The sequence below is a fragment of the Mchenga conophoros genome, linkage group LG16, assembly GCF_057382185.1.
Source record: "Mchenga conophoros isolate Kocher_MC1m ecotype Shallow Benthic linkage group LG16, M_conophoros_male_GT1.1, whole genome shotgun sequence".
In the NCBI taxonomy this organism is placed as follows: Eukaryota; Metazoa; Chordata; class Actinopteri; order Cichliformes; family Cichlidae; genus Mchenga; species Mchenga conophoros.
Window position 1 is genome coordinate 29,808,912 of NC_140541.1, and position 268,570 is coordinate 30,077,481.

At 40.1% G+C, this 268,570-nt stretch overlaps 10 protein-coding genes and 1 non-coding gene across 36 annotated transcripts; 8 read left to right on the plus strand and 3 right to left on the minus strand.

Moving 5' to 3' along the window:
• The first annotated feature begins 17,930 nt into the window (after positions 1–17,930).
• Positions 17,931–28,909, plus strand: LOC146557055 (speckle-type POZ protein-like A). Of its 2 annotated transcripts, none has more exons than XM_085249861.1 (12): positions 17,931–18,322; positions 19,289–19,370; positions 21,572–21,689; positions 22,578–22,699; positions 23,067–23,218; positions 23,321–23,448; positions 24,430–24,607; positions 25,197–25,252; positions 25,370–25,492; positions 26,544–26,686; positions 26,789–26,842; positions 27,381–28,909. In XM_085249861.1, exons 3-12 carry the CDS (start codon positions 21,612–21,614, stop codon positions 27,523–27,525), a joined length of 1,179 nt encoding a protein of 392 aa, XP_085105987.1. In that variant the 5' UTR covers positions 17,931–18,322; positions 19,289–19,370; positions 21,572–21,611; the 3' UTR covers positions 27,526–28,909. The 2 variants fall into 2 exon arrangements, with proteins under 2 accessions (XP_085105987.1, XP_085105986.1); XM_085249860.1 differs by having other exon boundaries at positions 17,931–18,115.
• Positions 28,910–29,925: 1,016 nt separating this feature from the next.
• nxph2a (neurexophilin 2a) lies at positions 29,926–48,235 on the minus strand. 2 transcript variants are annotated; one of them, XM_085249877.1, is made up of 4 exons: positions 47,714–48,235; positions 47,454–47,624; positions 47,154–47,303; positions 29,926–32,783 (listed from the first exon to the last, which is right to left on the minus strand). In XM_085249877.1, exons 3-4 carry the CDS (start codon positions 47,196–47,198, stop codon positions 32,037–32,039), a joined length of 792 nt encoding a protein of 263 aa, XP_085106003.1. In that variant the 5' UTR covers positions 47,199–47,303; positions 47,454–47,624; positions 47,714–48,235; the 3' UTR covers positions 29,926–32,036. The 2 variants fall into 2 exon arrangements, with proteins under 2 accessions (XP_085106003.1, XP_085106002.1); XM_085249876.1 differs by having other exon boundaries at positions 47,454–48,235.
• A 5,466-nt stretch (positions 48,236–53,701) lies between these two features.
• Positions 53,702–59,839, plus strand: LOC146557057 (UDP-glucuronosyltransferase-like). Its single transcript, XM_085249068.1, has 5 exons — positions 53,702–54,613; positions 55,205–55,336; positions 55,624–55,711; positions 55,859–56,078; positions 56,376–59,839. Exons 1-5 carry the CDS (start codon positions 53,753–53,755, stop codon positions 56,656–56,658), a joined length of 1,584 nt encoding a protein of 527 aa, XP_085105194.1. The 5' UTR covers positions 53,702–53,752; the 3' UTR covers positions 56,659–59,839.
• A 3,932-nt stretch (positions 59,840–63,771) lies between these two features.
• LOC146557058 (granzyme B-like) lies at positions 63,772–65,829 on the plus strand. Its single transcript, XM_085249078.1, has 5 exons — positions 63,772–63,888; positions 64,012–64,156; positions 64,761–64,908; positions 65,093–65,353; positions 65,496–65,829. The coding sequence occupies exons 1-5, from the start codon at positions 63,843–63,845 to the stop codon at positions 65,646–65,648; spliced, it is 753 nt and encodes a 250-aa protein (XP_085105204.1). The 5' UTR covers positions 63,772–63,842; the 3' UTR covers positions 65,649–65,829.
• A 5,014-nt stretch (positions 65,830–70,843) lies between these two features.
• LOC146557059 (CD276 antigen homolog) lies at positions 70,844–106,514 on the minus strand. 4 transcript variants are annotated; one of them, XM_085249868.1, is made up of 7 exons: positions 87,571–87,729; positions 85,979–86,076; positions 85,521–85,598; positions 73,470–73,823; positions 72,852–73,142; positions 71,970–72,071; positions 70,844–71,051 (listed from the first exon to the last, which is right to left on the minus strand). In XM_085249868.1, exons 1-7 carry the CDS (start codon positions 87,669–87,671, stop codon positions 70,939–70,941), a joined length of 1,137 nt encoding a protein of 378 aa, XP_085105994.1. In that variant the 5' UTR covers positions 87,672–87,729; the 3' UTR covers positions 70,844–70,938. The 4 variants fall into 4 exon arrangements, with proteins under 4 accessions (XP_085105994.1, XP_085105993.1, XP_085105991.1 ...); XM_085249867.1 differs by lacking the exons at positions 85,521–85,598; positions 87,571–87,729 and adding an exon at positions 106,386–106,514; XM_085249865.1 differs by lacking the exon at positions 85,521–85,598.
• LOC146557060 (CD276 antigen homolog) lies at positions 80,343–86,156 on the plus strand. Of its 2 annotated transcripts, none has more exons than XM_085249874.1 (5): positions 80,343–80,435; positions 81,211–81,591; positions 82,089–82,382; positions 84,917–85,039; positions 85,203–86,156. In XM_085249874.1, exons 1-4 carry the CDS (start codon positions 80,393–80,395, stop codon positions 84,991–84,993), a joined length of 795 nt encoding a protein of 264 aa, XP_085106000.1. In that variant the 5' UTR covers positions 80,343–80,392; the 3' UTR covers positions 84,994–85,039; positions 85,203–86,156. The 2 variants fall into 2 exon arrangements, with proteins under 2 accessions (XP_085106000.1, XP_085106001.1); XM_085249875.1 differs by lacking the exon at positions 80,343–80,435 and adding an exon at positions 80,795–81,015.
• Positions 87,695–185,788, plus strand: clasp1a (cytoplasmic linker associated protein 1a). Of its 15 annotated transcripts, none has more exons than XM_085249842.1 (44): positions 87,695–87,872; positions 91,412–92,087; positions 117,258–117,336; positions 118,429–118,532; positions 119,175–119,266; positions 119,404–119,479; positions 119,835–119,932; positions 121,028–121,098; positions 138,003–138,140; positions 138,478–138,551; positions 139,390–139,482; positions 139,601–139,746; positions 142,074–142,209; positions 142,304–142,374; positions 145,009–145,068; positions 145,543–145,620; positions 145,713–145,880; positions 146,353–146,399; positions 147,929–148,099; positions 149,430–149,453; positions 153,205–153,315; positions 153,715–153,741; positions 155,499–155,663; positions 158,585–158,743; positions 161,465–161,527; positions 162,334–162,437; positions 164,199–164,222; positions 164,761–165,005; positions 165,627–165,690; positions 165,975–166,138; positions 167,434–167,512; positions 167,588–167,731; positions 168,509–168,607; positions 171,951–172,100; positions 172,248–172,354; positions 173,938–174,066; positions 174,393–174,540; positions 175,471–175,717; positions 177,082–177,138; positions 179,985–180,178; positions 180,324–180,452; positions 181,922–182,128; positions 182,529–182,645; positions 183,779–185,788. In XM_085249842.1, exons 2-44 carry the CDS (start codon positions 91,890–91,892, stop codon positions 183,863–183,865), a joined length of 4,944 nt encoding a protein of 1,647 aa, XP_085105968.1. In that variant the 5' UTR covers positions 87,695–87,872; positions 91,412–91,889; the 3' UTR covers positions 183,866–185,788. The 15 variants fall into 15 exon arrangements, with proteins under 15 accessions (XP_085105968.1, XP_085105969.1, XP_085105970.1 ...); XM_085249843.1 differs by having other exon boundaries at positions 87,696–87,872; positions 158,639–158,743; XM_085249844.1 differs by having other exon boundaries at positions 87,696–87,872; positions 158,639–158,743; positions 179,988–180,178.
• On the minus strand, positions 116,844–116,973 carry LOC146557062 (U4atac minor spliceosomal RNA). Its single transcript, XR_014889092.1, has one exon. It is a non-coding gene; the product is annotated as a U4atac minor spliceosomal RNA (small nuclear RNA).
• Positions 185,789–186,450: 662 nt separating the features above from the next.
• tfcp2l1 (transcription factor CP2-like 1) lies at positions 186,451–199,295 on the plus strand. Of its 5 annotated transcripts, none has more exons than XM_085249759.1 (15): positions 186,451–186,605; positions 187,181–187,371; positions 188,580–188,809; positions 190,450–190,555; positions 191,281–191,387; positions 191,480–191,632; positions 191,732–191,842; positions 193,226–193,329; positions 193,659–193,710; positions 193,844–193,937; positions 194,129–194,219; positions 194,660–194,742; positions 195,365–195,507; positions 197,341–197,392; positions 198,667–199,295. In XM_085249759.1, exons 1-15 carry the CDS (start codon positions 186,547–186,549, stop codon positions 198,702–198,704), a joined length of 1,614 nt encoding a protein of 537 aa, XP_085105885.1. In that variant the 5' UTR covers positions 186,451–186,546; the 3' UTR covers positions 198,705–199,295. The 5 variants fall into 5 exon arrangements, 4 of the variants coding, with proteins under 4 accessions (XP_085105885.1, XP_085105886.1, XP_085105887.1 ...); XM_085249760.1 differs by having other exon boundaries at positions 187,223–187,371; positions 198,667–199,293; XM_085249761.1 differs by having other exon boundaries at positions 188,580–188,653; positions 198,667–199,292.
• Positions 199,296–200,846: 1,551 nt separating this feature from the next.
• LOC146557064 (sterile alpha motif domain-containing protein 9-like) lies at positions 200,847–207,183 on the plus strand. The gene is made up of 4 exons (XM_085250201.1): positions 200,847–201,267; positions 204,048–204,105; positions 204,193–204,257; positions 204,437–207,183. The coding sequence occupies exons 3-4, from the start codon at positions 204,234–204,236 to the stop codon at positions 206,924–206,926; spliced, it is 2,514 nt and encodes an 837-aa protein (XP_085106327.1). The 5' UTR covers positions 200,847–201,267; positions 204,048–204,105; positions 204,193–204,233; the 3' UTR covers positions 206,927–207,183.
• Positions 207,184–241,336: 34,153 nt separating this feature from the next.
• On the plus strand, positions 241,337–250,187 carry LOC146557065 (sterile alpha motif domain-containing protein 9). Of its 2 annotated transcripts, none has more exons than XM_085249910.1 (4): positions 241,337–241,856; positions 244,713–244,770; positions 244,858–244,922; positions 245,102–250,187. In XM_085249910.1, the coding sequence occupies exons 3-4, from the start codon at positions 244,899–244,901 to the stop codon at positions 249,572–249,574; spliced, it is 4,497 nt and encodes a 1,498-aa protein (XP_085106036.1). In that variant the 5' UTR covers positions 241,337–241,856; positions 244,713–244,770; positions 244,858–244,898; the 3' UTR covers positions 249,575–250,187. The 2 variants fall into 2 exon arrangements, with proteins under 2 accessions (XP_085106036.1, XP_085106035.1); XM_085249909.1 differs by having other exon boundaries at positions 241,337–241,842.
• The last annotated feature ends 18,383 nt before the right edge of the window (positions 250,188–268,570 follow it).

The window sequence follows — 268,570 nt, forward strand, 5'->3', positions numbered from 1 at the left end:
GGTGTCAGACTCGCCAGTGCTCACTTGTCAGTGCTGCTCTGTGTGCTGTCTGAGGTGATTCATCTTCTTGCCAGCATCATTAACTTCCTTGTGAAAGGACTGGCAGAAGGAGACTCAAAGCAGGGCTCCAAAGAGTTTATGTGCCTTGTCAGGAGCTACTTTCCCTCCTTTGTAATCAGATTGAAACTTCTTTCCCTTCTATATAGTTTTTTCGTAATTATTCTTTTTAATTGTTTTTCTTCGTTTTCGCTTTCTCAGATTGGAAGACAGCGTCCTGAAAGTCCTTCATTCAAATGTATAAATGCAATATTTGGATGACTGAAATTCTCAGAAATGAATTATCTCATCTTGACACCATTCAATAAAAGAGCAAATGCTTGAGTTGTGATTACAAAGTTAAAGAACAAAGAGAAAAATGTGGTCATATTATTAATGCAGGCACATTTATCATGAGCCAAAACAAACAAATGGACAATGGCATAAAAGCACCCTCGGCACTATTCTATTTTGTTATTTTCCCATTAAACTAATGAGTTTCTGTTGTTTGCCATTAATTGCTTCATTTCATTTCTTCTGCAGATATTTATTTCTGCAATAGCATATATTCACTGACTGTTTGCTTTATTTAGGCTCCTAAATGAAACAAGTTAATTAGTGATCGAAATACAAAGACCTGTCAAATTAACCCTTTTTTTCCAGTACATTACACTTCTGAATTAAACCAAAATGAATTCTTACAAGGTTGGCGCAAGATATCACTATATAGGTCACAGTTGAAAAAATGATATGTCTGGGCTTGATGAGGCTCTCAAAACGAATGTTTAAAGATGTCATCATGTGCTCCTGTGAATGAGAGCAATGGCCTGCAGCATCAATAATATATTCAAAGCATATCTCCTGCTTTATTAAATGTAGCAGAACACTCAGGAGTTTATGAGAATTACTGAACCTGAATAAAAATGATATTACTCATGTAGAAATGGTATCGATGGGTGCACAGTTTATTTCTATTGCTTGTTTTTTCTGTCCTTGCTTCTAAAAACATCTCTTAAACATTTTTCTTTAAGTTAACAGCAAATTAGACGGTTAGCTCTCCCAGAGTGTTTTCTTCTGGAAGAAAATAAGCAGAAGATCACCCCGTGACCTTTTCTCCCAAACAAACCTCTTTTTCAGCTGCTCGATAACAAGTTATTATCCAATATGGATTCTAAAAGCTGGTGAAAAGTGGCAGAGGGTCTGTACAGGGGAATTATTAAGCTGGAGTATGGACTCTTAAGGAGTGCTATAGAGTGTCCTTCAACCTCCAAGTGTTTTATTGTGAAACCACCCAGCTTCAAATTCAGCTTAGGTCTCGTCTTCTGTGCTTATTATTTAAAAAAAAAGGGAAATATTTCGCTGGTCTGCTTCTGAAGCTAGCTGAGAGGTGATGTAGATCAAAATTCTGAAAATGTATTACTGTCAAACACTCATTTCGTTTTTATCAGCGCTGCCAATGCCTTTATTTGTGTCATTGGAATTTAATAACAAAGGGGAATGTACCTGCCTTCTTTTAATCTGATGGAAATACTGGTTGTTGCATAAATAAATACACTTGGCTTTAATGGAGCTGTCACCCCTAATAGCTGTAAGTACATTCTGTGTATAAAGGTATTACACAGTACCGTGTGCCTGGTGCAGAGGATGATGGGGTAATGTCCCCTATAAGCACTGCAGAGCAGCAACACTCCCAAGATGATTCGCACTCTTTTTTCAATAATGCAGCTTATAGAGAATGCACAAGCCATTTGTTTGGGATCATTGTTTGCTCTATATGTGTTGCAGACAATTGAGCCAGCAAACCTCCTCCTCAGATTTACAGTGTTTGTTAATAGGGTTATAGAAAGGGAGCAAAGGGAGAGAGAGACGGGGAGCGTGCTAATAGGAAAAACACCAAATACAGGGGGAGTTTCATCTCTTGTGTCTCCACTTGATTAGTTTAACAGCTCCTTTGATCTTTTGCTGTGATTGAAGTGTTTAAGTGGAACATGGGGGGCAATGGCAGAGCCAGAGAGCAGGCGCCAAGTAATGCGCCACCAAATGCCTATGAGGCACAACATCTTAATGTCAGGGGGAAATTAAAACACTTTTCCATTACCAAGGCCCTTGAATCTTAATTCATTTGTCCACACACAATATAAAGTAGGTGACAAGGTCAGTAAATACTCATTGAATAAGATGTGAATGTTGACCTTTGAGTGCAGGTAGAAATGAGAATAATTTCAATATATATATATGAGAGGGAGAGTTCACCTGCAGTTTAAAAGCAAATGGACTAACCCTGTGCACTGAGCAGCAGGGTCCACATTGATCGCTGCAACATTCAGCAACTTTGCACGAGTGACTTTTTAACTTTTGAAATTACAACCTCAGATTTTATAAATTGTGCAAATATCAGTGACATCACACTTGGGTTTATCAATCTGGAGGCTCACATTTAATGCCAAATTATTAGGCCTTTTTCAGTTAAATGCATTTTAAACCAACGCTGTGTCTAAGTATGGCCCACTGTATGTTTACAGGCTCACCATGGACATCTCTAAAATGAATTGCATGGACGGTTAATTTAAACAGTATCATTTATCTTCTGGTCAGTACCTTGCTACTGTATTTTGAAGGCACGAGTCCCTGCGTTTCTGTTCTATGGCTTGCATTTGTTTTCTATGTTAAGTGGCTGTGGTCCTTCAGACACTTTACTGGTTATTCTGCTTTGCAATATGGTGTATGCCAAGGCCAGCCAGCTGGGTTGACATAGTAATCTTTCAGTTTGGCTTGTAATACCATAGATGATGCTAACAAAATATGTGTTTTTTATTGCTAGCTTTTTCCTTTTTTTAATGGTCCTTGTAGTGGTTATTTTCTCAAAGTTAAACCAATCACTGAGTGTCAGCCAGCAGTTTTTCAGAACCAACTCAGAAGCATCTGGAGTAAGTACTCTTTTCACCCCGGAAACAGCCCTGAAAGAAGTCCTTCAGGGGTGCTTCCTGTGATGGGAACATAAGCACAGGTGCAGGAAGTCTTAAAACAGATAGCTCCTGCAGTGGACAGTAGACAGGATTTTTTTTATGCCCTTCACATGTTGGAATGCTTATTAACTAAATGTGTGTAAGTTTTATCTGTTAAAATAAAAATATTCCTGACAAACATTTGGCTCTAGTAGTAAGTCCTACTATTATAGGAAGAAAATAATATGTAAATATGATTAGATATATTGTTGTATGTGTCGCTGCTTATACACTGGGAGAGTTAAACAGAGGTTTTTGCTGATTAGTGTGCTCCACTTTTAAAGCTGCAAAGGAAAGGGATTTTAGGATGACAACGAACCAGTAATTGTAATGCTGTCACAGAAAACAGTTTTGGCTGGGGTTAGTGGAGTGTAAACTGCCCCTAAATCCAATCCAAAGAGCACACCACAGCTGGCACTCTAACTCTAAGGGCCCACTTTGGAAAAGTGGGGAAATATTATGCTCTGACGTTCAAGGCTGCGCTCCAATATTTTTACATAACAATATTGCAGTGGCTATGTCAAACCAGTGAAATACCAGAACAAGCATTGCTGAGGACAGCTTATTTAATGAATTCAATCAAAACCAGTTATGTCATTACATATTTGTCTAGCAGCCAGCGATCAGCCATCATCTCCTATAAAACCCTGTCACCGTCTGGAGCTTTAAAAGTCATAAGCTTGAGGTATCTCCGGGACACACTTCACAACACAAACAATTTGGTACCTGTAATGTTATGTCAATACCACTGGACACAAGACAGATGTTGTTATTATTTTGTCATTTCAACTTTTTTGCACCAGTTGGAGAATGTCAGAGAGCCCGCTGCCCTGCGCCACAATGTCAACTAATGACCGGACATTCAGAAAAGAGCAGCAAATTTGTTACCACTGACAGAAAGCAGTGATGGATTTGAGAGTGAACATCCACAGCTCGCCGCAGACAGTCTTAAAGGTGTAGTGACACTGTGAGCACAAAGCATTACTGCTGATATAAACGCAAGAAGAAAACTGGAAATGAAATGAATTTTTATTCATGTTAAACTTTACCTAATCGTAATAAAAATATTATACTGCACTGTTTACTGATATTTCCTCAGTCTATTGTGGTTCAATTAAAGGGGTAAAAGCAAAAGTTACTCTTTTATTATTTTGTAATGTTGTGAAACTTTGTCCTTGTCCTGTTGACTCACAGATAGTACGAAGACAGCAAACATTGTATTCCCTGAATGAATGGATGCAGTTTGATTTTGTCTCCTGGCTACTTACTGCATGGCTTTCAGCTTTTGCTCCTAAGCAGACCTCATACTGTACAGTTTCAAAGTTTCCAATCACATAATTAATAATGCTATTATTAATTATTATTATCTGTCGTAGGTTATATTAGACAAATGTCCTCATAATATTATTAAGAGGAATTATGTTTCTTATAGTGCGTGATTCACACAGAGCATTAAAAGAAACTATTATTTATTGGCTTAAAATATATATATGAACTTTAGCGGTGCAAGAATTTATAAATAATGATAAAACTTAAAAAAAAGTAAAATGAGTAAAATTAAAAGTGGCTACATTTGTTGTTCTTTTAGTTTAATGCTAACCTCAATCTAAAGCATTTGGTAAAACAGACCTCATGTAGTAAAGTGATATTTGTCTCAAAGGAGCTTTTTAGGATTAAAGCAAATACACATCCATTAAACTCTGGAATAGTGTGAGAACCATGGTTAAAATTGCACTTTCACGCTCCAGTACAGATGCATAATATTAGATGCCAGGATGTTGTATATGAACCGAGAACATGTTAGATTTTATGGGGAGCAGACTCAGTTGTAATTCATTGTAACTGTTTGAATATTAATGTGTTCTCCCTTTTGTGTTGGTTTGACATTGATACTGAAGATAGAGGCATATATGGAGCATGCTACAGACTTTGCCATTTACATTTGACATACCTCATGTTTTTTATCTGAAGAAACTCACATCACTTAATACAAAAATACAAGAAGAGGAAAATACATATTAATGATACGTGGTCTTAGGTTCATAATACATCTATAAAAGTACTTTTGGTGAACATACTTGGGCCCCTCTCTTGGACATCTAGATGAAATCATCTCAGCTCCATACTGTATATGGCATAACAGTGCCAACCTCTGACTTTTGAGGTTTTTGTTGTTGTTGTTTTTCACATTTTGAAGTTCTCATTAAGCACATTGTCTGCATTAGCGCAAGCATCAACTCAGGAGAGATAATCCACTGATTCTTGTTAGAAGTCCAATCACTCCAATTACATGTGCTCCAAAGTGACTTTTCCCAGTCATCCGGCCAGGGATTTCTTTAGCCATCAATTAGAAACGTCGCTTCTAATCTGAGCCGGCTTCCCAGACACTGGTCATTTCCCATTAGAGTCATTTTCCCCAGGATCCCATGGAGCGATAGACATCTCCGCAGCTCAATAGAGGAGACGTGGAGGAGACCATAATTAAAGAGGTGGCATTTACTCTCAGTCAGGCCCTCTCAGAGATCTGAATCTGCAATTACCTTCCAGAAAATAGCATTGTCAGGACAGGACCCACGTTAATAATGGCCCCCATCTCTGGGGCAGGGTACAGAATGCAATCATTTCCACTGAAGCCGCGCTTTGATTGTTTATCGCTTTACCCAGGGTTATCAGCCACTCTACTGTAGCGAATGTACACAGAAGGAAATAATCCTGTGGGCCACAAGAAGGGCCATTCAAGTATTTTGCTGAGTGGTGACAGGACTCATAAAGGGTAACTTTACCACCATACTCATAAAGGTTGTACTATCATGGATAGTATTCGCCATCCAGCTGTCTCGCTAAGTCTCACTATCTGTGAACATGCATCACCCCCTCTATTTTCACCCACACTTTCTGTCTCATTCACACATGCTGCAAGTGCATAGGCTCCCTCTACCAGTCCGTGCCTGACTTTCCAGATACTTTGTCAAGTGCATAAGGACCATTTGCACAGAAGGCAATTAAAAGCTTTACTGGTTTCTGCAGGCAGAAGGGTAGTTTGGGGGCCCCAGTCTACACATGAGCCAGCACCTTATTAGAGGGGGCTGGCTTTGTGCAGCAAAATGGCTCCAGTAATTTATACCAAATAGACTGCAGGTAGGGTATGAGAGCCAAGAGGAACGCATCTGCATTAATCAATATGAAATTATCCTGGACGTAATTTGTGGAGGGCAGCCATGCACCTGCCTAGAAATGTGATTGGGGAAGCCTGCAGACAAATAAGTGACTAAACACTGCTGAAAATCTTGTGGCTAGAACAAGAAAAGAGATCCAAATTTCAGTCCAATTGTCTGTCAATTCCCAAGAAAAGAGAAAACTGAAGAGTAAAACTAATGAATGTATAACCCGTTTGAAAACAATGGGTTTTTGAAGAATGCTGGATGCTTCCGACAGTAAGTCTTAAAGCTTTATAAGAGTTTAATAACACCTGTAGAATATTTGATGTAAACCTCCAAGCTCACTAAATGTGACTTCTAGATGATGAGCATCCCCGAACAAATGCAAATACAGGGGAGATGATTGTCAAGGGTTGTAAGGAAATAAATCTATTAGCATGGTTCCAGAGATAAGCGCGTCCTTAAAATGACCATATGCAAAGGTAGTGATAATGAGGATGTCCAGCGGATTTTCACATTTGCATATCTTCTAATCAATCCACTTCCCATCTGCTGCTTCGTGTAAAGGCCAAGATCACTGTGTCAAGATTTTTGATTCAATCTTTTGTTTACTCGATTTCTGTTTTTTAAGTAAGTCAGGCAGCTAACTTAGTGCGCCTGCACCTTTCTTTGTCCTTAACGTACTTGTGGTTTTTTCTGATATGCTTCTCCATGACAGTTTCCCAATGTCATTAGTGTCAGTAAATAGAGGAAAAGCTGAGAACAATCTGGAGCTGGTCTAGCCCGTCTTTGGCAGCTGGTGACCTTCCTGGTCTGTATGCTCCATGACTCTCCAGCCTCGTTTTTTTGTTTTTTTTTTCAGTTTGCAGACAGCCCGACTCTCTTTATCACTCTCCAGGATCAGCAATTGCTCACCGACAGTCTCTCAGTAATGCATCCATGCTGGGTATCTCTTCAGAGCACAGCTATGTGCTTTGCAAATGCAACATACAAGGAGTGAATACAAGTGAGAGAAAGCTGGGGGAGGGGTGGGGCAGAGATGGTTGGAGGGAGTTCGTAGCATTTCAAGTACCAGCCTGAAGAGGAGTATTTTAAGCTTTACAGGAAGGCAAGATTTTTAAAAATTGCCTTCTTTTAATTGTTATCAGAGAAGCATATCAGCATATTTCCCTGATATGCTGTTTCCTGTGGACTGTACAGTATTAGGTTTGCAGGCATCCTAGATTGCTGCACCACCATGATGCTAGCATTTTAGTAACAATGATAGATGATCAAAAAAATTCAGGTCCTTTCACTAAAGTTAAAAGCTCAGAAGCAAAGAAGAATTAAAGATAATCTCCTAGACAGTTGTGCATAAGCTCTTATACTGGACATGATAATACAAACTACGGTATAACCTCGAGAAACAAGATCTATATTTTCATATAACAACACAACAGGATGTGTTGAATTTCACTATTTTTCATTGACTCGAATAAGGCTTACCAATTATGCAGAGTGAAATACTGAAAACGTTTAGAGCCCTTCCTGTGATGCATGGTTCATAAGCATAGTACCACAGGCTTAATTGGTTGAATTCCTCTCTTGGCAGACAAGGAACTGTACCCCCAAGCATAGATAAAAGGCTTCTAAACTCTCTTTTGTGGAGCGAAGAGATGAAAGGGCAAAGAAGACAGGAGCTTGTCAGAAAGAAGCCGGTTCCAGCAGCCTGTTAGTGTGTAGGTGTAGCAGACCAGAAGAGCGACAGGTTATCATCAGCTCCCTGCTTGAGGAATGAGACGCCTCGTCATCAAATCATGATGTCTTATTTCCCCCTCGACTCTCGCACCCAGTCATCTTCACTTCTGACATGACAGACGGCAGTGTTGTTTACAAATATGAGATGCTCACTGTACAGAGGTGCCTGCTCAAATTTAACTGCCTCATTTTGTCACGGTTACTGTAGCTCCAAATCTGAAGTGGAAAAAAAGAAAAATTTCCCTATGAAAGCCTATGACCTTTTCCTTATGTTGCTTAGTAGTTAGAAAATAAATGATAGATACTAAACTCTAAATAAACTTTTTCACATGATGTTTTCCACATTCGGGGATATTAAAATAGTTTGCATTGCTTGAGATGCTTAAATAAAAGGTTGCTTTACGTTTACATGATCCTAAAATACTATGGACTGTACAGCCAAGGCAAGCTAGGATCAACATTTACAAAGAAGAGAGAGAGAAGGAGAAGAAAAGTATAAAATGCTCTCAGCTGACCTAACCCATTACCTGCTTCCACCTATCTAAGGAGAAATTCTGCTGTTTTTAGTCTTTTAGTCTTACCTCTTTTCTTCCTTTTTTTTCATCCCACTTAAAATTGGGTAACTTGAGGCCACCAACAGTGTTCCTCTGATATTGTAAAACTGAGGCTGAGGCTGAACATTATTGTCATTCCATTTAAAACGAGTACACTACGCTGCCAAAATGTGTTCCAATTCTCATGATCAATTTCTGGGACTCCTTCATATGTTTTTATCTTGCTATATTAAGACATATTGAATATAAACCTTATCTGCACATTATTTTTTATTACATTATGTTATCTAAAGGATTTAAAATGTTAATTGAGAATTTTTTTATTATTTTTATTTTCAAATGTTACCATTTAGATCTGTTAGTTAACCATCGTTCCACTTTCCTACCAAAGCTACCGCCTTTTGAGTGTTTCTGGAGCTAAAGTGTGGCAAAACTAAGCTTTCAATTTGCACTACTTCATCCATGCCCTGTATAAGAATGGCTAATCAGATGAAATTGTGTTCCTCTATTTGAGAAGCGCTCGCACACGCGCACATGCACAAACAAGCAAACACGCTCAACTAGTGCTATACAAAATCAGCTTGTCAAGTTGGACGTTAGATTTTTTTCTCCCTAATCAAGTGTAAAGATGAAAGAATGTGGCTGAAAAGTGTTAATATCACATCTAATAACTGTAATACTTTTTCATGAATGTCTTAGTTCATTTGATAATCAAACTAGAATAAAAAAGATGCATTTTGGTTAAATTAGTGCCTCATTTCCATATCAAGCGGGGCTATTAATAACATGGAGCCAGTGTGCAATTTCTCTCAGTGCTCCATGGGAAATGAGCTATGAAGAATAGCAATAATTGTCAATGGACATCTTTGCAACAAAGCATCTGCTTCATGCAACATAATCAGCCCTGTCAAAATTCTGAAAGGCCTCAAACACTGAGACAGAAAACATGGAAAGCACTTAATTAAGAAGAACGAAAATGGAAACAAGTGTAATTTAATCTTGTTTGGAGTTTCATTACACTCACACTCTTGCACTCCCCTCACAGTTAATTTTCTGCCAACTCTGGTGTTAGACTCCAGTGTTATAACGCTACAGATACTTGGCTCATCAAAATTTTTGTAAATGGGGTTTTGAATCTACTAAAAAAAAATCATTTTCTTTTATGAATAATTCTTTGCTGAAAAATAAATCCTACTATCTCTCAACTAAACAACTCAGGTATCAAATGTTACCAACCTAATAAAACCAAAAACAGGTTTTCAGAGCTATTAGTAATGCTTTAATAATCATAATTAAGTAACTGTAAATAGTTAATTAAACTTTAGTTAACTGTTACTTCATTGCTAACAAATATTGAGATGGCCAGATGTAACGTTTTCTAATCATTGTGGATAATATCATTTGTGGTGCAGTGTTACAAGTTTCTGTAATATAAAATGATAAGTGTATTGTATAATTTCAATTCATAGCTTACAGCCGATAAGAACTGTACCATGCTGTATGCATACTTCATATTGTATCTACACTATTATTTTTTTCATGATTAATGATCCTATCTACACTTCCAGAGTGGCATATATCGCCAGTTTGTCAAATATGCTGGAGTCTCAGAATTTCATACAAACTGACCAAAACCTGCCACAAAAAGAAAGAAAGAAAGAAAGAAAGAAAGAAAGAAAGAAAGAAAGAAAGAAAGAAACCCTTATCACTGTCTCCAGATTTGAATTTAATCACCACCTGCCTACTGAACTTAAAGGTATTAAAAACATCAGATGCAACCTTACAATAACCATGCAGATAATGTTCATAAATCCTTGTTTTATTATAAACCACTTATTAGTATCAAATTAGTTCATTCTTCATTTTTTTACAGTAATCAAATGCTGCAACAGAGGTCTGTGAACCCTTGCCAGAAATTCTGCTTTAATTACTTATTAAATGTAGTCTAGTCTTCATCTTGTTGACAGTTATAGACAAATACAGTCTAACACACACAAGGCATGCTTGTACTTTCATACTTCTGTTGAGCACACTCAGTAATCATTTGCATTCCAGGCTGGAAATAGTAAGCGAACTTGCGTGCTAATGAATTCTTCGGATGTTACTGTACTTAGTCGGGTGTGATCTTAAAGAATGTTGGATGTCAAATTTTCACTATAGAGATCCCGTCCTACAGTTTGAGGAATTTAAGGATTGTTACTTTTCTTCCTACGAGTGGTTGCCCTTTAAACGTTATATTAAGAGCACAACATATGCAAGGACTGCTTTGTTACCTCTGGCCCTGGAGGTCTTGTGATCATCGGGTGAACAAATAATGTCAAACTGTATCAAGATTATTTACATAAGGCTTTCAAGGAAGCAGTGTCTTACATGAAACCCAAAGCACACAGGAGGCAAAATGGCTCACATGAACAGAAGTTAGCTAATTAATCTAGAGAATAAAGTTTTTTGCAATTCACATCCAAGTGTTCAATAACGACATCAAAGTGCGGCATCTGTGTTATTAACTTAGGCTATGTTTGTGTATGATTGCTACTTATATGAAGATTATACCCATTTTATGAGCGACCAATTTAAAAGTCCTGGCTTTGTATAGCAGATGAATTTAATGCTCAGCTTCAACAAAAATGCACAAGTTAGATAAGTTGAGCATAAAGTAAAATGGTTTTGTGTGTTTCAGTTTTTCAGATCTCAGTCAAATTTACAAATTTACACACAGACAGACGACATGCTGCAGGATTTAATGAATGTTATATATTAACTGAATGTATGGTGACCTTCAGTCACAGAGCGAGTTCTACATTTATTAGAAATATATTTAAAATTAATGCTTGCAGGGATGGATTACTAAAATCTACAGTCTATGCTGCGGAGACATCCTTGTGACATTGCGTTGAGCATTCAGTGCAGTGTTACTGAGATTAAAAGAGCTATGTGTACCGTTGGTGGGAAAAAATGGATTACAGTGGCTCAAGCTTATAATGAATGAAGATACTAAGAAATGTGTGCATGGATTAAACAGGCAGCCCATGTATGAAATCTGCTGCAGGCTACTACAAGACACAAGTGTCAACTTGGACTTCAACTGCCTTACTATTATTCATTTTACAAAAAAAGATTAGAACATTTTTATGGTGGATGCCAGGACTCTATTAGTCATTGTGACATCATCAGTTTCTTTTTAATTTGCCACAAACAATAAGACTGAGCAGGAATTAAATGCCACAGTAGAAAAAATTCAGACTGGAATTCATAATTAATTACATGGAGTTGTAGTACACAAACAATACAGAAATGAGTGTTTAGCGGCTAAAAGCATCACAGAGTTGGTCTCCTTCAACTGTCATGCAGAATGTTACAGCTGGAAGATATTAATATACCACATGCATTTCAGTGTCGTAAATATGGGCAATAGATGTGATATCCCACCTACATAAAATTTTGATGCACTTGGAAATTAAATATGGGACATCTTTGGCAAAAATTATGTTCTTGGGGTACGAGAAGACAAATTTTCCACCTTACATATTTTTCATGAAATAATCCATCAGTTCTCTGTCAGCCAGTAAGATTATTTTAAGAAGGTGACTTGAGGTTATACAGTAAACAAAGTAAAGGAGAGTGTAAAGAATTGCTGGATTATTTCACTGAGCTAGGATTAGATGATTATTCCATGTTCAATTTTTTTATTTTAATCTAGCCTTTAATCAACCTACAGTTTTGAAGCTCAGAACTTTTTTGGGTTGTTAATAATAATTCTAGTCCTCTCAAAAATAATTTTACATATACGCTACAACACCATTAAGAAGTTTGGAAGTATCAGTCCCTTAGACACCAACATCAAATGCTTTTCTAATATCAGAATTTTGGGCCAAAATTCATTGATTAACCATAATGGAAACAATTTCCAACAAGACAAAAGCATAAATTTCTCTAATGACAGCATATTTCAAGTTATGTGACAAAGTAAGTGCATTTAGGCATGTAAGTACAGGTATGATGTTCTCTGAAACTTTGTCTAGCTATATATATATATATATCCACAAAAATGTGACATTTTGTATTTTTTCTTCTAATTTCACTCAAATCAAAAAAGGAAACTAAAACCTAATCAAGTTATGTGGCCGTGGGCAAAGCTATCCAGGAGCAACAGGTGTAACCTGTCGTATTTAAACCTCTGTCAAGTTGATGCTAGAGAAGTGGGTGGTGTCAACCTCCCAAGATCTTAAGCCCTTAAGGAATATGTAGTGAATACTTGAAAGTCTGGCAGATGATTTAAGATCTCCAAATTAATTGAATTGATCCTGTAAGCAAAATGATCTACAGGTCACATATTTGTTTAATTTTTACCTGACACAAGCCACTCCAGCTACTTGAGCTCAAGAGGAGAAAAGGAAAGGAAAAGAAGTCTCAAAGAAACTCAAAAGTCAGTGAAGTGAGTTTTTTTTTTCCATATGAAAAAGTAAGTAATTTCTAACTTGGGATAAATAAATTATTCTGTAGTCTTTTTTTTTTTTAGTATAATGACTATAAAACAAAATACAAAACATCCTCACAGAATATTTGTTTAGCAGAAGGTGGAAGAGTTGAAAACTACTACACAAGTAAGTTTCTCAAGGTCTAATGATCTGTTTGATCAACTACTAGATTTCACTTTCCATCCAATGATTATTTGAATTTTTATTACATAGATTAAAATCAAATTAGAAGAAACGCTGGATCCTCGGGCTTTTCTACAATCTCCATTGTTCAGTATTATGACTATTTCCAAAGCAGTCTGGAAAAAAAGTATGTGACTAATGTCAAAATCAATTTTTCTCTCGCCGCCATGTTCTGATAAGGTCACTGGGACTCATCTTGGCACTGTAGCCCTTTTTTCTCCTGCTCATAAGTTCTGTCTATATCAGTCTCCATCACTCAAAGCACTGAATACTTGTCAGTAATAATATCAGTGATAACTTGAATTTTTTTTTAATTAGAAAAGTACTTGAGATTGGCAGTAGAGGACTGCTACAGTCATTGTTCAAGGGTACATTATTGCAGAGGCCTATTCATACATGATCAATACAGCAGATATGACAGAGATTAAACAGAGATTCATCTCAACGAGCCAAGAATATGATCGATATTACTTATTTTCTTTATTTAAACAAGCAAAAATACTGAAAACAACCTAATTTACAATTTACATGATATATCTTTTGCAGAATGTCTATAGAATAGGAATCATCCTGTTCTAACTTTGAGTCAGAGCGCACAACGGCTTTGGAGCTAGCATTAGCAGGTGGATAGTACCTTGGGTGAATTTCAACAAATGCCATACATAAACTACTAAGCGACACATAGAAAATATGAAAAGCAATCTGAAGAAATAAGCTTTTATTTATTTATTTACTTGTAAATGAAAATTTTAATGCACCAAGTGTATGTACTGTGCACCATACACACTAATGAAAAGCCGGGGCTGTTAAAAGTCTAACAGACTAATACAATGAAATGATTATTCTTGAGCCGTCCTATTCTTGAATTGTTAGATTATGTTGCCTGTGGTCACGTTCAGTAAAGCCTGTTTCCCTGCCCTTAAATTAAACTGATTTAAATGCTCGATAAGCATCGCCTCTTCAGCTGTGATCTTATCATCCATCCCTTCCACTTCAAAATGGGTCAGTGTATCATCGCTGTGATATTAAAGGCATTTGATGTGGGCTGCAAAATGTGACATTTCACTGCTGTGTTTACAGTATATTTGACTAAAACCCAACCGGCTCAGATATTTGGGTGTTTTTGTCATTATATGGTGCAAACATTCAAAAACTGTAACATATTTACTTGTGAATCGAGACTAGTGCAAGAAGGCCACTTATTGCTCATTCTGTACAATAGTGTCCATCCATCTGAAAGGGAATTAGTTATCACGGGCCTGCAGGGAGCCTTAACAGAGTTTTGTTTCAGAGAATGGCATACCAGAAGCTGCTTTGTGTTTGCTAAATGAGCAACATCAGAAGTAGAAAGAAGAAACAATGAGAAGACGCAGTGGGAAGTTTCATCTGTAGTGTAAATACATTAGATTTCTTTATTTGAATGGGTTTTTCCCCCCAGTTTTTTCTCCAGCCTGTGATGTTATAGCCTAACACACACGTTGTTTGCAGGTGGTCTCGTGTTTCATGTGATTTAATACATTAATTCTCCTCCTTCGGAATACAGTTCTTAAAGAAAAAAAATCCCACATGGACCTAACTTATACCATGAATCTGAATACATCCCTGTGTAAAATCAGTAAAATGCTGAAATAAAAACTTCCACATCAGTGTGGTAGTTAGTACAGTATTATACAGAAATCTGTTTACTCTCACGACAGAAGTAAAAGTGATTACACATGTTATTTCTCCTTAAGACTAACCATATGAACAGCCAGCCTTTTTAATTTTAGTTTGTGATGCTCATTTTGCACATTTTTGATAACTGACTGACAGTGTTGGGGAGTAACGGAATACATGTATTTAAAATACAAAATATGAGTAACTCTATTCCGTTACAGTTACCGTTTAAAAGGTGGTATTTAGAATACAGTTACTTTGTTGAAATAAATGGATTACACAAAGGTATTTTCCTGTTTCATATGGTGGCGGGTCTGTTGTTCCAGGCTGCAGGTTACGGTTGGTTACAGGGTGACGCCCTCACTCTGCAATAGTGTGTTTCATGCGGGAGAGAGCGCCTTGTTGTTGTTGTTGTTGTTGTTGTGCTAAGCTAATAGGCAGAATGCTACAGGGGTAGCTCTAAAGAATGTAGCATCATGGTCAGTGTAGTCTGTGCTGCAGGGAGAATGGACTACACGTGTCGATCGTGGATCAAGAGTTGGGAGTTGCCTTGTTATCGGAAGGTTGCTGGTTTGAGCCCTGGCTTGGACAGTCTCGGTCGTTGTGTCCTTGTGCAAGACACTTCACCCGTTGTCTACTGGTGGAGGTCAGAGGGCCCGGTGGCGCCAGTGTCCGGCAGCCTCGCCTCTGTCAGTGCGCCCCAGGGTGGCTGTGGCTACAATGTAGCTTGCCATCACCAGTGTGTGAATGGATGGCTGGTTGTGTCAAGCGCTTTGGGGTCCTTAGGGACTAGTAAAGCGCTATCCGGTTGTTCAGTGATGACGCGACGAATCCTACTTCCGGGTCTAAAGTAGTCTGCGTTTAATATGGCTTTTGTGTTGTTAACATGTTTAATGTTTTGTATTTTCTTCTATTTGATCTCAAAAAGCTCCTAAAACAGTCAGTGATCCCTGTTGACCTCCCTCGGCTTTTATTACCGCTAATCATTTATTTAAGCTCAGTTTTTAAAACCTTAGGATGTAACTACAGCCCAGCCCATGCAGCAGCCCATGAATGACTAACCTCGTATTGTGGATGGATTATCTCAGTTGTTCTCCTGGCTGAAGTTTGGTCCTTTTACAGCATCCTGCCATGCGATTACATTTGTTCCTGACCACCGAGAACACTCACGTTAACTTTTATCGAGTGGAAAAAAAGTTAGCTTGTTTATATTATGCTAACATAGCTGTGTCGCTAGCGGTCACGTAGCACATCATTATATACCAGCTAGCCCAACTTCAGTAACCCTACAAACTTCACTGCTGTTTAGTTTTCTGTCTTCATTTATGCTGGAAGTGATAACAGAGCTGTACGTTCCAAAACCCCGCAGTCAGGACATGCTATATTGTATTTAGATAGAAGCTAGCGAGCTAACTCCCTGCTAACTTCTAACTCCATTAAATGTCATAAATTCCGTTTTCATGGATGCCTGGATGTTAAACTCAATTGTTACACCTGGTAGAGCAGAACGCTGATCATTTTATTAAAGATGAAAGACTTAGACAGTTTTTCAACTCTCAGTAATGCCATAGTGATGGTTTGATATATGGACCTGCAGCGGAGTTTAGGTCCAGACACGGCTAGTGACGTCCGACTGAACAATCGGTCATTTACCATGTGTCCGTGAGCGCGAGGAGGGAGTTGTCACCCTGCAGAAACAGGAGCTGGAAGCATGTAAATATAATAATAACCACTGCAGCCAAAAAGAGTGCCTGACAAGCCCAGTTGTAAGTAAGCTATTAATACTCGACTGTACACTGTGTTCGTGTTTTCCTCTAAAACAATAAGCTCCGTTGGAGCAGCCTTTCAACTGCTAGCAAAGTTGACCCAGACAACAAAGTAAAGCTAGTTTTCAGCTACAAACCGGACATATTAGCCAGAGGTCCCTTTACTACGGTTCGGAGCCGCAGACCTTCAGTAACAGTAATCACTCAGCAATAGTACATTTATGTAGTTGTAAAAAGCATGATAATATATTAAGTAATCCAAAGTATTCAGAATACATTACTTTCATTGAGTAACGTAACGGAATACGTTACAAAACAATACATTTTGGCGCTTTAATCTGTAGTGGAATACATTTTAAAAGTAACCTTCCCAACACTGCTGGCTGAGCATTATGCTGCTGAACTTTAGCTGACACATCATTAGAATAGTAGCTTGGGGGTATAAGAGAAACCATATTACTTGCAGGGCCATACTTCTTGTATTGCTCTTGGTCAGGACCATTACCACCTGGGAAGGACCACTACAGTGCTGATTGAATAGTGATAGCAATCTCATTAAGAGCTGGCGTTATCAATACAAGTTAAAATATCAGCTAAGTTTCTTCTTAGCTTCTTCAGACTGGATCTCATGAGATCTAAAGCTAAGAAGAAACTTTCCAACACAGAGTCACAGAGGTGCTTTTAAAGGGGAAAAGAGAGAGAGAGGGGGGGGGGGGGTGTTTAAGTTTAAACTACTCATTTATTTGTACTGCAATGTACTTAATTTTGTTGTAAGGCAATGTGTATATTCTCACCAGCAAAAATGAAATAACCCTAAAAAGATGTGAGAACCTGTAGGTAAATGTATAAATATATGAGTGCACAATCCTTTCCCAAAGTTACCAAGTCAAGTCAATTGATTCATATGTAAAAAAAATTTAAACAACACTTGCTGGCTAATAGGGTTTTACAGGCACACACACTTGTAATCCAGGTCTCAAGAACCCAATTACAAACATGGAACTTACAAGTTACTTGATCTAAAATAAGTATTATAAGTCCATGTGGATGCTGATGAGGTACTATACTATCCAGTGTCTCAAAATGGCAAAGATTCACACTTATGTGTGTGTGTATTTGTGTATGTTTGTAATCCTATTGCCTGAATAGCCTAATCAATAGGTCTATCTAGTCTCCAGAGTAACCACTGCTATTTTCAGTTTTTAAGATCAAAGTTTAGCTGAAAGGGGAACATTATTATTATTATTATTAGCAGTAGTAGTAGTATTATTATTAGTATTATTATAGTTGAGATGGAGGAAGACATGATCAGTTTGTGGACATTATCCAAATTTCGCGCCTGCGCAGTAGCTATATTTTCTAGCCATTCAAGCTACCCCAGCCAGCTAGACAAATGTAAGCTAGCAGAGATATAAATTAGACAAAGAAACCTTGTAAAGAGACTGAATGAAAAAGAGTTCAAAGTGACGGACCGTGAAAGGAGCAGGTGTAATACAAAGCTTTATGCGTTATTCGATATATGTGGGAGTATGAAATTGAGAGGTACGCAGTCACCACGTCTTTTTAAACTTTTTTGCCAGCAGCCAGTGTAGAGATTAGCTAGCTAGCCGCTAGTTAGCCGATGTTGTTTTCCCACCAGCAGGCTGAACCAAAGCGCTTCGTTAGGTAGCATCCTGTCTCAGCGAAGGCCCTTTTGTTTCACGCCGGCTAATGCGGGGTCTAAACAACACGGCACGGAATCAACTTGAGGTATCTTTAGTTATTTTGTGTCGCAGATGAGAAGTAATACAACTGATCTAAGTGTGCTGGGAAACATGCGAACAGATTTATTGCTAACATGTTGTGTGCTAGCTGATGACTATTCGCCGTATTTGCGGTCTGCTAAAGTGAAGTTAAGCTTGCTAATGAAAAGGTTAGCTACATACATATTGAACATAAAATCGATAAATATCTAAAATATGATGCTTCCCCTTTTATTACTGTTCTTATTTGAGCAAGTTTGTTGTTAAATGACGACATATGGTGAAGCGGCGTAAATGATGGTCTGGAAATTTGTATTGATACTTTAGCTAACATTGAGCTGTTGCTTTATTTGCTATTTATTTTTTTAATGTTTTTCATACTAACTTACTGTTAGTCACACTTGTTTACATCTGGAAAACCGTATTGGGTAATGTAAGTTGTGAGGCTCAATACAACTCCTGCGGTGTAACTTTTAGCTAATGCAATCCAGCTAGTTGAATGTTAGTCCGCATAGCATCATCTGTGTTGTGTTACAGGCGAGGTAGCACAACTCCAGCTAATGTGTTGGCCAAAGAAAGTTGCAGGTGAATCTTAAGTTTAACACACAGACCTATCAGCCGAGCAGCCACCTAAAGGATGTGGCGAGCGATAAATTGTCCTAAATTATCGTTAACGTTTAGCAAAATACTACAAACCTAAATTACTCATCCGGATAACCAGTATGTTGTCGTGAGTGCTGCACTCAGTTTTTAATAACGTGGCATTCACGACTGATTTTTATTTATTTATTTAAGCAATCACTTTCCTGTGGTTCAATTTGACTTTTTGGGGGGGATAAATGTGACGGGTTTGTTATGAGCATTTTCTTCATTTCTAGATGCTTCTGTAGCATGGGGGCTCTGCAGTTACTATTAGATAGGTTGAACAGCTCTATATTCAAGGCCTAATATTTGTTTCCTTTTTTTTTTCTAGTATGTAACATCAGGATAAGGTCATGAAGGATCCAGTGATAACCTAAAAACATCCATCTGTGTACATTTCAACCATTCAAGAGGTGATTATAAGGAGTTGGTTCTTGCTCTTTAGGGCACTAGGCTCAGATGTGTGCAGACTTGATTGTGTAGATTCAGTTTGACTACTCAAAGCACTGATACAAGGCTTTATACTGGAAACCGCACATACACATTAGCATGAGTGAGCGCTATAGCTTGCAAATTATATCACAATATTTCTAGGAAATTTGCCATAGCGATAATTCTGACATTACAGAGAAGGTAAAAAAATACTGAAAGATGTTTAAATGATGCTTGCAGGCAGCAGCATTTATAAGTGCAAGTAAATGATGAGCATTTTCCATTCTGCTTTTCCAGTGAGCTACTGTCACTGATGACATACTTCCTAATTTAAAACAATGCAGCGTTTATAGTGCAATAGTAGTGACAGTATGATTTAGCTGTAAGCAAACAAGTTGCTCGGTAGTGTTTTTCCTGAAAATTTTAACAATAACTACAGTGACATAAACTCATAGCTGTACAATACTGTACAGAATAAAGGAGAAAATCTTCCACCTAGGATGTTGCATCTTGGGTCCAGCTTTTATTTATTTCTTTATTACATGGTTCCACCATGTAAGCGCGTCAGTGATTTCCATCCACCATTTGCCCTTGCTGTCATATGGAGCGCACGCAGAAAGTCTTCCTGTGATGCTTGGTGGAGTCATTTGTTTTCTTTTGAGTCGGAAATCGTCAGCGCCTGCTGTCTCGTCCTTCTTAGCCTGGTTGTACTTGCAGTGTGGTTTTTTTTTTTTTGTTTTGTTTTTTTTGTTTTTTTTATCTCAGAAGGTAAAATATGTTTGCTATTTCCACCTGTAGCAGGAACAGTTTTCTTGGAAATTTTTAAAAGTTCTGTTCTTATTTGGAAATTGTGGAAGTAGCTCCATTTTTTAGGTACCAAAGTAACAGAGTAGGGAGTGTAAATGTATAGCATTGATATAGCAATCATATCACGATATATTTTTATAGAGACATAGAAAGAAGTCTCATCGGAGTCTACAATAATCCAAAACAGTTTCAGTCATACTGTGTCTACAGCAAATTCACTGACCGCTGGTTTTTATTTAACGAAATGTTTTCTTTAGGTGATAAAACTACATAATGTATGATCGTGTGCTATGGTTAAGCAAAGTCATAACACACACAGAGGAGTACAAGAACATTTTTAGGTAAAACATTTATGCATTTAAGATTAAGTTTACATTATTAGTATAATGTATTATAAAACATGGAAATGGCGACATCAGCTTGCCCTTTGACACTGGATATTGTCTCAGAATTGGAACACTTTTGGGCTGAAATTAAATATTGGAAATTAAAGAAATTTTACTTAATTTTTTTATGTAGCACATGGTAGGAGGGAGGTACAAAAGATGATTAATGCTAGGGATGTTTGCCAATTGTCTAAAAACATGACCAGTTTCATCATTTTTAATAGAAATTTACTCCAAGAAAGTGTGATAAGGATCACAGGGCTTTAGAGACTTTTGAACTTACTGCAAGAAAATATGAACTTAAATGATCTTACGTTAGGAGAAAAATAAAAATAAAACTGTGTGATCCAGCTCTGATAAATATGAGCAGTTATATGTAGGTTTTGGTATATTGCTGTCATAAACATGCACTGAATAAGTGAAATAAAAATGGCATTTGTATCTTGCCATTGTTATAAAAATAGTATGGAGCACTTGATTTTTTTTTTAAATTTTATTTTATTTTTTTCAGAAATTTGTGGAGAGGCATGTCTTGTAGGTGTCCAAACATTAGACATACAGTTCGGACGAACTATAAATCCTGCTTCAATTCCTGTTCTGAACAGCCAACATTGTTTTGACCCTTTTTTTGCCAGCCACAACTGCTGAAAGATAACCTTTTGATTTATTTAGTTATGTAATATTGGCTGTTTTCATTGAAGCTTTTCTTTTTTTTCTTGCTGTAATCATATTTGTAATAAATCACGCTGACTATAGCTTTACTCAAACTTTGGAGATGTGCTTTTAGGGTGACTGGCTGTCAAGTTATGGTACTTTTTACATAAAGGAAAAGTACAGAGAATACAGTTAACTGTACATGAGGATGGTTTCATTTTCATTTTGTTTACTCATGTTTCAAATGTGTTTCCAGGCTGATTCATGAAAGCTAAACTTTATGCTGTTTAATTCTCGAGAAATACTCGTTGTTTATTGTTTTCTTGTAATGTTAGTGCTTTAAGGACGCAAGTGAGTGGTACCACAGAGCCAGCGATGTCACGGGTTCCCACTCCTCCTCCTCCTGGGGAGATGTCAAGTGGACCTGTGGCAGAGAGCTGGTGTTACACACAGGTATGGTCACAACAGTACTCTTTTTGTTCTTTTCTGCACCTATTAATGATAGAACTATTTTTATTTTTTATATAATTGTATTTAAAGTGGCAATCTCATACACATGTAATTACTGGTAGTAATGAAAAATAAAGGTAAATATAATACTACAGGTCACCAAATTCTGGGGGCAATAAAGAAAAATATTGACCCCCCCCCCCTTCCTAAATGCTGCACATAGCTGAGTCTGAATAGCAGGGCTGTAGCCTGACACCTGCAGCTCCTCATCTAACTGGCTACACCCACTTTTTGCATTTGATAATAAAAGTCAATTCATCTCTTGCACACAGTGTGAAGCTGTAGCAGTAAGAACGGCTTATTTTACATTTGGGGTAACTTAATACAGCGTTTTACTCCCAAGTATGTTGTCAGAGACACAGTATTTCTAATATTATAAACATGCATATAAATATTTTGGTACTTTAATAAGCAAATTGCAGAGTAAATCATTATCAGGTTATCTCATTATAAATAGGCAGTGACCCTACAGGCATTAGAAAAATGAAAGCTTCTTGGTTGCCACTTTAAATGCAGATTTTTTTTTTAATGTTAGTTTTAAAATCATATTTTCCTGTATTTTATTCTCCTAAGAATATTATTACTGAGGTCGGGGGTGGCACAGCTGTTAAATATCAACAGTAATCCAGCATACAAAAGATTACACCATACAACAGCAGCTAAATTGAATTTGGTCTTCATTAATGTTACAATTTTACATCTTTTGGGATTTTTTTTTTTTTCTCTCTCCCCATAGTGACACTTTCCAAGTGATCAGAATTTACTGTGGGAGTATGTTAAGTTTCACATTAGGGGTCTGATGGGTCTGTATGTGTCTTATTCTTGTTCAAGGTCAAAGTTGTGAAGTTTTCCTACATGTGGACCATAAACAACTTTAGCTTTTGCAGAGAGGAAATGGGAGAAGTGTTGAAGAGCTCAACTTTCTCTTCTGGCCCTAATGACAAAATGAAATGGTTAGTACTCAAGATAAACCTTTTACTGCTGCTAGATGTTTGTTGTTTTTTCTTCTTCCCTTTAGTTTCTGTGGCCATGAAAATCACTGATGTGTTGAATAGCTTTTAAGAGTTTTGGAAATGTAAACATGGTTTAGCTTTTTACTATTTATATCAAATTTTTTGCCTGATTGAGTTCCTAGAATTTTCTAGAACAAACCAGCATGTCAATAAAAAGTATATTTGTTTTCAGTATGTGAACTCTGCACATAGGTGATAATTACACACAGCTGCTCAGAAACATGAAAATTGCGCCTAAGGGCGCGTCGCAGTACTGTTTTAAGTTTGTATGATAACTGACGTGCAGTGTTATCTGTTCGCTTGGCAGGTGTCTGCGAGTCAATCCAAAGGGACTTGATGATGAAAGCAAAGATTATTTGTCATTGTATTTACTTCTTGTTAGCTGTCCAAAAAGTGAAGTCAGAGCAAAGTTCAAATTTTCTTTGTTGAATGCTAAACGAGAGGAGACAAAAGCAATGGGTGAGTGCAGGATTTTGAGTGTTTTTTGGGTTCCTTTTCATTCCCTACTTGTAAAAGCTATAACAAGACTGCAATTTTGTTTTTTTTTCCTCTTGGTTGCAGAAAGCCAAAGAGCATATAGATTTGTCCAAGGCAAAGACTGGGGCTTCAAAAAATTTATACGGAGAGATTTCCTCCTTGATGAAGCCAATGGACTTTTACCAGATGACAAGCTCACCCTGTTCTGTGAGGTAATCTTTCCTTTTATTCTTCAAATTAAAGTGCTACCATTTTGTCTTTTTTGGTCATTATATTTAGCAACATTACAAATGACATGAACCACAATTTCTCTACTCGATTGCAGTCAAAAGTTCTATCGATTGTAAAAATTGTAAGCGATTAAATTCATATTGGGTTCTTTCCACTAACATTTGGCTAGTGGAAAGAACCTGGTTGTCTTCTCTTTTTTTTTTTTTTTTTTTTGTACCAGTTGTTGTGTTATATATGGCTTTATAAAGTATTCATTTGTTATGTTAAATTTTAAATGAAGTCTTCAACATTAGACCACTCTTATATGAACTTAATTACACCCATGTTGCGACCTTTTAATGGATTAGAGCTCTTGACATGACCACATTACACCTGAGTGCATGCTGTGGTGCAACTTATTGTTAGGATTTGCTTCAAATGACATTGAACTGTTGGCAAAAGAAATGCTTCCCCCATCACACATCATTTGTGTTGGATCTTGTTTTCTGAAATAATTGAATTTGGTGTGTCAAGAAGAATGAACATCTACTGAAATCTTCTTTCAAGGGACAAGTTAAGTGAGGTGGCAGTGAATTTTCATGTACGTGCAATTGAGTTAGTATTGCTAGGATTACAATTTGCCAGCCGGCGTTTCCAGAAGGATTAAACAGTTTCAGAGAAATTGCCACTTTGATAAATAAATTGCATTCAAATTAAAGACAAACTGTCTCTTCCCATCAATTAGGGATGTCAGCAAAGTTAATTAATTTTGGATTTAAGTGGTTGTATGTTTTCAAGCATTTTGCCATCTTAATTGTAGGTTCCCTAGTCTGGATAATACACACTAAAAAGAAAGAAATCAAACACATATTGGCTGCTAAATGTTTGCTACATATTTGCTGCTGGATTTGTTAGCATGTTTTGACTTGATACAACAGCTTTAGTTTGTTTGTTTTTTGTTTTTTTTTCTCTCTGCTATACAGGTTAGTGTTGTCCAGGATTCTGTTAACATTTCAGGCCAGTCTAACATGAACATGCTGAAGGTACCAGAGTGTCAGCTGTCTGATGACCTCGGGAACCTGTGGGAGTGTTCACGCTTCACAGACTGCAGCCTCTATGTGGGAGGGCAGGAGTTCAAAGCCCACAAATCCATCCTTGCAGGTAAGACCTCCCTGGCCTCCACAACTTAAGTTTGTAACAACTCAGAGAAAAGCCCTCAAAATGGGCCAAGACAGACGCATCTGTGCCGCCTCTGAACAGCTTCTGTGGAGAGCTATAAGTACCTCGAAAGACTACGAGCAGTCTGTGTTCATGGCTTGATTTGTAGCGGCCTACTTCTGCAGTGGGTGCTAATCCACACCACTACCCCTGCTTGGCCCTGCTTGACCCAGATGACTGTAAGATTCAGGAGATTGAGAGGCTGGCTCTGCTCCCTAGTTCATCTTCATTAGACATGGTGGAAGCCTCAGTGCTCAAAGAGGAAGTGCTAACAAAGTGGCAGCAATATAAATTTTGCAGCATTTTATTTTAATAGTATAGATATTTGTGGACTTTTTACATCTGTCTTCTAAGATCTTAGTAATTTATGTGCTGTTTCCTTATGTGACATTGATGCTTATATGCCTGGATGAATTAAGACATTTTTATTTGCTTTGCTAATGTGCTCAATATTGTTGACGAGTCATTGGTAAATGTCAAAAGTGTATATTTTTTAATATATATTTTTATGCTTTTTTTTTTTTTTTTGCAGCGAGGTCACCAGTTTTTAATGCTATGTTTGAACATGAAATGGAGGAGAGTAAAAAGGTAGGAGTAAAACTTTAATTGTCACATCCTCAGCAAATCCTTTCAGTACTGTTATTGCTTTTGTGTATATATACATACTAGGTTCTGTGCACTAAAGAAAGCCGTCTAAATTTGCAGAACCGTGTTGACATCAGTGATGTGGATCCTGATGTCTTTAAGGAAATGATGGGCTTCATCTATACAGGCAAAGCGCCAAATTTGGAGAAAATGGCAGACAATTTGCTGGCAGCTGCAGATAAAGTAAGTGCCCAGTGAGATTATGCTTTTATTTGACCAGACATCTACTGCCAGTTTCTCTTGTAAAAGTAGAAAATTAACCTTATAGTCTTATGGTCTTGCTTTGTATTGTATTCAGTTACTAACTCACTAGTAACTTAAAGAGTGAAACTGTAAAGCTGAAATGGTAATTGTATGCAGTATTGTCATGGACAGTAGTGTACCTTGTGAGCGTTTGAAGCCTCCAGCTGTTCAGTGAATGGAATATGCAACACTATATGTAAGTCAATGAGGCTTAAGGGCTAATGCGGTCAGTTCTGTAATTATGTAGCTGTTAGCCGTCGTAGTCTGTATTTTTTACCTTTATTTATTTATGTATTTATGGGGGGGGATGTGCTCATCCACAGTGTGTGCTTCCAAACACATACTTGTAGGCAGCTTTTCAAACTTTAAAGGGCTGATTTAACTAAGGTTGCTGATATGGTGATGTGGTTTCTCTTCTGTGTTGAGACTGATTTGTCTAATATTTTCGTCTAGGGCTGTTATTGTGTAGCTGGAAAAGGATAAACTGTTAGAAGAATCAAAACTGTACTGAGTGAGCTTTCTGTCATTCCCGTAAACATCCGTTCTCAACATGTTTAATGGTTCCTTTATTGTAATCACCTCTAATGGTAAAGCATCTCCAAGTATGAGGACATAGAGTTTTTGCACACTTGTACTGTAAACACAACACAAATTTCTTCATTCTCCCTTACATAACTCATAAGTTTAAACTGGATGTAAACTGCAACTCTACTGGTCGACAGAGGCATAGAACTGCAAGGTAGTGCTTTTAGTTTTCTTTAAAATGCTTATTAGAGAGCCTTCTGCTTCAGCATTTTGGATCCTCGTCATTTTTTCTCCATTTCTATTAGGATTGCTGAGTCATCCATTCCAGTAAATGATTGCATCCGTAGTCTTAATGTGCATTTGCACTAACTGTGATAAAACCGTAAGTCACCGGCATTTATTTAACGTGTAGACTATAATCGCTGCTCTCTGTGTTCCCCCCCTCGTTCCATCACCTCCACCCCAGTATGCTCTTGAGCGTTTAAAGGTTATGTGTGAAGAGGCCTTGTGCAACAGCCTTTCAGTGGAGAATGTGGCCGACACCCTCATCCTGGCTGACTTGCACAGTGCCGAGCAGCTCAAAGCACAAGCCATAGATTTTATCAACAGGCAAGTATCGCAAAAAAGAAAAAAAAAACTCCAGTGATAAATTCCTGCTGCCATTTCTGTTTACCAGCCCTGAATGCTTACCTTTTTATCTCCTTGCCATAGGTGCAGTGTCCTGAGACAGCTGGGCTGTAAAGATGGAAAGAACTGGAATAGCAAGTATGTAATTAGCTGATATATGTGACACAAGATTAATACCACACTCTTATCTCTTTCCCCAACCAGATGCATTAGAATTCATTGTTTTAGCCCAGGTAGACAGAGTGCTATTTGCCTTTTCAGTTTGAAGCTCCATATCTTTGTATCCAAGTTATTAATAGACTCATTCCTGGATAAACCCTGGAAATGGAATATTTGTAGAATTTTAAAAAGAATGCAGGTGGTTGCCGTGGGAAGATTTTTTTTTTTTCTTACTTCTCTTCCAGATGATGTAGTGCAGTGTTACAGGACACCTTGAAATATTAAGCTTATTTCTCTCTGTTGTATTCACAGCGCGACGCATTCCACCGCTCTATTAATTTTAGTTTATGCATGTGTGCGGAAAGCACTAATGGCCCTTTTTCAAGTTTAGCATACAACTCACAAATCAAATCCCACTTATTTGCTTTGTCATTACAATCTCATTTATGTTTATTGGTTTTTAATGTGCAGATTATCATGTCTGAGTATCTGACTTCATTTTTGCATGTGCTTACAGTCATGCTACAGATATAATGGAGACTGCAGGCTGGAAGTCAATGATCCAGTCCCATCCTCACTTGGTAGCCGAAGCCTTTCGTGCCCTGGCTTCAGCACAGTGCCCACCCTTCGGTCTTCCCAGGAAGCGCCTAAAACAGTCTTGACTGCCCGACTGTGTCCCAGGACTTTACTGGAGGTGTGAAGCATGGGTTTACAAAAAAGAAGGACTAGCAAGGATACCACTCTTTATTTCCACCAAAACTGAACACACTTGAATAAAGAAGAGTGGGGCTTTCTGGCCAGGGATGTGGGGGAGGCTGGCACGTGGAAGACTGACATCAATTGACTGGGGGGAGGAAAAAAAAATTGGTTCACTCGGTGTTGCTTGCTTGCTTTGCTGCCCGAACTGAATTCTGTTCAGACTGGGTAGCAAGTCAAGCTCTCTGCTACAGTTTTATTTTTCCTGTAATTTTCAAAATGGCCTTAATATATCTGCCATTGCTCTGGAGCTGCTCTGGAGTACTTTGTCTATTTTACTCTGTGCCTGCCTTGTCACAAAGACCAGGCCTCCTCCAGGTTGCACTAGTTCCCATGAATAGTCATTTTGATATGGAGTTCTATAGGAACGTAACAAAGGTTTAACTAAATGGGAAATATTATATATTTGTAATGTTTAGCCCGTTTTGTGACTAGACATTAAAAAGCATGAACACTTTCAGTGCAAGGTCAGTTCTTTACACTTTTTAAAAGATGTGTATGCCCCATATTGATGGCACCATTTCTATGTAAATGACAGTTGAACCATCTTCAAAAGACCAATGTACAAGAAAGTGTGTCCTATTGCGTATTTGTGGGGGGAAATAGTGATCTGCCATTATGAAGACAGTGTCGATCCTTGTGAAACATGTAAGACAAAAGTGTCTGTACTTTGGCCCTAATATATTAAAACATTGGAAGTATATGGACATATTTACTCAGTCTCCCATTTGAATGACTTTTTCCAGATCATACGTCTGTGAACTGTTATAGATTCAATTTTGAGAATTTGTTTCTTTAGTATTGCCAACATGCAAATATTATATATTCTCAATATATTGTGGTTAACTAAAAGTGGAGAGACTAATGCATGGTCATGTTATTGTCAAAAGAAAGTGTCCAAGTACCAATTTTGTTTTAACCATTTTTTTTTCTGCAATTATCTGACATATTTGTGCAGAATAAAATTAATTGAGTATGTGCAAAATCTTCCTCTAACATGCTTGGATATCTGTAGGATGCTGAGCATCACTTCTACTGGCAATGTTGTTCTGTGTTTGAATGAGGGGTTGTCATTTTTTATTCGGTCCGTCTTGTATGTTGTGGCGTGACAGACACTTCAGAGGATTTTGTAAATTACGAGTAGCATCATTTTTACATGATATTACTCATCATTCAGCGTCATGTTGAGATGTTGAAATGTTGGAAGCAAAAAAAAGAAAAAAACAAAAAGATGAAGTTGTTGTCTGCAAGAATGCCTGCATTAACCCATTAAAACATTTTCCAGCAGTCTGAAGTGGCCTAGGGTTTTTTTTTTTTTGTTTGTTTTTTTTTTTTTAATATGTTTTTAACTGGAGAATGTTGAGCTCATGAAGAGATTTCAGTCTAAGGAAGGATGGTTATTATCCACACAGTTTCTTTTAATGGGTGCAGGTATCAGGCTGGGGTGATTTTTTTTTTTTTTTTTTTTTTTTTTTTTTTTTTTTTTTTTTTTCTTTTTGAGGGGTTCTCGTTTGGAAAAAAATAATAATTAGACAACAACACCACTGTGATAATCAAAAGAAAATGTGCTTTAACTGCATTAGCATAGTGCCATGTTAAATGTTGAACCTTTGTTCAGCACATAAAAGACGTGCTTTCCCCCCCCCCCCCCCCTTTTATGTGTGAATGCTTGGCACAAGCCCTAATTAAAGTGAATGTGAGGCCGCTCTTTTCTGCTGGAAGAGAAGTCTTCATCAGCAGCTCGCTGATCCTCATCCGCCCCTCTCAGCACAGATCCCAGGAAAAGACCTGATACCATCTCTGCTTTAGGACGCCTCTCCAACCTTTTATCTTCCTCCTTCGCGTTCCTCTACTAACTTTAAAGCTTGAAAGAGAGAGATGCCTGCAGTGTCAAAATTGAATTTTTCCCTTATATTGATTGTCGGAAATAAGCGTTGAATGTTGAGAAGTGAAACGTATGTTAACATTCCTTGTAGTTTTCCAGGGGATTTGGGTGCATGCAGCAGGAAAGCGTAGTGTGACTTGATGCCTATAAGGAGTAGGTGCCTCACCCTGATCAGATAAGAGTAATGGAAGCGAATGAAAAGACCCCTGTCCCTGATGGCCACGGCAAAATGGATGTGCTCCCTGAGGTGTACCTCTGGTATCATCCACGCCTGTGGACACAGATTTATTGCCCATTAAAAAGCTACCCTGAAATGTACCTCTTAAAATTGTGTGTTTATCCTGTTGAGAAGTCCTTTCAGGAATGAAACGAGACAACTACGAGCACCAACAGACTAGACCTGACTCTGTGTGACAGCATGCTTTGAGCCAAGTTCAAATAAGGTTTAATGCCATAAAAACCTAAATTGATCTTTACAGTTACATTTTAACAAAATCTGAAATCAAATATTCCAAAATGAAAAGTGTAATTACACTATACACAGAAGAGCTTTTACTCCTATTTTACAAGGGAAACTATTGAAACAATTTTGAGCAAGCAGAAATCAAACTGGGTACAATCTGCAGTTACAAAAAATGAAATCAAAGCAATCTAACCATCAGCTGAAATATGACATTTATCTACATGATATTTCTTAACAAACACCAAAAAATAAGGTACAGTATACTTGATAGAGTTCTCTGGAAAAATTAGGATAATCTGACATCATATACTTTGAAACCATAATCAATAAACACGTTTAGTTTTACACATTAACACACAGCATTTGCACAAAGGAGCAGAACCAAAACATCAACATAGATCAACTCCGAGTTAAGTTCCTTATCGTACACCTCACCTCATGTATAAGGTGATGGAATCATTTACAGCTGAAGTGGAAAGACATGAGATACATCCAATAAAATGACGCTAACAGAAATGTATTCTTTGTCTTTAGTGGCACATGCCCTAACCTAAAAACCCTGGGTATCTCCAGATAACAAAACTCATGCCGTTTAAAATCCGAATGGTTTTTAACAAAAGCTTTAAAAAAAAATTTGAGTGATTTCTGAGTCGAACACATTACACCATGTACTACAAGACTGAATGTTATCCACTTTTACACAAAGTCAGCCAACTTAAGCCTGCTGTACTATTGGGAAATGTCTTATATTTCAAATTTAGTCCCTCTTCTCATTAAAATTGCAGATGGATTTTGTACTTTTGCCTTTACCCCCACCTTTTTGTTTCTCCACTCTTGGTAAATGAAATTTCCCAGGCTAATTAAAGCCTATTAAAGACAGGTAATGTCAGGGCTGGTGGCAGAACCATGACAAAGTGCTGATAATTGTCTGCCAGACTCACTAAATCCACCTGTCCTGCAATTATTGCTTCCCCCTCCCCACCTCTCCTGACACATTAATCCACTGTGGGGCTCACTAGGCAGGCTGATGCCTCAAAGTGCATCCTGCAAACACAGATGTTGGATCTCAGACTAGTTTAGCATACACATGCCTTATGATAATTGTAGCAGAAAACCAACACATTTTAAGGCGCAAACAAGGCTGCAGCCATGTTAAGCTAGGATATGTGCCTACATACAGTTTGTTAGTAATGTATGATCATGCTCTAAAGTTTCTTATGCATTAGATTAGTTGGATGGACTTATTTTGTCATGAGCACTTTAGGAATTGGTTTGAATCAGTCAAGTCACTTGCTTTTAGTCCCCACAAAAGAGCGATAACAGATCAGTTTTAAGACCATATTAATTATTCATTCCTTAATGAAATAATTCCATTGATCAAAATAATTTGAAGTAATAGAGACTGTCCTGTCTGTGTTCTGTTAACAGGTATAAATGGATGTTAGCGCCACTTCAAAGGCAATGATCATTTTGACTAATCATTCTTAATGCAGTGATCTTCCAAATGGGATTTCTTTTTTTCATTTTATGCCCTGTTGAATAGCTTTATTAATGTTTAGGTATTGTAATTGTTAACATTATTTAAAGTCCTGTCATATTTTGTCACATTACTATTTAAACAAGGTTCGAAAATTGTTTGAAAATGTTGGCAGGAGTGCAGCTCTTCCAGAAGCCAGCTACACGCTTCCAACTCAGCAGGGCTCCATGCCTATAGTCTAGCCTTGAAGGAAACATCTGGACAACATACTAATTATACCCGTGGTTTACAGAGAACATGTGCTGTTGTGATGTGGTGGATTCTTCCAGGGTTGGTAACTACCTTTTGAATCCCAAGCCAACCCCTAAAGCCAAGTCCCTGTACACCTAACTATCTGAAGTGTTAAACTTGTGTATTTGTGTAGTATATACAAAAGTTTCACCAAATCCCTCCAGTGTGCGTCCCTTCATAAGTCGCACTTCCTGCAACATGTCTCAGGTATTTAGGTATTTTGGGATAAGGAGTTTAGAGCTTGACATTTACATTATTTGAAGATAAAACAAAAGGCTGATGCAGACTAACAACTACTAGGTCACCCTGTTGAGGAGTAAGGTGTGTCACTGTGGTAGTTGTAGTCAGGGCATACCTTCTGGACCAGTTTATAGTCTACACTGTAAAAGGCTATATAGATGCATATGACTTTGAAGGGTTTTGAGCATAACCATGACACATGGCTTTGCGTCTGCTCCTGATAGCACACCTTGGATGGATCAAAGCTGCACAAGGCAGTCTTCTTGTTGCGATCCGTCTTCTCATATTCAATGCGACAGTTGAAAGATTTGGTGTCTTTGGTCTCCAGTGTGGACTGCTGGGCGATCTCAAACTCCACCACCTTGGAAGGTGGCACCAGGCTCACCGACACATTCCCCAGACCTGTGGAGTTGTGGCGGAAGTAAACGCTAAAGGTGCCGTTCCCATGGTCCACAATCTTTCCTGTGATCAGCAAGTTGAGTTTGACAGTCTTGATATTGGAGTGGAAGTCTCCCCAACCAAACATCTTTTTGAATTTGCCAGTCTTGACGATGGGTCTGCGTTTAGTTCTGGCCTGTGCGCCCTGAACATCTGTCTGGTTAGATAACCAGTCCCAAAAGTCCTCCATGCTGTGTAAATATGTCATTTCCCTTATGTTACTCTTGAACTCGGGGGAGCCCCTGGCAAACAAACGCAGGGGGTTGAGGATCCGTGGACTGGCCCCGGTGGGAGATATCTTCTGTTCATTATCGCTGTCCCTCCACTCGATGAGTTCTGTGACTCCTCCATGCACTTTCCTGCACGAGACCTTGATAGGAAACAGAACAGAGATAGATAGAAAAAACAATTAACCAACGTGAAAACCTTTGTGAAATGCATTTTCATTCATTCAAATTCATTGCTTGTTAACGTGACGTGTATAAGAAAGTTTTGACAAAACTCTGTGCAGTCATGTGAAAAGGGTAGATAGCAGCCAAGTGCTGCTAATAATAACTGATCGTTAGCAAGTGTGATCACCTCTATAAATACATTTTAGCAGTTTGTTGGTCTGGAGCATTCAGGTGTATCATAACACAATGCCACGATCTTCCCAGGAGTGCCAAATTCACCCCAAGGCCATCAAAACAGCCACAGCATCAGCTAAAGGTTGGTCCACTGTTTATGTTCACTTCTTAAGAGAACTGCATAAATGAATGCTCACAAAGCTCAATGAACTGAAGCAACACTGTAAATAAGAGTGGACCCACAATGCTGGGAGAGACTGATAAAGTTACACAGAAAACAATTACTTCAAGTTATTGTCCCTAAAGATGCTCATGAATCATGGGGTGTACTTAGTTTTTCTGATATGTTCTTTTTCAGATGGCAGTAGTGTTTTTATACACTTTCATTTAAAAGTGGCAGCCTCAAAGCCAGAAAGTTCTGGGTTTTAACTTCCTGTTCAGCTCAGGGACTTTCTTTGTGGAATTTGACTGTTCTCCTTGTGCTTGCATAGGTTTTTTCTGTGTGCTCTGGTTTCCTCAAAAAAATTTATGCATGCTAGGTTAATTTGTGATTCTAAATTGCCCATAGGTGGGAATTTGACTGAGAATGGTTGTGTGTCTTTTGGTCTTATCCCTGTGATGGACTGATAGCCTGTCCAAGGTGTTTACCTGTCACTCACTGTCAGCTAAGAGGCTTCCTCTACTACCCTAGTTGGTTAAGGGTTTAAGAAAATGGATTGATGGGTGTTCTTTAAAAACTTTCTGTTTGGTAATTCTACATAGATGAATTCACATTCATTATACTTTGCTACTCTGCTTTGCATTTGTCTGTTTCACTGACATGTAGCAGAGCAGAGAAAGAGAAAGGTACATACACAAATAATGAAAAAAGCACAGAAAAGCAGCAAAGCTGCGGCTGTAGAGAGCTAAAATGATAGCGTGCATATAGACAACATGAGCCTATGAATAACTAATATGGTTAATGTTAGATAAACCGTACGCACGATTGCCAGTTCTGAAGAGCAACTTCCACCTCACAAGTTAACAGTAATAGGTTCTTGGGTTTGGTATGTATGAAGTTTCTGTGTTTTTGAGAATTGCCATTGGTATAAAGCAGATGGTAAAAACATTTACCCATAGAGTAAATATAAATAAATAATATTCACAAGGCGTCACCACAGAAGGTAGCTCCACATGTTTCATTTGGCAGATTTTTACACCTCCAAAAGGTTTGGGGCTCTTCCTGGAATCGGTTGCCAGCTAAAACTACTGCTCTAGGGGCAGTATGGACAATTTTCACATTCATCTTCTAGCATATCCTAAAATCCTTTGTTATAGATATTTATGAAATGATTCATTATGGGTTCATTAATAAAGAAAAGGGAAACAAACAGATATTCACAAATGAAATAAAGATTAAATACAGAAAATTCAACAGCAGCATCTCGTAGTATTGTAAACTCAGTAATAGAATACTGAAGATTATTACAGGTCTGTGCAAGAAGCTAAATAGCATTCACTGGACATCACTTAACAACAACCAAATAAATAAATAAATAGAAAATAATCATTAATATAAATATAGCATTAAAAAGTGCATGCACATGCAAATAAATAGCATGTAATACACTACTGCTAGATAGCAGGGGCACCACAGAAGGGAGGAAACAAGAAGTTTGTATTAAACTGAACACATGATGCACTGATGAACTCAAGCAGATTCTGATATTTAGAGTGCACAGATATTCCCATGGACTTCAGGGAAAGGTGAATCTAAACTTTAGCTCGCATCCACCTATAAACACTCTTCCACGGTAGTGTCATGAAGTACGTACGTATAAAGTGTATACGTATATAAAGTATAGTGCTAAGTGCTAATCCAGACGCAGCAATGAACCGTGATCCCTCCTTGTACCTCAAAGCCGTTTAGCTTTAGGAACGATTCCTGGTCCACTTCAGATAAAGCTTTAATAATTCACAGCAATAAGCTTAGCTAGTTTTATTAGTAATTAGTAGTGCTGGGTTTTCCCCGGGCCCAGTTATAGGGATCACTGAGAGAAGCAGATGTTGAAAGTACAGAGCAGCGGCTGCTTGAATTCTCACAGAGATGCTGCATACTATTTCCAGACTAATTATATTTTTGCTGTAAGCTGAACGGAGGCATATGTGTATAAAGCTAACAAACTAGGTCTGTCTAGCACAATTTGTTTTGTCACATATACCCAAACCTTTCCATCTGAAATGTAACAGGGCTACATTCACCTTAAGCTGTGCTGCTGTGTCTTATAATTACAGCTTTGCTTTACTGTGCTGCTTATGTCCGAGACTGCGGTAACACTTTAATGCCTAAAGCGGAAGGTAATGGCTCGCCTATCTGGATATGTAATGTGAAATCAATGGGTCTCCCACGGACAGTGAGCCCGGCCCATTTATCACCTCTCACAATGCTTAATTAAGACAGTTGCTCCCTGTAAACATGGATGAATGAGGCAACACTGTAATAATGCCCCTATGTGTAGTTCATCACATCCAAAGTCATTTAATCAACCAATTCCAGTGGCGTTATTCCCCACTGATACAGCCACTTAGTAATACCTTATGTGAGCTCAGCTGTTAATTTGATTTGACTCTTATAACATCACAACAGCAGATGATGCTAAGCATAAAATCTGCAGGCTCTCAATAGGAACATTTTTCCTCTGCTGTGAACAAGGAAGATTCGGCACTTGTCTTCCCGCCAGCTCAAACTGTTATATCTTTAACACGTTGGGTGTCATGCTGCGCGGCTTCAGAGGTGAAACCAAATTGTCTTTCTGCGTAAATCTCAGGTGTGCTTTGTATAGGATGATTATAATGGAAAAGAGAGAGGAGTTTAAGTATGATGAGCAACTGGGGAAATTGCTGTGACAACAAGGGGATCAGCAGAGGGATATCTAATACTTAAATGCCCCAAGAGAGATGAAGCACTAGGAACTTGAAAGCTGGCACTGACACATAGGCTTTGGTTTCTTTCTCTCTCGCTGCCTCCCTGCACAACCACAGCACCAACACACACTCGAGCACACCTTGTTCATTTAGGCAGCAGCGATGTCTCTTAAAACCGACTAAAGGATTCTGAGGTTTTGTACAAAAAAAAGGGGAAAAAAAGGCAAGGTCTGATGAAGGAGAATCTACAAAAGCTTAATTAAGATTTCTTAATCGGTGCTGCCGTGCTAGAGGCGTTTCAGGGCAACTTGAAACAAGACATTATTATGATAATAACTGTAGACTTATAGAGCTGAAAACACCAGACCTCATTTCAACAGCACAAGGCGCAGTGACTCGTGGCAAACATTACGGATATCTGCTAGTGTGGTTTAGCTTCTTCCTTTTCCTGCATGTCCTACATTAAAACACAAAGACATGCGTGAACTTCAGACACCCCGGCACAGATATCGCGCTTTTACACCACAGCAGTCAGTGTTCTATCTGCCCTATAAAGGACTATGTTTAGTGATACAGCAGTAAAGATAAAGGCCTATGCACCAAACAGTTTCCTGGTAATTTTAATGTACATCCACCAAGATGAGCAAAAACAGTAAGGTATCACACAAGGTGCTAATAGCTGATATTTCCAGTTCACTATCAAATGTCATGCATAAAACACACGGTTCCTCTCTGAAAGAGCACCTTAATCACTCTCATTAGCTGAGCTAAGCCTTCTTTTTTAATAGACACTCCATCTTTAACGTTATAGTGACTAGAATTCTAAATTCAAATAAATAAAACACATTTGGACTGGTAAAAAATGTATATGTATATACATATATAATGTCAGGAGTAAAATGTTTATGCTTGTATATGTTTGCATTCAAAACAGCTTTTTTTTAGGAAATTATGGGGCCATATATAGTTTACAACCCACAATTAAATTTAAACGGTAAAAGACTGTTTAAGTAATGCATTCTTATACATAAAAAAGAATCAGCTACTTAGAGATCTATCAGTATTATCTACTTTATTCTATTTTGTTTTGAAAATGCTTAAATATCTCCAAAGAATACAGAAAAATACATTTTTAACTGAAAAACATTGCACATCCTGACTAAACATTTTTTTGTAACCGACTTTTAAGGACTCGTATTTTTGTCACAGGCTTACATTAAACTGTTAATATTGGCTGACAAGTGGCGATCACATTTTTCATATGTGCGCATTAATTTCCTGCATAAATGAACGGAAAAAAGGTTTTCAAAAATTAATCTTCAACCACATCCTCAAAGTACACACCCTAGTGTAGCTGTTGAAGACAGAGTGGAAAATACACATTTGTGCCTAAGTCAGAGTTGGGTGAATAGTCTATGAACCTCCAGCTTTTACGCTGCTTTGCATGCAGGACTACCTGTTTTTACTGTGTGTAAAAGTGCATTGTTATTATTACAGACATGAACATCTGTGGCTTTTATTTTTCACCTGTCATTTCTACACCTCGGGGGCCTTTTCTTACAGAACCATGCATAAATAGGCAATTCAATCTAATGTTGTGGCAATCAGTACAATCAAGAGCTTTTCATGAAACTTACATCCTGACAGTAGCTTGAGCAGCAGCGAACCACACAGCGAGTCAGGATGAATCAGCCTCGACATTCATCTGTAACGAGCATTATGGAGCTGGCTGCCTGCTTGTCCCGTGGGTAGACATATCTTTTAGAGGCTTGACATAAAGGTAATTGCCATAGTGACCAGAACTAGCCTCTAGAAAGTTATTAAGAAACCAGTGACATCTGGCTTCTGGATCATCTAAAGAGATGCCGTTAAAATGCATTTGGAGAGAGAAGCTGGTGGCAGTGTGTTTGGTTGTGATGGGTTCTGGTCCACGGGCAGGTCTACAGCTTTTGTACTTTGATGGTGACCAAATCTTTCACAGCCTTTCACAACTGACAATGTGGCCAACTCATGATCTGAAGTCTGCTTTTCTGTTTCTGTTTTGGTTTTTAAATCACATTTTTGCTCAGGAAATGAAGTTGATACAGAGGCAAGCTAAACTAATCTGTTTTTGGGTTTTCCATAGCTGATTTTTTTTTCCCAGTGCATAAGGCTGAGATATGCGTCTGGGGAAAATTGGTTTCAGGCATCTTTCTCACAATAAACAAAATGGGCAATTAACCTGCTCATCAGTGCAAACCGAGCAGTTCCAATGATGCACTCGACTGTTCTTCATGGATTTATCTGTGCAAATTGACCTCACTTTGGTGGTGAAATTCATTTCTCTGTTAATTTTCTGTGTCTGAAGCTTCATTAACTTGATGCGCTTCCACATAGTAAAAATCTGGACACCCCACAAAAATTGCACCGCCTTCGCCACTGCCTTTCGTAATACTTACCCAGCTCTATTGCGACGAAACACCTGTCATATTAGGAGCTGCTCAGCCAGTGCTGCTAGCATTAGACCAAAAAAAAAAATGTAGCAGAGCTGGATGGACTGCAGACTCTTGCTTTCAAACATTCAACATGACAAGTAGCATCTTTCAGATTAAAACTATTCTCAGCCTGCAATCGTCTGCGCAAAGTCCTTCCTTAGCCATCTTCCTCCTGATGTTACAGGGCATATCATTTGTAATGATTTACACCCAGAGCCGGTTCCATGAGAGGAGGCCCTGGAGGCGCTAAAGCAGCCCACAGAGAGAGTCTACATTCTGCTGAAGAATAGATTGGTGCTCAGATCGCTGGGACAGCCTCACGCTCCAAACCCATCACTTTTAATCAGAGGCCGTCCGGGGAATCACATGGCAGGTGCTTCAGCACTGTGGTGGATCGTAACAGCAAATCGACACACCGGGGGCAGCTTACCAATCACAGGAGGCTACAGTTAGTGAGTGAGTGTGCATGTAGCATATCTGCTACCCCCCAGTATAATCCTTTAGGCCATTACCACCTGACCTCTGTGAAAATGAGACAGACTACAGCCTCTAGTGTCATGACATTCCTGCAAAAGATGTTATAGATCTCAATTTTAATTCATCTTCAGCGTACACAGCTCACATTATTTGTGGTGAAAATATATTGGTACAATTGGTGCCGAGTAGAAATTCAGTGCATTTCTTTAGTGGTTACATTTCTGTGTAGTATATGATTTTCATACTGACTGTAAAGACACTCCTTTAACCACTGCCGTGTATTTACAGAAGGCCAGTCTGTGGCTGTCTACACATTCTGTACAAGTGTTGACGATGAGGAGAGGGCAGGAAGACAAGCTCAAAAAGACGTGATGCTGATGTTTTCATTTCTATAATCCCAGCTGTATCGCTAGCTCTGTATCTACACACTCATCGCTTCTCCTTCTTACTGTTGACAGATTTGCCCGAAACATAGAGGATCATCGCATCGCTATCATAATATGTAACAAGTCCGCTGGCGCTATCAGGATATTCGGTGGATGGGCGAAGAGGCATATCTATGAGTAAAATAAAATCCAACTTTGGTGCTTGAGCACAGAGATAATAATAAGTATGAATATTGGATTTCTTGCTTCGCACGAAATATGTATTGAAACCTTGTTGATTTAATTGCAAGAAAAAAATCCGATGTGTGTGACTTTGCAGATTGTTATGGTGCGTTTCTCCATGTTGGCTTGAAGCAAAGAGAAAAGGCAAACGCAGGCACCCAGCCACATAGAAATCCTTGTTAGTTTTAGGTTGGATCTTTTCTAGCCGTGCAATATTTAATGGAGCGTAACTAAAGCCTAAAATTTGAGAGGCATGTGAAAAGAGAAAAATTGTTACAAATTGAGAGCTTTGTGTGCAAAAAGCAGCAGAAAGAAACATAATATATCTGATTGCTTTTCCCAAAAGTTGGATGCATATTTTCATCTATTAAAAATATTACACTTAGTTTTCAGGCTCGCCCCTCCGCCCACCTTTTTTAGGAAGTTAGGAAGAATTGCAGCTGTTGCTTAGACCTTCTGTTGTGTGTTACATCACTGAATATTAACTACTTGAAGCCATTTTTCAGAAATTATCTATGAAGACAGCAGAGGATGAGGGTTAATGTCTTAGAGCCGACATCAGCGAGCATTCATCTCAGTGAGAGACACTCTTATTTCCACTACTTGCAATGCTGTTGATCTAAAGCTGACCATGACCCTAAACCTCTTTTGATGAAAAAAAGAAAGGGTAATATGTCTCAAAAGAGAGCAACTCCAACACCTGCCCACATTCATCTTCAAAAAAAATTCCAAGTATGCCGAATTTAAAGCAGTAGAGTTTGTCTCCAGTCAAGTCCTATTTTGCTTTCACACAAATACAGTGCAACAAATCTGGCCTTGTTGAGTTATTATAGCATCTAAAGCATATTGAACCCAAATTTATTATTTGTGCCTGTTTGCATGCACACGTTGTGGCAAAACATTATCTGACAGCTCATGATGTCACTCGGGGCTGCTTGCAACCTATGATTAGCATAAATTATAGCACGTAATATAACCCTCCTTTGGCTAGCATAAATCATACGATGTGAGCCATTAGTCATGTTAATAGTGTCAGCGTTGTTCTTGTCTGGCTCGATCACACAATCCTCTCTTTTTCCTCTGCATCTGAAATGACAATGACCGAAACGTCGCCTCGCCTCAACTCTTTTGGACATTTACTATTGCCACCTATTGCCCTGCAGGAGACAATGTACCAGGCAGTCCAAATAATACACAATTGCTTCTCCCGCCGTGTCGTTGTGGAAACATGCTTCAGCGACTCCTGTTAAACTGAACAAATTACAGGAAATTACACCACCGTTAGCTCGGGCCTGTTATACTTTGATTGCGATGAGAGGCAGAGCCTGTCCTGTTAGAGCCTGCCATGCCAAGAGACGCATTATGTCTGCTCACTTGTCTGACCTTTTGCTTGCAGCCACTGTAAAGCCGTATTTAAGGCTATGAATTATCTGTTATCTGTCAATGCATTTGACAAGAGAAATCACAAAATTTCTGTTCAATATAATGCAGGGCGTGTCATTCATGTGGGGGGGGAAAAGGTCATCTTGCTATGAAGTGTATTTCATGTGTAAGTCAGTTTCAGTAAGAGTTCATTTAACTTCCTACCAGATCCAATATATTTGTTTTCTTTGGGTAAAATTGTTCTTAAGACTTCTTTATTTAAAAAATTACATTTTTGGGAGGAGCCTGTGTGTGTGTGTGCATGTGTGTGTGTGTGTGGGGGGGGCATCACAACCTTCAAATCTTCAAATTAACTTAAAACTGGATTGAGCAAAAAATGCTTTAAAATACTTAAAATATGACATTTGATTACCTTTTACAGATGTTTGCAGCTGTAAAAATGTGGAAACCCACATGACAAGTTTAGGATGAAATAGACGTTTACATGCAGTGACTTTAGCAGAATAATAACACATAAACTTTGACTCTGTAGTTCAAAAGACAATGAAAATCATCATCATCTTGCTATAAAATACTCAGTATCAATTAAAATGCATTCTGACAGTTTGTTAATTAACTGCATGAGACACGGGGGTGAAAATGGGATGTTAGTGAGCATGGCTCGGTGTGGAAACTTTGAATCCAGCGATGATGTCAGGTGTTTCCAAAGTGTTAACAAAGATCCCACCAAGAGAGAAGAGAGAGAGAGTGACGGGAGGCTCTGGGAAGAGAGCCTCCAGGTAATCTGGATACTAGTGTTATCTCGCCACCTGCCACATATGACAGCTGCAAAGCCCTGAACACTTCACTTTTAGGCAGACGTTACCTTTCAACGCATCATCAGTTTCATAATCCCCTTACATGGTCAGAGCGCCAACTTCTGTGCTGGCTCCTGACACCTGCCACGCACCTCCGTATGCCTGATAGCTGATAGGGATTGAGAAGGATAATACCACAAAGCACATTGGACTCAGTGTAATTACCATTCTCTTGACTGGTTTTAACACCTTATACTTCGTACGACAATGGTAGCTGTGCTTGTAAAACTGCTCAGCTTAAGGAGGCATGGCGTGTTGTTGTTAAATTAATACTTCAAAGTTCTACTTTTAGGTTTTTTTCTGCTTTCATCTCAGGAAGACGTAATCTAAATGTTTCTCTCTCTGAGCTCCTTTTCTGTGAGCGTGCGACAACCCCAGTTTTACATTTTCTCCTCTTCAAATCCGCGCCGTGAATGATAGGAGTGTTTTATTCCAAAATGTTTTTGCTTGATTTGCTCAAAAGCACGTCCGCTAAATTTGACAGAGCAAAATGTTTCTGTTCTCCGAGCAGATTGCGCCGTGGCTGATTTCACAGAAACAGGGCTCTTTGAAGAAGAAACAAGAGTTGGAAAGACGTTGCTTCCTTTTTCCTCTGAGTAGCTGTGAAGGCAGGTACTTCACAAGAAATATACAAAGACAGAGGGGAGCTGACAGTGCTTTGTTATGGCTGAAAATGACATGTTGAAAAAGAAAAGGGGGCTCAAAGCTTGGAGGCAGAGGAGGAAATGCAAAACTGAGAATAATCAGAAGGGAGATTTATTGTACTTATTCTATAGCTGTCACACTTTTCCTTTAACAGAAAGGCAATACAGTTTTAATTAAAGAGGTCAATCATTTCTCAGAGCTTTGACATGAAATGTGATTGCCTTCTCCAAGAACCACACAGACGGTAATTAACAACTTCTTATGTCAGAGTTTTCAGGAAATTTGAAAATATTTAAAGAAGAAACATCGCCTGTTAAGTCACGATTTCGTGTGATTGCAGTGTGGTAGCTGGTAGACGTAGTGTTAATGTAAATATTTGACTAATTAAAAGAAAAAGTGGCACCGTGGCATCATACTCCATCCCCTCTCTGGATGCGGGCAAAATTTCTTCTTCTCTCCATAAACTGATTGCGACATTTAGTTTTGTTGCAGCACGGCAGTAAAGAGCAATACAGACAACAGTCTTCAAAACACTGGCGCTGTGCATCAGTGAGTGCTGGATGCTTCTGACACTGCAGAGAGGTAATGACAATGCTATAAGGTAGCAGAGCCTCTAGATCTAACACCGCCTCGGGCTGCACATCGCCCATAAAAATTCATAGCTGTGGACCAAGATCAGGAAACTCAACATCATATTAAACATAATGTTTCCTGCACCACTAGAGAGGCTCTGCACTTCATCCTAAACAGTTCACATCCCACGAGCAGCTAGCGGGAAAATAGCCGTGCAGCTTATAATTGTTTGACTAAAGTCTTTAATGGGCCATACCGTGGCGTGATTAGGCTTATTGTCAAAGCAAAGGGCAATTGTGTCATAGCTATCAATCATTTGGAGCTTCTTTCTCTTCATCTCAAGACCTTTATCATGGATTTATTGCCGGTACAAACACAATTATGACTGATGATTGGGAAAGGAGCAGGCTGCGGGGCTCAATACAGTCAGAAGAACCTGTAGTGGCTGCGAGCTACATTTGAGGGATTTCATTCGGAGAAGCGACAACCTTTTCTTCAGAGGTCTGAGACAACATACAAGCTGAGGACTGAAAATGCCACGGACAGTATTGTTTATGAGGGATTATCTAGTCAGGCCTCCTGGCTAGAAAGATTGTGACCCCAATATGAGCACAGATACAGATCAGCTCCATGTAAGCTCCAAAATGATTCCTGGAAGGCAGCGCATGCATACAAGGCCCCTTCACTCTGTCAATCCAATGTTTAATCACTTCCACAGAAATTTCTACTGGTCTGCCAGACGTGTTCTCTCATATTTTTTTTTCTCTCTCCACCCAATTTCTCTGGTGGGGTTTTGAAGACTTAAGTTCCACTCTTTTTTTTCTCCCTTTCTTACAAGGCAAATCCTGGGAGAGGTTGATGTGAAGACCAGGCAGAGCAGGGATGTGAAGAATATAAACACATTTTTTTTTTTTTTATTGTCCAGAGGGAAAGGGAGGTGCAGGGGGTTGGGCGGTGGGGTCTGTAAAAGAGACGAGGACCTTATCACAGCCCAGCAGCTCTGTAATTCGCCGCCATGATAAAGTGGCAGCGCGGAAAACCTTACAAGGCTGGCACAATCCAAAGACGGATTAGGTTTTTCTGACATAAGCTTCCTGAAAAACTAATCAATCAGCCCATGCAGTATTATCAGAAGCGTGAGATTAAAGAGCTGCTCCTAATCCCCCCACTGTACATTTTATTACACTTCCCAGTGTTAGTTGCCTTTAAATATACAATAAATAAATAATAAAACCAAACCTAATTGAGCATGGGGAAGGGGAAAAGGGTTAAAGAGCCCTTAGAGATGGATTTTATGTAGAATTTGTGTTTTGTTATGAAGACAGGGATAAAACTGTTGTCCTTGCCAGAACCCTTTCTGCCTTTGAATAGAGCATCACTGTCTCACTCTACCACTGCAGAGAGGGGGGGGGGGGGACACAACTAGGGGGAAAATCCTCTGGCAGAATTTTACAGCAATATCTGTGTCTAAAATATCTGATTGTTTGTAACAAAGACTTTTTTAAATATTCGCCTGACCAAATAAGTAAACACATGTTTTTAAATAAATTATTAACTGTAGAAAATTAAGGCTAAATCCTTTGGGAAATGACTCGTAATCCCTTAAATCACTGCACATCAAAGTTGCAGGGATGAACTCCAAGCCTGGCGTGATCTGGAGTACAAGACGCATTCAGCTTACTAGTAACCAGCTAAGCTTCGTCTCGCTAGTGCGTCACACCCATCTTTTAAGACGTTCTTGTCTTCCGCGCTCAGTTCAACCCTGGGTGGTGTTTTCGGTAACGGAAAAGGCAGCAATACATCTAACGCTGCGACTGATCCTCTTGGCATGGGCCATATAGATGCTGTGTTGTGACATAATATTGCCAGAGGAGCTCTCACCCTGGCAAAAAGACATAAAGGCGTAATAGACTTTGTCAACGTCTCCTAACACTTAATCCCAAGCAGAGTTGAAAACCCCACTTTCCCTGCGTGCAGTCTCTGGTATAGACGTAGGGCAGGACGGGCTGAGATGGCAGAGAGCATGGCTCTCAAATATGTTTCATCTTCATCTACATTGTTCTGCTGTCATTGCACAGAGGATAACTGCAGCAGATGTCAGGGGGAAGAATGGATTCTCCCAGGATGGCTTTGACCCTCTTATTTGTCCCTGGGGCATGGCACAGATGCTGGGTCCAGGGTTACATTTTCACCGTTTGATTCATGTTCTAAGCGCTTTTTAATTGAATGTGCATGTGACGAGCGATGGGAAAAAAAGTGTGATTTTATCTGGGGGTCTTTGAGGATTTGGACCACTTTTTCAAACTCTGGATTTTTACTTAAAACAAGAAGCTTAAAAATTTCATATCAAGGGGTTTAAGTGTCCTGCGTGCAATCCTCTATCACAGAATGCTTCTCGGGTTCAAAATCTGGCCTTGCGCTGATGGGCGTTATCCTTGTGCATCTTTTCAGTGGTTCATACACTAACAAAAAAGAAATCTTATTCATACATCATGATATATTGCAGCACTTATTCCATTCCTTTGCTGAGGGTCAGATATTTGGGATTTTTTTTAACCTAAGAAGGTAGGGTAATATTGATAACGGCCACTACATCCCCAGTCAGACATTGGTGAATCTGTTGGGAGGGAAGCTACTGAGGCATACAAAGAGAGCCTCTCCAGGGAGGCAGTCTGTCTCTCTCTGGAGGCACAGTTCCCAGAAGGCACAGGGCTGATTACAACCGCAGCCAAAGCAGACAGCACTTTGCTGCTGCAGCTGCACAGTTGAAGGCTATCTTTAAAGAGGTCCTCTTTGAGGATGGCACAGATGTGAAGAACTTCTTCGATCCCATGGCATTTTCGGTGCAAGTTTGATCATGGCAAGAATCCATAAAGCAAGGATGAAAACGCTAATACCCTCGCTGTATTCAACTATCTATAGGGGACAACATCACGATATGATGGGGGTGGGGAAAGGGCAGGAAAGGCCTTTATACTCCCCAAAAGCTCATGAACTTTCTTCCGAGTGCTTGCTGCATTAAAACCTGAACTAGACTACAGAAAGATTACGTCTAGAAGCTTAACACAATCATTCTCTGGTAAATACTAAATAATTTTCTTTGGATTAACAGGGACATCACTGTTATCATCAAGCTTTTAAAATCCCTGGGTTTTTCAATTTCCATCTATTGTTCTCAGTTGTCTTGAAAGGGGAAAAAGTAATAATAAAAAAAGAACTCTGGCCCCAATTTGAGAGCAAAGACACTTAAAACAGGTTAGGGGTTCAACACAGACGTCTAATGATTCCAGTGATCACCAAAGGTGCACCTGAAGGGATGAAGAGGCAGGTTACACTTTCAGATGAGCTGTGATTGAGAGAAGCAACACACCCAAGGACATAATACTGAATATAAACACTGAAAGAAAAGAATATTTAAACTTTGCAAACCAGCACAAAAATTAATAGCATATTTTATAAAATATCTTCAGTAGATTTTTTTTTTTACCTCGGTAATTCTGTGTCTCTATTTAGAATATTACCTAATTGTTAATTCTAACCTATTACCTTTTGCAACACTCTGCTTGTAATGTAAAATTTCCATAGCTGAGAAAGCTGATGGTCTTACAAAAAGCCACAATATCAAATAGAAATAATAAACTCAGATGCTTTTATGGTAATTAACTGCATATTGTAGAATACATGATGCGCATTAAAGCAAAGCTGGAGTCTTTCCAGGATTACTAAATGCATTATGTTTGCATTATGTTATTCATTGTGTTTGTTTTTACCATATTTTTCAGTGGCTACAGAAAAGAAAGAAATGATGCCATTTCTAAGGGTATTAAATTATTTACTATTTTATGGATTTAAAAAAAAACACATGAAAAGTATTTCACTGAATAGTGTGCGAGCCCTGATAACATAAAACAATTAAGCTTATCCCTGTAAGACTGAATGAGGAGTTCTGCTCGGCAAATGAATTTGCTCCTGATGACTGTGCCAAATAAAATTTCATGCCAGGAAATTATTCAGTTTGGCACAATGTGGAGATAGACAAGTCTTGCACAGCTGCGTGATAAGGATCCACATAAAAGACAGGCCAACAAAACAAATATAAGCAAAAGAAGTTTAAACCATTACCTAGAGTGAAGAAATAATTATCTCGTAAGAGTCCTACAGCATAATAAAAATGCTTCATCTCTACTTTTTCGCAGTCGGAGACATGCTTCTGCATAATTAGCCTCTTTTCATTCACTCATCTCACTCCTCACCTGGTGCAGGAGGAAAAACAACAAGAATGTTTGCAGAGGACTCATCTTCAACGACTTGTCGACTTATTCAAGATGAGCGGGGATTAAATCCTCTCTGGAAGATTTGGAGAGGTGAAGACGCTCATGGCACTGAAACATCGCTATGATCACCTGCAAGAAAGAGAGAGGGGGGGGAGAGAGAGAGAGAAAAGTGGAAATATTTACGTCGTTAAATCATTTAAAACGTCTCTTTTTAATTTGGAAATACATCAAAGATGGAGGCAGTGAATTATTCAAGAAATATACTAAACTTTTCCTTACCGTTTCGTAAAGGCAATACCTCACTTATTTCGGTAAGGCGGCTGGGATCATCCTCTCTCAGTCCACGTTCAGCAAAGAGACCTAAAATCCTCTCAAAACGTCTCTCAGGATGTCGAGGTACTTTCCCCCGAGCAGCTGGGACTCTTTGGCTCGTCTGTAGTAGTGAAGCGCCTACATTAAGCAGTTCAGATGTAACAACGCTCCTCTAAGTTTAGAATCCAGGCAAAGCGAAATAAACTGTGGACTATATTTTCCCTTACTCAATCCGGAGCAATGTTGGTCTTAAGTTGTCAGTATGCGCAGTAAAACACAGCCAAGCGTGCCCGTATCCCAGTGCCAGGACTGCAGTCAGACAGACAATAGTCAGCTCGCTGTCTTCGCTTTTAGGCTCTGCTTGATTTCAGTGCGCAAAATCCTCTTCTGCGCGTCTGGAGACTCCAAGGTCGGCGCGCATCCGTTCAGAGACTCAGACCTAAAGATGTACCTTAGAAGTCTTACTCTCTCCATCTAAGAGACAAGTAAAAGCTTGATGTCACCGTTGTCCGGTTTTGTTCATCATAGCGCGCACGTGTTTAACCCCTTAACGTTTAGATGCTTCATCGCAGAGAACAGTTATGCCGTGATTTTCGTTGGAAGTTTTGTGTGATGACTCGAATGCGTACATGTCCAGTTATATAAGAGTGCATGCAAGCCGTGTTTAGCAGAATGTATAGAAAAGCCTTTAAAATCGTTGCATGTATTAAACCCATCTTGCAAACGCAAGATGTGTGGACATTCCTGTTTGCATCGTGCAGCTAAAAGCACAGCAACCAGAGACACTTATTCTTCTGGAAACTCAGCTGATGCTGCAATCCTGACCACAAAGTGCAGGCAACAAAAGGTCAACCGCTGTGCAAGTACAGAGGGGTGATAAATGAAAACACACAACAAAAAGTTTCTTAGGCGTTGAGCCATCACATGATGCCAAAACATCTTTGGCACTGAATGTGCACATCTCCAAAAACTCCAGTGGAGGGATGAAACAACCTTTTTCTAAAAGATGTTTTAAAGATGGCGGTGGAGTGGAAAGGAGCGTTAGGTGTGTTTCGATCGGTCGATTTTAAAGTCCACAGCTTACACATTGCAGATCATTTTCATATCAATCTAACCGCTTGTTGACCCTCATCTGGAAGAGACCACTCTCACCAGAGTAGAAATCTTTCATTAGAGAATAAAAAGGTAATCGCTCATGATAACTTTGTATTGATTAACAGTGATTTTCTGTAAAAGCACAAATGGAACCAGACCGCAGAGCAAAATCCTTCAACTGTTAAATAGAGCTGCGGAGTGTCCTCCTCACTGCTGGGGCCCCGTGGCTGTGCAAGCAGATTTTCTACAGTGACTAGTATTGGTTTAGCGATTCTTTTGAATTTGGCGCCATCATGTGGTTAAAGCGAAAAATGTCGCTTTACAGAAAAGGCTGCAGCAGCAGAGTAGAGGTGAAATTAGTTTGTACTAAAAGCATCAGTTTGTATCTTTTCATTTCAACTAGCGAATATTTGAATTTATTAAAATTTCTATGTAAACATGAATGCGTGACAATTATTTTGGCAAGAGAAGGTTTGTGCTTGAGAAGTTAAAGTCCAAATATGAAGGTGAAAGAATGAAACCCAGTAAGAGCAGATCAGCACAATATGTTGCTGAGTAAGCCATCAAGGCAGTATCAGATCAGTGTGATTGTATCACCTTATATTACTTTCTTTTCTATCCCACAAACAGACTTTATGCATGCATACACACTCACACTATGTTTTAGTCGTGCTATAGGCTAAATCTTATTTAGCCGTATACAAATGAGCTGGATTTTTGTCAAGAAAAATTCTTACATTAAAATGAAACATGTACTTCTAAATTGTACACTGAATACCTGGTGTCAGGTGTATTACAAATAATTAAATCATAGAGTTAAGTGACCTCTTCATATGACAACACATCCTTTTACTGGCTCTCATTGAAGGGAGAAACTGAAAGAGATAAACCAAAGGAAAACAATTAAGAACAGTGATTTAATACTGTTCCTATATCAAACTTTGCACTTTAGAGCCACCAGCATTTGATTTGAAATGTTTCAATACAGGCAATCCTCTCTTTTTCAGGAAAACAGTGTAAACAGTGCCCCCTCAATCTTTACTTCACATGTACCACAAATACTTTTAATGGTGTGCTGGCTGCGCACGTGCAGGTTTAACTGCCATGAGGTGGATCAAATGTCACTCTCCTGAACATTAAACTCATATCAGTTTTCCTGCTACCTTTCATAACACCTGGATTTCAGCCATCGGGACTCTAAAACTTCTAAAAGTTCCCTCATAAGAATTTGTAACTAATTAAGTCTTTCACTCAGTGGCAATGTTGCAACCACACTGTCTAATCAACAAGGGTGTAAAGCAGGTCAATATGTTTGAGTCAATGTTAAAAAGTTATCAACAAAATGATAACACACGAAAGGGCAAGCTTATACTTTAAATTCTGAGGTTAGTAAGGGAATCATTTTGAACAGACACCTGTTTATATTAGTAGCATTCACCTGTTAAATGAACATTTCCAGAGCTTTCAGCTTCCAGGCTCCTCCTCTGTGGAACCTGCTCCCAGTTTAGATTCAGGAGACAGACTCCCTCTCTAAGTTTGAGACCAGGCTTAAACGCTCCTTTTTAAGTTTATTGTCAGGGCTGGTGACCCTAAATCCTCCCTTAGTTATGCTGCAATGGGTCTAGGCTGAGTGTTTCTCCTTCACTCACATTGTTTCATTCACTATGTGTTTGTACACCACTCTGCATTTAATCATTAGTTATTATTAATCTCTGGCTCTCTTCCACAACGTGTCTTTGTCCTAATCAGAGGATGGTGCTTTGGTAAAGAGGCAGCAAACCAACAGAAAACTTCAACTTGGAGGGTGTTTCAATGATTTGGCACCATGCCATCTAGGTGAACAGCAGAATCAACTTCACAGTTTTGTCAGTCAGCATGATATCAGCACAGCCTTTTTGTTTTTTCAGTTTGTTTGTTTGTTGATTGTTATGCATGTGTCTTATTTGCTAAAATGCCACATGGCATAATGTGGTCAAGGTCAGGAACTATAATATAGTCCCGTTTGTATGATGTTTTATTACACTGTCACAATTGTTTATTGTTTTATGATTGTTTATCTGTGAGCACGGAGAGTGTGTTGCGTGCCGAGGCTTTCTTGTCGCAATAGCATCTAGCCTTTTTAGATTTTCAAAAACAACAACCCTTTCACACATTAAACAGACTTTACTCTGCCGGCTCCTCAGTATAGCCATTGTATTTCCAATTATATAAAAGTACTCAGGTTACTGCTCAGTAAATCCACACATGCAAGGAAATGGATGTCATGTGTCTTGCATCCTGGATGCTCTATGCAGGTTCTATACTCACATAAAAAGTATTTCCAGTAGTGAAAATACATCTGGCACAGACAATGTCCCCTTTTTTTTGCTACTAGTGAGAAAGTGAATCTTTCCAACTTTGGTTCTTTTGTGAAAATGTCTCTGTCAGTCCATTCCCAGTGTCAAAGGGCCGGTGTTCTGTATCAGGGTGACAATTCCTCACCCTGTTTTCAGAAAACAAAAAGTCTTTGGATAAGAGAAAATATGTGAGACCACAGTGGCAGACTTCCCAACAGTTTACAAAAATATTCTAGTTCCAGTTACAATAGGGCTGGTAATTAATAGTCATTCAAGTTCAAGGAAGGTGAGGAGAGTAGTCACGCCTCAAGAGTCCTTTACACGTATAAATATCTGCTCTTCAAGTGTCAGTAATCTTGAAACTGCCAGGTTTCTGCATTTTGTCTTCTAACCATGTCTGAAGGCTAAAACATATTTTTTCTTTAGAGCCACAGAGGACTATGGAATGAAAAGCCTGCTGTCTAAGTTTCAGTAGAGATAACAGATAATGCCACAAAAATGTCATTTTATGAAAAACTGAAGATTTGTCTGCCAATGATGAGAGTTGATTTTTGTTTTTTGTTGCTTTTTTCTTGCACAGTAATTTTACACTTCACTTCAGTGGCTGCTAACTTGTAATTGTTTCAGCATGTCCTATTGCAAAAGAGTTGAAATGCAGTTCATGTGAAAGGTCAATGACATCATTATTCAGACTTTAGGACAATAAGGCTTGTTCACTATAGTGTAAGTCAAACATTCCCACTGTTAAGTTGGCTGTTGTGCAGAGAAAATGTCTAAAGTGTTTTGACTGTCGATGGATGGATGGATGGATGGATGGATGGATAGATGGATGGATGGATGGATGGATAGGGTGCCATTGTTGTTTTTGCTGAATCTACAATCCTGATTAGTTAGTTACTTACAGAAATTTATTTTTTAAGACAAAGCGATGTTTACACAAAGGTAAAATTCCACATAACTGTTCTAGTATGTGTGGGTTTACGTGCCACCACTCTCACTTGTAGGTTATAGGTAAACTGGAATAAAGGGCTCTCAGGCTCTCATTATATAGATAGTTTTCTGTTATTTAAAGAACATAAAGCACACACAAAGCAAATAAGGACCTTTGCCCTTATTGATAATCAGTATATGCTTTGCCACCATGACTTGCAACTCCTACTGACTGCTAGAGTTTGACATTTAACCCATTAGTGTTCAACAGTGAAATTTCATGGATTAATTTAAAGTGACTAAAACGCTTGCTCGGCTGAACAAATACGTAGAGGCTAGACTGAAGTAGTTTTTTTTTTACAACATCCTTTTTGTTACTTATCATTCAAACAAACACAGGTGCAAACAGACACACGCATGCATGCAAACAGTCAGGAACAAAGTATTGTTCAGTTTTTCTTGTTCACTCAGGAATAAAGTAAACCAGGCTTTATGGACCACAAAGAACACAACCACAATTATTTGATGTCTTATTATAGCTGGATAATCATGGGAGCCTGCACCTCTTGTAACTAACAACTAAAATGAGATACAATACAAAAAAGGCTGCAAATCGAACTGCAGTTATATCACGAGCAAGGATTTCACTGGATTTAACAGATTTGGATTTAAGGCGTGCAATGAAATGAATACCACATATAGTCTTGTATTTTTATCAGTCAAACACAAATACATGATTTTGTCACATAGTGCAGCCACATGTTGTGTCAGTACCCACTGGAAATTTTGTGTTTAAACCCCTAACAAGAAAACGAAAACACACAGAAACAGTTTTCAGTCATTTAGGATCGAACAAACAATAATCATTTTTAAAAAGCCTTCAGACTAAATGACTGCAACTTAAGACTTCTCCAAACAGGGTGCCTACATTCTGGATTGGAACTTGTTTCTACTGAAGAAATTATTTATTTAAAGATGGTCAACAATGTGGCCAGTAGGGAACCCCTCCAACCCACTAAGACCTCCTCCCTTTCCCTTTAACCCCTTCTTTTTTATGTAATAACAAAATCACTGCACTGAAAGTTATAAAAGTATGTGTGTAACCCTGAATCGATTCATAATTTCCTTGTGAAAACTGCAGACACAGCGAGCCACAGCACATTCCAGGACATGGGAATTTGTTGCTGTGACTTTATTCCAGATATTGTACTCTTGTTCTCTATAAATCTTACCGCTCTAACAAATATTTAGCACTATGGTTATTCAAATCAGCCTCAAACAAGTTGTAACCAAAGGTAAAATTCCTTACATATGTTGTTTCTTTGATAATATCAAACCCCTCCAAGAAGAAGGGTGTTGGTGTCCTATTACACTTGGCTTCGCACGCCATCAGTCTCATTACAATGGCTCAAGGTTTGCGTGTCTGGAGGAGAGAGAAAAAAAGAACTCCCTTTAGCCCACATGTGCCGGGGGTTTTTTTTTTCAGGGGGAGGGGAGAAGGAACATCCAAAGTAAATAAAGATGACTCCGCTCAAACTGGCAGGCATTACATGCAGTGTGTGACTTTCTGATCTTACTAGAGTTTGGCGGTGGATACGATTATAATTGCTGTTAAATCACCTGCCATACAGGTTAGCATGATAAATGTGTTGAGTGTAAGCGGACTTCACAGGACACAAAAGAATGATTAACAGGAGATGGAACTGTGCATGCTAGACTTCCCCCACTTCCCTCCCATAGGAATCCCTTCCCCGCCTGTCTTCCTGTTGTGTAATAGGCCAAGCCCAAATGCAGCCTGAACTTCCTGCAGAATTTAAGCACACACACACCCCCTCCACTTGCCCAAATACATAAAGCCTCCACTACGTCTCACACCAAACCAGCTTGCAGTACAGAGAGGAGGCAATGAGCAATGGGGTGTGGTTTCCTACTCTGGGGCTGCTGGCCATGCTATGCTGCTTCAGCATGGGGCCGGTTCAAGGGGGGAAGGTGCTGGTTGTGCCTGTGGATGGAAGCCACTGGCTCAGCATGAAGATATTGGTGAAGGAACTCATCCGCAGGGGCCATGAAGTCGTAGTGCTGGTGCCAGAAAGCAGCCTGTTGATCCAAGGCTCAGAGAGCTTCAGGACAGAGATTTACAAAGTGCCTTACACCAAAGCTGAACTGGATGGATCTTTCAACATCTTCCAGAATGAAGTCTTCCTCAAACCCGCAGAATTTGAAGATTTGATAGTGAATTTGAGGCGACTGGTCAACTTTACTTCACTCCAGGTGAAAGGTTGTGAGAGTTTGCTGGACAATAAGCCTTTGATGAATCGACTGAGGGAGCAGGGTTTTGATCTTGTGCTTACAGACCCCTTCCTTCCTTGCGGGTCTGTCCTGGCTCATATGTTTTCCATTCCAGCTGTTTATTTCCAGCGTGGGCTTCCATGTGAGCTGGATATGAAGGCTAACAAGTGTCCTTCTCCTCCTTCCTATGTTCCAGTGTTTTTCTCTGGAAATAGAAACTCGATGACTTTCCCAGAGAGAGTAAAAAACTTTGTAATGTATGGTGTGCAGTCCTACATTTGCACAATACTCTATCCTCACTTTGATGATCTAGTCAGCAGGTATATAGGAGAGATTTCAACTTATCAAGAACTTGTCAGCCACGGGGCTATCTGGCTTCTCAGATATGACTTTACCTTTGAATGGCCCAGACCTCTCATGCCAAACATGGTGTTAATTGGAGGGATCAACTGTGCAAAGAGGGCTCCCCTGCCAGCGGTGAGTATGTGAATATATGAACGCAAGTGTAAACAAGCACATGTCACGTCTGGATGTAATCAAGCCAAATCACATATGCTCAGAGCTTACTGAAAAGCAGAGAATCAGCAGTCATTAGTTTTATATGGAAGAGGAGGTCAGAAACTTTTCTAACAACAACTAACATGAACTGCTTAGTGAAGTGATCATTCACATTAATGCTTGCTAAAGGGTTCTGGGACTACAAGAGATCTGTTAGTTTCAGAAATAGAGATGCAAATTATTTTTGACAGTTTTACCAAGAAATGAGTTATGATACTAAGGCACAACTGGTTTTTCTGCTCTTCTGGAAAACAAAGAAAATAAATGCAGATTCCCGAACAGTGGCCAGAATAGTCTAGGAAGAGAAGTGAGAGGCAGTGTTATGTCAACAGAGATCAAAAGCTGTACAGAACCAAACGGTTTGTTTATACACAAACAAGGAGGCTACAATACACAAACTGGTAATCAAATGAATTCTTTTTAGTATATTTTAAAATAATGCATAAAAGCTGTTGGAAAAATGTCTTTGTTTTAGATTTTTTGTCTGTTTTTTTCCTCCCCTCTCTGCAGGACTTGGAAGACTTTGTGAATGGTTCAGGAGATGACGGCTTCATTGTGTTTAGCATGGGTTCAGTGGTGTCCACCATGCCTGAAGAGAAAGCAAAGCACTTCTTAGACGCTTTTCGAAAAATACCTCAAAGGGTAATGATAACCTGAGTAGCTCACTGTACATCAATGGAATCGATTCACTTTTTTATACTTCTGTTTAGGATAAAGCTGGTTAATACACAAGATTCAGCCACACGAGCCACACAAACATTTACACAATACCCAGAGATTTTCACACTGTGCAATGAGGCCAAATGTCTAATCGGATTAAAGTGCAGGACTTTGTCCTCTGCCTTGCCTTGCTCTAAACATACAAAACCCTCCATTTATTACTTATGTACTCTGCACAATGAACAGAGATGGTTTTATTTGTGTTTCAGGTTGTGTGGAGATACACTGGTGCACTACCTGATGATATACCCAAGAATGTCAGAGTTATGAAGTGGTTACCTCAAAATGATCTCCTAGGTATGCATAGTTAAGTGAGAAAATTATGGTGTGCTGCTGTAATATCACACCTTACAAGCTAAAAACATATGACACTGAGATGAAATTATCTACATGTGATTCATGGTTGATTTGACCTGTAACCGAGTTTGTGTCTGTGCTCCCTAGCCCATGCCAAGGCTAAAGTCTTCATCACTCATGGAGGCTCCCATGGTATCTATGAAGGTATCTGTAATGGTGTGCCCATGTTGATGTTTCCACTTTTTGGAGACCAGGGAGACAACGTGAATCGCTTGTTGGGCCGTGGCGCTGCTTTGAAACTCAGTATATACGACGTGACAACTGAACAGCTACTGGGTGCGCTAAAGAAACTTATCTATGACAAAAGGTGAGGAAACTGGTTATTGAATTGAAATGCACTGAAGAATGCAAAAAAAAATGGTGTTGAAATACTGTGATTAACATATTTATTGGACCCACATCATAAAAACAAGACTAAAATGACTAAATTTATATTTTTTATCGAGTTGGCACACTGGAAATTAATCAAGCATAACCTTCGACCACTAAAACTACTTTTCCTGTTAAGGAACGCAAGTTAATAACTTTAAACCTACGTGGACGTGCTTGGTGAATCAGTAACTGGAAAACATTAAACCTTTAACAAAATATTACCTGTCCTCAGGTACAAAGCAAAGATGATGGAGCTTTCAGCGATACACCTAGACCGTCCCACTGAGCCTGTGGACCTAGCTGCGTTTTGGACCGAGTTTGTCATGAGACACAAAGGAGCTTCGCATCTCAGAGTGGGCGCTCATGATTTGAACTGGTTCCAGTACCACAGCTTGGATGTGCTGTCGTTTTTCGCCGTCATTCTCATAACAGTTGTGTGGATGACAGTGAAATGCTGCCGATTTTGTATCCGCAAGTGTTGCAGGAAAGGAACTGCAAAAAGAAAATGTGAATAGCGTTTATATTCATTTGCATTCTTTAATTTTTACATATTCAGTGACAAAGCTAATGGTTGAAACACTGCACTGAACTTTCAGCTGGATGTACTGTACGAGTGTTTTATGTGTGAAATCTCAGCCAAAGTGCTATTACCAGTGTTGGGTAAGTTACTTTAAAATAGTAACTTAGTTACATTACTAGTTACTGCTATCAAAAGTAACTCAGTTATTTCAAGTTACTTGTTACTTTCAAAGTAACTAGTTACTAGGGAAAGTAACTTTGCTTTTACTCAGAATTCTCTTGTTAATGTGTTGCTTCCGTAACTGGATACCCAGCAAGAGTGCCAGTCTTCTAGCTTGCTTACTTGCCACAAGTGCACTGTGCCACCTACCAATAGAAAGGAAAAAAATAATGTGTATATTTCCACGAGAGAAATCCCACGCCTGGACCGTCGTTGACCGCCGCCATGATTCTAGCCTACGTCACAGCGTCATGTGCGCTTTTTACATCCAACACGAAAACTGCAGTCGTGGTGCTTTCGATTGTACTATGAACTCGGAAATTCTGCCTTCTGAATAGGAAGATGTAGGTAACACCAGACTGCAGATGAGCTGCATACAGGGCTGGACTGGGACAAAAAATCGGCCCGGGCGTTTTGACTGACCGGCCCGCCATTATTGGAAAAATCATAAAGCCTTTGAATGAAAACAAACGCTGTTGTGACAGTGATGTACACTGTTTTGATCTATCAATCGTTTGTTGTAAGATTCAGATAATTATTTTTTAAAAGCTAGACATTTTAAATGAGAATAAGAAAGAAAAGTATTTCTTTGTGCCCCCCTTTCCCTGTTAATGCCCTACCTGGACCCCTGGCAACACTTTGCTAGATCCACACCTGCACAGTTACCAGCTGTCAGCTACCTAAAAAAGAATCCTGGTGTTATTTGTCTCTCAGAAACAGTTCATAACTTCCCTTCAACTCATTCATGTCACCTAAAAGGTAAACCTGTTTCTCCATCACCTGTTCAGCTCTGATGATTCAGTAAGGACATCTCCTGGTTTCATCTTCATGTTTCCGTCTCACCACATATCCAAAACCGATATCATGACCAGCAGCTTTTACAGCTGTGGCTCCTGCAAACATCAGCTGATACTAGAAATTAATATTAGATAAATTCTAACAACAGCTGATCAAGCTTAAACGTGCTGCTGTTGTTTAGCGCGACATCCACTGGTTTCTTCTTTCTGGCACGAAGTGGGCGATAAACAAACAAGAGAGAAAAGCCGATCAGCTGATCATTGATCAGTTTCATGATTGAAGTAGAAACGGGAGAGGGAGGGGGAGAGAATGAGAGAAGAAGAGGCAGCTGTGCAGCGTAAAGACACAGAATAACTCCAGCTTTGTGTGTTTTTCATGCTAGCTGAAGTACGGGGCAAACTGTTCCTTTTCACCTCAATACCAAACGAAAATATTACGAAACGCTCTCTGAATATGGAACAATTCGGGATGGTTGGCAACTCTAATAACTAACCTTATGAACAAAATAAAGTTTAACATCAGTAACATCATAGCACCCACCCAGCATGCTAGCTAGTACGCAGCTTAATGTAACTGACTGTAAAAAGTCAGCACAACGAAAATAAACTCCACCTAAACTTGGTTTATATCTGACCCAGATAGACTGCAGGTCACAACTTCTTACCTGAAGTTCAGTTCACCTGACACTCGGACAGGCGGCCGCTTCGGGTCTCTCCTCCTCCTGCCTCCCCTTTCCCTCATCCACCTGCTGGCCTCCACCACTTGCTAATATTACTGAATCTGTGGAAGCTCCGCGATAGCCTCCACACGAAGTAACAAATAACGAGCCTATCTAAATCCCAGTAACGTGTTCCTGATTTTGGCATAATAACTAGTTACCGTGCTCGTTACCACAATAATAACGTAGTTACTGTAACGCATTACTTAATAACGCGTTAGTCCCAACACTGGTTATTACTGACTTTAAGAAGTGAAATATAATGATGAATGACATAATTCCAGGCAAATAAATGATGCTTTTAAACAACTTATGTGTGGATTTAATTGTAATATTTCTGAAAATTTGAGAATGTTGTACATGGAACAATACTTTGAAGACTGAGGGACCCTTCATCAGTCATCAGTCATTCATCGAGATTGTTGAGTGATTGGATTACTAGTGCACTAAATGGCTGAAATTCTGTTCCTTGTTAGTAAGCAGAATCCCAACAACTAACAAGACAACATTTCTAGTGTTATTTACACTATGTATTTGTTAACTGGCATCTCTCCCAGAGAAATAACTCATATAAAAACTGAACTTATCCACTTGTTTAACAGAACAGCTGACTGAAAGAGCCTTTTTTACTCTCCATATCAACATCTTGTAAGATTATTTCAAAAATAAACCATAAAACCTGGAGTTTTTACCTTTGAAAGGCAAACATATACTTTAGTTTTCAAGAATGTACCAAAGAGGCTGTGGCCACAAGTGGTCGCTGAGTGTTGCTCACTGTTAGGTGCAAAACAGTGTGACAGTAACCTCATCTTTAAACCACGATAATGAGAGTGCCCGCTGTTTTCACTCTGACTCCATCTCTTTGATTATAACTCAGGAGCCAAAAGATGTGTTAAGAATGCAACACTGGCTCTACAGCGCAGTCCTGCCAAGAAGTTTTCAGGTGTGTGAACGAGGAAGAGAATGTAAAACCTTAGAAACTAATTGTTAGGTATTTTAGTACCATGGGAGCATTTACTGGATATTGTTTTATAGTGACATTATACAGGAAAACTCTGTCATTCAATAAGGCCCCTTTGTTTTAGTTATTTTTCTCTTTGACCCAAGAATTGATGTGTGAGAATCACAGGCTGGTACAAGGTTGAAATACCACAGAGATCACTCCCTCAGCTCCATTAGTTTCTAAATCTCTTAGGAGACGCCTGTTGAAGGCCAGATGGTTTGTTTCAGAATTCACTAATGAAAGAACTCTTTATTTCATGCCTTGAAAATATGTCGCTGAGATAATCATAATTGTAGCTGAACTGATAAACTATACAAAGGGTGCTTCTTCACCCAAGGTGATCTTGGTCTGTACTGGTTTAAACTGAGAATCTGCTGATTCATGAATTTTTCCCTCTATATAAACTGTTGTACTTGAGAATAAAGTTGAGTCGATTTGGGAAGACAATCTGAAGCAGTCTCTGTTTTCTTGTTCTCCCAAGCTGCTCCCGAGCTCGTACTAACACGCTGAATGGCATGCTTGAATGTTACTTGATAATATATTTGACTGTGTTACAGATTAAGGGACAATCTCTGCTGATAGGTGAAGGTACAATCTCTGCTGATAGACGCCCACGCCTCGGAGGAAGCCAATCCACGGATTAGGCCCTGGAAGCCGTTTCCTTCACTAATCATGACACAAATATCAATAATAATGAGGACATTCAGGCTTGTTGGGACATGTGCTTTTGACAAGTCAAATTATTCAGTTTCTGTTTATCTGAGAAAAAATGTATGGCTTTACCACCTGTGTAATTGGTGTATGACTTAATTTCTTTACTTGTACAGACAAATCTGAATGAACACAGAGCGATGTAGTTTAGTAAGTGAAACTAGTATTTTAGTAATTCCCCTGTGATTAACTGGAATTTCAATGTGATTATATTTACCTACATGTATTTAAAGGTGGGTAGACTAGAATAAAGGTTGTAACAAGTCAGTTTTTTTGACAGGAAACAAAGAAACTATACTAGAAATTTAAAAAATGTTTTAAAATAATATTCAAAATTCAACTGGTGTGTAACTAATTTTAAACACAGCATAAGGTTTTCTTTTACATAACCTAAGGACTAAATTTTAAGTATTGCATAAATTCAGGTATTTTACAGGAAAGGAAACAGATGATCAAATGATGCTGTAATTTTAAGCAGTGCATTATTTCATGTTAATTTGGAAGAAAAACAAACTATATTTTCCCATCTTGCATTTTGAGTAAGCTGTACTTTTTGTTGTATCAGGTCCTGCATGTGCAACAAAGTTTTTAACACACTGACACCAAAGTTTCCGTTGTGGCACTTGGAAGCCTGACGGCAAAAACAGTTAAGGGGCTTTGCAAGCCAAACTTTTCAGCTTTTGCTTCAGTGCCATCATGATCTACTGCATCACATGCATCTTTCTACAAGTCTCCCTCACAGGTAAGATAAGGTCATTTTTGAAAGACAAGTGAATAAAGCATATTCCTTTACTTTATATAATTATAAGGTCATGAGCAAGAAATGGGCATGATTTTGATATAATCAGTATATTGATTCTACATTCTTTTCTTATGTAAGGGGCTGCTGAGAGCAGTATAATTGGTGGCAGAGAAGCAAAGCCCCATTCCAGACCTTACATGGCATCACTCCAGTATCAAGAACACCATTCATGTGGTGGGATGTTAATCCGAGAGGACTTTGTTCATTGCATTCATGGCTTCTCAATCATATGCAAACATTTGAGGTCAGTTTTCCCCTGTGAAACCAGTCATCTGCATAGAACGTCTGAAAAAGATCCCCTTAATCTCAACTTAATTCATATATTTAAAAGATACTTCCATTTAGCAAAATAATTATAACACTGTGATACGCGTACATACCAAGAACGAAACAAATGTGTTCTAAGAAGACTAGCACATACACATTCATTTGAACAGGCAGGGTATTTGGGTTTATGCAGTTCTGGGAAAAAGAGTAGCACTTCAGGCACAAATCAAAGGTGTTTAATCAGGTCTGACAGTTTCATGTATGGAACGCGAAAGTGAAAACAACACAAGGATCCTAACAAATGTGTGCTTTTTACTATGTTTTAGTTTATACTACCACTAGATGTTGCCAAAGTCACCAATTTTTAAACGTATACCAATGGGCCACAAACTGTGGAGTGGCCTCCTCTGGTGGAGCAAAGAGCTACTGCTGGGATGTTCGTTACCAATACATTCATTGAGTTATATTAGGAAATTAATGAAAAACTGCAGTAAATATATTTTAGAATTGAAAGCATCAATTTGATTAAAGAGCTCCCAAACACTGTGGATTAACCAGTTTATAGAAACATAAACCTTACACTTTGTGGTGGTCTAATGAAAGTAGTAAACTAGTTAAAGAGCATATTTTTAAATCTGCAACATCTGTCTCTCAGTCACTGCATGGTCCAACCACACTCTCTTATGCTGGTTGGTTAGGCCTCTTTTCTGGCCAATGTGGACAAGTACACTGTGTGCTTGGCTGAATACTCTGCTGTTCTCTGTACTGTATTGTAGAGGTTTCCTGTGGATATGTTTTGTACTCAGGATCAGATCTGTTTCAGTTCTCAAGAAAACTGAGACACTGTTTAGACAAGTGAGTGTTGCTCACAAATCAACACTTACCTCATCCTTAAACTATGAGGTGAGAGTGCCCACTGGTTTCACTCTAACTCCGCCCTTTTGATTATGAGTCAGAAGGTGTGTTAAAAAGCAAACCTGGATCTACAGTCAGTGACATTTACACTTGTAGGACCATGTGCTGTTAAAAAGATAAACAGTTCTGTTTCTGTTTTGTTTGTTTTTTTCAGGAAAACCTTTGTGGCTAACTGGTGCATGGCTTTTTACCCATACAGACAAATCTGTATTTATACATACAGCTATTTAGTTTAAAAAATAAAACTAATGTTTTAAGTAGTGCTCTTAGTTTTCGGTTTATCCAACTTACTCTTTGCAAATATTAGTTTGAATGAAATGTTATCAGTGTCAGCGTTTTCATTGCCTATCATCTTTGTTATTGTGGTGATCACACAGCAACTATAATCACATTTCACTCTGTGGTAGCCTCTGCTTGCTGCGATCATGTGGCTTTTGCTAGGTTGGTTAGCCCATCTGACTGCTTTCTATATATTGGGATCATGTAAAACCCCTTAACCGCTGTAGTATTATATCCTGTTCTTCAGGAAGCAGCTTGAAAGTGTAAACAAAGTTTCTGTATTTTACAGCATGTGCAGTAAAAAAAACAAGTGTAGATCGAGCCGTGCTAGATTTCCCACTAATTCCCTGATGTTACAACAAGTAATATTTGGCATAATGTCTAATTAAATGTGAGTTATTGGCTTTGTTAGATCATTTTGAACTCGTGTATTTAAAATAAAACATAGGTGTTTTGTACTAGAGCAAGAGTGTTTTGAAGCTTTTACGAGTTAATGAAATGAGGACGGGCTGCCAGAGGGGATCATCTGCTGTGATTATTAAATTTATGTTTCTGTGAAATTTGTCAGTGACACCCTCAATTATGATGAGAGATTGAACACATCTGAGAGAACATAGAGAGTAAATCAAACATCAAAATTTGTTCAGCTGCACAGATTCAAAGGCAAAATGAGAACGTAAACTTCTAACCTTTTGTTGTGTAAGGCAATGAATGTACTGTTCAACTACGTTTACAGCATTTAGTCAACAAGTTCATGTCCTTATAGAGAATGCTGTAAAGACACCCACCAAACTGGGCTTTAAATAATAAGTTATTATTAAATAATAAGTTCAGAAAAACATGTGCACTGTATGTGCACATGTGATGAAACAAAAGAAAAAGAAAGAAAGAAAAAAGGAAGTAATGTGTGTATAGGGTTCATAGTGAGAGGTGTGAATATCTTTGTACACACCGTGGTTACTATGACGATAATACACGCTTTCCATTTCACGATTTACCACCAACCTTCACCATCTTCCTTTAAAATAAATGTGATCGACAGAAAAAAAAGGAACTTTCATCAGAGCAAAAATTGGAATTATCCTCTCATAGAGGTGTGTGATTTTTAGAGAGGACAACCACAAAACGTAGGATTTTGAATTGAATTAATCTGAATTGCATAAAACCACATGAAGGTGCAAACACACATACAGTATAGAAAAACAATAAAGCATTGACAATTTAACAACGTTTGATGCTATCTTGCTTGAGAAGATGGCTACAGACGATCTTTTTTTAATATGTTTTTTCACAGTTGTGTTTCACATGTAAAGCAGTGAGCAGGGTGTGATAGCAACTCCTGCCCGTGCAACAACGTTTTTGACACCTGCCCACAGCGTTTCCGTTGTGGCAGTTGGAAGGCAGACAGCAAAAAGGGTTAGGGGGGCTTTGAAAGCCAAACTTTTCAGCTTTTGCTTCAGTGCCATCATGATCTGCTGCATCATATTCATCTTTCTACAAGTCTCCCTCACAGGTAAGATTTTTGGAAGAGATATAATTAAAGCATCTCACTTTTCCTTTTTAAGGTCATAAACAAGAAATGGGCATGACTTTGATATAATCAGTGTATTGATTTTACCTTCTTTTCTCTTGTGAGGGGCTGCTGAGAGCGGTATAGTTGGTGGCAGGGAGGCAAAACCGCATTCCAGACCTTACATGGCATCAATCCAGTATCAAGCCCAACATTCATGTGGTGGGATACTAATCCGGGAGGACTTTGTTCTAACGGCAGCACACTGCAAGTGAGTGCAGGGGCATTTCTTTTGTTTTGGGTTTCTTTGTAAATCAAGAACTAAAGAAAAAAAGTCCTAAAAATTGGTATTTATGTAACAATTACCCCCCAAAAAGTTAAGGATTTTATCTATTCAAAATATATCACTACTGAGTTATGTTATAAACACAGTTTAACACACATGTTGTAGGTCTCCACTAAGATCCAGCGGCACATCACTTTCAGACTCACCTATCTATTCAGCAACACATTGTGTCCTATGACACAGGCATTTTAACCCCAGAAAATAAAAACCACACACACACAGATGTCGGTCTAACTATTTCATAATACTGTAAAGATGATTTCTCAGCCCAAATTTGTAGAGTCGTGAGCTTTGTAAGACAAATGGATGCAAACTACACTGATCAAATATCCACCACAGCATAACAGTCAAGAACTCGGGTTTTTCCTTGAATTTGTCACCTGTTCAGTATTTAAGCATATTGTAACCTGGCTGAAGAAAATTTGCTGTTATGAGTGTTTCATGGCTGTACTTTATAAACCTTTATTTTTATGTATAATCAGTGTAACTGTATGAGATTTCAGGACATAAAAATGTTAGCTTTTTTCAGATATGACAACAGCGGTCCTTGCACAGTGGTGCTTGGAGCACATGACATTAGCAAGAAAGAGAAAAGTCAACAACGCATCAAAGTGGCCAAGTACTACCGTCATCCAAAATTCAACGGGAAATACGATTATGACATCATGTTGCTTAAGGTAAAGCTAATAGGCCATCAAATTTCATTTTAAAGCATTTTTGTGCAGTGTACCTATTCACAGTTAAAGCTTTGTTATGCAATTTCACACTTGTGCTAGGTAGCAGGTGTGAGTGTGTGTTAATTGCTGACCTTTATATATAGAAGAAACTCCCCTTTCAATAACACGTTGATGTCTTTCACAGTTAGAAAAGAATGCCACACTGAATAAGTATGTGAAGACCACCGGACTACCTAAGAAGAATGGGAAAATACCTGCCAATATTAAATGTTATGTGGCTGGCTGGGGTCGGACTGGAAAAAATATGCCCACCTCAAATGTTCTAAAGGAAGCCACAGAGAAGATGCAATTCAGCAATGAGTGCAAAAGTATTTGGCAAGCATATTTTAATTCTAATCAAATGATATGCACCAAGTTTACCAAGAAGGATGGAGGAGTTTGCCAGGTAATCAAATGTTAAAGGCAACCAGTACACCATTATTAATATTCAGAAAAACTAGTTTTTGTTTTTTATTCATAACAAGAAAAATGCAATGTTTTCAAAGACGACTTAATCAAGTCTCTCTGCTCTTTTTTTTTTTTTATAGGGCGATTCTGGTGGACCACTTATTTGCAACAAGATGTCTCAAGGTTTAACAGCTTTTACTTTGGCAGATGATTGTAATAATCCAAAATATCCTCATGTCTACACTAAAATTAATTTCTTCATTCCCTGGATCAAGGAAAAAATGAAAGAATAGAGGAATGTTGCATGAGCCACTAGTGAGTGGAGAAGTGGGCTTTTTTCATTTACTGATTAAACAATTTGGTTGAATGGTCTTTGTATTAAAAAGGAATTCAAAAGTTGAAATGTGTATGTTAAGCATTTGGATAAACACACCTGATTACACGCAGATATTGTGTAATAAACTTTAAACTGTACCTTTTCATTTTCTGAACTTTTCTTTATTTGCCTTTTCAATTTTGATTTCTAACTTTTAGGAACTTTTTATTTACTTTCATTACTTAATGTTTAAGCCAATGGAGCATGAGGCTGGGGTCTGATCACACCATAGTTCACAGTCATTGCATTCGTGGCTTCGCAATAAAAGTGAAAACCTTTGAAGCTGAACAGTTTTGCTTCTGTGAAACTAGTCTTCAACACAGAAGTTCTTAAAAGTTGCCCTTAAACATTCTGTTCCTCTGTTTGATTCTGTTACATGTATTACATGTTTAAAAGATCATTTTTATTTAGCAAAGGTAAGACAAAAATAAAGACTAAGCAAAACTAACTGGACTTGGATCTCTTTGTCACATAATTATTTCTCTATTACCTATTACAGAACAGACATGTGCATACCTAAAACATTAGAAATTTGTTCTACGAAGACTAGTTTTAGTCTGTTTCACACCATGTTTTACAGCACTTGATGTGTCTGCAGCAAAGTACCTTGGGTTCATGCAGTTCTGGGAAAACAAAATACCGCCACAGCCACAAACCAGGCATAAACCAAGGGTGTTTTTTTAACAATCTCACGTGGAATGTGAAAGTGAAAGAATGGATGTTGTGAACATGTGCTGTATGACATGTTTTAGTCTACCACGAGGTGTCACCAAAGTCAGTGTCTGTTTTAAATCATACCAGTGAACCAAAGACTGTGAAGGGGGCTCCTAGTTTGGACAACCAGGAAAAAAGCTGTGCATCAATCCATCCATGGAATGTCATTTATCTCAATCTGGGTGGTGGAGGCACGAGTCTAAGCAGAGGCACCCAGCCCTCCCTCTCCCTCCACCTCTCCTTGGGGAACACCAGTATGTTCTCAAGCCAGCTGAGATATGTAAAGCTTCCAGTATGTCCATCAGAGTGTGCATGTTACATATAAAGTGCTTGTATGAATGTGTGTGAGTTGTCTTTGTGTGTCACTGGTTTTGTTTAGTTTGCACTCTTAGCTTCTTCAAATGCACAGGAAGCACGGCAGCATATAAATTTAAAGTCACATATTTAGGGTTTTTTTTTCTGAGTGTCTGACACTGTGCCCACTGTGTGTGCAGATGATGGTTGAAGCTGAAGTGATTTACCTGCTCAGCTTTTAGAAGAAAAAAAAAAAACACAGAAGCAGAATTTGCCCTTTCCAAGAACCACCACTAAACACCTGAACTTCCAGGCAAGTTTGTGCAATTGTATCATGAGTGTTCATACAGGAAGCTGCACAAACGCACTACAGTCGCTGAGGGAGAGAGAGAGAGCGATGTGTCATTAACACTGATTTCAATATCAATTTATTTATTCATTGCCAAATCACAACAATAGTCACCACAAGGCACTGCAGCCCTCTGCTTACTCAGAGAGAGGTTTAAATCAGAGTTAGAATAAGTGACAGTATGGGCTAGATGTACTAACACATTGCAAACTTTGTGAAACAAAAAAACACAAAAAAGTAATGTCAGTATTTACTAAAAATCAACAAAACTCAAAATGAATCAACAAAATGTCTTCAACATACCGTGGCTTCAGTTGCAGGAATTGCTCAGTCCATGTAATGGAGTTCACAGCTCTGACAGTGTGTGAGATATAGATCACAAAAACGCATACGTGCATATGTTGTGCCCTCAAACTGGAGATGAATGAAGATACTTACATGCAGCTCTCGACTTCTGTATAGAGTGTCAGCTACAATAGACACAACCAAACCCGTATTCTCTCTGCAATGATAAACTCTGTCTCAGAACCACAGTTTCCAAACAAAGTTACTGTTATTTTCTGCATTAGCTGATGAGAAGACTTCAGGCAGTGCACAACATGAACTGTGACATAAGATAAATACATCTAATTAACTCACATATTTTAGCTGACACTGCCTTTCCACAGTAATTAAATAATACTTTAGTTCTGTATGTCTTTCAGTAGTTAACTTAAATATACAGACAGTGGCAGAAAAAACATCATTCAACATGGTGGGACAGTATTAAAAGCTAGCTTACACAGCTGAAACAGTCCACCATTCACCTCTTCCCTTACAATGAACAATGATGATGGAGTAAAAAAGTTTGTAGAGTTTTGTGCATGGCAGTTACCTTAAACAGGGGAAATAGTGAGGGGAGATGAATGACTACATTCCTGTGTACTGTAGTCCCAACCAAAGACAGTACCAATGGATCTACACACAGTCAACCCAGGCACAATTCTCACCACTCCCTTTTCATTCCTACTGCATATTCCATACAGCAACACATTCAAAACAACAATTAAGTCAATCAAAAAATATAAGGAATAAAAATGTACAACCCTGAAAGGAATCAAATTTCGGATCCACCACACGCCAAACATTCCCCCACGAAATCAGCAAACCCATTTTTTTTCAATCACACATTTCCCATCATCAAAACATGATGTCCAATTGTTACTTCTTACAGTCGTACATTGGACTCTGTCAGTTACTGAAGTTTGTCTCCATTATAACGATTCTCTGCTAGACTGCCACTGTAGGCCTATATTTAACGTACACGTTCCATATTAATTTACTTCATTTTCTGTTTACAATTACAATGCTGCACCTGTCCTGCTAGAAAATTATCTTAAATTACCATCTCTTATTTTTTGACTGTGCTTGAAATTGCATTGCCTTTGGCAGACTGAGTATGTCATATTGAATTGACTGCATCTGTGTTTAGAAAACCAACGACCGAACTAACCACACCTGTAAGCAGTAATTTGTGGATTTTGCTCCCATTTTTGCCTCAATTAATAACTCTTGCAGAAAAAATTCAAAAACGTTTAACACTAGAATGGTAAAATAATCAAATCAGGCCCCAAAACTACAGAAAAACACACACCGGTACCAGAATTTAATGATATCTAAAGATTCAAAGCGTTGCATTTTTAGAATAATGAAACCAAAACTGAGCATCCCAGTATCGATCAAGGCCCGTCTGCAGTGTACTCTAAACCTGATTGTGCTGATGGTGGTGGAGGCTTTGCTACAGGTGGTACCGGACTCCTCATCAGTGTTTATTCACTCATAGCTGGATGTTTGATCTCTTTTATTTAACATTAAGCTGTGTTTTTTTCTTCTTTTGGGTGGTTTGTGCAGCTGTGGCTTAATGCTGCTTCTGTTTCTTAATGTGAATATATAGTATGAGTGAAGATGAGACTAAAATGACTTTAAGCTTTTAAAACTCAACTAAATATATTTTTAAATTATGTTTTTAAAGCAGCTACAGGTACTCTGATTGCAATCTGATTACACTGCACATTAAGCCTGATTGCTGACATATTGTTGCTGACATACTCAAATCAGTCTCAGTGGGTTGACCGACAACCTGATCCACCAAAAGGTATCATAGGCTCTACTATAAACTGTGTCTGGATTGGAGTCTGCTTGCACAGAACCAGAAGTGTATTGCTATGTGTTTAATTAGCGCATCCATCACGCACACACATGGCCGTGCACGTTTGAGGTGTGATTTCCGCCTCTCTTTAACTTTGATGCCATCTCTCTCCTTCACCTGCTCTCTGGTGAATGTTGCGTATATGGGGTAAGACTGTCAATCTAATGCACTTGATCTTTCTGAGTCCCACTAATAGCAGCCTCTTTGAAAGAGACTTGCATACAACCAATCTGCAAAAAAAAGAAACCGCGCAAAAGTGATCTGTGATGTTGCAGAGCTGTCACTCGCTCCCTCACAGTCTCTCACTGTGTGCTTATTTCTGAGCCGCTAATCCACTCAAGTCAGGTAATCATTAAGATGTACTGACTGCATCTTTGCATGGAAATCAGTGCACCGTTAATAGATCAACAAAATAATTTTCCACTTGCATGGGTGCAATTTTGCAAATGCATCGTAACACTGACATCTCGGCCTAATCTGGCCCTTGATATCATGATGACAGCTTTGATCGCTTGTTATTACGTTTCTTGCAGGAAATACTCTAACAGTAGAAACTGAATTTCAACCAGTTCAACTAACTGAATATTTTATTTCCTCTCCTAATTTTCCAGCTCATCCTACCCAGATCGGTTTATAACGTCACAATATTTTGAATCATCATCTGTGTACATCCTCCCAAAACTATACTGAAATATTTAAAATCTATAAAAAACAAGACATTTGCCTTTACTGATAAAGCTTTACATTCTTTAAAGACTTGGAAAGCTGCCCTGCATTCTTTGAGTTATACGTGAAATTGCTCTGAAACGTCTCTGTTGTGGCTGTAAGAGATCCATCATCTGTGAGTAAAAGTGGGATTGGCTCATATTAGAAATGATTAAACTGGGAGACATTAAAGCAAATCTAAGGATATGTATCCACTAACGGTAGAAATAACAAAACCCTCTCTTTAAAGAAAAAAGGTTTGTAACATTTAATTGAGACATTTAAATTTTACTAAATACTCATTAAAACAACGTAATGTTCATAAACTGCTACAAAAACAGTTTTTATTTAATACACTGTATTCAGGGCAGATCCACCTTGGGGTCTGATGCTATCTGGGTAACTAATATCTCGATCCATCAGTAAACTGCGTGTGATCTATTTCTTCAAATTTTGAACTTTAGTTTCCGTGTCCTACATTTTATTCCTGTTTTGTTACAGCTAAATAATTTAGATGTAAACATCAAATGTAAAATTTAGATTTCAGCCTATGTATTTACATTCTGCCCGACACCGATTGTGAAAAATGAAGGGGCCCTGCAGTGAAATGTAGAGTTGATCCTCCGAGTGTGCGCCTGTAGACTCAGCCTATAACCACCTGTTGAAGGTAACATGCTAACATATGGAGCACCACAAGAGCCACGTGCATCAAGTAAGGACTTTTTTTGCTTAAATAATGAATTGTACAATAAGTTATGCATTTGTAAATTCATTTACAGATTCATTTATTTATTATTTTACTTATTCAAACGTTAATAAAGTTATTTATTATTTAATAATTGAATTTAAAATAAAAACACTATTTTTCGGTGTGTGTGGCTCTGTGGTCCTCCATAGATGAGGTCTTTATTTCAGAAACATGAGTTCCTGCTATGTCTTCTATTTAGTGTTTTCCCTTTATTTAGCTACATCATCAACTACAACAGCTGCAGGATCAGGAGTGCTGTCTTCCAATGGTGCAGGTTCATTGGCGCTCAGTTGTTGTAGGCTTTGTCCTGAACAGTCTCTCCCTGCAAGAAAAATGATTCATGTATTAACTTTCAACAGAGCAGCTGTGTACGGCATATGTGTGGATCTTTTTCCAATGGATCTCAACAGCGTAAAGGGTTGACACAGAGCAGAGACATCTGTGCCTGTGCTTAATTTCGTGTTCTGAGTTCCAATGGAGGAAAAGTGGTCTTCATGAAGTTATAGTTTGAGGTTATTTTACACCCTGAAATGTTTCTCTCTCACAAACTTTGTGTTGTAGCTTTCATTGGTAACTGCTTCAGAAGGTGAGCTAAAATTAAGAGATTGATACTAATTTTCCACAGCGGTTTAAACCTGGTGCATTCTCTCAAAGAGGTTGCAAATTAAAGGAAGAAAAAAGCAAAATAAGTATGTACTCAGTTGTCCAGTTGTTGCTGCCAGTCACTAGTGTCAAATCGGTTGCAAAGAAATATACGGTGCCACACAAAAAAAATCCTTGTGATTGCATGAAAAACACCAACTTGTCTGCAAGCATTGCAAATGTGTTTTTTTTTTTACTTTAAATGGAAACTGTCAGTTTCCAGTTTGTGTCAAACTTTACACACTTTCATTAAAACTCGAAGAGTATTTGGGTAGTATTTGCAGATAAGTGGACGTCTTTCTTGCAAACTACAGGCAAGTGCAGCAACCTTATGGTGTAGCACTCTCTTTTTCATAGCAAATGCAAGCAACCACTCACCAGCCAATCAAGTAATAACACATTTTTACCCAGCAACCAGAGTTTGCTAAGGGGTCAGAGTCACTTTGTCATTTTCTAATGATGTATATAGTCATACATTTTACTCAGTACTGCTGTTACTGATCCTCCGCACAGTATTTGATGTAACCAATTTTTAAACATTTAATTACATAATTAATAATTACAAAGGAAAAGGAGCAAAATTCAAAAGTTTACAGACTTTTCCTTTTTCGGCAGCCAATGGTGGCTCCTGCTCCGAGTATTACTGCAAGTATTACCGGTACTCCAAGAACAGCTCCCAAAGGCAGACTCCAGCCTTCATCTGTAAATCAGGAACAAGACACAGTTACAACAGTCAGTTGTGTTACTTTACCTACAACTTCAACACAAAATTAATCCTTAGTGCAAAAATCATCTAAATCTAAACAGCACTGTAAACTGAACTTTAGGTTAACTGCTCATGGGAATCTGTATGAATGAAACACAGAAAGCTTCCACGAACTGATGGGAATTGATGTGCATCTTGAATTCTCTTGCATTAAAATGGTAACGTTGTAAGCTACTGTAATTCAAATCAGGATTGTTGGGGGCCACACTTTTTTCAAAAAGTTACTTTAAGAACTTCTCTGGTTTGAAGAGATTAGTGTTAATATAATTATGAATTCATTCACTCAAATTGTATCTATAAAAGATTTGCTACTACTAAGTCTGCAATGGAGAATTAGGTTATTTTCTAGGCTTGTCAAGGCTTTTGGCTCGATGACATGAAATTACAGGGAAACAGACCTACAATTGATGTTATTCTGGGATGAGATGTATGTAATTCCGGCAGTTTCAAATTTCACAGTGCGTTTTTAAATTTACAGCAAAATTACATATATATATATAAAAAAAAATTTGTCTGTGTTTAAGATGAACTGTGACTTAAGACTTAGAGTTCTGCCTCAGGAGTTGAACCTCAAGTTATTCTATGTTTTTGTCATTGTTGGTTGATTAATAAACACAGTGGTTTACATATCTATTTCAAACCTATGGATATGGATTCTGAATTTATTTGAAAAGTCAACTTCAGGCTGAAAAGCAAAAATGATCCTTGGAGTACCTGTAATTACGTCTTTAATTACACTCAATGTCTCCTTTGAAGTTGGGTTGTAAACGCTGCATGTAACTTTCTGTGATCCTCTGATGTTGGCAGTACTGGTAACTCTGTAGGTGCCGTCATCTTCCTTGTAGATCTCAAGGGTCTGGACATCAGGTGGTTCAAGTGTACGTTCATGTCCCTCGTGGTCCACGGAGATCCATGATAGCTCTGGTTCAGGAAAGCCCCCCTTTGTTGCACACATAGCCATCATATCTATGGTGTTGACCACGATATTTGGCATCTCAAAACGAGCTGGAAATGAGTCAGAGATTTTTCACATGTATAAATGTTAGAATTTTCATACAAATTTTAAGAAATCAGAGATCATTATTGTACAAATTAACAAAAACATAAACTAGTCACTAGTTTTATCCCTCAATCATCACTCAACTCAGTGAATAAATACATGCAGCACTCGAAATGATCATCACGAGCCACCTGTTTTATTATTCTTAAGATATGTGCCTGAACACTGCCTGAAGGGTTTCATCTTTTCAATCCCATTGGACATACAGTTTGCATTTCACATATTTAACAAATACTGATATTTGCATCCATGTTAATTAAGGTGAACTATACCTGCTACATGAACAGTGGTTTGGCAGAGCGTCCTGCTTTCTGGTATGTAAGCAACTTCGATGCTGAGCTGATCGTCTTTCAGCATCAGCGGATTGATGACAAGGGAGAAGTTGCCAGAGGCCAGTTGATCGCGGAAAATTGCAGTCCTGTTTTTAAATGACTCACTTTGGTGTTGAAATTCCTCTTGTCCTTTTGAAAAAACATGAAGAACGCTGGAATTACTTTGCCAGTATATGGAGGTTTGCTCAGGAATGAACTTTTCGCTGAGGTTGTGATGGCACTGAAGGACCAGCGGTGCCCCTCTGGTTCCATTTGTTTCTGATGAAACTGGCACCAAGAACCAGAACAGCAGACCTGCAGGGAAACAGAGAAACATCCAGCTAAAAAAAAAAAATCAACATTCCAGACAGTAGAGCTCTGAATCTCGTAAAATACTTTCTGACCTGTGGAACGTAGTACTTTATTGTACTTTATACAGTAAATTGAGACTAAAAGAAGTCCATTTAGATTCACTCAATTCAGACGTCATAACCTGAAGACTTGTTTAAGCCTAACTAATCAGCTGGTAAAATGGAAAAAAAATGCAAGTTATAATGCAATAAAAGTTACGTCCAAATGGGACTGGTGGACTGGAGCTGCTCCGTTTACTGCTCGGTATGTAAGTACAAGTATTTTAAAATTAGTCTTAAAATACATCAGGAGCCTGTGTAAAGAGTTCAAAATAGGAGATAAGTTCGGCGTGTAGAGCAAGGGTTCCCCACAGAGAGCCTGCACGAAGCCGTTTTTTTCTTGGACTCAGGCAGGGCAAGGTAATCTGCCAGTAGCCCTTGGTCAAATCCAACATCAAGAAAAAGTGAGCAGTGCCTAACTGGTCAGGGAGCTTGTTGACCCAGGGCATGGAATAAGTGTCAAACTGTGAAACTTGATTCACCTTAGGGTAGTCAACACAAAACTATATAGAGCCATCTTTCTTCACAAAAAGAACTATGGGGCTACACCACGTTGCTTTACTCCCATTTTTAGCATTTCAGCCAATTCCCTCTGAACAATTTGCCACTTATGCTCAAGTAACCAATAGGGTGTGTATCAAAATAGTGCTCATAAGACTATCATTAGACTCGCAGATATCGGAGTCATTATTTGGTCATGAGACTAGTATAGCTGAGCAGGGTGGAGAACAAATCTGCAAAACACCGCTACTCTGCTACTCTGCTCTCTGGGGCTGTGTGAGATGGTTGCCACAATGGCGGGAGGCAGGAATCGTGGAATTATGCACCGCCAGCCCCAACTCATCTCTCACCGTCACCAGGCTCACCAGAGAAGCGGTTTCAGCCTCTCTTCATGCTTTTAAGAGTTTGAGGTGATATATTTGTGTGGCTCCTCCCCTGTCTGACAGTATGATGTTATAGTCAACGCCACCACGTGACCACAACGAGACCTTACCAATTGGCAAGTAACTTTGAGCTAAAAGAAAGGAATAATACAAGCACTTTGTGGCGATCCCAACTGCATTTATCCTCGTGAATGAACTTATGAATCATGGGCTTTTAAGTCTTGTTCAGTGTCTACCACCCGTCAGTCTGAGGGTGGTAGACACTGGTCCAAACAGATTTAATGCCCAATAATTCATACAGCTCCTTTAGTGTGCAAGACATGAACCATGTACCCTGGTCAGTCAGTATATCTTTCAGGATGAAGAATGGGAGATGACCTGAAACAGTGCTTGTGCAACACTCTTTGCAGAAACGGTGCGCAGCCTCACTGCTTTGGGATATCAGATTACGTGATCCACCAGAACTAATACAAAGCGATATCTTTGTGAGGACTCTGGTAAAATGGCCTGATGAGGTCAACACCAAAGACTTTAAATGGGACCTACATTAATGGTAATAGGCACAAAGAAGCTTTTTCAATCACAGGCTGGTTAACCAGCTGGTAGCGGAGTGGGCCTACTTGTAGACCCACTCTATGAACGGTTTGAGCACGATGTGGTTGAGCAGCCGAGCCTCACCCTACGCAGCTGCCAACTGTGCAGTTTTCCAGCTCCCCTGCTCTGCCCTTCAGCCAGTTTATTTTAAGCTTTAATTCAACCAGATTATTCTTTTCCTCAGTAGGAAAACAGCTCCAGTGAGCTAAACTGCACAATACCTTAGACTTCACACAATGGAGCTAACTGCTAGACCACGTCACCTTTTGTTTTTTTAACCCTCCACATGCACACACAGTTAGATGCATAGAGCAACCTTCAGGTTCAGGATCTCACTTCCAAGGCAACACTTCAACTTTTAGGCTGACAAATGACAGCCACTATTTTGTTGGCTTACGTGGTCATCAGACAAAAAGAGTTCTCCCACGACACTCGAACTACTTTCACGTCTCACGCAACATTTTTATCGCTGAATGTAACAACTAACAAGACAGCTGATGAGATTAGTAAATAATGATATTATAAACTGGATTAATAGAAAGAGCAGATTTCATAAGCACAAAGGTCACCATGCTAAAAGAAGTACATATACGCACACTTTGCTTCACATACATTTTTGCAGTGTCTTGAAGGCATATAACAAATTTTCAGACATACCAAACAACGTGGAGAAACAACTCATTTCCATTTATAGTAAAAGGAACGTCCTTTTGTCAGCAGCAGGATGATATGTACAGAATGACGAAACAGGAAGGAAGCGTTTGAGCATGTGCAAATGTAGTTTCAACTACATAAGGGAAAAAAACGTTAAAAAACACAAAAACATTTTCTTTTATTAATTAATTACTTATTAATTAATTTTATTTTTTGGCTCTCATTCTCGTTATGACTGAAGGATACTGTAAATGATACCTGTATGTGTTAATAATGTAGATGATTTTCTCCATACTGCTCCACAGGTCACTCAAAATAAAATATTAAAGCAGATAAATCAAAACATGCTTCAATTCTGGGCTCATGTCTTATTTTGACTTTTTTGTTTCACTGACAGTAGCCTGAAAAGCAGACAATAAATACCTGAATTAAAAAATAAATAAATAAATGCTCTTATGATTAACACAGTATAAAGAATAAAAGTATCCCAATTAGATGAATATTATATATTTTTTATATATGGTTTATAGATAGAAAAAATTAAGGTTTTAGGAAGAGAATCAAGCTCACTTCTTATGGAGAAAAAAAATGAAACTATGTGGTTCAAATGACCAACATAAATGCAATAAAAATATTTTTAAAGGATACCCAGGACCAGAATGACCCCCCCACCCCCCCCACCCCCCTACCTGATGATTGGAGTTTGAAGCCGAAAAAATTAGATGAAATATTCCTTGAAGACCCTGACAAGAGAATAGATAGCTCCCGTGCAGACTTCTGAATATGTGTGAATATGTTTCTTTCTGTAAGAAAGAATCAGACCCACACTGCGTAAACAACCGCAGCCCTCGCTGTCTGAAAGGCAGAGCCGCAGACTGCGCAAGAGGGGCGTCTGCAGCTTCGTGATGTAAATCTGGACCCAATCCAAAGTGCATTAATACTCTGCAGCATTTAGGTCTACATTACAGAATACAAAACGTTAGTCTTGTGTCTTCTGCTTGTTATTTAGCTTCACTTCCTTTTGAGTTATGTTACATCGCTTTTGTACCCACTGCTACCTTTCGCCTCATTATCTTCAAAGCCTAAATTGTCTGACAAAGCCTGTCCCGTGAGGATTTTATGCTGAGAAGACTGAAATTTGGCTCACATTATGCACCACTATGTGGTGCAACTTGGTCCCTCAATAGCAAACAAATCAGGACCTACTTACTGTAGCTTGCAGTGGCAGATATCATGTAGTCCAGGGCTGGAAAAGTACAAAAACCTAGCCTAGCACCCAGTCTATCTAAGGTGGAGCTGTGGCTCTATATGCTCATTCATGAATTGAAAAGGAAGCTCATAAATGATTAAAAACAAAAAGCTTTACAAGAATGCTTCATTTAACAGACCCACTGCTCTGCATTTGGATAGACTGTTGTGTTGTGACATTGTTTGTGTTTCTGTTCTCTAAACTGTGTAATACTTCTTCAATTCAAAGTAAAACATAACCAGTGGGTCACATCAGGGGGACAGCAATCAAAACTTTAATCAGTTCCCCAATTTATTTTATTTTTTTTACTGTTTAAAAAGAGTTTGGTGGTTTTTCTGAGTAAAAGCCTCTACACACAAGAAACATAAAATCTGTGCAAATATATCGTCCACTAAAAATATTTTATGACTCACCTATTCTTGATGCAACCCAACATGAAATTACGTAGGAGGAATTTGCAACGTTAATTTTTTGAAGTTAAGCTAAATTTTTCCAGTGTTTCGGTTGCATGCAAACACATCTAACCAATCACATCATTGTCTGGTGGTGACACAGTCAAAGTGTTGAACATGGTGTTACATTTGATTGTTGTTGTGTCACAATCGGCTCTTGAAATTATTTCTCTGCCTCCTCAAGTATGGTCTCATTTCTCTGCTAACAAGAGTTCAACTGGCCCCACTGACATCCAGAAATATGCGCAAAAGCAATCGCAATAAAGCTTCAGCTCCTGGATCCCAACATGAAGTTCTGCATGCTGCTCCTTTCTCTTGAGAATGAGAGGAACAAAGAATTTCTGTTTGTTTCTTTTTTGGTTTAGTAAAATCAGGACTAGCTCATCATTGCTTGATGTCAACTCCTTTTTTTCATAGTGTGTTATTTGAGGATGAATTTTCTGCAAACACGTTCAGTGTGTATTTAGGTTACACAGCATGTTTGGATCCGTAAAATTCGGAATTACGTGACATTTTTATGAAACGCTTCTGGTGTGTAAAGCCTTAGCAGGACAAAAACAGCTGTTTAGTAAATTCTGAAATTAGCTGCATTCTGCTTACATTATTAGAAAACTACTTAAATCAAGCTGTCTGACTGGTTCTTAATTACTTCTGAGATATCATTGCCATTTTATAATCAGTTACAAAGTTTTCCTTTTTGATGACTATGCCTGAGGAAACAAAGAGGAAAAAATTGAACTGCTTTCACTTCAACAAACTGAGTCTGCTTTATGTCCCAGACAGAAAGTCAGCAAGAATACATCTGTGGCAGAAAACAAAAACAAAAAAGGATCCATGGACCACAAACCTACTGTGCTTCACCAATATTTCTGGTAACTAACAACTGCAGCCAGCAGACAGTTGCAAAAAGGAGAATATATGTGCTGACGGTGATTCGTTCTTGTAATACAGGCTTGAGAAATAAAGTTTACATTTTGGCATCATCATAAAGCAACACTGCTGACTTTCTTTGCTTTGCTGCCATGGTTTCTGGCTGCAAAACAAAGACAACTGAAGTACAAGTGCATTGTGGGTAAAATATAAAGGCTCCTATCCCCCTAAATACTCTGATGGCTGCTCAGAAACAATCAATTTAACACAAGGATCTTGCCGCGATTGCTAACCTGCCAATGATGTGCTTCCAAGGCCCTAATATGACCTAAAATAGTATTATATAACATACTATATATTAATATTAGTAGTTTCCATAACAGTAGTATACTATTTCACTTTGATTTTTATCATGATTAGTTATGATGATGGTGCAGGATGAAGATGTTCATATCTGACTGAAACACAAACAACAAACCAAAAACATCCCGTGAAGCTGACACTGACGCGTGGTTGTAAGCCAATCAAGTGCCAGCAGCTAAATCCATTTCGTCATATAGACATGATCAAAACAACCTGCTGATGTTCAAACTGAGCATTAGAATGGGGAGAAAAGGTGATTTATGTTAATTTTATGAACATGTCATGGTTGTTGCCAGGCAGAAACTGACAATCTACTATCATTTTCCAACACAAACATCTCTTGGGTTGTAAGAGAGCAAATATTCAATGAGTGGCAACAGTAACTCAAATGACCAACCACGATTACAACCAAGGGAATGCAGAAGAGTATGTCCAAATGCAAATGCAGAATCTTGATGCTGATGGGATACAGCAGCAGGCGATAAAGCCAGGTGACACTCCTGTCAGCTAAGAACGGGAAACTGAGAGTACAGTTCACACAGGTTCAGTAAAACTAAACAACAGATGACTGGAAAAACAATATCTGGTCTGATGAGTTTCAATTTGTGCTGCAACATTCAGATGGTCAAGTCAGACTTTGATGTAGACAACATAAAAACGCAGACCCATTCTGCCTTTATCAGCGGTTCCTGCTAGTGGTGGACTAGTAATGGGGTGGGGAATATTTTCTTGGCACACCTTCAGCCCATTAGCACCAAATGAGCTTTAAACACTCCGCCTACCCTGAGTATTGTTGCTGATCATGTCCATCCCTTTCCATGGCTGCCCCAAACAAGATAACACCGCGAGTTAACGAACAAAAGATTCACATCATGGATGCAGTGCACACATTTGGTGCAATTGTGTGATGCTATCATGTATAATATCATATGAACTGAAATCTTTGACGAATATTTCCAGTATTTTGTTTAATGAAGAATTAAATTCTTAATGAAAAATGAGGTTCACACCGGACCTAGCAAGGTGTACCTAATAAAGTGGGCAGTGTGTGTACGGTGATTGAAGATACAAAAACAATGGAAACCAAAGATACTACCACAGAAAGCAGTGTAAATTAAACTGCCTGTATCAGATCAACAAGAAGATTACTGAACACAGAGCAAGCGAACAGACTGAGAAGAAGGCAAAAAATGATCAAAGTGAAGATCAAAGGAGCTAAACGTAAGAGAGACAAAACAACTTCAAAATCAATGAAGAAAAAAAGAGCAAATAGAGCAACAGGAAGTTGTGTGATTTTTTTTGATGCAACAGTTTTTCTATTTTGTCTAACCATGAGATATCCATTTGAGAATCTTACCTTTCGGCCCCTGTTGGTTTTCACACACACTGTTTCTATGTTAGGCGGGCAATGGAAAAACTGTCAGGTATCATCGTTGGATCTGTAAACACACGTGAGTCATGTTCTTCCTTTTCTATCATATTAAACTGATTTCATATCTGCATCTAATGGCAGGTGGTTCTCAATATTAAGGAAGTCATCTGAACGTCTTTGCCTGACAGAGAGTGGAAGCTTGTCGTGCAGAGCTGAACAGAGAATATCAGCTCACTCTTCTGTTTTATTTTCTAGCTCTCGATGTCGGAAAGGCTCAGATTATTGAGTCTCCTTAGAGTACACTTGGTTTAATATTCTGCTTTAATACTCTGACACGTTACCCAACTCTCACTTCCTCTTCAATGGCAACCAAAGCACGTAGGCTTTATGTAGTCACAGGGCACTGATAATGCAGATATTAGCTGCTCTCCGCAGCCGAGCTTTACTTCGGTATTATGAAGACTTTATTACTAGTCATTCTGGGGGGAAAGGCCCGATGAAGACTGTCGAGTCAAAAGAAGGCATCTTGTTAGTCTCCATTGCACATGACCTCATTTTTAGTGTCCGTGCTCACTAACACGTGTTTTACTCGCTGCTCTTTGACAAAAGGCTCACAAAAATGTTGATCCTATTTGTACTTTTTTTCAGTCTCACGATCGGTAAGCTATCACCTTTTTATAAGACCATTTTCATTCAAAGCTGTGTGCGTGTTTGTGTACATGATGGAACTGTACCGTTTGGCTTATCTGAGAAGAAATTCATTTTAAAGATAAGAGTACTTGGTATTAGACTGTCACAGGATTTGAGGAAGTAGCAATCATTAACAGTTGTCTATTTTATTTTATTTTTTCCAGTTTCAGTGGGTAATGCAACACTGGTGTATGTTAACACCACTATCACCGACTCAGCAGTCCTCGAATGTAGTATACAAAATAAAAATATCACGGACTGGAGTAATGTTCGTTTTTATTGGCAAGATAACAGGGATTTTGTGTTGTATTCCTATAATGAAGGAAGAAAGATGGCTGAGCATGTAAATGACTACTATAAACACAGAGTCACAGCCTTCCCTCAGGACATAATTAGAGGAAATATCAGCATCATAATCAAAAACCTGACTCTTGAAGATAACGAAAGGACTTTCTGGGCTTTTGCGGCAGTCTTGGACGGCAGCGTGATGAAGAAATACCACCTGGAACACACACAGATCTGCCAAGTAACTTTACAGATCGGTGGTAAGAAAGGTTTTCAGTCTTTTTCACAAAAATAAGAAAGAGAAGTTATATTGTCATATAAATAAGCACCTACAGTCAGTGGAGATGACATTGATTTTATGCTATTGTGGTTAATGTAGAATGTGTAGTTTCCTCCTTTCAGGCACTGCCAACAGTGACAATGCTAATATTTGCATTTAGTGATTGTAATGATTATTTATCGGTAATCAAGTGACAGCTAGGTTCAAATCATTTTGGACAAAGACACAGTTTGTGTATTTTTGCTCTGTGCACAACCACAGTGGGTTTTAAATCAAACAGTCAAGATGTGCTTGAAGTGCACAAGCTATTCAGAAATTATACATATTCACCTCATCCAGTCGAAGGACTGATGAGGTTATGCCATTCTGAAGAATCTGGCATGAAGAATCGCTACTCCTGTTAGAGTAATATTCACTTTCTTTATTCAAAAAATTTTAGAAAGATGGAAATGGTCTTCTGTCCCCTTCTCTCCTCAGTTCCTTATCAGAATCCCAGGCTAGATGTTAATATGAAAACAATGACTGCAGTGTGCACTACCCAAGGAGGATTTCCTGCCCCTGAGATACAATGGGTCCTCCTCTATACCAGCTCTCATCAATCAGTAGAGTCGAGGAACATCCAAACTACAACGATGCAGAATTATCACGACCGCCTTTACAGCTCCCGCAGCACTCTACTAATCCCTGCAGGTCCTCACGAGGCCGTGAGCTGTCTCATCCACAACCCGACTTTGAACACGACAAAGAGGGCCACCGACACTTTCAGCAAAGGTATGTTTGGCGCCATCCAGTGGACTGAGAAAAGTTAAACTGGAGATAGAGGGGATCTCACTAATTTCACATGTAATCTACATGCCAGTACAGTCACTCGAGGTTGCACAACATAATATTTGTGGTAGTGGTTTTTATTTTATAGAATTTAATAAAATGGACAGTAAAAACCATATATCAATTTTTTTAGCGGTCAGATATTTTGTATTTTCCAACTCTGATCACTTTTTCTGTTTAATAATTAAATGCAAAAGAATTTGATGAATGAAAGAATGAATAATTATCACATCAATGTCAAAACACTTTTCTTCCAGTGGAAGTAGCGGAGGTGCTTTGAAGCCAGAACTATGAGTCCACTTGTTGTAGCTCATTATTCTCTTCCAGTGTTAAAGCTTGGCCATCTTTCAACTTGCATGACAATGACTGTTCATTTAAAAGTATTTGAGGTGTATCAAAAAGAATAATTTTAATTCAAAAGGCTATATTTTTTGCATCCCAAACGTATAAATGTGTCCCCCTTCACAGACACAGAAAACCTGTCCCCTTGATGTTACACCCTGTGTAACGCCCATTTTAATCTATTTGGTGCTGAAAACAAATTACAAACAAACTATTAAGAGAGGAGGGAGTTTGCAGCTGTTATGAAGCTGAGCGGTTTCATAATCACCACTTTTGTTTTTGCAAACTAGACATGGTGAGCTCATATGCAGAAAGCTGTTAGCCACAAATAAGAACAAAAACAGCAGTTATTTCAACATCTCTGTCATCAGGATGTGAAACAGTAGGACCTCAAAACACTGAGTAACCTTTAAAGTTTCTGAGCTCTACTATGTAGCTGTCATGGCAAGAATACTTATCATGATAAAATAAATGCATTTGTAGTTGCTGTTTGCCCAAAATTATAACTCATAATCAAAACAACGCTGGTATGAATCAGTCCAGAAAAATTACTAGCGCAAATCAAAGCATCTAAAGCGCATTTTTAACAAGTTTGAATTATTAAATTATTAAAATTTGGAAACCACAAAAGGGTCCTCCAATATTCACTCACAAATTCAGGATATCAACCATTTTCTGCAGTTTTGCATTATCAGTGTTGCTTTTTGTCATATTTATTTTGTATTCTTTTTGTATCTGTTCACTTCATCTCCGGTCTCAGACTGAAGTAGAACAACAATGATCTGTTCTCGTGCAGAGGAAATGTCAAATTACGTGTCAAACGCCCTCCCCACAGCTCAGAGCTTGAAGCAGAAAGTCACATTCAGTTTGAGACAGATTTCATCTTCAATTTACGAGCAGTCCCACCGACTGAGACTCATTTACTCAGTCCTGTAATACTGACTTAAACTCTCATGTGACAGTTTTACCTCCTGTAGTTTATTCCTGGAAAAAGAGGCTTTTAAAGCTGATGTGGCTATTTCTGTTCTGACTCAGGTCACGAACATTTTAAAACCAGTATAGAGGTATGTGCAGCGATAAGAATCAGTCTAAGGCACAGGTGTCAAAAGATCTAGTCCCCAGGCATGAATTGGCCTGGCAAAGGTTCCAAAACTGTCCTGCAGAATGGCTTTGGAAAATGTGAAGGAAGGGAAAAAAATTTAACTGTAGTTTTATAGGTTTTACAGTTTTCCCTGCAGATAAAGACCCCCTCACAGCCATTCAAGTACTTAACAAGTAGTTATATGACAGAAAGGTTCCTGTTTTTCATTGTCTTCTGTAGAAATTTCAGTTAAGTTAATAAAAATTCCATGTTTTATAAATACAGGAAAGTATAGGAGGTGAACTACCAGAATTTTCTCTGTAATTTACACATTTATCATGTAGAAAGACTGAGATGTGCTGTTGAAATTGCAAGGTTTTATCTTATATTAGGCTCCCACTCTCACGTGACTTAAAACCAATAGAAAAATATTTGAACTTTTTTTTTGTCCATTCAACGCTGCCAGGTTGCCCCTCAGACTGACCAGGAGCTCAGTGATACCCTGGTCCAAATCTGGGAAGCAATCCCCCAGGATATACAGTAAACCATCATCCAGTTATGAGCATGCCCTGATGTTGTCAAGCAAGCACGTTGGCCACGCCCACACAAGCTACTAATTGCCATTTTGAGTTGCTGTAATTAAATTTAAGGAAAATGTAAATATAGCACTTTTCTACTCTTCTGAGCACTCAAAGCGCTTTATACAACTTGTGCATTCACCCATGCACACTTTTTAAGTGCTTTCTTCCTAACATTCATATTCCAATGGATGCATCGGAGAGCAATTTGGGGTTAGTATCTTGCCCAATATTTGGCATGCAGACTAGCCAGGAATCGAACCACCAACCTTCCGATCTGCTCTACCGCCTGAGCTACAGTCACCCCAATCAAGCCTGTCGTATAATTTTGTTTTCACGCTGGTTTTTGTGGTGTTCTTAAATTCAGCCCTCTGTAGGTACCCAGTCACATCAGTAAAGAATGTGTGTTTTCAAAGTGTTCCTAATTTTTACAGCAGTGCAGAATAGCTTACATGTTGATGTGTCTCTGTCTGCAGGTGCTGGAGTGACGAGCTCCCCTGAATGTCTGATATCTGCTGCTGTGTTTCTTCTAACAGCTCTACACTGGCTGTGATTCACAGCAAAGGTTTTTTCTCTTTAGGATCTATCATGTTAAACAGGTGATGTTTTAGGCTATTTACAGCATTTTCGATACAGAAACATAGATGAAGGACATTCCCACATCTTTGCATATGTAACAGCCTAAAGGAAACAACTACTGTGCTTTATTGCTTTTCCAATTTTCATACAAGACTTACAGCTACATTAATCTGTCTGTTTCAGCCACCTGACATAGACTGATCCACCCATCCATGTTCTGCTGTTGGTACCAGGGTCTGGTTTTGGTAATGGACTACTCCAGAGGAGTGATTTTACCTCATGCTGAAAATACTTCGTGCCATGGAGACACTTCTACTATCCATAATTCAAACTTACTAGTTTAATTCTTTTGCATGTTTCACCCTACCTTTGCATCATTATAATCTCCTCCTGGCTGTCTCTTCAGCAGTAAGTAGAGAAAAAGAAGGGCAATCACAGGGCAAACCACTGTGGGAATTTTTAAATGTTAATACTCTTTGTAATTTATTTTTCTTGACTTACTTGTTTTGTACTTCATTTGGTAGTGAAAGGTGTTCAGAGTTGGTTGGTTGGTGCTAGTGTGGGTTTCATAGAGTCCTCCTGTGTGCCAACAATCTTTTTTTATACTTTAGTCTTATTATTTATTCTTTTAGTCTATTGAAAGACAGTTAAAAGGAAATTATATTTCTAGTAAAATCAGGAAAGTGCTTTCCAGAAAGTTTGTTTTAAAACTCAGAAGAAGTTCCAGACAGTGTTAAAGTGGGATTGCCAGGTGGGAAATGACTCATTCAACATTTAGTCAAAAAATTATGTGTACTGTGAATTACAGTTGTCTTTCTGGACAGGCTGAGAACTGTGCTCTAGCTACATTTAGCTAAGAAGATGTTACGAGGGCTATTGGGGCCGCTTTCCAACCCCCAGCCTGCATGACACCAGTAAAGAAATACAGAATAACAGTAATATCGAATACATTAGCTTACCTTTAAACTGACGACTGAAACCTTTGAAACCAACTGTGAGCATCTGCTTCGTATCAGTCCAACATCCATCACTGTGAACTTTGATTTGCTGAAAGACACTTGACAACAAATTAAACAAACAAATCAATAAACATAAACATAGATTATGAACCTCAAATGTTCTGGAAATAAACATTTATAAAACACATCTACAGTCATTTGTCCCTTTTTTAATACCAATCCTTGTTATAAAACAAACACAAGCATATCAGTGGATAGTTTGACACAGAAATATAGCAAAGGTTAATCTCACACATACACTGTATGTGTTTCCTATGATTAAAGTATATCCCGTATGTGTGGTATATATTCTGGGGACATGCATTTCTGTGCCAGCCACCAAGCCAGTGTTTAGCTTAGCTAACTGTACGGTGCACCAGTTAGCACTGAAAACTGAAAGAAAGCTTAAAAAGATTTCCAAACTTCAGTTAGCATGTTTAGAAAATACAAGCAACACAGTTCCCCACATAATAGTTCATAGTACAGCTGTACAAATTCTCTCTTCATACCTGAAAAGAGGATAAATGAGAGAAAATGGTGGGATAGCTTTCCTTTCAACATCTTCAGTATGGTGGCAAGAGCTCCCCCTAAAGACCTCTACAGGCATAACTAATCAATCACAAACACCATTTCTCAAAATGGGCAAAAGTAGATCATTGTGCCAGGTTGTATCCCAGCAAACAAGGAAATTTTCCCAAAACATTTAATGTACCACTCGAGGTGACAATCTGCAGCCCTGGCGTAGGAGTGTCAGGGAAATTCGTTTTTAGTAAAAATAACAGTTCAGAGGATGATGTTCTGCAACCCTCAGTTTAACTTTAGGCCATCCTCAGTGGAGGCTGCTCCCCTTTTCCCTCTCACAGCAGCAGCGCCCACTGTCACTGCTCCTATGGGAAGTTTTAACTGGGAGTACTACAAGTTTACCAAGACTACTATTAGACACTCACACCTTAAAACGTGGTTTCACAAGTCTCTGAATGCTGTACAAGCAGTTTCCAATGTCTTATCAACAATTTCTTAGCTTTATTTACCCACCCTCTATTGCAGTGGCAACAGACATGGCTTCCCAGCAGAAGCAACTTGTCAACAGTGATCCCATCGTCACTGTCCACTTCCATACGTCTAATTATTAATAATATCACAAAGCATTTGAGATTGATAATAGAAATTATTAAAAGTGACTGTCTCTATGTGCTATCTCTGTGACAGACTGGTGACCTGTCCAGGGTGTACCCCACCTCTCGCCCTATGTTACCTGGGATAGGCTCCAAATCCAACCCTCCCACAACCCTGAGAAATCTAAAAGTCAAGTTTAAGAGAATCAACATGTAGATATTTTCTTTTCATTGAAGATTTGTATATTTTAGAGAACTGAATAATATTATTAATCATGATAATTGCTGCAGAGGTAAAGAGATGTTTTTATTACTCTTACAGGAGACAATTCTTACAGAACCAAAAGTTTTGTTTGAGTGGAAATTGGAGTTAAAGGAATTAAACAAACATAAAATCCTGAAGTATGAAAATCTACGCAAATAAAGAAACAAACACACATGCGCGTTTGTGAAGCCACCGTGTGTCCACCAGATGTCGCCAGAGGTTGTGTTATGTGTTGCACACCGTCGGGGATTTTTGTTTTTTTCAGCATTGCCATGCGACAGACTTCCAAGTGCCAACATCATCCCTGCATCTACTGCGCCTGCGCACGACGATCCCATTCTTGTCCTGCAGGCAGCATTCCGGGTGGAGAGAGTGAGAGAAAGAGAGGCGGACACAGGAGAGATTTAAGGCCGAAGTGAGGATATTTACCCGGGGAGACACGGGCTGGCTGTGAGGACGAGCTGCGGAGGTTATGGTGAGTAGAAGAAAGGGTGATGAAGCTGCTCCGTTTCGGCTCCTGCTCAGGTTTTCTCTTCTTTGTGCCGCCCCGGCTGTGGACTGACGTTTCATTGAAAGGTTGCTAGGAGGGCTAGCTGCAGCTTTTATTCCTATACACACCCCTGTCTGGCTCTCAGACCGAGGCCGGCCTGCTGTTTTATGGGGGGGAAGAAGGAAAAAGAGGTTCACGGTCAGCTGGGGCGGAGGAACACGGGCTCGGGGAAGGGGCGGGGGAGCGGGCTTTGGCTGGGAGCTGTCAGGGCTGCAAGGCTAGCAGGGGCTCAGCTAACGTTTGCACAAAAGCAAAGCTGTGTGTGTGTGTGTGTGTGTGTGTGTGTGTGTGTGTGTGTGTGTGTGTGTGAGAGAGAGTGAAATGAGTGGCCTGTTAAAAGTGGTAAATAGTCATGTTAGCATTGAAACAGTAAACAGGTGCGAAGACAGACGAATGAGCTTGTTCTATTGAATGGATGGATTATTAATAACAGCCCCCACCTGACCCCCTCATTGTCAGCAGTTTTTATAAAAAATAACTTTGGTGTATTTGGTGTATTTGTATAATTCTACCTTAATACTGTGACAAATCTATCCAAATTAAAAGGCTTTTAATTATTTTTCCAGCATTTCTGAGCCCCCATAATTTCATAGGTACAGGAGATACTCAGAATAAACATTTGTACCTCCTTCAAGTGTCAAAATCAAATTTTTTCATCAGTATGATTCCTTCTGATTCCTTCAGCGGGATCTCTGTGATATCCAGGAACAGTAACGAACATTGGTAACCTGGATGTTTGATCTGTTTACTGATAGTTCAGTGGAGGAAATTCCCCCAAAAAGTGTGAGCTGGGGGTCTTACAATCACCAAGTAAAACTAGGTGTTTTCTTCTCACTGCCCATTGTTTTGAGCAGCACTAGATATGTTCTAATTTAAAAACTTGACATAACGATGATGAGTTAGATTTTAATCTCACTTATAAAAACAAATAATAAGGAAAAATATCTTTTTGCTTTCATTTTCACTCTGAGGCTCTTGTTTTTTCTTGTGTTGTAACTCAAGCGTACCTTTTTCTTTTACAGCGGTGCATTTCGGCCCTTCCCTGAAAGCTCAAACTCACTTGCTGTTTAGTTCTGCTCGAGCTAAGATGAAGCTGAGAGCCACTTTCTTTAGATGAACCTGTAGAGTGACTGTCTGCAGCTGCCTTTGTCTCTCAGGCCTTGGTTATGGCTAACGTGTTGGTCATCGCTCAGCTGAACTGTGATGCCGATGCAGCTCCTCATTTATACTTGTGCTTGAGGCACGCTCATCACACTGCTGTCTGCTTCTTAAAACTAGTCTGCTGCAGTAGTTGGCAAATTGATTTAACACATTATTTACGTTTTAATACCACAGCTCACTTTCATTATTTGGCTCTGAGATGTTACAGTGCCACCTGTCAAAATCTGCAGCTCACCTGTGTGTGTGTGTGTGTGTGTGTGTGTGTGTGTGTGTGTGTGTGTGTGTGTGTGACATAACGTTGTAAATAGACAAGGATGAAAGTGAGCAGATGACAGCCATGCTAACCTACACGTTTCAGTACTCGAATGCAGGAAGGAAAACTGGTTGTAAATCAGCAGGGTCAAATGTCATATAGCCATGTGACCAGAGCGATGAGTAACGGTGTCCTTCGCTGGCAGTGAGGTCGCTAACCTGCAGGAAAAGAGGGGCTTTTGTGTCAGCTTATCACTTCCCAGTGTGGTCAAATTGAGTGCTCACAGCAGGCCGGGATGACCCTCAGGTCAACTGATCATCTGTAACTGCCTGCAGCACACAGGCAGAGGTGAGAGTTTGGAAATGATGGCGTTCCAGTATCTTTTTTTTTAATCCATGCTTTGTGGAAAAAACAGACCATGGACTCAAACTGACAGGCCAATTTTAGCTGGTAGTGCTGAGCTGCACACACACGTACATATGCTTACACACAGCCTGATTGTCTCATCCTGTCATTTGTTTTAGCTATTTTATCTTCACTTTAAAAGCTGTGAAACAGGCAGATAACCTGCTCTGTGTCCCCACACTGTTTACCGCTGGTCCAATAAACAGAAAGTACTCAACATATTTACGGCACCGTGACGGTCATAGTCCAGCGAGTCTGGCTCGTATCTCTATTCTTGAGGACATGCAGGTTAAATTTTCACCTGATAGAGGCTATGCAGGAATTCCTTCAAGTTTTATAAAGAGGAGGAGTGGTGTGATAGAGCCGATTGGGAGTGTAGCTCCTGTGTTTGTGTTTTAATGATGGGGGCAGATGTGTGGTTGAGAGCAGATTAGTGTAAGGTACACGCAGGTGACTGATTCAAAATAATATATATATATATATATATATCAATTTATGAATAAATATGTTAAAAGCATTATTGCTTAATTTTTTTACCTCCACGCGTGTATGGAGGATTAAAAACACTACAGAGGATGTAATGCACTTTTCTCCTGCGTATCTAAGGCCTCACTAAATCGGCTCCAAGCGGTTCAAAATCCTGCAGCAAGGCTTTTAACCCACAGCAATAAATTTTCCCATATCACTCCTATACTAAAATCCCTGCATTGGCTTCCGGTTGAGTATAGATATAAGTTTAAAATCCTCACCTTTACGTTTATGTCTCTACAAGGTGAGGCCCCCATCTATATCTCGGAGCTTCTCCAGCCCTATTCTCCAAAGCGGACTCTTAGATCCACTGATAGCGGTCGTCTATCTATTCCACGGACTCGTCTGAAAACAAAGGGGGATCATGCTTTTCAAACCCTGGCTCCAATACTGTGGAACGGTTTACCCTCCTCACTACGCACCATCGACACGGTGGCCTCTTTTAAAAAACAGCTTAAAACTCATCTGTTTAGACAGGCATTTGGGTAATGTTAATGCGTAATATGTTGTTTTATTTTATATTTATATTGTACTATTGCTTGTTTGATATGCTTTTATACTTCCTTTATGTTGCTATATTGTTTGTTTGACATGTCTTCTTGTGAAGCACTTTGTAACAGCGTTTTTGTCTTAAAAAGTGCTATATAAATAAATTTTACTTACTTACTTACATTTGAAGTAAAAATACTGTTTGGCATTCACTGGGAAGTATTTGGTTGTTACCACCCGGCCTTTGAGGCATAGCATAAAATGGAGGGTGACAACAAAATAAATGTCCCTGTAAAGCCAAGTTAGGAGTATATTCATGGCAGAGAAATACTGCTGGCTGCATGAAGCCGGAACTGTTACTTTGAAACCAGCTAAGCCCCAAGATATGATCCTTCACGTGGGAATCCATCCACTGGCTGTTAGAGGCAGCAAGCTACAAGGGGAAGGTCATTATCTTAATAATCTGGTCTTATTTTGGAAAAGCTAAACATTGTGTGCTTACAGTGTTTTGTTTTTTTGCAGTGGGAGATGTTTCTTTTTTTGTTGTTGGACAAATATGTAAATAAATATGTGATCAATAATGGCCTGAAATAACCTTCCTTCGTTCTGTGTTTCCTTGCTCTTGCAGGGCAGCCCCGTTCAGTTTTGGGGACAGGTCATGGAGCTCTAAGCTAGCACTCTCCATCCATCTCCATCTGCTGCCAGAAGCGCCTTTTCCAGCCTGCTGCTGTGGTTTGGCTCTGACTCCTCTAAGAGAAGAAGAGGGAGGAGTAAACTTCCCCCAGCTGCTGTGCAGACACACACATGCTGCATTGCTGCCATTCCCCAAGCCCTACTCCATCTATCCCGGGGGCACAGCCATTAGCTTGCTAGCAGGCTAGCACTTGGCACAGAAAGGCGGCCTGTCCCGAGGGACCAAACACAAGCAGACTGTACTGTGGCCTCCTCCTTTTGTCCTCACTTTTCAGGTCATACCCACCAAGTGGAACTCCTTTTGTCCAGCTGTCACTCCCACTGCTCTGAGCAGTGGAGGATTGCTAGCGATCAGTCAATCAAACAGCCGGGCAGACTGAGGAAGCCAGAGGGCGTGTTTACCAGACAGCAGAATGATGGAGCCTAGCATGGAAAACTGTCTGGCCCTGGTCCTGCAGAAGGACATGGGCCGAAGGCTGCAGGTTGGCCAGGAGATCATTGATTACATTCTGGACAAGGAAAAGTCCCATGACTTGGAGCAGGACCAGACAGCGCTGGACAAGATGGTCGATGGCATCGCCAGCTCCTGGGTCAACTCCAGCAACTTCAAGGTAAACTAGACTGATGTTTCAGGATGTGTCTGATGTGTCTTCCAGACACCCCTCAGAGGATCAAGTAGCTTTGTAATTCCTCACAGGTAGCGTGGTTTATTGGTGTAGTAGTGGTTAGTGTTACGGCCCTAGCAAGAAGCCTGTCTGCTTGTTCTTCATGCATGTCTGTAGATTTTCTTGCTGGGTTTCCTGCTTCTGTCTGAAGATACTTATGTGTAGATAATGGGAGATTCTCAGTTGGCTGTAGGTGTGGATATAAGTGCAAGAGGTCTTCCTTTTTTCTTTTTTAGCCCAAGATGGAAAATCTGTGAAGAGTGTGGATAGATGGATGGAATGAATTAATTCCCATTCGTTTTTTGTTTCAAGACCTTTTCACACTTAAAAGTCCAACCAGAATATAGGGTAATATATTTGTTTTTAATTCCTCTAAATCATTCTCATCTTTGTTGTTTATTTCACTTTAAATAGGAGCAGAAATTCTAAAAATGAGCTCCATGTTTTATTCAGTAAGTCATGAAACCAAGAAGAGAGACCATGATCTCTCCAGCCAAGTGTTTACTGAGCTCAGAGATCAGGTGTGCTGAAGATGAGAAGTTTTCTCATATATTTCAATACAATAAGAATTTTATCTTCATTTTCACCCCCTGCTGGTCATTAGAAAGAGAGAAGATTTGGTTTAGCAGAAGCTACATCCCTCTTTAATAAGCAGTCTGTGGGATTAAAGTGAAAAGTGTGAGGACCTGTGAACGTGCCTGCAGACAGACGTTTATCACAGCACTCATGTTTCTCTGCAAAAGAGCTTTTTTCCCCACAATTAACAGCCCATTTTCCACCCACTCAAACGCTCCTCCTAGAGCCTGTTGTGTTTAACAGCGTGCTCAAGGTGTTTTTATTAGGAAATGTCTGCCATAGCTCACAATCAAAGCTGCTCATGTTTGAGATGAAGCAACTTTATGGTTTTATGTAAAAGCTGAGTCATGTAGGTCCGAATGATAACAGTTTACCTTCCATGAATAACAGATTCCAATCAAAACTATTCCTTTTGTGTAGGAGGTGCACTTCCTTGTTATTGTGAACTCATAGAATGAGCTTTTGTAGTTTGTTTGAGCAGGAATTTTCAGTATTCATCACTGCAGCGCTGCAAGGCAAACTGTTCCTCAGACTAGCATTATTGTTTCCCTTGCCCTGTAGTTGGATGGCATTCTTCTCTGATTGATTGGACTTTATTCTGGGAGTTCAATCCAGGGCACAGTTTTATCTGACCTGAAAAGCGATTCCATCAGCAGCTCATTCTGTGCCCAAACACTGATTGCTTTTCTCTGCCGTGGCTGTAAGAAGACATTGTTTACCAAAGCTCGGGTTTCACGTTGCGATATGCTGCTTTGGCTCTCTGCAGGCCTGAAAATGTCAGAGATATGTGCCTGAACAAAGCCAAGCCTGCCCTCGATGCCCTACATACTGCAGCTCTGCGAGGATGGGGAAGGACTTCACTTGTATTGCTTTTTCTGCAGTCTCATTGGTCCAGCGGAGCCTGATGGTGGTTTTTGTGTGCTTCAAATGACCACATCTGGCACTGCGATGGTTGTGCTGGGAGATGTCTGGTGCATGCCTGAGAGAAAGAGTTTGCAGTTTGGGGTTAGGAGTGTTTAATTCGCTGGTTGTAGCTCAGATGGAGGGGCAGATATGAGGAGGCTGCTGCCAAACTACATTTTTTTGTCCTGTCATGGGTCCAATTTCAGTGTTTCTCATTGCATACTCTGTACTTGAGCAAGCTGCACATGTATTGTGTGATTTGTTTTCATTTTGTCATTAACATTTTACTATTATTTGCACTTGGTTCAAGTTGCTTTTATTGAAAGATGTGCTGAAGGGCAAAATAAGACTCGCAAAACCAAAAGTCAGCACAGTAATGGTTTTTATCTCAATTATCTTGTTTTAATAATTACAGACACCCAAAATTATAACTGAAGTTAAAAGCTGGTTAATTGCACAGCCCTGATTGAGTGTCTCACACTGACTTTTGGTCCATGTTGGGCTGCAGCTGGTGATGGTGGTGCTAGTTCTATTCTGGAAATCCTCTGTTAGCTGGAGGATAACTCTATCCAGAGACTGCAGCAGGTGGAGAACCAGGACTACCAGCTGCAGAGCAACATGGAGGAGATGGAGTCTGTTTGAGGGAGGCGGAGCTCTGTTATTTATTGTCACAAAGCATATAGAGTAGATGTGCTGTGGCCACATTCAGAATCTAATTCTGCAGTAAACACTGTGAAACTCCTCAGGAGGCACATAACTTTGCCTGAGAAGTGTATTATGGATAACATTTAGTTGTTGACTTCCAATTTAACTGCACACAGTTCAGGTAGCTGCCTCACATTTAGCAGAGGGAAATGGTTTTCTTGTGTTAATCAGCCACGTTAACTGCTGATACATCATATCCCCTGCAGGGGAATAGAAGCTGTATATTAACTTCAAAGTGAAGTGTCATTCAGCTACATCCTCTCTGCTAATCGCCTGTCCCGTCTTTGATGATGTCAGCTGGTGGGTTTTCACTTCAGACACAAACAAAAGCCGACGACTTTTCTGTCCAGTCTCGTTTCTATGCATTTGTTTGTGTCTTTGTAAAACTGTGATTTAGTTTCAACTAAAGGCTGAAAGCCTGAAGCATCTTCACCACAAAACACCCACCTGTGTTTGCTTTATGCTGAGGAAGAACTAATAGGAGCTTCTATACGAGGACATAAAGGCAGATCCTGCTCTCAGAAACTGACAAAACACAAGCTTAGACACATTTCACCAACACTTAAAGCTAAGCTGACTGAAACCCCAGAGCAGGGGAGGCAGGGGAGCCATGTGATGGTGCAGACACAACATAAATGGCTGTATCCGTGGATCATCTAAACCACAAGGGAATTTACTTTGGGGAAAAGGAACAAAGTAAATTTTCTGCTTATTTTTTGTACTTACACAAACTTGAGAAATGGCAAAAATGAGAAAAACGTAAAAAATGTCATTGGTGCCTCACTGCCGGCCTGTAAGACAAAGCTGCACAAGAGCTGATCCTGCAAAAGTGTCTCCTGCACGGTTGAGCAGCATCACAGGTGACACCAGGCTGTCGGAGCGATGACTTCGAGCCTCATCAACCCAGAAACCGTCACTGCCGTCAGCGTCAGTCCCACTCCCACCTCTGCATGGCAGAACGGAGAGCGAGGCACAGCAACGGAGGCATGATGGACGGTTACAAACAGGACACCAGCTCGTCTCCTTGAAGCAGGAAGTGTGAAAAAGGAATGGTGGGTGGAGGCTGTAGCGCAAATCCCATCCTTATTTATGGTTTGTTTTCCCCACAGTTTTATGTTTCTGCTTGTGGCACAAAATCCATCAACAGTAAAAGTGCAGAAAATTCATCCTAATGCACAACCTAGACAGGCGGTGGACTTGAATTCATAAATGACATTAATTTGCCTCTTTTTTTATTATAATTTACTAATTTGGTTTTCATCGGAATTCTATTCAAAAATGATTGCAGTCCCCTGAAAAAATATCTTTGAAGCATGATAGCTGCTTGAAGTTTTCCAAAAATCATGGTTTTTGTTTGTATTTTTGTTTTTGATATTGTTTTTGTTTTGTTTTGCTTTGTTTTTGTTTTTTTAAGAGCCAGGTGCACTTCCTTTATCGCACAAGGCAGTGGAAACGAAAACAAACACACCGTAAATGTGAAAGAAATAAACTGACGTGCTGATTGATCACAGGGGAACTCTGAGGATTAGTCTGAATCTTCAGGTGACTGTGACACAGCCACCACATTAAGCATAAATCTATCCGGAGCATGAGGACAGGCCTCCTTGTGATGTCATATCTCTGCCTCTACGCTTCTGTTGAGATGATTCGGCAGCTGAAACCACAGCTGGAAGGATCCTGTTGACCTGGCACACCCGGACACAAAGAAAAGACACACACACGCACACAAGTAGGATATTTTCTTCAGAAGGTGTCTGTCATCTGCCAGCATGACTGTTCTTGTTTGAAATTGCAAGTGCATGAATCACAAAGTCACTCAAAGAGTCAGAAAGGCCTGATGTTCATGCATCCTGCACATCACAGTCTGTTATATCCAACAAGAATATACTGGATAGGCTGTCAGATAAGATATGATAAATACTGTACAGGCTGAAAGTCCCCCCGTGAGATTAGGATAAGGAGCGCACACTAGTCCTCTGTCTGTGAACTTGTTCGAGTCTTTTGTTTGGTTTGAAAAACAGAGCAGAGTTGCTTTAGAAACAGTTTAATTTTGCTCTAAGAATATTTGTTGAGCCGCCTCGTGCTGTATGCTGTTGGTGACTTTAGCACAGACAGAGAGAGACACTGAACTATAAATCTCTGGGAGAATTCAGCTGCAGCAAAGATGATGGAAAAAGTGAAACTTGCAGGACCAAAAAAGCTGTTTAAAATCTTGTGTTTTGTGCAAATACAGGAAACTTTTAAAGAAGAATTTATTCGATTGCCTGATGATTCTGAGCATGCATCGAGCCGATCGGGATCCCTAGCCTTAAGTTACTTTTTGCTAAATGTGTGCAGTATATTGGAATTAAGGCATTTTGAAACCAGGGAAAACCAGCTTTGACCTTTAATCATAATGTTGATGATCACGCAAGCTGAAAATTCAGCACTTCCTTTGTGTTTCCAGTAATGCATTTTGGTCTTCTGATGATTTACCTGTTTGTCTGAAGAGTCTCTTTCAACACTTTTGCTTTTCAAATTAAGGTGTTTCCAAATAATGATGAGTCATAATAAGAATTCAGGATCAAAATTCAGTCTGAAAATTAAGATTAATTATAACTAAACTGCAAAACTTGAGAGATAAGTTGTTAATGTAAAAATCTGTTCAAAGGACTGTATCAGGCTGTATCACATGCAGAGTCATGTGATTCAGCCTCAACGTGCATCTTATCCTGACAGTTAATCCTGCAGAAGTCATATAAAAGATATTCTTATCTACTTTGTAATTTTGCAAGAAATAACAATTTAACTCTAAATGACCTTTTGTGGATCAGCTTCAGTATCATCAGGGAGCGGATCTTGTTTAATTCCACAACACATTCTGGGAATTGATTAGAAATCTCTGTTATATTCCCGACTAATATCCTGCCCCTCCACACGGAGTGTTTTCCCCTGACCTTGACCTCACAGCTAACCCGCATCTCATGTTTACTGTCTAAACAAAAGATAAGCGCAGAATAAAAGCACACCAAGTGAGTGAAAGCTGACATTTAGTTAAGACGACTATAAAAGACTGTAAAGCTCTTTCTTGAAACAGCTGCCTGGTATCAGAGGCATCCCCACCAAACCTCCATTTATGGCAAATGAATCCATCACCCTCTCCCCCTTCTACCCCTCTCTCTTTCTCTAACTAAATAGTTTCCACATTAGCTGCTAAGTGATCGGGACACTGCCTGTGTTCAGCTGACATCATGAGTAAAAGCCACAGGATCACAGGAAAACCTGATCTGTGGTTTCAAGAGGACACATTCTCTTCTCTTTGGTTGTTATTGTTGTTGTGTTGTTTAAACAGAGTCAAAGCAAATGCATTTTACTTCCTCGTGATCGAATAATGGAGGTAGGATCAAAGCAGCACTGACAGGGAAGATGATTTGATGTATGACGTGTATTGTATTTGCTGCGTCGTGAGAAGAAAGGATTTAATTGTTATTTAAAACAGAAACTTGGAGCTTTGTGTTTTCCGAGGAACAAAAATTATTTAAATCAAAGAAGTGTTCCTCTTAAAATACCTTTTTCTTGTGTCACAAAGTACTTGGCAAATGAAACATTTGAACAAGTTCAAGGAAGAAAGTTCTTTAATAATTACTTTGTGAGAGCGCTGGGCTGGGTGATTAAATAAACTAGAATTTCAGGTATGCGTTTGGCTTCCAGAAAAAAACAAGATAATTTGGATTAAAAACAAATACTCTTTTGCATTTGTTTTGCTGTTCTTTTTCTCCAAAAATCAGATCCCTCCCAAATACTGTGAACACTTACGTTCCTGTGCATGAACTTACTCGATCAATAACACATCTCTATGACATCGTTATTTGTGTTTCTGTTTGAATGACAGCAAAGAGTTCACTCACTCACTTTTTGTACACACACCAACGCACTTTTGGATTCGTGGCTAAATCTCTTTATGGAAAACTGACCAGGATTATTGAGTGTGTTTTCCGGGAAAACTTTCTGACTGAACCGGTTTCAGCTCTGCGGAGAACTTTGGATCCTTCGTTAAATGTTAATCTCAGTTTAATTTGTCAAGATGTGTGCAGAGAGAGCTCAGAGGGGGAAACTGCAACGCAAAAAAGAGACAAAAATGAAGGAAAACAAAACAAAATCCTACATTTCTTAAGTGTGAAAGCAAAGGGCAGGTGTTCCTTTATAAGAGCTTTCTGAAATAGCCTTTTCATATTTTCATTGATGTTTCTCTGTGGTAAACAGACTTTACCACCATTAAGTACTGTTACAGTGTCACGCTGACCCGTCTTAAATTTTGAGGCTTAACCCAATTACGGCCACACCACCACTGCAGCAAACATCACATAAAGGACTAATTCTGTCGTTAATCCCAGACTTAAACCGTGTCCTCAGGAACGCTGAACAGAAGACTGACGGGCAACACAACACAGCTTTTATTAATAAAAAGAATAATAATAATAATAAAGGGACCGCAGTTTGAAAAAGTAAGAAATCAGGTATTTAAACTCAAAAAACATCAGCAGGGTAACTGTGAATAACAAAATGATTCTAATAAATCCATGTACAGAATCCACATAATTGTCCCTTTACCTTGATGAACCCTAATAACCCAAACCAGGAATATTCACCATTAATGCCGTCAGGATTAAGGTTACCATTCAACGGTATTAAAGCTGAACCCAGTGCGGTATCCGCTTAATAAACCCAAATCCTTCAGACTGTGTGGAGTTTGGCTTAGAAGCTCTTCAGGTTTTTGTTTGGACAATTCTGAGTAAAAAGAGTTTATCTTCATATGATTTTTTTTTATTTTTTTTTATGAGATATTTTCCATAAACTACAGAAGGGACAAAACAAAGTGCACCAGTTGAATCACCAGTTGTGATGAATCCTGCTTCCGGGCCCAAAGTACTCTGCATTTAATAAGGCTGTTGTGTTTTTAACATGTTTTAATGCTTTGTATCTTGTTCTATTTAATCTCAACAAGCCGCTAAAAACAGTCAGTGATCCCTGACGGCTTCTCTCGGTTTTAATTACCACCTTCCTGTCCTTTAGTAGATTATAGAGGCTTTTTTTCTGTAAAAGTTTTGGTAATTTTGTAATGTCATGGATGACATGAATTTTTCTAATGATGCTTAAATGTTAAACAGATTAGCTACTGTGAATAAATAGGCTTATTCTAATGGGGTCAGGTGTCAGGCTAGTAGATGGAGGGATGGACCTAATGTTCTGAAGCACTAAGCATCCTTTTCATGTGTTCGTTACTCATCAGTTTAGTTATCATGTCTGCAGTCCTGTTTTTAGCCCTGTGAAACCCGCCTCCCCTCTTATCTAAACGAATCGCAGTGTTGGAGACGTTCCTTTTGTTCACCACTGTACCGTCCCCAGCAGCAGCTGTAAATGCCCTTCTCCTGGTTCCCACCCCTCTGCCAGTAAAACTCTGTCCTGTGGGGGGGAACCCTCTGTAGCCCAGACGTAATCTGCTCTCTTCTTTAATCTGCTCAGCTTGAGGATTTTTTTCCCCCTTTTTCTCTCACATAAGCCAACATTTCCATGTGTGATTCAATCCCCCAGTTTGTGAAAGACAGTCTGATTTCACCCTGCTGCTGTCTTGCTGAATCCTCCCCGATGTAAATTGAATTTGAAATTTTGTCCAGTAAACAATTAGTTGGCAGTTGATGAGCACGACAGTCTGGCAGATAGACATAGAAGAGACTACTGAGTCAGCTCAGCCTGGTTTGGTTTGCCTTTGTCATTATAACATACACAGAGTCTTATCAGCAGCACAGCAGCCTGAGGATTCATCCGTCAGAGTTCGTCACTGCCAGTGTGTTTAAGTTGCTCAGTTGTATTGTTGTTAGGACTGCCACAAACAATTATTTTGATAGTCGACTAGTCCTTCATTTCATTATTTTTGTGATTAGTCGACTAATCAGATCATGCATCCATTGAACGTAAAACATACATCTTATTGCACCAGCATGCATCTCCTCTTATATAACTATCATTAGCACATACCTTTCTTCAAGCTGTAAGCTAACTAAAAATAAAGACAAGATGATAGTTTATTAAACTTTTAATGAAATTTGCAGATTGTCTCAGTGGAGTTTAATAAACTCAGCCGTCTGCTCCTTGCTATCTAAAATACAACAAGACATTGGAGTAAATTCTACCATCTCACACTTCTGTTTAATCAGTTTTCTGTTTGACATTTATTCAGCCAGTTGAAAACTATAACTTAATCTCAGCCAAACTGATTTACTCTGGAACAAATAAAATACTGAAAAAAGCCAAACAAGAAATTTTTTAATTTATCTAAGTGACTACTAGATCATGTTTGTCGGCCGTATTTAGAGCAGTCTACGAATTTGGACAGCCTTCGCTGCGTCGCTGTAACGTAATCGGCCTACAAGTGCGGCCTCCGAAGGCCCATGAATTTGGACACAGCTGGAGACTGCTTCTTCTTCTTTGGCATTTAATAGCAGCTGGCATCCTTGTAGATGCATTGCTGCCATCTTCTGTTTCACTCCGTTATTACACTCTTTTCAGGATCTTACAAAGCCTCAACTGACTCGTTGACTATTAAATTAATCGTCGACGATTTTGATGGTCAATGTAATCGTGACTAGTCGACTAATCGTGGCAGCTCTAATTGCTGTGAGTAGTTTAAAAAGGTGCTTTGTATGACCTAAAGTTTGCTGAAGCTGTTTTCACATACGCTCTGCATTTCTGAGCTTTTCTAACCTGATAGAAGCAAACACTGTTCAACAGATTAATTCAGATCAGTCGGTCTCCTGAGTAAAGAAACCGTGTGGCTTTAGATGTAAACGACATCCAGGCGGCTGCCTCGCCTAAAGCACACCCGAGTATTTGCAGTACTGAGAACACATCGCTCTCACTAATTTTAGCTGGGGAAAAAATTAGCTGAAACCCAAAAAGTTTTTCATATCAGGCTGTAAACATGTTCACTTTTGCTGTTTTCAGATATTTTAACATGGAAGTCTATGGAACTGATTCAGCAGAAGCTTGAGCCTCATGAGGACATTAGAGGAACTGCACCTTTTTGCGCTACAGCTTCATTTTATGACCTCGGGGGTTGCTGGTCATTTCCATCACTCTCAGCTTTCTTTAACTATTTTAAACTTCTTTGACATCAGGACTCTTTTTGTTCCCACTATTACTCCGGTTCTTCCACCACCCAACTAAAAAAAAAAAAAAGCCATCAACCATGGCTACTAGTTGAGCCTTTATTCTCCCAGAGGTTTAAACCCAGTTACTGACATTACTGCTCAGTACCAACAGTGACTACAAAAACTTGCACAATGTATTGCTAAAAAAGTTAAGAGAACAATAAAATAATCTTTAAAAAATGAAACTAAATGTGTGCTGGGTAGTTTGTTCATTGGCTAATCAAACCAGTGTAGATCAACAAAGAGTCTGATGGTAGGGCTGCACGATTAATTGTTAGAAAATCGCGATCTCGATTCATACTTATGTGCGATTTCATTTCCAAATGACAACGATTTAAAAAAACAAAACAAAAGACGACGACGATTGTACCGCATTTTGATCCGGGACGTAATCTGCATGAAAACAAGCGCTCACTCTTCCTGCTCAACAAATGACAAGGGCGGAGCCTTATACCACGTGATACAGAAGCTGTGCCGTGTGATGCTAAAATTAGCAGGGAAAAAACAACGGAGAACACGTCAGGGATGACGAGAAAGTGACAGGAGAAAATCCGTCCCGGTCAACCACCCAAACATCAATAACGGGAACCTTATACAGCGCTTCCCTATACACGTCGAACTTCTGCAGGCACAAAGAAATTACGGAGGCTATCACTTATCACCTGACCAAAGATATGGCTCCCATCAACACTGTGCAAAACGAGGGATTCAGGAAAACGATCAACACCCTAGACAAACGCTACACAGTGTCGTCCCGCAACTATTTTTCTATTGTTGCACTACCTGCTCTATACACGCAGTGTCGAGCAACGGTGGAGACGGCATTTCAAGCAGTACAACATTTTGCGGAAACCACAAAATTTGAGACATTTGTTGTTTTTATGTTTAGTTATTGTTTTTATGTTCAGTCTCAACTGTTACGAAGTTGATGTGCAGTAAATAAGTGCAATAAATATTTATATTGGAAAAGAGAATCGTGATCTCAATTCTAAGCCAAAAAATCATGATTCTCATTTTATGCAAAATCGTGCAGCCCTATCTGATGGTGACATCTGAGAGAGAGAAGGCTCAGCAAAATTACATAAAGCGAGGAAGTAAACCACTTAAAGGTTGATGAGAGCCTTCAGGCACTGATCAGCTGAACGTCAATGAGTTTGTTTCAGCTGAAACACTGACATATTCAAAGTGATTCTTTATGTTCCTGAAACTGGAATAAACCTGGTTTCATACGTCTGACTTACAGTCTGGTTTTTAATGATCTTTGTATATTTTCAAACGTACACGTGAAGCAGATTTATAGTAGAAGCCGGAGAGAAAAAACATGTCTGACAGAGATTCAAAGAAGAAATGAATAAGAAATATGTTCCCATTTGTTTATGTGGCTTCATAAACAAATGGGAAGATTTCAAATCATTTTCAGTGGAAGCCAGTTTAGCTCTTTGGTCTTCCTCCCAACAAAAACACATTCACGTAACAGCGCGCCAAATCTACCCTGTCCTAGAGTTATAATGCTGTCAGAACTATTTTTGTATTTTACTAAGAATTAATCAATCAATCAATCTTAGTTCTTGATTGCTAAAATAATCAATAGCAGCAGCCCTAATTGGATTGTGGGGTAGGAACTGTATTAGAGTTTCTGAAATGGGACTAACAGAAGAAGTTTGAGAACCGCTGCCTTAAACACAAACTCGGGTAGCAGCTGAATGCAGCTCTTTTCCACTAGTACCTACTCGGGTCAGCTCGGCACTAGGGCTGCCACAAACGATTATTTTGATAGTCGACTAGTCACTGATTATTTTTGCGATTAGTCGACTAATCAGATCATGAACGTAAAACGTACAGCTTATTGCACCAGCATGCATCTGGTCTTATATAACTATCATTAGCTTACAGCTTTAAGTGTTTAAGGTATGTGCTAAGTAAAAATAAAGACAAAATGATAGTTTAGATTGTTTCGGTGAAGTTTAATAAAAACCTTTCTATCTAAAATATAACGGGACACCGGAGTATATTCTCGAGCATCTCACACTTCTGGTAATCAGTTGTCTGCTTGACATTTATTCAGCTGTGTAAAAACTATAACTTTAATCTCAGCCAAACCGATTTACTCAGAAACAAATAAAATACTGAAAAAAAGCCAAACAGTAACATTTTTAAGTTATCTAAGTGACTTATATATCATGTTTAACCTGAGTAGCGAAAGACGGCGGTGGGTTTGAAAACGATTTGCCAGGAGTCCGGTGTTTTCACCGGGTCTAGTGAGCCTTGAACCTAGCTATCGAGCTAGTGGGTAACAGCTTTTGAAAATATGTGTTGTGTTGATAAACTGAGCAGCTATTTGAAGTTTACACAGCTACATTCCTGCCTGAAAATATGTTAAACGTTTATTTTGTGATCCAGAAAGAATAATAAGAGTAACATTAAAACTAACTAGCTGCTGCCATTGCTGGAAACTGAGCAGGGCTGCGCTATGAATTCTGGGACACAGTCTTCTTCTTCGGGGTTTGGCATCCTTGTACATGCAGTGCTGCCATCTTCTGTTTCAGTCCGTTATTACACTCTTAAATCCTAGTACTTATTCCTGCGTCTTTTGGGATCTTACAAAGCTTCAAACGATGCGTCGACTATTAAATTAGTCATCGACGATTTTGATAGTCGATGTAATCGTGACTAGTCGACTAATCGTGGCAGCCCTACTCGGCACAGCACGCCTCAACTCGTTTTCTACCAGGTACCAGTTACCTTTTTCTAGTACCTACTTTGCAGCTGTTCCAAACGATCTGAGGTGATCTGAGCCACCAACTGGTGTCACTCATCACTCGATGAGTCATGAAAGTGCCATTTTTGAAAGCCAGCAATGGGGAAACTGGCTACACAAAAGACAGCACAGTGGCCACGAGTCTGACAAATAGCCATACACAGCAGCAGGTATACCATCGTCTCAAGTCCTCCTTTGTTGTGACATTTGCGTCGCATGCAAATGATTTTGGCTGTGTTTGGCTGTGTTGCTATAACGACTCCATGTGCCCAAGTGGTACTTAATTGAAATGGTAAAAAACCAAAACCAAGTTGAGCCAAGTAGGTACTAGAGGAAAAGGCTTATTATCTGACTACAGCTCTGAACCTGAACTGTGGTCAACTGTGGCTTGAGTAGCAACATTCAGGCCCTTAAGGCTGCCTCCTCCCACGCTCCACCTTCACATGTTATTTCATAAAGCGGCCAGCGGGTGTGGACTGTGATGTTGTGCCTGCAGTTTGCTGTCCATTGTAACGTTGTGACTCTAGTGTTGCAGTGCAGCACGTGGCAGAAAATATCTCAGCCTCTGCTTCAGGACTTGCATCATGATCAGTGCAGCAGTCAGTCAGAGGAGACGCCCTTCAGTAAGGTGAAAGTCAGCTCTTTGATCTGTGTATTACCTGCTAGACTGGGCTGAAGTATTTGGAAGTGGAACAACATACCAGAGCTTGATCTGTGAGTTTGAAAGTTCATCAGGCAAAGCATCACCTTAAAGAAAACTTGAGCAGCACAGATCTGCTGTACAGTCCTGAGTCGTCTCAACGCAGCGTCTGATTGCCCAACAGCATTTTCAGAGGGTGTTTCTGAGTTCTTCATGCACTGAAACATTTTTGGAACCAGCATAAAAAAGTCTGAATAAATTAACGAACACTGCCTCATTGCCTTTAGTATATGCTAATAAAATGTGCTTCAGTGTAAACTTATCCCCACCAGAGGCTCATTTAGAGTCATAAAACGCTGAACTCTATCACGGAACTCCTTTTTTTGACAATTTTTCCTAACTGAACCCACGAAACCGTAGGTGAGGGCCTGTGTCCACAAAGGTTGATTGATTAGTTAACTCAATTTCGAGGTTAACTTCTACGCTAATGTAACTCACTGTTAATGTTGGGAAGGTGAAGAGGGGTACTGAAACACTGAGAGCATCTGTGGTACTTGGAAAGAATCCAGATATTTGTTGAATTGATGTAAAAGCAGTAATTTGTGCTACATGTAAATACAAAGTTTCGGCTGCTGTGCTGCTTTCAACGGCCTAGTTTTAACAGTGTTTGCTTCCTTCGATCTGCTCGACTCTGTCCAACATCTGTATCTGGTTATCAGTTAGGCCATTTGTTCTGCTGAGTCAGCCTAGCCTAGGAAGGAAGCCACAGACTAATGTGCTTCGTCATGCTGTGATATGGACAGAAAACCCAGAAAAACCTCTACAGCTGAGGGAGAGGAAAGCCAGAGAAATGCTTTTAATGAAATGATGCATCAAATCTTAAATAAAGTCATTGTATGGTCAAGTTATGTCAGCTTGCCACCCTGTTTTTCTGTGTTATGATGACGTTGCACACATTTTACAGGATTGCAGAGCAGGTCAGCTTAATAACAGACTTTTAATGTCACTGAAATTTTTCCCTCAGTGATTAAACAACGTAGGTCATCAAATTTTCACTGTGGATCTTTTCCTACTTTCTCTAGTGTTTAACTGTTTGGACCATACTGTTGTGATGTGAGGACCATAGGGGTGCTTGTAATAATCTTGCTCGATGCTGTCAGACATCAGGAAACGGATGAGGAGGGTTATTTTGAGGGGTTATACACAGCCCAGGCAGTGGCAGACGCCACCTTCTGGCAGGATTTGAGATGTCTGTATAGATCTGGTCCCGCTTTATGATGTCGTCTATGTGCTACTGTTAAGCTAGTCGCTAAAGGTGTTGTTTGCTCGTAGTCTGAATTCTAAGTTAAAACTTTTTTCTCAAATTTTTGGGACCATTTTTTTTCCAACCAAACTTTTAATGCAGCCACTGTTTTTTTGTTTTTTTTTAAAGTTTTTGATGGTATTTTACCTATAGTGCCCTTCTTTGTACCTACCTTCGGCTGGCCTCAGTCCAGAGAGCAGCAGAAATGTAGAGATATACCATGCTAGGTCACGTGAAGATTGAAGCAGTCGAGTTCACCTTCAGGTGAGTGGATCACTCAGATTAGCATTTGTTGCCTCAGGTAATTCCCTGGAAACCTGCATGTACCAAATACACTCGCTTACAGCAAACATTGTTTCTTATTTTTCTTAAATTTCCTGCACAGTGATCTACCTGTCGATGGACTAACGTGGAGAAGCAGCACCATCATCAGCTGCTTTGGCTCCAGAAGAAGAAATGTCGCACTCTGAGAGAACAATAAAGTGGAATACACATAATCAGTTTAACTGAATTATTCATTAGTAACATTTCTCTGCTCTCCTTGTCTCTGAATGCGGTTCAATAATACATGGAGCTATATTTGGGGCTTGGCAGTCCTGTTAAAGTCAATGTCATAGTACTGCCATGGATATAATCTGCATTTACATTAATATAAAAGTACTGCACTGCTGTGAAGGTGATTTGGCTTGTGCTGAATGATTAATATGAACAACACACATCTGCTCTGTTGGATTTCACTGTTGTGCATCTTCTTTATATTCATGTAACAGAATCCATGATGTTCATATGAGTGCTCAGGTGAATGCTCTCACCATCCATAATAAGACTGCTTGTTCATAATGTTGCTAAACACCGTTCTTTAAGACTCTATGAATAATGACCTGAAGATATAAGTATTGATTGTGTTTATCACCAATATTGGTAAATTTCTATGTTACAGCAGCCAAAACTTCTAAGAAAATATCTTCAGTAAAGTAGAATAAATGTGTAACTCATTAAGGTAAAATTCAAAACTACAACTACACGTTAAATGAGCTGAGAAAGTAAAAAGCTAAATAAAATACATACAATAAAGTGGATTCATAAGGTAAAATATTTAATATCTATGTCTTTAGTAGAGCACACAAAAGAAATAAAATCATTATGAATAAGTAACTGCAGCCTGCAAATAAGCACCATAACACTGGAGAACGAAAACAATTACACTTTTTGAAGATTAAAAAAAAAAAAAATGTTGTGTTTAATTTATGGATGTGCCGATCCAAACTTTCAGTTCCAGTGCAAGAGCTCCAATTAATAAACTTTAATGTAGTTCCATCTGATGATTGTATTAAATGTAGACAGATGTGTGCAGATGCTGTTGGCCTGTTGTCCCTCTGTTTCCACAGTGGTTAACTTTGATCAGTCCAAACTGCAGCCCCGTGTTGTTGTGTGCCTGCAGCCCCACGGCGACACACTGAGTCAGCTCTTTGAGTTTGTTCGTCCTGACAGTTCGCTGCCTCTGCTGGTAGAGTGATGTCCTCCTCTGTCCTGCCTGGCAGGTGTCACAGCATTTTATGGATGACACTAACTTTGTGTTAGAGGTTTAAATATTTCATTTCAGGCCCAGAATACACAGCAAAGTGCAACCAAAACTAATCTGTTATTTATCCAGTTTGTAGATTTATTCAGCTATTATGTAAATGTGAAATTAGCAGTTTCATATTAAAGCATTTCTTTTATTTTCTGTCATATATATCTGCTGTTTCCTAACTCATATGTCATAGGGGTCATAGAGAGGGGATCACCCTTTTTGTGGTCATCTCTCATCCACCCACTTGCTACATAGGATAGACTGAGGCCAAGTATCAGATAAAGAAGGATTATTGTGAACTGCGAATTATGCAAAGCTACTCTTGTGGAGTCCAAGAATCGAAATTGATCTCGTCTCTAAACAAGTTGGAGTTAGCAGGAAAAATATCTCCGCCCACACCCAACCAAGTTAGTGTGTCTGTCTGCTCGTATTCCAGCCCTTCAAGGAGGAAATTGAGCTCCTTTTCACACAGCCTTCCATCAAGTGTCGTTAAAACTAGCGCAGTAAATGAGCTAGAAACGTTTTGATGCTGATTAACGCCGTGTGCCAGGACATCAGCTCATTTTCCACCTGATGAGTTTTCTTCTGTTTGGCCTCCAGCTCGCTCCTCTCTTTCTTCTGAGAAACAGCGCCGAGCTGCAGCTCCACTGTTTGTTTATTCCTGATATCACATGCAGCCGATCGGAGAGCCGTGATTGGCTGAGGTGTGTGTCAAACTGGGTTTCTTTTTTGGAGTCTGGTGTGCTTAGGCAAAACTCCGCTCTGTCTCTACTCGTGTTTGACATCTGTTTTGGTATTTGACTATGTGTGTATTAAACACGTTTAAAAGAGTATAGCACAAGTAGATTGTGTGAAATTTTCAAACACTCCATTGTCCAAACACTTTAAAACTAGAAAAACTTGCAATGGAGTAACTTTGTACTAACAGACGGTCCAAGAAGGCTAAGCTCCAGTTTTAGTGAGTGAAATTAAAGGATTTTATTTTTTTATTTTATTTAATTAAGGTTAGCTTATAAATTCTAATTCTAAGAGATAAAATATGTGCCTTATCTGTGTGTGTTTAGTCCCATCCTTCTTTCAATTTACTTCCTGCTGTATTTTGGATGTTGTTTTTATTGCCCTTTTTCCTTCAAAGTTGGTTATTAAAATCTCGAGATCTGTTTTCTATGTATGGATGAATAGAGCCAGTCATTAGTGGAGGAATTATGTTATATTGAACAGTGTTGTGGAGCCTTCAGGGGCTGCAGCATTCAGTAAACATTTATTGTAACAACACCATCAAAATTATTTAACCTAACGTTAGCAGTGAATTTGCAGTCTGTGAAATGTTGGCTTCAAAAACAAGGACACAGGTGCTCAACCTTGCTTTTATAAAGGAATCTATGCAGGACATAACCAGCTGTCAGAGACAGATCTCACAATGTAAGAGACAGCATCGCATGTGAGTTGCATTCTTTGGTGCAAATAAATTAGATGATTCTTATTTGCAAAGCTTCACCAATCTAGCAGAGAGCGTTTGCAGTGCAAATCGAGCAACAATTGTTTGGCGACAGGTTGCCTCCCACCTAGCAACATGTGCAATCAAACCCTCTGGACAACCAGTTTTTCACTAAAACTACTTGCAGTTGTTCACCAAATGCAAGACAATTCAGTGCAATCACTGGTAAACCAATGTTTTTCCTATTTGCAAAGAAGTTGCTGTTTTATTTTTACTTTAATGTGTCTAATCTATAACCTTGAGTTTTGTCTGCGGCTGATTTTTAGCATTTACAAATGATAAAACTTTTCAATTTTCATTTGATTGCTATTATACTTAAATAAGGTTCAGGCATTTTGGCCTTATAACCCCATTAAAGAAATAAAGGACACAGATTTCTGTTCTCAGTGTCTATTACATAAATTTGCTGATCATGATTTAAGGAGATTTAAACAGACGTGATCATTTGTAACAAAAAGCTCTGACACTTCTTTGGAGGCCAAACACTATTACTGCTGTTTCTGTTGTTATTTTTCCCTGTAATTAGTGGCTCCACTCTTTCACGTAAAGCATAAAGCATGTTTGAACTTGAGCGAAGCATGTATTAGTGTCAGTGGCAGTATGTCCGGAGGAGGATGCTCCCATTTCAGTGTTTTCACTGCAGCAATTCGAGTATGAAGCGCCATCTCAGGAGGAAGTGAACCGTGAAAGAGCGTTGTGTCTGTGCGTCTTTAAATGTGCTCTGTATTACAAGTGCTGTTGGCTCTCGGCTGTAATAAGAGTTTACTGCACAGCTCCATCATCCAGTTGCCACCCTGCCCGGAGTCCTGAGCTCTGCTGAGTGCTGCTGAGTCACTGCTGGCTAATCACCGCAAACTCCAAATGGTGGCATAGCATCACAGTTAATCACTCCCACTCTGTTACTGTATCTGGTGCATGTTGGAAATTGTTTAGATGAGTCTGGCCCCGCCTGTATGAGCCTGTGGTTGAACTGGGACACTCCCAGTCTGCATGTGTGGAATAATATGCAGGCGACCTATTGTCCTCATTTCCATCTAAATATTTTTTATTCTTGGAGTCCTCTAGAGCAGCTTTGCATGATTTTTGAACTTTGTATAGTTCAAAATGATTATTCATGTGGGTGGGGCTTTTCCCCAGTGACATCATACAGATCCAAGAGTAGAAAAAAATTCACGGTCCTTTATGACTTCAATGAAAACAGTCTCTAGAATATCCTATTTTATTCAGTGAGACCTGAAACTAGCGACTGAGTCAGGAAGGTGTTTCCTAAGATCAGAAATGTTAGCAGTGAATTTCCAAACTTTTGCAACAAAGAAATTGCCCCCTGTTGGACATTAGGAGGAATGCAGGTTTAAAGCTTAATCTTAATCTGGGGGCAGGGATAGCTTAGTAGGTAGAGTGGTGGCCGGGGTCGGGGATTCAAATCCACTGAACAGCTACCCTGAGGTACCCCTGAGCAAGGTACCGTCCCTACACACTGCTCCCCGGGCGCCCAGTGGCTGCCCACTGCTTCACTAAGTATACATTATTATTATTGTTATTATTATTTTAAGCCTATTCGCTACTTCCATCTTTTATATCACAGACTGTCATTACTAATTAAACCCTCTGTTAAACAGTTAGTAACTATAAACTCTGAAGAGGTCAAATAGCAGCTTTTATTAAAGCTGCATTTTATTTTAGAAAAGACTCTTCTTCTTTTCTGACTCTAACAAACCAAAATCTTCTTCTTTGGTCTTGGTGCGACTGGTGTTTATTTTGCAGTGTCCTAAAGGTAGAGCTGAGGTCTATCAGACGCTAACCACGGGACAGGCAGTGACGCGGGCTGAGGTGCTCATGAGTCCCTTTTGCCACAGGCGAATTACTAAAAGCAGCAGCAGCAACAACTGAGCGCGCTCAAAGAAACACACTGGCAACAGTTGAGACTCTGTGAAAGCCATTAAAAGGTGAAACAGCCATGTTTAAACCCACTTCTGGTGGGTCCACAGTTCATCATGATTTCAGCATTCTTGGATTTTTCCATTCTCTTTGACTTTATGTAAACTTGTGCATTTAAATATGACTTCCTCATATTACAATATTTCCACTTGAGGCTCCAGCAGTGAGTCAGTCCCCACAGACTGACATTTTAAAATGCCCAACTTTACTGCAGAAATAAACATGCTTACAGCTTAATACAAAAACCAGGTTTGGTCTCTGTAGCTGATACCCTCCTTTATAACAACTCATCATCCAGATGGAGGCTTTGATATTGATGCGTATTAATAAAACTATTTTAATGCTGCATAACAATAAAGGTCTCTTGAATCAAACAGAATTTTATTTGTTGTGTTGTTCCTTGATAGCTCGATGCATTATCTGCCTTGTGGAGGGCAGCCGGTTATTAATGGATCAGCTGAACCAGCAAATAGACTATTTGTTAAAATGCACTTAATAACAATTTACAATTGAATTAATTTCAGCATACAGAGCATCAAATCATCTCCTTTCAAACTGTTGGAGAGATTATATTATTATATCATTATGAAATCAGACGGAATTAGAAGAGATGCATATCTGCCAGAGGAGTAAACTTGTGCAATAGCTGTAACGAGAAATATAGACAGAGTAGTTCAAAGTTAATGTAATTTAATTTGTTAATTCTGGTTGATTCAGTCTTCACTCTCATGTCTTGATTTTTATGGGCTTTTTTTTTTTTTTTTTTTGGTTGTATTGTTTTTTTGCAATCCATCAATTTTCTTCCGCTTATGTAGTGCCTGGAGCCTATCCCAGCTACCATAGGATGATAGGTGGGGTACACCCTGGACAGGTGTCCTGTCTGTCATACAGAAAACAGGGTGTTGTTTTTGAAAAACTTTAAATAATGACTGATTTAAATTGAGCACCATCTTCCCTGTGCAGCTTGCCTGTTCCCTGCAAACCTCAACAGAGAGGCTATTTGCATGCCGGGAATCAGAACTTCTCATTCTGCGCTGTGTTTGCATGCAGCACTGTCTGTCGTTGTTCTTCAGCCTGCAGCACAGATACAGCTTTGATAAACAAACTATCAAAAGGACTCGAATGTTAATGCTCATCAGCAGCTTAAAAATGAAGCCATAAATGTCAGCTGCGCTCATCTCTGACCTGCAGCTGCATCCAGAAAACAGACCTGTAAGCTACAGTTAGAGTTTAAGCTGAAAGGTAGACCAAGTAAAGACAAAAGTTCTTGATTTATGGCACTGTGAGAGACATGAGAATGTGGTGATTACAGAGCAGGAGGCTGGGAGGGAGGGACAGGTATGCTGTATATAATTACAAAGCTGGAAAATGATCCGGCTTTCCGTGTGTGAGGGACACGACTCATTTTTGAGGAGTTTGATCGATGTCTGAGTTTTGCTTGTCTTTACAGGTTGCTGCATGTGTGTGTGTGTGTGTGTGTCCGTGTGTAGTGTTTCCACTGGTAATGAGATGGCGAGTTGAGAGAAATTCTTGATTTAATTTAAAGGCTTCTCCACATCAGAGTGGCCAGTTGTGGGTTGCCGGGTTTTTCCAGCCACTCGGATGACGATGAAGAGGCACTCGTGTTCCTCTGAACGAGGCTTGATGCTAGTGGGTTAGTTTGATCACAGCCTGATCCAAGAGTCCTTTCTGAACTTTTTCTTTTACATGATCAGGAAACAAACTGACTGGACTTCTAAAGTTTACTGCCCCTCGCTAGTTTTCTAACCTAAATATGCATCCTGTGTTTTGTTTTACTTTACTTACCACATTTCCACATGATTTATTTACTATAATAATTTTTTTCCGCATTTTTATCATGTACAAAACCACCCAGCCCGCCAGATGTATCAGACAGCACATGGATTGAGTATCCAGACCTTAGTGATCAATAAAATCTTCATACTCACGGGTTGCCCCTGAAATCATGTAAACATTGGGAGATTTGCTGTCTTTGCTTCATGAAGCAGCATCTCAGTGAATGGAAAGCTAAACCAACACGTGCATGTTGACAGAGTAAATATCGAGCGAGGCTGAAGCTGCTTTCAGTGACGGCAGGGTGCATATTTGAGCTGAGGTAAACACGCGTCACGGTCTGACCACTAACTGCCACAAATGCTTCAAGTCTGAACCTTCATTGTGAGCTCAGATTTTGAAAGAAGCCACTCGTCTTGCAGCTGTGTGAACTGAGCTGACATTCAGCTCCAGCTGGGTAGCTTTACTGCTCAGAGACCTTTGCCTGTGCTGAAAATCTTTAGAAACTCAGTTGTTTTTTTTGTTTGTTTTTTTTAAGTGGCCTACAGGGGTGGGCGATATAGATGATGATGATGATCTTCTGAAACTATGTGCCAGCAGCACTATAGCGACACAGTATTATAAAAGTATAAAATAACTGATTAACACTTTAACTGAACAATAACTAAATTAATTGAACCTTGTAATCCTTTCAATGGTTGCACAATATTGTCATAGAATAAAGCTGGAACATATTTTCTACCTGGGATCTTGTATGCTGGATTGAGCTTTTTAACCAGATGTTTAAAGTCCTGCTTTTTCTCCCTGTGACCGAATCATTAATTTCCATCCACCATTTGCTTTGGAGTCATATGGAGTGTCACTAGCGAGTACTCCAGCGACGCGCGGAGGGTTGCTCATCATCATCTCCTCCTTTGTAGCCCGGCTGTACTCAGCTGTGCGTTTTTGTCTCAAGTGGTAAAACACATTTATTGTTTCCACCTCTAGCAGTTGTTATGCACACTAGGGAATGTAAATGGATGTCGCTGCTATGGTAACAATATTACGATATGACACTTTCCTATCACATAAAAATGTATGTGGTTATTATGACAGACCAAGTGTTATGGCACAGCCCTTGTTGCCTTTAACATTATTGAATTTCAGATCAATTCCATTTCAATTTAGTGCAGTTCAGCTTCATTTGTCATTCAATCTCACAACAGTCACTTCAACGTGCTTTATACTATAAGGTAAAAGAGAGAAAACCCCAACAACCTGACAACCAGGTATGACCACACCCTTGGCGACTCTGGGAAAGAAAAACATTCTTTTTACAGGAAGAAAAACCTGTGGTACAATCTCAGGAAGGGAAAATAGTCTGGTGCTACATAGGGTTAGGCATAGAGACAAAAAACATATTTTTGTATCCAGCTGTAAGCATGTTTATTTGTAATGTAAAGTCTGTGAGAACTGCTGGAGCACCTGGTGGACGTTAGAGGAACTGCAGCTTGTAGTGCTTGTGATGACATCATTCTGTTTAGGGTTGCTGTTTTGTTATGTGGAGTATTACTTTGGTTAGGGTTTGAAAGTTATTGGTTATTTATCGCATGGTTTATGTTGCTTATTGTAATTTTTCTGCTGGTCTTTAGTTTTTTCTTTTCTTTTCTTACCTGTTAGTGAGGTGGTTGTTTCTTTCTTTGTGATATTAATAAAGTTTAGCCTGTGCAAATCCCTGTTATCCCGCACTGCTGTGCAATAGTGTGACCTGGACTGTGCGTGAAAAGTAGGCCACAGTTTTGTGCCCTTGATGCATGGACACATTTTTTTAAAACTGCTGCTTTTACATTGTAAATTAGGAAAAATCAGCTCTTTTCTTTTACTGTCAGACTAAATCAATTAAATCCACAAACTCAAAACATATTAAAACTCAACATGAGGGGACGTGCAACGCTGATGCCCTGCGCCAGTTTCAGCTATCTTATTTTACAGTGTCAGCATGTAAAAATTATGCTGTCCCCATGCAGCTGTGCTGCTGTTGCCTTTGGTGGTTTCTTAGAAAACAGTAAACCAAGTGGCCCAGCCTTGTGCTTTAAGGGGGTCGGATTACTTTACGTTACTTTACGTTTCTAGTTTTCTCACTGTGTGACCTTATTTTTCACCCCAACAGAGTTTCTTTTAACTGTGTTTTAAGGTTAGCAAAGGGACACTCAGATGAGAATTTTTCTTACAGTGTGGACATTTGCTGACACACTGTCAGGATTGAAATGCAGCAGATAAGAGGAGGGGAAGAAACTAGAGCCGAGCATGTCGGATTGGAGGATTTGGGAATTTGGAAGGGATGATGTCTGAGAGATTTGGGTCCAGAGCCTTCAGGGTGGGGGTGAAATAGAGATATACATGCGTGTGTGTGTGTGTGTGTGTGTGTGTGTGTGTGTTTTGGGGGCTCTGGATGTGGGTGGCAGCAGAAAGAGAGTTAGCCATCTGTCTGCAAAGAGGCGGAGCCTGTCTGTCCTGGACTGGACCACGTTCTTCTTTGGCGTTCCTTGTGTAATTCAATTTTCCAGAAAAGACTCTTTACCTCCAGCTATGACTCCAAGAAAGAGCTCAAGTGAACCTGTTTTGCGTTCCTGTGCAGGGTTTCTCTCTTCGTGTGGGGCCTGTCGTCAGTCTAATTACCGTCATTCTCTCCAGCTGCAGAACAAAGAGTCTGATCTGAGGATTAGAGCTGCAGATAACCAGGACTTCTGCCTGCAGCAGGGGAGAGGCATCCATTGGAGACACTGAGGAAAATATAAAGGGAAGAGCACTTTGTAGTTCGGTGGTTTTAAGGGTAGGATTCCTGCAGGTCTTTAAAACAGCCCTAAATTAAAGACAATTAAATTAAGGTGTTAAAATTCTCTTATGTTCCCAGTAAATTTGCTGGTAGAAAAATCACAACAGCAGTTGGCTCTAAGCACTTTATTATGTAAGGTAAAGACCCTGCAATAATACAAGAAAACAGACAAAACCCCAACAATCAAATTACCCCTTATGAGCAACCGGTTTGACGACAATGGCAAGGAGAAACTCCCTTTATAAAGGAAGAAACCTCCAGCCAAACCAGGCTCATGGAGGTGTGGAAATCTGCCGTCCAGTTGGGGGTGAATGAGGTTGTTCAGTTAGTGGAGGTCCCCGCCCCCTCTGCAACACTTCTCACTCATGGTTGGGATTATGTTATAAAATGTAACTTACATTTGAATTAAAATAGAGGAAATACAAAAAATTTAATAGAGGCCATTCCGGTAGAAGAGGGAAAGACCATCTCGGAACTGAGGAGTATATACTTCACCATCTTACAGTGACGGGATTGCAGCCATTTCCCAGCTTTCTGTAAATGGTGCGCATAGCCACTGATGAAGGTTCATTACAATTTGCATATTAATGATCAAGAAACTAATTGTTAGTCAGTGGTGCTGGTTATGCAAATGTACTGTTTATACTGTTGAGGAAACCTGCAGTCAGCTGAAACTGTAAAAGTAAACTGGATGAGTGAAGAAACATTTGTCCCAGTGAAACAGTAACATCCAGAGGAACAGAATCAATTCTCCAGGGTTAATGTGTGGATCACAAGCCTTTTCTTCATATTTATAAAATTAAACAGCACTTTTTATGCAGTTTCATTAAAATAATTCATCTGTACTGACATGCTGAGACAAAAAAAGGTTCTCTGTACAGATTAAACTTCATCCTGAGATGATTAATATTGAAGTTTCCCCAGTAGGATCTTTGCTCCCAGCAGATTGCAGCAGCCATTGTTGCTTTGCTGTTTTACTCGTTGTTTTATTATTGTTGCACACAGTAATTGGGTTTCCAAAAAGTGCACCAAACCCTGGACATTCGCCAGGCGATGCGTGTGTTGTTGTTGTTACGGTGTCAGCTGGACTGCTCTCACTAAGCGTTCCTTGAGCAGTTCTCTCACCCCATGACAAGGAAAGTTGCAAGAGGCAGGGCCTGTTACAGGTCAGTGTTGTGAGTGTGTACCCTGAGTCATGGTGCACACAGTTTGTTGTTTTAACCCCACCCCTTTTCACACTCAGGCCTGTGTCGAGTGTTTCTTTGTTGATAAATTCCTCATTCTGATTTCATTTTTTCTATTAAATGTAAAAGAAATATTTACATGTAATTGTATATGTTTAAGATTTCTGTGATGATTTTTGTTTTTGTTTTATTTTTTACATTAAATTGTATTTAATGTGTGCATTTCATTTTGTCTCCACCAGGTGGCGCTGCTCGGCCTGGACCTCTTATCTGCCTTAGTGACAAGGTTACAGGAGCGATTTAGAGCCCAGGTGGGAACAGGTAAGACTCAAATTTCAATCTTTGATGCGAATTTAATGTTTTATTTAATGTTGGATTTTTAAAGTGGTAATCTGATCGAGTTGAAGTGAAGTCAGAGCTTTTCTCTATATTATTTCAAATGCTTGAATTAAAAAAAAAAAAAAAAAAACCCTGACCAGTGAAACTCAGTCTATTCATTTGTCATTATCTTTATAAATTAAAGTTAGTTTGCATTATCTAATTAAAAATTGTTAAGTTTACTTTCAGTTTTTAGTTTTTATGTATTTTAATGTTAATATTGCATACTGATTGATATTGAGGGAAGTTGACTCTCAGTGTCTCTCATTATTTGCCCCAGTCCCCTCAGGATGAATCTTCATCCACATTTAAACACATCGACAAATATCAAACAAAACATATTTTGTATTTTTGTATTTTGTATTTTATTTTTTTCAGGCTCTTTGAAACATGTCGAGTAACACAAAAGTACAAAGTTGCAAAAGCGAGTGAGAATTAAAGAATTTGAAGAAAAGCTATCTGGAGCATGTACAAACTGATATTAATCTTTAATAGGGCTGTCAAAATTGAGAGCAAACAAAACTGCTGTATAATTCCCTCTGCTATCTTAGTTTAATTGGTCACATGACTGCATCACATGACTAAAATGTGTCATCGTTTTTGAAAAGGCTCACTGTCCGCACTGGGACGCGAAAACTGCATTTTCAAATGTATTTGCTTTGGAGGGCGTTTTCAAAACTCTGCGTTTTCCTTGACCAAAAACGCCGTCTCAGTGTGGACAGAAGGCCAAAGCCTCCGCTTTCCAGAAAAAGAAAAAGATGCGTTTTCAAACGAAAACGTATTAGTGTGGACATGACCTAAGTTTCTCAGTGCATCCTCCCCTGAATTTAAATGTGTGAAAAATCAAAAGCTTTTGTTTCAGAGTTTCAAACTACTGTTCTCACCTCTTCTCACCAAGTTTCTGTTGAGTGCTGTTGATCACTTCATCTGCTCTTACTTTGCATGAGAATAACTTGACAAAACGTCCTGTACAACTGAGCCATTTCACCATCGTTAAGTACCAATAAATAACTCATATTTTATTTTCTCACTCAGTTCTGCCCAGCCTTATTGATCGATTGGGAGATGCCAAAGATCAGGTGCGAGAAACAGACCAAACGTTGCTGCTAAAGATCATGGAACAAACCGCCAATCCGCAGGTAACACGCTCACTTTTTCTAAGACAGTTCAGGCGGTCATGCATTAGCTCAAATTCAGATGGATGTCGGCTTTAGTTCTCACTTGTTTACTCTGTGGTGAGCTTGGGGGTCTCACTGGGTGTGAAAGTCTGCTGCCACACCCGTCTGCACCCGCAGACTTCCTGCAGTGGAAGCTGGGGGCTGGCAGGTGGCCGGCAGGATGCCAGTGATTGACCTTGTTAGACAGGTGTTACACCCAGGGTCTCCAGCACAGACAGCATAAAAGAAAGAAGTTACCATGGTGACATCCACCACTGGTTGTCCAAGTCCTGCTCTGAAGCTTCAAATTGATCATCTGGGTGAACTGCATCAATAGAGCCAGCTATAAACCTGAGGACGCAGCACACTCATTGACTAACGACTTATCAATCACATGTCGTTAGCCAATGAACATAACATTGATAATCCTCCCTTTTAACATTTAAACCAGGCACAATTAAGATATACATAAATGGGAAAGTGTTTACTGAGGTCAGGGCAATCTACCCGTAGACTCCTCTATAAACAGATGATTTTTTTGCAGCCACAGCTGTTGGCCCCTTGTAGTCAAAAGCTTGAAAAAGTCCTGTTTCATTGTGTACATGATGTTGTGTATTTTTGCAGTACGTGTGGGACCGAATGCTGGGAGGCTTCAAGCATAAAAACAACCGGACCAGAGAAGGAGTGTGCCTTTGTCTCATCGCCACGCTGAACACGTGAGTTTCCCTCCTTCGCTCGTTCTGCTCGAGCAGGCCGATTGGGCCGTCACGTGACCTCATTTTTAAAAATCTGTGTCCTCCCGTCTCCTCGTTTTTTTCCCGCTGCTCATTACTCTGATCTGTTTGTCTTACAGATATGGAGCCCAAGGCCTGACTCTCAATAAAATTGTTCCTCATATATGTAACCTCCTGGGGGACCCCACTAGTCAGGTAAAGCCTACCATGACATCTCTCTTCTCTTTTTTTTTTTTTTTTTCTTTTTAGAAGATTTTGTGTAATTTATGACCAAAACATTGAAGAGACACCAGGTGAAGTTTAAATTAAGCCAGCCGGCACCACCTTGTACCACCAGGTGGTGCAGTGAGTTAACTAGGGATGTCATATAGAGTACCTGATTAAATGCTGCCATCTGGAGGTGAAAGTTGTAATTTTTTTCACCCCATTGGTTTGTCTGATGAGTTGACTACATCATTTTATTCATGGTGACTCTGCTGTGGAACATCTGAATAGAAACGTCTGTTTGTTTGACTCCTCTCTGATGTTGTTGTGTGATGCTGGTCACCAGGTCCGTGATGGAGCCATGAGCTCCCTGGTGGAGATCTACAGACATGTGGGTGAGAGGGTGAGGCTGGATCTCAGCAAGAAGGGCCTGCCACAGTCACGGTAAGAGAACAGGCCGCTGCCGTTTAACAATTTTTCTCTTTGATAGCCTTCATTGATTAACGGTAGAGCGATGGTTAATGAACAGAGAGCCCTTTATTAGTTCCCTGTTCCAACCACAGCTTGATTTTCACGCGCTGTTTGGTTCAAGTGGGTAAAATGTAAAAGTCATTAAACATTTTATAGCAACCCTACTTTCAAGAGTCTCTTTTTAATTAGAATTATATAAAATTTTATTTAGCCTTTTTCACATATTGAGTTTCTACAGATTTGGCTGATGTACTGCAGGAATTTCCCATTTTTAATGCTAAATAAATTAGATGATTTTTCTTTATATTACCACGGTTTTAAATTGCTATCGAATTATCCATATATAAGGATTATACCTTCCTAAAACATGATTCTGCAGCTCATCGGAGCACCTGTGAACCTGTGATTTAGCATCAGAAATCAGCACAGAGTGTAAAATAAATGGTTGTTTAAACATAAAATATATATTCTGTTATGATTCATTATTTATGAAGTTGGCTGCAGATTTAAAGTTGAGCTGAACTGCAGTAGAGCTGGTGTGCGTGCACTTTTTGGTCTAAATCCACACTGCAGAGGTTACTTTCTGGCTCATGACTGAACACCCCAGATGATTTATTTTTTCCTAAATCGGATTTATGGTCATCGCTCTTGTAATCAGCCATGAACAAGCTCTTTGAAACGGCGCCAGAATTTTGTAGCTCGGGCTCAAAACGTGATTTCACGTTTAATATCAGATACCAGCGAACATTCAGATGCGGCATCTTCTTTGTTCCCTTTGTGTCCTCTTCGTTCCTCCTTCACACTGGGCCATATGTCTCTGCACCCCTCCATCACCCCTCTCGCTCGCTCTCTCTCTGGCCCCGTTGCCTGTTAGTCATCTGTGTGGTGGTTTCGGTCTATTTTGGTCCCTGCAGCAGAAAGCCGAGGGAGGGCTTCTCACCTCGGAGGTGATGGATAGTGCAGTAAACAGGTCTTTAGTTACTTTCTGCTGCCCATCTGCTTTGTTTTATGTGCCATCTGCATAATTATCTTCACATTCTTGTCTTTCTCTCTGTCCCTCTGTTACAGCTTGAATGTAATCTTCAGCAAATTCGATGAAGTCCAAAGATCCGGGAACATGATCTCATCTTCTGGTTCAGGTGAGTGCTCCTCCCTTTGCTTCAGGCTTCTTTCTGCTGGTATGCAGAGCACATTAGAGGCTGGCTGATGTGGAAATTCAAATCACATCTCTGTAGTTTTAGGCTGGATAAATTATATGTACCTCAGTGTCTTCTATCAAAAAGCAACAGGTGGGACGTCTCAAACACATTTATTAAAGATTGTAGTTTTTCCCCGTTGTCTGACTGGCTGACTCCCGCTTGGTCGGTCAGGCTGACCAAACAGCTGGTCTCTGAGGGCCTGTTGTCCTGAAAGTGAATCTGCAAAGGTTCCGATTTCCTGCACCTTTGTTTTTGAGTCAGCTGCAAAATCAGCTGAAACTTGCAGAGCTGGTTTCAGTGAACCTGGTGGCTGCAGAGGTTTTAGCTGAATATTACTGCGCTATATAAATACAGGCCATTTTACTGCTCCTGTTTTTTTGACCAGAGACTGTGACTTCCTCTGAGGTGTTAGGCTTCATCTGTGTTGTAGTTTATACATTTGTTGTTGTAGTTGTTGTTTTTGGTGGGCGTTTTGTATCAGACTGCTTCTCACAAGGACATATGAACTCATGGTTCAGTGAGTGTGTCCTTAGAGCTGCCCTCTTTGTAATCTGTTCAGGGGATGTCTGAGATTTTTAGCTACAAATACATGGGTTAAGGTTTCTCAGTTGCAGCCCTGGAGCATAAACAATTCTCTTTCTGGTGGTTTAAGTCGTTTTTGTTTCGAGGGGATGGGACAGCTTGGTGTGTCTGTCATATGGTGCAGGGTGAAATTTAGGAGTTATTTGACAGCAGAGCTTGAAGACAACATCTTCCTTGTGGCAGATTTTTCTCTCCTGTGTCATCACTCTCTTTTTCTGGCGTGTCAGCTTCTGAGTCTACCCTCCATGTTGAATGTGTACATGAATGTGGAGAAAGGAGGAGGGTGGGGGAGGGTTTCAGGCCCAATGGACAGCCTGGGGCGAGAGTCAGAGATTTCAGTTGTCCCTCTGTGGAACTAAAAAAAGACTAGCAGACTCTGTTAATATATCAGAAACACAAAAAAATAAAACTGCAGTTGGGTGGATGTTAGAAATTCTTCGCATTTGGAGCTGCTGACTCTGTCTAATTGCAGCTAACGCCGCATTTACAGCAAGAACAGCTGATCCGAGGAGAACACGGTGAGACGGGGATCAGTGTTTCAAAACAGTCTCCACCTCCCGTCTCAGCTGCCGCTCTGAGTTTCTTTGAGTGTCATGTGAAGTTTAACTTTCAGTAAGACTTGATCAATCATGATGAGGCACGATTTTCTGTCAGATTTAAGCTGTATTCACCAGCCTGCTGAGTCACAGTCGCAATGTTAAGATGATGACACAGCATTTCAGTCGGCACTGAAGTTCTTTCATCTCTTTCCTGCTATTTTTATCGGTTATTTTTGCACCATATTTTCATCTTCTTTGTTCTGTTTATTCGACTCCTTAAATTGATCTGTATAAAATCCATCAAAGTGGAGAAAAAAAATCCCACCTGACACCCCCCCCCCCCCCCCCCCCCCTTAGTTAATCCTTGTTTTTTACTTATAGCCAGTCCAGAAAAAATGTTCTCATCAGTCAGTTTCTTTGTAATCTCCTTTAATTTCAGACACTGAGGATAAATAATATTGCTCAGCTCCGTAGGACATATGAAGCAACTCCTGAGCGTGAGTCCTAATAATAAATAAAGGTGGACACTTTAGCCAGTGTTCATGTTGCTGTGTGAAAGTTAACTTGGAGGACTGAGAGGAGCATGTACACATGACTCATTTCAGCGCTTATTAGATATTGAGCCTTTATATCCATCACGATCAGCTGCTTGGCTCGACTCGTCTCTTTCACAGCTCAACTGAAATTGACTCTGTGACTTGTTTTAATTGAAATCTGTCAGTCTTAGAGAGAGGGGAATGTCTGGTGTTAATGTGGATGGGCAGTGAGTGCCGTGACAGCAAAATAAGAATAGAATAGAATAGAATAGAATAATCCTTTAATTGTCCCACAAGGGGAAATTTGGTTGTAACAGCAGCTAGAAGACACATATACAACAAACAGGACACAGAACAGAAACATACACAGTTTTTCTTACATATTTACATCAAGGACAATGGTTACTATAATAAGCTCTAAGCATTGAGGAAATGGGTTGTTATACTGCACTGAGTTATTATAGGCCTTTTTATTTTTATTTCGTTTTACATTTTTTTTCTTGTACTTCAGTTGTAATTGTGTTAAACTGTAGTTTGAAGCGCAACTTTGATGTTTCATTGAGTTTATATTGTTTGAAAATGCTCAGTTAATGTTATTATGCAATGAGCACATTTGTCAGGGGCTAAATTTAACAGTCATTTAGAGTTTCAACGAACACATACATGGATGCCTGAGGATGGTAGTGTGACCAAACTGAGAGAGAGTATAGATGTTTCATCTATATATTTAAAAAAAATATACAGTGGAACCCCGACTTACGAAATTAATTAGTTCCCGAGGGTCTTTCTTAAGTCGAAATTTTTAGTAAGTCGAAGCACCCATTGCGCCTTTTGAGTCGTTCAAGTGGAACAACGAAGCGCAAATACGAAAGCCAAGGGGGTTGTCACATGATTCGGAAGGCATTCTGGGCGTTCTGGGCATTCTGGGCTCAGCCAATCAGAGCCAGTGGATTTCGTTACACGGGCATCGTAACACGGGCAGAGATATTGCCGTTAAGTGCCTTCGTAACTTGAATTTTTCGTTAAATGGGGTCTTCGTAAGTCAGGTTTTTTTTTTTTTAAAGTATAGTTTTAAATTTTATTTTGATTAACCTAACAGTTTCATTAAACTTTAAGTTTTGACTTTAGTTGTAGTTCACTTTCATAATAACTCAGGCACTGCAAAGGTTTTTTGTGCTTTTGTACCAAAACTAAGCAAAAAGCTAAGAGCGAACACTGAACTGAAGATGTGCACACATGAAACTGAAATGAGAAAGAATTACAGTAAATGTCTTTAGTTTTATTTCTTTTTTTGTAAGGTTGGTCAAATTTGTTTACACAACTGGCCCGATGAAGCATTGCTGCATCTGATTATTGAGTCTGGTATTTCTACATGACTGTGAGTAAAAAAACCCGCATAAAGCTTTCTGTTGAATTTTGGTTCTATTCTATTCTGCTCTGTCCCCAAATCTTCCCCCTGAAAACCCTTCACATTACAGTAATTATGATTCAGTCTAAAACTGAAAGTAATTACACTGATTAAATAACACAGTAAAAATGAAAGTGAACTAAGAGAAAAAATATTCCTAAATTAATAAAAGTGGAAAACTGTAATAAATCCAGTTGGGTTTTTTTTTTTCTTTTTTGCAAAGGGCAGAAGTTTAAACTGTTCCAAAGTTAACTGAAGGACAAGAGATTGAAAAAAGCAGCTTTGAATTCATGTCTAAAGGATGCGTAGTGTTGGAGGGATGTCAGCTAAAGCTCAACTATGTATTATCACTTTTTACCACAAGAGGAAGCAGTGAGTCAGTGCACCTTTTATTTAACCGTTGTGGTCGGCATCCGGGGGAAAAGACAAAGCCTCGGAAGGAATAGGGAGTAGGACTTAAAAGAAATGTCAGAAATTAAATTAAGGGCAGCACACATCCCAAAACATCTCAATACTCCCACTGGTAAAATGCTGCCCCCTGGTGGTAATAGATATAGTTGCAGAGGGTAATTACGAAACGTAGCTTTACCTCTCACAAAATTGAGCTATTTCAGCAACTAAAGTGCTATATGTTACACAAGTATCGTGTTTTTACAGCTCTCTTGGTGTATCCCATCCATTTAGTGTTTCATTTATCTGTTACAGATCAGCTAAAATGACTAATTTTATGATTAAAAATATCTCAAAAGTGCAAAAATATACAATTGCTCACTCTCTAGATGGTTGACTACAGACAGATGGAAAGAGACAGGCTGTTTTTTCAGGGAAGGAGACAAGGGAGGAGGGAGCAGAGTGAGAGACTGTGGAGGGATAAATCGACAAGAGCGAGGGAGGGAGCAAAACAAAGCAGCCATTTCTGTGGCAGTACTGTGAGGTAAACAGAGAGAGAGGTGGCAGAGACTTCGGTTAGAGCTGACCGATCGGTGGAGCGATCAGCTGTGGATCTGCATTCCTGTTCTGCTCAGCAGCTTTGCACCATGACAGCTGGAGAAGGTAAGACTGGAAATGCGAGGAGCTCTCAGACCACACGCTTGGAAACACCCAAAATATTATCATCGTCTCTTTTGCTCTGTGTTTGAGTTTTTATCTTTTTATGTAATCTTTTTTTTTCTGCTGCAAACTGAGCTCTGAGCCACTTCTGTACTTTTTTGATAGCTCTGGCAATCGAGGAGGGAGTCTCCGGTTGTTTCTGCAGCAGCGTGGCGTTATAATTATAAGTGTGACTGCTGTGACGAAGCTTCAGCAGCTTTCAGCGGTCACACTGTGATTTCTCCATGCAGTGCACATGGTAGTGTCACATTTTTTTGCCTCTTGTTTGGAGAATGCCTGCTGGTGCCTGAAGCCACGAGGGACAATTTGATTTTCCTTATCCTGGAAATGGTTACACATTTCTCTATATCATTTAGATAATTTGTTACATAATCCCTTCAATTATATATTTTTGTGCGTATAATTTTTGATAAGCACACCTTCGGTTTATGGTAGGAGTATACAAGGACAAAAAAATCTTGCTTCTGCTGACGTTTCGTTATAAAAGCAGCCAGCCCCGACATGAATTTTGTTTTGCAGTTTTACATCAGCGGTTCAGTCACTGGCAGAGCAGCAGTCAGCAGCAGCTCTTTTAAGAACCAAAGTGGAACTAAAGTTATTGCAGCACTTGAATTGTATGAAGAAAGCAGGTCATCCTCACAGTGGGAGTGGTGCATTTTTAAATAGGCGGATGCTCCAAGAAACCTGATGAAGTGGGCGAAACAGGCTTTAGGAAACATGAAGTCAGAGATTTATTTTGCTGCAGTATTTTCCACTACTGATACAGCACATGTAGAAATAAACAAGAGTCCTTTCCACTCGCTTAGTTTCTATAAATATGTTGCGCGTGTGATATGTTGGTGAATTTCTGATTAAGCAGGAACCAAATAAACATTCTGCAGGTCAACGTAAAATCAGAAACAGACCGTCAGCGCTCCTCTGACAGGAGAGATGACATCGTGTGGGGCGGTGTGAGGGCGATCCTGGTCGTGTTCCAGACCTGCTGCGATCGCTTCATGCTTCATTTCTGCTGTTGTGCTCGGCTTTCACACGGCCACAGGGGTGAGGCGAAGGTAATCTCGAGCTGCTCAGGGGTGATTTTACCTGGAAGCAGAGTAGTATGGGCCACAAAAATTAGCCAAATAAATCCAGTGCAGTTTGTTTCAAAGCTTGATTAATGCTAGCAAGCCAAATGTTGACTTTAAGACCAGCTGCAAAAAAAGGAGCGGTTCTGTGACTAATATTTAGGTTTTCATAACAGTGTGTGGGAGTAGTCTGTTTATTGTTTTGGTTCCATTTTCTTTACATTTCCTTTCTTATGTATGATATACATTTCATGCATATAAAATGTTTTATTTTCTATAAACTACAGAGAGGAGAAAGAACTACTGAAACACAAAGGCTCACTTATGCACAGATATTAAACCTCCAAGCATCTGTGTGTTTGCTCTCAACACAAAATAAGCTGTAAGTTTGCTAATAAAAGCTGCATTTAAAACTTTAAATTGTCCCGTATCATAAATACAGCTCCATCTTTGTAACAAGCCAAATCTATTTAAAATCACTCGTAAAATCAGTGAGTTCTGACGATTTCTAATCATGTATAAACTGTTTGGAGGTCTGGTTTACCGTGGCGCATCGTTCAGATGGATAGCTTGTGTGGATATCTCGGATGTGAGCTAGAAGTTTGTATTATTTCTCCAGATCTGCGCACACTGAGGCTTCAGATCCAGGCTGTATTTATAACCACAGAGGAGAGCTGTGGGTGGGTGGGTGGGACGCCATGTCAGCTGCTCACTTCTCAGTTTCTTGAACACAATCACAGTGTTTTTGTGACTGGCTGAATTCCCAAGGCATTTTGTGTGTGTGTGTGTGTGTGTGTGTGTGTGTGTGTGTGTGTGTGTGTGTGTGTGTGTGTGTGTGTGTGTGTGTGTGTGTGAGTGAGCTCTCACAAGCCCCTTTCTGTGCTCTGCTGCTCTTACATAAACCCTGCAGACTCTGCAGGTTTTTGTTTCCCTCAGTGTTCAGCTGTGATGAGCAGATCTGCATCCTCAGCCTCATCATGACAGCCAGTTTAAGCATCTATTTCTTGACTGGAAAATAAACAAAATATGTTAATTCAGGTTGTAAGAGTCACAGAGCTTCTTCACTCATGTGACATCATGTCGGGGACTGTCTGTAAAATGAGAAATGACATGATTCTCTGAGCTGTGAAACCTGATTTCAAGTATAACTCCAGTGTGTGAACGAGGAGAAAGGAGAGCGCTTCACAGACGCGGACTAAAGCTTTCTTGGCTGCTGCCTCAAAGCACACTGTGCGCTGTCTATCTTGCGTGCTGCACAATATCGTTTATTATTTAGTAAATATTGATATCTATGACTAGCTAGTTTATTGTGATGGTGCTTTGTTTTCTCTATTATTATGTTGCTCTTTGTTGTTTGCTGTCTCCTCTGTTTGTTTTTTTTGTTTGTTTTTTTTTTTCTCCATACAGGTGACCCAGGAGTTCTTTTTTTTTTTTCTCTCTCTCTTCCCCCCCCTTCTCACCGTCTCTTCTCCCCTTTGGTTTTCTTTCTTTCTCTCCCCCTCTTTCTCTCATTCATTCCCCCTGTCCTATTTATTAAAAAAAAAAAAAAAAAAAAAAAAAAAAAAAATGACAAAGGATGAACTGAAGCTCTGCCATCACGTAATGTCGCATACTGCTGTTTCTGATGTCATTTAGGAAAAAAAAAAGAAAAAAAAAAAAAAGAAAAAAAAGAAAGGCGAGCGCTTCATTCTAAGGAAGCTCTTTGATCGTGACACACACAGTGAAAGTGGTGCTTTGCAGAGAGCTTAACAAGCTCATTAATGTGTGTGTGTGGGTGTGTGCATGCTGTGTATTTGCTGCCATTGGCTGCTTTACTGTGTGGAGGAGGATTTGGCTTTAAAGCACCAAAGAAGTACCTTTTCTTTAAATGTCTTTGATTCGAAGAGGCCATACTGATAAAAATAGAAGGTTCAAACATACATTTTGCATGTCGACAGCTGGGAGCAAATGAGTTCACTCTTCATTGCCAACTGAGTTTATTAGCAAAATGTACAAATTTCCAGCTGTTTGCAAAAACTAGATCACAGCAGGACAGTTAAATGTTACAAGAGACGTCAACATCATCTGTTTTTAATGTTTTCGGTTGCAAAATCATTCAGCACCCCCCCTGCCAGAGGGAATTCACTGTCAGTTCACACATTTATAAATGACTGTGCAGACTTTTATAACTCCTCTGTAAATAAACTTTCACCAGAGTTTCAGCGTCTGTTGATTAAGGCCTACATTTATTATACATCTGATTATATATCAGCAAAATGACAAAGCAACTCATCACAAAGTTAAGAGATAGCTATCAAACAAGAGCCACACATACCAGTGTGTTTGCTATAGTTAGACCACTGCTGACGCAAAAGAACCAGACAACTATTCTCAGAACTATCTGAATGAAAGATGCCTTCTATTTTAGCTGAATGAGGTATTTAAACCCCTCTTGTGTAATTTTAATATTACGCACAAATAAATAATTTTGTAATAATTGTTCATCAGTACACAGCTGATGCGAGCGAGACTGTGTAAGGGGGTGGGGGGGGGGGGGGGTGTTGGAGGACTTTATATAAAACAAAGGGAGATGCACAGAAATGAAGAGATGAGTATAAACCTCTTGAATGATGCTTTTGTCTTACTGTTGCTCTCTGCCAAGTGAATCGTGCAGACAGCCCTTCTAGTCCTGTGATTCTGGGGTTTAAACAGCGTCTTTGATGGGCACAATAAGAGGCCGGTACAGCAGTGGCCCCTCTGCTCGGGAAACAGACTCTGCTGCACTCACAATCTGTGCAAATAGTTTGTGAACAGGCTCATTTGGGGGAGCACAGACCTGAATGTGAAGCAAATCCCAAACAGTAACAAGCAAACACTGTCACTGGAAACACTGAGAGAATGTTAATTAATGCTAAATAGAAATCTATGGGAGACTTCAATATTAGCAAATTCAAAGTATAACTTCCATTTCAACCCTTGTTTTTGGAATAAAGTCAACAAACCTTTTAAGGAGTTTCTTGCAATGCCAGTAATTGCTGTCCTCTGAGAAGGATTTTAATCTCAGAGAATGTATTTGTTAGAAAAATCCAATGTAATCTGTTTGCAGGATTCAGCTGTAGATGCAGTTTGCTCTCATTTGGTGATTCTTTTTCTGTTACTCTTAAAAATAGATATCCATTTTCTATTATCTATTTTCTTCTGCTTGTCCAAATTTGGGTTACCAAGTCAGCAGGATAAGCTGGTATTCCAGGCGAATAGTGCATTTAAGTGGTAATTCTGTCTGAGTGTCAGAGTCAAACATCAAAGGTACCCATTAGGGCTGGGCCATATCATACCGTTCACAGTAATACCGGTATAATGTTAGGCAATGATAAGAAAATGAAATATCGTGATAGAATATGGGTCAAACGCGCATGCGCAGTGCCTTTGTTTTCATACGCACGTGGCAGAAAAAGCATGGCGGCGACGGAGAACGAGAAGGGCGAAAGCGGATCGTTGAATGAAGGGATGAACCAGAATTGGTTTGTAAAAATGGTGCAACTTCAGTGGTGTGGAACTGGTTTGGCTTTCGTCAAATACACACCAAAGTACAATTTTTGGTAGAGCATGCAAGCGGACCATCGTTATTACCGTGTTTTTCGGAAAATAAGTCGCTCTTAAAATCCTTTTATTTTCTGAAAAATTGACAGTGCCCCTTATAATCCGGTGCGCCTTATGTATGAATTCTGGTTGTGCTTACTGACCTCAAACTTTTTATGTCTTACACAGCGCTCAAAAATCTGTAAAAAAATGTTTTAGCACGACTTTGATAAGCTACAAAGCCGCACCGCTTGATGGATTGTCAAAGCATTACGGCTACCGTAGTCAGGAGCCTCGCCGAGTGATACGTACTGTTCTTCAACATAGTATTACCGTATTGTGTGTGTATAACCTCTTTTTAAGTTTTGTAGATATATTACACATGGTTATAGTTCAGGATATGTCGGCCAGTTTCCACTGGAAATGCCTTTTGGTTAAACTGTCAGCAAGGAATTTGCATAAAAAACAGCTGTTTGTTTAAGTGAAAATACATTGATGGGTTTTTTGTTTGTTTTTGTTTTTTTTGCACTAATAAAGTTGTGGAGTTGTAAAGTATTTTGTCTCACGTCAGTTATATCGTCAGTTATATCATTATCACAAATTTTCAAATATATATCGTGATAAATATTTTTGGCCATATTGCCCTGCCCTAGTACCCATCGGTGGTCATGGATGTCCATAAAACATATGACCAAATTTGCTTCTGCACATTAAACTGTAGTGCTGGTAGTCCGAATCAGGTCATGAAACCTGCTCTGTTTCTGCTGATTCTACCTGCCAGTCATCATTTAAGTATTTGCTCATTGATTGTGTGAGGTCGCCGCCATGTGCAAATGTTTGAGAGCCAATCCTGTGTCATGTGTCAAAGCCCAAGGTGCTGAGCAGCTTCCTACAGGTGCACACTTACTGGAATGACGTGGTTCAGGCTCTGACCTGGTTTATCTGCCTGAACAACTTCACCTAGCTCTGGCTTCTTGTTAGTCTGACTCTCTGTTGGCCTCTCTTTCCTCATTTGGCTACATGTCTGTATGTAATGTATGGATTTAGCTTCTTAATCCTGCTTTCTCATTTAAAAAAAAAAAAACGTGATAATGCAAAAAATGAAGTTAAGTGCTATCAAAAGCAAATCAGAAACCCGAGGAAAAAGTTATTAGGGAAACAAAGACTGCACAAAGTGAGTCTTAACACTGGGACAGACAGTGAGGTGGATCTTTTTCTCATCACCACAGTGGATTATAAAAGTAGGTGTTCGTTGCTCATTGGACTTGTGATCGATAATTCTCTTTGTGCTTTTTGTCTACCCTGAAAGCAGGGTGACACCAGGGGAAACAGTTTTAGTGAAACAGAGACAGACATGTGTAGCCACAGGCTCACTGAAGTAATGAGACCACTGTGTCAGACTGCCCACACCATCCTGTTGGACAGGAAGTGATAAAAAATGACAGATTTTCATTAAATAGCGCCAAAAAAAAACAAAACTGAACACCACAAGAGGAGTGTATGTGAGTGGCCTTTTTGAGTGTGTTTTTTTTTGGGGGGGGGGGGGGGGTTGTTTTTTTTTTTGCTGGCAGTATTTAAAAAATAAAGAGAAATAAATCAGCTGTTAATGTGAACCAAAACAATTAATTTAATGCTGATAATTGTCTTAATTTACTTCAGTATTTATTCACCTTAAAAAAGGGGGGGTCAAATGTTTTAGGATTTTTTTTTTCCTGTAATTATAATTTCATTTACTAATTATTTTTATTTAGATTATCGTCTTATGGTCATTTTTTACCTCAAATTAATTTATTCCGTGTTTATTTTTATAATTCTTAATCTGGTTTTGTTTTATATTTCCATAACTTTTCTTTCAGTCATACAAAGACAAGAACAAACAGATTTATAGGTGAACTGATCACATGTTGATTGTTGTCAGCTAAGAAATTCACAGGGACGTGAGCTCCTTCCTGCTCGGTGGTTCTAAGAAGCTCAGTTTTCTGTTCGAAATTTGACGGATCAAATCCCGTCTGTAACAAACGGGTATGAACAGAAGTCATGAGGTCTAAAATAAAATGGGACACTGTGCAAATCTCAGGAGATGGTAAACATCAGATTTCATCAGCACATAATTTGCAGGCAGAAGGTGATTTTTTTTTTTAAAATAAAAAATAAAAAATCCTCCTCTGTTGTTTTAGGAAAACATAGGAAGTCTTTATTATGATATAACACTGATCACCAGTCAGCTGTCTTATATAACACCAGCTAAACTGCTGCAGTGAGTGATGGAGACACCGCCTTGGGCCTCATGAAGATCCCTGATGGACTCTTCTGGGCTCCCTTAGGGGGTACCAAGGGACAAAAAGGTGAAGAAGAAAACCGAGCGAGCTGGTGGGATAGCAAGAGGCCCTCCCTCTGTCCTCGATTTAGAGAATTTTCCTGAGCTAAACTTTCAGTTAATCCCCCGTTCCCCTGAGCTTTTCTTCTGTTTGTATAAAAAGATCCTCGCTGTTATATAAATCTGGGCTTCATGCAGATTACTATTGCCAGCTCTGACAGCTCCACTGTGCACTGCACCCACAGTGTATCCTGACACCTAGTGGACAGAAAAGGCAGCACACCTCTCAGTCCTCAAACAACAGGATTTGCACCTTTATTTTCAGAGGGGGTTAAACAACACTAACGAGTTAATACAGTGAAATAAGAAATGAAAACTGAAATGAGAATATGTGTCTACAAAATTTTAAAAAAAAAAATGCAGTTAATTTGGTTAAAACACACCCATTCAGAAGGAGGTGATGTAATCGCGTTGTTACTCGCGCTGGATGTGGGGTATACCAAGTGTCCCTTTTCTTATGTGGGAGTGCACAGCATTTTTTATCCCATTGAGAAAATATCCCCTATTTTAATTATCAACATTCAACAGTCCACACTGCAGTGTTTAGCTTTTATCCAAAGAAACTGTATCACTGTGGGTCGTAGAGTGTACATTATAAGACTAGAAAATTAGAAAGATGCACTCATTACAGTTCTTCCTTTCAGGCTTATTGCATTTAGTGAGTTCAGATAAAATGCAGTATTCCTCTCCTTGACATGATTACTGCCAAACCTGCAGAATTCAAATGTGTCTGTTTTTAAGTTCTGCAAAGCAAAATTCCCGACCTGCCCACACAAACCTGCTCTCTGTCCCTGCTTTCATTTCTTCTCTTACCCACGCTGGAAACTAACTGATACTTAAGTGAATTTAAGATGAAATAAAAACGTAATATGGATGCAGATCTTGGTCCCCTTTTAAAGTCACATGATTAGTATTTTTGCTGTTTCTCCCCTGCAGATAAACTGTTGTTGTTTTCTCATGAAATGTATTTCTCACGTGTTTGGTTGCGTCTTTGCTTTGCTGTGATGATAAAACACAGAGGTGTTAAACCTGCTTTACTTTCACAGCTACAGCAGATACTTTTGATACATTTCCAGAGTACTTGTAACCAGTGTTGTGTTTTATCACAGTTGTGTAAAGATCGATGAGAAACTGAACAAACAGTTTTAGTCTGACAAAAAACCCCAAAACATTAAACTGCTGACGTCCCTCACGACCTCCGCCTGTTACAAGTGATGAAACCTTTACAGGAAGATGGAGGTGATGTCCAGAGGCTTGTGGGCTGATTGCTGCTGTCACCACTCACTTACCTTCAGATGCTCTAATGACCCGCCTCAGGCTGTGGCACACACTCTTCTTCTGTGTGTGTGTGTGTGTGTGTGTGTGTGTGTGTGTGTGTGTGTGTGTGTGTGTGTGTGAGAGAGAGAACTGCTCATCTCATGTTGCATGCCGCTTTAATTGCTCCCTGGATAAATCACACACACAATCCAGCCGTTGTGTCAGCGTTGCTGGCAGCAGCTGCTCTGACAGCTGTGATCAATACTCTCATCTGTGTGGTCGGGCGCTGTGCTTTCTGCTTAGGTGTGCGAGCTGTTAGCCTTTACGAAGAGGCGAGGGGGCGAGGTGATTGGCTATTGGTTTTGCTGGCCTACGGATGACGTCTGATAACTGATTACTTCCTTTAACATGGAAAAAAAATAGATGCGCTGATGAGCAGCTTGGCCACTTAATCAGACTTTCTAACAGTGGTGTGATGGATTGCAAGGATCATACCTAAAAGAGCTGTTCTAGAAACAAAAATAAATCCAAACAGATGAAAGGAGTCAGTTAGGGTGGTTCAGGCAACTGATTAGGGGGCTTTTGTCTCATGGTCTCAAGGAAAGAAAGTCCATATGGGGCCATATTTACTAACAACCCTTTTGATATTAAATTGGCCTAAAAGGTGTGTACACAGGTGTCTTTGTAGTGTCCAACATTTTGGAAAGAAAATAATGAATTTAATCACAAAGTTTAAATTCATGAATGTCTACAGCAGACACTTTACTGCAGATTTAATACGTTATGTTATGTTGTGTCTGATATGGCTGTATTGGCCTCTCTTGGGTGTGTTAATGTTATTTGGAGCAAGTGGGGCATAAGTTATCAGAGTAAGTGTATAATTGTCACGTGTAGGTCGTTGCAAAGCTCAGAGCTTTGAGCCACAGCATCACACTTTGAATCTGCCCCGTGGGTCTGCAGCCCCACGTGTTTCTGGGCCTCAATAATACAAAACGGAACTCAACCTGCAGCATTTGTGGGACGGAGAATCCCAATATCAGGTGCACGTGGGGGTGCGTCTTTTTTTTTTACAGGCAGCAAAGTAAGGGTTTACAGTAAGCTAATGGCTTTTCATTGTTTGAGAGGTTTAGCCACATAGAGATCGATCGATAGAGAATAGAGAGCGAATAGCATCTGCACGTCTTTTCTCAGCACCCACCGAGCTTCTTGGGTTGCACCTCGTGTGTGGATTGTACTGGTTATTTTACTCTAAAGTGCACACTTCCATGGACCCAGGATCACATCTTGGCTCTTTGAGACGTTGTGTTCATCATCTGTGTTCTGGGTGACGTGTCAGTTCGACTTCCAGCTCACATTGTGTTGTTTTTTTGTTTTGTTTTTCAGTCAAGTATAAAGCGGCTGGGATGAGAATTGGCTGAGCTAAGTCACAGAGCTAAGGCTGTGTTTCTCAGGGGTCTTGATCATGAGTGGGTTGAGAGTCGAGTAAGCAATTGAGAGACGGTCTGCAGTGATGAGGATGCTGTGCTGGTCTATTGTGGTGAAGAGAGAGCAGAGGGCCACAGAGAAGCTATTGATTTACTGGTGATCTACATTCCGACCCTCACCTATGGACACGAGGTGTGGGCAGTGACAAAGGATGAGATCACCGATACAAGCAGTAGAAAGGAGCTTCCTCTGGAGAGTGTCTCCTAGAGAGGGTGAAGAACGTGGGCATACAGGAGGGGTTTGTCCTCCACATCAAAAAGCGAGGTGCTTTGGGCTACTGGCCAGGATGCCTCCAACCTCCCAGGGAAAGAAATATCTATCGGCTGGCTAGGGCTGGGCCATATTATACCGTTCACGGTAATACCGGTATAATGTTAGGCAACGATAGGAAAATGAAATATCGCGATAGAATGGGAGTAAAACGCGCATGCGCAGTGCCTTTGTTTTCATACGCACATGGCCGATTGTTGAGTGAAACAGATGAACCAGAATTGGTTTGTAAAAATGGTGCAACTTCCGTGATGTGGAACTGGTTTGGTGTTTGTCCGTCAGATACACAACAAAGCACATTTTTTTGCAGAACATGCAAGCGGCCGTTGTTATTGTCATATTTGTCGGACTAAGATGCTCTTAAATCTGGGAGTAATCTGGGTCCTATAGTCCGAACACTTCAGGTCAAACAACACTGCAGCATCACTTAGAGTTAAAAACTGTCTAAATTCTTTCATCTTTAATAAAACGATCAGCATTGCTGCTTTACCAGGTGTAACTATAAAGTTTAACTTCCAGGCATCCATGAAAACAAAAGTTATTACATTTAACGGAGTTAGAAGTTAGCAGGAAGCTAGCGGAAGTTAGCTCGCTAGTTTCGCTAGTTACCTAAGCATGATATTGCATGTTCTGACTGAGAGATTTCTGAAAAAATTCAAACGTACAGCTCTGCTATCACTTCCAACATAAATGAAGACAGGAAACTAAACAGCAGTGACGTTTGTAGGGTTACTGAAGTTGGGCTAGCTGGTATATAATGATGTGCTACGTGATCGCTAGCGACACAGCTATGTTAGCATAACATAAACAGTGAAGCTGGAGGACCAACACTAACACTTTTCCACTTATAAAAGTTAACGTGAAGGTTCTTCATGGTTAGAGACAAATGCAATCGCATGGCAGGATGCTGTAAACGGACCAAACTTCAGTCAGGAGAACAACTGAGATAATCCATCCACAATACGAGGTTAGTCATTAATATACTGCAACAACATGCAGCTGCCAGAGAATTCAACATTAATGAATCAATGGTACAGAAGTGGAGGAAGCAAGAAGAATGAGTTTAATAAAGTTTGATTTATCGGACTGCTTTGTTTCGCTTAATGTGCCTTATAATCCTGTGCACCTTATGGTCCGAAAAATGCGTACTGCACACTGCAGTTTAATGTTGCAAAGCACCTCTTTTTAACTTCAGTGGATATTATACATGGTTATGCTCAGGATATGTCAGCCCATTTCTACTGGAAATGCCTTTTGGTTAAACTTTCAGCAAGGAATTTGCATTTGCACTGTTAAATTTTTATAAAGCTTTAATGTACATAAAAACCAGCTTCTTGTTTAAGTGAAAATAAATGGAAGGTTGTCTTTTTGCGCTAGTAATGTTGTGGAGTTGTATTTTGTCTCGCATCAATTATATCGTCGGTTATATCGTTATCGCAAATTTTCAAATATATATCGTGATAAATATTTTTGGCCATATCGCCCTGCTCTACGGCTGGCTTATGAACACTTCAGACAAGCTGGAGGACGAGGCTGGATAAAGAAGGTCTGAGCATCTCTGATTCCCCCGAGACCTGCATTTCGATAAGCAGCAGATAAAGCTTCATCATTATTGACTTCTTTTTGAGAAACTGCATTTAAACACGACAGTGTGGTCATCGTACAGGAACTGTGCTCAGTAAATACAAAATGCTTCATAACCTCAGACCCCTCCCTGTTTTTAGAGCCTTTAGTCCAACAGCATCAGCAGTGATGTTACTGTGACACATACACACACACACACCTCAGGGAGAGGGCTGGTTTGTCTGGGAGTGTGCCGGAGCCACACACAATCCATTCGACAGAGATGCCTGAAGAAAGCGAGAGTGTGTGTTAGAGGCTGCTGCCGAGACATGCTGAGGAAGCTGATGTGCAAGAAAATCTGCCCTCGTAAGAACGATGCATTTATCTGTCCTCATTTTCATCCTCGCCGCGCTCGTCTCGCCCTGCACAGCTTCCTGTCTGTCTGTTATTGCTCTGCTCTCTCTGGCTCTGTGCGTCTCATGTCTGCCAACCTGTTGCCTTTTTGTCCCTGTCATGTTTTGTATTTCTTGGTCATGATGATGATTTTCATGCAGGGAGCAGCTTGTGTGGATGAAGCTTCTATTTTATGTATCAGTTTATTATACGTGGCTCCACAAATAAAAGACAAGGCACAAACCTGATTCCTAAACAGCAAGTTAATGTCTCTAAATGTCCTCAGACAGCGGTCATGATCATGGCTGCAAACACCGCCTTTATCTCCGTGCCTCAGCTGGCGGATATCACCACCGGCTAATCCCTCGTGTGAGTGGTCACGTTGGGCAGGTGACGCCGGGGGCCATGTGTGCACTGCTGCCAAACCAGATTAGAGTCAGATGGATGGAATGATTAAAACGTGCACAGATACATACACCACCTGACAGATTGCCCGTGTTGCACTCTCCCCCCTGAGAGGTTATCCAACGCAGCAATGACTCAGGGCTGTTTAACACTTAAGAGAATGATTTCAGCCTCTGAACGATGACTGAACGGTGCTTTATTGATCCTTACGGGAAATAATTCTCACAGTCAGCCAGCCTATATTGAAAGCCTAAGTCACCTACACCCTTTCTCATTTCTTCTTCTTCTTTTTTGCAGATAAGAACTTTGAGGATGAGGACTCTGTGGACGGAGGCCGGTCCTCCTCCTCCTCCTCCAAAGCACCACCCAGTGGCAGGAGGACTGTAGTGAGCTCTGTCAGAAGACCCAGCTCAGCCACCACGCCAAAGCCCACGGGTGAGGGAGAGGTTCAAGCTCAGCTCAGTGCTGGGAATAAATAATCTGCCGCTGAAAGTCACTATTTGTTCTGATTTAATGAACAGTTATTCACATTTTAGTTTAACCCTGGGTCATAACAGTTTACCCTCAGGCAGCCGAGCTCTGTTGGCTGGCGATTCGTTATGTTTTAGAAAGAAATCTTTGTTTGACGGCAGTTTTTCGTTTGTCATAGATGTGCTTGCATTGAGAGCAGGTTGTTAATGACTGAACCAAGGCTTCTGTTCTTTGGTCAAATTCGTAGTTTAAAAGATGCTGTTGAATACCATTTAAAATGCCTTATGTATATTTTTCAAAGGTAAAGAAGCTGCTGCTGGTGCTGTTGATGAAGAGGATTTCATTAAAGCCTTTGAAGACGTGCCCTCGGTCCAGGTGAGCTGGCCACATTCTCCATATGAAACCTTGCTTTAGTATGATGGTAGTTAGCCTTCCCAGAGGGTGTGGCTTTAGGAGTGTTAGAGGTAATTGGTCCACACCTGTGTGATGGTCCAAAATACTTGGTCCATCTCATGATGATAGCACAGGTTGCTATCATCATGTGGTTGGGATTCTTGGCTTTATTGAAAATACCTGAACAGCTGAATCATGAAGTGCCTTAAAACTACTTCCACATGACTTAAAGGCGTTCATGATTTCTGGATGTCATGTCAGATTGACTTTAATGAATCCACGATGTTTCATCTCACACCACCTGGATGTTTAATCAAAACAGACAGCATTTAAAAAACTGATATAATTCTAGCTTTATTGCTCTTGGCTGCACTGAGACAAAAGGGTGGGGTAGGAAGGCAGTTAATGCTAGCTAATTGGTTATCTGGTTATCTAGAGTAATCAGATTATTGCTTTAAAAATGTTTCAAAAGGCTCCAACAGCACAAACACCTTGCAGAGCTCCAGTTCAGGGACTCCAATTAACTGAGGTAAAGCCTCACAGGCAGTTAGCAGCTACAGCCACGCCCCCGACAATGCAAACTTTAAGCCTTGATTAAAACATTGCACCAAAACAGTCTTTGTATCAGTCTGTAAACATGTTTATTTCTGCTGTAAAGTTGGACATTTTAATAACGTGGGGACTGATTCACTGCCTGAGCCTCTAGTGGACATTAGAGGAACTGCACAGTCTGGTGATTTGGGGTCAGTCACTTTGGTGCACCATATTGAAATAAGTCCTGCTAATATTGTGGCTTCCCTTCCTGTCCCGTTGTGCACAGATCTACTCTAACAGAGAGCTCGAGGACCAGCTGACCAAGATCAGAGAAGTGCTGTCTGATGACAAACATGACTGGGAGCACCGAGTGGTTGCGGTGAGATTCTGGAAGCACATGTGTCCTCTTTAAAACACACACACACTTACATATAAAGATGATAGGTAATATATATTTGATCATGACATTTTTTTTCTCTTTTCTCATTCCTCTGTAGCTGAAGAAGGTCCGTTCCCTCATGTTGGCGGGGGCCACTGATTATGAAGGTTTCCCTCAGCAGCTTCGACTTCTTGAGGCTTCCTTCAAGCTGTCAGCTAAAGACCTGCGCTCCCAGGTGGTCCGAGAGGCCTGCATCACGCTGGGGTAAGACAAGAAGACTTTACTGACTGAGATTTTAGAAGCCTTGCAACACCCTTAACCACCTGCAACATCAACATATGTCTGGGAACAATTTTATAGAATAATTTAACATTTAAAAAAACAGATGATGAACAGATGAAATGACATGTATTCAGACAAATAAGTGAGATTTCAACAACATCTCAGTTTTTCCACATACATCGAGTCTGTTGTTGTTATAATATGCACATGAAGATTTATTTCATGCTGTGTAAACCCATCCAGTGGGCTGACTCAGACCCTTTGGCAAGCTGGCACCTATGTAAATTGTCAACTGGCCATTAGGTATAAGTACCTGCTGTAATCAGTCACCTGCAAATTGTTTTCTGAAACGTTCACCACCAGGAAGCAGAATTATACCAGTGAGTGAGCTGCTGTTTTTCTTTTTCTTTTCCCATTTCTTTCAGAGACCTCCTTTTTGAATTCTTCTTCTTATTTCCCTGGTTGACTCACTGCAGCTGTTGTTTCTTCAAATTCTGTTAAAGCTGTAGTTAATTGAAGACTTTTTAAAAACAGTATTAATAATATGTACCTTAAAAAATTAAACATAGTTGTCCTTAAACCCTGGATGGCAAGAAAAAGAACTCTAAGTAAATGACAGAAAAACTGAATTAGCTTTTTTTCTTTCTCTTCTTTGAGTTGATTGGTTTTCCTGTCATAGCAGATTTTTTAAATGATCTTTTTATAATCTAAATGTGTAACAATTAATTTATTTTAATAATAAAATAATTAGTTAAATAAAATGAAAGCCTGAGGGTAATTAACAATGCTTTTATGCGTGAACATCCCTGGTTTAAGAGCGGGAGGAGACCCAGTCCCAGCTTCAGGAATCATATGTGCTCTGAGTGTCAGCCCCAGGCCCAAACAAACAAGGTTGTGTCAGGAAGTGCATCCAGCAACACAAACATCTCCCAAGTTAAACATGCGACTCCATCTGCATTGGCGACTGCATCTGAATGAGCATCTGAAAGGGTTTTTCAAAAACTTTATAAACAATTAATGCTTATTAATTTTTACAGTGTTTATTGTTATTTATGCTTTTGTATTTATTCGAGTCTTGTTTTATTGTTGTAAAACTGGTGTTTTGATCTGTTTGCCTCGATTGGAAAACACTTTGAGTTTGTAAACATGATTTGACTTTCTGGTATAACGCTGCCACCTTGTGGTAAATGATAAATGGTAAATGGCCTGTAATTTGTATAGCGCTTTACTTAGTCCCTATGGACCCCAAAGTGCTTTACACTACATTCAGTCATCCACCCATTCACACACTGGTGATGGCAAGCTACATTGTAGCCACAGCTGCCCTGGGGCGCACTGACAGAGGCGAGGCTGCCGGACACTGGCGCCACCGGTAATGACCACCAGTAGGCAACGGGTGAAGTGTCTTGCCCAAGGACACAACGACCGAGACTGTCCGAGCTGGGGCTCGAACCGGCAAGCTTCCGATTACAAGACGAGCTGCCAACTCTTGAGTCACGATCGCCTCAGTGGTGACAGCTTTTATTAATGTTTGCAGAGGGGTTTTTACAAAAAACCTTAAGATCAGAATCTTTCTGCATGAGACACTGCTTAGATTTCTCTGCCTGGCTGGGCTCAATTGGTCTGATTATGTTTATGACCGCCCTGTCAGTATACCTGATAGTGAAGTGCATAGTCTAATCTTCAGATAGTTTTTTTTTTCAGCTGTGAAACTGTCAGTATGACAAAACAAGAGGTTTAAGTGTCTAATTGAAACCTTTGCCTATAAAGGCTCACTTTTAGTTCATCTTTACTGAATATTTTGTCATCAGGGTGTGACCAGATGAGCAGAGTACATGTCAGGATGATTCATTAAATCACAAGTGATTGCATTTCATGTCATTTTCATGGGTTTCTCTCTGGATTAGGGCTCCGTAATGAGAGTCATTCAGTTTTTACTCATTGATCAACGTGCTTCTAATGGCTTTGATTAGCAGCGCTGACATTAACATGGATCCGTAACTGATGAGGTTATACAGTGAAAAGCTTAAGCTAATGAAAACCAGTCTTGCAGCATCACTCTGGACTTACAAACATCCATCATCCCGAGTTTAATCCGGCCCTGATGAGGTGGAACAGAGCAGAGAGGCACTGAAAGAGCAGGAGGCTGATGAATAGATGAGACCTACATGTATCCTATCATCCCTCTTAATGCCAACACAACGCAGACGTTTCCCATCATCCCTCACTCACTTCTCTGTATTTCTGCCAATCTGTCAGTTTGTCTTTGAAAGCTTTTTGCATTGTAACCATTTCTTTCTTTCTGCCAGATATTTGTCATCGATTCTCGGTAACAAGTTTGACCACGCGGCCGAGAGCGTCATGCCAACCCTGCTGAATCTCGTGCCCAACAGTGCCAAAGTCATGGCCACGTCCGGGATGGCCGTCATCCGTCTCATCCTCAGGGTGAGTGATCTCAGAGCATTACTGCATGCAAATAACTGATCCTCGCAGAGCTGTCAGAAGAAATAATCCCTCCTGACATTTTCTTCTCTCCCAGCACACACATTACCCACGGCTCATCCCCATCATCACCAGTAACTGCACCTCCAAATCAGTCGCAGTCAGACGGTAAGAATGCCTTTCAAAATAAAACACACCAGCTGCAAGTTAAAAATAAAAGACAAGAATTTCAGTTTTCTTATTTGTTTTCCAATAAACTTGATTTTCATTTAGGGAAAAATAAATCAAGATTAAAAAGAAAGAAAAATTTAGGAAAAAAAGAGAAAATGTAAAAACTCAAGAACGGGGAGTAATCAGATAAAAACAAAATAGATATCAAAAAGCCACTTTACGTATGTGTGTGTAAATATACAAACACATATACACATCCAAACTGTGAGCTGGTTTCACTGAAGAGGAGCCTGAAAGCTGAAGGCTCTGCCTCCTATCCTACTTTTAAATGCTCTAGGAACCACAAGTAAGCCAGCAGTCTGAGGGCGAAGTGCTTTAGTCATTAAAATGAATTTACTTTCAGAGGCATTAATATATATATATATATATATATATATATATATATATATATATATATATATATATATATATATATATATATATATTAGGGGTGCAACGATACACAAAATTCACGGTTCGGTTCGATACTTTGGTGTCACGGTTCGATATTTTTTCGATACAAAAAAATGTTCATGCATTTTTAATTTGTCATTTATTAAAATTATAAATATATATTTTAACTCAAAAGTACAGTTTTTAAATTTAACCCTAACCCTTGTGCGTGTTTTTTATTTTGCCAGCGAATGCGCACCTGCGGACCACTTATGTGCAGCCCTGGTTATTTAGCTCGTCATATTGCAGCCACAGAAATTCTTTTGTCCATGAAACCATAAAGCTGCACTTTCTTTTTGCCTCATAGTCTGATTTGTCATAACTTCTCCGTTTTGTGGTAAGCTTTTCTTTGGCTGTCACTTCTTCACCCTGACCTGTCTTATTTGGCTCAGCAGAACTGAAATGCTTTTACACACTCACTCACATAAGCTCAGCGATTCTCTGCGCGATCAACCTCTCACATGTTTAAGCTTGCTGCAGGAGATTTCACTTGTCATGTTTGCATAGTAAGCTAACGATTAATAAGACGATGTCAGAGGAATTGGTGCACAAATTATCATCACTCACAGATCAGTGCTGTCGCTCTCTATACACAGTTCGCACGATTGCAAAGTGAAAGCAAAAAAACAAGCGCAAATTCAAACGCGATTTCAATATGTCACATATTGACAGTGGCTCACCGATGCCAATGACATAATTACCCAGCTACATTTCTGAAAGAATGCAAAAGCATTGACATATATTTTTCCTACAATAGCTCGACGGGCAGGGCAGAGATAGATTTTGGTAGCCCGACTGAAAAAATCGCTAGCTCCGGGACGTCGGGCTAGCGATATTGCAAGCCCTGTATCTGATTGAGGAATCACTCATCTTTGGAAAAGAGAGTTTATTACAGAGAAATGGCTCTTTCCAAAATAAAAGCTATACTATCCGCTTCTTCCGGGTTATATTCTCAGCAGCATAAGGAGAATCATGTGCTAACAGCTGTCTAAATGACTCGGCTAAAGTTAGTAGCATGCTTGCTTTTTTTTGTCTGCTTCCACTTGTCTTTGCACTAGGATGATGTCTGCGTAAATGTGCAGTCATATTCGTTGTGTTCCCACTAGTGCTTTCAGGTTAATCTCGTTGAAATGACCTTAACGCCACAACACGGCAAATCTCCGTTAACGAGCTACCGCTGATCGCTCCGTGCATGGGGCTAGACGGCCAACACGTTAACGAGCTAACTGCGCTAACACACTAGTTCACACCAATGTAATTGAGCATTGCATGGCACATTCAACATACTGTTTTACTTTAGTCCATGACTCGCTTACCTTCAGGGTCATACGTCACATGAAAACCAAAATAATTCCAAACGCCAGATCTGAATGAGGGTGGGGGAGGTGCCCTGCGCTCTTCCTTCTGACTATGCTGTCTGTGTTGAGTGCTCAGTGGATCTGCGCTCGACAGTGCAGCCTAGGCGGAGTAGTCGAACACAGATTCACTGAGCGCTCAACACAGACAGCATCGTCAGAAGGAAAATTGATAAAAGAAATTACAAATGTTGTATTGTTCGATACATATGCGTACCGAACCGAAAGCACTGTATCAAACGGTTCAATATCGATACGAATATCGTTGCACCCCTAATATGTATGTATATGTATGTGTGTGTGTGTGTGTGTATGTATATATATATATATATATATATATATATATATATATATATATATATATATATATACATAATGCAGTCATTAATGCCGCTGGGTTTTTTTTAGATAATTTTTGAGGGCATGAGAGTTCATGTTTAAGTCGGAGCTTCAGCCACAGAAAGGTTATTGTTTACTTTAAATCCAGTGAAATGAATAATGAATGAATAAATACTCTGAATTACTTTGCAGTTATACATTTTACTCCTCAGCCCTAAAGGGCTGTCGGGGTATTGTTGTTACCCCTCCGGGTGGGTGGCATGGACACCTAACTTTGTGAATGTATTAACTCGAGAACGGGGTGATGTAGAATTTACAAATAAATACCATAGGTGCATTTACTAAAAATGTCAGACAGGTTCGAATCTCAGTGACCAAAGGTGTAAAAAAGTATAAGGTGTAAAAGGTTAAAGACGTATTCATATAAACTTTAATTTCTTTCCAGACGCTGTTACGAGTTTCTCGACCTCATGCTGCAGGAGTGGCACACCAATACACTGGAAAGGTGAGCTAGTCTGCTGTTTCCTCCTGGAAGCATACTATATAGGAGAGTGTGTTTGTGTGTGTGTGTGTGTGCGTGCATGCATTCTGCTGAGGCGCAGACGTGCATGCAGCTTCTTCTTCTACTCTCTCATGATGACATTTAGGTTGTTGAGCATTTGCAGTTAGCTGAGCTGGCTCGCTGAGCCACTGATGAGGCCCGTTAAATTGATGACTCCTGAGCGAGCCATCATCATCATCATCATCAAGGGGCCTGCTTGCCCTATATGTAACCATGGCAACCGCAGCGGGGACTTTAAAAAGCGAGTGAAAAGCCCCACGGGTGGCTACATTCCCTGTGGATCAGCAGAGGATTCAAACTCTAGGAGAGAGGAGAGGAACGAGGAACTCCCCTGAGAGCTGTTTGTGCTCCACATCATCAGTACTGCTCGTTTCTGTCTTAACCGTTTCTCCTTGCAATGTTTCCTTACTATCCCAGGCACGTGGCAGTTCTCACTGAGACCATCAAGAAAGGAATCCACGATGCTGACTCTGAAGCCAGATCCATCGCTAGAAAGTAAGTGTCCTGTCTTAAAATTCAATGAGAAAGTTTAGTTTGTTTTTTTGTTTTTCACTACACTGCCTCTTCTCTTTTTTTCCACCCTGTAGGTGCTACTGGGGCTTTCACGGCCACTACAGCCGGGAGGCAGAACATCTTTTCCAGGCGCTGGAGGCCACCTATCAGAAGGCCCTCCAGTCTCACCTGAAGAGCTCAGACAGCATCGTGTCTCTGCCCCAGTCAGACCGGTCCTCGTCGTCTTCGCAGGAGAGTCTGAAGTAAGAACCGCGCTGCTCTTTGGCTCCTACTCTCCTCCTCCTGCTGGAAGCACTCGTGTCCCTGCATCCTCAAAGCTTGAGCACACATATTGGATTTCACTGAGTGATATGAAACCACTAATGCATCTGCTGTTTTGAATATGGTGATAAAGATGTTGGTAATTACTGTCAGATGTGCAGCGGGTGGGTGAATCAATCGCCATCATTAATCCCGTTTGTAGACTCCCTGTGGAGCGCACTTGGGTAATGACCTCATGCTCGGCCCATCAGACCTGCAGCTGCAGTGGTCTCCAGTCTGAACTCATTTGTCCTTTGGGGTTATCCCAGTTTAGATGCTGATGAGTCAAAGCTTTTACTAGAACCTGAATTTGATAGCGCCAAAGTGGAGTCCACACATTTTAATTTTATAAATCATGAGTCTTAGGTTGTGATACACATAAATTCTAAAAAGTGTCTTTTTTTCTTCCCCCAGCCGGCCACTGTCTGTGAAGAGCGTGATTGGAGGAAGCATGACGAGAAGTAAGTATCTTTTTATTTGATTCGTCAGCGTGGAAAGGATATAAAGTTTGTATAAAGGCTTCAGACAAATCGAAAGCTTCACAAAAAGCACAGATTCCTGAGGTCACAGGTTAAAGAGCTGGAATTATTTATTGATTCAATATTTTGAGTGGTGAACAAGCAGTATTCTGCAGCGGAAATCCACGTCTTCAGCTTTACTCTCTCTCTCTATGGTAACAAAGGAGTGGTTGGTGAAGCAGCAGTAAATAAACTTCTCTTAACCTTTAAACTCATCAATCAGGTGCTCTGATAAAAGGACTCTGATTGGAGGATTGAGGTGTATCCAGCGAGCAGGATTTCTGCATCAGAGACGAAGGTCCTCCTGAAATCAACCTTTTTGTAGCGGCTGAATATTAAATACTTTGACTGCAGTCTGAATGCATCTGTTTTTAGTCACAAATATAAATAAAGCACTCACAATGATGTCTTGCAGCAACGATTTCCTTCAAAATGAAAGCAGGCCAATGATAACTTAAAAAACGTTCTATTATTGAGGTGAAAAGACCACTGAAGTAGACAAGCCAGCAGTTGGCCATTCAACCTGCCCAACCTGTTTACTGGCCGTGGCCCATTGGAGCATTGGTTATGATGAACCCTGGCTCTTAACAGATTTATGTTTAGATCAGTGAGACTGATCATCTTTGGGTTTCAGTAGTGATGCATACACTGAACATTTCCATTTTGAGTCGCATGCACTGTGTCACTTCACGTTATCATTTCCCCTGGACCAAGCTGATTAAGAACTCCTGAGATTTAAAATCGGGGAGCTTGATGGTGGAGAGATGATGGGGTGTTAGAGGATCAATACAAGATGCCTCAGACTGAAAGATTGCACAAGTTGAGAGAAAAACATCTAAATTACGGAGCTGTGTTAAGTGTGTTAAATTCACCTCAATTTATGGTGGAAGTCACGTTGCAGCAGTAAAATAAACAGTTGAAAACTGTCACCACAAGGTGGCAGTATTTCAGCAGAAGGGTTTATTGTAGATGCCCACCCCAACCAACATTACATTTACATTGTTCTGCCTTGAAAGTCGACTTATAGTCTGGTTTTTTATGTTTCTGTACTGATTAGTAACTGTCTGTTCTGTCCTCCTCTACTACATAACCAGCTTAAATTAAAATTAAAATTAAAGTTATTTAGGTGCAACATGCATGTAGTGCTGTAAAAACATATGTGTGCAGAATCTGGCAGTTGGCATGGAGTGGAAATTAAACCTAAAGAAAGCAAGAAGAACATTTAGTTCACAGTTGGTTGCAGAGTGTTTTACAACAGCTAGTACAGAGCTTTTTGCACAAGAATTAAAACGGATTTAAAAGGAGTACAAGAATTCAACAAAGATGTCAGAATCTGGCTTTTAAACTCAGTTTAAGTGCTTTCGAAGTTCAGCCATGCTTCCATCTGAGTGTAGAAAATGGATCCTGAAACTGGAAAATGTAAAAGCATCATAAGGTAGCCATGATACAGTAACATCTCTGTGTTGCCACAGGTAAGCTTGTGGGATCCAGGGTGCCGTCCACTCCAGGATCCCTCCAACGCTCCCGCAGTGACATCGACGTAAACGCCGCCTCCAGCGCCAAGTCTCGTCTGTCCACTGTTCCCGCCTCCTCGCCGTTCAGCTCTGCAGCTGCTCTTCCACCAGGGTCCTACGCCTCTTTAGGTAACTGATCACTCTCCTCCTTCTAACCCGCTCAAACCAAAAAGGAAGACCACTTTCTGGTATTCAGCACATGTTGCTCACACTCTTATTTCTCAAAATGAAACATTTCGCTCTCCGTAAACGTGCACGAGGACAGATAGCTCCCCAGTAACAAACCATAGGATTCACCCAGTGAACAAACAACACAGAGTAAACAGAGGAAGTCTTGCAGATCCTTCGTTTAAGTTTGCAGAGTGAAGGAGTCTTATCAGTACACAGTGCCTTTCATTATTTTATTCAATATCGTACAATCGAGATGCATTGATTACAATTAGGTCTGGTTTTTCATTACAGGAGTTCAGTTTCATCATATGATTATTTTTGTCATGTGTTACAGAGCTTCACCACATTTCAGAAGCCTCTGTCTTTGAACATAGATTTCTTGTACTAATAAAAATGATCTGCCTCGTATCACTCACTCTGACTCTATAATTACACATTGAAAAACCACTAGATATTTTATAAAAAATCCTGAACTACAGTCATTTTTAAATTTAATGTACAGTTAATGCCATTCCCCTGACCGGTACTTAGATTTCTGGACAGATGAGCAGCAAGGCTATAGGTTTTTCTGAGGGTGATCAATCAGTTCATCTCTATTTTACAGTTAGAAGGGTTAAATGAGGAGAACACTGTTTTCCCTAGAAGAAGGTGACCCCTCTGACCCCATAATTTCCACCCGCCGTTGGGTGAATATGACACTAGTCGCATTTCCTGGGCGCCATGATGTTTAGAAGAGCAGCTCAAGTAGCTGAGGGGCAAACTGAGCCTCTTCCATGTTACAGTAAGAACTACTAAAGCAGCAGTTTAGCAAAAGTCCCAAATAAACAGATTAGTCTCCTGTCATCTTGAGCTATTGAAGCATTTCTCCTGTAATCAGTGGCTTTTATGGAGCTGCCCGGGAATATTAATAACTGCTGATGTTGCCATTAGACTGTTCTGTCAACAGGAACTGTTTAAGTCCTCCACTGACACTTTACACAAATTGATTGGTTGAGGCTGAGTGGCCCCCTGCTGTGATGGCCGCCTGTTTAAGCTAATGCGAGAAGTTTAAGCCACTCCCTCCCAATAGATGAGATATTTTGTGTAATCTTTTCCCCATGCACAAACTTCTCTCCCTGCTTTGTTCTCCTCCAATGAGTCCCTATGGCTCCATAATGACCCTAACTAATTACGATGAGGCCCCTTGCTCACCCACTCATGCCTGTTGCTGCTTCAATTGCTACTAATGACTTCCTCTGTGCCTCTCCTCCCACTCTTTGCTGCACCGCCTTTCTTAAATGCCCCATAGATGGCACTCCTGGTAAAAGTGATGGTAAGAACTGTGTGTATGAGTGTTTCTCTTTTGTCAGATGTCACAATGTTTACATTTCCTCTTCATCTGTGCTCTCTTTTCCTCTCTTTATCCCTTCTAAGTAGTCTTTCTAGTTTTGTGGACCTCTGCATGGACTGTCTGCATGGATTTCCTCCTTCTGACTGTAACCCTAACAAACGGGTCACTGCATGAAAAATCAATCAGCGGCTACCACCTGACTCCCTCACATTTTTCTACAATAACTTCACCACGCTAAATTTTACCTCCATACTTTGAATATTCTCAGCGTTACAGACCATCAGAGTACATAAGTAAAGTTGGAGCTTACTCATGTGGAAAATCTTATATTTGTGAAGTTATGAGGAATCAAAAATGCACTTTGAGGGTCAGTAACTGAGAAAATAGTCATAGTATGAAGGCTTCACTCAATATACTGAAGTTAATGTACAAAAAAAAAATCTGTTGATTTTGAGGCTTCAGGTCTTTTCTGATGTGGTTGATTTTCTTTTTTTATGGAATGACCCAAATGTATCCATCAGCTGTCTAATTTGAACAGCAGTTGAATCCACTGTTACTGTATCATACTCTACAGAAAAGGTTCTCATGGTGTGCTGCAGGGTGGCATGCACTAAATGGGTCCACAGTTTGATTTCCTGTCACGGTGTTGCTACCTCCAGTGCCACTCATAGGTTTGGGGTCTCTTTGAAGTGTCCTCGTGTTGTTTAACGCTAATGAAAAAAGACACAAACTAAAAACTAACTTAGATTCTGATGACTTCAAAAAATAGATCACAGGAAAAAAACACATCGAATGAAAGGATGGAAGGAAAAGGAGGGAAGTAAAAGCAACCTTCAGGCAGTAAACTGAAAGACAGACCAAGGACAAACGTCCACAGTAATGGGAATAAGACACAAGGCACACATCTGATCACGCTTGAACTTTTCAGGTAACTTTATCAAGACGCATCTGCAGACTGTATACAAGTGTAACACAGACACAAACTGGTGCTCAATAATATCCAGATAAAGTCCTAGAATTTTCATATGTCTTGTTTTAGTCAGACACTTCCATTTAAAAAAATCAGGCACACCCCTAATAATGCAAACATTAAGCCTTAATACAGTTTAAGCAGGCACGTTTTTTAAAAAGGTGTCATTAAAGGGAACTGCAGTTTAATTCTAATACTAGCGGACCTAGTTTTCGAGTTAAGGAAACGCATTATCAACAGGCAGTAGCTTCAGCTAGTCAGTCAGTGTTACACCCATTTAAATTGTGTCAGAGCTGTAATGATAAAAACCAAAACGTGGCTGTAAACAACGGCTGCTCTGTAATGTCGTGCCAAGTGTGAGACGTAATGAGAGCTGCAGTCAGCCTCTGCAGCCCTCGCTCTGCAGGTAGGAGAGCGAGTGAAGTTCTGTTACTGAGCCTGCAGCCGCAGGTGGACGTGCACTGATGCTCACTGTACCAGCAGCGGTCTAGTACAATGCCTGAAACTGTGTAATAAAGAAGCTCAGCCTTCTTCCATGGATCAAGAAATGCAAACTGTGAGAGGAAGGAACAGTCAGAAAAATCCAATCCACTCTGTGATTTTCCACAGAAAACCTGAGTGGTGTCATTAGTGTAGATGAGTTTGAATGGCCGATCAGATAAGGTTTTTTATGATCTGCTGTAAGTCTCGATGAATATATGAAGAGATAATGCACACAGTCTAATCACTTCCTATATGCCTCAAGGGGATTTATTTTTAGCATGTTGTATAATCCCTGTTATCATTGTCGCCAGTTTTCAAGTGCTATTCTTGACGTGTTGCATAAGAGCACACTTTAGATGTTCTTGCTGAGTTGGCTTTTGCCCATAACTTATCGTACAATCGTTCAGTGAACCTGCAGACTGGGCGGTTGCCGCTGTCTTCACTTTTATTGCACCTCGCACTTTATAACAGGGCTGTAGAGGTGAGAGGATGAAAACCTTTATCGCAGAAATACATTTGTATCAAAAGCAAAAAGATCTGCAGAAAATAAAATGTTAGGATAGAAAGATATTTTAGCTTTTCTTCCACAAATGCCCTGCAGGATGGATTTTCAGTTACCCTTTTAGCTTTCAGCAATGCAAATAATTTTTGTTGCATATAAGTTTGAATGTTTGTTTTGTCCCCAATTCCCAAGACCGTAGAGAGCATGTGGGAAAATCCAAAGGTGGCAGTTAGGGTTACTTATCATTGCTGAGGACTTAGACCTGAGAAGGTTATGATAATTAAAGCCGAACTGATTGTAACCTTTTTGCCTCCAGTTTATCAGTTCTTCTTGGTTGGAATTATGAAGGTTTATGATGTTGTCTAAAAGTGCAGAATGCATTTTAATTATTGTGTAGAATATGTGATGTAACAAGGTGTACATGTTTAAAATATCAGAGTACTCTTTACAGTTATACAATCTTCTTCAGCCACAGAGCAGCTCTGAAAGATGTTCAGTGTTTGTTTATCTTTAAGTCTCGGTCAAAAAGTCTGAAGATATTTCTTGTGGTTTCTGTTAGGGTAAAAAGGAAGTGGTTAGCTTTGCTTGCATAAGTTAATCCGAGACTTCATGTCAGGTAGGGATTTTCAGCCTTGAGCCTAGCTTAGTGTTTTGGTCAAGGGGTGGATCTGACTGAGACACTCCATGCTGGGACAAGAGGAACATGTCAATCACAAGGTAGTCCTGCCTTAAAACATCTCATACTTTAAGGTCCTTTTTGACTCTAATGGGACAATAATTTCCAAAATGAACATCAGGTTTGATTCATTAAGACTTGAAATCAAAGACCGAGACCATAAACAACCATAGAAGAGAATCCATGTTCAATGGACTCTAGAAACTTGAGAAAATACAACACGCACATTAAATTAAAACACCAGTTATTGATTACCATACTCTGTCAAAGCTGCTTTGTAGCTCGGTTGGCCTGCCTGGACAGATGACAGTGACAGCACTTCTTACCATGAATGAAGGAAGCTTATTGTAATTACACAGAATTGTTTTGAATCCAAACTCTAGAACTGAAAAGTAATGCAAGGAATTACTAAACAGGCAAAGCAAATAACCTTTGACGATCACCACAATACACTCCAGTGACATGCGGCCATGCACTAAACTGCTGAACACGTCATTTCCAAACCCAAGACACCCTTTTTCAGAGCAAAAATCAAAGCAACATAGATACCTTACAATATTATAGAAATAAACCCAATAATCCATTGATTTCCTATGAGAACCACGAGGCAACTCTAAGACAGCAGGTAGACATTCAGCAGAATGAGGCTCATGGACGATGACTATCTACTGATTGGGTGGGCGAGGGAACTTAGAGATCTTTCTTATTTCCCTTCTTTACATATGAACACAGAGTTTACCTTAAAAAAAATTACTTTTTAAGTTAATTTTTAATGAAACATTGGAATTATCTCAATGTATGGTCTTTAAAAAGTCCTTTTCTGAATAGCACGAGTTACAGATTCAGGAATGCCTTTCCTGTCTGGCGGGTCACAAGAAACACTGAGAACTATTTGTGAACACTAACAAAGCCAGGTGTGTCTGTTTCCCCTTCATGTTTTCAGAGCAGCTCTGTCTCCTCATCCAGGTCTGCTTCATTCTGTTTCCTCAGACTTCTTCTTCTCCAGCGTCTCTGTCCAGGGCTGGGTTGAACCGCAGTCACTCCCATCTATTAAACCTTCTACCCCCCCTCTTGCTCTTTCTCCCTTTTTCTTTTCATCCAGGTCGCGTTCGCACAAGGAGACAGAGCTCGGGCAGCGTTGGCGGAGCCAGCTCTTCTTCAGTGGTGGACAGCAGGGGGCGAAGTCGGGCCAAAGTGGTCTCACAGTCCCAGCGTATGTATAGACACCTCATGCACGTGCTTAAATAGCGATGTTAGAGTGAAATGTGAGCGTGAAGCTGTTTAACCAGCTTTTGCACATCCGGCTTTACAAAGCTGCAAAGCCTGCGCTGAACGTTCATTGTTGTGTGCTGCTTTAACATCCCCTCGACATGTGTTTCTTCTGTGCAGTCTTGTGTTTTTGTTTATGTGTGCCTCCATACATGCACGCTTTGTTGCTTTTGTGTGTGTTGTGTTATCTTTGTACGTTGCTTAGATCTGTGAGCTCACAGCTAACATGTCCACAGCCACCCAGAGTGCATGCTGGGAACAAATCAATGAACATAACCCCTTCTGTCTCATTCTGACTGATCTCGATCTCCACCCTGTCCTGCCTATCGCTTCCATCACCCAGGATCAAGATCAGCCAATCCCATCAGTGGTAAGGCCTCAGCTTCAACCAATCACAAGACAGATGCCTCACCTTTCATACCTGTCTTATAGCATTGCGTTAAATCTTCATTGTATCCTCACTGTTTAGTCAGTAACATCAGTCAACCACCGTCTTTGCCCATCATAGTCTAAAACTGCACCAATTTAATTTTAGCGACTGGATGGATGGTTGGTTGGATAGATAGACTTTATTGATCCCACAAGGAAAATGATTGTGTTACAGCATTAGCCAGATAACGAATAAAATAGTACAGTCTATACAACATTAATAAACAACATAGTTAATTGCATATTAAAGGCCTTATACTTTAAGAGACAATGCAAAAATGGTATATATACAACAGTGATTTTAAAAAAAAAAACAAATTTAAATTGAAGTTAGGTGAAGAAAAGTAAGACTCATCTGGTGCAAGAGAGTAGTGCAAATTGCATTAATAAGTGATACATTATAAATCTAAGAAACAGCTGCAAGACAGTAAATTTGATAGGTTAAATTGGTAAATTTTGGTAAATAAGCATTACCCACAATGCACTTTTCTCCAGTGAATGATCAGAAAACGATCATACTTGTGTCATCTCCTCTATGTCGCAGACATTAAACTGCTGCAGTTTATTCAAACTATGACATTTCAAATACGAATGCAAACGGTGACATCGCCAACGACAGCAGTGATTCAACGCAGTTCTATAAATGAAGTCCACTCTAAAGCTTTGCACGTAGTCTCGTTGTGTCACCCTACAGTATCTGCATGTTTCTCACACTTTCCAGCTATTAGTAATTTTGTGAGGTTTTGTTGGGGTTATTTTTCCACTGTGGAAGGCATTGTCTGTTCCCATTTACTTTGAACAAGTGTCCTCCTTCCTTCACCCCACATGTCCAAGCTGTAGATTTTGTTTTTGATTGTTTAACCTTCAAGTGACCAAGTTACATGTTTCTGTGTGCCACATGTTTCCTTCCTACATGGTTTCTGTGAGGAAAGCTGTGTGAATTTTTTTAAATTCATTAATTTGTTGGTAATTATTTTATAGTTAGGCTTTTCATTTTCAGATATTTTTAGTGTTTCTCTAGAAAATCTGTGAAATCTTTCACATCTAAAAAACAAAAAAAACCCAGACATGTGGTAGTAACAAACTAACAGCCTGATATTTCTGTAATTGTGCACATTTACTAAGCATTATCTACAGCAGTGTTTCCCCACGTTTTGGAGCCACAGCATATATTTTACATTAGAAAAGTCACATCGCACCACCAAACAAAAATGTCACAAAAAGCATATATTAAGATATCTCAGAGAGGAGAGTTTCACTGGTCTGGCCCACAGATTTTCAATATTGATGCCACCATGTAAAACTGGTGGGCCACATAACCGTGGAGTTTAGCGTCCCTGTTTTAGATGGCCTGTCATGTAACAAACAAAACAGTGAATGGGTGGGACAGACAGACAGATCCATTACAAGAATAAAATAAAAGCAAAGAAAGAAAGTCTAAAATCTGATGGTCCCACTTGGCCGTTTTAGTGGCTACCACAGCTCGGTCACTTGATGGTTTACGACTGTAATTTACCTGTCTTTGAAGCTCTGTGTTGTCACTGTGATTCACCTTTAAAGATGGGATGGGTTTGTGCCTAAAATAGAAGAACACATCATAATCTGTCAGATTTATGGGCTGCAGTGTCCTTACAGGACTATCTCAGCCACTTTTTTCCTGTTTGTCCTTTTTAATTTTTTATTTTTTTGTCCTAACAGCCGGTAGTCGCTCCAGCTCTCCGGGTAAGCTACTCAGTCACAGCAGCTACGGACGGATCCCTCGAGCCACGGCATCAGCCTCCACCACTCCGGCAGACAAGCGCAGCAGGATCCCTCGCAGCCAGGGCTGCAGCCGGGAAACCAGCCCCAGCCGATTAGGCCTTGGTAAGGACCTGACTCTGGAGCGGCACACTCACTGCATTTACTATCTGTATACGACAATAACATAGAATTAAACTTAAAGCACCTTCAGAAACAGGAAAAGTTCACAGAAAGTGCCTTCTAGTTAAGGCAAACAGTAAAAGTGTACAAAAATATGGAATATAAAACATCAATTATGATGGCATTTAGAACAATTAAAAGTCAAATGTGATAGCAATGCAATAAAAAGCACAGCAAAAATTAACAAACCTGCATAAATAACAGTAAAAATGTAAATTAGACCCCAGTTATGATAAAAGTAGAATAAACAAATAAGAGAATCTACACATTAGAGAGAATGCTGTATGAAAAAGTGACAGTGGACATAAACAACGGGGAGTCTGTGCACTGAGACATACTGATGCACGTCTCCACCAGGCATTGCAAACTGAGGGAATCCACGTTTCAGTAAATAATAATAATTAATTACTGTTATACTATTCATTTAGTTAGCATTTTTAAAATGCCGAGGCAGAGTTCTATATAGAATTCAATAAAAGAGCTCACCATCAGTAATAACGATACAATAAGGATAAACAGCTATTTAAAATGAGGCATAAAGCTTCCATCAAAACATAGAACAATCAGAATAATATGACCTGTAAGTATGAATAAAATAAATAAAAAATATAAGTGAGGAAGAAAGTGGTAGAGGAGAAATAAAAACATATGAAAAATATGTTTAAAAAAAGTCTTAAGGAGAGATTTAAGGGTAGATGTTCAGTCACAGGCACGTTGAAACTGGAACTAATGCCTGAAAAACGTGTTAATGATGCGCGGCTTGTTTATAAAACCCTGAATATAAAGATTCTTATTAATTGAATTCTTACAAGTGATGATTTTTGAAATGGCTCCTGAAGCCAGCAGCAGTCTGTATTTATTCCATTAAACACACTTTAGTCCTGACTTGTTTCTGCAGTTTTCTGATATTTGATGCATAAATAGGAATTGTAATTGTGCAGGGAATGAATTGCTTATTTAGTGTCACTATTAATATGACATAACTGTGCAGAAGAAAAACAAGAAGCTGGCCCAGATCTCACACAGTGTTCCTTTGACTGGCTGCACGGCATTGACCCCTCAGGTGTGCTGATCACCATGTGTCACAGGAACACATGTACAGATAGCTGAAACTGGACTTTCCTATCTTTCTGATAAAAACATTAAGTCCTGTTTGTTTTGTGTGCTGTACATTTCCATGAGCGAGTTTATTACGCAGATCATAAATCAGTAATACAGTAAATTGCGATATGATTCCCGCCCTTAAATATTTACTCCTCACAGGTATATTCTGACCTACGATATCTCACAACAGAGCCAAAAAATTTTTTTTTTGTTTTTTATTGAAATTGTTTGGTTTGAACTTGTATTTGTTAAACTTTTGAGAAAAATTACAAAAGATGCTGCAGCCTGTGTGCAGATTACTTGGTGGTGTTAACAAACGACCTCCTCTGTAAAAGAAAGATGGAAACCAAAACTGAGAGCACCACTACAAAACAAACCCAAAGAAATCTGTTTCTCAGTTATGTTGGCAGCCACGTGCACTTCTGGACTTCTGCACTTTTTTGGGGGGGGTGTTTTTTTTAGATAACTCTGTACAAGTTCTGTTTTTAATCCAGGTCCGATGGTTTCCTCTGAATATTCCTTCTCAGACGTTAGTTAAAGTTTACAGTCTGACCTTGGGAGACAAATTCAACCCAAAGAATATTTGGGGATGCAAGCATGCTCCTGGTCTCACATTTCACCTGCTGTCTTTTGGTCTGGAGACTGTGGATGAAAATCCAGAATAAAAATCTAAAATCTGATCAGTCCTACCCGCAGACACAGCGCTCATCACCAGAAACATGTTCTCTGTGAAGTTTAGGGCACTTTAAAACGTCAGTTCTTGACTGAGCAGTGCAAGTGTTCAGAACAGAAATCTAAAGATAGCAGAGATGCTGTTAGTATTGTGGACGTTCCCAAGAAGATGATCTTTAATGATCTTGCTGTTTTATTTTTATTGATTTCGTGGTCCAGTACCTTAAGAATTCCTGTGCACCACACCTCTCCTCTCTGGCTGCCCTGCTGTAGGGCCAGGCACAGTCATGACTTTTCAGACTTACAGGTCCAAACTCTTATTGGTCTTTTTTTCATGAAGCTCTTCAACCCTCGATCGGTTGCTTGTTACCTGATGAAAGACTATAAGTCAAAAACTGTTTGGTTTTTCTGATAAATTTGGTTTCTTGTCAAGTGTTTCTTTGTGTTTGTTTATAGATTTGATTTGAGATGGGAAAGAGGTCTTTATTTTCTTCACTTGCTCATTTGTATTTTTTCTTCTTTACAAATCCTGCTGTTTTGATCTGTTTCTCACAAGTTAACAGTTTGAAGCCTGAGCTCGTGTTTGGATCTAATCTTTCCTGGCCATGTGCTGTATGACTGACTCTCACTCACCCCTACTGCTGTTTGTCATTTTCTTTACTCTCACCATTTTCCTTCTGTATCTGCTTTTTTTTTTTTAATCTCTCGTAGTCTCTCTGTATTAGCCGACTCAATGACAGAGGTCAGGAGTTTGACTCTATTGATTGGTTTATGAATCAGTTGATTTTCTGTGCTATCCTTTACACTGTTCTGCCAAAACTCATAAACATGGGCTGCGCAGAAATCTCCTGTCTCCAATGACCATACACATTGTTGTAATCTCTTCATGGAAAACCAGAGTTACTCACTTATTGTTCAACCACTTAAAACAGTTTATATTGTTGGCTATTACATGCTCCAGGACCCTCATCCGAGGCTTCATGCTTCCAGTATTCCTCTCTCTCTGTCTTCCTCTCTCCGAGCCTCATTCCCACCTTTTCTCCTATGGATGCACACTGACACTCCCACCTAACTTGTTGTCCTAACAGCCAGCCTGTGTGGTAAACCTCTTCTTCCTGCTGCTCTCCCCTACCGCACGCTAGCCCGGAGCCGCATTCCCCGTCCCAGCATGAGTCAAGGTTGCAGTCGCGACACCAGTCGTGAGAGCAGCCGTGACACCAGCCCCGCTCGGGGCTTCACTCCTCTGGGTGAGTATCTCCGAGCTCACGGCTGTCTGGACTCTCTCCTAGTGAGCTTACCAACTGAACAAAATGTACCTGATGCTTAAACGAGCTTCCTGCTCCAGTCTTCTGTCTGGTCTCTGTGTTCTCTGTAGCATCTGAAATCTCTGCATGCCTTCCTCTGTGCATGAACTGTGTCTGCTCTGTTTTTCCTCTTCTTAATTTAATTGTTTTCCTATATAAGAGATTTACCTCAGTGTTTCTGTGCTGGGCTTTTTTTAAGAGGGATTCCTGTAATTGAAATAGTTGTAAGTGAAATCATGTGCAGATGAAGGGCTTTTTAATCTCTCTGCAGAATTTTTGAAATCTAAGCATAAACAAAGTAGTAAAAATTACTTCTCGGAGCAGCAGTAACCAATCGTTGTCTAGACCCTCCTCCAGTTCTTCCTGGATAAGGACAGCAAGATTTTCCTAATCCAAACTAAAGACATATCTCTCTAGCACATCCTGGGTCTTCTTTGCAGGAGCAGCAGATCTACTCTGATCTTCTCCAGAATGACTGACCTTGTCATCCTATTCTTAAGGCCACCAGTACACCCACTACATTGGTCACATTGCACACAACCAGTGACGTAACCACACAGCCACATGTATCCTTGCTGTTACGGCACAGGTCGCTGCTGCATTATTCTCCTGAACAATCAGTTTTTTCCACAAACTTCATTTTTTCAAACTTAATCTCTGAACTTCTGTAGTGATACATCATTAAAACAGTCATGAACACTAACATGTTCGTAGACTCGTGTCTTCAACCCAGCTGCAGTGGCACAATGCGTAGGATTACAGAAATCAAGAGGCGTGACGTCAAGTTTGTTGTAAAGAGGCATTCACCAGATGGTGGTAAAATGGTGCACAGAGGGCTCAGCCACCATATGAAGCTCATTCTCAACACTTGTATGCATGATCTTATTCACTGAGTTATTACCCCTAATTCACGGTCACAGATTAGGGTATGAACATAGCTTGACCAGCTTCACCTTCATGCTCAGCTGTCTCTTCAACACAACAGCCGGACACAGCATCCACATCCTCTCAGATGTTTCATCAATCCAGCTGTCAATCTGTCTTCCCTAACATGTGAAAAAGACCTGGAGATGTTTGAACACTTGCATAAGTGGGCAAACCACTCACCTCAGATTCAGAGTGTTTTCTTGATAAACACAAAGGGAGATGCATGGATTGGCTCTCCTGTGGGTCCACCACCTGCAGGAGGAGGGGTCCAGTGTTTTGTGGATCAGGTAGTGGTCAAATGTAGAGGCCTCTATGGACTTGATACCCAATCTCACTAGTTCCAGTAAACTGGATTTGGATTTATTCAAACATCATAGACATGTTTGCCAATTAAATGGTGAGAAATGCCTTTGCCTCTACCGTATGCAGACTGGTCCCGCTTACTGTCATCACACCATTCTCTGCCAGGAAAATCTCTCTAAATTTCTTTGGACCCAAACCCAAAAACTCTAAACTGTGAGAGTAACAGCATCTTTTTCTCTTCTCTGTTAAAGAATTTTTTGCTTTATGTTGCTCTGCCAGCAGACACAGTTCAGTTATTCATTTTGGTGCCTTTTCACAGTTAATATTTTGATTTATCACGGTAGAAAAAAATAAGTGAATGAATATCGGTTGATTCCATTTTTTTCAAGTATTAGAAACATAAGTGTTTTTCTTAATTTGAAAAATCAAAATGTGTGCTGGGAAAAAGGCTACATGTTTTCACCGACGTTTAATGTTAAAAAATTCTTTGTTATTATGACGGGCAACACCTCCTGTTATCCTGTACACGTGACCTGTTTTTACTCTGCTGAACTGATCTGAACGATCTGTGTTTGCACAGGTTAAGAGCAAGAAATGGAGCTAAAGCAGGTTTTCTTCAGTTTTATGTCAAATCATAACACTTAAAAGTGTAATATGCAGAATGGTTGGATAATGCAAAAAGGCAGATTTATGTTTCAGTTTGGCTAGAAAGGGTAACATTATGTTGCCAGAGTGGCTTAAACCTGCAAGTCTGATTGCATATTGTTGTCTATGAGAAAATAAACACTTCCCTGATGAGTTTCAGTCTCAGTCACTAGTTTCAGGTATTACTGAATAAAATGTGTCGTTCATTTTGGACATTTTTATCACATTAAACTCAGAAAGGACAAAATCACTATTGTAAGAACAAGAGTAGCGTTGTTTACTAGCCAAATATTTTTGACACTGCTCCCAATCCATTAAGCTCTGCCAAGATGCAGCCTCAGGGTGAAAAATCAGTCAATCAAACAAAAAGCAGTTCATCTAATGTCCACTAGAGGCTCCAGCAGCGCACGTGTCCACATAGACTCCCATATAGACTTAGACACCAACAGTAAAATGTCCAACTTTACAGCAGAAATCAACATGTTTACAGATAAACAAAGAACTGGTTTGGTCTCCATGTAATAATTGTAACATTGTTTTGTTTTGTTTTTTCTTTTTTTAAAGTTGGACATTTTAATATGATAGCAATTAATTCACTTTTGGCTTCAAGTGGACTTGAGAGGAACTGTCGTTTTCAGGACTGCCTGGGAGCCCATTGAGCCCAGGAGGAGGTGCTGAAGCCAGTGTTGCATGAAGCTCAGCCCAGCAGAGTAAAAATGGCTTCTGTCTGTGTGTTTGCACCACTAACCCTTTGGTCCGGATGTTGCCCACCTTTCGTTTCCCTCGCAGCCTCCCGACGTCACTCCCGTTCAACCAGCGCTCTCTCCACAGCCGACCCCCACGGCCAGTCAGGTGACCTGCATGATCAGATTCCCCAACTAGCCAAGCCGCTTTCAGTTTCCTCCCATTTTTTTTTAAAATATTACACACAAATCATGCCGGCCAGCATGCTTCTGTGGATGTGTACAGTGACGTGACTACAGGCAACATTTATAGTTGGTTTTATGTTCCCTGCTCAGTATTTTATTCAGTACTTTTGTAATTAAGCATGTAAAGGGAAAATTTTATTTTATTTATTTTATTTTATGTTCTTGATACAGTGTTCACTCTTTTGCATTCCCGGTGCCTTATTTTTCTTATATTTTTTCTGGTTAGCTGTGATTTATTTATTTATTTTGTTTAATTCAGTGGCCTCTAGTGTGTTTATAGCTGCGGTTACATTTTTTTGTGCTAATGTGAAATTTGTTTCGTGGCATTAAATATCTTTCTTTTAAATATATTTTTTGTTTGTTTTTCCATGGTTTTTGTTGTTGTTGTTGTTTTTTTAACATACACGTTTGTTTTTTCCTATTTGGTGAATTGCTGGTTTCTTAAATCCTCCTTCTTCCAAGGGATAAGTATACAGCCGCTGTGATGCATGTCTGTGCTTAGTGGCCGAGGGCCTGGTCACCTGCTGTTTGGGTTTTTCTTCTATAAGATGTTGCTTTTCTTTTTGCTTTTGGTGGTTGGAGCCTTAAATATATTTTCAGCTGTTAATTCACAGCATTTTTCTTTTTGATTGAAGAGACCAGTAAGTAAGAGAAGCAGGTAAGTAACTGTGCATTTGTGCTTTTATTCACCTTCACTTTACTGTCCTCTGTTCCCGTTTCTGTTTGCAGACCGGTACGGTTTGGTGCATCAAGCAAGAATTTCTGCGTCCGTTAATGCCATGAGGGTCCTAAACACCGGCACAGAGGTGGAGGCAGCAGTCGCTGATGCTCTGGTAAGTTGATGGTTTTTGAGAGAAAAGACGCATAATTTAAAATTTGTGATTAACATTAAAAAAATTTTTTATATTAAATTAACACGACTGAATGTTGCATAGCAAACAAAAAGACTTGTCTCTACTGGCAACACTTTTAAGAAGTTTATCAGTGTGGAGATATATTGTGTAAACTTTTATCATCAAGTATGAGATATCTTATCTTTTTGGCTTGTGTTTATGTCTGTCCCATTCTTGTGACCTTGTCACCTACACAACTAGAGAATTAATTGTTCCCCAGTGTTAGAAAATGGATGTAGAAACTATTAGATTTAAAGTCTGTCTGATAAGATAAAATGTTAAAATGAGCAAGTGAGGTCCGGGCAGTTGGTCATCTACCTGCATTAATGGTTGCATGTCCTTATTCAAATCCACACTGCATATTTTCATGTATTAAGTCTTAAATTAGTGCACAATTTTTTTTCCAATCAAAGAGATAGATTGGAAAATTGTTTATTACTGCTTTAGCATTCCCATTTTGTGGGCACTTATCAAACCTCTGACCGCGTGTAAGGTTTAATTTTTCTACTGCGAGGATGAAGGTTTGACATACATAAACACCAGTCAGTGGCAGGAGTCGTCTCAATATTACCAGATGAAAAAAAGAATAAATAAATAAATAAATCTACTGTTGTGGGGTAGCTAGCTAGCATAAACTGCTGGTCTCTCTATGTTTTCCCCTTTTGTCCTTATGCCCAATCAGTCAGGCAGATGGCCGCTCCCCTTGTCCTGTTTGTATTAGAGGTTTCTTCCTGTTAAAAGGGAGTTCGTCTTCCCCACCATCAGCAAGTGCTGCTTACAGAAGATTGTCTGTTTTGGGGGATTTTTGTTTTCTCCAACATTGTTCGCGGTTTACCTTACAGTATAACACACCTTGAGATGATTGTTGTTGTGAATTGGCACTAAATAAATAAAATAAAATAAAATTTAATTGGCTATAAATTGTATTTACCAAGAGGGCTCTCATGAGATGGTCCACAATGAGTAAGAGTGAATTTGGAAGGAGGGCCGTATTTTAGTTTTTAAAAAGTACAGTATTGTATTGACTCCATTTTTGATGTAGCTGGTAGTGCTGCATGTTGATTGGTTAGTTAGCACACATGTTCATATAAGCACCTGTTTGCATCCCCTCCAACAGACATTTGAAGTGAAATTAAATCTTTGATGGTTCTTTGTTAAACATTAAATTAAACCCTTCTCTCACCCCAACCGGTTGTGGCAAATGGCCGTCCTTCCTTGAGCCTGGGAGTTTTTTCTTCCCACTGTTGCCAAAGTGCTTGCTCATATGGGGTCATATGATTGTTGGGTTTTTCTCTGTATGTATTATTGTAGGGTCTACCTTACAATATAAAGCTCATTGAGGCGACTCTTGTTGTGATTTGGTGCTGTATAATTATCCAGGTACTTGTACTCCATGAAGCCTTACGTGTCACTTGTGCAATCTTAATTAGTAAGTGTTAAGGATGGATGCTCAGGCCACTGTGAAGACTTCCTTTACTGCTAAAACAGTAGATGTCACCAAACTTAACAATCATTCTGACCTTTTTTCAGGAATACGGAGCTCCATGAAAAAGTTTTACGTTTACTAAGATCAGATATATTTCTAACACGTCTCGTCACATGTGTGTTGCACGCAGAAAAATGGACTGCACTCTTTCTTTGATCCTCCTTTAAATGTTCCCTTTCTCCTCTTTTCCTCTTGGTTGTTTGTTACCATTTCAGCTTTTAGGAGACTCCAGGAATAAGGTAGTTGGTCATTTTGGATTTCTGTCCATGTATCCATGCCATCATACACTAACCAAGTAAAGAAAACAATAATGCAGCTTGCCTCATCATAATCGCTCCTCCACCCCAAAGCCTTCTTATTTCTTTATTTTTCTTTATTTTTTTGTTTCACTTTGAATGTTTGTCCATCGCATCCCTGATGTGAGCATCTGTGGTACCAGAGCAGAGACATGTCTTTGTGGTATAAATGTGTTGAACGTCATTGTTTTGGCAAGATTAAATATGCTCTTCTGTTTGACGTGTCCCCCACTGCAAGGCCTTTGCTTACTTGTGGCACTGCTTGACTGGCTTTTTATAGGAAGAATGAAAGAAAATGCTTTAAAATGTATTAGAAGAATTTCATATCATCTACGTACAAATTTGGACTTTTAATTTTCTTAAAGTGTTGAGAAAACCGCATGGCTACCAGATGCAACAGGCAAGCTTTTATCAAGATTGTTACCTCACAGCCGGTCAGTATTTCGGTATCAAATCCTCAGTGTCCGTCTTCCCTTCTCAGAGGAAGACATTGAGACGGAGGTACGAATCCCCGGGGATGTACTCTGACGACGATGCCAACAGTGACGCATCTAGCGCATGCTCGGAGCGCTCGTACGGGTCACGAAATGGAGGAATCCCACATTACTTGCGCCAGACGGAGGATGTGGCTGAGGTCCTGAACCACTGTGCCAGTTCCAACTGGTCTGAGAGGAAGGAGGGCCTGCTGGGCCTGCAGAACCTCCTCAAGAGCCAAAGAATACTGAGGTGGGGGCGTGCTGTCTGTGGGGTATAAAAATACATATGCAAGAAATATGTGCTTTAGTATTTGGGGACTAGTTATTGTTATTATTGTCTTTCTTCAGAGTGGTTCAAAGGTGCACACAAATCACTTTTAGAGGTGATTTCGGATTTGTTGGTTATCTTGAGTAATGCAAATCCCAATGTGTTTGGATACATGCACAACAAAAAGGAGTCATTAAAAAAATCTGTGGTTTCCCTGCGCTTTTCTTCAAGTTACAGGTGAATTTCTTCCTCAGTTGGAACAGTCTGTATGTCTGTCTGTTCTATAACCCTTACTAAACAAATCAACCATCCGATTGGTGGCGAACCAGAACAATAACTGTGTACAACCTGCTAGCCAGAGTGAGATAGACTGTAAGGAAATCTGAAAACAGGTAGTTAGCTGAACCCATGGAAGCACATGGTAGATCACCACAGGTGCATTTAAACTCAAGGATAAACAGGTACACAATGATCATTTGCTTTCCCCAAATGCGCTGGCAATGACCTGATGGATTTTATATTTGGCCTTTTGCTTAAAGCTGAGTCATTGATGATTGATTGGTGATGGCTGATTGGTTGTCTGGTTCTGTTGGTTGGCTACAGTCGCGTGGAGCTGAAGAGACTTTGTGAGATCTTCACACGGATGTTTGCAGATCCTCACAGCAAGGTAATGAATCAGAACTTTACCAACTAAATCAATCCATTTGGATGAACACTGACATCAATATGAATGCATGGTACATTACATGTGTATGCTGTGACTTTTTGGTACTAATGAGGCGTCCCTTGTTGCATGTTCTGCCTTGCTGTGGACTTAACAACAGAGAGTAAGTTTGTTTTTGAATTCATATTCTGCAAATAAATATGAGATTTTAAAAAAACTGCAAGTTTTTTTTTTTCCTCAACAAATGTTTTGCATTTTAAATGTATGATCTGTGTGCATATTTGCAGGTCTTCAGCATGTTCCTTGAAACTCTCGTGGACTTCGTCACAGTACACAGGGAGGACCTGCAGGACTGGCTCTTTGTCCTGCTCACCCAGCTGCTGAAGAAGATGGGCGCAGACCTGCTTGGCTCAGTCCAGGCCAAAGTCCAGAAAGCCCTGGATGTCACAAGGTCTGAAAGTCACACCAGTCATGGCTGCTTCCTATTGCATTGCTGGTCGATAAGGAGTAGGCATGCAGGATCAAATGTTATATAATTCAGTCAGATGGAATCACATTATATACAGATCATTATTTTTCAATAAAAGCAACGAGATAGACGGATCCATAAAAACAGACCGTTAGTTTCTCAGTCGGAAGCTGCTGCAGTTTTGAAGAAAGTCTGTGTTTAAAATGAAAACTATTTTACTGGGCAAACTGTTTCCTCATATTTCTGATCCACAGTCAGTGTGTTACCTGCAGCAGGTGGTAGTAGACCACACCCACCAAGTACACACATAATCTAAAGCCATGTGCTGCTGTGGACACAAATGGAACATTGTCACTGCTTTACCTGCAATCAGACAGGAAGTGAAGCCTCTCTCCACCAGGCTATTTCCACAAAAACTCACTTTGGTGTTTTAAAGGATCAATTCAGGTCTGAGTTAACATCTTGAAATGCAAAAGTCACAAAAAAGTAGTCGAGCAAGCCGTGCTTGCAGGGTAAAAGTTCTTGCTTTCATTCTCTGTTAGCGTATTCTTTTCACAAATGAACAAACCTTTTGGGTTTTACATGCACAGCTGTGGCTTTAATATAAATGTGGACATTTAAAACTTTGATTTATTGTTTGCAGTTTGACCCCCGTTGCTGCACGGCAATTTTGAGAGCAAATTTAAAGCAAAGGCCACATCAAATTATACTGATATAAACACTGCTGTCCAATCATTTGCAAATATATTGATATTTAGAACAAGCATTACACCCCGTCACCTGGACTTCTTCTACAGAGTGATACTAAAATTTCCATTTATCTCATTCTGGGCTAACGGTCCTTGAGTGGTGCAGTGATGGTAGTCTGCAGGAGCTACGCTGAGCTCTGCAGACCTTCATCTACATTTTGCAGCTGTGTGCTGTTTCTTTTTTGACACTGACTGAGGCCTAACTGAAACAGAGTGATTTACATGATCTTAAAAAATTAAAAAATACCACAGATGCTTGTTGGAGGTACTTGCTACTCTTTGAGATGCAGTAGTTGTCATAAAGCTGCGGTATTTCTATCTGCACCTTTGAAAAGAAACCCTTCAACAGATGTGAGTGTGACTTCATACAGAGTTGTACTTGTCTCCAGTTTTGGGATCTAACATTACTGCAGTAACATGGACGCTTCACGTAAAATGAAACTCGAAACCTATTTCAGCTTTTCCTTAGACCCGCTTAAAAGCCACATGAAGGAAAGAATTGAATTCTGTTCTCGTTCTCTGTGTTAGGGAGTCCTTCCCATTTGACCAGCAGTTCAACATTCTGATGAGGTTTATTGTGGATCAGACTCAGACTCCAAACCTCAAGGTAAAGTAGAAGTAAAGTTGATTTTTGGTCGGCAGATATAATTTCAGCAAGACTAAAGGTTTCTTGTCTCTTCAGGTGAAAGTGGCCATTTTAAAGTACATCGAGTCCCTGGCACGGCAGATGGATCCCACAGACTTTGTCAACTCCAGCGAGACTCGGCTCGCGGTGTCTCGCATCATCACCTGGACCACTGAACCAAAAAGTTCAGATGTGCGGAAGGTAGGCCAAAATATGTCCTAAGGCTCTCACACTTAGTATTCTAGTTATTATTTCCTTCTAGTATTATCAAAGAGTACAGTGTGGCCCCATTTCATCTTCAGTTGATATCTCTACAACACAATACAAAGATGTCTTACTTAATCTCTGCACTTTCTTTACATTCTATTGATATTTTTAGAACGTTTTATTTATTTATTTATTGTACCGAAAGCACCTTTAAAGAGGCACGGTGGACCTAAAACGGCTTGAACCAAGAAACAGTATAAAATACAGAAGGATCGTATTGAAGGATGTGTTTGAATCATGTAAAGCTGTCTGTGAAGTGTCCAAAAACAAAAATGTGGGGTTGGAATTTACAGAAAATTGCTGACTACAGAACTGTTATATTGTATTCCTCTGCTCCTTTATTTCATTTGGGTTCCTTGGCCTGTTGTGTTTGTCCAGCAGCAGTTGTAAACTTTGATAATAGGCACTCTCCCTGTGGATGGCCTTGGGTCAATGGCCCATTATCTTCCCCTTGTCTGATGCGCGTCATATGTTCTCCCTCTGTGTTCCTCACTGTTTGTTTTTCCACTGCCGCTCTTCCAAATGAAATCCTCACCCAGCCCAAATCTTTAGATATGCTGTAAATAGACCAACAAGAATACAATAGGTGCATCTATTATCAGGGGACACTGATCCACATGCACAGATCTTCTCAAATATTGCTTCTGTGATGATGGTTGGGGTCCTGTGCCATTCTGTAATGCCCCTTCTGCCTTGCCACTGTTGCCCCAGACCCTTCATAACTGGGTGAGCGAGGAGCTAGCAGGCAGGTCCAGCACTGCAGCCTTACTGCAGTCAACTGAGGGCAACCAGGAAGAAAGGTGTAAGCAGGTAGAGCCCTCTTCAGCAGCCAATTACATCACAACAAGCACGCAATGCCCCGCCTGCCCGGTACCTAACCAGCCACCAAACCTGCGAAAAAGAAAAAAGCCAACTGCGGCATCCTGTCACTCACCATTTACACTCCAGCTGTTCTGCTGAACAAATAAAGTCAGTGTGTGCCTGGCAAAGTGATCACTCACCAAATAAACTGAGCTTGTTGTGCAACCTGGAAAGACTTTTGTTTAACATTCGTAGTTCTCCAGGAAAGCTTGTGGTTTTGAATGCATTTGGATGGATTTTAATTTTGCAGTGCAACATTAATAGGAATGCTCGTTTTTTTTGTTTTAATAGTTTGTGCCTAACACTGTTTGACTCACCCTAACAACCTGCCGTCCACCTGCATATCTGCATGCTAACATGAAGATTTTAGATATGTGTGTCGGGAATAGTGGCACCAAGAGCTGGATGTCACCCCTTTATCACCCAAGTGTCATACAGGCCGGCTGGATTTACGTTGTAATTTTAGCTGTAAAAATACAAAATAATTCTCATTTAATAACCATTTTAATTTTCTATCTAGCCCTAAGTATTTGAGGAATTATGGTAAAGTGAAGCACATGGTCAAATCTGATTTTTGTGTCTGACAGCAGTACCTTGTAAGTGCTTTGTGCTACTGTGATACACTAAATATCCCCAGTAAAGCTCATAAATCACTCATCCTTTTAGTTCAGCCATTGCACAAATGAAGAGAACTGCCTAAAATCTTTTTTTATGAATCAGCTTAATAGTTAGACCTCAAGTAGAAATGAGCTCATTTGCATTTGCTCATTTTGCAAAATTAAAAAGCAACCCAGTTTTTAAGACATCAAAACTAAACCAATCCTAACCAACAGCCTCTTTTTGTTTTTCCACACCAGTATTAATACACTGTATTACCCTGAAAGAGTCATTTCTGTTAAAGAATTCAGGCTTAAATTAACAGTCGACAAAGAAATACATTTGAGTTAATTATGTAATTATTTTGCTTACATCTCATTTAAGCTCAGGTTAGTCTCCTGTCTTCCCGTGCTCTCTGTTTCACTGTATATATTCACACACAGAGCAGAGCAGCTAAAGCAAAGATAACATTAATTGAGTTGATGATACCTTGTTATCACTTTTATTGCACTAAGTGCAATAAAAGCTGTTCATGAACTGTTAATCCCAACAAAGTGAAAGACAGAAGAGAGGGCCAACAGGGTGATTTAAATGTTTGTTTTTTGTGTGTTTTTACTAAGTTAAACAACTGCAAAGAAACACACAACACTGGTTGGGATAGTTGGTTCCTTCAATGCTATATTAGCCGACCTTCAAGCACAATGTGCAGGCATAGCTTCACTGCTGCCCCAGGTTAGAGTTTTGTGTAGTCCCATCCTAAATGAACAAATTATCAGCAACTAGAAGATGTCTCCCCGGACATTTTGTCCTCACAGTTTATCAGTTTAAAGATTTTTACTGTGGGTTTTGTAGTTCTATAAAATTAGAATCCCTAGTAGTTTATTTTGTATGATGCTATTCCTGGTGAATATTAGGTATAATCTATAGTGAGTTTATAAATGGAAATTATAAAGGTAAAGAAGAGATGGGCAGCTTCGATGCGTTTGGAGCCGCAAATACATCAATCAGCTCATCTGAACTCTTAACACACAAAAAATCATCCGATGTATCAGGATGTTATATTTTATGTTTTAGACCCTATGTTGGTTAAGCTCAAATAAAGTGTGAAAATTCTTTAAAGAGATATTTACAGTAATCAAACTGGGCTGTGCACATACTGGAAGGCAAGTTTTTTCCTCCTGAAAACAACCTGTTGGATGTTTAATCGATCATCGTTTTGTCATAAATATGCAATCGGGTCATTGAAATCAGAGTTATAGCCGATATAAACTGTGATTGGTGCATCCCTAAGTAAAACTGGTGTGTGGTTGTCATTTCTCTATCGCTTCTTACTAGAAACCTGCACAAGAATCAAACATGACATATTTGACAACTTATTCCCAATAATAGACCAAACATTGTTCTGTTAAACATCAACTTCTATTCTCCTGCAGCAGCAGCAGCACACCAGTACTTTCTCCTTTATCTTTGCTCACTTGCATGTTGCAGCACTGATTTTCCTGAAAAGATTCTTCTTCCTTTAGTTTTCTACTGAATGCATCTTTGAATTCTCACCTTTCAAAAAATGTTTTTCTACAGGCTAAAACCTTCATTACTGCACCAAGAAGCCCGTCTTGGAGCCAGAAAGTGAAAGAATGTCTTCCATGGTTTCAGAAGTGCATTGGCAACAACCTGTGTATCAAATTCTGTAAAATATTGTAAAACATTACTGTTATTCTAACTTGATAAGTCATAATGTCCACTGTATGTGCTTGATATTGGAATACACATGTTAAGCATTAACTAGTTCCTCGTTAGTGTGCATATTAGCCTATTGGCTCTAGGGTTAGCCATAAAGCACTCAGTGATGCCTTATTCTACACGAGCATGTTCTGCAGTTTTTAGGGTACAACAATGAGTCTTTGGCCAGTACCCTCATAATTACTGCTTATTGGATAAATAAAGAAGATCTTGTACATAAATTATGACTTTAATATGCTTTACTCATGGCCTCATAAGAACTGAACCTTGAGAACTGAACTGTAAGAACTGAACCTGGACCTTTTTAGTATCATTAACTGCTTTTTAGAATAAGATGCACTGAAGTGTAGGAGAATGTCAGTGTTAGGAACTTACCTGTTTCTTGCTTCCTGGTACAGTTCAGCATTTATAGCCCTTTCCCTGCTTCCTGTAAATTCTGTAGAATTCCCTCATTTTTGACTCTTCACTTAAAATAGCATCATTTAACTGCGATAGTTGGGAGCCGTGGTTGAAGAAGAGCCAGTGGTTAGAGTAGGGAATTTTTGTAGATTCATATTTATCAAAGTAAATGTGAGTTAACTGTGAGTGAACCTCAGGAATTAGAATGGGTAGCTCGTTCATATTCAGTCAAACATGATTTAGAGTGGAGGTATAGCCTCCTCTGAAGATCATAATTCAGATAGAGCTGCTTCCTTACGTTTGGTCTAAAAGCAGCAACCAGATTGAAAACTCTTCAGTTAATAGTCCAGTATTGGGAGAATATCGTCAGGAAGAATAGGGTGTTAACGAGAGCTTTAAAATGGCTAATTTAAAGACACTAGGTTGCTAATGTGCATTATAATGAGCAGGTAGCTACCTGGCCGAGGTGCTTCTGAAACCATGAAAGCCTGAAGGTATCTGAAGGTTCTCTGCAGTTCTGCTTTCTTTCCTAACACGTTGTACTCGCTGCCTGCAGGCGGCACAGGTGGTGCTGATTGCTTTGTTTGAGCTCAACACCCCAGAGTTCACCATGCTGCTGGGAGCACTGCCCAAAACTTTCCAGGACGGCGCCACCAAGCTGCTGCACAACCACCTGAAGAACACGAGTAACACCAGCAGCAATGTGGTCAGTAAGATTTCTATGTCACTGAGGGGAAAAATTTTACAGTCACCCAGGTTGCGGTATTCTAAGATGAGTTGAACTGATTGAACTTGAGGTGGACTTCTGTTTCCGATGTTACGTTGTATGTAATTTCATGTCGTTGATATTCAGGGCTCTCCGAGTAACACTATTGGCCGAATGCCGGCTCGTCACACACCCAGCAGGACCAGCCCTCTCACCTCACCGACAAACTGCTCCCATGGAGGACTCTCTCCAAGGTAGGCAGCCGCCTTTGATGACACTGTCCTTAATAACACACTCACTGTGTCGACGCATGGCTGTGTTTTAACTGTTGGGATACTGGTGCTGTCATCACGTGTCACCTGTAGACAAAGTAATGCGCAGCCAGGTGGGTCTGTAGTAGCTCGAGACTGAGTGAGCTGTTCTAGAGATTACAGCCCATAATTCATTCACACATATGTGAAAACAAAGAAGCAATTATTTACAAAGACAAAAGAAATCTTACAAAACTCCTCCTGCCAATTGTCTGATTGCTAAAAGTTTCGCTGCATAGCGACTGATAAATGAGCCTTTCAAGTTGTCATACACGATCATGTTGTAAAAGTAAACCAGAGGAGGGTGATTGCTGCATTAATCTGCTGTTTTTACAGCATAATGCAGCCCAATTACCTAAAATCCAGTTTCAGTCTTCCATGCTGAGCAGCTCATTCAGTTCACACACACTGTGCCTGGATTGTCCTTTTATCTGCCAGCAGAAACCCATAAACATTGATAAGTTATTTAAGTTATTGTTACTTCACCTGAACCTGCAGTGCACCTTGTATGGAGAGCATTAGCAGCACAAAAATGCTTTTTCAAGGTTATCTTTCAAGATAAAATCACAGTCACACAATTAACTAATTTACCCAGCTTAACCCATAAATATCACAAACCATACTGAATTGAAATGTGGGCAAAAAAACATTTCTTTTGGGCAGCGTTGCAACACTTTCAGCCCAGCTGCCATGATCAGATTGCTTCCTCAAAGTCCTGTTCTGATCACTTGCATTTGTGTATCTGAGATTTATCTGAAATGGTGAAGAAGTCAGGAGTCAAGGAGTCAGACCTGGCAAGAAGATGCTAGCTAGCAACGACAGGTCATATGGGTGCATCACACAGATACAGATTAATTATTGCTGTGTAGCATTTAATAAAAGTCCTAGAATTGTATTCACTGAAATACAATGAATACATTAAAATGCTACAGAATGCTCCTACAGAACAAACAGGGTGGGTAACAGCTATTTTGTATTTTGGTGCCTCTGGTTGACGTTAGAGGAACTGCACTTGATTTTTCCATCCTGGAAGCTGATACATGTTTCTTTTTATGTAAATAGGGACAAAATGTGCTTTCTTTATGCTTTAATAAAATCCAAATGGATGAATTGTGTTTAAAAAAAATTACCTGCCATTAACTATAAAACAGAGAAGTTTGTTTTTGGCACCTTTATGGTCAGAACAGGACTTTCGGTGAGGTGAACAAGGAAACAACCTTGACATTGAGACTCTCCAACTTAAAATCAGTTAAAAGTTCTATTTACATGGATGAACTCGACATGCTCACTTTTTACGGGATTCTGCTTTCCTCTTTAATTAACACTTTCCCGTAATCTTAAAGCTCAGACTAGTTTCTTTTTGTCTTTTCTCTTTCTCTTCCTGCGCACTTGCTGTTTCCTCTCTCTCCTCCCCTCTCTTGTCTCGTCCCGTGCTCTCTCCTCGTGTTGTCGGTTTCCATCCACCTTTCCCTGCTCTCTCACTCCTGTCTGTCCGTCCTTCCCTCCCGGCCGCGCTGTGACAACAGTCGGTTATGGGGTTGGGGTGTCGACGGACTATCAAAGCACCCGCCTGCCCCTCCTCCTCCTCCTCCTACGCCTCACTCCACCTCTGCTGCCCCCACCATAAGGGTCCTGCGCAGAGCGTATTCACCCAGGTAATGAGGCGGGCATGTTGGAGATTGTGGCCTAAGGAATCCACACTCTCATCCTTTTCTTTACCCAGTTCACCAAACCATCTGAGAATGCATGCATTAAACCATCATGTCTAATAAAGTGGAAGCATCCTTTTGAAAATCCATAATTTTTAAGGGTTATGTCAGTCCTGACCTTTCATGCTCTAAATCAGTCTGCTTTTCTGTCAAGAGCACAGCTTCGTCGCATGCATATGTCTGCAGATTCATGTGGCTGTATTTTGCTTTTGCTGCATATTTTATATAAAAGTGCATGCATGCGTTTCTTTTTATGTCTGTGTGTCTGGCAGCATGATGGAGTACGACACGGAGAACATGAACTCAGACGAGATCTACAGCTCGCTGCGTGGCGTCACTGAAGCCATCCAGAGCTTCTCCTACCGGAGCCAAGAGGATCTGAACGAGCCTATTAGACGGGAGGCAAAGAGGGATGATGCAGTAAGCCACAAGCTTCATATCCAGAACCAGTTCTGAAAAATCTGGAATTTCATTTGACATTAAATGCTTAGAATGAATTCTGATCCTTTTTTAAGACACTGCTGCATTACATTTTTCATTTTTCAAGACATTTTTCAAACAGTTTTTAGGTTCTTAGACCTCAAAAGTGGTTTGGCTTTCTGGTTGTATGTTGACCATGAAATAACTGTGCTTTTAGTATCTCCTGCTGGTTTCTGTAACCCTTTTAAACATTTTAGTCGCCACTATTTCGGGTGGTGTTTAGAGCAGTTGTGACCATGTCTAGATGAGAGGGGGGTGCTCTAAGTTGTCAGCTAATGCTCGATAATTTGTTGCCAAGTTACGTCTATTGACTATATGAGAACATCACATCTAAGGGGCGACCGTGGCTCAGGGGGTTGGGAATCGCATCTGTAACCGGAAGGTCGCCGGTTCGATCCCTGGGCTCTCTGTCCTGGTCATTGTGTCCTTGGGCAAGACACTTTACCCTACTTGCCTACTGGTGTTGGCCAGAGGGGCCGATGGCGCGATATGGCAGCCTCGCTTCTGTCAGTCTGCCCCAGGGCAGCTGTGGCTACAACCGTAGCTTGCCTCCACCAGTGTGTGAATGCGAGAGTGAATGAATAGTGGTATTGTAAAGCGCTTTGGGTGCCTTGAAAAGCGCTATATAAATCCAATCCATTATTATTATTATTATTATTACTAATCAGTGCTGACTCAGCCTCTGTAGCCACTGCAGGCAGACTGTGTATGTAATGCACTGATTTGTCTTCGGATACTCTTTCTTTTTGTGAGGCATGTGTCATTTTTTGCTTATTGTTTGGTTTGCTTTCGTATTTTTATGGTTATTTGAAGCTAAAATGGCTCCAGATCTTCTTTATACCACTGCCTAATCCCTCTCCCATCTCGCAGGCAGGGAGAGAAGGAGTAGCTTCCTCTCCTGGGTCTGATGCCCGGCTCGGCTTAGACGTGGTGGAAGGCGGTCGCACTGCCTTGGACAACAAAACTTCGCTGCTCAACACGCCATCGCCGCGCTCCTTCTCTGGGCCGCGGACTCGAGAATTTGCCCCATACGGCTACGGAGAAACCATTTGCACGTACGACAAGAGCGCCCTGAAGGAGGCTGTGTTCGACGATGATGTGGAACAGTTCAGAGACTGTGAGTTTATGCCGATTTTATGTTTTTATGTTTACAGCTCTGAGCAAAGTACCTATGTACCCCAGTCACACGTGCATTAGCTGTTAGAATTTGTTATGTGGCTCAACAAACAACCAACATGCCTCTGAAAATGGTCAGGTACAAGGACTGGACTGAAAAAGTTAAAAAGTAGCCAGTGTAGTAAGAAACACTTCCAGAAAGACCTCCAGAAAGCCTGGATAATGTTACTAAAGAGCACTTTAAAAATTACTTGCTTGAAAGCAACATTTAAAAAAATGAAGGGTGACTGAAGACTATTGCACAGTACTGTATCTGCTTGTGGCATCGTGACAAGATCTAGTAATGTCAGCCAGCTGCGTTTTTCTTCTGGTTGGCGATGTAGTTCGATACAAAGAAAACATCTCAGGCAGTCTTTTTATGTGGTCCAAGCTCCATGAGATGAGCACCATTTAGTTTCTTTATACTGAAGAGAAGGCAGACTTATCCACAACTGATATATCCAAAACTGGAGTACCCATACCAAAACACTCCAGGTCACACATGGGCAAAACAAAGCCCGAGGGCCGCACCCCTGCACACCGAGTCAATCCGGCCCTCAACATCCTCAAGCAAAACAGGTTCCAAAACACGAATAAGAAGAAGCTTAAGGCTGGAACTGACCTACAGAGGAAAATGTAGACCGCTTTAAATGTTCATAGAGTCTTCATATTATTAACTTTTTACTTTTTCCCGAGAAATGTATCGGTTCAATTATTCAGTTTGTGGTCCTTTGCGTATTTAACCTTAGCAAAAATAATGTCACCCACTCCCCATCTATACAATAAGTCAGTTTGATATTGGAGCGAACTGTCACTTTAATTCTCTGATTATTATACATTGTCTGCAGTGTGACATTTAAACTGAAATCTATATTGAATAAGCCTCATGCTTATTCTGGTAGTAGAAAAACATGAAACGAGTTAAATAGCGACATCCACAGAATGAGTATAAAGAAAAAAACAGCTCTTACTGTCATATTGCATGTGAGCCTTTCTTGTCATTCAGCCAAACGTCAGGTCGTGCATTGTGAGCACGTGATGTCGTTGTGAAAACACAAAGGAGCAACAATGTTGAGGCAACAAATGACAGAATTTCCTCCATTTCACTCGGTTAGTTGTCAAACGTCATCCTGAACCAGCCGGTTCGTGTTTACAGCAGACAGAAGAAACCAGTGAGCGTCCAGCCCCTCTGTCGCAGCCGCTCTGTGCTTCACTTGTTGTTGTTGTTGTTGGTGTCATCACATCCTTTTCTCTGCCACTCTCCCCTCCCCTCCCCCACCCACCTCCACCTTCATCCCTCCTCCTCCTCCTCCTCCTCCTCTCCAGGCCGACGTCAGGAAAGCGGTGAAAACAAGATGGCACTCTCCAAGGTCTTTGCTCCTGGTAAACATGCCCACCCTGCACCTCCACTCCACTCACCCTCCACCTGTGTTTGCATTCTTCGCTCAGCTCCCCTCATCGTCTCTCCATCTTTTAACTCCGCCTCTGTGTTAACAAAGTCCAAGCGGTTCTGCTTACAGCTGTAATATTTGAATGTTTCTAATGTTTTCACTGCATCTAATTTGACTGTAGAGATCTATCGTATGAAAAAGTTACCTTTTATATTTTTAATATTAACTGCTCAAACTGTAGATATCTGCATCCTCCGAGGACACACATTTTGAATAACATGAGGCTGCTGACGGGAACGGAAGTTTTCTGTGGGTGATCTACTAACAACGCGTGAATTTGATTTATGAATGGAAATTCAGCCAGTTCATTCCAGTAATGGCCAGCACAGTCTACGAAAGGCAAAATTGACCAGATCTGATAAGTGAGGGGAAAACAGTGAACAGAAACGTTCTGATCTAAAGACTTCAGTTAGAAATAGACAGGAACTGTGTGGGATCTTGGAGATCAGGGTGGCCTTTTTTTTTTTTTTTTGTAATGAATACATTTGACAGCTGAGGTGGAGCACAGGATTGATGAGCTGTTTTCAAAAGTCCACCTTACAGGACTTACTGTTAATAATGTTAATAAAGCTACGTTCACACTGCAGGCAAAAGCTCATAAAATCCGATTTATTTTTTTTTGACCCTGTGCGACCCATATCCGATCATGCTATGACAGTGTGAACAGCACAAATCCGATATTTTCAAATCCGATCTGGGTCACTTTCGTATGTGGTACTGAATCCGATACATATCCAATGTTTTAGAAAGCGACTGCTGTTTGAACGGTCATGTCACATTAAATCCGTCTTTTACGTCACTGACACAAGACAGACGCTAATTATCGGCGCCGGAGAAGCACCCGAGAAGACTTCGCGAACGCTTCCTGGCCATCCAGCGTAGATGTCAGTGAAACTGTTGGGAAGACAACGTGAACATTTTATTTGTACTATATAATCTGCAGATTCTGACAGAAATCTGCAACTATCCTTTGAAGCACCGCTCCTCTCTAAAACAGCAATAAGGATCATTTTTAGGTTATTTACATTATTATGTAAATATGTAATAACTTAAAGCAAAAATTGGGAAACGTAAAGTCCGAAGTCTTTATATTAAGGGCCATCAGTCAAACAATATTGTTTGCTCTGGGTCTAAACAGAGCGCGTTGTGTGTGACGTCTTCTTTTGCGCATGCGGGCCGCTTTGAGCGTTCACACTAGAGCGCGTTTGCTGTCGCATTTTATTTGTAGTGTGAACAAGCAGACAAAAAAAATCGGACTTGATCAAAAAATCGGAATTGAGCATTAAGACCTGCAGTGTGAACGTAGCCTTAGTCACATCCTGAGTGATCCAGAGAAGTTCATGAAGACTGACACATGCATGAAAATGCCCGTTGTTCTCAGTTTCTTGCATGCCACCTGAGGCTGCAGATATTTATTAAAGTCAAAGGAAAGAATCTGACTCACAGCTACCCATGCAACATAAACTGTCACGGTGAATGGAGTGAGCTGTGAGGAGAAAATAAACGAGGATCCACGTGCAGGCACTCGCTGAGATGCAAAGGTGGTTTATTGTAGAACAGAGGTGGAAATGGCAAAACGGAACAAAACTAATCTCTACTGAGACAAACTAAACTATTGAACAGCAAACATGAACACGAACATGAAGGAGAGTCAGCAGAGGCATATGGAGGTTGATAGCAGGGAGAACACACAGATGAAACACGGTAGATTCACAGACAGTCCAGCAACTAGTACACGAGTAGACACGACTTAATACACACAGAAGAACACAGGGAGATTACAAATAGGTGGGGAACACAGCTGGAAGTAATTGACAAGACGAGACATGGGAAGCAAAACTGAATACACTGACATCAGACATAAACCTTCAAAGTAAAACAGGAAACAAGAGACAATTCACAAGACACAGACTAGACACTGAACTAAAAGGGAAACATGGAAAACTCAGGCCCAATACGGGCACAGAACCAAAACCTAGGAACAAACAAAGACATCAAGAAATCAAAGATTAACAATGCAAAACAGAAAACACTGGGTCACCAACCCAGGACCGTGACATAAAAAACTTTTAGAAAAACTCGAATTACATTTAGTGCTGACTACTAAACATATTAGCTGTTTCAAGACAGACATTTCTATATGTTATGTAAGAGATCCATAACAACAGCAGCATCACTCTGGAAGTAGAAAAGTAGAGTCTGTTTTGCCCATTTTATGAAAAAAATAATGTTCATTAAAAAAAGTTTAAAATAAGGTTTTATCACATTCCCTCAGTGCAAAAGCCAAAAGTCTTTGGTAGGCAACAGGAGGAGAAACTCGTTTAGAGAGACTTTCATGCTCTAGTTCAGTGACTTTTCTGTGAGTTTCTTTGTTGCCTGTAATATACTGATGGTTTTTATGCATCACCGCGCTCATAGCTTTGCGCAATTCACCTGTACCAATCACGTGTCCATCTTGACTCTCAGCAGCAATGGTCACAGCCACATCAGGCACAAATCAAGTTTCTACGTTCAGTTTAAGTACCCTCCTCCCAAAATGTGGTCCCTGGAAAGGGAAATACATGTGCAAAAATACCTGCACCTCATCACACCTCCCTAGTGAAGTCCAACAACCGCCAAAGGAGGAATTGCAGATCCAAAATCTGGATGTGTGATTTAAAAAAAAAAAAAAGACATTAGGTGTCTTTTAAAAACAAAAAAAAAGGTTGATGGATGATTATTAGCCCATGGCAGTTCAATTAAATTCTTAACTCTTTCTTCCTGTCCCCTCTCGGTAAGCAGTCGGGCAGGATCACTCAGACCTGGTGGCCGATCTTTTGAAGGAGCTGTCCAATCACAACGAGCGCTCAGAGGAGCGTAAAGGCGCCCTGGTGGAGCTGCTGAAGATCACACGGGAAGACAGCATGGCTGTGTGGGACGAACATTTCAAAACCATCCTCCTCCTCCTGCTGGAGACCCTGGGTGATAAAGATGTACGTAACCTGATAGTTTGTGTACATGTAAATCCCTTTTTTTGTCTCCTTTATTTGTGTTTTCATTGTCTTGATTCAGCGTAATCTGAAGAAACTGAAGGTAGTTTTGTGTGGATGATATTCTTTATGTTCCCATTTCCTGCAGCACACCATTCGAGCTCTGGCTCTGCGAGTGCTGAAGGAAATTCTGAGGAATCAGCCTGCCCGCTTTAAAAACTATGCCGAGCTGACCATCATGAAGACACTGGAGGCGCACAAAGACTCTCACAAGGAGGTACGCAGCTCCCACCACTCCCACCGAGCATGATTTTTGTTTCATAAAGTCGTCATCGATATCTGTTAATGTGGCCGTGCCGTGTTGAAAGTGATGCGGTTCTCATGTCTTTAATGACTGAGTAGCGTGTTCACTTAAACATGAAGTTAGTTTATATATGCAAAGGAGCACATGTGAGAAAGACGAATGCCAATCATGATACATAAACAAAAAGCCTGCAGTCAATGAGATTAATGATTATTGGTTTCTAATAATTTCTAATCCCTGTTGTAGCTCACAATAACCTCATAATTAATACTTTACAGAGTGGTTATCAATATGAGCACTAAAAAAAGTGAAGACAGTAAGTCCAACCTTCGACCCTTCACTCCAGCAGTTATTCAGGTTTACTTCTAGAGAAATTTCCCATTCATGTCGGTCAGGTGTGCAGCAGGGGTACAGAGTGTGTGTAAACACAGATCACGTGTTGATAGCAAATTGAACATAAAATACACAAAAATGCACTCAACCAACCTGAGATGAAACATGCAGATAACCAAAAAAAAACATATCGATCACAGAAATTTAGCATGAGGAATTTTTTTTTAAATGTTTTTCAGCATGAATGAATAATATCCTGCTGAAGAAGTGTAAAGTATGCTGAAGTAAAGCACTCTTTAAAGGGGTTCATAAATCCCAGAGGTTTTTATTCTTTATCTTTAAACTTTTTTTTTTGCTTTTTCTGTATTCAGTTTTTCAGTAATTGCGTTAATCTAAACGTGTGTCATTTTGCAGCCAACAAATTTTCACAAAATCTGTGAAACATGCAAAATTCAGTACAGTCCCGCACTGTACTTACCACACACCAGAAGACCATAAAAAGATGTTTTTAATCATAGACGAGTCATTTAAAAAAAGCTTTATAAAAGCCTAAAATACAGGCATAAAGGTGAGGATATATTGTGTTTAAAGCAAGAGCCATGATAGGTTCAAGTATAAAATCAGGACTGAAAGTGCAACAGTAAGAATACATTAGAATAAGTTTAAAATGTAAGCGTTTTCTGGGGAAGTTCTCAGATCGAAATCAGCCTGTAAACGTGTTTTTCCCATCATGCTCCTGGTGGAAATTTACAAGAAGATAAAGTGTTGAGTGGTGGAGGAGCAGCTGCCTCGTTTCTCTGTTTGTTCTAGAAAAGTAAGTCAAAAGAAAAAAAGGGAGACACTGACTGACAGAACGGAGCTCCTGTTGGTTGTTGGAAACATTTATGGGATTGAAGTTCTCTACTTGAGCACAAAATGCTAAACTGGACAGTGAAATTGTCTGAATTTGGGGGGGAAAAGAGACTTTGGCTTTGTCTGACTTAGTCTCATGCCTGTGATACAGAAATCCTGCTGTTGCCTCAATAACACACCAGCTGATTGCATTTACGATGTGTGATATAAAATTGTTAGCAGCCTAATCTGTTAAAAATAAAAAACATGTTTTTTAGGTTGTGCGTGCAGCCGAGGAGGCGGCGGCGACGCTGGCCGGCTCCATTCACCCGGAGCAGTGCATCAAGGTGCTGTGCCCCATAGTGCAGACGGCCGACTACCCCATCAACCTGGCAGCCATCAAGATGCAAACCAAAGTAATTGAACGCATCGCCAAGGAATCACTGCTGCAGCTGCTGCCCGACATCATCCCCGGACTCCTGCAGGTCTGAGCCCAAAACAGAAGTGCAGATTTGAATGGAATGTGATTGTTTTAGTTTTGCAGGCTGAAAACTGATCAAACCTCCAAAACTGTGAAATAAAAACTCACATTTCAGAAACTTGAATAAACCGAGTTTTTATTTTTAAATGTGTTGCTGGTGTACTCAGCTTGAATAACACAGACAGAGCAAAAACATCCGTGTCAGTGCCACAGAGGCTTATTTGGACAATGTTCATATTTGGACAGTGGGAATTATTTGCCTTATTTGTCCCTGGAAATGTTTGCGTGTACTCTGCACTCTTGGCGACCCCTCCCACGTTCCTGCTGACCTCGTGTGGGTGTGTGTGCGTGTATGTGTGCGTGTACGCGCCTTTGATACCTGATGCTCCCCGGTCTCTCCGCAGGGCTATGACAACACAGAGAGCAGCGTTCGCAAGGCCAGTGTGTTCTGTCTGGTGGCTATCTACTCTGTGATTGGTGAGGAGCTCAAACCCCACCTGGCACAGCTTACGGGAAGCAAGGTACTGACCGTCGCCAGCAAGTCTTTCCATTTGCATGTCCTCACAACGAAAGCACTTGAACAGACGCTGCGCCTTATCATCTTCCCATGTTGTTATTTCTCAGCTGGCTCTCAAATTATAAAGCACAGGGTCATATTTGCCCTTCTAGAGTGTCCTTGAGTTATGTAATGGTTAAGGTCTGAGGGTCAGGTTCACCTGACTGCAACCCCCCCACCTCCACCACTCCCCTTTACTAACCACCACCTGGTCAGCTGGTTATTTAAACGGAGTCACCGCTGCAGTCTTCAGCTGCACTCTAAGATATCATCTTAGTGCTAAAATCACTTTGAGTGGATGCAGTTAATCATTAATAACAATCCTTCCTCTTATCAGCAGCTACATTTTAGGGAATATTTTAAAAAAGTGCCTGTGTCAATATTTTGTGTATGATTACTTTTGAGTTCTTTATCCTGTTTAAAGCAAATTGTCCCTGTGATGAGATTCTCCTGAGAAACAGTTTGTGGTTCTCCTACTACAGCATATTTTTGTATTTCCCTCTATAGTTAACTGATTGTTACATATATCAGTAAAGATGTGGACTGACAGCCATTAGAATAACTTTTGGGGGGATTTTTGTTTTTGTTTGTTTTCCCCCGAAGGGTATCCCCAGGAAGCCAGTCACCAGCACAAACAGTCCAGGCCAGTTCAGTCCAGTTTAGGGACTTCAACTAGCTGCAGCTAGCAGCTCCAGCCACCTGTGTCGCTATCCACCTGTCAGTCAGGGGGGCCACGGCCCTAATTTTAAGTCTCGCTACCATACAATGGAGTGAGTTATAATTGCATTGACCACCTGTAGAGTTGTTTTGAAGTGGTAAACTACATAAAGACATTCTTGAGGCAGGCTGTAAACTTGTTTATTTCTGCTGGAGCGTGCAGGTGTTTGTGCTTTTCATGTTTCAGCCTCACTCTACCTCTGCTCGGTTTAATTGCATGACGAGATGTCATGAGTGCTTTCATCATTTTAAAGGAACCAGCCAAATATTGTGTACTTTTTGCTTCCTATCGCCCTATCTGACTCATGAAGAAGTTTATTCCTCTTTAAGACAGTCCTGTGCTGATATAAAGAGTAATTTCTCAATTCTTTCCTTTTGCAGATGAAGTTACTGAACCTGTACATCAAGCGTGCTCAGACGACAAACAGCAATAGCAGCAGTTCCTCAGATGTCTCCTCTCACAGTTAATGGAGGTGGTTTCATCCATTCCAAGACTCCAGATCAGACTTGTCTGTCTCTGAGCATCACCCTCCTCATCACGGCTCTGCAGCTCATCCTCTCGACCCATTTTGTTCCTTCGTGTCATCCGCCTCCGCTCTGGAAATATCTGAACGGGACTGCTGTCCTGGTTTCAAGTTGGTGGGGAAGGATTGGACACATTTGGATTTTTGGATTTAGGATATGGCGCTTTCTCCTCCTCCTGTGGGTCCCACCATCTCCACATCAGCTCCAATCTGTTTCTCCTTCATCCCTTCTGCTTTTAGATTTGTTTCTATAAGTGGAAAATATTCACATCAAAGAAATGTTTCAGATCATCTTCAGTTTGGGATGAAATGTCATTTGGCTGGCCCAGTGATGGCAACAAGCCCATAAAGTGTGCAGTGAATTCTGTTTTAAGGGCATGAAGACCAAATATTGCAAGGCGGAAAAAAAATTAGATATGGACAGAAAGACAAAACGAGGAAGTCCTATGTGAGCATTTTAGTTCAAGGCTCATATTTGATTGTAATTTCTTTTTTTTTTTATGCGCTCGTTTCTCTTTAGGAGTGGCTTAAAACCCAAACTGTCACGATTACAAAACAGATCTCATGTCTAAACAGAACTGACAATCCTTCACATTTCGTGCAGATCTTTTAACAGAGAACACAAACCACCGTCGCTACATGGAGTGGAAGCTAAGCCTGTTAAAAGCCGTGACGTTTGTGTCGTTTTTAACTTCCTGCTTCCATTTGTGTCTGAGCGCTTACTCTGTCTTACAGGAAGTCCTTTGTAAATACAGCAGATGAGGAGTTGGGGGAGAACAGGCCTTACATTTGTGGACTGCAGAGAGTGAACGGGATGTACGGCGCCGTCACTCTCGGCTCTTTAAAAAAAAAAAGAAAGAAAAACAAACAAAAAAATGTGAATCTGCAGCAGAAGCCTCCACAGCACTCTCAGACATGTGACCGTGCAAACACAGTATTACTCGTTTCCTCTTTCACAGCTTCTGCAATAACCACATAGAAATCAAAGGTGTTTTGTACATACACTTTCTGACCGCTGCTTCACGGAAAAGCAGACTTTTTCTTTTTTTTGGCTTGCATGAACCTGCGGCACGCGTCAACTCAGTGCTGCGCGGAGAGCCCGGAGCTTCTTCGGCTGTTAAAGTGCACTTTTAACATCATGAGATCACTCGACTCTGAGGAGGCGCTCGTACGGAAAAGGTACACACTCTGTGTTTAATTTATTCTGCTGTAAAGTTTTAAGTGGTGGATTCCTGCTGTGAAGCACTTCATCGATTCCCTGATTGGGAAGAAGTTTCTCAGTCTGATCAGCTTTTAATTATTGGACCTGATTTGGTTTTCATGGTCAGTTGATCTGCTGTAGTTTTTTCTTTATAATACTCTGAATAATGAATAATAATGCTGATTCCTGATTTGTTGAAATCCGCTGAGAATGGTCCAACTCTGCTTCTTTAAGGAAATGAATGTACAGAAACAACACAGTGAATTTGCTGGTACTCAAAAGGATTTAACTTTTTCTTTCTCATCGTCCTTCAGCACGCTCATTTAATCCGCTGAGTTTTTACCAGAAAAGCAAACCTGCAAACTGGTGAAAACCCACCAATCTTCTCGCATCTGTCGTCTCGTCGCTGGATCTAAAACAGACGCGACGGCGTTCCTTACAGACTGTTCACTATGCATGTTCAGCAGTCTTTCTTTGGCTTCACGCGCTCTGTAATATTTACACCTGTATTTATATATTTTATTTGATCTTATTGTATTTAGTTCTGTCATGATGAACTGTACAGAAGGTTTTTTGTTTAGTTTTTTTATGTTAACATCAATGTGTGATCAGTTTGCAGCGATGTAAAAAACTGTTTGCTGTAGAAATAAAAAGACCGAGAACTGATCTCAGCTCTTTCTGGCCTTTCACTCCACATTTCACAATTCCCCCCTCTTACTTCATCGTGTGTAACGTTCAGAGATTGGATCAAAGCTCGGATGGCGTCGTCTTTGTTTCCCTCGCAGGTTGGACCTGCATCCGAGCGCTGAGGTGTGCTTAGCGGCTCTGGATAAACATTAACCCGGGCAGACTTTGAGATGACCTGCTCTTAATCTGTCACTCCCTTGAGGAGCTATGAGGGGTGAGCTGCAGGGGTTTCTACTCAACCTGCTGAAACTAAACCTGCAATAAAGATTAATGTGCCTTTTTCAAATTTAAATATCATCATTTAATTGTCATTTAAGCTGCTGTGTTGGCTTTTAGAAATATCAGAGATGATAAATATGCTTACTGACATTCATTTGAGGGCTTTTCCTGTGTTTGTTTCCTGAAAGTCCCCTCTAAACATCCTCACCCACAGTGAGTGTTTTGTTGGCAGTGTCAACAACTGATCAACTGAAGCTGCTATTAATGCATCACCCGAGGTGGACATTGGTAGTGGGAGGTGTGCCGGCGCTCTCCGCCTCTCAAAGGTCATCCAAGGTATGCTAATAGCAGGCCTGATGACATCACTGGAGCCATATAAGGGGTGTGTGGCGAGGCTGGGCTGCAAACCTCTCTGAGCTGAAATCCGAGGAAGCCAGCAGGCACAACGCTCGCGCCCTCTGCCTCCACGCCTTCTCTGTGGTCCTGGAATACAAGACAACGCCGCCACACTGGAAAATATGCTGTTCTGCCATCCCCAGCCTGAGTCCTACCACCAGCACTCTGCTAGTTACATTAGGTAAAGCACTGCCATGTTGCCAAGCTCCAGAAATGTCAGGATTTCACACACAGGTGCAGCAATTTACCAGCTCCACAGGTGCTCGCGTGGCTTTGGTAAATGTGCTGATTCACAGTGATTGAGGAGCACATTTAATGTGTTATTGACATGAAATGAGTTTTAAAAATGCATTTCAGGCGTTCGTTCATTCAAAGAATTGCACTCAAAATCCACATTTCAGGTTAGTTCCACTTTATCATGTCAGTTTGTAAATGTTTCAGTTTGATTTTTAGTTTTGGATATCATGATGTGTGTGGTGTTTTTCAAAGTGTACAATTTATGAAATTCAGAAGGGAACACTAACGGTACAGCAACAAAAACACACGACACAGTCATGCACTTACAAATCTGATCAACTGACACCAGATCTGAAATTAAAAGTTATTTTATCTTGTACTTAAGTTTATTTTTTAAACAAAGAAACTTAGACAAAAAAAGAAAATACCCAATTTAGCCCACCTTTTTCTTTCTTTAATGATGTATTTAACCTGAACCGTGCTGCATGACAACAAACCTTTGGGCTTAAATGACTGAAGATCAGATGTGACAGCTGGCCATCTCCTCGTGATCTCCTCCAGAGAGGCGTTGGCGCCTTTCATAAAGAACGAAGAAGCTCGGCTCATGGCTGAAAATGGTGTCAAAAGAACCCCGTTCCAGTACATTCTGTGTGCAGCCACTTCACCGGCTGTGAAGCAGCAGGAGGAAGCGCTCACTTATCTCAACCAAGGTACTTACACTGTTAGTCTCCGTGACGACTGTACAGACCGAAGCTCATTTTGTCACACGCAGTCCCAGCTGAAGCATGGGAGATGCTCAGAGTTCAATCCATTCATTTAAATACACTAAGAGAAAAATTTGGTTTGTTCTGCAACAGAAATCAGGTTGAAGTTTTCTGATGTTTGTCCAGTCTAGGGAAGCAAAACCAAAAGTCATAATTGTTTAAATATCTTCACTTTGCTAGTTCTTCTGTTTGTAATACGCTTTAATTATTTCTGGATTGGACTTCCCTCTTCAAAATATGGTCATTGAGGTTTCCAGTGACTCACGTCTCAAACATGATTGGTTCCAGTTTGGCTCATTTGACAAACTTATGATAATATTCCTTAAATTTAAATATTAGTTACTGGGAATTGGTCACATTTTTCTCTTTCATAGTAATGTAGACTGCAAATGAATTTTGGACTTTTTTAGCTTCCATAGCTTCTGTCTTTAGACCTGGATCTCAGAACATCCTGTTTACATAGTTGCACTCACACACTCAGTCTCTGTCATTGATGATTAAGATTTGACATGTTTAATATTTGAAGAATTCATTTATTTAAAGAATCAAGTATTCAGATTTATTGATTGATTTGTGCAAGATGAGCTTCTACGTGAGTGTTAATTTGTCTGACTTGGATCATCTAACCTCACTCATCAACCCCTCTCTCACTCATGTCTTTTGCTCTTTGCATTTCACACTCTCCCCTCCTCTTCCTCCTCTTCGTCCTCTTCTTCGTTTTCTGCCTTCTGGAACCTTCTGATTTTTTCCGTCTGTCGTGTTTGTCAGTGACGTTTTTATTATCTGTGCTTTATCTTCCTCTGTGTTTCTACGAGTTTGCCCTGCTTATCTGCTCTACAGTAATTTGTTTGCAGTAAAAACACAATGAAAGTGAGCTTGCTGTTCCACGCAGCTTGTGGCCATGCAAAGAGGGCATGTATTGATTAGTAAAGTTAATTGCCATCAGGGTTTGTAGCTTAGTTTTAGAAGCACTGACAGTTAGTTTTAGCGTCCCTCATTGGCTGTGTTATTGACATGTTGTTGTGATAATGTATTATGTCTGAAACGGAAACGTTTTCCAGTGTGTGGCCTTGATATCTACGCCTCTTTTCTGATTGATTGATTTCCTTTTTAAAATTTTTTAATCAGGATGTCTTTAATGTTTTAAAATGTAGGTCAGTCCTACGAAATCCGTATGCTTAACAGAAAACTAGTGGAGTATACAGATATAAGCAGCAAATATGTGAAGGTAGGTGTAAGGTATTGTGTATTTTTGTCTGTTTTATTTGTCTTTCATGTGACCTCTCCCTCTTTCTCCTCTCGTCTGTTCACTTCCCTGGTTCGTCGCCGGTCCCTTGACCTTCCCTTCCACTTTGGGGGTGCTGTATCGACCCTGAAGAGCTTGGTACTATCACCCAAACTCACCGCTCCTCCTCTTTAAACTTCACATAAGCCCTCTACAGACGTGCAGCTCAGCTTCCTCTCACATTTCCAGCACACACACACACACACACACTCTCTTTCTCTCTTTGGTATGTCTCACCAAGCTTTTCTGCTTCTGTCTGCTTTACCTGGATCTAAGTCACATGATCGTTGTGCTTGTAATTTTTCTGAAATGTTGTTTCCTGAAGTTGAAATGAGAAAAATCTCTCGGCCTTGTGAAAAACAAATAAAAAAAAAAACAAAACAAAACTAGCAGCTCTCGGGTTCTCCAAGTTTCAGATGGCAGTCAAAGTTTCTACTTCCTCATTTAACAAGAAGTTAGTCACACACTCACCTAAGAGTTACTTCATTTTGGTGTGAGTGCATCCTCTTACGCGTCTCTGTCGTCAGGACACATCGTAATGTTCGCCGTAGCATCCTAGAGACGCAGGAATGGGACAGGTGGCGTCTGTGCAAACACATGACGTGAAGCATCCAGAGCTGTTTGAGCTCGGCTGCTCAGTCATGCACGAGCCTCCCCCATAAATAGCCCAATGATACATGTCTCTACAGGCTGCTCATTTCATCTGTGGATTTGTGTCTCGTCCACGCAGATTTTAAAAGGTGGCTGTTGCTAAAATTCCAACCTGATCGAGCTCAGTTTTTTACAGATGAGCGTAAGCATGATGCGGTTCTATTAGCTGGTAGCTAAAGCTGTTTTACGCAACAGTGTGAGGTGACTGAAAAGAGATCAGAGCTCCCACATGTCATAAGGTTTTAGGATTTGGATGAAAAAGGTTCTGTAAGTAAGTCTTCAAAAGTGGGGTTGAATGACGGAAGGCGTAAAAGTTGCTCCTTTTTTCCTGTTGACTAAATCACATCCATGCTGTCAAAGGTCAGTGAAGAGGTCAGTCTTGACTTCACTAATTTGTATCATACATTTGGCATGTAAATGTTGTGGTTAGGGTTAATTAAACTATAAATGTCTAATGCCTTTAAGGTTAAGGTACATAGAGCTGAACGTACGTATTGATGTGTTAACACCAACACAGAATTGTGACAGCATACAAATTTCCAGGGTTATTGCCTTTCAGTTGCAAGGGTTTCAGTTTAGTTAATGTCCATCGCATTTTTGTGGATTTTCAGAGGTTTGAAATGCCCAAATTAAATTTGGCCACCATCTTGTACCTTCTGAAACTCAATTTAGCATGTCGCTAAAACAAAACCAGACCCTAGCCCCAGATGACCTGACCTGATGGATGCTAAGAGATGAAGCATAAACCGGTCCACTGAGAGGATCTTGTTTTGCAGAGACTGTGGGAGCTCTGTCACATAGAAGGAAAGTCACCAGCATTACTGCATGTCTCAGGTATTACATGTAGCCTGACTGACAGCAGGTCATTGGGCTTTTGTGACTACAGTTTTAACTCTGACTGCTTAAGAATTGGTAAGAAAGGAGCTGCAAGTATTCCCTCCACGCCCTGTTTCAGTGCGTGTATAAATAAAACAGGGGAGCCTTTTCGCACTTTACCCAACATTCCTGCTGTTTAGCTTGGTGCGAGCTGCCCTGTGCTCAGCTCACAGCTGTACTCCTGTCTGAAGCCTGATCCTGCTTGTTCACAGAGTATTGTGCGCGTGGTTTTCCATGACCGTCGACTGCAGTACATGGAGCACCAGCAGCTGGAGGGATGGAAGTGGAACAGACCTGGAGACCGAATCCTGGACATAGGTGAGCTCACCATACCAACATACTCATGGATCACTGATACTCACAGATTTGTGGTGGTTCTTGGTCAAAGTCACTATTTGTGTGTCTGACTGCACAGAAAGTCCAGTAATGGCATGAATACCCAAGTACAGTGAGAGAAGTGATTTTGGAAACTCACTAATATTTGCTCACAACAAAATTAAATATGCTAAACACCAAAGATGAAGATAGTGCTGTGGTTTTCCTCATGTACAACAGTGTGCAGCAGAAGTGATGCCATTATTAATGGCGTGTGGTGAACTGTAGTGTCATACTTAAGTATGAATGATTATGGAGCTGTGCTGGACCAATGCATTGACAGTAATCAATGATCAATAGCCATTTGACGCGTCTCCCAAAAGTTCGTGGCAGATGTCTACCAGGAGGTTTCTTCCTGTTAAAAGGGAGTTTTCCCTTCCCACTGTCACCAAGCACTTTCTCAAAGGGGGTCTTATGATTGTTGGGATTTTCTCTGTATTATTGTGCGGTCTGTACCTTATGGTAAAAAGCACCTTGAGGTGACTGCTGCTGTGACTAAACGCTACATGAACTGAATTGAATCTTAGGTTCTTAGACTTCAGAAGGTGAAACTTTTAAAGTTAAACCTCTCCTCAGCTTCAGATGTTAACAGGTTAACCAAAACACAAATGTCTTCACGTGGGCTTTAAAATCAAAGCTGAAATAAGTGGCTGGCTCATTACTTGCAGATATCCCTCTGTCAGTGGGGATCCTGGAGCCTCGTTCAGACCCTCTGCACCTCAACACCATCGAATTCCTCTGGGATCCCCTGAAGAATGCTTCTGTTTTCATCCAGGTACACATCCAATTCCAGTCTCAGTTCCTTGGAGGTTGTGGTCTTTAGCTGAATTTATTTTTCAGCTCTTCTCTATTCTCTTGTCCTTTCAGGTCAACTGCATCAGCACCGAGTTCACCCCCCGGAAGCACGGCGGGGAGAAAGGGGTGCCCTTCCGAATCCAGGTGGACACTTACACCACCAATGAACACGGAGAATACGTCGAGCATGTCCACTCATCCAGCTGCCAGGTCAAAGTCTTTAAGGTACAATACTTTATTTACTCTTACCTCATGCTCATCTCTGATTTTTAACATCCTCAAATCTCATGATTTACACCACACGTCCTGTTTTTTTTTTTTAAGCCTAAAGGAGCTGATCGCAAACTGAAGACAGATCGGGAAAAGATTGATAAAAAGACCCCTCAAGATAGAGAAAAGTATCAGCCATCCCATGACACTACCCTGCTGAAAGAGGTGAGGCCTGAGAGGACCCTTTGTTTGCCTTCTGCTTTGACTTTATTGAACCTAGCTGTAAATTCTTGGGTTACTTGGATGTTTCTGGAATTTGATCAGATCTGAATATTTCCCCCCTCCTTTTCGTTTTGCTTCTTTGCTCACCAAACCATGTAAACCACTATTACGTTACAGTTTGTTAATATGTCACTTTGCTTGTTGCAATGTTTGTTTTAAAAGTTTTCTTTCTTTGCTGCTGTCAGTGACTGAGGCTTTGTCAGTGCTAGTTTGTTATTCACCTGGAGGAAAAGAAAACCTGAGGAACCATTGTACTGGTCATGTTCATTACAAAAATCACACATGACACTGTAGCAATACTTACCATTACAAACCATTTATAGCACAGGAAGTCTTTATAGGAAGAAAATGAAAAGTGTTTGCTAAGTGTGACATAGATACTTGTTAACTAGTGCTAAATTGGTTAAATAAAATCCTACAATTTCACCTAATCAGGAGTTCAGACTTCTTGGACGGTCTGTTAGTACAGTTAACCGCACAGCAGCCACATTATTGGTCAAATAATCGCATTAAAAATGCTTCCAAAGGCTCCAGCAGCGCCTCTATCTGCGGTGAAGCCTAGCAGACAGCTAGCAGCTACAGCCACCATCCTCCTGTCAGTCAAAGAGGCCACGCCCATAATAATACAAGCTTTAAGTATATATCAAATTAAAAGCCGATTTTGTTACAAACATATACAGATATTATCAGGGGATAAATGAATTATAGAGACCAAAACAGTTTTTGTGTCAGGCTAAAATTCCTTTAATATGGGAGACCATTACAACTGACTCACTGCTGGACCCTCTAGTGGACATTAGAGGAACTGCAGGTTTGCTGTAGCTTTGTCTTTCAGCTCTGGAGTTTGCTAAAGTCGATTAAAGTTACCCGGATCTTTTCAGAATAAAGTTTTCTTCAGAGCTCTGTACTAGACAACCTGTGAAGCTGTATATTACGACACAAATGTCAGCCCGATGAGACATTAACAGACTTTATCCTGGCGCGTGTCTGGTACAAAGTTTGCATGATGTTCAGCTGAGGCCATGTGAGGTTGGAGCTCTCTGTTATTGTAGAGTCTTTACACCTGTCATTTAAAATAACTGAAATATTGGTGAATGGCACTGCCTCCTCTACCGCCTCTAAATCTCACATTAATGGAATGAAACAAAACTAGTGAGCTAAAGGAGATGAACTACCTAAAGTTGTTACTATGTAGACCATAGGTTTACACACATCTGTGATCACTCGCTGCACTTTGAATGTGATTTTGAACCCTTTAATCTTTGTGAAAAGCTTTCCACTTCATTGCACATCTTCTTCTCTTTCTCTCTTCTTCTCTGTGTGCAGTGCTCGCCGTGGCCCGATGCCTTAAATCTAACCAGCCACAGCACCAGCAGCACGCCATCACCAATTTACCACAGCTCACCAACCTCCTGCACTTTCACTGAGGGGTGAGTAAGCATTCACACCACACTTTAATACTTGTTTGGTGGTTTCCACCGACATAAAACGCATCTCTTCAGTCAAGGTCTGCAGGGGAACTGTGTTTTGTTTCAATTACGGGTTGAAAATTTGAAAATGTTTCTCTGGTGTGATTGTGCTTTACACTCTATGAGAGTACTTTCACAAGCACTAACTTCTGCAGCTATTAGCAGATGCAAAACAGAGAATTTTTAACAGCATATAAAGAGCAGACAGATGTGTCTCAGGGCAGTTAGAAGAAAATACTCAACCAATCATCCCAATGTGTTCTTTCCTCCTCATGTTTGCGTTTCTCTAGCAACTGTTCTCCAAACCAGCAGGGGGAGCTGTTCATGCCCGGCTGCTCTGATGTAAGTAACAGAGACCGGTGCAGTGTGAAAGTGTTAATGTTGCTCTCTTATTCCTTTTAGGCCATTATTTGGAGACAGTGGATGCTGTGCAGCTATACTCATTTCAAGGGCTCTTCTTCTTTTTGACATGTAGCACCTTCTGCCGTCGTCCTCGCCGCAGGACACTCAGCAGTGGCTGCACCGTCACAGGTTCTCGCCTTTCTCAAGGCTCTTCACCAGCTTCTCAGGTACCGCGTGTGAAAAACACACCACACACTTTAGTCTTGGAACTTTTGTCAGAAAGCGCAGGCATGCAGTGCAGGAAAGACAAACTGAGGAAGAACTGATTAGTGTCGATGTGTTCGTCTATCGCAGCGTCAGATCAGATCTGCTGTAGATCAGGGCAGCAAGCAGAACCAGATTTCTGCTGTTGTTGCAGGTGCTGATCTCCTGAGGATGACCAGGGAGGATCTGATCCAGATCTGTGGTCCAGCAGACGGCATCCGCCTCTTTAACACGATGAAGGGAAGGTGAGCCATTAAATTACACTGCCCAGCCACACCCAGAACCATTTGCATGATTTACTGGTTGGTGCATCTACAGACACAGGATCATGGAATATACAAAATAGGCATGGCTTCTGTTTCCGGATGTGAGGCCAGCTGAAGTTCCTCAAACCTGCATTCATTCTAATAACCAGAAGGGGGCGACTCCTTTGACTTTTAACACAAGTCAGGTCATATGGAAGTCCACACAATTCTGGCCCTTTGGGATTTTCCTAAAGTCTAGTCTAGTCTCTTCTCTCAACCATACATTATATACAAAGATGGATTTGGACACTGATATGATCCATTGTTTCTCCATTACAGTAAATTTATGATATCGGCCTCTTGAGCAGACTGCGTCTTAAGCTTTAGTGCTGCAGGTCCTTGAAATACATTCAATTCAAGCTTTTTGCTCACATTTTCAGGTGTGTACAGCCCCGTCTTACCATCTATGTGTGTCAGCAGCAGGCCAGAAATCAACCTTCCATCAAACCAGGCTGTGGAGAAAGTACGTGTGCAACAAGAATTCGCTCTGAATGCTCATATTTTGTCCTTTTTTTTCAGTCCTCTGTCTGTAGTGTGACTGAATGGTTTTAAACAAGCAATTCCTACACACCAAACACAACTGCAGGTTTATTAAGCCCTAAATTAAATATTCAAAACTAAGACAGATGGCAGCCGCAGCTGGACCAAACAAGTCAGAGGACCTGAAGAAGACCTGAAGCAGATGTTAGAGTCAGTCCTTAAAATACAAACAAAATAAAACTCATGAAAAAGACTGAGTCCAATTAATAATACACATGGATGTGCCATACTCTTTCTTAAATATTGTGTTTGTAAGGCACAGCCAATCAGGAGAAAATAAAAGGAAGGAACAGAGGAGGAGCTAAAGATGCTTGTTTCAGACAGTCCATCAACTGAGGATCTGCACCGAGGCTCAGTATAAGATAAAAAAGGGTTATTTTGAACATTGAGTCATGCACTCTGTTCTACTACTCCAAAAATAAATGTTTGCAGATGAAACCGGGCAGAGACAAACTCCTAAAATATCAGGAAATCATCACAGAAACTGGCAGAGAGTAACACTTCTGACCTGATGTGATCATTCTATGTCTGTCTTGCCTCTGCAGTCTACCACGCTCTGTACCTGGAAGAGCTGACACTGCTGGACCTGTCTGAAAAGATCGCTACACTGTACAACATCACTCCACAACAGATCACACAAATCTACAGACAGAAAACCACCGGGATCCACATCTTGGTCTCAGATGAGGTATCTGTCCAGCACTGATTAATATGAGTGCATATCTGCAAATGAGTATGTAGATTCTGTAGGCAAGGGGTAACGTTCAGGTATCGGAAGCTTCCTGACTTCCATCTGTAGTTAACTTCTATTAACTTCTACTAACACTAACACAGTCATCTTTGAGTTGAGTTTGATTAGATGCAGGTAAAAAATAATTGAGAAGAGGAAGAGAGAGCTCCTGCTTTGCTCTAATCCAGTTTTAAAACAGGATGCTATTGTCTAATGACAATTTTTTTTTATTAGCCCCATAAAAATATATCTGCCTTCCAAAACCATGAAAGACAGAACAGGAAGTCTCAGTTTTCCGTTAGTGATCATCAATAAAAGTTCCACCATGAGCTCCAGATTCCTTCCAAGTCCATGAAGTGCACTTTATACTAGAGATGGACCGATCCGATATTACGTATTGGTATCGGTCCGATACTGACCTAAATTACTGGATCGGATATCGGAGAAAAATAAAAAATGTAATCCGATCCATTAAATATCACGAAAGCACCTCACAAAACTTGCGACACGCGTAACTCACCTCAGAACGTTAGCACGTCGGAGCAGTATGCATCACGTGATAGAGCGGCTGTGGCATGCGGGACCTGTCGGTGGTCTGGATAGCATGTGGAGCTTCGCTAGCAACCCGGCATTTCATCTCCGACAAAGTTATCCCCGAGAGAAGTAAAGCAAGTGTGTAAGTCCATCTCTGAATGTAAAGCATTCCTGCGTTAAGCTTAAGGAGCGACTGCCTCTCGCTCTCCGGCTGCTACTTCAATCATGAAACTGCTTAATGATCAGCTGATCGGCTTTTCTGTCGCGAATCCGTGTCTCTTGTTTGCTTTTGGCCCACTTTGCACCAGAAAGAGGAAACCAGCGGCTGAACAACAGCAGCACGTTTAAGCTTGATCAGCTGTTGTTAGAATGTATTTAATAATACTTTCTACTCGAGGATCTTTTTCTACATAGCTGATGCTGGTAACTGTGCAGGGGCGGATCTAGCAAAGTTTAGCCAGGGGGGCCGATAGGACATTAACAGGGAAAAGGGGGCACAAAGACATAATTTTCTTTCTTATTCTCATTTAAAATGTCTAGCTTTTAATAAATAATTATCTGACAGCCAAAGTTTTAATTTGATGCAAAATGAATAGAAGTCCATTACTGTATATAGTAACTATTAAGTCTAATATACCCTAGTAAGCTATAGTACTTTTTCCTTTGGGAAGGTACCATCTGTGCAGTCTGCAATTTTGTTGAAGAAAGATGTTGAATCTATTTAATATTTCTTGAAAAAGAATTGATTTCTGTGCATTTTTTTCCACACTGCATCAAATTAAGGTTGATTACGTCGATTAAGCATCATGAGGTGGAGCGTGAGGGGTGGTTCCCTATTTTTTATTTATTTATTTTTGTTGTTGCTGGGAGTTGGAACCCTATTAGTTAGGTTGCTTAATATTTATGCTAAGTACTCTTTAAAATACCAGAATAGGGAGGATGGTGTAGGTTTAAGTTTATTAGATTGATCAGTATTGCTGAACTATGAAATATTTTTTTTGCATACAGGTATAACAGAATAGCTTTAGTGTAGTTGTTGTTTTAAACTTGAGTATGAACTTTTATACAAAATGCAGCAAGATATTTAAAAAACAGTTTTGTTGATTAAAAAACACTATATCGGATTCATATCGGTATCGGCAGATATCCAAATTTATGATATCGGTATCGGACATAAAAAAGTGGTATCGTGCCATCTCTACTTTATACATGTTTCAGCTGTTTCAAGACCAAAGTGTGTGGTGTTCTTTGTTTCAGATGGTGCAGAACCTCAGGGAAGAAACCAGTTTCATCATCAGCACCATACGAGGTAACTGACCTTTATCCGTACAGCCCTGTTTCAGGGAACGTTAAGAAGCTGTGGAAAAGGGAAAGAAAAGCACTCATTTCCAAACAGTTTAAGCACTTAATTAATGTCATTCTGCAACAAATGCAGCAAATCAAACGCTGAAACGAAGAGCGCAACCAAAACAATCAGTGGTCACTATACATTTAATGCAACAAAAACATTTTAAATAAATCAGAGCAGGGTCAAAAAGAAAAACCAAAAAACAATGCATTGCATTGAACAATGTAAGAAAAATATTCCACAGTGTAGAAATGCTACCAACAGTTTGGGGATTTTTTTGCTCTACATAACATCATCAAAAGATTCAGAGAAGCTGGAAAGATCTCCGTACACAAGACTGAAAACCACTTTATCCCCTGAACCGTTTTGTGGAATTCATGCAGTGTAAGTCTTGGCATAATCATGGTGTAATACACAAGACCTTCCCTGTAGAGGACTTCGTCTGGATGGCTGCCTGTGTTGCTCCGTGTCTTTGTTTATCATTTTGGAGAGGAAAAAAAAGAAGTTGGTTCAGGGGCAGCTAAAGGCTGAAAAGTTGTAATTATTAAAGTTATAATCCCAGAGCTGAAAATGAGTTCAGTAATCTGTAGGTAAACAGCATGAACAGAACCTTTCTCAATATAACACGCAAACATAGGATTTCTTCATCTGCTAAATAATATCAAGGAAAAAGCTGAAACAGTGAATGTTGGTGGAGCTCAGGCCTTCAGACACAGTGAACAGGAACATCCCTGCAGGATGGCATCTATATGTTTTGGAGTCATCTGCTGCCATCTAGATGTTGTTTTACTGGGAAAGTCTTGTTTATTTCAGTGAGATGATCCCAAACCATGGCTGTGGCTGTATTCCTGAAGCATGGCTTCATAGTAAGAGTCCAGGCGCTAAACTGGCCTGACGCAGTCCAGAAACCAAAGGATGCTGCTGAGCAGCTGGTTTCCTGCAGCAAGCATGTTTCCTTACTTCCAAAGAACAGATGAAGCAGTTTAGTGGGAAACAGCTTTTTAAAGCTTCTAGTTGCTGCCATCAAATTCAAAATGAATAAATCAAATTCTTTAGTTTCAGCGTTTGCAGCTGTTTTATTTTCAGTGCTTTTGCATTGTTTTTATTTAGAGTCACAGAGCACACCAGTTCTTTTGAAGAGCAGAAACAATTTATTGATATTAAGCTTCAAGCTTTCATCAGGATGTTTTTTTTTATTTTGAATGATCTTTAACTGAATCTTTGTGTGTTAACAGATGAAAACACTGATGGTTACCACGTTGTGTTAAAATGATCTCCGGGACGTGCCTCAGTGGAGTTGTACAGATTGTAAATACGTTTTACTAGACACTGTAATGATAATAATATTAATACTACTAATAATGTGATGTTTAATAAGATTTCTATTAAAGTGAAAATGCTTGTCAGCTCTTCGCTTACTGTTGATTTTGAGCTTTAATGTTCTCTAGTTATTTTTTACATATTTGTTCAGTTACTGATTCTTGCTTTATGTTGCAATTAGTGTTAACGAGCGCTGTATCATTCTTTAATATGTCAAATGCAATGCTGTAAATGCAACTGAATGACTCTGATGATAATAAAGCAAAATAAATACAACACATCATCATGCAGACAAAATGAAACGATGAACAAACAAAACTGTATGATGCTGTTTTAATGAGTGTGATCTCCCGCTGCCTCGGCTCTCTTTGTTCTCCTGCTGGGTCGTGCCGCGTTGGGATGCTCTGAGGCTCTGTATTTTCTGGGTGAAGTGGAACACGCTCCTTTTAAAGATTCGATTTTGACTTGCTGTGAATAACTGTGCTGTGTTTGAGAGTAATTATTTGGCTGCTTTTAAGATATTAAACCTGCACTGGGGGGGAAGTAGAGTCAACAGTGATTACAAGCAAAACCAAATCACCAGGCCTTACTTACAGGTCCTTAAAGTTAAACTTGTATGTGAAGGCACTGTCATATGTCATACATAAATGTCTTAAATCTTGACAAATGCCCACACTGTAACAAAGGTAACAAAACTAATAAAAGACTGAAAGGAAATAAAATCAAATTTAAAACAAAAACTAAAGAAGAGTTTAAAAATAAACAGTAATAATTGCGGACCAGCTCAAGATCCAGGTATAAAATTTAAACCCCACCTCACTGTGATGTCCACCTTCTCTGTGCATCATCTAATCAGGTCTATAAGTAACTTAATTCATTTCATCAGTATTGTATATTTTGAGTTCAAGCTTCTGGACAAAATGACCTTGCTCCATGAAAATGCTGTCATGCTGTTATTTTAACGATTAAAAACTCAAAATGGTGCACCTAACAATATCAAAGTAGACTTACACAAACACACAAACTTTTTAAATATCCTACATGCTTGTTAGCTACACAACTGTGCACAATGATCCAAACTCCAGGAGTCTTGAAAGTTGTGCTTCTTAGATGTGGACTCTCTGATCCAAAGAGTTCAGTTGGGGGAAGAAGAGAAGAATAAAATCACTGAAAGTAGAAAAAGTGTGTGGTGGAGATCTTGGAAAACTTTGTGAGATCTCGCAACAGTTCATTTTCATTTTTTTTCTCCAATGTCCCTTACAGGGCTCAGTAAGATCCTACTTTCCTTCTGATTTTTGCAGTTACCAATGGTAATTCTTTTCAGTGTAACACCCCCTCTGGCCACATTGTGGCAGTGTTCCTGGTCAAATCTCACACACAGAAGCTTGTATGTAAATCTGGAAGTATCCAAAAGATGAAACAGAGAAAGTGTTTCACTTTGTCTCGTGGTTAACATGTTTACTGCACTCTCTTTTCCCCCACTATTATAGTATTGAGTGTCTCTGTCTCTCATGCACAAGACCATGGTTCGATTCCCTGATTGAGAGATACTCCTTGTCTTTCAACTTTTAGAAAAGCAAAGTGCACACTGTGAGTAGGTCTTGAGGGAGGTTAGTGTTTCAGGGAATAGATTGTCAGGAATAGATCATCTTTCTGTGCTTGGTTTTCTCAGTGAAAGAATATAAAAATACAGATGCAATACAATTGGTCTTATTTTTAAGCAAATCAAGTCAAGTCAGCTTTATTTATATAGCACATTTAAAAGACATCAAGTGTCTGTCAAAGTGCTGAACAGAGGGATAATATAATCAAATAAAAAGAATTCAAATAGATAAGATAAAAACCATTGTAAGACATCCATATACAGGCAGAATCTTATACACTTGTTTGTATATTACATATGTAAATATATATGTACATGCACACATACAATGTGTGTGTGCATGGGGTTTGATAACCCCTTTGATTTGCTTCATCATATTTTCTAATCTTTGACTTGGAAGGAAGTTGGTTTGGAAACACATTTGGCAATGCTTCATCTTCTGCTTTGCGTTTGTGTAGGAGCCCCGTCAAAAACGTGTCCATTATACGAGCAGTGTCCAAGCATTCCTTTTTCTTTTTCTTTCTTTTAATTTATAGCGTGACCCCCTGCATTGGCTCTGCGCTCACCCTAGTGGGCGCGCCCCACACTTTGGGAACCTCTGTTTTAACCAATGAAATTATAAGTGGGCGGTGTCTTTTTTGCGGGTTTCAGTGTTACACTGACACGTCAGCTCAAGTAACTACTGCGTAATCCCTCTCCAAAAGTGTGACACTCCTACAGGCGGGAAATTTGTTTGGCTTCATTTTTGTACAGTCTGAACAAGTGCAGCCAGGTGGTTCATCTTTTCTGCAGTCATTGATAGAAAAAAGCAGCAAGAGCTTCTTTCGTTTACTCCTCTCCAAAACCGCCACATTAAACTGATAGAGGAGCTCAGCTTTAAACCGAGAGGACTGAAGAGCGGACTGGATGAAATGTGAGTGTTCGTCAGTATTTGTTTTGAGCGTTTATTGTTATAAAAATCAATGAAAAACTGTAAATACGTAGTAAGGATGCAACCAGTTGTCCCAGCTCCTTTATGGTTTTTGTTGTTGTCCTGACACTAAGGTTACTTACATTACATCAGCGGTCTCCAACCCCCGCGCCTCGGACCGGAAATCACTTTTTGGCACAACACCTGTCCGTGACTCGTTTGGTACCGGGCCGCGAGAGTTGAGGCTCAGGTCTGAAATATATGGTTTTCAGGGTTTTTATCGGTTTTCAGCGTTATTTTGTCATCGTTTTTATCGTTAACTCGGTTCTCCTGGGTCTTTTCACGTATGTTATGAATAAATCTTATTTTTTTCGGTACCGGTACTAGTTTTACTTGGTTGTATTTATCCGCAACACCTTAAAGGCCGGTCCGTGAAAATATTGTCGGGCATAAACCGGTCCGTGGCGCAAAAAAGGTTGGGGACCGCTGCGTTACATGACATAATATACCTTCCTGTCTCCACTGATACCAATTGTATCACATCTAAAAAGAAAAAAAGTTGGTCGGCAGTTATTGAATTATATACTGTTCTGTTGCCTTAAGTCTTCTGGATTTGTGGAAAAGACATTAAATGCTGATGCAACTTCCTGTTTTTATTCTAACCCTAGCTGTCATCATAGAGGACACTACTGAAATCACTTTTATTACTCAAAAGTACAAGAGGGTTAGAGCCATTGGGGGAAAAAATATAGGGTTAATTTGGATTTATTTATTTATTTTTGTAAATTTTGTAAATTCTAGTAGCCCTAATCCTCTTCCATACAGAGAAAACCGAGATCATGTTAAAAACACTTGAGCTTAGTAGCAAAACTACTGTTATTGTAGTTGTAATAATTGCTCTGAGCATAGAGCAATAAATTCAGATTTTTATTTAACTGATACTAAATTATGTTACAAATCTGACTCCAAAATTGATTATTGTATTGCAATAAAATAATCAAAAAGAATGCATACTACAACATACAGCTGACTTACAACATGTTACCATGTAATGCACATAATGCCATGTAGTGCACCTGAACCAAAGAGCAGAGCCTTCTGCCAATAAACCAGCTGCACTTGAAAATTAAACTTTTCTTTAAAACTCATCATTACTCCTCATTTTGAGATCAGTTCAGTGAACCTCTGTTTCCTCTGCCTTCACCAGCAGCAGTGCTCCTAAACCTGTACACAGAGTTCAGCATCAATGGGGCCTTCTCACGTGTAGAACTTACCTATACAATGCATATTAATGTATAATCCTGTGTTATTAAACGTATTATCAAGGCTGCTGTTTCAATGTAATCAAGACAGCAATAGCTCAGTAGGTAGAGTGTTCACCCCATGATCCGAAAGTTGGGGGTTCGAATCCACTCAGCGGCCACACCACTGAAACCACTGGTGTGCTTCTGAATCAGAAGTACGGAAGAGGATTAGAACCATTAAAAAATGTGGGGAGTCATTTGGAATTGTAATGGAAAATTTCTATTATTCTCATTTAAAGTGTTTAAGTGGCTTATGCATATGCCTAGTTTTAACACTGTAATAGACTGTTCAGTGTAAGTTTCTAAAACTATATTAACTTATTTCAGCCTCAGTAGTTGGAGAAGACAACTCCCTCTGCAGGTGCTAATAACGAACAAGGGCACAAAACAACGAGCCTCGTGATGTGTGGTGTGATAAGTTTGTGACTTTTCCCCTCTTCCTTGTAATGGATAAAGAAGTGGGAGCACTACTTCTGTTTCAGAGCTCTCATGACTGTAGAACTGTGATGTTTGATTTGTGTTAGCTCTCCTGCTTACAGTAATTTAAATGCCTTGACCACAGCTGACCTGTATTATTATACGTATTATCGAGGCTGCTGTCTCGATGTAACTAAACATCCTCTTTGAAATAAAAAAAGAACTGAACTGAACTGAGGATAAGTGGTGAGACCACAGGCTGCTTCCTGGTTTTAAGGAAGGAAGCAGTGTTTCTGTATCTTGCTTCTCTGTTTGTTCCTTGCATGTGTGAATGCAACAAAGAGCTGTGTTAACTGCCGACACTTTTCAGAAGTGTTTGTAAGGTCATGCAGTGATCTCCAACACAGGTCTGTTTCTAATGCAGTACAGGCCTGAACCCTATCAAGATCTAAGCTCGTGTGCAGAAACCTCTCTAGAGTCTCTGAATCTTTCATTTATTAAATTGTTGAAATAATTGCCCAGTTTCATAGAATGATGAATTCCCCATATTTACTTTAAAAACGCTCACCTTCTCTGGGATGTTCTTTCAAAAGACAGTCAAATTATACAAATTTTATTCAAAATATTTGTTTAGCACTATACTGTTTTTCCAGTTTTTAGTTTCACAGGTGCCAACTTATGGTAACTTATAGGTTTTCAGCAATATATGCTGCCATCCAGATTACATCTTTTTCAAGTTCTTACTTATTTCATGAAGACAATGCTAAGTCATATACTACATGAATTCCAATTGTGTGGTTGCTGGGTAACCAATTGCTAAACAGCCCACCCTGTAATCAATACTTGGCACCTATCGAGATCACAGAAATAAAGGAGACCAAAAACTGTATATATACTGAAATCCTGTATAGCAAAGCACATCTTAACGATTATTGAGATTAACAATGTCATACATATTCCCCCTGAAACTAAATAAATTAGTCTCGTTGGTTCTTAAATCCCTCCCTTGTTACTCCTAAACTGCCTCAGCCATGTGTTTATAATACTTCTACTTTTTTGCAGCATTACCAATATGTGTGAAAAGTTGACCAGCCATCATTGATGATCAGGAAAAATTAAGGTGAGGCTGAACTTGCTTAATTTGAGTTACAATCAATACAGTTTCTTTTCCTCTATTGCTAATATTTCTATTTAAATTATTTTGTAGCATCACTAATCTATATTTGTGAAAGAGGAAGCAGTACTGTCATGGCAGATCAAGGTGAAATGAAGGTAAGTAAAAATTGAAAAATGCTTCAATAAAACAAATATTAAGAAGTGAGCTTTTATAAATTAAAACATAGGTTCATGTTTTAAACTGTTCCACATAATACTAGACATATTCACTAAATATTGAAGTGTCTAATAATTAATTTAGAAATTAGGAATGTTAACTGGACTTTATATTTCAGTGCCAGGAAGATGATCTGTCATCAGACATACAAGATTGGAGTAAACATCAAGTGAGGCAATGGGTTCTCCAATTGGATCGCGTGGATGACAAAGTTGCTGAAATATTGTTTAATGAAGACATCAATGGTGAAAGTCTTCTGCTTTTAGATACAACTGACTTAACCAAAATTGGTGTGACTTTTGGACCGGCTAAACTTCTCATTCGTGCCAGAGATGAAGTTGTGAAATTTAAAAAAGAAGAGCCAGTAGGTTCTAGAAACCAGCCTGGGAAACCGTGCAAGCCGTATCCATTTTGTAGATACCACGATACATTCAGATACACGGAAAGCAGCATTCTTGATGTTACAGAATCAGGTGCCTCAGATTTGATTGAACCCTGCCATGAGTACAAAGCTTTCACCAGCACAACAGAAGAAACTAAAATGAAGAAGTTCACATCTGAGGTCATTCGCTTTGCAGCTGCCTGCATGAACAGCCGCACCAACGGCACCATACATTTTGGAATAGGAGACAAACCGGAGTTCACCCACGGTCAAGTGTTGGGAGTGGTTGTTGAGGACAGAGAGGCTTTTGCAAATGAACTAAAATCTGCCATTAATGGGTGTTTTGAACATAAACATAAACAAGCTGCTCAGACATGCATCAAACCTCCACGATTTGTTGAAGTTCTCAACAAGAACACGACATCATCTGACAAATGTGTCATAGAAGTCGACGTTGTTCCAGAGACTACGATCTGTGAAGAAAACGGCTACCACACAAACACCATAAAAAATGGCAAGAAAAAAGGCAAAATGAAAGAAACTGAATCAGAACCATCAAAATGTTTCTTTATCCGTGATGGTGGTAGCAGCAGAGATCTTCTTGCGCGACCAAACAAGCGAGAGTACGAGCAGTTTCTAGAAAGTATGGCTCAGCGATCACAACGCCGGAAAAAGGCAGAAGAGAAGCACCCCAGTGTGAGAAAAAACAGCACTCAGGGCTCTAGACTCAGTCACATGATCACTGGTGGCTCTCTGTCTTTAGATAAATCAAATGTTGAGCGGTATGTGATAATAACTAACAAATCACACCCAAGCCAGTTAGATTCTTTAAACTTTCTTGTACATCTGAATCCAGCAGTGGTGTTGGACTTTGATCCAGAATCTGCTAAAGAGGGCTTAGAGCAATACTTTGACCAGCAGAGCCCAGTAAATGTTCATTCACCGGCACGATATAAAATCACAGAAGGAGTTGAAGACATTGCGAACAAGTTGAAATTAACTCAAAACACCAGCTGGGTGTTCTGCAATGGAGGCATTGAGCATGAGTCGCCCTCAGACATTGACCAGTGGTTAATGGACAAGGGACCCTCCGTCAGAGATGTGATTTCCTTCTGGTGTCGCAAAGATGTCCTTCCAAACAAGAGGTTCCTCGTCATTTTTTTACTTTTGTCAAGAGTAAGTGAGAAGATGGACCCCCTTGTGGAGACTTTCAGTACATTCTGGCAGGAACTCGGAGGCCCAGATCAGATCCTTTGCATATGTGACGATGACAAAGCATTCAACTCCTGGAGAGACTTAATTGAGGCTCGATGTGGAATCGACATCTCAAGTAGATGCATACATGATCTCAGCTTTGCAGAAGTCAATGGCACTATCCTTAGCCTTTGGTCAGAGAATCGCAGATCCAGTCGTTTCCTACCGTGTGGTGGGGGAAGCAAAGTGCTATTTGAGAAGAAAGTGGAGCGAAGTCTGAGTACCTTAGATGTCCTTTGTGTGAACCAATGTGAAGGAGGAAATGAGGAAAAAAATGTGATAGAGGAGAACTTCTACAGATTCACACTGTTTACCAAACGAGACCACTTTGACTACATCAAGGATACAATCATACCTGATTCATGCTCCCTGAGAAAAGCCTGTGTGTTCTTTAACGTCCCACCACATCCAGGTTCATGCACAACTTTGGCCATGTACATATTGTGGTCTCTCCGCAACACATTTCGTTGTGCTGTCCTCAGGAACAACAATGCTGACTTTGCTGAAGTAGCCAGTCAGGTGATCAAACTTCTCATGTATAAATATCAGGAGCAGCTGCCACGTTTCCCTGTTTTGCTGATGATAGATGACTTTGAAAATATGGAAAAGGTATGTGACCTGCAGCAGCTCATTGAAAAAGAATGCGAAGAGAAAAAAATTCAGTCTAAGTCTGCGCAGGTGGTTATCTTAAACTGCATGAGATCAGAGTCTTTTGACCAGACCGGACAAGCTGCAGATACTGTATTCATTGGAAATAATGTCTCTGAGAGGGAACAGTTTGAGGAAAAAGTAGTCGAAATAGAGATAACTTACAAGAACGCTGTGTCTATGAAGGTTCTCATTGTCAATGGGAAATTGCACTTAGAAGTCAGTATAATCTTTCAATTATATAAGTTTGTATATAGTAGAATAGTGCATGTACCGTATTTCCCGGACTACAAAGCGCACCCGAATATTAGCCGCACAAGCTAAAATCAGGGGAAAATCCTGTTTTGTACATACATTAGCCGCACCTGACCAAAAGCCGCAGGTGTTTCAATATTGACTTATCATATGTAAGAGAATATGCAAAAAGCGAATTGTCAGGAAAGAGATGGCTGTTTGGAGACACACCCCTTTTATTAATATTTTGAAAATCAAGTTATGGGTACATATTTGCACATGTGCTGTGCTTCATAAATGAGTAACAAATGTAGTACATAACAGTAACCTACAGCACACCAGAAAAATAGATTCAGACTACCTTTTAGGCTCAGGTGCAGTGACACGGCTTTAACAAGAAGAAAAGTCAGTCATTCACCACCATCTTCCTGCGCACTAAAACCACCAAAGTCCTCTTCTCCAGTGTCGGATACGAACAGGCTCAGGATGGCTTCGTCATCCACTCTCAGCTTCTTTCCTTCGTTGTCACTTTCAAAACCAAAGATAATCCTCATTGTCATTGTCAGTGTCGGAGTCGAACACCCTCTGAAGGGCCGTGGCGGTGTCCTCCTCTTCATCATGCAGCAGTCCAGCCCTTCGAAATCCGTTGGTGATCGTGGATGTTTGCACACTTTTCCACGCTGTCAGAATCCACCGGTAGAGTTGAGCACAACTTGCTTTTCGCAAGTTTATCGCCGCTCATCATCCACGCCTCCCGCTGAATGCGTAGCGCTACTTTCAAGTTTGTTTTTCGCGCTACTTGTACGGCACTATGTTGCCTGGCGGATGGACATGTGACCAACATACCACTCTTGAACCCCGATCCTTCCGCCAGGCAACGTAGTGCCGTACAACAGCGGATAGAGGGGGAGGAGGTGGAGGTGGTCAACAAGTACAAGTACCTCGGGCTGTGGGTGGACAATAAACTGGACTGGTCATGCAACACAGAGCACCTGTATAAAAAAGCCCAAAGCCGACTGTACTTCCTCAGGAGGCTGAGGTCTTTTAACATCTGCAGGAAGCTCCTGAGGATGTTTTACCAGTCGGTGGTTGCTGGAGTACTTTTCTATGCTGTGGTGTGCTGGGGGAGCAGCACAGCAAAGAAGGACTCATCCAGGCTGGAGAAACTGATCAGGAGGGCTAGCTCTGTGGTCGGCATGAAGCTGGACACTCTGGTGACAGTGGCAGAGAAAAGGACATTAAAGAAACTGATGGACATTATGGACAATGCTGGGCATCCTCTGCACACGGCCATAAACAACCAGAAGAGTCTGTTCAGTGACAGGTTGCTTCTCCCCAAGACAAGAACTAACAGACTTAAAAACTCCTTTGTCCCACACGCCATCAGACTGTTTAACTCCTCTCTGGAGGGGAGAGGGAGGGGAAACAGGAGGACAAAGGAGGGGGGAACAACTAAGCTGTAGTGCCTCTTCACCTCACTGTACAATACCTTGTGCAATACTTTTTGTAAATAGTCAACAGTGCAATAGACTCAATACTTGAAATGTGCAATTCACTTGTATTTTTATTTTTTATTCCTATTTATTCTATTTATCCCCTTTGTATATTTTATTTATATTTGTCTCTGTATTTATATATGTGTGTGTGTGTGTGTGTGTGTGTGTGTGTGTGTGTGTGTGTGTGTGTGTATATATATAACAGTTCTGTAACTGTAACTTCGGTCGTTGCTGTGCTTTTTTTGGAAGTCGAATTTCCCAGAGGAACCCACCCGAGGGATTAATAAAGTTCTATCTTATCTTATCTTATCTTAACAAACAAAACAAATCGTCTTATGATATCACAAAAATCATGGACAATCTATAGAAAAGCCGCAGGGTTCAAAGCTTGTGCAAAAAGTAGCGGCTTATAGCCCGACAATTACGGTAATCATTAGTGTTTAGAAGTATATAGTTGGTGGCATAGTGAAAGAATGTCTCATCCTAGGGGGCCTGTAACACTTCAAGGTGTTTTGGCGTCCACCCCCACATCCTGGGAGCATGAGAAGAGGTCGTACCTTGTTTTATTGTTTTATTGTTTTAACGTAGCTATGTCTGTTTTAGTCTAAGTGCCTTTTGTTTAGATGAACTGCTGGACTTCTTCACTGTGTTATCTAGGGTGAACCATCTAGGGTGAGGGGGAGACTACCTTCTTCCTGACCAAGGATGTTCCTTTTGTGCTTTCATGTTATATGACCCTTTGATCAGCAGCAACACACACACACACACACACATGTACACCTCCACATTCTAATGTAAAGAACAAACGCTCACTGAAGTATAAATAAAGACCGGGGCAGTTTCTCAGTGCGAGTCTCTGGAGGCTGCCCTTGCTAGCAAGAAGTTCTGTGTTTCTCTTCTCTGAGTCTTGACTGAAGAAGTGTTTTAGAGTATATTTCTTAACACTCAGTCATCCAGTTCATCGTAGTTGTTAGGTTTTGTATTGTTGATTGTCATTTATGCTTAGAAATATTTAACCATATATGCTTAGAGGTGTATAATCAATTGTGTAGCCTTTAGATGTCCTTAGGGACATTTATTGTCTTTTGCATTTTTAATTTTAAACCATTTTCACTGTGTTGAGTGGAATATAGCCAAATTTGTCAAAGAATTTTCTTTTTAATTATATTTTATAATTGTGGTGTAAATTCATTGAATTAGCCTAAAATGGCTAAGCTACAGAAATCCATCCACCTTAGTCCCTTTGGACAAAAATGTCCACATTGAAACCCATTATAAACGCTATTTTTCACGCCAGAAAAATTACGGTCAAAGGGATCGTCAGGTTTCCAGCTTAGGTTTCGTTTTGGACTACAGGCCTTAGAGTTGTAATTTTTTTATTTGTCCACCGGGTGGCGCCCTTGCTTCACATTTGACCTCTGCTGGAAAACAGCGGGCTGCTTGGACAGACCTGCCGGAAATGAAGCCTCATCTCCGGCGTGCAGCAGCGGCTTCGCCCGCTGATCGGGCGGGACCATTTTTTGGTCCCTAGGACCATGAGAGGGTGCATTTTTTTTTTTTTAGTCAACAGGAAATGACGTATTTGTTGTCACGTGGTATCGGGCGTGTGTGCTGGAAAAAGGGGTCCCCGGTGATCGTGCCCCGGTAATCGTCGCGACTTACCCCGGCAAGATGCACTTATTTCGGCCTAGAGGAGGAGCATTTGCCGCCTGGAGACCATTTTCTGGTCCTGAAAAAAAAAAAAAAAGGCGATCGAAATGAATCTTGGTGCCAATCTTTAGTCCATCTAAAGGCCTAATTATAATAACAATTGAATATTACCTCAAATGTTTTTTTTGGAAAATATTCAAGTTTTATGTTTTTTGGGGCAAAAAAAGCAGTGCGCTCATGTGACGAAACCGGGATATAAAGGGTTAAAATCCGCAAAATGTAATTAAAACTTGACATGAATATTTCAAGGAGAAGTAGTTTTAAAAGACTGACCAATTTAAAGTGAAAAAAAAATTAATATTTAATATTCTTATTGCACATTTTGGGGAATGGACATAGGCTTAAGGGTGGATGCATTTTTTTTTTTAATGTGCTCCTGCAAAAAAAATAATGGCAGGTCAAAATGAATTTTGGTGCCAATCTTTGACCCATCTAAAGGCCTAATTATAATAACAATCAAATATTACTTCAAATGTTTTTTTTGGAAAATATTTAGTTTTTTTGTTTTTTGGGCTAAAAAAAACAGGGCGCTCGTGTAATACAACTGGGATTTAAAGGGTTAAAACAACGAAAATATAATTAAAACTTTATATGAATATTTCAGGGAGAAGTAGTTTTAAAAGACTGACCAATTTAAAGTGGAAAAAAATATTAATACATAAGATTTTTATTGCACTTTTTGGGGAATGGACATTTATGTCCATTAGGGACCAAGGTGGATGTCTTTTTTAGGGATCTCCAAGGGTGATAAGATGTGTGATCTTTAGCAGCCTGCATCCTGGGAGCATGGGAGAGGTCGTACTTTGTTTTATTGTCTTACGGTAGGTTTAACGTAGCCGAACGTGATAGTGGCAGGCAGAGCGTCAGGCTTACATGTAAAGTCAATGGAAAGGCGCGCTGACCCGCGATTGCGGCTCCCGCGAAAATTCGGAAGCAGATTTGCGTCGCGAAAACGCCTGAAACGCGCATGAGTGTAGCGCGTTTCAGGCGTTTGACTCGCGAAAAAAAAAAACCACGCGCGTGAGTTTATGTGTTGCATTTTGTGCATACACGCGTTTCGCGTCCCCCGCTCGAGTTCGAAAAATCTGAACTCCAGCGTCAAATCGCGCCGCGACAACCAATCAGGAGCCTGGTGATGTGGCTGTTACCTAGTTCAAAGGGGCAGATCCAGCCAAAGCCCTTTATTCTTCAATAGAAGGAAGGCTAATCAACGCCATAGCAAACAACCCGGAGCCGTACGACACCAGCTGCTTTCTGGACCGAGACAGGAATATAAAGGACCGAGCTTGGAGGAAGATATGTAAAGAGATCGGGCAACCTGGTAAGTTCATTCATTTCTCTTTTGAAAGTTTTTACTGACCCGGGGAAGCCGCACAAAAGCTAGCAAGCCACCGCTATTTTCCCACTGACGTACAAATACCGTTCTGCTTTTATGCATGTTGTCATTTAAGAATATATTTTATTGTTTATTAATAAACAGCACACAGTGGTCCCGCTGTTCATCCGTCACTGCCTCTTTTTTTTGATTTTCATTTTCTTTTTTTTGCACCGTACAGCATTGCATTCTGCAGCCTGATTGACAAATCTGCTCCGTGCCGTGTGTAATGATAACAGCAAATCCTTATTTGCCTAGTATCATGTTTTATGTTGTTAATACTCCTAGACTGCAGGGGGAGCTAGAGAGCAGAGGGAGTTACCTCTGAGTAGACTGTGATGGCGAAGCTTTGTTTACATGTGAACCACAGTTCGATAAAATACCTTCTCTTCAAGTAATGGTGTCATTCTTAAGAACCCATAACAACATAAAGAAACAAGACATGGTGTCAGAAGATGGACTTGAAGAAAGGTAACGGACTACAATATAGCAGTACCGACGGATCAGCTTAGCAGTGAACGTAGTGTAGCTAACTCGCCGAGGGAGAGAAAAGAGACCTAGCGACGTAAGCATGGACGGCTTACACCCACCACCGATTCTTCAGTTGACTGGAAATGTGGCTGAAAATTGGAGAAGATTTAAGCAACGTTTCACGTTGTACCTATCAGCAATTGGACTTGACGAGGCAAGTGATAAAAAGCAAGCGTCAGTGTTTTTGCATATAGTGGGTGATGAGGCACTGGAAGTCTATAATAACTTCACGTTTACTGATGGTGACAGAATGAAGCTGAATAAAATAATGGAAAAGTTTGAGGCTTACTGCATACCTAAGAGAAATGTGACATTTGAGAGGCACAGATTCTTCACATGTGTACAGAAGACAGGGGAGACAATAGATCAGTATGTCACAGAGCTGCAGAACAGGAGTAAAACATGTGAATTTGGAGGACTGACAGATTCTTTGATAAAAGACAGACTTGTGTGTGGGATTCCAGACAACGGTCTGAGAGAGAGGCTACTGAGAGAGGAAAATCTTGACCTGGAAAAAGCATTAACACTGTGCAGAGCAGCTGAAACGGTGAGGGCACAAGCTAAAGAACTGCTTAGTGACAGCTGCAGAGTGGATGCTGTGAATAAGAACACACACAGAGTCAAAAAGGAGAGTGCTGCCGCTGAAATGAAACTGCAATTGAAATCACCAGCAAACAGGGACAGAAGAGAAAAGACTTGTGGTCGCTGCGGAATGCAACATCCTCCTAAAAAATGTCCAGCATATGGGAAAAGATGCAATACATGTAACAAAAATAACCATTATGCTAGGTGCTGCAAAGCTCAAACCCTGAAACAAAGTGCAGTCCATACTGTGGATGAAGAATACACAGAGGAACTCTATGTAGCTGCAGTGACAGACAATAAGACAGGTGAAAAGGACTGGATAATGACACTCAAAGTGAATGACACACTCATGAAAGTCAAGCTGGATACTGGAGCTCAAGTGAATGTCATATCAGAAGCAGAGTTCAAGAAAATCAGACCTAGACCTAAAATGCATGCAACGAAGGTGAAAGTGAGTGGATACTCAGGTGCAGAAATACCTGTGAAAGGAAAATGCATGGTTGAAGTGACACACAAAGACAAGGAGCACACGCTAACATTCATTGTGGTGCCGAAGACTGTGCAGCCTATACTAGGGTTACATGCCTGTGAGAGTCTGAACCTAGTGAAAAGAGTGCTCGTTGTGGAAACTGATGATGACATGGACTATAATGAGTTGATGAAGGAATATGGTGACCTATTTCAGGGACTTGGTTGCCTTGCTGGAGAACACACAATCAGAGTCGATGAAAGTGTAACACCAGTCATTCATCCATGCCGCAAAGTACCATTTGCTCTACAAAAGCCACTGAAAGCCGAGTTGGACAGGATGGAAAACCTGGAAGTGATTGAAAAGATTGATGAGCCAACGGAGTGGGTGAGTTCTCTTGTTATTGTGGAGAAAAAGACTGGAAAGCTCAGAGTTTGCATGGATCCTAGAGATCTGAATAGAGCAATAAAGAGAGAACATTTCAAACTACCTACAAGAGAAGAGATAATGTCACAGTTTGCAAAAGCGAAGTACTTTAGCAAGCTAGACGCTTCATCAGGATTTTGGCAACTGAAGCTGGACGAAGCAAGTTCAAAACTGTGCACGTTCAACAGCCCATTTGGCAGGTACAGATTCCGGCGACTGCCGTTTGGCATTGCTTCAGCACCTGAGGTGTATCACAAGACAATACACATGATCTATGAACACCTGGAAGGAGTCGACACGTCAATGGATGACATCATTGTGTGGGGTAGCACAAAAGCTGAACATGACATGAGACTGAGAAATGTTCTTGAAGCAACCAGAAAAGCCAATCTGAAGCTGAACAAAGAGAAATGTCAGCTTGGGGCGAAGGAACTGACATTCGTTGGAGATATCCTGAGCAGTGAAGGCATCAGACCAGATCCTCAAAAGGTGTCTGCAATTGAAAACATGCCGAGGCCGCAATGCAAGAAAGATGTGCAGAGATTTAATGGCATGATAAACTACATGGGAAAATTCATACCCAATCTCTCAGAAAAAATGGCGCCACTGAGACAGCTAACTGAAAAGAGAATCGAATGGGAGTGGAATCATGAACATGAGAAAGCATGGCGTGACTTGAAAGATCTGCTTACAAAGGAACCAGTTCTGAAGTTTTATGATCCAATGAGACCTATTAAGATCTCATCAGATGCATCACAGAGTGGGCTTGGAGCTGTTCTTCTGCAGAAGTATGATGAGTGGCAGCCTGTTGCATATGCATCACGATCCATGACAGACGCAGAGACAAGATATGCACAGATTGAAAAAGAACTGCTCAGCATAACGTACGCCTGTGAGAGATTTCACCAGTTTGTGTCTGGGCAGGCCATCAGTGTTGAAACTGACCACAAGCCACTGATAGCGTTGTTCCAAAAACCACTAAATGACTGTCCACTGAGAATCCAAAAAATGATGATCCGGCTGCAACGTTACACGCTTAACGTGATGTACACACCTGGCAAGCTGATGTACACAGCTGACACATCATCCCGAGCTGTTGATCCGAATGAGCCAGCGAACACCAAGATGGATGATGATGTAAGAGCATATGTGAGCATGGTCACAAGTGCACTTCCTGTCGCAGAAGGGAAGATGGAGCTCATCAGAACGGAGACAAGCAAAGATGGAACGTTACAAGCACTGCGCAAAACCATCATAGATGGATGGCCCAGCTGTAAGCAAAACTGCTCACCTGTTATTCATGAGTACTGGAACTGCAGAGCAGAACTGTCTGTAGTGGATGATGTGGTGTTCAAGGGAAGTAAAATTGTCATCCCAAAGAGCCTGCGAGGAGAGATGCTCAAAAAGATACACGCAGGGCATCTAGGCATGGAAAAATGTAAAAGGAGAGCACGTGAGGTGATGTACTGGCCACGGATTAATCAGGATGTGACAAATGAAGTGTCAAACTGTTCAACATGTCTGACATATCAAGCAAGCAATCCTGCCGAGCCACTAAAGCCGCACCCAGTGCCAGACCGACCATATCAGAAAGTGGGGGCTGACCTCTTTGTGTCTGGAGGAAAGGACTATATTGCAGTCACAGACTACTACTCTTTGTATCCGGAAGTATGTAGACTGCAAACAACAACAGCAGAGGCTGTAATCACCTCTATGAAAGCTGTATTTGCACGACACGGTGTGCCAAGTGAAGTGTTCACAGACAATGGACCACAATTCTCCAATATTAGGTTTGGACAGTTTGCCAAGGAATGGGACTTTGTTCACACAACATCAAGCCCGCACTACCCACAATCTAATGGACTAGTGGAAAAGTCCGTCCAAACAGTGAAGAGGCTGATGAGTAAGGCGAGAGACAGTGGTGCTGACTTCTACCAAAGCCTGCTAGTATACCGCACAACACCACTTGAGTGTGGTATGTCACCAGCACAGCTTCTTATGGGACGACGCCTGAGATCAAACCTGCCCATTCAGGATAATCTGCTTAAAACAAAAGAGGGAAACAGCGTGAAGAAGTTTAAGGAGCAACAAAAAGCAAAGCAGAAGTTCTATTATGACAGAGGAACAAAAAACCTACCTGAACTGCATGCTGGGGATCAAGTGAGATTCAAAGACAAAACCAACACATGGGCACAGAAAGCAACTGTTCTAAGGAAAGATCAACCACGATCATACATCATTCAGAGAGAAGATGGAGCTATGCTGAGAAGAAATCGCCGAGATCTTCTTAAGGGACCAGTAGTAGTGGAGCAGAGGTTGGAGGCTGCTGAACAACTCCAACACACACATGAGACACTATCACCTGAAACACCTATGCATACACAAGAACAAACACTGAGAAGATCTGTAAGACAAGTAAAGCCACCTATGAGACTGATTGAACAGATGTAATGTGTTGACATGTTGTTTGGAAGATGATGTCATAGTATCTATGCAAGTTTCACTATGTTTGGTTACTAGTGTTGAATGGACCATAATTGTTGAAAACTAGTTGTGTTGTTAACGTTACTTTGATAAAGCCTGGTTTAACAAGTAAAAAACAAATAGAGACTGTTTATGTTTGTGAAAGTAGGTATGTTATTTTATTGTTGAAAAAAAAGGAAGATGTAATGATAACAGCAAATCCTTATTTGCCTAGTATCATGTTTTATGTTGTTAATACTCCTAGACTGCAGGGGGAGCTAGAGAGCAGAGGGAGTTACCTCTGAGTAGATTGTGATGGCGAAGCTTTGTTTACATGTGAACCACAGTTCGATAAAATACCTTCTCTTCAAGTAATGGTGTCATTCTTAAGAACCCATAACAACATAAAGAAACAAGACACCGTGTCTCCTGCGCTTGCCAAATTTATCATGTTTGGTTTTGATAACCATCACGTCCAATAGAAAAAACAGCATGAAAACACCCATAACTATGAGCCTCATTCGGAAATAGACACCTGCACCGCGAGGGGAAAAGGCGCACGAAAGTGGCAGGCAGATGAAGACAAACGGCGGCATAATAATACTTTTACGTTTTGCAATCTACAAAGGTTTGCACTTTGAGAATCAATTGTGAGAACTTTGACCAATGTTCATGTGTGTGGGGAAAACAGTGTATAAAGTGCGTGACCAGGGGCTAGTTATTCTGAGAACCCCTGCTGCAATAAATGAGGGACCACTGTCTACTCTACGATTATTATATTCAACCTGTTAACATTTAATACTGTATTGATAGAACCAACTGATTCTGCAGCAGAGCATCCGCAGTCCCTGAGCTCCTGCTGCTGCACCCACAGGTATGTACAGCTAGCACTGATACCTTTTTAGTCGGTGGGTTCCCTTGTGATCACCTTTACTAAATATCTACAACCAATCTGATTATATCCTGTTTTTGGTTTGTTTGTTTTTTTTCAATGTTGAAATTAAAATCTAGTAGCAGCCTTCTCATTTCTTTGTGTTTTGTGCTGTTTTACAGGCCCACAGGGGAGGACGGCTCCGAGGCAGATGAGGGACGGGTCCCAGGACGGTCCATCGGTGGTGGAGCTGGCCACCCTGGTGTCCCTGAAGAGTCCACACCAGTCTTCAATGGAGCATTTCCTCCTCAGCCTTGTTCCTGCTCTGGAGAGCAGTTGGTCCTTTTTATTCCTGTCTCTCTGTAAATTCTTATATTTTATATATTTATGTTTAATGTTTTTCTGTTTGAGAATTCTAATATTATTTTAAATAAATTTTTATTTATGGGGTGGCTGTAGCTTAGGTGGCAGAGCAGGTCAGCCACTAATCAGAAGGTCGGTGGTTCGATCCCAGGCTGCCTCCTGGCTGCATGCCAAATATCCTTGGGCAAGATACTAACCCCGTGTTTGCCTACTGGTGGTGGTCAGAGGGCCCGGTGGCGCCAGTGTCCGGTAGCCGCGCCTCTGTCAGTGCGCCCCAGGGCAGCTGTGGCTACAATGTAGCTTGCCATCGCCAGTGTGTGAATGTGTGTGTGAATGGGTGAATGACTGAATGTAGTGTGAAGCGCTTTGGGGTCCTTAGGGACTAGAAAAGCGCTATACAAATGCAGGCCATTTACCATTTACCATTTATAATGACTAATGTCTCAGTTCTACTACACAGCAAATGTTGGCACACGACTTGACACATGTAGAATTTATTTCATATTATACTAATGACAAAATATACTAATACAGTGGGATGCAAAAGTTTGGGCAACCTTGTTAATAGACATCATTTTCCTGTATAAATCGTTGGTTGTTACAATAAAAAATGTCAGTTAAATATATCATACAGGAGACACACACAGTGATATTTGAGAAGTGAAAAGAAGTTTACTGGATTTACAGAAAGTGTGCAATAATTGTTTAAACAAAATCAAGCAGGTGCATAAATTTGGGCACCACAAAAAAGAAATGAAATAAATATTTAGTGTATATCAATGTGTGTGTCTCCTATATGATATATAGGGTGCTTTTGTCTGGACGTGCTTCCCATCCAGAGCTGCACAGCACAGCAGCTCTGGATGGGAAGGAATCAGGTAGGAATGAAGTGAGACATTAATAGAAATAAAGAGTTGTATGTTGACATGTAGCCCTTTCCTTGCTTAAATCATTAATATTTTTGAAAAATTAATCTGTGAGAAGACATAGCTTATCAAGATAGAACCATGTAACTAGAGATGAACCAAACTGTTCACAGTTTTATCTAACTCTGTTTTAATAAAGGCTGGTGACCCCTGTTATAGAGTCTGACAGCTGCAGGGATTATATACAAATATTCAACTATCCCAGAATCAAACCAGGTCTAAATAAAAAGGAGTGAGTATCACTACAAAGGTTAACTCAGTGGTCCTAATGCTACAGTTTGATATCAGCAAACACCGAGCGCATACATTGATGTGACACCACAGCCATGCTATCATTGCAAACACTGATAACAGCATAAATCGAATTAAATCGGGGCTTGATGAGACCTTCTGAGTATCACTAGAAATATTATAAATAGTTGTCTCTGTACCCCAGTTTGCTTTCAGTAAACACCGACAGCATTCACTGTTAGCATAGCACATCCATGTTAGCAGTGTATAAATGGATGGTTTAGCATATATTAGCACAGGTATCAATAAAGGACTACCGTATTAAACACTTTTACTAACCTCAGGCAGACGGACAGGCGCTCTGCAGGTGGGATTGAGCGCCTGTAATAGGTGTCTAGGCGGGCGATGCTGGGACCGACGCGGGACAGCAGGTCCTCAAACTGGCCGAGTGAATGACGGTGATAGCGCTGGAATCGGCCGTCATCCAGGCGCAGCTCCTGGAGGAAGTGGTGAAACTCACCAAACTGCTCACACCTCTGGAGGACCTGATGGACCCAAGTACGGCGAGGACGTCTTTTACGCCGCTACTCTGCTCTCCACAGTAAATAGAGAAGGGAGACTCTCTCTTCAAGCGCTAGCTCGACAGCTGCCATCTTGCAAAGATACCGGTCTGGCAAAACTTCCTCCCACATCCCTCCCACATTTCCGGTTCACGCGCGTTAAAATATGATATTTTGGGGCGCGATGGATTTTTCTTGGACATGCGTAGAGGTGCGAATGTGCACGCGTCAAGTTAGGGGCGTTTGGGGCTTTTTTCTCGCGCCCATCGCGTTGGGTGTGAACACACCGTAAGTGCTTTTTTACATACAGTGGGGCAAAAAAGTATTTAGTCAGCCACTGATTGTGCAAGTTCCCCCACTTAAAATGATGACAGAGGTCAGTAATTTGCACCAGAGGTACACTTCAACTGTGAGAGACAGAATGTGAAAAAAAAATCCATGAATTCACATGGTAGGATTTGTAAAGAATTTATTCGTAAATTAGGGTGGAAAATAAGTATTTGGTCACCTCAAACAAGGAAAATCTCTGGCTCTCACAGACCTGTAACGTCTTCTGTAAGAAGCTTTTCTGTCCCCCACTCGTTACCTGTATGAATGGCACCTGTTTGAACTCATCATCTGTATAAAAGACACCTGTCCACAGCCTCAAACAGTCAGACTCCAAACTCCGCCATGGCCAAGAACAAAGAGCTTTCGAAGGACACCAGGAAAAGTATTGTAGACCTGCACCAGACTGGGAAGAGTGAATCTACAATAGGCAAGCAGCTTGGTGTGAAAAAAATCAACTGTGGGAGCAATCATCAGAAAATGGAAGACATACAAGACCACTGATAATCTCCCTCGATCTGGGGCTCCACGCAAGATCTCATCCCGTGGGGTCAAAATGATCATGAGAACGGTGAGCAAAGATCCCAGAACCACACGGGGGGACCTGGTGAATGACCTGCAGAGAGCTGGGACCAAAGTAACAAAGGTCACCATCAGTAACACACTACAACGGCAGGGAATCAAATCCAGCAGTGCCAGACATGTTCCGCTGCTGAAGCCAGTGCATGTCCAGGCCCGTCTGAAGTTTGCCAGAGAGCACATGGATGATACAGCAGAGGATTGGGAGAATGTCATGTGGTCAGATGAAACCAAAGTAGAACTTTTTGGTATAAACTCAACTCGTCGTGTTTGGAGGAAGAAGAATACTGAGTTGCATCCCAAGAACACCATACCTACTGTGAAGCATGGGGGTGGAAACATCATGCTATGGGGCTGTTTTTCTGCCAAGGGGACAGGACGACTGATCCGTGTTAAGGACAGAATGAATGGGGCCATGTATCGTGAGATTTTGAGCCAAAACCTCCTTCCATCAGTGAGAACTTTGAAGATGAAACGAGGCTGGGTCTTTCAACATGACAATGATCCAAAACACACCGCCCGGGCAACAAAGGAGTGGCTCCGTAAGAAGCATTTGAAAGTCCTGGAGTGGCCTAGCCAGTCTCCAGACCTCAACCCCATAGAAAATCTGTGGCGGGAGTTGAAAGTCCGTGTTGCTCGGCGACAGCCCCAAAACATCACTGCTCTCGAGAAGATCTGCATGGAGGAATGGGCCAAAATACCAGCTACTGTGTGTGCAAACCTGGTAAAGACCTATAGTAAACGTTTGACCTCTGTTATTGCCAACAAAGGTTATGTTACAAAGTATTGAGTTGTAGTTTTGTTATTGACCAAATACTTATTTTCCACCCTGATTTACAAATAAATTCTTTACAAATCCTACCATGTGGATTCATGGATTTTTTTTTCACATTCTGTCTCTCACAGTTGAAGTGTACCTCTGGTGCAAATTACTGACCTCTGTCATCATTTTAGGTGGGGGAACTTGCACAATCGGTGGCTGACTAAATACTTTTTTGCCCCACTGTATAGATGAACTGTTGGATTTTCCAGACCAGCAGTTTAAGGGAAGTCGTTTATGGGGCCACACTCTGACCCCCCCCCCACACACACACACACACACACACACACACACCGCACAGGCAAGGTACTCTTTGTTTGTATGTAGACGTCATATGTTAATGTACCTATGCATACAGGGAGTGTAGAATTATTAGGCAAGTTGTATTTTTGAGGAATAATTTTATTATTGAACAACAACCATGTTCTCAATGAACCCAAAAAACTCATTAATATCAAAGCTGAATGTTTTTGGAAGTAGTTTTTAGTTTGTTTTTAGTTTTAGCTATTTTAGGGGGATATCTGTGTGTGCAGGTGACTATTACTGTGCATAATTATTAGGCAACTTAACAAAAAACAAATATATACCCATTTCAATTATTTATTTTTTACCAGTGAAACCAATATAACATCTCCACATTCACAAATATACATTTCTGACATTCAAAAACAAAACAAAAACAAATCAGCGACCAATATAGCCACCTTTCTTTGCAAGGACACTCAAAAGCCTGCCATCCATGGATTCTGTCAGTGTTTTGATCTGTTCACCATCAACATTGCATGCAGCAGCAACCACAGCCTCCCAGACACTGTTCAGAGAGGTGTACTGTTTTCCCTCCTTGTAAATCTCACATTTGATGATGGACCACAGGTTCTCAATGGGGTTCAGATCAGGTGAACAAGGAGGCCATGTCATTAGTTTTTCTTCTTTTATACCCTTTCTTGCCAGCCATGCTGTGGAGTACTTGGACGCGTGTGATGGAGCATTGTCCTGCATGAAAATCATGTTTTTCTTGAAGGATGCAGACTTCTTCCTGTACCACTGCTTGAAGAAGGTGTCTTCCAGAAACTGACAGTAGGACTGGGAGTTGAGCTTGACTCCATCCTCAACCCGAAAAGGCCCCACAAGCTCATCTTTGATGATACTAGCCCAAACCAGTACTCCACCTCCACCTTGCTGGCGTCTGAGTCGGACTGGAGCTCTCTGCCCTTTACCAATCCAGCCACGGGCCCATCCACCTGGCCCATCAAGACTCACTCTCATTTCATCAGTCCATAGAACCTTAGAAAAATCAGTCTTGAGATATTTCTTGGCCCAGTCTTGACATTTCAGCTTGTGTGTCTTGTTCAGTGGTGGTCGTCTTTCAGCCTTTCTTACCTTGGCCATGTCTCTGAGTATTGTGGACATGGCCAAGTCTCTGTTAGTACATGACTTAATAATTGATCAACAAATTGATTTACTCTGCCTTACAGAAACCTGGTTGCAGCAGGATTATTATGTTAGTTTAAATGAATCAACACCCCCGAGTCATTCTAACTACCAGAAATCTCGAAGCACAGGCCGAGGGGGCGGTGTGGCAGCAATTTTTCACACCAGCCTATTAATTAATGAAAGACCAAGACAGACTTTTAATTCATTTGAAAGCCTGATGCTTAACCTTGTCTCCACCCCAGCTGTGAAACTCAGAAACCAGTCTTACTTGTTATCATCTATCGTCCACCTGGGCCTTACACAGAGTTTCTGTCTGATTTCTCAGACTTTATATCTAATTTAGTTCTGAGCTCAGATAAAATAATTATTGTGGGTGATTTTAACATCCATGTAGATGCTAAAAATGACAGCCTCAACATGGCATTTAATCTGTTATTAGACTCAATTGGTTTCTCTCAAAATGTAAAAGAACCCACCCACCACTTTAATCACACTCTAGATCTTGTTTTAACATATGGCATAGAAACTGAACATTTAACAGTGTTTCCTGAAAACCCTCTCCTGTCTGATCATTTCCTGATAACATTTACATTTACAATAATTTATTACACAGCGGTGGAGAGTAGACTTTATCAAAGTAGATGTCTTTCTGAAAGCGCTGTAACTAAGTTTAAGAATATAATCCACCCACTGTTATCATCTTCAATGCCCTGTACCAACATAGAGCAGAGCAGCTATCTGAACGCTACCCCAACAGAGGTCGATCATCTTGTTAATAATTTCACCTCCTCACTACGTACGACTCTGGATACTGTAGCTCCTGTGAAAACTAAGGTCTCTAATCAGAAGTACCTGACTCCGTGGTATAATTCTCAAACACGTACCCTAAAGCAGATGACTCGTAATCTGGAGAGGAAATGGCGTGTCACAAATTTAGAGGATCATCATTTAGCCTGGAGAAATAGTTTGCTGCTTTATAAGAAAGTCCTCCGCAAAGCCAGAACATCTTACTATTCATCACTGATTGAAGAAAATAAGAACAACCCCAGGTTTCTCTTCAGCACTGTAGCCAGGCTGACAAAAAGTCAGAGCTCTTGTGAGCCAACAATCCCTTTAACGTTAACTAGTAATGACTTCATGAACTTCTTCACAAATACAATTTTTATCATTAGAGAAAAAATTACCAGTAATCATCCCACAGATGTAATATTATCTACAGCTACTCTTAGTACCATTGATGTTAAGTTAGACTCTTTTTCTCTAATTGATCTTTCTGAGTTAACTTCAATAATTACTTCCTCCAAGCCATCAACGTGTCTTTTAGACCCCATTCCTACAAAACTGCTCAAAGAAGTCCTGCCATTAATTAATTCTTCGATCTTAAATATGATCAACCTATCTCTAATGATCGGCTATGTACCACAGGCCTTCAAGCTAGCTGTAGTTAAACCTTTACTCAAAAAGCCATCTCTAGACCCAGCAGTCTTAGCTAATTATAGGCCAATCTCCAACCTTCCTTTCATATCAAAAGTCCTTGAAAGAGTAGTTGTCAAACAACTAACAGATCATCTGCAGAGGAATGGTTTATTTGAAGAGTTTCAGTCAGGTTTCAGAGCTCATCACAGCACAGAAACAGCTTTAGTGAAGGTTTGTTAGATTATTCTGTTATTATATGTTACCTTATATATGTAATCAAAATAGTTGAATTATGTTAACTGCTGTAGATCATATTATACCCTTTAACATAGAGTGTGTGATCAGTATGTAGTTTTAGTTTGCATTATACTTCTGACTTAAAAGAGTGTGAAAATCATTCGATCTATTGGTTTGACATGTATTACTCAACACTGTTGAATGTATTACACTGTTTCTTGACATTTCATACTGCTGAATCATGAAGAGAATGTTGTGTGCAGAGGACCTTGTCCAGATAATAGAAGAAACAGACCACATTCCTTTGGTGAAGAGCAGAGAGACAGGGAGCCGAGGTCATAAATTAGGCGCTGTAACAGAGAAAGAATGTGATGTTTGGTCTTTTACGACCAGGTGGGGGCCACTAGAGAGTATAAAAAGCTGTGTAACCCGCCACCATTTTGAGACATGCTGTCGAACCTCTGCAGGCATCTCTCCCGTCCGGACGTTGTAATGCTCTGACTGTTGAATTGTATGGAAATAAATGATTGTTGATTGAGCATTTATACACCGAGTATTGTCCTTCCTTCAGCCCAAAGATTCAAAGAATTGGGAGATTTACAACAACTTGGTGCCGTGTGACCCGGATCTTTGGTGTGCTGAGGAGGTGCAGATTTGACCTTTGTTGAGATCGTGAGGCGAGGTGAACAGAGGACCGGTCCAAAAATAAAAAGGTAAGCACAGCCTGTTGTATTATAAATACCAAATGTGCATATTGGGCTTTCCAAATCAATCTGTTCACTGAGTTACACGTATTTTCACAGTAAATTTGTCGGTGTCTGGTTTTCGGCACAAGATACTAACAACATAAGTTGAGGCTGAATTCCAGTGTGTTAAATAAACTGCTTCTACCGAGAAACTAATAAGACACTACGTTGAGCTAGTTGCAGTAAACTGCTTCTACCGAGAAACTAATAAGATACTACGTTGAGCTAGTTGCAGCCACTTTACCTTCCACATTTAATTTTGTCTAATACTGGCCTCTGTAGCAATAATACATTAGAATTTCTTCTGAAGACGCGGCCATTAGTTCAGTACATTGAAGTCGAGGTTTGAAGTTTGTTTATGGTGTCGGTTACGTCCTGGCTCTTGCCGGCTATGAAATAGAAGTTGATTTAAGGAAAAGCAGATGCTGGCTCACGGTGCGGTTGAACGCTGGCAACGCGAGAGCGAAACACGTCCGTAGTTTTGGTTTATGATACGGCCGTGTTCCGGTGGTGCGGCCGTGAAGTGCAGTAGTGGTTGGTGCTAATTTTAGTACATTGGATAGAGGTTTGACGGTGGTTTGTGGCGTCAGTCGAGTTTTTTTTTTTTAAGGGCTGCGGTCATAAAACAAAGTAAAATTTTACTTGCCAAGAAGTACATAGAGCAAAACCTGGTTTATGATGTCGGGTATAACTTCGGGGATGCAAGCATCATTTTTATGATGCGACTTTGCCCCGTTGTGGCGGTCATAAGCGCAGAGAAAGGGGTATTTTGGTCTATGGTGCAGTGTGCTTTAAGAAGATCTAATAGTTGAGCTCAGAGGTTTCTGTGTAAAATTCCCGCTGAGGAAAAGTGTTGTGTGTGTGTGTGTGAAGGCGCGCTCTGAGTGAGAGTGTGTGCGAAGCCGCGAAGCGCGCTCTGGGTGCTGTCTTGTGTGTAAAGCGCGCTCTAGGTGTTGTTTTGAGTGTGAGTGAGGCGCGCTCTGAGTGTGTTTTTTGGTGAGTGTGAAGCGTGAACACAGTGACAGTGACGGTTGATGTGTTTGATTAGGAGGACATTAGAGCAAAGACAGATTTTAGGATCAAAGGTTGATGCCTAGTGTACCTGTGGAAATAATTTTGCCCTAGGAGTGGCGACCCTCCTGTTCGTGGACGCGCGGCCAGGACCGGCGGTGTCCGGATGCCGAGGTGGTGACTTGGGGAGGTGAGGGCCCCCGCATAGCTACGGAAATAACACTGGAACGGCCGTGTAATCACGGGTTCACATTTATTCCGGACTAGAACAAGACACATTTTGCGAACAAAGGTTGAGTCTAGATTAGTAAAAAGAAAAAGGTTGGATTCCTCGTTTCAGTGGTTGAAATTGTTGTGTGCCTGTCCCCTGACGAGTGTGAAATTAGAATAAAGAGGGAATTTGGAGCCACATAGAGATAGACGGGCATAATTGGGTGTATTACTCTGTGGTGTAATAAAAATAAAAAGGAGAGATAGTAAGAGGTGTGCAGTGGAGAATTATGGAGGAGTAGAGAGAGGAATGTGTTGGGAGACTGGCGTACAGTTTACGCTGTCAAGGTAGGCGGGTTGCCTGCTTATCTGTTTAACATGTGATGAAAATGAAATTAAATAAATCTCTTAGTGTGTTAATACAGGAAGCTGCGGACCTGGACCAACTGCCCCCACAAGCACAGCGGCCGAAGCAAAATTATAGGTAATGGGAACCACACCCAGCACGAATCAGCAGCTGTGAAACAGACAGCAGCAAGGAGAGAATTAGAGGAGAAATTAAGAGAAGTTTTAACACATAAAATTGGGGCCAACGGACTTGTGGAGGTTGGGAAGGCGTCCGGAGCATCACAACAAAAAGGTGAAACAAAAACACACACAAGCAGAGAAATCTGAGAGAAAGGCTCCTTTTAAGGTAACGCCTAGTTTGAGAAAAGATAAAATTAACCTGCCTGCCTACAAATGCACACACACGCAATGAAGAAACAGCTTACACTCATGAACACGTGAAGATTTTCCAGCAAGGCTAAAGCAGCGAAACTAAACATACATCTGTTGTTAAAGGATAAATACATTACTGACAAATAAACTCTCTGGGTTGCAGGACAACAATTTAACTTCAAAGAAAAAGACACTGGTCTGACCAACCAGTGATGACACGACAAATTTAGTGGTAAAAGATTCAAATTGTGACATGTTTTCTGCTGATTGATTGATACAAGTGATTACTGAATGAAAGAAAATTTCTTTTTGGGCTTTTAAACATGATCTTAAGAATTTTAACAGGTGCATGTTGTCCTGTCAACTTGGTGGGTTAGGAGTTGATTATATCGGGAGAGAAAAAACAAAAAAAAAGGGGGAGAGAAGGCTGACACAGGGCCTGGCCCCGTTGTCTCCCCTCTGAATAACACAGCCAACATAACATCATTTTCCTGTTCGTTTGTTTTTGTTTTGTTTTGTTTTTGTTTTTTCTATACATATTTAATTACAGGCTGCTTTGCCGGCCCTGAAAGCCGAGGCTGACTGGACTCCTGCTCTCCCCCATACGTGACACTGACCAAATGCTGCAACAGCTGGACCCACAACAACGACCTGAGAATGTCAACAGAGCTGCAGGAATGTGATCTCATGCAGCAGAGACGGAGAGCACTAAACCTAAGGCCCGTTTCACTACACGGGGGAAAATTCCCAGACTGCGTCAGCTGACAGAGCTCAGCTGTGACGAGACGCCCGCCAAGCCCGAATGAAAAGTAAGGCCGAGCGAAAGAATGCTGACCTTGATAACTTTGCATTCACACTGTGCAGGACAGTGATGGACCAACACGGATGATCGGGCGGCAAAAAGGGCGTGACCGAGACAGGAGGAGTAACTGAGGTCAGAAGGCACCTCAGAATGGACAAAAAACACAGAAGAAGATGCAGGTTTCACCTGCGGTGAGCATGGACATTGGAGAAAGGACTGCCCCAATTGGGGTCAGAACCAGGACGGACAGAACTTTGGGCAGCAGCAGCAGCAATGGTCGCAAACGAACTGAAAAGGAGGGGGGCAGGACCCCAGGGCATGCTTCAGGCCGTGGTTTACCCAGAACACCAGAACAGGAAAGTGATGAACACAAACACACAAACACACACACACACACACACACACACACACACACACACACACACACACACACACACACACGGGAATGCTGATTCACTGAGAAGTGATGCACACACATACACATGCACACGCTTGTGCAATGAAGAGTGATCCACACGCACACACACATACACGCTGATGCAATGAAGAATGCTTTGCTTATGCTGATATGCAAAATGCTGCACACAAACATCCCAATGCGTAATTTTTATGAGGAGCCATTGATTACTTAGAATGTGTTATATGTCACCTAGAGGGCATTTATGTAGATTTTAGGAATAAGGTCTAAAACGGTTTGGTTATGAAAACGATGTCTGTGCGTGATGCCTGTTTATGGCTCAAGGCCTTGACTGAAGTCTTTGCTGTGCTTCACACAGCCCTGATGAGGAACAGTGGCACAGAGTGAAGATGATGAATTAATAGTGTAAGTTTAGGTTGGAGTACGGCATTTTCTGTGATTGAGTTTTAATTCAAGGAGGAACAACAGGTGTTACGGCACCTGAGGTTCTCATTCCCACACAATATTGTCCCGGCAGGAAGCAAAATGTTCCTGTGAATTTCTGGTTGATTTTTTGGTTTTGCTTAGCGCTAGCTTGATGTTATCAGTGAGCTTTGGCTTGTGTTCTTTCTCGTAAGCGAGAGAGGGATAGCTTTATGCTGGATATGTCTGCAACGGGCCCTAGTTTGTGTTATTTTAGTAGTATTTTGTTGGTTATGTCTGTTTTCGTTTTTGTTACAGTGCACTGAGATAAGAAAATCTGAGAGGTGTGATCCACCGGTGGTGATATGTTGATATTTTGTGAGTTCATGATTTAACAATCAGCTCTTTAAACCAGGCCTGAAAGATTGAAATTTAAAGCGCTATGAAATATTCTTACAAAAACAGTTGCAAAGTGCGCTTCTCCATGATTGTAATTGGCTTGGGAGAAATTCACTTATAGGGAACACTGAGAAGTTCTGAGTCTAAAAGGATTGCACCGAGTCAATCCGGCCCAAAAAACAACAAGGAATTGTTTTCCTTTTAAAATGATGACGTCATCTTGCTGGTGATGGATGCTCGAATAGGTTGCGCGGGAGACTCCATTATCAGCAACATCTGGTATGAATGTGTATGGAGGTATGCATGTGAATGGACTGTGATGGACTGACGACTAAAAGTTTTGACTGACTTGATACTGAGACAATGACTGCACCCACTTTAGGATTAGTAAATGCCAATAAACAATTCACCCAGCCGACAAGAGAAGGGTGGATGCTTCGCTTTGTTTTGTTTTGTTTTTTCAGGAGCAGGAGGATAAGAGAGACTGGAGGAGGAGACTGGAGCTTCACATAAAGAAAGGAAGAGACACCAGACGGGGACACGGAGATGTGAGGACCCTTCACAGCAGAGACAGATGTAGGGACTGCCGAGACAGCAACTGGGGTCAAGTGTCATGGCGTTTGGGCTCCTGGAGAAGATGGATCCCACAAACACAGCAATAATCATGAAGGGGTTGGCGAAAACCAGGAACACCATACCAACGAGGTTCGAGAGGCTCTTGGCAAAAAGGGGGACATGGCGGTGATCCCAAAACACACAGATCCTTGTTTGAAATCGGGGCAGAATAATCCCCAGAACTGTGCAATGACTAAAGGGTGGTCTAACCCCGGAGGTCGAAGAAAGAAGCTGAGAATCACCCAACTGGAAGACACTGGTAGCTGCAGCAATAAAAATAAAGGTTAAAAGCTCCTTAGACAGAGGTTCTAGTCTAAGTACATTTGAAAGGTATAAGGGGGCATTAAAATGGGAGTGGAAAACTGGAGCACCAAAATAAAGCTGTGGGAAAATTGGGAATGATGGGAGTGTCATCTGTAACTGCTGTTATGGTTGTAAATCTAACTTTGCTTGCATCTGAACTGCGTGAACACAGAGGTCATCCCACAGATGGTCCACCCGTTAAAGGGGGACAGAGGGCCTCAGGATCAAGAAGATCTGGACCTTGCAAATGTTGGAGTGCATGATGTAAGTGATCTCTTTCAGAGATCAAAAGGGGGAATTGTTAGATTATTCTGTTATTATATGTTACCTTATATATGTAATCAAAATAGTTGAATTATGTTAACTGCTGTAGATCATATTATACCCTTTAACATAGAGTGTGTGATCAGTATGTAGTTTTAGTTTGCATTATACTTCTGACTTAAAAGAGTGTGAAAATCATTCGATCTATTGGTTTGACATGTATTACTCAACACTGTTGAATGTATTACACTGTTTCTTGACATTTCATACTGCTGAATCATGAAGAGAATGTTGTGTGCAGAGGACCTTGTCCAGATAATAGAAGAAACAGACCACATTCCTTTGGTGAAGAGCAGAGAGACAGGGAGCCGAGGTCATAAATTAGGCGCTGTAACAGAGAAAGAATGTGATGTTTGGTCTTTTACGACCAGGTGGGGGCCACTAGAGAGTATAAAAAGCTGTGTAACCCGCCACCATTTTGAGACATGCTGTCGAACCTCTGCAGGCATCTCTCCCGTCCGGACGTTGTAATGCTCTGACTGTTGAATTGTATGGAAATAAATGATTGTTGATTGAGCATTTATACACCGAGTATTGTCCTTCCTTCAGCCCAAAGATTCAAAGAATTGGGAGATTTTCAACAGGTTACAAATGATCTTCTTATGGCCTCTGACAGTGGACTCATCTCTGTGCTTGTCCTGCTAGACCTTAGTGCAGCATTCGATACTATCGACCATAATATCCCATTAGAGCGATTAGAACATGCTGTAGGTATTACAGGTACTGCACTGCAGTGGTTTGTATCATATCTATCTAATAGACTCCAGTTTGTGCATGTAAATGGAGAGTCCTCTTCACACACTGAGGTTAATTATGGAGTTCCACAGGGTTCAGTGCTAGGACCAATTCTGTTTACATTATACATGCTTCCCTTAGGCAGTATCATTAGAAGACATAGCATACATTTTCACTGCTATGCAGATGACACCCAGCTCTATCTGTCCATGAAGCCAGATAACACACACCAATTAGTTAAACTGCAGGAATGTCTTAAAGACATAAAGACCTGGATGGCCGCTAACTTTCTGCTTCTTAATTCAGATAAAACTGAGGTTATTGTACTCGGCCCTGAAAAGCTTAGAAATATGGTATCTAACCAGATTCTTACTCTGGATGGCATTACCTTGGCCTCCAGTAATACTGTGAGGAACCTTGGAGTCATTTTTCCAATATTTTATTTTAATTTTTTAACCTTGGAGTCATTTTTGACCAGGACATGTCCTTCAATGCACATATTAAACAAATATGTAAGACTGCTTTCTTCCATTTGCGCAACATCTCTAAAATTAGAAATATCCTGTCTCAGAGTGACGCTGAAAAACTAGTTCATGCATTTATTACTTCCAGGCTGGACTACTGTAATTCATTATTATCAGGATGTCCAAAAAACTCACTGAAAAGCCTTCAGCTAATCCAAAATGCTGCAGCAAGAGTCCTGACAGGGACTAGAAAGAGAGAGCAGATTTCTCCTGTTTTGGCTTCCCTTCATTGGCTTCCTGTTAAGTCCAGAATTGAATTCAAAATCCTGCTCCTCACATACAAGGTCTTAAATAATCAGGCCCCATCTTATCTTAATGACCTTGTAGTACCATATCACCCTATTAGAGCACTTCGCTCTCGCTCTGCAGGCCTACTTGTTGTTCCTAGAGTATTTAGAATGGGAGGGAGAGCCTTCAGTTTTCAGGCCCCTCTTTTGTGGAACCAGCTTCCAGTTTGTATTCGGGAGACAGACACTATCTCTACTTTTAAGATTAGGCTTAAAACTTTCCTTTTTGCTAAAGCATATAGTTAGGGCTGGATCAGGTGACCCTGAATCCTCCCTTAGTTATGCTGCAATAGACATAGGCTGCCGGGGGATTCCCATGATGCATTGAGTTTTTCCATTCCAGTCACCTTTCTCACTCACTATGTATTAACAGACCTCTCTGCATTGAATCATATCTGTTATTAATCTCTGTCTCTCTTCCACAGCATGTCTTTTATCCTGTCTTCCTTCTCTCACCCCAACCGGTCGCAGCAGATGGCCGCCCCACAACACAGATTCAGTGCAGGAGTGTCTGTCCCTTTCAGTTTACCAGGACAACGGTGACCAATAGTTTACCTTTTCATTCATTTTACATCACTGTTGTCATTTTATCTCTAAAACAAATACAGTGGAGAACAGCTATTTGGGCACAGGGTAAGTTTTATATCTGCTGCTTGTGTTGTCGCAGAAAGAGTTTGATTTCTTGATTAATTTGATTTTTACTTTAGGTTTGACATCAAGTCAGTAAGCAAATGAAAGGTGAGAGAATCGTATGTTTGAGCAGGAGTTTCTGACTTGTACTTCATAAAGATCACAGATAGCAGTGTGACTGGAGAAGAAAGTGACTTGGACAATGATGCATGTGAACGGTGCGTGTATGTGTGTGTGCTTAAAAATGCCACTTCTGTGTGATGTTTTGCCTTATAGGAGCTAAACTAATGTGTGGCATAAAATTCCAGAAATGTAATTTATCTGACATGTTAAACTAGTGTAGCATTCCTAAACATCCTATAAAACCAGTTATGTTTGGAAGTAAACTTAGGAAAAAATAATTATTGTTCAAACAAGTGAAGTCACAAGCTCTGTGACACATGATTTCACTACCAGTGAGATATAACAAGATAACTTTGTATTCTAGGAAGACCATTTTTTCCATGAGATCAAATGGGGAATCTGCTGCTAAACAAATTTTTAGTAATTGCATGGATATAGATATCTGGCAATTAGTTCTAGCTAACAAACTAATAACTGTTGGAAAATACAATCACCAAAACTGTAGCACAGTCTTCTTGAATAGCACAGTCTTGTATAATTCGCCGCAAAGCAGACATATTATTGGTCAGATAATTGCATAACAAATGCTCAAATAATAGCACAAACAGGCCAGTTAGCTGAGGTGAAGCGTAGCAAAATGCTAGCTGTCAATCAAAGAGGCCACACCCCTAATCTTGCATAACTGCTTTTCAGCCTGCTTTTACTATGAAAACAAAGTTGACATTTTTTTTTCTTTTTCACAGGTGTCTTTTAAGTTTTTTCTGAAGATGAGAAGGCATCAGTTGTTACCGTTGTGTACCCTTCTGGGTGTCGTGTTTGCAAGACTTCTTCCTAAGCTCAGTGCTTGGGAAGGTAAGTTCAGTCAAGTCAATCTCATTAAAGAAGCGGCAGAAGTCATTTTACAGATGTTAAGTTTTCATCAGCACTCAGTGGGATTTTTATTGTCTAAAATATTTAGTCTCTATTTACACCTGCTGGACTGGTTATTTTTATTATTGCAGTTATTATGTTTTGGACCTGAATTCAAAAAGTTCTTCTCAATATTAGGCAAAAGCTTTAAAATAGACACATCAGAATATATGAAACTGTATGTTTATACTGTACTGTACTGTATAAAATATGTCTAGGGGTCATCGCACAGGACATACTCTAATGCCCACTTGAGACATCACACCATAACTGGGACCCAGTTTTTGTTTGGCTGTAGTTTTTATTATATATATTGTATCTTAAGAGCTATATAACTGAAAGCATCACATTGCTAAAAATCAGAAGCTGTAACTGTATGTTCTTCTATCCAAAATACCTAACCCTTTACCACATAATTTAATATAAATATACAATACTGCATAAATCTGATATTTGAATATCCTTTTTAAAAGATTTTTTGTGGCATTTTTGCCTTTTTTTTTTACCTGGTAGAGGAGTTCAGCACCAAGCTGAACTGGTGTGCTGATATTAGAATGACACCTTTGATAGCCATAACTATTGATAGATATTGTTTGACTGACATAATTTTTTTTAACTCTTTCAGCTGCAGAAAGCCATCAACAGTGCCTGTAAATTGATCAGGAGGTTTGTGGAAAGCACGCCAATCAGTCCAGTTGCAGTTTAAGTGGGTATCACCCAGTTTAGTGCTTTCCCGAGACTCCGGATAGCTCTCAACACCCACGGTAACAGAGACACAATCATTTTTGCTTTGGGTAATTTCCAATCAAGACCACGACAGATAGTCAACATTGGAGCAGCACTAAACTTTGTCCAGGAAAATATGTTGTACTGCCTGAGAGGGGCAGCCATATTCAGCAGGGAGTACCCCAGCTTGTACTGTTGCTGAAATATGCAATGACAGTGTGGAAGAATCTGCAACAGCTAATGGGTGTGTTGATTCAAGCTGCAGGCTCTAAGGCTGCTCACAAACAGAGGCTCAAGCAGATTGCTTTTCCAGACAGTATTGTGTTCATGACGAAGGACTTCCGACTACTACTTGGAAAACATCCGAAAATTCTTCATGCTCTGTCTTATTTAGCCCCATAATGCCAGGAACTGCTCTTTGTCTCTTATATTCGACACACCTAACTTAAACTGCACATCACAGTGATGTTTAATTCATGCAGTACATAAAGAAAAGCATGAATAAATGGGTGGAAATACATCTCATTCAGACGCTTCTAAATTAATGAAAACCACTAAAATCCTGTTCTTGCACCGAAAGAAACATGATGAAGTTGAAATGAACACTAAACACCAGGTTGTGCTGGTGATGCGAGAGATGTTTTTAAAAGGTTTCATTTGTAGGCACTTTGGAGTTTATGATTATAACTGCAGAAAGCAATTAATGAGTTCTTGTGCTTTTCCTTGGTGTTGGAGGTAACCACAGCGCAGCCAAGAATAGTGCTCAGAGACATTGTCTTGCTGGTGGATTGCTCAAACAGTATTGGCAGTAGTAACTTGCCCTGCGTGAGAGAATTCATGATCAGTGTTATCAACCACCTGCATGGACGTGTCTCGTGCAGTTTGCTGACCATCCAAAAGTAGAATTTTACTTGAACACCTACCACACCAGACAAGAAGTTATAGACAAACTGCCTCAGCTGATGCTAACTGGAGGCTCAGTTGTGAATACAGGAGCTGCTATAAGTTATACCCTAAAAAACATGTTTTCTTCCACTAATTGTGGACCTAATACTGTGGCCACAGGATCTGCTGGATACGGGGATAAATTATGTTTTCCCTTGAATAGTTACTTCAAGCTTGGGGATAAAGCCCACAGACAGACCCTGAATCCTTTGAACCATAAAGAACCTGTAAATAATTTTACCTTATCTGGAAACTGCTTCTCCATGTAGCTCTGCACCGTGTAACAAACAGGTGTTTGATCAGACTTTTCTTTTTGGTCATTTTGATTCAGATGATGACATAACATTCACAGGACTGTTGCACTATAGAGCATATTAAACCTAGAAGTTTTACCTGTTTTACCTTTACCTTGGACACCCGACCCAAAATCCATAAAGTGAGTTTTGCACTGCCAGCACTCCTGCTAAACAACCTTAAAAGGATGTGACTCACTATGTCTCTGTATGCTGAAAAAGTATGTAAACATAAGTTTAACTTCAGTGGAGGAGGATCATTTTTTCCTTCTGATTTTTGCAGTTACCAGTGGTAATTCTTTTCAGTACATATGTAACACCCTATCTGGCCACAATGTGGCAGTGTTCCCAGTCAAATTTTACACACAGAAGCTTGTATGTAAATCTGGAAGTATCCAAAAGATGAAACAGAGAAAGTGTTTCATTTTGTCTCCTGGTTAACATGGTTACTGCACTTTTCTCTTTTTCCCACGGTTACAGTATTGAGTGTCCCTGCCTCTTTTGCACAAGACCAAGGTTCGATTCCCTGATTGAGAGATACTCCTTGTCTTTCTCAACCTTTAGAAAAGCAGAGTGCACACTGTGTGTAGGTCTTGAGGTAGGTTGGTGTTTCAGGGAATAGATTGTCAGGAATAGATCGTCTTTCTGTGCTTGGTTTTCTCTACAGTGTAAGAATATAAAAATACAGATGCAATAAAATTGGTCTTAATTTTAAGCACATGAAAACAGCACAAGCTGCATTTGTATGTCTTTGTCTTTTTACTATGCACTTTATTAACACAGGACACTCAACCCTCATTAGACTAAGCACATAACAGACATCTATTGAATAAAACACATTTATAGTTTGCTACTACTTCTACATACATGAGAGATTAAGGCCAACACCTGTAAATATCTTCCCCTTTTCAACTGCCAAATTCTTCTTTTCATTCTCATAAAAAAAAACCCAACTACATAACAGCTATATTTTCCTGCCACAGCTGGAACCCAGTATGAAAATGGTGTTTAGATTGAATTACGAAATATAGTAAATAATAGAGCAGGGTGATATGGCCAAAAATATTTATCACGATATATATTTGAAAATTTGCGATAACGATATAACTGACGATATAATTGATGCGAGACAAAATACAACTCCACAACATTACTAGCGCAAAAAGACAACCTTCCATTTATTTTCACTTAAACAAGAAGCTGGTTTTTATGTACATTAAAGCTTTATAAAAATTTAACAGTGCAAATGCAAATTCCTTGCTTAAAGTTTAACCAAAAGGCATTTCCAGTAGAAATGGGCTGACATATCCTGAGCATAACCATGTATAATATCCACTGAAGTTAAAAAGAGGTGCTTTGCAACATTAAACTGCAGTGTGCAGTACGTATTTTTCTGACCATAAGGTGCACGGGATTATAAGGCACATTAAGCGAAACAAAGCAGTCAGATAAATCAAACTTTATTAAACTCATTCTTCTTGCTTCCTTCACTTCTGTACCATTGATTCATTAATGTTGAATTCTCTGGCAGCTGCATGTTGTTGCAGTATATTAATGACTAACCTCGTATTGTGGATGGATTATCTCAGTTGTTCTCCTGACTGAAGTTTGGTCCGTTTACAGCATCCTGCCATGCGATTACATTTGTCTCTAACTATCAGGAACTTTAACGTTAACTTTTATAAGTGGAAAAGTGTTAGTGTTCGTCCTCCAGCTTCACTGTGTTTATATTATGCTAACGTAGCTGTGTCGCTAGCGATCACGTAGCACATCATTATATAGCAGCTAGCCCAACTTCAGTAACCCTACAAACGTCACTGCTGTTTAGTTTCCTGTCTTCATTTATGTTGGAAGTGATAGCAGAGCTGTACGTTTGATTTTTTTCAGAAATCTCTGTCAGAACATGCAATATCATGCTTAGGTAACTAGCGAAACTAGCGAGCTAACTTCCGCTAGCTCCCTGCTAACTTCTAACTCCGTTAAATGTAATAAATTTTGTTTTCATGGATGCCTGGAAGTTAAACTTTATAGTTACACCTGGTAAAGCAGCAATGCTGATCGTTTAATTAAAGATGACAGAATTTAGACAGTTTTTAACTCTCAGTGATGCTGCAGTGTTGTTTGACCTGAAGCATACAGAGTTTAGGACCCAGATTACTCCCAGATTTAAGAGCATCTTAGTCCGACAAATACGACAATAACAACGGCCGCTTACATGTTCTGCAAAAAAATGTGCTTTGTCGTGTATCTGACGGACAAACACCAAACCAGTTCCACATCACTGAAGTTGCACCATTTTTACAAACCAATTCTAGTTCATCTGATTCACTCAACAATCGGCCATGTGCGTATGAAAACAAAGGCACTGCGCATGCGCGTTTTACTCATATTCTATCGCGATATTTCATTTTCCTATCGTTGCCCAACATTATACCGGTATTACCGTGAACGGTATAATATGACCCAGCCCTAGTAAATAACTTTGGAAAAGTGCTGTTATGGAGTAGAAATTCAGAAGACTTCATGTCTGGGCTAAGCCCCTGATATTTGAAGGTCCAGATGATTTTCCCTACCTATATCTGTGAAAAATTGTTTCTAATATGTGCAGTATGGATCTTACAGTTTTCCAAGCTACTGCATTTGATCAATAAATCAACATTTCTATGAAGTGGTGCTTTTCCAACTGTCCAAATACGCAATTCTCCTGCTTCCGTATAACAACTCTTCTTCGACCATGGTGTACGCTCTACAACTGCTGTTAATGTTTCTTCTGCAGTCTGAATATTTACTGTCATTTCACCTCCGTGCTCTCTGTAGTATTTATCATTACCTTCTTTACCTACATTAATCAATATAGGAGGTCACTAGACGTTATTGTATTATTGAGTAACTTTCATGTTTTAATTCCTGCTATTTCAGTCGATGTCGGTGGTAAATAATCTGTACATTTTGCATTTAGTGAAATACTATACCTACTGCTTTTGGCCTTAATAATACACATCAATTTTTTCTCATTAATGAAATGTTTGAACCACTGGTTCCCCACAGTGCTATATGTGGTGAACTTGCCCCACCATAATCATTTCCCTTGCAGACGTTCACCAGGAAAATATATTCCACTGTGGTGGCGAGAAGGCTCTGGCACCCTGCTGATCCCTGGATTCAGGAGTAATGTGAATTGGCCACAAAACAGTAAACCAGATCTTCACCCTTGTTTGACAATGGGTGATGGACCATCCAGGATTATGGATTATGTCCTTTTGGGTTCAATATTCCAGGCCATTAGGTCCTCATATAATTTGGGCGAGAGCTGCGTTTGCAATCTTCCATCAAAGTGGAGAAACACAGATTCATGTTGCTATGCTTGAATGCTTCATAGTTTGGTGTTAAGCAGCTTAATAAACAAAAAGATACAAACAAAAAACCCTTCTTATGGAAATGGTTTGCAGTGGAAACACTGACTGAATGGAAGGGACAGATTGCTTTCTTTTGTAGATTGTCTCATAAGAAGTCATTTAAAAGTCATCAGTGATCAGGGTGATTGCACTTGGCCCAGCTGTGATCATTTAACTGAAGAAAACGTGAAGTGTTATTCTACTTACTCGGTTATATACTTTGATTTTGTTTCCACTGTTGAGAACACACAGGGTGATTTTATACTACAAATGTACATGTGTTAGTCAAAGATGAACAGAAAAGTGCTGTTGCATTAGCACTATATATTTTATATGAATAAGGGCCATACCCCATTGAGTCCTTCCAGTTAAAAAAAAAACTGCGATTTAACAGTCGTTTTTAAATTCAGATCTCTTAACATCCAGCAAATGATAGGTGGGGTGTGTTTCGCTACTCCAAAGCAATGACGGTAGAAAATAGGTCCAAAGTCTCAACGTGGACATCTATGGGGACTTTGGAGCCTCAAGGGGACATAAGTGGAACCGCAACTTTTAGTACCTCGCTGTTGCTTCCAGTGGCGTGTCTAGAAAATTTTTGTTGGGGGGGCCAGGTAGGGGCACAGATTTGGAGAAGGGTGGCAGATTTAATTGGCAGATAATGTTTAAAAAAAAATTCTACCAACCCTTAACCATAATTCAATAATCCTATAAACCTAATAACCAAATACACTTTTAACTCTTATTAGAATGAGATTTTAACCACTACGGTGCAAAGTTTTTAGATACTGCGTTGATAAAGTACAAGAGATACAATCAGTGCTTTGTCAGTGTTTACTCAGCATTCAAGGACAGCAATATTTGCATAGTATTTTTACTGACATATAGTGCACATATGTTTTGGGCAAAAACATTTTTGAAAATTAAAATACGAACATTTGTAACAAACAATTGACAAATTAGCCAATGCAAAACTTTATCTGCCTGTTAAAAAAAGAAGATAATCTTCTCACAAACTGGTGTTTGATTTTGAAACAGGAAAAAAGTGTGGAAACAAATGAAAAGACTAACATTTGAATAAAACCTGAAAGCAAGTAAATACTTTCTATGCTGCCTTATGGTAAACTTTGGTAATATTGATAAAGAACAACACTGGCTGATGATAAAATACAGTCAGCTGGCATGGTGACACTGCCAGTATTAACCTGCAGGGCTGGACTGGGACAAAAAAATTGGGCATTTTTACTACAGACCGACCCACCAGGTATTAAAGCCATAAAGCCTTTGACTGAAAACAAACCCTGTTGTGACAGTGATGTACAGTCTTGTTGGTATATGTATGATTTCTATACATTTTACGTCAGATAAAAACTTTGGTTGTAAGATTTAGATAATTATTTAATAAAAACTAGGTATTTTAAATGAGAATAAGAAAGAAAAGTATTTCTTTGTGCCCACCTTTCCCTGTTAATTCCCTACCTGGCCCCCTGGCAAAACTTTGCTAGACCCGCCCCTGCACAGTTACCAGCTGTCAGCTACATAAAAAAGGATCCTGGTGTTATTTATCTCTCAGAAACAGTTGATAACTTCAACTCATTCATGTCACCTAAAAGGTAAACCTGTTTCTCCATCACCTGTTCTGCTCTGATGATTCAGTAAGGACATCTCCTGGTTTCATCTTCATGTTTCCCTCTCACCACATATCTAAACAGACATCATGACCAGCAGCTTTACAGCTGTGGCTCCAGCAAACATCAGCTGATACTAGAAATTAATATTAAATACATTCTAACAACAGCTGATCAAGCTTAAACGTGCTGCTGTTGTTTAGCGCAATATCTGCTGGTTTCCTCTTTCTGGCGCAAAGTGGGCGATAAACAAACAAGAGAGAAAAGCCGATCAGCTGATCATTGATCAGTTTCATGATTGAAGTAGCAACAGGAGAGGGAGGGTGAGAGAATGAGAGAAGAGGCAGCTGTGCAGCATAAAGACAGAATAAATCCAGCTTTGTGTCTTTTTTCCATTCTAGCTAAAGTCCGGGACAAACTGCGTCTCTTCTCAGCTCAATACGAAACGCGTAATATTTTCTCTGAATGAGGGACCATTCCATTTTTTTAAGGAGCCGTTGGCAACTCTACTAACTAACCTTATGAATAAAATAAAGTTCACTATCAGTAACATCATAGCACCCACCCAGCTGTATAAAAACTCAGTCAAACTGGCTAGAACGCAGTATGAGTTATTGCAACTGACAGTAAAAAGTCAGCAACGTGAAAATAAACTCCACCTAAACTTGGTTTATATATGACCCAGATAGACTGCAGGTCATAACTTCTTACCTGAAGTTCAGTTCACCTGACACTCGGACTGGTGGCTGCCTCGGGTCTCTCCTCCTGCCTCCCCTTCCCTCATCCACCTGTTGCCTCTGTGGAAGCCCCCGTCATAGCCACCACCAAACAACGGAGTTATTTCTACACATCGACCTGCATCTGGCCATTACAAAAAAAATAAAAAATAAGTCACTGGGGATATGCCCGGTATGCCCGATGGCCAGTCCAGCTATGTTAACCTGCAACCAAATCTGCAGCTCCATACAGCAATGTTACGACTTAGATTATATCTTATAACGCATAACTCTTATGTTAGCTGCCCTCAGTAGCATACTGTCTGAAATATTCCACAGCTGCAATAATTCTTTAAGTGTTATTTTTTTCCTTGGTATTCTAATTTCACCGAAGTTTACTAAACTCAACAAACTTGATATTACTTACCGGGACATTTATTCTGTCCTCATTTTCTTTCACCGAAAAATTGTTTCCTGCAGTGCCATCTTGGCCATCTTTCGGGCTTGGCTCTCCTACCTTTGCTAACGTGATGCGCATAGCGCAGAAGCGATGCTGCATTCACTTACACTCGGATATCTGAGCGTCACCGTGAAAACATTGATATTTGATTGAATTTTATTGTTTTGCCAAACCAGTCTGGTTTGGGGGGTGGCCTGTGCCCCCCCAGGCCACCCCGCTGGACACGCCATTGGTTGCTTCACGTTCAGCTGTGGCACCCGCTGCTGGGAGCCACGGTGGAGATAGATGCAGTGATGCGCAGTAGGAGGATGCTTTTAATCCCTCAGTTTTTAATTTTTCACAAATTTTTTCCCAGCTCAGTTAAATTTCAGCTCTTAGATATTATACATGTGTTTTAAAATTCAGTTTAACTATTCAGTTGAGAAGGAGGGCGCTCTTTCAACCCTGGAACTGAATCTTTCCACTTTTCCACTCCCAGTGGAACATTTCAAGGACCTCATGGACTGACGCACTGACTCATTTGGGAGGGTTTCCGGAATCAAAGGATTTACAATATCGTTTCACAATTAATCAAGACGACGAAAAGAACATGATTCAATGCTGACAAATCACGGAGGAAGTCACCCATCTCGCAACAAGTATCGTTTCGGAAAGAATAATCGAAACACACGGACAGTTTTGGTTAGGTTTCAATTCCTGAGAATGACCCGCCCAGCTGAAGTCTTCTTCCTCAGTCTTCTCTCATCTGTATCCTCCGCAAACAAGGAGGAGAAGCCTCTTTGTTTTATTGCTCTCCAAAACCGCTACATTAACCTGGCTACGGAGCTCAGCTTTAAACCGAGAGGACTGAAGAGCGGACTGAATGAAATGTGAGTGAGTTTTGGTCAGTATTTGTTTTGAGCCTTCATTGTTATAAAGATAAATGGAAAAATAGTAAATGCGTAGTAAGGATGCAACCAGTTATTTTTTGTGGTTCTTCGTTTTACTTTACAGGGTTTGCCTTTCTATGATGACACTTCGCTTACTTATATTACCTTACATTACATATCTTCCTGTCTCCACTTAATACCTACTGTATCACATCTAAAAAGACTTAACCAGAAAGCAATTAACCAGTTTTTGAATGATTCTGTTGGTTCTGTTGCCTTAAGTCTTTTGGATTTGTGGGTTGAACAAAAACATTAAACACTAAAGCCACTTCCTGGTTTTATTCTAACCTCTAGCTGGCATTGTAGAGCACACCACTGAAACCACTGGTGTGCTTCTGAATCAGAAGTACGGAAGAGGATTAGAACCATTAAAAAATGTGGGGAGTAATTTGGAATTGTAATAGAAAATTTCTATTATTCTCATTTAAAGTGTTTAAGTAGCTTATGCATATGCCTAGTTTTAACACTGTAATAGACTGTTCAGTGTAAGTTTCTAAAACTATATTAACTTATTTCAGCCTCAGTAGTTGGAGAAGACAACTCCCTTTGCAGGTGCTAATAACGAACAAGGGCACAAAACAACGAGCCTCGTGATGTGTGGTGTGATAAGTTTGTGACTTTTCCCCTCTTCCTTGTAATGGATAAAGAAGTGGGAGCACTACTTCTGTTTCAGAGCTCTCATGACTTTAGAACTGTGATGTTTGATTTGTGTTAGCTCTCCTGCTTACAGTAATTTAAATGCCTTGACCACAGCTGACCATGTTGCAGACTTTATAAACTGAAAATTCCACCACATATTTTTTTCTTTGTGATTTCCAGTGGCCCTAATCCTCTTCCATACAGAGAAAACAGATATGTTTAAAATAATTGAGCTTAATTACAATGGGTATGCTGGCTGCAAAGAAACTTATTCTTTTACAGTGGCGGTCTTCTTCGGCCCCGTGTTTTAACAGGTGGCTTAATGAGATGGTGTCTGTGGCCAGGGTAGAGCAGATAAGATTTGATAGAGAGGGGAAACTGGCGAGTTTTTGTATGATTTGGCAACCATTTCTAGAATTCTTAAAAAAAATAACTGATCATAATTCATGCCTCACACTCCGCGTGAATTATTTTATTTGTTTGTTTTTTTTTTCGTTTTTTTTTTCTTCCTTTTCCTTTTCTTCTTTTTTCCTTTCTTTTTTTTCCTTTCATGCTTATAATTTCACAAATGTTAAAAACAATAGCTGTTCTTGGTTGATTTCGTATAATCATGTTATGTTTAATTTAAATGCAAAAATAAAATTTATGAAAAAATAATTTAACTTAGTAGCAAAACTACTGTTATTGTAGTTGTAATAATTGTCCTGAACATAATAAATTCAGATTTCTGTTTCACTGACACTAAATCATGCTACAAATTCGACTCCAAAACTGATTATTGTATTGCAACGGGGTTACTACAAAAAATTCAGGCAGCTTTCTTAATCCTAATAATGTATGTAAATGGTTTTTCTTAATTTTGTATCATTAGAATATATTTTACCAAGGTCCACACTGGAAAACAGGATCATGTCAAGGGCTTGACATATGTACTTTGCTTTAATTCAGTCAGTACACAGTTCCACAGAGGCTTCTCATGCAAGCACACACTGCACCATACAACTGACTCAAAACATCTTACTTTGTAATATGCCACATAGTGCACCTGAGCCAAAGAGCAGAGCCTTCTGCCAATAAGCCAGCTGCACATGAAAATTCAACTTTTCTTTAAAACTGATCATTACTCCTCACTTTGAGATCAGTGAACCTCCGTTTCCTCTGCCTTCACCACCTTCACTTCAACACAGAGTTCAGCGTCAATGGGGCCTTCTCACACGTACAACTTACCTATACCAAGCACATTAATTTATAATCCTGTATTATTATACGTATTATCGAGGCTGCTGTCTCGATGTAACTAAACATCCTCTTTGAAATAAAAAAGAACTGAACTGAACTGAGGATAAGTGGTGAGACCACAGGCTGCTTCCTGGTTTTAAGGAAGGAAGCAGTGTTTCTGTATCTTCTCTGTTTGTTCCTTGCATGTGTGAATGCAACAAAGAGCTGTGTTAACTGCCGACACTTTTCAGAAGTGTTTGTAAGGTCATGCAGTGATCTCCAACACAGGTCTGTTTCTAATGCTGTACAGGCCTGAACCCTATCAAGATCTAAGCGTCCTGGCTCCTGTGTGCAGAAACCTCTCTAGAGTCTCTGAATCTTTCATTTATTAAATTGTTGAAATAATTGCCCAGTTTCATAGAATGATGAATTCCCCATATTTACTTTAAAAACGCTCACCTTCTCTGGGATGTTCTTTCAAAAGACAGTCAAATTATACAAATTTTATTCAAAATATTTGTTTAGCACTATACTGTTTTTCCAGTTTTTAGTTTCACAGGTGCCAACTTATGGTAACTTATAGGTTTTCAGCAATATATGCTGCCATCCAGATTACATCTTTTTCAAGTTCTTACTTATTTCATGAAGACAATGCTAAGTCATATACTACATGAATTCCAATTGTGTGGTTGCTGGGTAACCAATTGCTAAACAGCCCACCCTGTAATCAATACTTGGCACCTATCGAGACCACAGAAATAAAGGAGACCAAAAACTGTATATATACTGAAATCCTGTATAGCAAAGCACATCTTAACGATTATTGAGATTAACAATGTCATACATATTCCCCCTGAAACTAAATAAATTAGTCTCGTTGGTTCTTAAATCCCTCCCTTGTTACTCCTAAACTGCCTCAGCCATGTGTTTATAATACTTCTACTTTTTTGCAGCATTACCAATATGTGTGAAAAGTTGACCAGCCATCATTGATGATCAGGAAAAATTAAGGTGAGGCTGAACTTGCTTAATTTGAGTTACAATCAATACAGTTACTTTTCCTCTATTGCTAATATTTCTATTTAAATTATTTTGTAGCATCACTAATCTATATTTGTGAAAGAGGAAGCAGTACTGTCATGGCAGATCAAGGTGAAATGAAGGTAAGTAAAAATTGAAAAATGCTTCAATAAAACAAATATTAAGAAGTGAGCTTTTATAAATTAAAACATAGGTTCATGTTTTAAACTGTTCCACATAATACTAGACATATTCACTAAATATTGAAGTGTCTAATAATTAATTTAGAAATTAGGAATGTTAACTGGACTTTATATTTCAGTGCCAGGAAGATGATCGGTCATCAGACATACAAGATTGGAGTAAACATCAAGTGAGGCAATGGGTTCTCCAATTGGATCGCGTGGATGACAAAGTTGCTGAAATATTGTTTAATGAAGACATCAATGGTGAAAGTCTTCTGCTTTTAGATACAACTGACTTAACCAAAATTGGTGTGACTTTTGGACCGGCTAAACTTCTCATTCGTGCCAGAGATGAAGTTGTGAAATTTAAAAAAGAAGAGCCAGTAGGTTCTAGAAACCAGCCTGGGAAACCGTGCAAGCCGTATCCATTTTGTAGATACCACGATACATTCAGATACACGGAAAGCAGCATTCTTGATGTTACAGAATCAGGTGCCTCAGATTTGATTGAACCCTGCCATGAGTACAAAGCTTTCACCAGCACAACAGAAGAAACTAAAATGAAGAAGTTCACATCTGAGGTCATTCGCTTTGCAGCTGCCTGCATGAACAGCCGCACCAACGGCACCATACATTTTGGAATAGGAGACAAACCGGAGTTCACCCACGGTCAAGTGTTGGGAGTGGTTGTTGAGGACAGAGAGGCTTTTGCAAATGAACTAAAATCTGCCATTAATGGGTGTTTTGAACATAAACATAAACAAGCTGCTCAGACATGCATCAAACCTCCACGATTTGTTGAAGTTCTCAACAAGAACACGACATTATCTGACAAATGTGTCATAGAAGTCGACGTTGTTCCAGAGACTACGATCTGTAAAGAAAACGGCTACCACACAAACACCATAAAAAAGGGCAAGAAAAAAGGCAAAATGAAAGAAACTGAATCAGAACCATCAAAATGTTTCTTTATCCGTGATGGTGGTAGCAGCAGAGATCTTCTTGTGCAACCAAACAAGCGAGAGTACGAGCAGTTTCTAGAAAGTATGGCTCAGCAATTAGAACTCCGGAAAAAGGCAGAAGAGAAGCACCTCAGTGTGATAAAAAACAGCACTCAGGGCTCTAGACTCAGTCACATGATCACTGGTGGCTCTCTGTCTTTAGATAAATCAAATGTTGAGCAGTATGTGATAATAACTAACAAATCATACCCAAGCCAGTTAGATTATCTAAAATTTCTTGTAGATCTGAACCCAACAGCGGTGTTGGACTTTGATCCAGAATCAGCTAAAGAGGGATTAGAGCAATATTTTGACCAGCAGAGCCCAGTAAATATTCATTCACCGGCACGATATAAAATCACAGAAGGAGTTGAAGACATTGCGAACAAGTTGAAATTAACGCAAAACACCAGCTGGGTGTTCTGCAATGGAGGCATTGAGCATGAGTCGCCCTCAGACATTGACCAGTGGTTAATGGACAAGGGAGCCTCCATCAGAGATGTGATTTCCTTCTTGTGTCGCAAAGATGTCCTTCCAAACAAGAGGTTCCTCGTCATTTTTTTAATTTTGTCAAGAGTAAGTGAGAAGATGGACCCCCTTGTGGAGACTTTCAGTACATTCTGGCAGGAACTCAGAGGCACAGATCAGATCCTTTGCATATGTGACAATGACAAAGCATTCAACTCCTGGAGAGACTTAATTGAGGCTCGATGTGGAATCAACATCTCAAGTAGATGCATACATGATCTCAGCTTTGCAGAAGTCAATGGCACTATCCTTAGCCTTTGGTCAGAGAATCGCAGATCCAGTCGTTTCCTACCGTGTGGTGGGGGAAGCAAAGTGCTATTTGAGAAGAAAGTGGAGCGAAGTCTGAGTACCTTAGATGTCCTTTGTGTGAACCAATGTGAAGGAGGAAATGAGGAAAAAAATGTGATAGAGGAGAACTTCTACAAGGGTGGAAAGGTGACGTGGTGGAATTTTTATTTCTCGGAGCAGCCCGGATCCACACCGTTTATCAAACGAGACCACTTTGACTACATCAAGGATACAATCATACCTGATTTATCCTCTCTGAGAAAAGCCTGTGTGTTGTTTAACCTCATGCATGTACCTGGATGTGGTGGGACAACTTTGGCCATGCACATATTGTGGTCTCTCCGGAACACATTTCGTTGTGCTGTCCTCAGGAACAACAATGCTGACTTTGCTGAAGTAGCCAGTCAGGTGACCAAACTTCTCATGTATAAATATCAGGAGCAGCTGCCAAGTGTCCCTGTTTTGCTGATGATAGATGACTTTGATGATATGGAAAAAGTATTTGACTTGCAGCAGCTCATTGAAAAAGAATGCGAAGAGAAAAAAATTCAGTCTAAGTCTGCGCAGGTGGTTGTCTTGAACTGCATGAGATCAGAGTCTTCTGAAACGACTGGGCAAACTGCAGATACTGTATTCATTGGAAATAATCTCTCTGAGAGGGAACAGAAACAGTTTGAGGAAAAACTAGTCGAAATAGAGAAAACTTACAAAAACACTGAAACATTCTATGGTTTCATGATCATGAAGAAGAACTTTAAGTCAGAATACATTGAGAGTGTGGTCCGCAACACACTGAAGAGCTTCAATATGAATCAGAAAAATGCCCAGCTTCTTGCAGTTTTAGTTCTGTTGGATGTTTACTGCCGCGGGGCCTCTCTATCAGTCTCTCTGTGTGAGGAATTCCTTGACCTTCAACCAAAACCGTTTTGTGGATCCAACAAAGTTGAATGTGGTTTTGGAAAATTTTCTACTTTTATAACCAGCTGTTCAGTTCAGGGTAAGGTAGTCTTCAGAGCTGTGAAAATGATTCACTCAAGAATTGCAAAGCAGTGTTTGTTGGAACTTAAAGCAACACACAATGTGAAAAAAGTTGAAATTGCTGACCTTCTGCTGAACACAGACACGTTTTATGAAAGCACACAAGGCAAAAGCAAGCTCCTGCAAGATGTTCACCACATTTTGGTCAAGCGATATCATGAATTAGAGGAATCACAGTTCTCTCCACTCATTCAGGACATTGCACATGAAACACCTGGACTGGAAGAGATGGTGTTAAAAAATGCCTCAAAGAGATATGAGAAAGATCCCATTGTCTCCCAGTTACTCGCCCGGTACTATTACCTAAGAAAGAAAGATTTTGTAGAGGCAAAATTTTGGGCAAAAAAAGCAAAAGATCTTTACAAAGACAACTCCTATATTGCAGATACATCAGCACAAGTGATCAAGCATGAGCTCAAGAATGCCATTGCAGACTGCAAGGAAGAACCCATCCGTCCAGAGAAACTGAAAACACTTCTGAAACTGGCTCAGTCAGCATTGGAAGCATTCCAGGAAACACAGAACCTTGCAAAGAAGGAGTCACTCCAACGATTACAAATCAAAACAGACAACTGTACTTTCAACACCTCTGGCTGCCTGGGAGAAATTCAGGTTGGTGTGCTTGTCACTGATGTGCTGGCAAAGACCCCTGTGTTCTCTTCTGATGGTCTTCGTCATGACATAATGAGCCAGGTTCTTTCTGGAGATCTTAAACTTTACGACCTAGAAAGTAAGGATCGTTGGCACACCAAAAACAAACCCTACTATGTCATTCTGAAACAGTTTGAGGATGTACTTTACAACCTCAAATACAGGATGAAGAAGAACATAGACTTCCTTGACAATTTTTATGTAAATCTGGGCTCCAGATTTGGAATGAAAGATAGCCGTGAGCAAATGTCCCAAAATGAGCTTTTCAGATGTTTCAGAAATTATGCAAAGGTTTTCTGTAAGACAGATTCTGCATCTCTTTTGAAGAATAAAACCTTGCACACTATGTTGGAACTACACCAGACAAGACAGTTCCTGGAAGAGGAAAAGGCTGACACCTATTCTGGGATTCTGAGCTGTCTCTCAAATGAAACCTCAACTGCAAAGTTGGAAAAGATTGCTAGACAGTATCTCTTTATTTGGCAGTGTAACCCAACTCCAAAGGAGAAAGTGAACTTTATCTATGTCAATGTTGTGTTGAGTCGTCTTAAACTGGGATCACATCGGTTACAGCCATATGAAACCATGGTAAATCTTCTCCCCCAAGTTCTTTGTGGGCAAATCCCACTGAGTGAGAGTTTGCCGCTCTACTTCATTGCAGTTCTGCTGTTATGGCCAGAGCCAAACCGTCCGGTATACAGAGAACTTGGAAGGTACATCTCACAGATGAAAACCTCTTATCATGCAGAGATGAAGGAAGTGTACAATGGCAAGAGTCCCGTTATTCATTTCCTCCTGGGAAAGAAGCCTGGTTATGAACGACTGGTCCACATTGGAGAGATCAAAAAGTGCATCGTGGATGGGCAACAGCAGTTTGCCTCCATGTGGGGAAGTGGCACAATATGGAAGGAGAAGAAGGTGGAGGAGCTCCTTTATAGGGTCACAGGGGAGGTGCATAGTGATTGCATAATGGCAGATACTGGTCTTCCAGTCACCCCAATGTATCGGAGCCAGATTAGTGGGCATGCAGAAGGGTCAAAAGTGTCATTCTTCATAGGTTTCTCCATGAGAGGACCTGTTGCATTTGACATTGGACAAAAATGATTATGCATGGTCATGACAGAGATGAGACACGCTAGCTTTTTCTGGCAGAGTTTGCACTGGACATCTGCATAATTGTCGTCTTTGGCTTATATGTGATTATGTTTTCCTGTGTACTTTACATAAATGATGTTTGTATTTTTGTTATTGTTGCAAGGGGTGGGGGCATTTGTCATACAAAACCTTTGAGCAATGTCTTAACAACATTTACACTGTAGCTCACAAGTCACTGCAAATGTTAGTCTTTTTTAATAACTGATATGTGATATTTGAAAATGAATGTAACTGTTACTGGTTGGCGCGTTTTAGGTTATATGACTGAAAGTGATATATGATGGATTTAATAGTATAGTTAAATCATTTTTATAGTACATTTATATTTGATTTGTGTACTTTTGTACTACTAATTTTTTGCATAATGATTATTTGATTAATACAACTAAGTTGTATATGAAGTTGTCTAACGTTTAAAATTCCAACACTTGACGTTTTATCATATTGTCTTATATTACTTTTGCAGTTTTTGCAACATGATTTGTTTTTTGGTTTCCATGTAAAATCTAGCACTGAATTTTGCAATACCTTTTCTACCTAATAAAGATGTACTGCAACATTACTATGTAAGGGTTACTTTAAAATGCACTGCACATGCACTCTAATAGTTATATGTAGACTCCAGAAATGAAGAAGTGCATAACTATGTTCAAATTAGGGGGGAATGAAATTGAATGGATCAGTTTAGGTCATATGCAAAAGCTCTAAGAAGCATTTGCATTATATAACCCTGTGACTGCTCCTCATACAGCCTAAAGTGTGAGGTGCTTTATGCTTTTTTTGGATGACAGACCAAAAAGGAAGAAATAGTATTTATGAAACATTAAACAATGCAGGATATATAGTTAAAAATGGATAACTACAGTTTATTGTCATGCAAACAATAAAATGCATATATTCAGGCAGCTAATATGTTAAAAAGTGAATGGTTAACAGGGCAGTGCTGCCCTCTTTTATCTTCCCATCTACTTCCCCCCTGCCCTGCACAGGCTTGTGAACACACGGGCTCCACATGGTGTTACCTATCATTATACCTGTGGGTCAGGATGATAGGTAAAGTATGGAGTCTCGCTGAATGTGGGTGCTACTTTCTGGGCTTTGTGAGTATAAGTTCATGGCCCCCAGAGACACATCTAGTCTCTCTCACACTCATGGCTAAGCAGCAGGTGGCTCACCATGTGACACACATCAATAAGAGATTACATTTCTAAATCTGACACAAGATAGTGAACATCACCACTGCATTTCTTCTGTGAAGGCCTTTAATGCATCTTCGATTTTGGATGATATTAACCTGCAATGGAAAACAGTTTAATTTGCTAAAAGGGCATTTTAATATTAATAGGTACAATGTTAGTACGCTAACATTCAGTGTATGTTTGTCTACAAACTACATAAGTAGTTAAGTACACTAATATAGAGAGGTAGAGCTTTTGCAGAATTTAACTAAAACGTACCACCAGGGGGCAGCAACTCATTTGTTTTATTAGGAAAAGCCAACAGTGTGAGAGAGAAGTAATTCTGAATTACAAGCTGAACAGTGTCTGCAGCTGAAATCATTTTGTAGCTTTTATAATGGTATTTTGGGTTTTAGTTGAACATCTCTGTGGCTGTCCCCCTCCATACTGTATGCTGACAGTAAAAACACATTAAAGTGGTTTTAAAAAGTCCAGTTGATCAAATTGTCTGAGCCCTTAGGTGATTTAATTAAAATCCTGATATTAATTGTCCATACTCTAATAAGATGCCTGTTCAAATTAAATCCACCAATCAGAAACAGGCCTGAGATGTAATCTGCTAATCCAAATGATCCAGTTGAACTGATTTAAAATCACGGACTGAAAATAATTGCCCACATTTGAATCAGCTGTCAGTTGCCACGGTGATATCATCTCTCATCACTCACTGTCACTCTATATCCCTGTTAAATTTGCCCCGGCGCACCTCTTGATAAACTGTTTCTAAATCTGAGCCCGTAACTCATTTTTAAATGGTTTTTGAACCATAAGAATCCCAAGGACTTGCTTTACACGTTAATGGTTTCAAAAATATCGTCATGGTAAGAAAATTTCAAAAAAGGGGGCTGCCCTGCCTTTACTGGACAATCAGTGTAAATATAATAGATCTCTATGCAGCAGCTAGGTGGGATACCTGTCACTTGGATGGCTCCAGAGCAAAGAGTGTGAGAATGCTGGCTTAAAGAGGATAATTGCTACCATTTTTTTCTATATTCTGATGGGTGATTGATGGCTTTTGAGTGAAAACTGTGAATTTGGTGTGAATTTGAGTAAAAAAAACCCTCTCCTTCGCCCACTCACTGTTAGTTTGTCCCTCCACTCAGCACAGAGCTGCAACATAAGCTCAGAAATGGACTTAAAAAACCCCACAAAACTAAAATACAACTGAACAGAAAAAATAGTTTAATATCTTGGATCTGGCTTAAGATTTGATTGGTGTCTCTGCAACTGCTAAAGTTAAAGCTCAAATTAAGCAAGGTTCGAAACTGATTTGAACAGTCGATCTGCTCGCACCCTAGAGGTATATAAACTAGTTAAATATACAAAAACATAAACAAAAAGAAAAATTAGGCTGTCGCGCTAGTAAACGTGTTTGTAGTTCGACCTTTATCGTTTGTTTTTTTAACTTAAATTTTAATACAATTCAAGTAGAATTTATAAATGAACTTCACCATAACGCCAATGCATTATATTAATACTTTAGACAGAGTACCCACTGTTTCTTTATGCACAGATGGCTTATTCTTCCTGATTTCTTCTGTTTTTCTGACATGAGTCAGACGATATCTCCAAGTATAAGTACCCCTGCACCACATGGCTGAAAGCAATCTTTAGAAGGTCACTTCTGGGGGTCAGAAGGTCATCATTCTGGCGATAAGTATAGCCTTTCTCTAACATATTATGGAGCAAGTTAGATGTGTGAGCTATCTATAGACGTAGATTCAGAAGAACACATGCTGTAAATCTTTTAGCAGCTTCACTTGGACGTAGCTTGGCAACCTGAGATGTTACATTTAGATGAGTCATGTCACTGTAATTCGTTGACATTCATACCAAAGTGAAACTTTAGGCATACGGGAGGTGAAAAGGTCAAAGTGGCCATGTGAGTGAAACCCGATGCTCCTGCCAGAGAAAGGAGTTTCTGCTGCTTCACACAATGTGAATTAGAGAACTAAAAGTGAAGAACACATTTTAAAATACTTTGAAGTTAATTTAGCCAGACGCTCATATCATAATAATATCATAATACTACATAACACTGTAATATTATGGTTGCTAGTACACATAATCCACTATCCAAATATTGCCTGTATCATCCAAAACTAGTAATTCCTAAGACCTGCAGCAGAGTTTGATGAGTGAAATTGTGAAACACTTTCCTTATATCATCACAGTACCGTCAAAGGCAAAACGAAGCCAATGCGGCACCTGCAACGCTGACACAACCTCACCAACCAGTGATATCATACCATTTATAAAATGCATTAAAAGGTTCATCTTATGACTATCAGAAAACGATACACTACCATGTTTTATTCATTAAAAAAAGTCATTATTATAAATGGTCATGTACACAGGATTTACATTTAAACGGTACTATTTACAATTACCCTCTGTAAATTTTAAGACTAATTATCATCACTGGAGGCAGTGTTTTACAAGCGTGTGAGTTGAAATGTTGCCAAACCTGTTCTGCTGTTCTTTAAACCTTTGATAATTCTCTCTAGCCATACCTATGTTCCATCCATCGGCTTCCACTTGATGTCCTTTTTCAGGGTTGCCTATCCCAGCTGTCTTAAGGCGAGAGGCAGGGTACGCCCTGGACAGGTCGCCAGTCGTGGGGCTAACACCTATACACAGACAACCATTCGCACTCACACCTATGGGCAATTTAGTTTCCAATTAACCTTTGGACTGTGGGAGGAAGCCATAGGACCCGTGGAAAACCCCCACAAAGACAGGGAGAACATTCAAACTCCACACAGAAAGACGCCGGCCTGATGGTGGAATTGAACTAAGGACCTTCTTGCTGTGAGGCAATAGTGCTAACCACCGTGCAACCGTGCTGCCCATTGTTATTGCAATGATAATGCTGTGTCGATTTAGTTCCTGCACCATGTTGTAGTCCATATTGGTATTACACAAACACAACTGGTCCTAGTTCACCTTCAGCTGATATCACAGAGGTCAGTACAAATACATAAAGTCATTGTGGTTGTTTTTTTTTTTCAATTCTGCTGCAAAGAAAAACCATCAGTGAAAACTTTCACCAGAAGGTGGCAGCATGAGTCTAGTTGCTCACCCAGGAACCGAACGTTTCAGTTCATTTAGAAGGTTTCAAACTCTTTAGGCGTAGGTTTTTACAAAGAAGATCTTTAACTAAACACAGGAATTTAGAACAAGTAGCAAGAGGCATGAAGAATACTGAGTCACGATATAAACCGAACATGCACGCTGCACAATATTTGCCCTGTGTCAGAGTGATTTTGATGAATGACTTCCTCCTACAGGGAGCGTGTTAGAGCTGTGTAACACTAATCTGAGCTCACAGGCCCTACTGACTAAGGCCTTTGTTGCAGGAGAAAGAAATCTGTTCACCCTCGCTCTCACTCTCTTTTCTCTGGCAGCCTGATGATTTTTTTTAACATTTCTGATGAACTGAAAAGCACGTGTGTTCCTTCAGCGGTCAGCGGGGGTGAAAATGATCCCGATCATCTTGCGCCATTCTGCCATAAAGCACAGCTGTCCACCCAACATTAGCACATCTGTGAAAAGCTGAGCCGGCTGAAAATCGGAAGAAAAACTCTAGGTCGGATGTGCTATCGCAGATTTTGCCCCTTACAAATGCTGCAATAATACATCCCATTCACGATACTTTACTGCAGAGATCATAAAGCAGATTTAGAGGATTGGAATAAACATTTTTGTGAACTTTGGAAGAGCGAGCTACAGGCTGCACTGTCACACTTGCTTTTATGAGTAATGTCATGCTTTTTCAGCAAAGTCAGTAATCGCAGATTTTAAAATATGGATAAAGAAGTTTCCCACAGCCCCCTGAGCCACGGTTCTCATCCAGCCTAAAATACACCACCCTGTTGACCTTTCTCCCAGAAGTCCACCACCACCCATCCCAGCCCCCCAACTCTGTCTGCTGCCTTTGAATTATAACCTTTGCTCACTGGAGGCAGCACAATGTGACGATTGTGATTGTATTTTAATTCTGATGGCCAAGTGAAAAAAGATAGCTTCCTCTGAGAATGGGCTAGATTTATGGGCCCTGTCTTGGCCGCTGGCCCCACATCCTCTCTGATCTGCTTTTACTCCAACGACCCCTCGACCCCCGGGGGTCATTAGAGAGCCCCCGAATGGTGCGGCTGGCCACCAGCCCATCTCATACTGCTTGTTTTCCAATCAAATCACTATATTTAACGGGGACACGAGCCCAGGGCCAAGTCCAAACAGACATCTGTTTGAAATTGTTCCTCGCAATTATTTCACACAGAAGTTCTCCCTTTGCAACCCCCCCGCTGCACTCCTCGCCCCACTTTGGTCTTTTGTTTGTTGTTGTTTGTTTTCAGCTAAACCTCCCCCTCTGGACTGCTAATGGACAGAAATGAGCAGGGGGAAGTGAGAGGGAGGGTTTCAGGGTTGGTGGTGAGGGTCTGGCTCCTGGAACCGCTGTCACTGAGATATGCAGCCAGAGGAGAAAAGCAGAACCAGCCAGGGGTTTTTGATTCAGTACAAAGCAGGTTTTTCACTCTGAACAGGGAGCAGCTTTTACACTCAGGGGCCCTGAACCGCTGCCAGCTCACAATGACGTCTGCATCAGGACCATCACTCTGTGGCTTTTATACCTTAGTGACAGCATGTTGTGTAAACATGGCTAATCTGATCGAAGAAAGTGCACTTGCTATGATGGTTATGAACATTTGCTTTACTTTCTTGTTAAGACAAAAAATATATAAATTTTTTTAGCCACTGTAGGTATCTCATTCATCTGGCCTACGATGCAGAATAATTCTATTTGATCCTGAAATTACACTTCCCAAATGACAATGTGTGCTGTGGGTGCATCACTGTCTTATTCTTGTACCCTTTAGGGACTAAGAACATCAATCAATGCTGTTCATATGTGGCTAGAACCAAAAGTTCTTCCCTCCTTTGACACTTTGTTGAAACATTCGTCACATGTTGGTTTTGGACTCTCGATATTGTTTTGACTTCTGCCATGTTGGGCTTTTAGCACTAAAAATAACATCCAACCTAATCATCTAAATATGATTATCAACTAAGGCTAGCTAGCTTGACTTCATCAATAGACTGTATGGGAGCATCAGATAACAACCATAAAAAAATCCTAGAATTTCACTCACCAATACTGAAACTCAGACTTCTTGGATTGGCCTGTTTGTACAATTAAGTGCAAAAGAAGTCACGTTACTGGTCAGTTAATTGAATTAAAAATGCTCCAAAAGGCTCCAACAGTACAGACACAGTCCAACGGTCCAGTTCATGAACTCTATTTAGCTAAGGTGAAACTTAGCAGATACCTACCACATACAGCCAACTGTGTCACCATCCATCTGTCATTCAACGAGACCATGATAACCTGATAATGCAACCTTTAAACAGGTGAGTCATAAACATTTTCACCACTGTAAAGTTGTTATGAAAGGTAAAATTCGCTAAAGTTTAAAACTAAAATTTATAGAAGTCCGTTAACATGTTTACTTCTCCTGTAAAGTTTATGTAGAAACAGAAAAAACAGAAATATTTTTAGGAACTGAAGTTTTTTGTCAGGAAAATTAAAAAAAAATCTTTCTGGCTGGCAAAAATATGGGAATAAATCTTTTACTTGTGATTTTCCTGCAGCTAAACACACCATTGAAGCTATATACAATTTACGCTCAGTAATATTCACTGGATATGTAGATATTATGCATTATTGAAGGAATAATAATTAAACGCGTGACATTGCTGAGAATTGTTCTCAGGTTTAGCTCAGAATAGCTGTGCAGCTGTAGAGGCTGTGCTGGATATTTAAGTGTGTAGCAGGGGTGTCCCGTTGCGAGTCAAAAAGATGCTCTTAGTCACCCCCACCCATGTAGCTGGATATTAGATGTGTGATAATGCTTTGTCACCTAAAATGGGACATTTTGACACTTTGGAGTGCTAAAAGCCGACATATCAGTGAGGCCTTCTGTGCAGTACCTGAGTTACACTAAAAGCCCGTCCTGGATTTTTCTTCAGGATTTTTTGACAAGACTAAGAGAAAATATTTTTTTCTATACATATTTTTGGAGGATTCAACCCCATGCTGATTTGTTTATGATTTATTAGATGACTATTTTTTCAGTTAAAGATACCACAGGTTGCTACTATTAACTGTGCACACATACATGTAATAAGTACCTGTAGAAAATGTGTATAAACCTTGTTACAACACCACAGAAAATATTCTTAGTCAGCCCTGAACTATAAAAAAGAACATATGTGACAAATTTATGGCTGCATACTTATGGAAACAATTTTATTTACTTAAGATTGTTTAAAACAAGTATTAAATAGTTTACTTGCTTATGTCACTTTTACATGAACTCTGCTGACCTTCAAAGGGTTCAGTTTCAGTGACAGACACACTGGGAATTATCACTCAACTGCATGCTTTTCTTTTGCTCTCAGTACTTTCAGAGATGTTCATCTTCATTTGCTTGTATTTGAATAGAAATGGGCAACCTCCAGGCTAAAAAATAAACCAGAAACCTGCAGCACTTCTGATGTTTGCTTGAAGCTGGCTTCTAAAGTTTAAAAAAAAGGGTAACAGACTTCATGCAGTACTTGTTTTATAGTCCTGTGGTTGTTACAACAGAAATGTTCACAAAACCTTTCACGGGATGTGTTTTTTAGAACCCCAAACTCCATTTGGATACAGGAAGGACTTGGGAATGTGCTGCTTTGGATAACAGGTTTAGAACTACTAGCTGTCTCGGGGATCAACTGTTACTGATTTAAGTCACTGAAGTGCCGCTGGTTACTTTTAGATCATTAATGATGGATTTGCCTGAAAAATAAAGTGTGTTGTTACAAGGTTATTTAACACTAATTAGTAGGGATTTGCATTTGTGAAACTTTGATGGAACTTGCTAACAATGTAGCTAGAATTAGCTTAGCAAGTCTGTTTCTAGTCTTTTTGTTTCTTTTTTGGTGTTTTCAGTTTGGTTTATTCATAGTTTCTGATTAATGTTAGGTTAAAGTTTTGATTTCCTGTTGTTTACCTGATATTGTTTCAGTATTTTAGGTGTTGTTCTTGTAACTTTAGAAATCAGCTCACTGTTGTGTTATTTAAATGTGGTTCCTTGTGTTTGTTACTCTAACCTCTCTGCGCCCTTTGATATCATGTTTAGTGTGTGTTCTCTGGGTTTTGTATTTTGGTGAACTTTAGATATTTTGTTTGGTTTCATTGTTCTTGTTCATAACTTGAGATTTTGATTTATACACTAGAATTCTGATCCCTTAGTTCATGTATTTGACTCCTAGTCACTGTTTATAGAGCCTGAGTTTCCTCAGTGGCCCTTTTGTACAGTGTAGTTTGTTTCTGTGTAGTAGTTAACCTTTGAGTTACTTCCTATTATATTTTGGTAGTTTGTTGCCTCCTGTTTAGGTTCAGTTTTCATCCTTCCCTGTCTTGTTGTCTTGATTGTCCTACCTGTGTCCAGTTTGACCCAGCTGTCTCCACTTCCTTGATTACCCCATATGGCTAAAAGTACTGTCTTCCTTCTGTCTTTATCACAGTGTCATCAACCACCCTGACATGAAGATGATATTTTAAATATATTTTCACACAGAATTCATTTTCCTTCATTACCAAGTGATCAGCTACATGGCCCAGTGACAGTGTTAGGAATAATATACTGGGTTTTTATCATTTATCATTATCTTTGATCTATTTCTGTATTTAAATTAATATAAAGACTTTACATAAACATAACTCACTTTTCATTCACTACTTGATGGCCATACTGGCTGTGTGGGATATTTAGGGAATTTGCATCAGCACAGTGATAATGACTCAATGTCTGAATTCCTTTTGTAAATCGGCTTAATTAAAATTTGCAGTTGAAGAGGCATTTGACACTTGTCCATTTTTAATAAGCGGGAACCTTTGATGGTTACCTAGTAAACCAAAATTCACTCGACGTGGACAGTGATGAGCAGCTTTCAGTGTATTTTTGGATGACGCGCAGTCAAATTCAAGTGGTTTAAACTGATGCAAGAAGCTGATGGTGAATGAAAGAATTAGATCCCAAAACATCACAACACTTTTTCCTTCCTTCTAACAGCACTGCTTGGTTTTATTGTCCTACACAAACCTGCAGTGTGAGCAAACTTTATGTGGCATTGTGCATTGAATGGAAGGAAACAATTTGTGTTTTGTCTAAGCAGGTTTATGTTCGCAGACCTCCTTCCTTGCCTGAAGGGACAGAATAACGAATATATGATATCTGTGAGATGCTCAGGCCTTGTTCTTATGTCACTAGGTGAAACTCAAAGAAACCTGACCCCACAGCTTTGCGTGGCTGGCTGGTTTCTCTAAAATAACGTATGGCACCAGTCTCCTCCTTGCTCCACTGATTTATGATGGGATGAAGATTATCTCGGTGCTCGGCTCTTTTAAGTGCTTCCAGGACTGTATGATTAAGGAAAAACAAACATGTTGAAATATCTATTTGCAAGGTTTTAAGGGCAAGTTCTACTGCAGAGAACTCATTTTGAAGGCCAATCATTCCACTGTAGCTGTGCTCAGACTTTCAGACTGTATTTGTAGATGGCATTTCCACTACATAATTACAGTGTTGTGGGATCTGAAAATACTAACTCATCAACTACAACTCCAAAGGGTTAAGAGTTCAGTTTCAGGGTGGAGAAACAGCCTTTGGAATATTTTGTGTAAACTTTATTTTTGTAGATCTTTTAATTCACAATTTACAAAGTCAAGTCAGCCTCTCTCTCTGAAGACTCTCTGAGCCTCTGTGCTGACCAATGACTGAAAGGCCAACATAATAACACATGTAACACCCAGCCAGGTTACAAAATTGGTACACAAGAAGTGGAGTGCACCATCAGTTGTGATGTCACTTTGTGCACATGTTGCATCATGAGGGTGAAAATGGCAAGCAAAAACTAGGTGTCAGACTTAAAGGAGATCTGTGGAACATCTACCATGAATAAACCATCCTACTGGACTGGCGCTGACTGTAGTTTTCACCAGTGTTGGTCAAGTTACTTGAAAAAAGTAATCAGTAACTAATTACTGATTATTTGCCCAAAAGAGTAATCCCGTTACTTTACTGATTACTTATTTTCAAAAGTAATTAATTACTTAGTTACTTTTTAAAAACACGATTTATAACCTGAATAGGTATTAAAGCGATAGATCTTTCAGCCCAATTCTACTTTTTCTGCATAATCCATCATACAAAATGTAATCAAATGGAAAAGTCTCTTTTTAAAACTTGTTTTATTAGTTTTGATCTTTTAGCTTTATGCATCAAGCAAAAATTTAATTATATGCAACATTCACTGACTGGAAGAAATTTGTTTAACATTTAAACCTATCTTCTGCACATTCCAGCACATAAAATAAAATATTTTTTTGTGTTTACATTCAGTCTTTCAAATAAATGCAAGTAAAACACAGCATAAAATAAATAAAATCAAAGACTAGCGGTCCTTTGGCTCTATTTTCACCTGTAAAGCAGGAGTGGCGTAGGCGTAGGTTTACCCTGGTGCAGGTGTGCCGCAGCGGTCAGTTGAAGAATCATTACCTTGTTGCGCACTCGGTGCTTGCTCAGAAGTTAAGGAGTTTTTTTCGCTGTAAAAAGAAGTTTTCTTCCCATGCAGCGATCAGCAGACGCAAATGTTTTTGTCACTTTTTATGGAATCAAACTCAAAGCAAGGTCAGTACTTCCACGCTTTAAACGCTGCACGCTCATACTCGCTCCTGCACTCGATATATTATCCATTGTTGATCTGCACACAGCTGTTGCCACCAACGTTGCACTCGTTTACGTCATTGTCATGAGACACTCTCGCAAGAAAATCACGGTTTTAGTAACGCAGTAACGCAGCGTTCCTACGGGAAAGTAACAGTAATCTAATTACCGTTTTTGCAATAGTAATCCCTTACTTTACTCGAAAAAGTAATCGGATTACAGTAACGCATTACAAGTAACGTGTTACTGCCCATCTCTGGTTTTCACTGATAGTCGAATGCTGTTTGGTTAGACAGGCTTGGGTAGATGAAATCCTCATGTGGAACTCATGTCATGTCTGTACTGTTATTCAACAGTTAGCTTAAGTGTCCTTTGAAAGCCAAGGTCTTCAAATATAAATCCTCCACTGGCTGCTCGAGGAAACCAAGACAATCAGATAAGTCCTTAAAAGATTAGAGAAGAAGTTGCATAAAGCCCCGACTTTGAACCATCATTAAGAGCCCCAAAAAGGATTTAAAGTGAACTGACTCATGGGGTCAAAATTTCTCACACAGAGTCGAAATGAACCTTGGAAGCCAGACGCAGGCATACTTTAAATCTTAAAGTTAGTTCTATTATGTACAGGAAGTCAGTGGAGAGGAGCCAGGGCTGAAGTGATGTGATGCCATCTGCTGAAACCAGTTAAAATCATGCTTATTTCTCTGAAAAAAGAAAGGAAAGATGCTTAGGTCAGTGTGGCCTACACAAAAATGCAAGTTAGCCTAACCAAAGGAACGTTGGTAGGAACTGACTTGCCCATTCTCCCTGTGGTGTTTACCCAGTACATTTCTCTTTGCCAGAATAACAGATCTATCATTTCAATGTACACAAGAATATTAGGAAAGGCTTCATTTCAACTTAGCAGACAAGTGTACAATCATGCCCCTGTAATCCGAATGACACAGCATTCATTTTAAAGGATGCAGTGAGTGAGGGAGATGAGTGGGCGCATTCTTTGTGCTGGTTATGACAGGAAGAGGAAAAGTATAGAAAACATAAAAGAGAAGCAATCAAAATGCTTCTGAGCAATAACTAACACAAGGTCATACACATGCCTGCTCTCTCATTCACGTAAGCCTTTAATCAGACGAATCCTCCTAACTTCAATCAAACTATGGCATTCCTCAACGGCCTACTCATGACGAGGTTCTCAGACCATCTGACCTCCAGTTTGGCTGCTAATAGAGAATAACTAAGGAGAGGTCATGATCTGGGTTAAAGACTGACTCTGGGCTCTCAAACCCCGGAGGAAGGTCCACAATGCTGCCCTTCTTCACAGACATTCTCTGGGCTCTCTGCCAGTTGATCATAATTCTTGTACTTCCAGAGTTTAGCAGGGCACGCCTGCCCTTGGGCCAGCAGCGGCGGGATGGGCCAAAGCTCTGTCGGAGCAGTAGGTAACCCTGACTCGGGTCATTTCCCTCTGATCTCAGTAGGCATAGAGCTCAGAGCAGGAAACCTTTGATGAGAAACTGAGCAAAGCCCCCAGAGAAAGGCACAGCAGCTCAAGCCAATGAATCGCTTTATTATGATGACCTGGCCTCAGAGGTCAAAGAGCAAAATGTGACACACTCCGATACAGCTTCAGAAGGGCTCAGATGTGTTTGGAATATATTGTGGATTCATTGTGGACACATGTTACGACAGTTTTGGGCTTAGATTTATTTACAGGAGCGCCATCGTAGTATAAAGAGTTTGAAATGATGGATATATTATTTTGCAGTTTGTTTAGTGACCTTAGTAACACTTGGTGACATGTCTGTTATTTTTATTGTATTTTATTAAATTATTTTTTATAAACATTACATATGTTCATCTCACTGCCCTGATAATTAAATTAACCAGATGGAGAAACACATTTATAAGCCAGAAACACACTATATACACTGATCCGCTACAAAATCAAATCAAATCAAATCAAATCACTTTTATTGTCACATCACATGTGCAGGCACACTGGCACAGCACATGCGAGTGAAATTCTTGTGTGCGAGCCCCACAAGCAACAGAGATGTGCAAACACAACAACACAAACGAGCAAAATACAAGAATGGCCAACCTGAAACTAATAAATATATGTACAATATATAATAGTGTATGCATTTCTGGATGTGTATACTAAATATTTTCCTACGTGTGTGTGTGTGTATACACATTTTTACAAATTAAATAGTAAAAAAAAAAAAAAAAAAAAAAAAAATAATAATAATATAATATATAAAATATACAGAGTTGAATATGTGCAAAACAAGTGGCATTTATATACAGTATGGAGTGCATAATGTTGAAGTTCCAGTAGTGAAGCTGAGGTGTCTATGACGTGTTCAGCAGTCTGATGGCCTGATGGAAAAAGCTGTCTCTCAGTCTGCTGGTTGGGGACCGGATGCTGCAGAACCTCCTTCCTGATGGAAGCAGTCTGAACAGTTTATGGATGGGGTGACTGGAGTCCTTGATGATCCTCCCCGCTTTCCTCAGGCAGCGCTTCCTGTAGATGTCTTGGAGGGAGGGAAGCTCACCTCCAATTATCCGTTCAGAGCACCGCACTACTCGCTGGAGAGCTTTGCAGTTGTAGGCGGTGCTGTTGCCATACCAGCTGGTGATGCATCCAGTGAGGATGCTCTCAATGGCACAGTGATAGAAGGTCCTGAGGATGCGGGGGCTCATGCCGAATCTTTTCAGTCTCCTGAGAAAGAAGAGGCGCTGCTGCGCCTTCTTCACTGTTTTGTTTGTGTGTACTGACCACGTAAGATCCTCAGCCAGATGTACTCCAAGGAACCGGAAGCTGCTCACTCTCTCCACAGCAGCGCCGTTGATGGTGATGGGGGTGTGTACTTCTCTGCACCTCCGGAAGTCCACTATCAACTCCTTTGTCTTTGCGACGTTGAGGGTGAGATGGTTGTCTTGACACCAGTGGGTCAGGGCGCTGACCTCCTCCCTGTAAGCCGTCTCATCACCGTTGGTGATAAGACATTAAAAACCAACATTAAAACCACTGATGGAAAAATCAGGGGGTCAGCATCCAGGAATATCTGAAGGTTTTCATGTCAGTCCCTAGTTGTTGGGATATTTGGCTCAAAGTTGGGGATGATCCAACATTCCCACATTATTCTGAGTTTGGCCCCGTTGTTTTTTTTACCCCCCAGGGGCAAAAATAGACATTTTATGTCAAATCTCAAATAATAAAAATCATGGCACACTATCTTGATCTTCCTCCATAAATAAAGGGTTTTTTTTCTAGTTCTAAATGGGCATCTACAGGTGATGATGCACTGATGGAGGATTGCGCCACATATAGTTAAAGCAACGAATCTGTTTTACCTAAAGGTAATTTTTTAAAACCAGTTGTATAAATTGTAAAATGATTCATGAATAATAAAATTACCTAAAGATAAGCTGCATGTAAAGAAATGGCATCCACAGTATCTGATGTGTGTGTGTATTACATTGCAGAGTTATTACAGTCCTGGTGATTTTCTTTTGAGTCTAAAACCTTTTTGGGGGTGCCTAATGTGTTGTTTTTTTCTGGGGGGTTTTTGAGTGGGAGTTTTTTATGCAGGAAAATCCCTGCAAAGTAATCCTGGTCCAGATATCCTTCTGGATCCATGGACTCAATTCATGCATGGAGTGGAGGGAATTTTCTGCCTTCATGGAGGTATGCAGTCACAGGCTGATCTGGTTCCCTCAAGCCTCAACAGTTGTGTTGCTAAAAGAGAAGGACAAGCTTTTATAAAACTGTCAAGTCCTTTAAAAACAATTCCTCTTCATTTCTTTAAGGATATATTATATTTCACTTATTTGTCATTAACCTTTACAGGGCATTGTTTGGCCCATACAGTCCCTATAATTTACTGCTTTTTATGTTTGCAGCTCTGAGAAGTTATTTTAAGGCTTTATAGTTCCATTTGTTCCATGTGGGTCAACTGAGGGGATCCATCTTTCATCCACTTGACCCTCTGCCCCTGTGATGGAAGTTGTTTTGTCTGGTAGCGGCAACGGTGCAGGGTGTGAATACTACCAACCAACAGCTGATTCCTAATTGCATTCGACCTCATAAGCAGTTGTATCTTAGAGCAAAGAGATGTTGTCCACCCTCAGAACAGCTGAGCCAAACAAAAATAATGTTTAGCAACTCTTTGCTTTCAGTCCCTCTTTTTCCTCTAAGAACTTGTTGACAAACCTGGCAGCAACAACCAAACCCCCCTCAGTCTTTTCATCAAATTAAATTATTTTTTTTATTAAAAATCATTGTGTTTGGGAGTGTAACTTCCCAGAAAGCTACTTATTTCCTCAAAAGAACACTTTCTGCTCATTTATAGAGTCATAAATAATCCTTCTTTCTCTCATTCTGGGTCTTGCTGCAGCCCTTCAGTTCATCAACTGTCTGAAATAAACAGCTTTAGTTTCCCCCTCTTTAAACCAATTTTCTACTGATTAGCTGCCCCTCACAAACAAGAGGTTTGACCAGCAGGTGGATGGGACATATTTGTTTGAGATATTACGTAGAAAAAAACTAAGTATTAAAAAAGATGAGATTTAAGAGCTGAGCTTTTGGCTCACGTGGATTACTGCAGGTTTCATGCGAACATCCTGCAATGGAACAGCAGAAAGCACAACAGGTGCACTTTAAAGCATCACTGGCTAATAATTTTATATGAACAGCTGGTGAAACGATAACGTTGATTGATACTTGATGCTACGCTCGCTGCCTTTTGGAGCATTATTATTTACAGCCCGTCCAACAAGTTTGTACGAGAGGGAAACTGAGTCTTTACTGTAAAACGCAAATTTTGTGTGAATGAAACAGGCAGTATGTGTGCGTATGTGTGTGTCCTGGAGCCTGTTTATGATGTGAAGTCGTGTGCTTCAGAACACACCATTTCTCCCCAGCTGTGTGCTTTGTCTGATCATCCGTTTCTGCCTCACTAACCTCTTGTTCTCCTCTCTGCTGAGGCTCCTTACCCCGGGGCTATTTTTCTCCCATCCTCTCTCTAAGAGAATAAGGAATTCCAGTGGCAAAAGCAATCAGTGGGCTCCACTTCGAAGCAGTCCCCAGCTGAATTCACTGTCAGATTAAAAGTGATTTCTTCGCTCTCTTTTCTGCATCTTTTCTTCTACCCCCGGCCCCTCATGTGGCATCTCTTTTCTGCTCTACACCTCTCACTGGCTTTGCTTTCTTCTCTGCAAGAGCCCCCTCTTCTTCTCTGATGTTCCTTTTCTTGTGCCACCTTTTCTCCCGCCTCCTCTTTCCTGCTTTATGTTGCCCCTCAGACCTGTTTCTTCAGGGCCGGCCTGCCACTGTTAATTTTGGCCAGTGTACCATCTAACTTTAGAAACTGCGCTGTATGAATTTTGCTGTATGGAGTATCCTTTTTCACCTGACTTTTCAGATGGGATTTTCCCCCCCTCTTTCTTTTGTTCTAAGGAAGGCTGGAGGATTGTGTGTAAAAGTGCAACTACTAAAATAATCCATTATCTTTTCATTAGCAGAGGGGCACACAGACAGTGATGTATGCAGAGGAAAGACAGGGCTTCAAAGCAAAACAAATGCTGCTCCTTTATTATTGAAGCATATGCACTGAAGCTATCACACAGCAGTCTAAAGACACCTTACTTAAAGGCAAAGGAAACAAGTGTGAAGGAAAATTGGTTTAATTTGACACCACATTAACTGTGATGTTATATTTATGCTGAAGAACCTCAGGAGTTTTTTTAACCTGACACAGAGTGTGAAATCTAAACTGAAACATAAGAAGAATAATTTCGAAGACTGAAAGCAGGAACATTTGCACAAGCATTTTCTTTACTTGGTGAAAGTTCTTAACAAAGCCCAGAGAAAATTTATGGATGGAGTACGCAGAAACCTTGAGTTTAATACAACTGTAGATGTAGACTGTCCTTGGGCTGCTTCATTCTCATGTTCTTAGTGTTTTTCCCTTTATGCTGCATCTGTATCTCCTGTTTGTCTGTGTCGTTGTGCATTTGTGTGATGTTGAATAATTGGAAAACTGAGTTGCAAGCATAAACTATGTAAAATATATACCTTTAAGTACATATAGCCACTGTGATGTTACCCATCGATCTTGGACTCCACATTCACAAAGTTTTGGCTCGACCAAGTTGTTTCTTTATTTCTAAAAGTGACCATTTTGGATGAGAGAATGGAGTGCTAACTTACCAGCTGGCTTTATTAGACAGAGATACCCGCTGATTACTGCTCAGTCGATTCAAATCAGTTTATTTATATAGCATTTAAACATATAAGACATAAAAACACTGCACAGTAAGTAAAACAAACACAGGATGACAAATTGATGAAAAATTAATACAATTACAGGCTGAAAATAATACTACAAAATAAAATAAATAAAAAGGATTAATAAAAAAAAAGTCAAAGTGGCCGTGCCCCTAATTAACAAACTTTAAACAGGTGAATTAAAGAATATTCTCCTCCATTCTTTGGTTTCTCATATAAACATGTTTAGTTTTGCTGTAAAGTTGGACTCTATGGGTTGTGGGTTTGGTGCATTTAACCGATGAAGATTTCTGAAAGCAAAGAAACTGAATGAAAACCTAGTTGCTGGTTTGCAACTGAGAAAATAGTTGACGTGTGCAAATAGTGAAGTAGACTGTAAGTAACCCTGAAAACCAGTCAGGTTAAAGGAATTACATGATGGAGATAGTTATCAACATGGTTTAAATGCTGTTTTGTTTCCAGTAAGAATTAAAAGCAACTACGTCCCAGGTCCTGGATTGTGACCATCTGAGGAGAAGTTAACTTCAGAGTTAGACTGTTTAAATTTGCTTCCTGTTTTTTGGTAGTGACTTTCTTTGGGCATTTTTTCCTCTTTTCTTTGCCTGTGTTTTTCTTTCTTTGTGATTGTGTGCCCCGTCTTCATTAGTTTTACCTGCGCCCAATCAGTTCTCTGATTGTTTCTCGGTAACTCTGTATTCTTAATTCTTCAACCTCCTTGTGGTTGTTCAACTGCTTCCGTTTTGTATCATGAAGTAAGTTTTGGGTTAAAGTCACTGATTGTTCCTGTTGCTCGCTTGATCCTGTGTCTTGATTTGGGCCCTTTAGTGAAAAACCATCATGACTGCTTAAAAAAAAAATCAATCTGGTCTGTTTGGCATTTTGCGTAACATCATGGACAATAATTTAACATTGTATTTAGTAAAATTTATTGAATTTGTTTATTTTACTGAAGGTAGAATAAAAAAGAGAGCACACCAAATTTGATCCTGCCCGTTAAAATTCTTGCTGGATTATATGCTGGACTTCCAGGTTGGTGATGAAAACACCACCTGCAAAAAACTGATATCCTTTAAAACCAACAATTAAATCACTGATGATGAATCATTTTTAGCACAAATTCAACAGACTATGTGAAGTGTGTTAAAAAGTAAAGCTACAGGTCCATTTCTCTTCTTAATTAGTATTTACAGATGTCAAACATCAAATGACGTATTTATGAAAATAGCTTAAACCCAATAACCATGTGAGGCATTTATTAAAATGCTCTCATATAGTCTGTATATAAAAGATAGATGCAGCCATGGTGAGGTCACCCATCGGCATGTGTTTGAAGCATCGAATTCATCTTTATAGCTGCCACTTTGGTTTCTAGAGCCAGACGTTGCTGTATTAGACGCAGAAAATAGACACATTAGAGTCTAATGTGTGTTACTTTTTGCACTGAGGGTAAGTATGGCACTGGGGGTGATTTGTAGGCAGATTCAGGTCCAGTACTTATTCATGTTTCAGGAGATGAGTTGAAATTGCTAGCAAGCTTCACTCCTCTTTCCTTTATTAGTGTCTTCCTGTTTTTGAAATAAGCCGCAACCCCTAATAATTCAATCTTGGTATGAGTCATACAGGTGACTTATTTACCCCCCCC

Bases quoted from the DNA above. Each gene is read 5' to 3' on its own strand.
- LOC146557065 (XM_085249910.1), top strand. From the start codon at position 244,899: ATGGCAGATCAAGGTGAAATGAAG. The intron at 244,923-245,101 runs GTAAGTAAAAAT...TTTATATTTCAG, and splicing joins CAGATCAAGGTGAAATGAAG to TGCCAGGAAGATGATCGGTC.
- LOC146557060 (XM_085249874.1), top strand. From the start codon at position 80,393: ATGGAAAAACTGTCAGGTATCATCGTTGGATCTGTAAACACAC. The intron at 81,592-82,088 runs GTAAGAAAGGTT...TTCTCTCCTCAG, and splicing joins AGTAACTTTACAGATCGGTG to TTCCTTATCAGAATCCCAGG. The intron at 82,383-84,916 runs GTATGTTTGGCG...CTCTGTCTGCAG, and splicing joins CACCGACACTTTCAGCAAAG to GTGCTGGAGTGACGAGCTCC.
- nxph2a (XM_085249877.1), bottom strand. From the start codon at position 47,198: ATGAGTCCTCTGCAAACATTCTTGTTGTTTTTCCTCCTGCACCAG. The intron at 32,784-47,153 runs GTGAGGAGTGAG...TTTCCTATCAAG, and splicing joins TGTTTTTCCTCCTGCACCAG to GTCTCGTGCAGGAAAGTGCA.
- tfcp2l1 (XM_085249759.1), top strand. From the start codon at position 186,547: ATGCTGTTCTGCCATCCCCAGCCTGAGTCCTACCACCAGCACTCTGCT. The intron at 191,388-191,479 runs GTACACATCCAA...TTGTCCTTTCAG, and splicing joins ATGCTTCTGTTTTCATCCAG to GTCAACTGCATCAGCACCGA. The intron at 197,393-198,666 runs GTAACTGACCTT...GTGTGTTAACAG, and splicing joins CATCATCAGCACCATACGAG to ATGAAAACACTGATGGTTAC.
- LOC146557059 (XM_085249868.1), bottom strand. From the start codon at position 87,671: ATGGCAATGCTGAAAAAAACAAAAATCCCCGACGGTGTGCAACACATA. The intron at 73,824-85,520 runs GTAAGTCAAGAA...GTTTCCCTGCAG, and splicing joins CCAAATGAAGTACAAAACAA to GTCTGCTGTTCTGGTTCTTG. The intron at 71,052-71,969 runs GTCTGTAAACTT...TTTTTCTTGCAG, and splicing joins TGGCTGCCGAAAAAGGAAAA to GGAGAGACTGTTCAGGACAA.
- LOC146557055 (XM_085249861.1), top strand. From the start codon at position 21,612: ATGTCACGGGTTCCCACTCCTCCTCCTCCTGGGGAGATGTCAAGTGGA. The intron at 23,219-23,320 runs GTGAGTGCAGGA...TCTTGGTTGCAG, and splicing joins AGAGGAGACAAAAGCAATGG to AAAGCCAAAGAGCATATAGA. The intron at 26,843-27,380 runs GTATGTAATTAG...ATGTGCTTACAG, and splicing joins GGAAAGAACTGGAATAGCAA to TCATGCTACAGATATAATGG.
- clasp1a (XM_085249842.1), top strand. From the start codon at position 91,890: ATGATGGAGCCTAGCATGGAAAACTGTCTGGCCCTGGTCCTGCAGAAG. The intron at 167,732-168,508 runs GTAGGCCAAAAT...CTGTTGCCCCAG, and splicing joins AAAGTTCAGATGTGCGGAAG to ACCCTTCATAACTGGGTGAG. The intron at 175,718-177,081 runs GTGAGTTTATGC...CCTCCTCTCCAG, and splicing joins TGTGGAACAGTTCAGAGACT to GCCGACGTCAGGAAAGCGGT.
- LOC146557057 (XM_085249068.1), top strand. From the start codon at position 53,753: ATGAGCAATGGGGTGTGGTTTCCTACTCTGGGGCTGCTGGCCATGCTA. The intron at 54,614-55,204 runs GTGAGTATGTGA...CCCTCTCTGCAG, and splicing joins AGAGGGCTCCCCTGCCAGCG to GACTTGGAAGACTTTGTGAA. The intron at 55,712-55,858 runs GTATGCATAGTT...TGTGCTCCCTAG, and splicing joins ACCTCAAAATGATCTCCTAG to CCCATGCCAAGGCTAAAGTC.
- LOC146557064 (XM_085250201.1), top strand. From the start codon at position 204,234: ATGGCAGATCAAGGTGAAATGAAG. The intron at 204,258-204,436 runs GTAAGTAAAAAT...TTTATATTTCAG, and splicing joins CAGATCAAGGTGAAATGAAG to TGCCAGGAAGATGATCTGTC.
- LOC146557058 (XM_085249078.1), top strand. From the start codon at position 63,843: ATGATCTGCTGCATCATATTCATCTTTCTACAAGTCTCCCTCACAG. The intron at 64,909-65,092 runs GTAAAGCTAATA...TGTCTTTCACAG, and splicing joins ATGACATCATGTTGCTTAAG to TTAGAAAAGAATGCCACACT. The intron at 65,354-65,495 runs GTAATCAAATGT...TTTTTTTTATAG, and splicing joins AGGATGGAGGAGTTTGCCAG to GGCGATTCTGGTGGACCACT.